The sequence below is a fragment of the Leptopilina heterotoma genome, unplaced genomic scaffold (genome assembly GCF_015476425.1).
Source record: "Leptopilina heterotoma isolate Lh14 unplaced genomic scaffold, ASM1547642v1 Lhet_123, whole genome shotgun sequence".
Classification (NCBI taxonomy): Eukaryota; Metazoa; Arthropoda; class Insecta; order Hymenoptera; family Figitidae; genus Leptopilina; species Leptopilina heterotoma.
Window position 1 is genome coordinate 5,779,516 of NW_025110842.1, and position 288,358 is coordinate 6,067,873.

Genomic DNA, 288,358 nt, shown 5'->3' on the forward strand with positions numbered 1-288,358 from the left:
GAAAAAGTGAATAAGAGGCAGTTTTAGAAAACAAATTTGTTATTGTTACACTTTCTAGTTTTCCTTAAATGGTTTAAAAAAGATCATTGAACTTGGAGTGTTTCGAGACCATTATCAAATCCCTAGAACTCACTATGACAGAAGTAACGAACAATAATTTACAATGATTATGTTTACGAGTGTATATATATATATATATATATATATATGTTTCTGTTCTTGTATTTCCATCCTTAGCCAACCGCCTAAAACAAGGTGCAAACAAGAGAGAAGGAAAGCCACCCCCCTTATCATTATCTTTCGCATAAATTTCGCCTATCCGTGTCGAGCAACTTAGCTTCAAGAAACGTGCGGGCAAGACTCGTGTCTTTCGAACTTATCTTCAGTTTGTTAAGATTTTTTCTTTCCTCTCCCCCATTTTCCCGTCTCACTTACTCTCTTAAAGACTTTCTCATTTTATTTAAACAAAAAAAAAAATACAATTCTTACAACTAATTTTTAAATGTATTTTTTAATCTTAAAAAAAGATTAACATTTGCTTTAAATATAATCTTTTTGTATATAATTATAATATTTAATTGCGTATTAAATTAAAACGACTCACTTCAATTATTGTCGATCGATTTTTCTTGTTCTCCTTTCAGGTGTCAGCTGTAACAGAAAATAAATAAAAATGTTAATAATTGATAAAAAAAAGTTAATAATTGATAAAGAAAAGCGAGGTTGAATATCTTAATTGATGAATATAATTACAAAGTTCACTTTTTGTCGAGGACGGTTTTAAAAATAAATTTTTTGTCGAATTTCTTTCTTTTTTGTCCTCATTGGAAAGGACGATAAATGTTATTTAAGAGCCGTAGGATTAATTTCATTAGGAATTCAATTTATCAGAGGGCATTAAGAAATTAGTTTCACCTAATGATTTGCATTAAAGGTGCTTCCTTCTTGGCAATGCTGCTGCTGTGATTTGACTCTCGCGAAGGCCAAATGAAGCAAAACTTTATTTCACGATCTCGCATGATGGCAATGGCGGTGTGCTTAACGATTGCAAATGACATTCGCGATTGAAAACGAGCCGGTTCCGTGTGTAACAATATAATTTTACATTTTATATTAAGTACCATAGCGCTGAATTATAATGTGATAGTTGAAAAACAAAAATTAATATTTCAACAGTGTTTAAATTTATTTATTTTATTCATAATTATATTATTTTTTTATATTTTTAATTAATAGTTAAAAAACTGTGAAATTATATATTATTATTGCAATTTATAGTCCCGAGTAGAGGGCGTTTTGAATTTTGAAAAACTGATACCAAATTTGAATTCAGTGACCCAGAAACCCCCGAGTAACAATGTTCCAAACAATTTAGCTAAATTTTTCAAAAGTCGTCCGCCATATTAGATCCGCCATTTTAAATTTTAAAAAACTGATCTCATATTCGTGATCAGCGACCCCAAAAACCCCCGAGTAGCAGTTTTTAGGTGAATCCAGTAACTTTTTGAAAAATCATCCGCCATACTGGATCCGCCATTTTGAATTTCGAAAAACAGAGCTCGGATTCGTAATCTACGACTTCGAAAACCCCCGAGTAACAGTTTTTAGGTGAATCTAATAATTTTTTTTAAAATCGTCCGCCATATTGGATCCGCCATTTTGAATTTCTAAAAACTGACCTTGGATTCGTAATCTACGACCCCGAAAACCCCCGAGTAACAAGATTCAGATGAATTCAGTAACTTTTGAAAAAATCATCTGTAATTCGAATTCTACGTCAGTTTTTCAAAATTCAAAATGACGGATCAAATATGGCGGACGATTTTTTCAAAAGTTACTGGATTCGTCTAAAACTTGTTATACGGGGGTTTTTGTAGTCACAGAATCTGAATTCTTTATTATTTTTCCAAAATTCAATAAAGCGTTTACTTGGGGGTAATAAGGATCACTGATTACGAATTCAATGTAAGTTTTTCAAAATTCAAAATGGCGGATGCAATATGGCGGACGATTTTTCAAAAACTTATTAGTTTTACCTAAAAACTGTTACTCGGGGGTTTTTGGGGTAGCTGATCACGAATATGAGGTCAGTTTTTCAAAATTTAAAATGGCGGATCCAATATGGCGGATGATTTTTCAAAAAGTTACTAGTCTCACCTAAAAACTGTTCCTCGGGGGTTTTTGGGGTCGCTGATCACGAATCCGATATCAGATTTTTAAAATTCAAAATAGTGGAACCATTTTGGGAAAAAATTTTAATTAATTCTCTACTTTTTATGAAAATAGAATTTTAAGTAAAATTTGAGTAAAAAATATTTATTAACAAAAAAAATCAATTCACTAGATTTGATAAATTATTAAGTAGTAGAGAGTACATATAAAGTTGGTTTTGTATTATACAATAAAATTGCAGGACAATAATCTCCATTAAGTTTGAATTTCTTAGGAAGTGGCGACATATAACGATTGGTTGGTTTGTTGCGCGCAGTTAAAGCGACTAACTGTACACACAGGCGAGAGAAACAGGATTCTCCAGGATAAGGGCGACGAAAAAAAGGCACCTCGTCGCCACCAACGGGAGGAAACCTGTCCCCCTAATTGATAGGAAATTCCTTCGATGTCTGCATGTTTGATTCATTCACTCGCCATTATAACTCGATCTCTCTCTCCCTCTCTCTCTTTCTATATTCAATCAAAATTTACAGAATTACCCAGCGAAAAATTTCTACTTCATAAGATTTATTTTATTTATTTCCATTCATCAACTAGCAAAATTTATTCCTTACATTTTTATTTTTGCAAAAAAATTTTGTTATCGTGGGAAAAATTAAATAGTTTAGAGTTGAAAATATCTATTGCCAACAGTTAGTAAAAAAAAGGATTGCAAAAATTAGTTATTGACAGTAGAAAATACGATTGTAGAAATTATTTACCGACAATTATCGACATATGACTAACCGATTGCAGATACCTGTTACCGATAGTTACCGATGGCAGGGAAAAGAAGTCGAAGAAGTATTTTTCAGAAATCTATTACCGACAGTTATCGACCGTTGGTAAAAACGATTACAGATAGCGTTTATCGATTATTATCGACAGTAGGTAATTGAAATGCAAAAATTATTTATGAACAATCATCGACATCTGAAGAGGGATTACAGGTAATAAATTCCGACAATTATCGACAGTAGAAAGAAAGGAAAGAACGGTTACAGGATTATTAACCTACAGTTATCGACGTCCATTGCAGATAATTATTACCAACAGTTACCGACGGTAGGAAAAAGAAGCCTATTTAGAAGAACCTTCTAAATAATAATTCAAGAAGAAATTCAAAATAATAATTACAGTACAGTCGATAAATTAACGATTTCTTACCGACTGTTGAAAAAAAAAGATTACCAAAAAATTAATTTACCGATGATGGATAAAAACGATTAGTATGAATAATAATTTACCGACGTTTTCTTTTAAATTTCTTAAATGAATTTTAAGAAGGAGAATACAATTTTTTAAGGGGAAGAATTTAATAAACAGTATATCACTAATTTCTTTTGGTTAAAATGGAAATGAATGGAAGAAAAAAATTCTTTTAGAAGAGATTTATATTAACTGAATCGGGCGGCATTAATGTATATTTATGTATGCGTGTGCAATTAACGACACTGAAAAGAAGTATAATGAAGACCGGTTGAATATATACATGTATATGTATACACTATACCGAAAGTGCGATTGAGGTTGGCTGAGAACGACAGAGAGAAAGAGATAGAGAAACGGGAGAGACCAGTTCATTAGCGACACTCTCCAGGTCGTCACCGAGGCATCTATTTTATTTATTTATTTATATTTTTAATCTTTTTTCTCACAATTCAAACCCGCCCGCACTTCTCTCCTCAACCATTTTATCATTTAACAATATCGTCGAGCATTAAAGCTTCACTAATTGTCGATGATTAACTTCGTAATTTTTTTCATACGAAAGTTACTCGATAAAAAAATTTTTAAAAGGCTTAACATATTTTTCTCTGAATCCGAAAATTACTCCCGCCTTTTGGTAGCTAAAAAGTCTACTTTTCATTATTTTCCCTTCATATACACGCTGCTTTTTTAATATTGAAATTCTAAAGTCGGATTCGTAATCAGTGACCCCAAAAACCCCCGAGTAGCAGTTTTTAGGTGAATCCAGTAACTTTTTGAAAAATCGTCCGCCATATTGAATCCGCCATTTTGAATTTTGAAAAACCGATCTCATATTCGTGATCAGCGACCCCAAAAACCCCCGAGTAGCAGTTTCTAGGTGAATCCAGTAACTTTTTGAAAAAATCGTCCGCCATATTGGATCCGCCATTTTGAATTTTGAAAAACCGAGCTCGGGTTCGTAATCTACGACCCCGAAAACCCTCGAATCCAAAATGTATGTAAACATTAAAATAAAGGTCTAGAAATATACAAGGTTAATAAAAATTAATAAAAATCGTCACACATGGGTTTTTGGGGTCGCTGATTACGAATTCAATGTCAGATTTTCAAAAATCAAAATGGCGGATCAAATATGGCAAACAATTTTTCAAAACGTTATTAGATTTGCCTAAAAACTGTTACTCGGGGGTTTTTTGGGTCGCTGATTACGAATTTAATATTAGTTTTTCAAAATTCAAAATGGCGGATCAAATATGGCGGACGATTTTTCAAAAAGTTATTAAATTTTCCTAAAAAGTGTTACTCGGGGGTTTTTGGGGTCGCTGATAACGAATTTAATATTAGTTTTTTAAAATTCCAAATCGCGGATCCAATATGGTGGATGATTTTTCAAAAAGTTACTGAATTCATCTATAAATTATCAGTTGGGGGGTTTTCAGGTCGCTAATTACGAATATTCGAGTTCAGTTTTTCAAAATTCAAAATGAGGGATCCAATATGACGGCTAATTTTACAAATAGTCATTAGATTCACCTGAATAAATTCTAATAGTAGTACATTATAATAATATAGTATTTTAAAGTAATAATTTTGAGTGAAATAGAATGAAAAAATAAAAAAACAGAAGAAAATTGGAAAATAAAAAAAATGTATTCCAATTGCGAAAATTAATTTTGAAACGATATTTCAAGTTGATGTTAATGAAATTAGATGAAATTGGAGTGTCGAATTGAGATTAGATAATACAGTATAGTGAAACGTACTCCAGCTGAACGAACGCTTAAAATGTCGATGAAGCGACTGCGTATATCTATGTATATGTATATATATTTATTTGAGTGTGTATGAAAGCGTATATAGGAGAATGGCAAATACAAGCACGCGCCATTTATCACAATATTCAGGAAAAGCCTGTGATTTTCAAGCGTACCGAATCGATGAAGCGTGGAATCGGTTGCGGAGTACCGACCAATTAGTTGACCGATGATTGGCGTGTGTAAACCGTAGTGATGACGTCACACTGACAAACTGTAATGTCACTGTAAACACTAAATTTATACAAATTTTCATGTGCATGTGTTGTGTGTATAGTATATATACGTATAAATTGTAGGCTAATAAAATAACGATCGAAAGGCGAAAAAAATTTTTTTTAATTAAATTAGAAGATGAATATTTTGCCACAATTTCAATTATGACGAAGAAAATTCTTTTACGTTATGAAGAATAATTTTTTTAGAAGAGGAGAAGGAAATCTATATTTATATTCGTAATCAACGTCGTCGAAAACCTCTGAGACATTATTTCTACAAATTTTCCACGCTTTTTATATTTTAGTCGCCATATTGGATCTGCCATTTTGAATTTTGCAAATCTAACATTGGATTCGTTATCAGCGCCCTCAAAAACCCCTGAGTCACAATTTCTGGAGATTTTTTCTGACTTTCAAATTTTAGTCGCCATATTGGATCCACCATTTTGAATTTTGAAAAACTGATTTCATATTCGTGATTAGCGACCCCAAAAACCCCCGAGTGGTAATTTCCAAGCAAATCTGATTGATTCTAAATTTTCATGTCCGCCATATTGGATCCGCCATTTTGAATTTTGAAAATTTAACATTGGATTCGTTATCAGCGCCACCGAAAACCCTGTGGTTGAGTATGGGCTAAAAACTGTCGATAAATGTTGGTACAGGAATCTATAGTTAGAAAACGCCTTCTATGCCTTGAGTCTAGCCTACAAATTGTAGATAAATGTTGATACAGGAATCTGTAGAGAAAACTAGCTAAGTATGTACTAAAAAATTGTCGGTAAATGTCGATACAGGAATCTGTAGATAGAAACCACTTTTTCTCTCACATCATGGGTTTATGTTTCGTTTAAGAAGTATCGGTAATGACGGTGCAGGAATCTGCAGATATATCTAGACAGCTGTGATTAGAGTCTCGGCTAAAAAGTGTCGATAAATGTCGGTGCAGAAATCTGTAGAAAAATCTTGACGCCTACGATTTTAGTCTGGATTTAAAAGAGTAGGTAAATGTCGGTGCAGGAATCTGTATTTAGAAAACGCCTTCTATGGCTTGAGTATAGCCTACAAAGTGTCGATAAATGTTGGTACAGGAATCTGTAGAAAAAACTCGGTTACTATAACTTGAGCCTCGACTAAAAAAGGGTCGGTAAGTGTCGGTATAGGAACCTGTAGATAGAACTCTCCCTTCTTTCTCACATTGTGGGTTTAAGTTTGAGTTAAAAAGTGTCGATAAATGACGGTGCAGGAATCTGTAGACAGAACTTGACTCCTTGTGGTTTGAGTCTCGGCTAAATAGTGTCGATAAATGTCGGTGCAGAAATCTGTAGATAAAACTTACCGCCTACGGTTTGAGTCTGGATCAAAAATTGTCGGTAAATGTCGATGCAGAAATCTGTAAACCGAAATTGCTTCTATGATTTGAGTCTGGACTAACAAGTGTCGGTAAATGTCGGTGCAGGAATCTGCACATAAAACTCTTCCTGTATATCCACTAAGTCACTTGAAAATGACATTCTAATAATTAATAACAGATCGTCTAAGTCTCGCCCAAGCCATATAATAGTTAAAACAAACATAAAAGATATTATAAGTCGTTTAATACTGAAATAACAGATTTGATGTAATTTATCGCTTTTTCTCGCCTTTTAGGCTTTTTTCGTTGTTGTCGAATTTTTTTTTCATTCACGCTCATAATTATAATGCGGGAAAATTTTCTGATAATAATGAAGCCGCATGTATGATATAGAGGTTGCGGGACAGTTACGTGGGATACTAATGGAATTGATTAAAATGTGTTCGTCCAACCGAACCTGTATGGCAGAGCCCTCAACTCACTATATGTATATATAACACAACAGCCTCGAAACGCAATCGAATATTTGCGTTTAGGTACAGCGACGCGGAAAATGCTATCTTTGTCAATTAATTCAACCTGTTGTCTCCCGTCACACCTACTAAAGCGTTCGTTTGCCCTCGATCGGCATAATTGGTGGTTTTGCGGTTTATCCAAATATATATAGAGAGCTTTTCGATATTCATCTTTCACTTGTCGTCGTTGTCGGAAAATTTTTATTTTTTTTGCAAAAGAAAAAAATCTGATTAATTAATTTTCTCCCTCTCCGTTTCCCTCTCTTTCTTTTTCCCCTCTTTTCGCTTCATTCACAGCTTCTGATTAATATCTTTTAAAACGCGTGGGATGGAAATCTCTCAAGTGCGTGTGATTGCACTAGTAACATATACACGAGGTGATATCTGACTATTCACTAATATCTGTCGTGTACGGAATCCATCAGTAGGCGCGCGCCTTATCTCAAACGCGAGAGCTCTAATCTAAAGTGGTTCTCACTTGGTGAGTATCGAGGAGATTGAAGACTGAATGAACTCGAGTTGTCAGACTCTCTGCGGTAACTGCAAAGAAAACATTCAATAAATCTTCTTCTATACGTGTATAAAAGAAGAAAAAAGAAGGAAACAGACAAAATTAATCCCATGACAACTAATTATCTTCTCACGTGCCAAACATTTTGGTTATTTCTAAATAGAACGACAAATTTACACTAAATTCATGGATAAGGAACAAAGAAAGAAATTTTTGAACATTTGAACATTTTAAGAATTGACGAAAGAAGGCAATAAATTAAATTAATATTTCAATTTCAACTGCCGAGTGAAGGACATTTTGAATTTCGAAAAACTGATGACAAATTTAAATTCAGTAACCCCAAAAACCCCCGCGTATCTAGTTTTAGATCAATACAGTAAGTTTTGAAAAATCATCCGCCATATTGAATCCGCCATTTTAAATTTTGAAAAATTAATATTAAATTCGTAATCAGCGACCCCAAAAACCCCCGTGTAACAGTTTTTAGGTGAATCCAGTAACTATTTGAAAATCCGTCTGCCATATTGGATCCGCCATTTTGAATTTTGAAAAACTGAGCTCGGATTTGTAATCTACGACCCCGAAAACCCCCGAGTAACAACATTTAGATGAATTCATTAACTTTTGGAAAAATCGTTCATAAATCGAATTCTACATCAGTTTTTTAAAATTCAAAATGGCGGATCCAATATGGGGGACGATTTTTTAAAAAGTTACTGGATTCGTTCAAAACTTGTTACTTGGGGGTTTTTGGGGTCACTGACTTTGAATCCGATATTAGTTTTCCAAAATTCAAGAACGCGTTTCCTAGGGGATTATTAGGCTCATTGAATTTGACTCAATGCTCATTTTTTCGAAATTCAAAATGGCGGATCCAATATGGCGTATGATTTTTCAAAAAGTTACTGGATTCACTTAAAAACTGTTACTCAGAGGTTTTTGGGGTCGCTGATCACGAATATGAGATCGGTTTTTCAAAATTTAAAATGGCGGATTCAAAATGGCAAAAGATTTTTCAAAAAGTTACTGGATTCGTCTGAAACTTGTTACTCGGAGGTTTTTGGGGTCGCTGATCACGAATATGAGGTCGGTTTTTCAAAATTCAAAAAGGCGAATTCAATATGGCGGACGATTTTTAAAAAAGTTACTGGAATCGTCTGAAACTTATTACTCGGGGGTTTTTGGGGTCGCTTATAACGAATCCACTGTTAGATTTTCAAAATTCAAAATGGTGGATACAATATGGCGAGTAAAATATAAAAATCGGAGGAAATTTTTAGAAATAATAATTTAGAGGTTTTAGACGACCTAGCATGTTTCAATTTTTTGTCCTTTCTGAGATGTACATTTATAAAAAAAACCTTAGAATCATGGACTTCGATTTCTAAGCTAAGGATATTCGAATAAGGAGCTATTAAAGTTACTATATATATATATACTGTACTATTCGAGAAGTGAACTAAACGTGGACTCGGAAACGCACTTAAAATCCTAAATCCTACTTTTCCATTAATGAAACTCTTGCAACCCTTCGCTCATATATGCGCGCCCAGTGTTCCTATATGAGGCACACGTGTATATAAAATTGACGTTTGGAGGGAGGTACTCTGTAAAAGATGGAAGGGGAAGTTGGAATGTATATATACATATATATTGAGAGAGAGAGAGAGAGAGAGAGAGAGAGAGAGAGAGAGATGGGGGGAAGCAACATATCAGAACAACTATCTATCGTTGCCTTTTACGCTAATTGATAAATCGTGTTACGTTAATGAATGAAGAGAGAAATGGAGAAGTGCGACTCAATACGTCCGTTATGGAGAAGAAAGAGAGGAGAAGGGTGAAAGAGGACCTCTTTTTTCCCTCTTGCGAAAAATATTCAAAAAAAGCAAAAAACAATTTTTTTTAAAATTTTGTCAGTTTCCTCGATTTTTTCCCTAAGTCATGAGATTGTTTTCAATTTCTTTTGACGCCATATTGAATCCACCATTTAAAATTTTGAAAATTTAACATTGGATTCGTTACCAGCGACCCCAAAAACCCCCAAGTAACAAGTTTCAGACGAATCCAGTAACTTTTTGAAAAATCGTCCGCCATTTTCAATTTTGAAAAGCCGATCTCATATTCGTGATCAGCGACCCCAAAAACCCCTGAGTAACAGTTTTTAAGTGAATCTAGTAACTTTTTGAAAAATTATCCGCCATTTTGGAACCGCCATTTTGAATTTCGAAAAAATGAGCATTGAGTCAAATTCAATGAGCCCAATAATCCCCTAGGAAACGCGTTCTTGAATTTTGGAAAACTATTATCGGATTCAAAGTCAGTGACCCCAAAAACCCCCAAGTAACAAGTTTTGAACGAATCCAGTAACTTTTTAAAAAATCGTCCGCCATATTGGATCCGCCATTTTGAATTTTGAAAAACTGATGTATAATACGATATATGAATGATTTTTCAAAAAGTTACTGATTTCATCTAAAAATTGTTACTCGGTGGTTTTTCGTGTCGTAGATTACGAATACGAGCTCAGTTTTTCGAAATTAAAAATGGCGGATCCAATATGGCGGTCGATTTTTTCAAAAAGTTATTAGATTCACCTAAAAACTGTAACTCGGGGGTTTTTGGGGTCACTGATTACGAATTGAATGTTAGTTTTTCAATATTCAAAGTGGCGGATCCAATATGGCGGTCCATTTTTCAAAAAGCCATTGGATTCACCTAAAAACTGTAACTCGGGGGTTTTTGGGGTCGCTGATTACGAATTAAATGTTACTTTTTCAATATTCAAAATGGCGGCTCCAATATGGCGGACGATTTTTTAAAAAGTTAACGGTTTCATCTGAAACTTGTTATTCGGGGGTTTTTGTGGTCGCTGATTACGAATCTGAGCTCAGTTTTTTGAAATTAAAAATGGCGGATTCAAAATGGCGGATGATTTTTCAAAAAGTTACAAATTCACTTGAGACTTGTTTCTTAACCTTTTTCTTTTCTATGCAAACTAATAAATAGCATTAAACTAAAATTAACCCCTCAAATTATTTCATCATCTTTAAAAAGAAAATTTCCCAAATGAAAATGAAAAGCAGAATTGAAAATCCTTATTCATCATTTCCGTTATTCGTGAGAGTGCTAACCAGGAGATTTTTCTTTCTTTTTACGATGAGAGGAAAAGCTCTTTCTGGTATATATGTATGTATATACAGATATAATGGTGTCCCTGATGCATCGAGATCTGGTACTACGAGTCGTGCATGTATGAGTGTATGGTGCACTTAGCCCATGAGAAAGGTGGCCAGTGGAAGGGGATGAAAGAGAGTAGGAGGGTGGAGAGTACATTTATATATATATATAAACATATATGTATATATATATAGAGAGAAGGGAGAAACTGCCGGTGGTGGCCGAGAGTCGATCGAGCGTGGGTTGCGGCACGGGCTAATGCGAATATGCTGTCGTCCAGATAGAAAGAGATACCTGATAGTGAATCTGTGTCCGACACGGATGTCGAATTAGCTTGGATTTAGGTTGCTCGGGGAACTGACAAATAGTTATTGCTTGATTAGGATGGAGAGTAACGCGTACCTCCTGTTCTGTTCAATCTCACCCTGCCATCCCTCCCCCTCCCCACTCCTTTTTACTTTTTTCCCCCACTTCTTATAAACATTTGCGATATTATACCCCTTCTCTCTCACTATTTCTCTCTTTCTTCTTCTTCTCAGCGAATTTTTATTTTTTTTAGTTTTGTCCCTCTTTTCTTGTATATTTTAGAATTTTGTTTACAATTCCCCCTCTTTTTTTGTCTTTCGAGGTTTTCGTTTTTATAATCCCCCCCACCTCTCTTGTTTTTTTGAACTTTGGTTTTATAATCTCCCCCCACCTCTCTTGTATTTTGAACTTTTGTTTTTATAATCCCCCCACCTCTTTTATTCTTCAAAATTTTGTACTTATTTTTCAATTTTTAAAAAATTGAATTTTGGATAAGTTAAAAATAATTGGAGAAATTCAATTATTTACAAAAGTAATAAAATTCTTCGCAAAAATTCAATTATGTTTATAAATTTTGAAAAAATTCTTGTCAACATTTCAATTATCTTTATAAACAATAAAATTCTTAAGCGAAATTCAATTATTTTCAAAAATTTTAAATAAAATTCTTGGCAAAATTTCAATTATTCTCGAAAATTTTCCTCAATTCAATGAATTTCAATATTTCCTTGTTTTCATAAAATTTGCCGAAAGAATTCAATTATTAAACAAATTTTAATATAATTCAACGCAAACATTTAATTGTTTTCATGAAAATAATAAAAATTTCATAGAAATTTAATTTTTTTTTGCAACATTGCAATTATTTTCAAAAATTTTCTTCAATTCAATGATTTTCAATATTTACTATTTTAGAAAATTATTTCAAAATTTAATTATTTTGAACGAATAATAAATTTTTTTACAGGTATTGAATTACTTATATAAATAATAAAAGTTATCTTAGAATTTCAATTATTTTTAATATAATTTTCATCAGAAACTTCGAAAAATGTAATTATTCTAAAAAAATTTGTTAAAATTCGTCGAAAAAATATAATTACTAAAAAATTTGTTGATAAAGTTTTTTATGATGGTTCAATTTTAAGAAATATTTAATTTTTTAAAAATTGAAAAATAAGAACAATACTTCGAAAGACAAAAAAGGGAGGGAATTATTTAATAAATTATTTATTTTTGTATTTAAATAATTTAATTCTTGTTAATTTTTTTAATGAAAATTGATTTAAAAATGGATTTTAGTTAAAATTTTAGATAATAATTGAATATGAAATATTTTAGAAAACTAATCTCATATTCGTGATCAGCGACTCCAAAAACCCCCAAGTAACAGTTTTTAGGTAAATCCAATAACTTTTCAAAAATGATCCACCATATTGGATCCGCCATTTTGAATTTTGAAAAACCGATCTCATATTCGTGATCAGCGACCCCAAAAACCCCCGAGTAGCAGTTTTTAGGTGAATCCAGTAACTTTTTGAGAAATCATCTGCCATATTGGATCCGCCATTTTGAATTTCGAAAAACTGAGCTCGGATTCGTAATCTACGACCCAGAAAACCCTAAAGTGAGTTTTTCGAAATTCAAAATGGCAGATCCAATATGGCGGATGATTTCTCAAAAAGTTACTGGATTCACCTAAAAACTGCTACTCGGGGGTTTTTGGGGTCGCTGATCACGAATATGAGATCATTTTTTTAAAATTCAAAATGGCGGATCCAATATGGCGGATGATTTCTCAAAAAGTTACTGGATTCACCTAAAAACTGCTACTCGGGGGTTTTTAAGGGTCACTGAATTTGAATCTGGTATCAGTTTTCAGAAATTCAAAACGGCCTTTACGGTGTTCACTATATCTCATGGGGAAATTATCAGAACACAAATCTTGTATCAAATCAGAATATATTCAAAATTTTTGCTCTCAATTTGCTAATTAAAAAAAATTGCATGCCTGTCGAAATCCATGATTCATGTTTGATATAAATATATCTATATATAGTACAATCTATAGTCAAAATTTAAAGTCTCTTTCTCTGTGTCTGTGTGTGACATAAGAAGCGTGGGAAGATCCTCTGGAATTTAAGATCATAATGATGACATAAATTTCAAGAACAAAATTTTTGATCTCTCTCCCTGCCTCTATAATAGTCGATGTTTGGTAAAAATTCAAAAAAATGTCTGCAAAAAAATGTATCTTTCACTTATTTAGTTTGTAAGACAACAAAATTATTTTTCTCATAAGTAAAAATTAAGAAGGAAAGTAAAAATTAAGGAATAAAAATTTGTATATAGAAAAAGGCCCAAGTGACCTTGGGAATAAATGCGTTCACATTGAGAGAGAGAGAGAGAGTAAGAGAGATGGAGAAAAAGAAAGAAGGAGATTCCTCTCCTCTCACAACACAGACAGATGATTGGATGGACAGAGTAGTGGACCACTAACAGAGAACTATATGGCGTTTCTGATTGTCCATTGTTCGACTAATAAGATATTCCATCTCCTGGCGGCGTCGCTGTCTGGGACCAAGAAGAGAGGAATTTCCGACACGAACACAAATTCACCCAGACAACAACACACACACATACATACACACAGAGTCAGGAGTGTCCAATCAGTGCGTGACTTTACACGGAAGCAACCAATGGCTCGCCAAAAATTTCTTCTTTCTTTCTTTCTTTTTTTATTTCTTCTTTGGAAGCAGTAAATGAGTGGAAGGAGGAGGGGAGAGGGATAAGTCAACCGATAAATAATACTCCCTGTAACCAGCTGTGCTGGTTAATGCGGCTCCATACCTAAAAATGTAATACTGAGCTTAATTGAGCTCTCCCGGGACATTCGCTAGAGAGAGAGAGAGTGAGAGCACCTTTAGTCCTTTATGGGTTTTGATATACGAGAACAAGTGACGTAAATATCTCGTAGGTAATTTCGACTACCTGCATGATTAATCAAGTCACAGTAGTTGTGTGTTTGTGTGTATTGCTAGCCGCGAAGGATACATATATGTATGTAATAGCAACGTCGATTACGATATTAATTTTCGGATGGGGCTGTCGTGCAATAAACGATTTTCATTTCGTTTATTGTTTATTACTTGACTTTAACGAGATTGTAAATTTTCATATGTGAATTTATTCTTGTCATTGTGTTTTATTGGGGCCTCTTTATTTTTTTGGGCTATGCGCTCTCTACTCTGGTAATTGTGGGAAAATTATGTATGCAATCGTTTATTGTTGGTAAATGTCGGTAACAGATTTCTGTAATAGTTTCTATCGGTAATGGTCGGTAAAATATTTCTGCATTTAAAGTTTATCGATACACTGTCGGTTAGGGAGTTCTCTAATAATTTTGTCCCTAACTATTAGTAATTGAGGGTCGAAATAGTTTATTGTCGGTAAATGTCGGTTACAGATTTCTGTAATAGTTTTTTTTTATCGGTAACAGATTACTGTAATTATAGTTTATCGATACACTATCCGTATACGCCCTTAACAAATTTATTGTGTCCCTAACTGTCGGTAATTGACGTCTGAAATACTTTTTTTGACGGTAACTGTCGGTAACAGATTCCTGTAAACGTATTTTTTATCGGTAACTGTTATTTTCCAGATAGAATAATGTTAATTATATTGTAAATTGATTTATTACATTTGATCTGAGAAACTTATTCATTAAAAAATATTATTTCAACATTTTTAAATTTACATTACTTTACACAAACTGCAAATTCGATTAAAATAATGTTTCTGACCTAAATTAATACAAAAAACTATTACAGGAATCTATTACCGACAGTAACCGACAAAACTTTTACAGGAATCTATTACCGACAGTAACCGACAAAACTTTTACAGGAATCAATTACCGACAGTTACCAACAAAAGCTTTTACAGGAATCTATCACCAACAGTCACCGTAAAAACTATCTATTACATGAATCTATTACCGACAGTTACCAACAAAAATTTTTACAGGAAGATATTACCGATAGTTACCAACAAAAACCTATACAAGAATCTATTACCTACAGTTACCGATAGAATATTGGAAAAATATTTCCCGACAGTTACCGATTATTGACAGAAAAAAATAATAACAGAAATCATTTACCTACAGTTACCAAACTTTAATAGAAAAAAACTATTGTAGAAAACGTTTAATGTCAGTTGCCGGCGTGAAAAACTATTACAGCGATAAAAAATACTTTTACAGCAATCTATTACCAACAGTTACCGTCAAAAAAGTGTTACAGTCGCCAATTACCGACACTTAGCGAGAAAACCATCACAGAAGTCATTTATTGACAATTACAGGCAGAAAGTAATCGTTTAACGACAAATACAAATAAAAAGTCTTTTTACAGGAATCTGTTACCGACAGTTAACGTCAAAGAAAGTATTTCAACCGTCAATTATAGACAATTACAGATAAAAAATTACAGGAATCTTTTATCAATAGTTACCATCTATTAATAGGAAAGTTACAGAAATCGTTTGCCGACACTTAGCGATAATAAATACTACTACAGAAATATGTTACCGACAGCTACAAATAAAAAATCTACTACAGAATCTATTTAATGACAGTAATCAATAATAAATAAAAGAAATGTATAGAGTAAACGTTCCTTAATAATTACTGACATAAAATACTTATTACAGAAATCTTTTACCGACAGTTACCGATTAAAGATTAATACAGAAATGTTTTAACCAAGTTTCCATCATTAGATAATTAACAGAACTCATTACAGAAATAGTTTTACGACAGATACGGATGAAAATATTATTACAGGAATCTATTACCGACAATTACCGTCAAAAAACTTTTTTAGATGTCAATTACTGACAATTAGCGACAAAATTATTACAGAACCGACAGTTACTAACTTTTTTGAGAAAGAAATCTGTACAAAAATGGTATATCGACAGTTATCGAATTAAAAAACAATTACAGAAATCTTTTACCGACAGTTACCAGACGTGGTAAGAAAAAAACAGACAGATTACGTTTAACGACAGTTAAAGACTAAAAATACCATTATAGGAATCTATTTACCAATGTTAACCAATGTTAACAGAATTATTTATATAGTTACCGACTGCCGGTAAAAGAATTTATTAACGCCAACTGTTTGTAAATAAAATTTTCAGTGGTTTCCTATATCGGTACCTGTCGATAAATTAATTCTATAAAACTACATTTTAATAATAACTGCCGATAAATGATTTCCATAATTATCTTTTAAGGTAACTGTCGATAAAAAATTCCTGTAGTAGTTTTACTATATAATTTTTTTATGAGTGACTATCGACAAACGCTTCCTGCAATAGTTTCCTTTATTTCGATGGATGGTAACTGTCGGTAAATGATTTCTGTCATATTTTTTGTTGTTAACTGCTAGTAAATCATTTCTGTAGTATTAATTTTCGGTAACTGTCGGTAACAGAATCCTGTAATAGTATTTTTTATGAGGAACTATCGACAAACGATTTCTGCAAATAATTTCCTTTATTTCGATGGATGGTAACGGTCGGTAAATGATTTCTGTTACATTCTCTTGTGGTTAACTGTCGGTAAATCATTTCTACATTAACTTGATTATCGGTAATTGTCGGTAACACATTCCTGTAAAATTATTTTCCATCGCTAAGTGTCGGCAAACGATTTTTGTAATAATTGTTTTTATCGATAGATGATAACTGTCGGTAAATGATTCCTGTAATTTTTTGTCTGTAACTGTCAGTAAATTATTTTTACAATTTTTGTCGGCAACTGTCTGTAAGTGAATTCTGTAATAGTTTTTATCTACAAATGCTTGGTAATTTTAGCAAAATGATCCCCTTTAATAGCTTTTGTCGGTAAATGTCGGTAAAAGATATCTGTAATAATTTTTCTTATCATCAACTGTCGGTAAATCAGTGAGTTAAGAAGAAAATAAGAATTAAAAATAAAAATCAGGCAAAATTAAAATTGAAAATCGAAATGAATTAACAAAATCGACAAATTTCGCTGAAATTCCAATACGGCTTGAAAATTTGAAAGTATATACTTTGTCTCGAATTTTTCTTAAGATTATGATTTATAAATTCGATTAAAGTACATATGAGCAACATCGCTGTTTTAATCATTCTTGAGCGCTGACCAACACTTTTCATTATATAGTGCACTATCTCACGCAATATATTTACACCATTTTGTTTTATTTTTCTTAAAAAACTTAACCCTACCATAAATTTAAAACAATAATTCACACTTTTACCCCTACAATTAATTCTAACAGCTTAATAGTAGTTATTAGTGCTTAATAGTTAATTGAATACTAAAAAGTTTTGTAATTTTCAATATTGTTAAACAGAATAAACACAGTAGATATAATAAATATTAATTCCCTAAATGCAATAATTTTTTAATCAATAGATTCAATAAATATTGTATAAATAAATCGAAAAAAACTGTACATATATAAATTTACAATTGCATACAAAATCGAGAATTTTCGTATTTTTAAAGTCCAGAGAGAAGGGGAAAGGGAAGGAATATCGAAATCTGCAATCGAATCGAACATGAAATTGGACAGGTTCGATCGTCTCGAGGCACTTGGCGAACCGTTTATACTCGGTGAATTAACATATAAATTAGGCCCAACTCAGGGGGGGTGGGAGGAGGGGACATTGAGGGTGTGTGCTTTCCATTCTAGTACTTGAAATATTTTCAATTATACGAAACGACTCTTTATCGATTTTCACTCATTCTAAGCGCCACAAGATCTCTCTTTTTCTCTCTCTCTTTCTATTATTTCATAAAATTTTATCCGAAACTTTACCAAAGTCCAATTTTATATCATGAATTTCAATTTTAAATATACATTAAAAGTGGAAAAAAGTTTAAAAAAATTCTAAAATAAAACACTTACTCTATATTAATAACTTAAAATATAATTACTATCATATTATTGGAATTGTAAAAAAATGTCCTAATAAAATATTTTACAGGTGTAAAAAAATTGTTATTTGAGAATTTTTAGGTACAAAAAACTTGATTTTAAAAATGTTTTCTTAAAATATTAGAAAACATGTGATAAATTTTAAAAAGTCAACATTGAATTCTGATTGAGCATCCCTAAAAACCCCTGAGTAATAATTTTCAGGTAAATTTGAATATTTTTACAAAAATCCGTTAGCCATATTGGATCCGCCATTTTTAATTTCAAAAAACTGATCACATATTCGTGATCAGCGACCCCAAAAACCCCAGAGTGACAGTTTTTAGGTGAATCCAATGGCTTTTTAAAAAAATTGTCCACCATATTGGATCCGCCATTTTGAATTTTAAAAAACTGACATTAAATTCGTAATCAGCGACCCCAAAAACCCCCGAGTAACGATTTTTATTAATTTTTATCTACTTTGTATAATTATGAACCTTTATTTCAATTCTCACCGCCATATTGGATTCGCCATTTTGAATTTTGAAAAACTGATTAAATTCAATAGCAAATCTAAATACGGCAGATTGAAATTGAAAGCAAAGGATTTTAGCGACAATAATTTAGGGAAAATTTACAAAAATCTTTACTCGGGGGTTTTCAAGGTCATTAATTTAGAATCCGTAGTTAGATTTTCAAAATTCAAAATGGCGGATCAAATATGGCGGATGGTTTTTTCAAAAAGTTACTGGATTCATCTGAAACTTGTTACTCGGGGGTTTTTGAGATCGCTGATTACAAATTCAATGTTAGTTTCTTAAAATTCAAAATGGCGGATCAAATATGGCGGATGCTTTTTTCAAAAAGTTACTGGATTCATCTGAAACTTGTTACTCGGGGGTTTTTGGGGTCGCTGATTACGAATTCAATATCAGTTTTTCAAAATCCAATATGGCGGATCCAATATGGCGGTCAAAAACACAAAAAGTTTCTTAAAATCAATTAAAATAGTTACTCGGGGGGTTTTGGTGTCTCTGATTAAGAATTTTTATTTGGATTTTAAATTTTGTTAACGAAACTTTTAATACATTCAACAAGAATTGAAAATTTACTTTAAAAAAATTGCAGAAAAATATTACGTATTCATTTTTTGTTGTACTAAATTAAGAAATATTTTGCAATTGGTTTTTTTAATTTATAAAAATTTGTCCTAATAATCAGAATAATAAGAAAAAAAACAAAAAATCCTGTTTATAAATTAAACTTTAAAAATTTAAATAATTAAAAAAGTTAAAATTTAAAAAGATGAAAAATTTTTTAAAATTAAAATTGTTTAAAATTTTTATTACGAAAAAATTTTGACATTGAAAAAACATAATTGAAAACTGACGAAAAAAAATGTTTGTACCAGCTTCCGACTTTTGCAAGCAAGATAACATTGAATCCATACATCAGCCTCTTTCCATTGCCTGTCCATAGTCCCAGCAGGGGAGAGTTAACTCTCAGCAAGGACGCTGTCCTATGAACTCAAGCGGGATACCTCATGATGCAAATAAATCACTTTATCCCTTTTAACTTGAACTCTATCAATTTCACATTTCATTAACAATCATCTGTAAATTAGAAAAAAGGAAATCGAATAAAATTAACATAAAAATTATTATGCAAAAAGAAAAGAGAGTTGAAAAATTAAAAAAAAAGTTGTAATCTGATAATTTTTATATTTGTAATATTTTATAATTTACACAAAAGTTTTTAAAAAAACTCAACTCACTAATTATTTAATTACTTTGTGAATAATTATCTTAATCCTTCGAATTTGATTACAAAAATTAAAAAATTAAATTTTGAGATTATTTTACAAGGAAATTGATTTCGATAAATCAATTAGATGGTAAATATATTCTGGTAATTATACGATTCGTCGCTAATGTAATTTCTTTCTTTTTTTGTATATTTGCAAAATGACAGAAAGAGAGAGAGAGAGAAGTCGAAACGCGCCAACCTGTTTGAACGAGGATCGATAACGCGAAGGAAGTGGTTATAGTTGAACACGTTAAATAGAAAATCTTGTTAGCTACAGAAAATTATCAGCATATGGCAAGGTAATGAAGAAAATTCAATTTAAACAATTTCCACGATAAAATAATGATAATTGTCCTGTAAATTGATTTATTAATTTTGGTCCCAGTAATTTATGTATTTATTTTAAGAAAAATATTATTTCATCATTTTTACGTTCATGAACTGTAGAAAATTTGGTTGAAATAACGTTTCTTACTTGCATGAATTAAAAAAATGTGTTACAGGAATCTATTATCGACAGTTACCGATCAAAAAGGTTACAGAAATCATTTACCGACAGTTACCAACAATTGATAAGAATAAATTATGACAGAAATCATTTACTAACAGTTACTGGCCTTTGATAGAAAAAATCTGTTGTAGAAATCGTTTAACGACAGTTACCGACTTGGGAAACTATTGCAGAATTTAATTACAGCCAGTCAAAATTATTTATTAATAGTTATTACTGAAAAAAACTTTTACAGAATTAGTTTATGGACAGTTACCGATAAAAAACCTTTGTAAACATTACTTACTGACACTTAAAAATTAAAAATTACTTTACAGGAATCTATTACCGACAATTATTGTTTAATAATAATTACAAACGCCAAATACCGACAAATAGGGAGAAAAATATTACAGAAATAATTTATTGACAATAACATGCAGAAAATGACATTACAGGAATCTGTAACCAACAGTTACCGATAACTTACCGTCAAAAAATGATTTCTTACGTCAATTATTGATACTTAGTGACAAAAAATTACAGGAATCTTTTATCAACAGTTACCATCGATTGATAGGAAAAAAAACTGTTACAGAAATTGTTTGCCGTCACTTAGCGATAGAAAATACTATTACAAGAATCTGTTACCGACCGTTACCTTTATAGAACTATTGTTGAAATAGTTTATTGAAACTTATTAAAAAGTACTATTACAAAAATAATTTATCGACTGCCGGTAAAGACTTTTTTATCGTCAACTGTCTGCGAATAATTTTTATAGTGATTTTCTTTATCGGTACCTGTCGATCAATTAATTCTATAAAAGTACATTTGAAGATAAATTGTCGGTAATCCAGTTTTTAAATATCTTTGTCGCTAACTGTCGATAATTAACTTCTGTAATCGTCTTTTAAGTCGGTAACTGTCGTTAAACGATTTCTGTAATTATTTTTTTAGTCTCAATTATTGGTAACTGTCGGTAAATAATTGCTGTATTGGCTTTCTTATCAGTAACTGTCGGCAAACGATAACTGTCGGTAACAGATTCCTTTAATAGTTTTTTGTATGAATATTCGTCGAAAAACGATTTCTGAAATAGTTTTCTTTATTTCTACGGATGGTAAATGTCGGTAAATGTCGATAAATGATTTCTGTCACATTTTTGTTGTTAACTGTCGGTTTTTATCATTTCTACAGTAATTATTTATCGGTAACTATCGGTAATAGATGCCTGTAATTGTATTTTTTTGTCGGTAACCATTCATAAACGATTACTCTAATAGTTAATTAATTTTTTATAAATAGTTTACTGTCAGTAAGTGATTTTTTAATAAAAAGCTGTTGACAAACGATTTCTGTAATAGTTTCAATTTTCTTCGACGGATGGTAAATGTCGATAAATTTAATTATTTTTGCTTTTAAATGAGCGAATGAGAACACCACCTAAAAATAATATTAATGAATCTATTTTAGAACGAAAATATTAAAAACCGTTTTTCTAAACGCCGATTGCTGAGTGAAATGAATAAATCATTACAGAAATCTGCTATCGATAATTACCGACAATTGGAACTTCTCCTATTAGAGGGCAGGAGTGAGAATTTTTGAATTTGGATTGTTGTCAACGGATACTATTAGGGTCGATTTTAAATACTTTCCCTATAAAGAAAGTTTGTTGAACGGAGAGAAAAAACCATTACAGGAATCCGTTATCGACTATTACCGACATTTACATTGTCATGTCTTTAAGTTTGCATAAGTGTGTATTATTTTTAATTACTATCAGCGGAGTTTCATGCAATCACTTTTAAATACTTTTCCAGAAAAAAGTTCGTTAAAGGATGAGGAAAAAACCATTGCAGAAATCTGTTATCGACAATTACCGACATTTTCGTCTTGACTCACTTGAACGAATTAAAAAAAATTCTCTAGGATAAAAAATTGATAATAAAATCATTTCTACATCAACAAATTTCATTGTTTCTCTCTGTATATAATTTGGAACATATAGGGGGTGAGAAAAAAAAATTGTTGCAGATAGTATTCTGCCTTCGTGGCATGTAATCGACGTGCCTCCGGGTCCATATTCGTTTCAATTAAACCGGAATCGTGTAATACGTCTTGCTCTCGTCGTTGTGTATAATATACGTACGTGAGCGATTCGCATTCTCTTGGAATGCGATAGGAGGGGCGTGTCGACGGGGATTCGTAAAGGGCATATGGAAGCGAAAAAGAGAAGGCACATATATACGCACATATAAAAGTTTTACTTAAAGTAAAGTGAGAAAGAATGTCTGGATACACGTTCAGGTGTAATGAAGGTGTTATTAAATAGATTGAGATTAATTGCGTGATTAGTACTTTACATGTAATTGGATAACCAGCCAGAAGTAGTGGAGAGAGAGAGAGAGAGAGAGAAAGAGAGAAAGAGAAACAGAGGAGAGACAGTATAAGGAATAAATTGCATCCTTTTCATTTTTCTTATTCTTTTTTCACACATTCTCCCCCCTTTCTCTCTCAATCTTGATTAAAAAACATTTTCATTTCATGATGCACTCATGGCAATTATAAATGATATGGCATACGTATACACCTGATATTATTCCACTATCGAGTTTAAATTTCTTCGATAACAATCCCCGTGAAATGTAATTTTCATCTCGACGATTGTAGTTTAACGAACTTTTTACTTTCTAAATTTCCTTCTTTCAATTTTTCAATTTCTTGTACAAGTTTCTAGAGTTTTTTTTTGTGTTGGTAGACAAAACTGTAATTTAGATATTTCCAGCAGTCGGTAATTATCGGTAAATTTAATCTTTAATGGTTTTTTATTAATCGGTAACTGTCGGTTAATGATTCCTATAATATTTTTTTAGTAGCTGTCGACAAATTATATTTATCATAATATTTTTAATGATAACTGTTAGTAAACCATTGTTCTATAGTAGTTTTTTTATTGGTAACTATTAATAAAAAATTAGTTTATTATTAGAGTAATCGTTTATAAATGGTTACCGACAGAAATACCATTACAGGAATCTATTACCGACACTTACCGACGAATCATTGATGTAGAAATAAATTTACCGACAGTTGCCGACAAAAATTACAGAAATCTATTACCGACGCTTACCGATGAGTAATTACTGTAGAAATAATTTACCGACAGTTACGACAAAAAATTACAGGAATTGTTTACCGACAATTACCATCCATTGGTATAAACATCGTCAATTGTCGATAATAGATTCCTGTAATTATTTTTTGAACCGTTTGATAATTTTCTCTAAAAACACGTTTGACAATGATGATGTGAATGATTTTTTTCCAATTGCAATAGCTCAAATGTACCTACACGTGCCCACGTAAGAACGTCGGTAATTGTCGGTAAAAGATTCCTGTAGTTGCTTTTCGAGCTGCATTCAGTTGTTCTAGTTTTAGAATCATTATTTTTTGAACATGTATTTAAAATAGTTTTTATAATTCCAGGTTAATAATACCCCAAATTTTCACAATGTGCAGTTAAACGTTTTCATAAAACCAGAACGAAAGAATGTCGGTAATTGTTGATAACAGATTTCTGTAATACTTTCTACTACCTTTCAGTAGGTTACTTTTTCAAGGATAATATTTAAGTTCTATCTTGGAATAATTTGTTAAAAGCGGCGTCTTCTAGATGATTTTCAATAGTAATTTTCTGAGAACTATTAATATATGTCGGTATAAGTCGGTAATAGATTGCTGCAATTATTTTTTATCAATAGTTTGTTAATTAATCCCCTTTAAAAGGACATTTGTCAATAAGGATATAAACGATTTGGTGCCAATTTTCGAATGAGTTGGTAAAAGTCGGTAAATGATTCCTGTAATTAAAGTACAATAAATTTTCATTTACAAATCATACAAAATTGAATAAATACAACACAAACGTTTCGAATTTTTCCATTAACTAATAAAAACTCCTTTTAATATCAAACATACTCTAATCAACACACACCCTTAATCATCAATATCCCCCGCACACCCTTTTCAACTTGACCGTTGCGTTCCGCTGTTATCATCGGCAAAAAAAGAACTATAAAGTGATAATTATGTAAATTACTTTCAAGAGAGTGCCCTTTATTAATTTCTCCCCTCCCTCTGAAAATAATAGTATATATGGAGGGGTTGGAAAATTGTTCTCTGCGCTTTTATCAAAAACTTTCTTTAGACCCATTAATTTTAGACACGACGCGTAATGAAACAATTTAGAGACAAGGAAAATTCTTCGGGGTCTCTCTCGAAGATATATTCACAACGTGTAAATTTAATATATGTATATATATGGCCACAAGGGTTGGTTAATTTCTGGACATTGTCGTATGGTATTTGTGTAAGTGTGTCTGTGTCTGTATGCAAAAAGAGGGAGGGGGAAGGGGTGTTTGCCGCGCTTAATCTGGCGCAGTTTAGACAATTTAGCGCGGTTACCCGGTTAACGTCAAACATAATCTCGCCACTTGCTTTACTCGTATATAAAGAATGGGTGCGATGTAAAATGTGAAACTCGAAATCGGGGGAGAGAGACAGAGAGGGTAGAAAAGAGAGAAATAGAAAAAAAGAAAGAGTGAATGTCTTTTCATTTTCGAAGTAATTTTTAGCGGTAACTGTCGGTAACAGATTCCTGTAAAATTGCTTATCGGTAACTGTCGATAACAGATTCCTATACTGTCACGTTCTATCTGTAATGGTCGATAAATAGTTTTTGTAATATTGTTCTCGCAAAGTGTAGGTAACTAACTTCTGTAACACTTTTTAAGTCGGTAATTGTCGGTAACAGATTCCTATAGTAGTATTTTTTATGAATGTCTGTCGACAAACGATTTCTGTAATAATTTCTTTTATTTAGACGGATGGTAACTGTCGGCAAATGATTTCTGTTACATTATGTTGTTGTTTATTGTCGGTAAATAATTTCTATAGTAATTTGTTTATCGATAATTGTCGGTAACAGATTCCTGTAAAATTGCTTATCGGTAACTGTCGATAACAGATTCCTATACTGTCACGATCTACCTGTAATGGTCGATAAATAGTTTTTGTAATATTGTTCTCACTAAGTGTAGGTAACTAACTTCTGTAACACTTTTTAAGTCGGTAATTGTCGGTAACAGATTCCTATAGTAGTATTTTTATGAATTTCTATCGACAAACGATTTCTGTTATAGTTTCCATTATTTAGACGGATGGTAACTGTCGGCAAATGATTTCTGTTACATTATCTTGTTGTTTATTGTCGGTAAATAATTTCTATAGTAATTTGTTTATCGGTAATTGTTGGTAACAGATTCCTGTAAAATTTCTTATCGGTAACTGTCGATAATAGATTCCTATACTGTCACGTTTTACTTGTAATGGTCGATAAATAGTTTTTGTAATATTGTTCTCGCTAAGTGTAGGTAACTAACTTCTGTAACACTTTTTAAGTCGGTAATTCTCGGTAACAGATTCCTATAGTAGTATTTTTATGAGTGACTGTCGACAAACGATTTCTGTAATAGTTTCCTTTATTTAAACGGATGGTAACTGTCGGCAAATTATTTGTTACAATTTCTTTTGGTTTATTATCGGTAAATCGTTTCTATAGTAATTTGTTTATCGGTAACTGTCGGTAACAGATTTCTGCAATAGCATTTTCTGTCGGTAAACATTCATAAACAATTACTCTACAACTTTTTATTAATGGTTTAGTGTCAATAAATGATTTATGTAGTAAATTGTTTATAGGTAACTGTCGGTAACAGTTTCCTGTAATAGAATAATTCTGTTTGACTACTAATAAACAATTACTCTTTAATTTTATTTTTTATTTAAAAGAGTGAGAGAAAAACAGATAAAGATAAAAGAGAGAGAAAATAACAGAGAGAGTGAAAGAAAGAGAGAGAAAAACAGAGAGAGGAAAGGAGGGAGTATAACAAGATGGATACGCAATATGAGAAAGAGAAACAGAAAGACGCTTAGCGTTACCGAAGCAATATTGTAAGGGTGGAAAAGTGAGGTTAGGGGTGAAAAAGGAGTGGGGTGAAGGGGCAGTTGCGTCGGAATAACCCAGCTCTTTAATTTAGAGCTGCCGGACAGTAATTAAAATAACCAACCCCTCCGCCTCTCTCCCACTGCCCCTCGTCTGTAACACATACTCCAGAAAGTGGTGCCCAACTCTTTTCTTTCCTCCTCAACTTTTTTTTATATTTTAATAACGTTTATTTTATATTTCCCTTCTCTTTTAATTGGCAAAATAATTATTTTTCATATCAATACATTTCGAATGGAATTTTAATAGAAAAAGAACTTGGCCTCGTAATCAAATAAACCACCGTTCAATTTTTTGAAATGCTAAAGGGTAGACAATTTTTTTAAAAATGTTTCTCAACCTATTTTGCTTTTTATGATTTTTTTGGGAAATTATATAAAAATAATTAAAATTTTTTTTCTTTTATTTCTTTTTATTTTGGTTAACGAAAATCTTATAATTGAGAACCATCTTTTTTAAGTGCAATTGTAATGGAGAGGGTCAGAACGAACACGTTACAAAATAGAAAATTTAATTTAGACCGTCACTCTCTCTCTCTCTCTCTCTTGCTTTTTCTCTCTTAAAACAAGGTCTCTTATTGTCTTTGTGTTTGTATAAATGGGACAAAAAGTTTACATTATTTATTTATTTATATTATTTTGCATTTTTATTTACTTTTTTCTAAAAGAGTTTTTTTTTACATCTGTCAAATAATTACTTTTTCCTAATAATTGTTTTATCAACAATTACATAGAAAAATTTTCGTAATCTTTAATTTGTTCTATTTAAAAGGAAAAAAATCATTACAGGAATCTATTATCGATAATTACCGACATTTTTTGCTGCATTTAAAAGGGAGCCCCAATGTGTATTTTCAAATTTTTACTATAATCACCAGAGTTTCCAGGAATATATTTTTAATACCTTTACTAGCAAGAATGTTTGTTGAACGGGGAGAAAAAACCATTACAGAAATCTTTTATCGACAATTACCGATATTTATCATTCGGTCTATCAAGGGACCCGAATGTGTATTTTCAAATTTTAACCTTAATCAACAGAATTTACTGAAATGGACTGTGAATACTTTCCCTAGAAGGAATATTTCATGAACATGCAGAATAACCATTACAGGGATCTGTTATCGACATTTACCGACAGTACGAGTCTGATTTTTAATTTTACAATATTCAACATAGCGGATCCAACATTTCTACCTGTCACTTTTAAAAGTAAGCATAAAGTTATTAAAATGACTAACACAGCAGTTTTTCAAAATTCAAAATGGCGGATCCAAGATGACGGACGAAATTTTTTAAAATTTGAACTAAGCTTAAAAAATCACTACTCGGAGATTTTCGAGGTCACTGATTACGAATCTGAAGCCAGTTTTACAAAATATAAAATAACGGAAGAAAAATTATTAAAAATTTTGAAAAAAATTTTAAAATGGTTTAAAGAAACGATAATTTAAACTCAATATTAACACTGGAGAAAATTTTTCCAATTTGTTCATGCTTCTTGCAAAAAAAATTAAATTAACATGTTTTTTAATTTCAAAAAACGTTTTTTGAAAAAAGTTTTCTTAAAAAATATCTTATTGTGTTATTCAATTTTCTTTTTTATATTTTTAATCCTTCACTACTTAGTCTTAATGTACTCCTTAGAGAAGACTTTAAAACTTGAGAGAGAAATGTGAGAGAGATTTATTTAGTAGTAGTGTCGCGTTCTACTAATTTCAACCCTTTTTTCGAAGCTCCTCTTTTAAATGGAAACTCAACTAGGAATTTTTTTTTATACTCTTAAAAACGCCCACAAGAGGGAAACTTGAAACATATAAATACACTGGAGCTTCACTTATTTTCACTAAGTCCAAACAAACTGAAAGGCAAAGTCGCACTTATTTTCACTCTGAAACGTAACATTCGAGTTGATTTGATTGGTGGATTCTTTAACATCAACCAATGAGAACGCACGGAGAACCATTTAACTGAAAATAAGTGAGACTGGAAATGGTGAAAATAAGTGAGACTGAAAATAAGTGAGACTGAAAATAAGTGAAGCTCCAGTGTAAGTCTCTTTTATATTTTCACCAAAAAAAAAAAAAAAAAAACATTTTGCAACAACATTATTTCTTGTCCAAATAATTTTTCTTTTCTTAAAAAGTTATTTAAATATTTTTATTATGTTAAATTAGAAAATATTTTTCCCTAAAAATATTTCTGTTTCAAAAATTGGCAACTGCTCGCACTCGTTACGAATTATACTATTTGAACCAGAAAATAATAGTCACAAAACATTTTTTCAATTTACAAAAAAAAATTTGTAATTTCCACTCACTTTTCTCTATCTCACTCTTTCCGTAATTGAAAGTGAATTCGAATTGAATAAATTGAATCGAGAAAAAAAAACAATTTCTTGACGAATGCAATTTCATTGACATTTATATATTTGTTGTGGAGTAAATAAAAAATAAATTGTCACTTCGAAGTATCCACACGTGAAATAATATACACGACCCGGTGTGTGTTTCGATGATGGGACACAGATGAGCGACTCTTGGTTAGAGAGCAAGAGGCGGTGAGGGAGGAGGGGGAAGAAGACAAAGTCGTGTGTAAAAATAATTAAAAAAAGGAAAAAAAAAATTTTGTAAAAGAAAAAAAAGGAGAAACTTTTGTATTTGAATTTCCTGGAGCACTCGTGGGCCAACGAGTTCGTCAAGGGATGGAAGGGTGGGAGCAAGAGGGGGCAACTGCAATTTGTACCTCTTACTGTCCGCGGGAAGAATGGTGTATTGTCTTGCAGGAGAGAAACGAATTGAGCCTCTATGAAGTCCGGCGTGCAAAAACGGGAATCGATATTTTTAATTTCAGCAAAAAGCCAAACATCTAGCAATCACTATAACCCTTCCTCCCCCCTATTTCTCTCTCTCTCTCTCTCTCTTTCTCTCTTACCCTTTCGAGTCTATTTTCTGTTTCTCTCTTGCACCCCATATCATATATATTTCTCATTCTCGAAATAAAACCCTCCCTCCCAGTATTGTCAAGGTTAAATACAGGGGCAAGGCTAGTGTAATGTGTCAAGTTTTCTAATTCAATTAATTTCTGTAAATGTAAATTGTAAATTTTCTGAAAGTAAATCACAGAGTTTATTGCTGTCGGGGTTACAATTTTTTTCACTAACTCAAAGCTAACTTTAGGGTAACTTACGCTTAATTTAAGGCTAGTTAAAGGTAACCAAAAAATTCCATATAGCAAGATTAAGGCTTATGATCGGCCATACTGGATCCGACATTTTTAATTTTCAAAATCTGACTTCATATTCGTTATCAGCGACCCCAAAAACTCCCGAGTAACAAGTTTTATGCAAATTTGAGCAATTTTGAAAAAAATGTCCGCCATATTAGATCCGCCATTTTGAATTTTAAAAATCTGACATTATATTCGTAATCAGCGACCTCGAAAACCCCCGAGTACCAAGTTTTATGCAAATTTGAGAAATTAAAAAAAAAATGTCCGCCATATTGGATCCGCCATTTTGAATTTTAAAAATCTGACTTCATATTCGTAATGAGCGACCAGAAAACCCCCGAGTAACGATTTCCAAGAAAATCCGATGAATTATTAAGAAACATGACCGCCATATTAAATCCGCCATTTCGAATTATTAAAAACTGTCAACAGATAAATAATAAATGACTCTAAAAACTCAAAGTAACAAATTTCAAGACGATAACTTTACTTTAAGGTTCATTTCTTGGTTATTTCCACCATAGCTAGGTTACATTATTTCCTTTAATTAGAAATTCAAAATGGCGGATCCAATATGGCGGACTAAAGTCAAAAAAACTAGCTACAGTCATAAAAAATTTTAATCGTAAGTTCTCTGTGTCGTTAATTATGAATCTGATAACAGTTTTATAAGAAACCAACATTCACTAATCGAATCTAAAAAAAACAATTACAGGAATCTATAATCGACAATTACCGATATTTAACAACTCTTTTGTTAGAGTGTATGAGTTGTTATTCTGAAGGCTGTGTTATCAACGGATATTAACAGTCGATTTTCAAATACTTTTCCCACAGAAAATGTTTGTTAAAGGGTCAAATGATACATTGCAGGGATCTGTTATTGACAATTACCGATATTTATCGACGCTTCTGTTCGATTTCACGTGTTGTTAATTTGAAGAAAGTTATCAAGGAATTTTAATTATTGATTTTATATACTTTTCCTAAAAAGAATATTTGCTAGAGAAGACGAAAATTACAGGAATCTTTTATCGGCAATTACCGACATACAAGGTTTTTTTAGGAAACACGAATGCTCATCGTTTAGATTTGATCATTTTTAATAGGCTTCAATACAATCGATTTTTAATATTTTTCCAAGAAAGAAAGTTTGTTGAACGGCGGAAAAACATTACAGAAACCTTTTATCGACAATTACCGACATTTATTGCTGCGTTAAAAAGAGGCTTAAAATGTGTGTTAAAAAGAGACTCGACATATATTCGATTTTACATAGTCTGTCTAAAAAGAATGTTTGCTAATTCGAGGTTGAAAAAATTACAGGAAACTTTTATCGACAATTACCAACAAAAATGCTGTTTCTGTTAAGCAGATTTATATCGTTATCAACGTATTTTATTTGTTCCGATTTTAAATACATTTAATAGAAAAAAAAGTTTTCTTAACAGAGTAAAAAAGTATTACAGGAATCTGTTATCGACAATTACCGACATTTTTTTAATGATTTTGTTAGGTTCACGAAGTTGCATTGTTTAATTTAAGACCGTTGTCAAAGGATTCTAAAGTTGTCGATTTCGAATATTTTTTCTACAAATAAAGTATGTTGAACGGAAAGAAAAACCATTACAGGAATCTTTTATCGACAATTACCGGCCTATCTACTTCTAAACTCGGGGGTTCTCAAGGTCGCTGATTACAAATCTGACGCCAGTTTTACACAATACAAAATGGCGGATCCAATATGGCGGACCATTTTTTAAAATGTCATTGAATTCACTTAAAAAGTGTCACTCAGAGGTTTTCAAGGTCGCTGATTACAAATCTGACGTCAGTTTTACAAAATACAAAATGGCGAATCCAATATGGCGGATCATTTTTCAAAAAGCCATTGAATTCACTTAAAAACTGTCACTCGGGGGTTTTTGGGGTCGCTGACTGCGAATCTGACGTCAGTTTTACAAAATACAAAATGGAGGATCCAATATGGCGGACAAGAATTTTATAAAGTTTATTTAAAATTATAATAATCACTACTTGGGGGGTTTTGGAAGACGCTAATTACCAATTTGATATCGGTTTTATATAATTAAATATGGCGGATCCAACATGGCGGATAAAATTTAAAAAAATTTCGAGCTAACGTCATAAAAAAGAATTTTATTGATAAATGAGGATTATTTGGACGCTGATTATGAATAATTCTGTAAAATAATTCTAATATACAAAAATGACTTTTGAATTCCAATTTGCTAATTTTTTAATAGGTTTAAAAATTTCCGCAAAAATTCTACAAATAACAATTTTTCGATAGGTATTTTTTTATATCAATGATTTCGAAGTCCATAACTATGACCGATCCCTGGAGATTATTATTTTTTCATCAAGCCCCTTTTTCGATGGGGAGAGAAGGATGGACCAAGCCGAGAAATTGCATCGTTCCCACTACTACCCCTTTACGTATACGATCTCTTTTTCTCTCTCTCTCTCTCTTTCTCACTCACTCTACCCTGACCCGAAATATATACGAGCTGGCAAATTGAAAACTGGCGATCGGATCGCTTGAATAAAATATCGTTTAAATTTATTGTAACACCTGGTATATCGCGAAGGGTCACGATCCAAGTAAATACCAGTTTCTACTGATCTTATTCGTGAAAAATTTCTTATTCCTCAACGAAAATGTATCAATTGCTTCTGGGTGAGGGAGAAAAAAATTATTTATAACGCTGCTACAAATTCTCCCGCCCCTCTCACTATGTAGTAGGACGGGGAAGGGGTTTAATTTTTATTATTTAAATAAGGAATTAAATTAATAATAAATTTTCTTTTACTTTTTTTATTAATTTTTATTATTATTATTGTTGTTATTATTAATTTTTATTCTTTTTATTAATCAGATGTTTCTTGACCTTTGGTGAAGCAACACCTGAGACATCACACCCAAAAAGGGGAAACTTAAATGGCAAATTCGATTTCTTGTACTTGAGGGAATTTAGAGTGAGGGTGTAAAGAGAAGGCCAACTGCTTGGTCCTATTAAAAAGCCCATTCCGCTTCTTTTTTTTTGAAAGCCTCTTACAGCACTCGAGGCAACTGCAGAGGTACTTGAAAGCTCCTGAAAAGCCCGAGCCAACAACACTTTGTCCGTTGGATGCTTTTCCTGCCAAGAGGGCGCGCTGTGACTTCACACCCTGTCAGGGAAGATACGAAGGTAACTTTCTTCTTCTTTTTTTTTGCTCTCTACTTGTGACTTTTTTTTTCTCTCTTTTCCCTCTAACCTTTTTCTCGCTAGCTCCCTCTTCTTTTTCCACCCCGTTCCAATACTCTGGGCTTCAATGCAATATCGGTCGGATCCTATGTATTAAACATCAGAGCTACTCTCTATCCCTTGGTCGTGAAGTTAAGACCAATTTCCATTGGAAGAAATAAAGTTAAGACGACACGAACAAACCAGAGGAAGAAGAAAAAAAAGAAGAAGAAGAAGAAGAGAGGTGGGAAATGTCGCTGACTTGTCTATTTCAATTTTTACATTCTCACTTTGTGTCTTAAAAAACCAGAGATTCACTTTCTTTCGCAAAAAAAGGACATATATTTTCTTTTTACTTTCTCTTTTCAAGAAAAAGAATTTTCGTCTTCTTAAATAAATTACACAATTGTAAAACAGAGTTTAAGTTTTTCTTTCTTCAATTTTTGCAAAGTTGGAAAAAAAAATTTTTTTTCTGTTATTCAGTAAAGCCGCTTTTTGTAGCAAAAGCTTTTCCCACGAATTTATATTTCCGTGCACGTATTATAAATGGAACGGGAAGGAACAAAACTCCGTTTATAGTAACCGTAGGCGGGCCGGAAATGGGCAAACTCTCTTTTAATTTCATGCAAAATTTGAATAAAGTTAGCGCACACGCATGTCGTCCAAGCAGAGGTATTAGGGATAGGATTCGTTTTCGACTCACTATAACATTTTAAAACTCGCATTTTACTCTATGGCTTAAGACTTAACTTTATCTAAAGGGTTTCATTGTGTTCGTAAAGCCGCACATGATGCCAACCAAAAGGAGATGGGAGAAAAAAGACAGGCAAAAATTTTGAATTTGAATTTATATTTTCAATGCTCAAACTTTAAGGACAGTTTAAAAATGTTATTTAACAAGGTGATTTTTTTATGGATAACTTGTATGATTCAGTGAATAAATAAATAGTTACAAGTAATTTTTCTTTTCGAGTATTAGAAATATTTCCTATTATTTGAAAATAAAAATTACAGTTTCTGTTTATCGATTTTTACCGACATTTATCGACTTATTAATTACAGGAATCTATTATCGACAATTACCGATATTTATTGCTGCATCTAAAAGGGAGCCCCAATGTGAATTTTCAAATTTTGAACAGAGTCAATAGAGTTTACGCAAATCGATATTGAATACTTTCAATAGAAAGAATGTCTTTTGAACGGGAAGAAAAATCATTACAGGAATCTTTTATCGGCAATTACCGACACTTATTCCAGCGTGTGAAAGGGGGCCCGAATGTGCATTTTCAAATTTTGACCAAAATCAATCGAGTTTGCTGGAATTAGTTTAAAATACTTTCTCTTGAAAGAATGTTTGTTGAACGGGGTGAAAAACCTATACAAAACCTTTTTAGCGACATTTATCCTTCGGTCTGTGAGATCACACCAAAATCAAATTTTAAAACTGACATAGACAACGAATCATTTTTAAATGATTTTTAATTACAGTTTGAAGAATAATTGGTTACTGAATTGATAGAAACAATATTACAGGAATCTGTTACCGACAATTACCGACATTTATCGATACGTTTGTAGAGGAGCAAGAATATTAATCGTTGACTTTAAGTACTTTTCCTAAAAAGTGTATTTGCTAGATAGAGTAGAAAATTATTACAGGAATCTGTTATCGACAATTACCGACATTTATCGATACGTTTGTAGAGGAGCAAGAATATTAATTGTTGACTTTAAGTACTTTTCCTAAAAAGTGTATTTGCTAGATAGAGTAGAAAATTATTACAGGATTCTTTTATCGACAATTACTGACATCTGTTACTGCATATAAATGTGGGCCCGAATGAGCATTTTTAAATTTTAACCATAATCAGCGAAGTTTACTGCAATCGACTTTAAATACTTTCGCTGGAAAGAATGTCTTTTGAACGGGGGAAAAAGGCATTACAGGACTCTATTATCGACCATTACCGACATTTACCATACGTTCTGCAAGTGGACACATGTGTGAATTCTAAAATTTTGACCGTTATCAACGGAGTTTAATGGAATCATTTTAAATACTTAGGAAAAATGTTTGTTAAACGGTTAGTAAACATCATTACAGGAATCTGTTAACGACTTATACCGACATTTATTGCTGCGTCTCAAAGAGGGCCCGAATGTGCATTTTCAAATTTTGACCACAATATACGGAGTTTATTGGAATCGATTTTAAATACATTCTGTAGACAAAACATTTGTTGAACGAGTAGGAACAGGAATCTGTTATCGACTATTACCGACGTAAACCACCGATTATTGAATTAAATGAAAAGACCGTTACAAAAATCTCTTACCGATAATTACCGACATTTATATTTGTTTCTAATATAGCGCACTGAAACGCATGTTTAAGGTAAGACCGTTGTCAACGGATTCCAATAAGTTCGATTTTAAATACTTTGCCTAGAGAGAAATTTTGTTGAATGAAAAGAAAAAATCATTACAGAAATCTATTTACCAACAATTACCGACATTTGTCCCTGAGTCTGTTAGAGCTGAAGAGTGCGTAGATTTACATTTAGATTGTTATCAACATATTTTAATAGTGTCGATATTAAATTCCTTTCCTAGAAAAAAAAGTTTTGTGAACGTAAAAAAAATTACAGGAATTTTTTACCTACACTTACCGAAATGTATTGTCATCTTTTTAAGGGGTCACGAGAGTATCATTTTTAACTTTGACCGTTATCAACAGAGTTTAACAGAATTACTTCGAAATACTTTTCTTAGAAAAAGGTTTGTTGAACGATGAAAAACCATTAGTGGAATCTGTTATCGACTATTACCGACCTTTATTGATACATCCTTAAGGGGGCCCGAGAGTGTAATTTCAAATTTTGACCATAATCAACAGAGTTTACTGGAGTAAATTTTCAATACATCTCCGAAAGAAAAAGTTTGTTAAAACGGAAAAATGATACATTGCAGGTATCTGTTATCGACAATTACCGACATTTCTGCTGCTCCTGTTAGATTGCACGAGTTCTTTCTTTGAAGAACCGAATTTTTATTGTCAATTTTATATTTTTTTTCTAGAAAGAATGTTTACTAAATCGAGGGGAAATATATTACAAAAATCTTTTATCGACAATTACCGACAACAATGCTGTTTTTGTTAGGGGTCATGAGTACGTGGATTTAAATTTAGATCGTTATCAACAAATTTGAACCCAATAGATTTTGAATACTTTTCCTTGAAAGAAAGTATGCTGAACGGAGAGAAAAAAATTACAGGAATCTTTTATCGGTAGTTACCGACTTTTTTTATCCTTTTTCAACAGCATACATTTGTACATCATCAAAATTACTCTTCTTCAACTGATGATTCTGAATATCCTTCCCATTTAAGGTTTGTCCGAGAAATAATAATTCCTGGACAGATATATAACTATTACAGGGATCGTTTACCGACATTTATCGATAGATCAACGTTAGAAATCTTATTGATCTAAAGTTCTTTATAGAATTTTCTTCTTTTTAAAGAAAATTAATGTCATTTAATTTAATTCTTTAACGAATTGTTTGAAAATATATTTCCTAGTGAAGCTGGGCCGAAAATAATTGTCAAAGAACATTGCAGAAATTACTTATCGACAAATACCGACTAATTTTTACAAAAGTTGACGCTAACTTATTTTTTTTGGAAACTATCACTTAAAGTTGATGGTAACTCTTAGGAATTATATTGAGACTTCTACTACAATATTCCCTAAGAATATTTTCTAATAGTAATTACCACAAATAGATAATTTAATTTAGATACACAGGTAGATAAAAATGATTCTAGGATTTCAGCTGGAATTGTGACGGGCAAAGGTAAAATAACGTCACTCTCTATATATATTTGCGCGGGAAAATGATAACACACCAAAGATCACACACCAGCGATTCCTGACAAACATGAATTCCCGAATTAATGCAAGAATTGTCCTGGGGATCGGCAATCGTACCTGCCACAGGTTAACGCGGTTTCACTTCACTATGAGTGTATATGAGAAGAAGGGTGATATAGCAGGGTTGGTTGAATAAGGGGTGTGTGGGGGGAGGCAAGAGGGAGAGGGTGTTGTGGCACAACGACCTCCCAACCTCCGTTCGACTATATACGGGCCTTGATTAGGCTTCCGGTTAATTAATAACCTCTCGTGTGCACACACACCCACGTATGAATATGCATGCTCGTTGTCGTAGGTTTCGTTGTAATGGTACCATTGCACATATATATACACATATCTATGTATATAGCTGGGGCAGACCACTCATTTGCATTCGGAAAACAAAGGGATGGAGAGACGGAATGACTGAGGGGGTGATCCGGAGGAAAGGGGTAGAGAGAGAGCAGAAGGGAGAGAGTGTAACCGAGAAGGAGTAAAGAGAGAGAGAGAGAGAGAGAGAGAGAAAGGGAGACTGGACGAAAAGGGTTGGCTAGGTACTATTTGTTTGCCCTTTAGACGAAGAAGGGTTGAGAAAAATATTTGGACCCAACACTTTCTATCCACTCGATACTCTTATCAATCAAAATATTTTAATTCTTTTATAGTTCGGTTTGGAACTCTAACCATAAGTCAATTTATGACAGTTGATTCCTTGTACGCGGCTAGTACTACTTTAATTTTGATAGGTGTGGTGGTAAAATCGTCTAAATAGAAAGGGGACCCGAATGTGCATTTTCAAATTTTGACTATAATCAACAGAGTTTACTGGAATCGATTTTTAATACTTTCAATAGAAGGAATGTTCGTTGAACGGCAAGAAAAGGCATTACAGGAATCTTTTATCGGCAATTACCGACACTTATTGCTGCTTGTGAAAGGGGGCCCGAATGTGCATTTTCAAATTTTGACCATAATCAATCGAGTTTGCTGGAATTAGTTTAAAATACGTTCAATAGAAGGAATGTTCGTTGAACCGTCAGAAAAATCATTACAGGAATCTTTTATCGACAATTACCGACACTTATTCCAGCGAGTGAAAGGGGGCCCGAATGTGCATTTTCAAATTTTGACCAAAATCAATCGAGTTTGCTGGAATTAGTTTAAAATACTTTCTCTGGAAAGAATGTTTGTTGAACGGGGTGAAAAAACTTTACAACCGCTTTTTAGCGACATTTATCATTCGGTCTGTGAGATCACACCAAAATCAAATTTTAAAACTTCCATAGACAACGAATAATTTTTCAATGGTTTTTAATTACAGTTTGTAGAATAATAGGTTACTAAATTGATAGAAACAATATTACAGGAATCTGTTATCGACAATTACCGACGTTTGTAAAGAAGCAGGAATTTTAATTGTCGACTTTAAGTACTTTTCCTAAAAAGAGTATTTGATAGATAGAGTAGAAAAATATTACAGGGATCTTTTATCGACAATTACCGACATATGTTGTTGCATTTTAAGGTGGGCCCAAATGCGTATTTTTAAATTTTAACCATAATCAACAGAGTTTACTGCAATCGACTTCAAATACTTTCACTAGAAAGAATGTTTGTTGAACGGTGAAAATAAACTATTACAGAAATCTTTTATCGACAATTACCGACTACTATTTTCAAATTTCTTGAGAGAAAATTAATAGAAATGTTTAAAACTATACAATTGTTAGCGAATTAATACTAGAAATATTTTAAAAACCTTTTCTAGAAAGAACATTTACTGAATAGACTAAAAAAATTACAGGAATCTTTTACCGACAATTACCTTTAGTTTTAAGATTATTGCAAAGTTTTGTGCAAGGTTTCTGCAAGCTTTTGTGCACTCCAGTAACACTCCATCAATCGAAATATTTATATTTATCCATACATTCGTTTACATTTTGCCCATCTCTTTATACTTCGATTGTAATTAATAAACTGAATTGAAATGTAATTTTCTAGCTGTAATTAAAAACTCTTTCTGTTTCTCCCTCTCTGTTATTTTACTTTTTAATTAAAAATGTAAATTAATAAACAATAAAACACACATTCATTTTTCAAGAATCAATACAAGTTTTCACTAATTTTTCCAATAGAATTTAATTAAAATATCAAATAACTAATAATTTCCTAGAGATTTTTTTTCTGTTTTTTTATTTATTTGTATACAATTTAAAATCAATTATAGATGCAAAAATTAAGTTTACGAGGAGATTCCTTTTTTAAATATGCAATTATTTCCGACGAGAGAAAAGTGTCTAAGGGAAACAATAGAGACGCGAAAATGTTAAGTGTTGGATGAGGGTACATTGTATTTGTGCATGCATGCGTGAACACGTGTAAGAAAGAGAGAGAGAGGACGAAAAGTAGCATCACGTGTTGCAACTTAACTCGAAATACAAACTGTATACGTGAGGACGAAACTTCTCTCCACTGTTTTCGAGGACAAATGTTTTCTTAATTGTTTACAACTTTCGTAACGATAGTAGGAAATGTTTCTCATCCGTATCTCTTACCTTAGATATCTGCCGTGTGAAATTAATTTTAACACCCAAAAATACAAGCTAAATAAGATAATTTATGAACAAGTGATTCTTTTTTATTTCTTTGTCAACTATTGATAGAAAATATTTTTAATTTTATTTTTCCCTTGTGCGAGGCTGGCAGTAGGTCGCCAGTTTATTAAATTTACTATTTTATATATTTATTTTTCTTTTTTTATCTCCTTTTGTTTTATCACACCAACCCCACATAACCTTGGAGTGCGGAATCCAAGGTATCTGTAAGCAGATTTCCCAAAAGTCCCTAAGCAAAAAAAAAAAAAAATATCGTCTTTAAAATATCTCGTTACTGAATATATGGAAAAAACATTACAGGAATTTATTATCGACAGTTACCGACATTTAGTGCTGTGTCTGAAAGGGGGCCCCAATGTGCATTTTCAAATTTTGACCATAATCACCAGAGTTTACGGGAATGAATCTTAAATATTTTTACTAGAAAGAATGTTTGTTGAACGGCGTGAAAAAACCATTACAAGACACTTTTGCCGACATTTGTCATTCGGTCTGTAAGAGGGCCCGAGAGTGTATTTTAAAATTTTGACCATTATCAACAGAGTTTACAGGAATCGATTTAAATACTTTCACTAGAAAAAATGTTTGTTGAACGGGGAGATTAAACCATTGCAGGAATCGTTTATCTGCAATTACCGACATTTATCATTCGGCATATAAGGGGTCCCAATGTGTATTTTCAAATTTTAACCTTAATCTTCAGAGTTTACTGGAATCGATTTTTAATACTTTTAATAGAAGGAATGTTCGTTAAAACAGTCATAAAAATCATTACAGGAATCTTTTATCAACAATTACCGACAGTTATTGCTGCGCGTGAAAGAGGGCCCGAATGTGTATTTTCAAATTTTGACCATAATCAACAGAGTTTGCTGGAATTAATTTAAAACACTTTCTCTGGAAAGAATGTTTGTTGAATGGACAGAAAAAATCATTACAGGAATCTTTTACCGACATTTATCATCCGGTTTCTGAGATCGCACGAAAATAAATTTTTAGAACTTTACCTAGTCAGTGAATCATCTTTAAATTGATTTTAGATATCGTTTGTAGTATCTCCGGTCACTGAACTTATAGAAAAAAAATTGTAGGAATCTATTATCGACAATTACCGACAATTATTGATATAAAACTCCGAGCTTCATTGAAATTCAAAACAGAACCGTTCTTTAAATTATATTATTTATAAACTGACCTTGAAACATAATGTCCTGCAGACTGCTTATGTCACTTACGATTCTGAAACAAATATTAAAATAATATATTAATTAATTTAAAGAATTACATTAATAATTATAATAAATAATTAAATTAAACATACACACTGAAAAATAATCGCCTTTGTGATATTCGTACCGGATCTGAACACGTTTAAACAGGAGGAATCACTGTTATTAACTGAAGAGTAAATTTTAAATTTCAATTGAATTATCCTTTCAACTTGTTTTAATCAGCAGCATTTCTATTGTACTCCCGCCCCTAAGTCACCTCAAGGCATCAGAGTTTTGTTTTCCATCGAAATTGTAAACACACCAAAAGGTGAAAATAACAATGACGACAATAAAATACATTTCCATTCCAAAAATTACAATTCTGAATTTATTTTCAAAATTTTCAACTACTAAATTAACAATTTTAAAAAATTTAAAGCATTTGTTTAAAAAATTTTTTTTTAATTTTTCCAAGGAACAAAATGTTCCCTAGAATTATTTCCCTTAAAAACATTTCGTTTCTCCTTCTTGTAGATTAAAAGAAAAATCAAAGTAAACCAAATTTTTTTATTTACTTCCAAATGATGAGAGAAAAAAAATTAATTTTATGCTTTGAGTCATTTTAAAATCGAAAGTGTCCTGTAGCTGTAGTTAATTTGTTATCACGGGGGCCCCCGTGACATAGTGAGCGGTTATAAAATACAATGGTTCACCTCTCCCCTCCACTATCCCCCTCGTCGTCTCCCCCCCAACCCCCCCTCTCTTACTATAGAATGTGACTCGAGCGTAGCCGGTATGTTGACCGACATAAAAAAGTTAATTCATTTTCAACGTTTTTACCTCGATGTTAGAATATTACAATTCAGGGGTTCTCAATTTTTAATATCGCAACAATCTTTTTTAATTGAATTTTTTTCATTGCACTAAAAAATTGTAATTAAAATTGAAACTCTTGTTGTGTATTTAGTCACCACCAAAAAAAAAAAAATAAATAACGAACGAAGGAAGAAAAAAGATTTTAATTAGATTTTTTTCGAAACTTTTTAAATTAGAAAAAAAATGCTACTAAATGCAAAAAAAAATCCAAATTTTTTTTATTTAAGACATATTTTAATTAAAATTTAAATTTTTTGAAAAATCTGACATCAAATTCGTAATCAGCGACCTTAAAAACTTCTGAGAAACGAATTCAAAGCAAAGCTAATGAATTCTAAATTTTACGTTCGCCATATTGGATCCGCCATTTTGAATTTCAAAAATTATAAAGTTTTTACATTCTGGACGCCATATTGGATCCGCCATTTTGAATTTTGGGAAATAACATGAAATTTTGTGAAATGTCATGATATTTTGTAAAGTTTTCATTTAATTTAATGAAGAAGTCTCCCTAAAGTTTGAAAAATTATTTTATTTAACTTTTAACAAAAAAAAAATTCAATACAGTGATTTAACTCTTAAATATTTTGTTTAAAAAGTAATATTCCAAAAAAGTGCAATATGACCTCTTTTCGACAAAAATACATATTTACATCATATGTGATAAGTGCATCATGAAAAGTGTAAAATCGACTTTCATCTTTGCGTTCGATTTGTTTTCTCGAGATGAGAGAATGAAAAAAAGCCGCAGGATAATAGTTTACGAGAGGGGTAATCTTGCAATTTATATTTAAATAAGATCAGACCAAAAAACCACAAGGTAAATATGACGTTTGATCTCCACGTGTGCACATATCTGCTTTGTACAATACATGCAAATACGTGACTGAAGCCAATCGATTTACTCAAACTTGCAGTGAGAGAGAGCGAGAGAGACAGAGAGAGAGAGAGAGAAAGGAGATTTCAATCAGTTGCGGTTGAATCCACGATGGATAGTAATAATCGATATCGATCTTGATGTCTCACCATCGTGAGGAATCAATCGTTGATAACACCTGGTTCCCTCTAATCTGGCAATAATCTAACGAAACCCGACAATTCGCGCCACTTCGCTATATATATGCGAACGATTGGAATAGAAATTGTGTAGAAAATTATTCCCAGCAACAAAAAAGAAGCAATTATTTCATTTTTTTGCAAAAAAATAAGAATTTAATAAAATCAACAGTCGATAAGGTGGATAACTTCAAATGTCGATAATTGTCGATAATAATAAACGATTTCTGTCATTATTTTAACGAGAAACAGTTTCCAAATTCAATCTGTTAGAAAAAAGATACAAGATCGATTTTCGAATAAATAGTAAGCAGAACTGTCGATAAATGTCGGTAATTGTCGATAAAAGATTCCTGTAATGGTTGCTTCAACATTCTAATACTCTTTCTAGAAACGATGTTTATGATCGATTTCACAGTCTTATTATTATTAATGATGTAATTTTAACCATTCGTACTAATGTCCACTCAATTGTCAATAATGTCGGTAACTGTCGATAACAGATTCCTGTAATGATTTTTTCTTAAACTCAGGTAATTAATTTTGTTAAAAAGTATATTTAAGATCGACTTTACAATTTCGCATTGAGAATGGCTTAATTTTAAAGAACAGTACTAACACTCTCTCAATCAACTGTCGATAAATGTAGGTAATTGTCGATAACAGATTCCTGTAAAAAAAATTTTTATCCGTTCTATAAAGCGTCCTTCTAGAAAAGATGTTTAAAGTCCACTAAAGAAAGATACGATGCTAATTGTCTGGACTTAGACATTTATATTCGTACCCATTTAAAAAATCATCGATAAATGTCGGTAAAAGATCCTTGTAATCTTCTGGTAAATCCATAAAGAATTATTTTTTCTTTCTCTCTCTCTCTAGAAAAAAATTGAGATAGGGTTAAGAACAAGTCACATTCCACGTTGTCTAATATGATATTTCGCACTTGTACGCTTCTATGGAACTATCGACAAATGTCGATAACTGTCGGTAAATGATTCCTGTAATGTTCTTTATGGGTCAAGAAAAGAGTCTTTTTAGAAAAAGAATTAAGAGGTGTCTTTAAATAGCTACAGTAACAATGGTCTTTTAAAAAAAGACCTTTTAAAAAAGGTACACGTGCGCTCTGATAGAACTGTGAATAAATGTCGGTAATGGTAGATAACAGATTTCTGTAATGGTTGTTTACATTTGTTTACTGAACGATCTTTCTAGAAGCAGTAAATAAAATTAATTTACGAGTAATTCGTTTACAGTGATCGTCTAGAAATTAGCAATAGTGTGTCATCATGAAAGTCTCGATAAACGTCGGTAATAGTCGATAAGAGATTCCTGTAATTATTTTCCTACTCGTTCAGCAATCGTTTGTTCCAGAAAAAGCATTTACAGTCGACTCTTCTCTACTCTGTTGAAATTGAGCAAAATTTGAAAGTTCACATACGTGCCCTCTTACAGAAATAGCAATAAATGTCGGTAACTGTCGTTAAAAGATTCTTGTAATAATTTTTTCTGCTCGTACAATAAACATTCTTTCTAGAAAAAGTATTTAAAATCACTTCTAGTAAATTACGCTGATTACGGTCAAAATTTTAAAAATTCACACTCATGCCCCCTTACAGAAGTAGCAATAAATGTCGGTAATTGTAGATAACAGATTCCTGTAATATTGTTTATATCAACTCAGTACCCTATTATTTTAGAAACGGTCATTAAGAACAATTTAATGATGATTCGCTGTTTGTTTTAAAATTTTAAATTGGTGTGATCTCACAGACCGAATTATAAATGTCGGTAAAAAGGTGTTGTAATGATTTTTCACCTCATTCAACAAACATTCTTTCCAGAGAAAGTATTTTAAATTAATTCCAGCAAACTCTGTTGGTTATGGTCAAAATTTGAAAATGTACATTGGGGACCCCTTTCACACGTAGCAATAAGTGTCGGTAATTGTCGATAAAATATTCCTGTAATTGTTTTTTCTGCCTTCTCAATAAGCATTCTTTCTAGGAAAAGTATTTAAAATCGATTCTATTAAAAGCCGTTGATTATGGTCGAAATTCAAAAATGCGCACTTGTGTTCCCTATGAAGCTTAGCAAAAATGTCGGTAATTGTCGATAATAGATTCCTGTAATATGTTTCTTCTCTATCTAGCAAATATTCTTTATGGAAAATGTATTTAATATCGACTATTAAAATCCGTTGATATCGTTCTTCAAAGTAAGAACGCGTTTAATCTAACAGAAGCTGCGACAAATGTCGGTAGCTATCGATAATAGATTTCTGCAATGTCTCATTTTCCACGTTTAACAGAAAATTGTTTCTAGAACAAGTATTTAAAATCGATTCCATTAATCTCCGTTGATTACGGTCAATAATAAAAAATACAAACTTCAGTTCCTTTACAAACGTAGCAATAAATGTCGGTAATTGTCGATAATAGATTTCTGTAATATTTTTCTATTAATTTACTAACTGTATATTCTACAAACGGTAATTAAAATCGATTTAAAGATGATTTGCTGTCTATGCTAGAGTTTTAAAAAATCATTTTGGTGTGATATTACAGACAGAATGATAAATGTCGGTAAAAGTGTCTTGCAATGGTTTTTTCACCTCGTTCAACAAACATTCCTACTAAAGAAAGTATTTAAAATCGATTCCATTATATTCCGTTGATTAATGTCAAAATTTGAAAATGCACATTCGGGCCCCCTTTCAGACGCAGCAATAAGTGTCGTTAAATGTCGATGAAAGATTTCTGTAATGATTTTTCCACTCCGTTCAAGAAACCTTATTTCTATTGAGAGTATTTAAAATCGATTCCAATAAACTCTGTTGACTATGGTCGAAATTTAAAAATGCACATTGGGGCTCCCTTTTAGGCAGAGCAAAAAATTGTCAGTGATTGTCGATAATAGATTCCTGTAAAGGTTTTCTTTTTCCTTGGTATTCAAATCTTTAGTTTCGTAACAGTTTTTGTGAAAAAAATAGAAAAATCCCCTTTTAATGTTTTATTAATGTTTTCATTTGAAAAGTAATGGAAAGGTAAAAATAAATTTTTCTTTAGAAAACAAAAGACGATAGTTTTCAATTTACCAAACAAAAAGAAGAATGGAAAAAAATAAACATATATTATGGGATGAAATTTTGCCGACAAACAATTTTTCCATATTTCCCAGCTAACAATATGAGGAGGTTGAATTTCAATCCATATATGCAGATCTGAGATTCACACGCCGGCGGGTACGATTCGAGTGAGAAGTTATTATCACATATATTAGACAACTGACCGTGCTAGGTGGTTTTTGCAGAAAAGAGAACTTGGGAGGAGTTGTAACCCCATCTCCCTGATATCACTGGGAGTTTTAACCCCTTCTCTCTCTCTCTCTCTCTCTCTCTCTCTCTCTCTCTCTCTCTCTCTCTCTCTCTCTCTCTCTCTCTCTTTATCGTATACGAGATACAATATCGCTTCGGTTCGCCTCACTGCTCTCGTGGTTATGCTAAGAACCCTTTATTGTTTTATATTGTTTCCACCCATGCGCCTTTATTATACGGCCTGTGTGCCGCGATCGTCAAGAAATCGAAATAAAATTGCCGGAGATGTGAGATTTCAGTCCCGAACTAGAATATAGAACACAAGTTACGTTATTCAGAAAAAAAGTTTACCAAATTTTTGCGCTTGTGAGAGAGAAAATTGCATAGAATATAGGGAAAATTTATTCCCCTTTGTAGAAAAAATTAATTAAACTGAAAAAGACCATGAAAAAAATGTAAAAACTATTTTATTATTAATTTTAAATTTAATTTTAGGGACTTTTTGCTAAATTCTTTTTTTTGCTAATTTTTGTTCAAATAGTCGCGAAAAGTTCTAAAAGTCCATAATTTAGGCCCACACTGCGACGTAATTCATCAAGAACGAAGTGAGGGAGACGAAAAGAGAAAGGAAGGGAGGGAAACTAATTATCATATATTCTATTAAGCGGTCGTCAACGGCGACTTCGCTTGTGTGTCTCTAATGGAATTAACAAATCCCCATAAAGTTTTTAATCTATCTGCCGGAAGTGACGCCATCTGTCAACTGCACCTGTCGTGACATTTTCCTCTCCTCCACCTCCTCGCCCCATAGTCATATATATTAATATCAAACCTTTCCGAACGATTTGTCCAATTTCAATTTTCATACTGGACCTTTAAAAAAAGGACCCTTTGGTGTTTATATATTGATCTAAACGTCTCAAGCTTGAGAGCGAGAGTGGAAATTTTATTGAATGACTCTCGACAAATTTGCTGTAATAATTTCCGGAAATTTACTGACAAAAATATTTGGGAAAATTGCGGAAATATTCTAGAAAAATATTTCAGAAAAGTCCTGGTAATATTTTGGAGAATATTTCAGAAAAGTTCTGGAAATATTCAAGAGAATATTCTAGGGAATTTCCGAAAATATTCTTGGAGAAATATTAAGAAAAGTTTCGGAAGTATTCTGGAGAATATTTTGGGAGAAATATTCCCGGAAATTTTCAGAGACATTCACGTAAAATTCTCGAGAATTATTTTAGCGAATGTCTAGGGAGACTTTTAATAAAATTTCCAGGGGAATTTCTAGGAATTAATGGGGAAAATTAATCGAATGTTAGTTTATAAAATATCACTAGAAACTAAAGAAAATTTTAAAAGGTAATTTCTCGGGAGGAATTGCAGAGAATTTCTGGACATTATTGTAGAAAATTTCTGAGTGTTTCCACAAAAATTCCTAAAAATTATTGAACAAAATTTCTAGGGCGTATTTTAAGAAAATTACCAGCGAATATTCTGGGAAATTTTAGGAAATTTCTTCGGAGAGTTTATACAAAAATTCCCTAGAAATTCCAGAGAAATCTTATAGAGAATTTCGAGGGTGTATTTTATCAAAATTGCCAGACAAAATTCTGGGGAATTTCAAGGAATTTCTCCGGAGAGTTTTTAAAAAAATATCCCTAGAAATTCCAGGAAATTCATGTGGGGAAATTTTTGGGAATTATTCCATAAAATTTCTGGAAACTTCTAGGAAGTTTTTTCACTAAATTTCTAGTAAATTTTCAAAAAAAATCTCTGGAGTCAATTCAGAAAATTTCTGGTAATTACTGTATGAAATTTCTCGGGAGCATTTTAAGAAAATGACTAACAAAAATTATTCTAGAAAATTTCAGGAAGGTTTTCCAGAGAGTTTACACAAAAACTCTCCAGAAAGTCTAGAGAATTCTTGTAATGGATTTCTAGGAAGTATTTTATCAAAATTACCAGAAGAAATTCTGGGAAATTTCAAGGAATTTCTCCGGAGAGATTTTAAGAAAATTTCCTTAGAAATTCCAAAAAAATCTTGTAGGGAAATTATTGAGTATTATTCCACAAAATTTCTGAAAACTTTTCCAGGAAACTTCTGAAGAGTTTTTTCACTAATTTTCCCGAGAATTATTGGAGAAAATTACTAGGGATCCAGTTGACAAAATTACCCACGAAATTCATAGGGAATTATTAAAAAAAATTTTAGGAGGCTTTCCACAAATATTCCCGAAATTATTTCATAGAACTTTACGGAAGTCATTTCTCAAAATTATTCACAGAATTTCTAGAAAACTCTAGGTATTTCTTTTTAGAGAATTTTTCTGAAATCACTCCAAGAAATTACTGTGAATTATTCAAGGGAACTTCTAGGGTATGTTAAAAAAAAAATTCCTAAATTATAAGAGTAAAATTTCTTGGGAGTAATTCTACGAAATAATCCGGGAATTTCCCGTGATAATTTTCCCAAATTATTCTGAGAAATTTCTCGGTGGTCTTTCCACAAAATTTTCCAAGAATTATTTTAGGAAATTTCTCGGGAATCATTTCACAAAATAACCAGCAAAATTCTTTGGAAATTCTAAGAAATTTTTTTGGGGAAATTCTCTGGCGTTATTCGACAAAATTTCTAGTAATTATTGTAGAGAACTTCTAGGGAGTTTCTTTACAAAATTTTCTAGAAATTATTATAGGAAATTTCTCGGAAGTTATTTCTCAAAATTATAGGCGAAATTCCCTAGATTTTCTAGGGAATTTCAGCTATAAATTCTGGTTGAGTTTTTTTACATAAATTTTCCTAGCATTTTCTGAGAAATTTTTGAGTATTATTCTAGGGGTTTTCTTATGAGTCTATTCACAAAAATTACCAGGAATTATTGAGAGCAATTTTTCTAGTCTTTCCACAAAATTTCCCAGCGATTATTGTAGGAAATTTCTCGGAAGTCATTTCTCAAAATTATCGGCAAAATTCTCTGGAAAGTAGTTTTACTACTTATTATTATTTGAATTATTACTATTAATATTATTATTTTATTTTTACTATTATTATTATAATTAAGCAAACTATTATTATTACTATTAGTATCATTATTCATATTTTAATATCAATACTGAAATTTGAAGTAGAAAATTACCACTTGCGAGAAACTCAATGGCGCCCTCTGTCAATTATTTTTGACGCGGGCTTTTTTAAATCATACAATTTTTTTTTCTTTTTTCAATAAATTATTTTTACTTTCTTACTTATTAGTATTATAAATATTATTTTTTCTGGTACTTTTAGTATCATTATTATTATTAGAAGTATTAATTATTATTAATATTAATTATCAACAAATAGTTAATTAAATTCAATGAACATTAATTCATTTCAAGACATATTTTACTATTTTACTAAATATTTTTAAATATTTTAATATTTTTGAAAAAATAACAATTATAATAATATAATAATTATAATAAATAATTATAATAATATAATAATTATAATAAATAATTATAATTGAAAATAATAATTATCTGTTAATTATAATTTATGCATTCATTTTAAAAATTCTTTGTGGGTTTTATTTTCTACCTGGAAATAATAAGTTACATCGATTCTCGGTACCTATATTGTATTAAATGTACAGACGATGTCCTCTCTCTCTCTCTCTCTTTGTACAACCCATAGTCCATTACTAGACGCACGTTTTGCTAAATGAAATTTTTAACCATATTTTTTTTATTCTCCTCTTTTCTTCTTCTTCCTCTTCTCTTCTCGTCATATTTACTCATTAGTACCTTCGTCACTTTCTATCCATTCAAAAATCCATGTGAAACTTTGAACGACACTTCTTTTTAAAGTCGGTGCTTTAAGAACTTAAACGTTTTACCGATGTATCGCTTTGCGACGTCTTCGCTCCTTTTTGATTCGTTCCCCTTTAAGGAATTTCTCATTCTTCTTATCGTGAACAAACTTTACCACAAAGGGCTCTCAATTTCGATTCTTCAACTTTTTTTTTCTCTTTTTCTACAATTTTTTTTTTTTATTGTTGATATGCGCCTTTTTATTGGTTAAAATGATTTTAGTACTTCGAGAGATTTTCTTTTTAACTTTTCGGTAATTGATTTTTGAAAATATTTCCTTTTTTTCATTAACTGCTCTTTATTTGACGGTTTTTTTGTCATTGTCATGTCTTTATTGGTTAAAATGATTTTAGTACTTCGAGAGATTTTCTTTTTAACTTTTCGGTAATTGATTTTTGAAAATATTTCCTTTTTTTCATTAACTGCTCTTTATTTGACGGTTTTTTTGTTATTTTTTCTTTATTTGGCGGTTTTTTATTTTATTTTATGTTTTTTTTTGGTATTTTAAAGTTTTCTCTTTATTTTACGGTTTCTTATTTTATTTTACCAACTTTTGAGGGGTTTTCAATTTATTTTATGAATTTTTTCTCTTTTTTCCTTTTTTACTCTATTTTGCAGATTTTTGGGTTTTTCTTGACAATTTTTCTGTATTTTACCAGTTTTTCTTCATTTTACCGTTTTTTTTTTTTTGTTATTTTAGCGTATTTTTCAATTTTTTTTATTTTTCAAATTTATTTTACGAACTTTTTTTCGCTTTTTGTTATTTTACTATTTTTGTTATTTTTTTTTATTCATTTCATTGCCTTTTTATTTTTTTTTGACGATTTTTCTGTATTTAACATTTTATTTAAAATTATTTTACGAACTTGATTTTGATTACTTCTTTTTAATTTCAGGGCAGATGGACATAAATTATCATCTTTGGACATCATTAAATATATTTTTTGATGAAATTAACTGCGATGCTTGATTTCTATAATGGAGAATTTTATTATTATTATTATCATTTTTCGAGGTTTTTTTGGCTTCCTTCTAATTAGATGTCGTTGTTGACAAACCAACACCTGTTTGGTTAAGAGAGCTCGGTGAGAAAATAAAGATCCGATTAAAAGGGAAACGACTCTTTAAATGACTCGCTCGATCCTTATTTACGATCGGCACGACAGTCATCTGGCGAATGGGATGAATTTTTTAAATATCGTTTCAACATCTCTTCATTTTTAAAATTTGAAAGGCGAATGAAAGGCGAAATTAGCATCAAAACTCGAAATGAAAGACAAAATGAAAGTCAAATATCGAAAGAAAAGACAAAATGAACGTCAAAATGATTTTCAAAGGTCAAAATGAAAAACAAAATGAATGTCAAATATTGAATCAAAAGACCAAATGAAAATAAAGCGTTAAAGAAAAAGACAGAATGAAAGTCAAATATAAAAAAAAATCAAAATGAATATCAAAACTCAAAATAAATGACAAAATGAAAGTAAAAAGACAAAGTGAAAGACAGAATGAAAGTCAAATTTCGAAAGAAAAGACAAAATGAACGTCAAAATGATTTTCAAAAGTCAAAATAAAAGACAAAATGAATGTCAAAACTCAAAATAAAAGACAAAATGAAGGTAAAAAGTTAAGGTAAAAGGCAATGAAAGTCAAATATCGAAAGAAATAACAAAATGAAAGTTCGAAGTCAAGGTGAAAAACAAAATGAATGTCAAAAGTTAAAATGATAGTCAATATAAATGTCAAATATAGAATGAAATGACAAAATGAATATTAAAAGTCAAAGTGAAAGACAAAATAAAAATATAAATTGAAAGTGAAAGTAAAAATTAATGTCAAAAGTCAGAATGAAGAATAAAATGAAAGTGTAAATTCAAAATGAAAGACAAGTTTAAAGACAAATATCGAACGAAAAGTCAAAATGAAATTCAAATGTTAAAAAAGAAAAATAAATATCAAAAGTCAAAATGAAACACAAAATGTAATTCTTAACAAATTGAAAGACAAAAATCCAAATAAGAAAAATGTTAAGAAGAAAAACACAAAAAAAACTAAATACATTTAAAAAATAATAATATAATTCAAAATGAAAATAAAAAGTAAAACTGAAAGACAAAATTAGAATCAAATATCGAAAGAAAAGTCAAAATGAATGTCAAAACCCAAAATTAAAGTAAAAGTCAAAGTTAAAGACAAAATGAAAGTAAATTATCGAAAGAAAGATTGTCAATTGTCGAAATGAAAGAAAAAATTAATGTCAAATATCGAATGAAAAGTCAAAATGAAGGGTAAAATAAAAGTAAAAAGTGAAAGACAAAATGAACGACAAAATGATTGCCAAAAGTCACAATAAAAGACAGTATAAATGTCAAATATAAAAAAAAATTACAAAATGAATATAAAAATTCAAATTGAAAGACAAAATGAAATTAAAATATCAAAATAAAATACAAGTTCAAAGAGAAAATAAAAGTCAAATATTAAAAAAAAAAAGTGAATGTCAAAAATCAAAATGAAAGACATAATGAATGTCAAATATTGAAGGAAAATTCAAAATAAAAGACAAAATGAATGTCAAAAGTCAAAATGAAAGACAAATTAAATGTTAAATATGGAAAGAAAAGACAAAATGAATGTAAAAAGTGAAAGTAAAAGACAAAATGAATGTCAAAAATCAAAATGAAAGACATAATGAATGTTAAATATTGAAAGATAATAAAAAATATATAACAAAATGAATGTTAAAAGTCAAAATGAAAGACAAAATGAAAGTAAAAAGTCAAAGTGAATGACAAAATGAAAGTCAAATATCGAAAGAAAAGACAAAATGAAAGTTAGAAGACAAGGTGAAAGACAAAATGAATGTCAAATATCAAATGAAAAGACAAAATACATTACAAAATGAATGTCAAAAGTAAAAGTGAAAAACAAAATGAATGTCTCAAATATTGAATGAAAAAACCAAATGAAAATAAAGCGTTAAAGAAAAACATAAAATGAAAGTCAAATATCGAAAAAATAGTCAAAATGAATGTCAAAACTCATAATAAAGGCAAAATGAAAGTCAAATATCGAAAAAATAGTCAAAATGAATGTCAAAACTCAAAATAAAAGACAAAATGAAAGTATAAGTCGATGTGAAAGGCAAAATGGAAGTCAAAGATCTAAAGAAAAGACAAAATGAATGTAAAAAGTGAAAGTAAAAGACATTTTGTCTTTAAATTAAAAAAAGTACAAAATGAATGTCAAAAATCAAAATGAAAGACATAATGAATTTCAAATATTGATAGATAATACAAAATATACAACAAAATGATTGTAAAAGTCAAAATGAATAATAAAGTGAAAGTAAAAAGTCAAAGTGAATGACAAAATAAAAGTCAAATATCGAAAGAAAAGACAAAATGAAAGTTAGAAGACAAGGCGAAAGACAAAATGAATGTCAAATGTCGAAAAAATGAACGTAAAATAGAGAAAATGAAAATTGCATCAAAAATGAAAATAAAAGTCAAATCAAAAGTCAGAATGAAAATCAGAATAATAGTGAATATGAAATTAAAAGTGAAAATGAAAGAAAAAATTAACGTGAGAAGAAAAGCATCAAAGAAATAAAATTTTATATTTAAAAAAGATTTTTTTCTTTTAATAGACGTATAATAAAGAAATTGTATAGATTCCTTATCATTCGGAAATGTAAATATAAATATATATGTATAGACAAGGTACTTAGCAAGTAAATAGAATCGTTTTTGGGACACAATCATGAGAAAGATTTTGAGATTATTTAAAGTACATTTAATAGAGTAATTAATATTCATTGTTTCCTGGAGATAGGAATTATACTATATTTGCGTCAGGTTTTAATGTATGTATATCAAAAACAAAAGGCTTGAGGGTGGGGGGGAGAGGAGGGAAGGGGAAATATACCACGCGACCCCAGGCCAAGGAGACCGACAATCTCGCGCTATTACGATCGCGTAATGATTGTTATCTGCCAAGAGCATAAATGCAAACCATCAGTGGTTCTTCTTCTTCTTCTTACTCTTCCTCTACTTGTTTCCTTCCTTCTCCTTCTTTTCTTCCTCTTTTCATCTTTTCCGACATTATTTTTCCCAAAAACAAGTAAAAAAAGCAAAAATAAGCAATAATTTTTCTTTTATTTCATTTTTTTCTTCTTTTTTGCACCTTTTTATTATTTTTTCAAAAAAGTAAAAAAAGGCATAGAAAAAATAATCAGACATAGAAAATGAAAAAAGCAAAAAAAAATTAATAGAATTTAATTAATTTACTCTGAAAACGAAAAATTAAATTTTAAATTTTGAAAAAGCCCGCGTTAAAAATAGTTGCCAGAGGGCGCCATTGAGTTTCTCACAAGTGGTGATTCTCTACGTCAAATTTCAGCAGCGATATTAAAATATGAATAATAATAATAATTGTAGCGATAATAATAAGATTAATAATAATAATATTAATAATTATAGTAATAATAATAATAATAATAATAATAATAATAATAATAATAATAATAATAATAATAATAATAATAATAATAATAATAATAATAATAATAATAATAATAATAATAATAATAATAATAATAATAATAATAATAATAATAATAATAATAATATAAATTAACTAAATTAAAATAATTTTATAGGAACGAACGAATAAATTTAAAAAATTTAAACAACCTGGTGTCTATATAATAAATAATTATTAATATATAAATTAATTAATTAATAATTAATAACCATGAAAAAACGAGTACAATAAAATCTAAATCCCTCAAAAATAAAATTTTTTTCTTTCTGGCAAAATTTACAAAAAAGAAAAAAAATTCGTTCATAATTTGTCAACAATAAAAAACAATTTTTTAAAGTCTATTTATATTTATTTAACAATTAATATTTTTTTTAATAAAAATTTAAAAAATTAAATTTTTAAATTAATTAATTAATAATTAATAACCATGAAAAAACGAGTACAATAAAATCTAAATCCCTCAAAAATAAAATTTTTTTCTTTCTGGCAAAATTTACAAAAAAGAAAAAAAATTCGTTCATAATTTGTCAACAATAAAAAACAATTTTTAAAGTCTATTTATATTTATTTAACAATTAATATTTTTTTTAATAATAATAAGTCATAAAAAAGTATTATTTGAATATAAAAAAGAAATAAATTTTAATATTTCTGTGAAAATATAAAATAAGAAATTACAAAGAATAAATTATAATAATTGTAAATAATAAAAGACATACCAAAGAACTAAAAATAGATGAAATAAAATTCCAAAAAGGGAATATAGTATTATATATAATTAAAGGAATGGTATATAGTAAAAATTCCAATACACTGTAAAGTAAATTTAATTTCCTTTGTCGAGCGTTTGTTAATGATCAAAGGCATCGCAATTCCTTTAGTTAAGGATGTGGAGTTAAACAATAAATAACAAAATTAAAGAGAGCTACTAATTAACGAAGATAAGAGAAAATGAGTGGCGTCGAGGTTTAAATTAATGTTCCTTTGCCAACAGAGCGAGAGAGAATGAGAGAGAGAGAGAGAGAGAAAAAGAGAGAGAGAAAGAGAGAGAGAGAGATTCGTAAAAAGGAGAATAAAAGACCGCTAGTGGAAGAAAGAAAGAAAAGAAAAAAAGAAGGGTCTTGAAGGGGCTGTATAAAAAGCGTCGTACTTCGTTCCCCATTAAAATGTCTCCGCAGGCGTTTAATCACCCAATTAAGAGAATTTTCACGTATGTTAATTAGTCGAAACACATGCAAAATGTCGTGTCTCGTGGCACATATAAGCCTTCATGTGAAAGAAATTTAACAAAAATGAAGAAAAAAAAATTTTTATATATGTTATAAGAAAATTAGGTTTAAATTGATTTTCCACTATATTGGATGTGATAATTGTAACGAACAAGAAAAAAAAAGAAAAGCTAAAAAAAGAAGCAAAGAAAAAATAATAAGGCAAAGAAAAGAAACAAAGATAAACAAAAAAGGAATGAAAAAAAGAAAAACCAAAAAGCAAAGAAAAATAAGAAAAGATAGATAAAAAGAAAAATAAAAAAGCAAAGAAATTTCTTTGTCTTAAAAGAAAAAATTTCTTCTTTTCTTTAAAAAGAAAAAGCACCGAAAGAAAATAAATAAATAGATAAAAAACAAAGAAGAAACAAAAAATAAGAAGAGAACCACAAAAAATCAAAGAAAAAACAAAAAAAAGAGAAAAATAATAAAGAAAAGAAAATAAAGAACAAAGAAAAGCAATAAAACAAGGAAGAAACATGGAAAAAACAAAAAAAAAATTTTTAATGTACAGAAAAACAAAAAAAACAAAGATAAAGAAAAAGACAAAAAAGGCAATAAAAAAAGAAGAAACAGTGAAGAAAATAATAAGCAAAGAAAAATAACAAAATATAAAAAGAAAAAATAAAGAAAAAAATATTAAAAGCAGAGAAAAAAAAATAAATAAATAAAAACTATAATTCAAAGAAAAGAAGGAAAGAAAAAACAAAAAAAAGAAAACCACAAAACAGATAAAAACCTCAAAGAAAAACAAAAAGCAAAGAAAAATAATAAAGTAGAGAAAAAACCTTAGAAAAGCTAACTATGAAAAATGCAAAAAAAAAAAAAAATAAAAAAAAAGTAAAAGAAGCAAAGAAAAAACAATAAGGTGAAGAAAGAAAACAAAGATAAACAAAAAATAGAAAGAAAAAAACAGAAAAACAAAAAAAAACAAAGAAAAAGCAGAGAAAAAACAACAAAAAATCAAAGAAAAATAATAAAGAAAAGAAAACAAATAACAAAGAAAAACAATAAAATAAAGAAGAAACATGGAACAAAACAAAAAAATTTTAAAAGTACAGAAAAAACAAAAAAAACCAAAGATAAAGAAAAAGACAAAAAAGCAATAAAAAAACAAGAAACAGTGAAGAAAACAAAAAAAACAAAGAAAAATAACAAAATATAAAAACAAAAAATAAAGAAAATAATAAAAAAAGCAGAGAAAAAAGCAAAAAATAAATAAAAACTATAATTCAAAGAATAGAAGCAATGAAAAAAACAAAAAAGAAGAAAACTACAAAAAGCATAAAAACTCAAAGATATACAAAAAACAAAGAAAAATAATAAAACAAAGAAAAAAACTTGAAAAAACAAAGAAAAAAATTTAAAAAAGAAAAGAAAAACAACAAATCAAAGAAAAAATAAAAGAAGCAAAGGAAAAACGATAAAATAAAAAAGAAGAAAAAAAACAGTGGTAAATCAAAAAACAAAGAACAAACAAAAAATAAAACAGAAAATAAAGTAAAAAAGCGAATACAAAGAATAGGGCAAACAAAAGAAGCAAAGAAAAAACAAAAAAGAAGAAAACCACAAAAAAGGATATAAAGCTCTAAGAAAAACAAAAAACAAAGAAAAATAACAAAGCAAAGAAAAAACCTAGGAAAAAACAAAAAATGCAAAAATAAAGAAAAAATTAAAAAAATAAACGAAGCAAAGAAGAAAAAATAAGGCGATGAAAAGAAACAAAGATAGACAAGAAATGGAAAGAAAAAAACAGAAAAACCAAAAAAGCAAAGAAGAAACAATAAACAAGAAGAAATCCACAAAAAATCGAAAAAAACAAAATAAAGAACAACAATAAAGAAAAAAAACAAAGAACAAAGAAAAACAATAAAACAAAGAAGAAACATCGAAAAAAACAAAGAAAAAAATTTTTAAAGTACAGAAAAAACAAAAAATGCAAAAAAAGACCAAAGAGAAAGAAAAAGACAATAAAGCAATAAAAAACAAAAAACAAAGAAAAATAATAAAGCAAAGAAAAAACGTTAGAAAAAACAAGGGAAAAAATTTTAAAAAGAAAAGAAAAACAACAAATCAAAGAAAAAATAAAAGAAGCAAAGAAAAAACGATAAAATAAAAAAGAAGAAAAAAAACAGTGGTAAATCAAAAAACAAAGAACAAACAAAAAAAATAATGTAAAAAAGCGAATACAAAGAATAGAACAAACAAAAGAAGCAAAGAAAAAAACAAAAAAGAAGAAAACCACAGAAAAGCATAAAAAGCTCAAACAAAACAAAAAGCAAAGAAAAATAACAAAGCAAAGAAAAACATTGGAAAAAACAAAAAATAAAAAATGCAAAGAAAAAGAAAAAATAAAAAAAATAAACGAAACAAAGAAGAAACAATAAGGCGAAGAAAAGAAACAAAGATAGACAAGAAATGGAAAGAAAAAAACAGAAATACCGAGAAAGCAAAGAAGAAACCAAAAAAAAAAAAGAAGAAACAATAAACAAGAAAAAATCCACAAAAAATCGAAAAAAACCAAAAAAAAGAAAAACAATAAAGAAAAGAAAACAAAGAAAAACAATAAAACAAAGAAGCATGGAAGAAAACAAAGAAAAAATTTTAAAAGTACAGAAAAAACAAAAAATGCAAAAAAAGACCAAAGAGAATGAAAAAGACAAAAAAGCAAATAAAAAACAAAAAACAAAGAAAAATAACGAAATATAAAAACAAAAAATAAAGAAAAGCAGAGAAAAAAGGAAATAATAAATAAAACCAATAGTTAAAAAAAAGAAGCAATGGAAAAAACAAAAAAGAAGAAAACCACAAAAAAGCATAAAAAACTCAAAGATAAACAAAAAATAAAGAAAAATAATAAAGCAAGAAAAACCAAAGGAAAAAATTAAATAAGCAAAGAAAAAACAAAAATTTAAATAAGAAATAAAAGAAATAAAGAAAAAACAAACAAAAAACAAATAAGAAGAATATAATAAAGAAAAAAAACAAGCAAAGAAAAATAATACAGCAAAGAAAATACTTTGGAAGAAACAAAGAAAAACAAAAGAAATAAAGAAGAAGACAATCAAGCAATCGTAAATCAAAAAACAAAGAACTGATTTTTATTATATATTAACTGCAATGACCAACTTAAAAAAAATATTTGAAAAAAAAATTTTTTTTTTTTGAAAAAAGTAAAAAAATTCATCCACGAGGAAGCAAAAATATCAAAAAGTTACATTTTAAATTCTTTTTGGAATTCTGATAGTAGGAATAATTTTTAAATTCTTCAATTGTTCTTGAAAACAGATATTTTTTTTTAAATTCCAAGAAATAGAAATTAAAAATTAAAATTTGTAAATTCTTGGCAGAATTCTAATTAGAATCGTAATTCCAACTCTAATTGAAAATTCAATTTGAATTTCTTTAGAATTCTTTCAGATTTCCGAAGATTCTAGAATTCTTGAAATATTCTTGAAAATGCTAAGTAAAAAAAATGTCAACAAATGAAAATAAAAAAACTACAATTAAGATTCTTTTCGTAATTCTTATAGAATTCCGGAAATATTATAAATATATAATAAATATTATTTTTTAATATTATCTACAATTTTATAAATAATAATAATTTATTATATTATTTATAACTTAATAAATCTAATTAAATTAAAGGTTCATAATGTAATACAATACTGTTGTTTGATATACTTTTAAATTTGATTAAAATTTCCAAATTAGGAATTTCTGTTAAATATACTCAGTCGTTATAGCAACAATTTTTGTCAACAAAGAATGAAAATTACTTAGCTATTAAATAAATTAACTTAAACCATCTCACGCACTTAGGAAATAAAAAAAATCGTTTCTTAAAATATTGAATCAATAAATAATCAACTGGAAATAAATATTCTCAATTCTTGTTTTGATACTCAACAGTCATTTTTTGTCAGTCGTACTAAGTGGTTGTCGAAAATGAAGTTTAGTGGAATACATGTTGTTATTTGTATTTTTTGGAAGGAAATTCTTGCAAAACGTCCAACTGGTCTTGAAAAATCTGGAAGAACAGATTACTTTGATGGTTTAATAAATTATTTGAAAAATGAATCTAAACATTATCGAGTTTTGTTTATTCTTGACTATCAATCCGAAAATACAGATCCAATGCTGAATTCGCTAATGAAAGAAGTCAATAAAAATTTTCCATGTTCCAGCATTACTTATAATGAAATTTTGCCTTGCGATGAAAGGTATAGTACATTTATTAAAAAATTATCTAGTTAATTAAAGTTTTTGATAATATGATAAAATGCTTAATATGCTAAAAGTTTGCAAAACTTTTATTTATATAAATAGTGGAAAATTTATTAAATCAAATTCTTGAGAGAGCAAACAATTTTTTTTTTATCAAATTTCCACTATATCTGAGAAAAATTATATTTTATTTTTCAAAAAGGTATCGTGATGTGAATTGCAAAAGTCCAACTTTATTTGTTTTTCAAGTAAACAATCATAAGACAATGAATTTAGTTCAATCTGATCTTATGAGGGTAGCTACGAGAAGTTCTTTCATACCACCAAGATGTTTGATTATGAATTCATTTAGTTCATCTCATGAGTATATAGAAACAACTATGGATATGCTTCGGCGTTGGCTTTATTTTGACGTTAAAATTATGACGTATGACAAAAATCATCAAGTGACGCCATTTTTGACTCATATAAGTCCAGTTAAAGACAAATTTAGATCTCAGGATATAACACTCGAAACTCAATGGTTTCCGGATAATGTAAACGATCTAAAGGGTAAAAAATGGAAGCTTATTTATACATCTTTTAGGGAGGAAGATGATAATGAGCAAAAACAGTGGATGGAAAAAAGAACAGTAGAAATTTTTTCTCGAGCAATGAATGCTGAAGTTACATTAAACAACACTTTTCCCTTTATACCACATTTGTCGAGCTACTTGCAATATACCAACATGCCTATTGCGCCTGATAATCTTGTACGAATTCAAAAAATTGGTGCCATTAAAGCTGTAATTCCAAGGACGGAAAATATTTCAAGTCAAATGGTTTTTTCACCACAACTTTTACAGATGATATTGTGCTCCGTTGGCATGATTATTATCATTCGATTGATATCCTTCTTTTTGAAATTTAACAAGAAAAGTTGGGGGACTTTAAATATCAGTCAAATTATAATGGGTCTGCCTGCAAATCATGAACCAAATAAATCGATAGAAAGAATTGTTTTTGGATCTCTATTAATTACATGTATTGTTTACACCGGTTTTATCTATTCGGTAATTTTGGACATTGGTCTACAGCCGGTGGTTGAAATTTCAACTTTACAAGAATTAGCTGATTCGTCTTTAATACCGCGAATAAATCATGATACTTTTAGTCAATTAAAAGAAAGTACAATACCTCACATTAACAAACTATTAGCTAAACGTGACTTTGACAAAGACATGTTCTCTCCGTTGAGGCATAGGGGCTGTTTAGAGTTCTTGTCAAGATATAAAAATATATGCTGCATTCTTCCTGATGCTGAAAATTATGTTAATGGATATTTATCAAAAGGAGAAGAGTTGAATGTTAAAATATTGTCAGAAATTGTTGGCTATCATGTTTCCATGTGGAAAGCGACTGAAAATTTACCATTCTTAGATTTTTACAATAAAATAATTCAAAGAGCCACGGAATTTGGATTGTTTGATAAAGTTCATTCGGTAAATAACGTATTGCCAGAAAAAATTTCACCTCCAGAAGAGATTAAACGAGAGAAAATGTTTTTTATAATAACTCATGTGTTGGGCATTGGATATTGTATTTCAATAATCAGCTTTTTATTTGAATTATTTTCAAGAAATTTTAGTAACCGATTGTTTAACTTGTATGCGAGATTTAGACAAGAAATTTGAAGAACTTGTAAATTTCTGTGTTTTTCTTAGAATTTTCCCTAAGAATTCAATTATTTAAAGTAAAATTTTCATAATATCTATTATATTTCGAAAAAATTAATTATTTTAAAACAATGTTTATAAAATTCTTATTAAAAATTCAATTATTTTCAAAAATAACAAAATTTTTCACAGAAATTCAATTCTTTTTAAATATTTTAATAAAATTTTTCGCAATAATTCAATGATTTTCATAAATAATAAAATTTTTCTCAGGAATTCAATTATTTTTGAAAATTAATTAAAATTCTTCGCAGGGATTCAATTATTTTCGCATAAATAATCAAATTTTGTCGCAGGATTTCAATTATTTTTAATACAATAATTATACTGGAATTGCTCAAAAAAATGTAAATTATTCTTAAAAATTTAATTTCAATTTCTCGAAAAAATCAATTATTAAAAAATTTTTTTTAAATTCTTCGGAATAATTTGAGTTGAGTTGTGCACGCGTTTGTAAAGGTTTAAGAGTTTTTGGCAAAATTAAAAAATTAAATTTAAAAGACATACTCATCCTTGCTGTACTCTTAAATTTATGTAAAAAATATCCAAACATGTAATTCAGCTGAATATTATTTATACATAAGTCGTTGCAGCAACGATTATTTTAAAAAAATGTAAACTATTTGTCTACTAAATAAATAAACTTGAACGCTCTATTAAAGTATTCCTTATCCTCCTTCTAAAATAAATAAGTTGTTAATTTCTTCCTCAATATAAAATATATAACATTTGCTTTATTTTTTATTCTAGAATAATTATTTTAAAGTATTAAGATCAAATTTCAAAAAATACAAAATTTAAATTATTTGTTAAAAATAAAAATATTGATTAATTTTATAAAAATTGCTAAAACATATACCAGGAATATAATTTTGGACGATAATAATTAATAAAAATTTTAATAAGGAAGAAAGTTATTTTAAAAAATACAAAAATCAATTTTTCTCAAAAATTAAAACCATTGTTAAAAAAATTTTTATTATTAGATATTTTTGAAAATCCTTCTGTCTGATTTTAAATATTTGTGACCTTTATATATATACAAAATTTTATCAAAAGACAAAAAGCAATGGTAAATCAAAAAACAAAGAAGGAACCTATAAAGGCCAAGAAAAAACAAAGTAAAAAAGCAAATAAAGATAATAAGGCAAAGAAAAGAATCAAAGAGAAAAACAAAAAAGAAGAAAACCTCAAAAAAAGGAAAAAAAAGCGCAAAAGAAAAACAAAGAACAAAAAATAAAATAAAAAAATAATAAAAATAAATAATAATAATAATAATAATAATTTATTTTTAATAAATAATAATAAAAATATAGCAAAGAAAAGACAAGAAAAGCAAAGAAAAACCCTTGGTAACAACAATAAAGGAAAATAACAAAGAAACAACTTTAATAAGCAAACAAAAAACAAATAAAACAATAATTTAAAAAAAACAAAGAAAAAAAAGAAAAACAACAAAAAGATAAGAAAAAACAAAAACCAAAGTAAAAATGCAAATAAAAACAATAAAATAATAAAGCAAAGAAAATAAAGAACAAAGAAAAATAATAAATCAAAGAAAAAATTAAAACTCAAAGAAATAACAAAAAAATAAAGAAGAAGACAAAAAAGAAATGAAAAATAAAAAAAAACAAAGAAGAAAACAAAAAAAGAGCAAAGAAAAGACAAAAAAATCAAAGGAAAGGAAATGGTAAAAAGATTAGTTCGAAAAAAGGTTTTTAATAAAAGGAAAACAAAAGACGAGAAAAAAAATCGTTTTATGCCACATGTGTTTAAGCATGCGGTTGCACTATATCCATCGACCTGTCTTTACGGCTTGCTGCCAGCTTCTAAGGAATTTCCGCCTGATGAATTTACCACAAGGTTTACTCAAAAAAAGTAGAAAAAAAATTTCTGGAATATTTAAAACCTCAAAGTAAGTCTAATTTAGTTTTTTTTTTCATATTCAACGATCTATATAATGAAATATCAGATCTTATTAATTTCGAGAATTTAAAGTCAAACCGAAAATATCTCAACAATATTAATTGAAATTGACTGATGTAAATGGGTATAGAGAAAATGTTTTTTAAATAATAAAGTCAAGTGTCAAAAAAAGACAAAATGAAGAAACAAAATGTAACTTGTAAAGAAAGAGAAATTAAAAGTCAAAAGTCAAAATGAAAGATTAAATAAATGCCAATAGTTAAAATGAAAGACAGAATGAAACTCTTTAGAAAAGACAAAATGAAAGGTGAAAGTAAAGTTAAATTTCGAATAGAAAGACAAAATGAATGTTAAAAGTGAAAATGAAAGACAGAATGAAACTCTTTAGAAAAGACAAAATGAAAGGTGAAAGTAAAGTAAAATTTCGAATAGAAAGACAAAATGAATGTTAAAAGTGAAAATGAAAGTCAATAGTGAAAATGAAAGACAAAATAAATGTTAAGTAAAGAAAGAAAAGACATAATGAATGTGAAAAGTGAAAGTAAAAGACAAAATGAAAGTCAAAAGTCAAAATGAAAGACAAAATGAAGCTCGTAATTAAATCACGAATTTAAAGTCAAAAGATGAAATAAAAGACAAAAAAACCAAAAGTAAAGTTAAATGTTGAAAAGAAAGAGAAAATGAAAGTCAGATATTGAAAAAAGATAAAATGAAGGGCAAAATGAATGTTGTAAGTCAAAGTGATTGAAAGAATGAAACTTGTAAAGAAAGAAAAATTGAAAGTCAAAAATCGAAATAAAAGTCAAAGTGAAAGTCAGAATGAAGGTCAAAATAAAATTTAGAATTAAGCCTGAAAGTCAAAATGAAAAACAAAATGAAATTTAGAATGAAAGTTAAAATAAAAATCAAAGCGAAAGACAGATTGAAATTTAAAAAAATTAAAACTAGACTCAAAAGTCAAAATGAAAGACAAAATGAATGTTAAAATAAAAGTCAAAGTGAGATGAAAGAAAAAGGAAAGATCAAATGAAAGACAAAATAAAATTCAAAATTAAAACCAAAAGTAAAAATAAATGATAAAATGAAAGACAGAATGAGACTCAAAAGGAAATTTAAAATATAAGTCAAAGTGTAAATCAGAATGAAAGTCAATTTGAAATTCAGAATTAAACCCAAAAGTAAAAATAAAAGTCAAAATGAAAGACAGAATGAAATTGTAAATTAAACCCAAAAGTAAAAATAAAAGACAAAATGAAAGACAGAATGAGAGTCAAAGTGAAAGTCAGAATGAAAGTCAAAATGAAATTCAGAATTAAACCCAATAGTAAAAATAAAAGACAAAATGAAAAACAAAATGAAAGTCAAAATAAAGGTCAAAGTGAAAGCCAGATTAAAAAAAAGTCAAAATTAGATTCCAAAGTCAAAATGAAAGACAAAAATAAAATTTAAAATAAATTTCGAAGTGAAAGCCACATTGAAATTTTAAAAAAAATTCTAAATTAGACTCAAAAGTCAAAATGATAGACAAAATGAAAGATAAAATAAAAGTCAAAGTGAAATGAAAGAAAAAAAGGAAGATCAAAAGGAAAAAGAAAATGAAATTCAAAATTTAACCCAAAAGTAAAAATAAAAGACAAAATGAAAGACAGAATGAGAGTCAAAAGGAAATTAAAAATAAAAGTCAACGTGTAAATCAGAATGAAAGTCAAAATGAAATTCAGAATTAAACCCAAAAGTAAAAATAAAAGACAAAATGAAAAACAAAATGAAAGACAGAATGAGAGTCAAAAGGAAATTAAAAATAAAAGTCAACGTGTAAATCAGAATGAAAGTCAAAATGAAATTCAGAATTAAACCCAAAAGTAAAAATAAAAGACAAAATGAAAAACAAAATGAAAGTCAGAATGAAAGTCAAATTGAAATTCAGAATTAAACCCAAAAGTCAAAATAAAAGACAAAATAAAAGACAGAATGAAATTGAAAATTAAACCCAAAAGTAAAAATAAAAGACAAAATGAAAGACAGAATGAAAGTCAAAAGGAAATTCAAAATAAAAGTCAAAGTGGAAATCAGAATGAAAGGCAAACTGAAATTCATTATTAAACCCAAAAGTAAAAATAAAAGACAAAATGAAAGTCGAAAAAGAAAAATTAATGACGGAAAGTTAAATTTAAAATAAAAGTGACATTCATAAGGAATGAAAATAAAAACAAAATGAGATATAAAGAAACATTTAGAACATCATTTTTCTTCGTGAAAGGAATGGAATGTAACGACAATTGTCGATGGCCGAGTGGCAAATAAAAACATAATGATACGGTTAATATTGACAAAGATGGGAAGAGAAGGAGAAAAAGTATAGTAATAAAGAGGTAATAAGAGGTGCAAGAAGATGGTCGACTATCTATTCAATTATCACCTTGACACGGTCGCGTGCATACAGGTAAGTATGTTATGTACGTTAATCCCTTTTCACGACTTCCGGCCATTCTCGGGTGTGAGCGACGTGTCCTGTGACGTCAGCGACCGGGCACACCAACTTCACGGTTGCCCGCACTCTCCAAAGCTCTCGTCACTGCCCTCCCACAATTTAATGTCGCCAAAAAAAAAATTATATACTTTTTAGGTAAATTGCAATTAGTCGCGTGTTTAGCTCTGTTTTCTTGGCTTAAAGGGCAAGACGCTAAGCTCGCAGCAAGTTTACAGGGTAATGTAGATAAACTTGCAAGCTTCCTGCAAGCTTCGGGTCAATATTGTGAAACTTGTAAGCTTCCGGCAAGCTTTGGTTTAATATTGCGATATTTGCAAGCCTCCTGCAAGCTTCGGAGCAATATTGTGAAACTTGCAAGCTTCCTGGAAGCTTTAGTGCAAGAATAACGAAACTGGCAAGTTTCGTTATTTTTTCACTAAAGCTTGCAGGAAGCTTGCAAGTGGAAAGCTACGAGTCAATATTGTGAAAGTTGCAAGCTCCTGGCAAACTTCAAGTAAAAAATAACGAATCTTGCAAACTTCCTGCAAGCTTCGGGGCAATATTGTAAAACTTGCAAGCTTACTGCAAGGTTCATTTAAAAAATAACGAAATTTGCAAGATTTCTGCAATCTTCAGTGCAAAAGTAACGAAACTTGCAAGCTTCCGGCAAGCTTTGGAGCAATATTGTTAAACTTGAAAGCTTGCGGCAAGCTTTAGTTTAATATTGTAAAACTTTCAAGCTTCTGGCAAGCTTCGGGGAATTATAATGATACCTGCAAGCTTTGGGAAAATATTGAGAAACTTGCAAGCTTTTGGCATGCTTCGGGGAAATATTGTGAAACTTGCAAGCTTTCTGCAAGCTTCAGTAAAAAATAACGAAAATTGCAAGCTTCCGGCAAGCTTTGGTTTAATATTGTAAAACTGGCAAGCTTCGGGTCAATATTGTGAAAGTTGCAAGCTTCCTGCAAGCTTGCGTTAAAAAATAACGAAATTTGCAAGCTTCCGGCAAGCTTCGGAAAATTATTATGATACCTGCAAGCTTCGGGAAAATATTGTGAAACTTGCAAGCTTCCGGCAAGCTTCGGGGCAATATAATGAAACTTGCAAGCTTGCGCCGAGCCTAACTCTCAAGATACATTTAATTACTCCTTTATAATTAACTTAATTAAAATAATTTATCCCTGATTAACATAACTAAATTAACTTTCTGCAGTTTATTAAATTAATTGCAACTAATAAGAAACAAATAAGTATTTTTTCAAAAGAAAAATTAAAATATAATTAATTAGAAATTATTTTTTCAACATGATAATTAAATTAATTGTGAGCAACTGAGTAAAATGAGGCCAATTTTTCCATCTTCTTCTTTTTCTTCTACTTTTTCTTTTTCTTCTTTTTCTTCGTATTTTTTCTTCCTCATTTTTTTTGAACGATATTTATAATATGAAACTGTATTAATTATACCTGGTAATGAATGGAGGTTAAGTTTGGTCTCGTGGAACGTTCAGTGGAAAATAATAGTGTTACGGGGCATTGTTTCTCCGCCTCTCTTCAGTATTACATACCTTGAAGCTTCATTTTCATAAACATGCGTCGTAAATAATTCCCTCTGGACTCATACACAGAGGTATATAAATATGTGTTTATATATACGTATATATATAAGAATAAGATCCCTCGCACTGATTCGGGAAATGATCCGTTCTGTTTTTAAGAAACACTTCCTGGAACGTCTCGCGTCGACTTCACGTGCTACCTGCAATTTAGTCTCGACAATCGACGAAAACCGCCCCCTCCGTTACTTATCGTACGATCGCTGAAGAAAAAAAATTATCTTTTACCCGTCATCATGCAAATTGTTTCGTCATTAAATCGCTTGTAGACGATTTTTTTTTGCATATTTGCTGTAGTTTTTTTTAATTTTAATTTTAGTATAGTTTTAGTCGGGATATTAAGTAGCTTAAAATGTAATATTATCCCACTCAGCATTATTTTTTTGGGTAAAGATAAAAAAACGTTTTTTTTTGAGTCTTTACCCCCACTTTTCTCAAAATTATGACGTGCAAGGCAATTTTCGAAGCCGGGATCGTTATCAGAGACCAAAAATACATTGAAAACCACTACCATGTCAAAAATAAGAATAAAAAATTTTTTTTGGGTTTTTACCCCCACTTTTCTCAAAATTCTGACGTGCGAGGCGATTTTAAGACCTGGGATCGTGTTCAGAGGCCAAAAATACATTGAAAACCACACCCATGTTAAAAATACGAAAGAAGATTTTTTTTCGCGGTTTTTACCCCCACTTTTCTCAAAATTATGACGTGCAAGGCGATTTTTAGACTTAGGATCGTGTTCAGAGGCCAAAAATACATTGTGAAACACTCCCATGTCAAAAATTAATGAAAATTGATTTTTTTGGATTTTTACCCCCACTTTTTTCAAAATGCTGACGTGCTAAGCAATTTTGGGACCCGGGATTGTTTTTAGAGGACAAAAGTACATTAAAAACCACTTCCATGTCAAAAATAAGAAAAAAAAGTTTTTTTGGGCCTTTACCCCCACTTTTTTCAAAATGCTGACGTGTTAGGTATAATGTTGGGACTCGGGATTATATTTAGAAGCTACAAACACATTAAAAACCACTCCCATGTCAAAAATAAGAAAAAAAATTGACTTTTTGGGGATTTTACCCCCACTTTTTTCAAAATGTTGACGTGTTAGACAATTTTTGGACCCAGGATTGTATTTAGAGGCGAAAAATACATCAAAATTCACTCCCTTGTCAATGATAAGAAAAAAAAATTTGTTTTTGGTTTTTACCCCCACTTTTTTCAAAATTCTGACATGCTAGGCTTTTTTAAATCTCGGGATCGTGTTCAGAAGCCAATAATTAATTGGAAACCACTCCCATGTCAAAAATAAGAAAAAATTAATTTTTTTGGCCTTTACCCCCACTTTTTTCAAAATGCTGACGTGCTAGATAATTTTGAGACCCGAGATTGTTTTTAGAGGCCAAAACTACATTGAAAACCAATTCCATGTCAATAATAAGAAAAAACAAATTTTTCTGAGGGTTTTACCCCCACTTTTTTCAAAATTCTGACTTACTAGGCTTTTTTTAAACTTAGAATCGTGTTCAGAGGCCAAAAATACATTGAAAAGCACTACCATGTCAAAAATAAGAAAAAAATTGTTTTTTTGAGAATTTACCCCCACTTTTTTCAAAATCCTCAATTTTTTTGGTCTTGCGCATACAATACTGAAAATTTACGTTTTAAGGTTCAATTTAAGATCTTATGGAAGTTTCTCGACATTTTTAACTTGTTGCAATATTGCAGCAAGTTTGACAATATTGCCGTAAGATTTTCTCTCTCTATCTATTTAGTAAAATTTAAAGAATTCAAAGCAGTTATGATAAGAGATGGTACATCTCAAAAGTATTTCTCTATCTCTATCTCTCTCTTTCTCTCTCACTCGATTTGATTCTTTTGAATGGAATTTTTAACGAAAGGTAATGCTGGAGAATTATATATATATATGTATATGTTAGATTTTCTCAAGGGGTTCCGGACATTTTCAGTAAAAAAGAGAGAGTGGGAGGGAGGGGTGCATCGAGATACCGGAATATCGTGGTCACAGGAACATGTCTGAATATAAACGAATATAAAATGCATCGACGTTATAACGGCAAAAGAAATATCGACGGTCAGTATTAGAGGAAAAATCCGTATCCTGCCAGTAACGACCATCACGAGAGGAAGTCGAAATAGAAAAGAGAAAGAGGTAGCTAGAGCAGTAGCAGAAGCAGCAGCAGCTGGTCCCTTCATCCCGCCACAGGAGAATTTATAATGGCCCCAGTTATTATCACACATACACACACACACATAGACACACAAACCAATGAGCAAAATAGTCCACTATTTTTTTTTATTTTACTAAAAAAGAATTATTTAATTTCATGGAATTTGTATATTTCAAAAAAAGAGAGAATTTTTTGTAAAAATGTTTTTTGTTGAGAAAAATTAATTTTTGATCTTATTTTTATTATTTTATTACTTATTCACTATTTTCTTGGGATTAATTGTCTGGATAGAAAATTAATTGGGAAAATTATCTGAAAGCTTGCGAGAAACTAGAGTTGCAATATTGTAGCAAGCTTACTTACTTCCTTACAAGCTTGTAACCAAGCTTGTAACGTTCCTGAGTAAACTTGAAGCAATCTATCCCTCTTAAATTGCAGCAAGCCTGAAACCAAGCTTGCAACGTTCCGGAGTAAGCTTGTTGCAAGCTTAATGCGCAAGATTGATGCAAGCTTGTTACCAAGCTTGTAACGTTCCATAGTATACTTGAAGAAATTTATCCTTTCAAGGTTGCAGCAAGCTTGTATCCAAGCTTGCAACGTTCCAAAGTAAGCTTGTAACAAGCTCACTTCACAAGATTGGTACAAGCTTTTAACCAAGCTTGTAAAGTTCCGGAGTATACTTGAAGCAATTTATCCTTTCGAGATCGCAGAAAGTTTGTATCCAAGCTTGCAACGTTCCGGAGTAAGCTTGTTGCAAGCTTAATGCGCAAGATTGATGCAAGCTTGTTACCAAGCTTGTAACGTTCCAGAGTATACTTGAAGAAATTTATCCTTTGAAGGTTGCAGCAAGCTTGTGTCCAAGCTTGCAACGTTCCAAAGTAAGCTTGTAACAAGCTCACTTTACAAGATTGGTACAAGCTTGTAACCAAGCTTGTAAAGTTCCGGAGTATACTTGAAGCAATTTATCCTTTCGAGATCGCAGAAAGTTTGTATCCAAGCTTGCAACGTTCCGGAGTAAGCTTGTTGCAAGCTTAATGCGCAAGATTGATGCAAGCTTGTTACCAAGCTTGTAAAGTTCCAGAGTATACTTGAAGAAATTTATCCTTTCAAGGTTGCAGCAAGCTTGTGTCCAAGCTTGCAACGTTCCAAAGTACGCTTGTTACAAGGTCACTTCACAAGATTGGTACAAGCTTGTATCCAAGCTTGCAACGTTCCGGAGTAAACTTGCATCAATCGATCATTTCAAGATTGAAGCAGGTATTGGAACAAGCTTGGAACATTTCTTATTATGCTTGCAGAAATTTATTATTGCAATTTTGAAGCAAGCTTGTAGCGCAAAATTTCTGGAACCTTGTAACCAAGGTTGCAACGTTTTAGTGTAAGCTTGCGGCAATTTACCATTTCAATATTGCAGCAAGATTACAGCATAACTTTGCTGCAAGCTTGTAACCAAGCTTGAAACGTTCAAGAGTAAGATTTTTTTGTATATTTCTTTGTTTCTGAAAGTTTTTCTTTGCTCTTAAAATTATTTTTCTTTGTTTTTTGTTTCTTTTTCCGCTTTTTCTTTGCACTTTTTTGCTTTTTTGAGGTATTCTTCTTTTTATTTTTTTCTTTGATTCTTTTCTTTGCCTTATTTAATATATATTTCCTTTTTTTGCTTTGTTTTGTCTTTGCTTTTGTTGGTTTCTTGCGTCATTGCTGCAAGCTTGTAACCAGGCTAGCAAAGTTTCAGAGTAAGCTTGCAGCAATTTATTCTTGGAAGCTTGCAGCAAGGTTTGCAACAGGCCTGCAACATTTCGTAGTAAGCTTTCAGCAATCTTTCTTTCAAAATTGTAACAAGCTTATTACGAAACGTTACAAGCTTGTAACCAAGCTTGCAACGTATCAAAGTAGACTTGTAGCAAGATTTTCAACAAGCTTGAAGAAATTTGTAGTAAGCTTGGAGCAATCTTTTTTGGAAGATTGCTGCAAACTTGTAACCAAGCTTGCAACGTTTCGAAGTGATCTTGCAGCAATTTATCCTTGGAAGCTTGCAAGATTGAAGTTTTGCAACAAGCCTGTAACATTTCTTAGTAAGCTTTCATCAATCTTCTTGCAAAATTGTAGCAAGCTTGTTACCAAGCTTGCAACATTCCGGAGTAAGATTGCAGCAGAATTGTAACCATGCCAGATTGTAGCAATCTTTTTTAATGCAATATTTTAACAAGTAACCCTTATGCTTACAGGAAACTTGCTCCAAGTTTGTTATTAAGCTTGGAAGAAATACTCTAAGCTCGCTGTGATAGTGAACTCTGTAAGCTTGTTGCAAACTTTCTTACCATTTGGCTACTCTTTTAAAGTACAAAAATACATTTCTTAACTTAAAAGCAAAAAATATTATTTACTATAGATTCTTATTGCAATTTTTTTCGAAAATATTTTTTTTTGTCATAATGGATGAGTTTTACATTTCCGTTTGATTATTTTGGAATTTGTTCGTGGAATACTCTGAACTTTGAAACTTGATTATCTTAGAAGGATAGAGAGTAATAGAGAGAGAAATAGAGAACAAGAGAGAGGGACAGAAAAAGAAAGAGAGAGAGAGAGAGAGAGAGAAAGAGAGGTAAAAAGAGAAGAAGAGAGACAGAGAAAGAAGGAGAGAAGGAGAGAAAGAAAGAGAGAGAAGGAGTGAGAGAGAGAGGAGGAGAGAGAGAAAAAGAGAGAAGGAGAAAGAAAGAGAGAGAAGGAGTGAGAGAGAGAGGGAGAAAGGGGGGAGAGAGAAAGAAAGAGAGGGTGTAAGCGAGAGAGGAAAACAATTTGCGTGACGTGTTCTAATAGGCAATCTAAAGATGCAGACGCACTTTGATGGTTAAACGTAATTGACACGAACGTTTGTCAGGAATGACATATATTCTCTCATTTGTGTTGCATCTCTTGTGTCCTTATTTTCCCTCAACCCTCTCACTTATTAAAGTGAGAGAAATTTCAAAAGTGGAATTAGAGGAGTGATGGAGGGGGTGGAGAAGTAAGAGAAGAAAGAAGGGAGGGGGGAGGACCAAGATTAGCTTTTGCAGTGTTTCTCTTATATATATATATATATATATACTATTCAAAACTTGGCTCTCGCTCATCTTCACGATGCGGAAGAAATTCCAAACCCTCATCGCTTGTGAAACATGTCAAGTCAATTGTTACTTGGTAAGACACAATTGCCCCTCTTCTTCTTCAACATTACCCCTTTTCCTGCTTTATAATATGTATGCACTATCATAGAAATAGAAATCAAAAAATTATTTCTACTTTTGCTCCTTTCCCTCAACGTTACTCCTTTTCCTTCATACCGTACTCTCTCATAAAGAAATGGAAATTAAAAAAAAAAAAATGTCTACTTTATGGCCTAAAAATTCTTAAAGCTTAGCAGTAAGACCTACTATTTTCTATTTGTTTACGATTTGCTACTATTTGGATACTTTTTTTTTAATTGTTACACTAAAAGCTACTTTTTTCTATGTTTGAGTATTTACACTACTTTATTAAATTTGTTAACAGTTGAAATAAAGAAATTATTCTAAAAAATTTTAATTTTAAAAATATTCAAATAATTCAAAAATATTCAAATAATTTTAATATCACTCTTTAAAACGATTCAATTATTTTTACAAACTTTTCGTAATTCAATGATTTTTAATATTTCCATATTTTATTAAATAAAAATTTGCCAAAAATATTGAATAATTTTTTTAAAAAAATTTTATAAAATTCTTCGCAAACATTTAATTATTTTCATAAATAAAAAAATTTTCACAAGAATTCAATTATTTAAAACACAAGTTTTTAAATATTTTTCAAAAAAAAAAAATCAATTATTTAAGTAGATTTTTATAAAATTCTTCGTTCTTGAGAAAATATCATAAAAATTATTAAATTCTTATTTAATCCTTTTTTTTAAATATAATAAATTTCTTCTCAGGAATTAAATTATTATTTTCTAAAATTTTAATAATACCTAATCATTGCAAATTTAAATGAATTCCGCCAAAAATTCCAACTGTTCTTAAAAATTTTAATAGAATTCTTTGACAGAATTGAAATATTTTAAAAAAATTTTAATGAAATTCTTTATAATAATTTGAATTGTTTTCAATATAATTTTAATAAAAATTTTTAAAAGAATTCAATTATTTTCATAAATAATATACAACTTTCAAAGAAAAACAAATTATTTAAATCTTAATTTTCATAAAAATTTTTTTAAAAAATTATTTCTTTAAAAAGATTTTTTTTTAATTCTTTTCAAGAATGCAATTATTTTAAAAAAATTTATTAAAGTTCGGTGATAAGAATTCAATAATTTTCATTAATAACAAAACTGGAGGATTTCAATTATTTTTAAAATTATTTAAAATTAATTCTGCTAAAAATGCGATTATTTTTAAAAATTTGAATAAAATTCTTCAAAACAATTCAATTATTAAAAAAAAAATTTGATATAATTTGTTTCTTAGAGTGTAATAATTATTTTCAATTCATTTTAAATTACATTTCTTGAATTAAATTAAATATTATTAACAGTTTTAATGCAATTCTTCGTAAAAATTCAATTATTTTAAAAAATGTTAATAAAGTATTTTCTAAGAATTAAAATTTAAGAAATATTTAATTATTGAAAAAATTATTTATTTTCATTTTCTATTTTATTTTCTATTTTATTTTCACTTTGACAGATTTTCTTTTTTATTTTCATTTTCATTATCTATTTTATTTTCACTTTGACAAATTTTCTTTTTTATTTTCATTTTCATTATGTATTTTATTTTCACTTTGACAAATTTTCTTTTTTATTTTCATTTTCTATTTTATTTTCACTTTGACAGATTTTCTTTTTTATTTTCATTTTCTATTTTATTATCTATTTTATTTTCACTTTGACAGATTTTCTTTTTTATTTTCATTTTCATTTTCATTTTCATTTTCTATTTTATTATCTATTTTATTGTCAATTTGACAAATTTTCTTTTTTATTTTCATTTTCTATTTTATTTTTACTTTGACAGATTTTCTTTTTTATTTTCATTTTGTATTTTATTTTTACTATGACAGATTTTCTTTTTTATTTTCATTTTTTATTTTATTTTTACTTTGACAGATTTTCTTTTTTATTTTCATTTTCATTTTCTATTTTATTTTCACTTTGACAAATTTTATTATGATTATGATTATAAAAATAAGAATGATAATAAAAATCTGTGAAAGTGAAAATCAATGTGAAAATAAAAATCTAAACAAAGTAAAAGAAAACATGAAAATCTGTCTATTTAATGTAAAAGTGAAAATGAAAGTAAAAATAAGAGAGAAAATAAAAATTTGTGAAATTGAAAATAAAAATCTGTCAAAGTGAAAGTGAAAATGAAGTTTTATCGTTTTTACAACTTTTTTTTAAATTTCTGTTTATCAATATGGCGAAGCAAAATTTGTAAAAATTTATTAAAATTGGTTGATTTTAATTACATGGGAGTTTTTGAGGTCGCTGATCAGGAATTCTAGGTCAGATTTTATAAATTCAAAATGGCAGATCCAATATGGCGGGGCAAAATTGTAAAAATTTATTGAATTGTAATTTGTAAAAATTTATTAAAATTGGCTGAATTTAGTTACTCGGGAGTTGTTGGGAGCGCTGATTACGAATCCGAGGTTAGCAGTTGAAAATTAAAAATGGCGGATCCAAAATGGTGGAGCAAAATTGTAGAAATTGATTAAATTTGACTGAATTTAGGTACTCGGGGATTATTGGGATCGCTGATTACGAATCCGAGGTTAGATTTTCAAAATTCAAAATGGCGGACCGAGTGCAAATTCTAATTATCATAAAGCATAAAAATTTGAGTAAAAAAAATATAAAAAAATTACCGACAAAGAAAAATTAATAAATAAATAAAAAAAAGTAAAAGTGAAAAAAAATTGAATTAAATTAAATTAAATAAATAAATAGAGAACTCAGAAACAAAAAGGATCTTTAATTACGTTCGATAAAACGCAAAACATGCGCGTGAAGGACTCTTTATATGTGTATCACATTCTCAGAAAACTGCGAGTACATTCGAACTTAATGATTAGGAGGCTCGGTATTCGTGTACTGAAAGCCTTGAACCCAAAGAAAGATCACGCGTATATATCTTTGTGTATTGAGAAGATTGTGTGCGCATATAAATTGTATATATTTATTTGTGTGTATGTGTTTGTGTGTTTATTTGTACCTGTCCATGAGTGAGAGTGAGAGAGAGAGAGAGAATGAAGGGCAATTTCTTTGAATCAAGCGAAAGCCAATTACAAGTTTAATTCACAAGTTTGGACTGACGATAATTAGCCTGGCGAATTGAATTTACTTTCATTTCAAAACAATCGTTCCAAGTTTTGCGTTCTGATTCGGACGACCGCGTCAACTAAATTTTCCTTTTCGTTTTCCGCCACTCTCTCCCCTCTCTCTCTCTCACCATTTCTCGCACGTAATTTTATTAAAATTAATTATGCAGAAGAAAATCATTTTCCCCTTTTTTTTCTCACCCACGATTTCAAATTTTGGATAAATATATAGTTTTCTGTAACTTTTTCAAAATTAATTAATTTTTTGTGATTCATTAAAATATAATTAAATTTCTGTAATTTATTAAATTAATTATATAAAAATAACTAATTTTCTCTAATTTAGTAAATTAATTAATTTTTGATATAATTTTTAATTAAAATTTTTTTTTTTTTGTGTTTTGTTCAAAAGAATTTATGTAATTCATTCAAAATGAATTGACTTTCTGTAATTCATTCAAAATTAAATGACTTTTTGTAATTCATTAAAAATTAATTGAATTTCTATTTTCTATAATTTATTAAATTAATTTTGTTGTAGATTATGAAATTGAAAAATTATTTTCTGTAATTTATTCAAATTAATCTTTTGCATTTTATTATTGATCCTACAACGAAAATATAATTTTTTACCCTATAACGAAAAATTGGGGGTTTGTTACCCTATAATAATTGAAACATTTACATTTTGTAACAGATTAGACGCCATATTGGATCCGCCATTTTGAATTTTCAAAAACTGTCGTTTCGTTACAAATTTCTATATTTGGAAAGATTGTCAAACGTTTTATAATTGCTTATATAAAATTTCTTCTTCCATTTATTTCTACATAAGAAAAAAAATATTCTCCAATTAATAACACCTCGACAAATTGAATTCATATTGTTATTATTATTATTATTATTATTATTATTATTATTATTATTATTATTATTATTATTATTATTATTATTTTTATTATTATAATTATATTCCTTTTTTCCTGAAACGATAATATTCATCCAACGTGGGACGTTGATCGTGTAATTATTTATCAAGATTCTCACTTATTACAAAATCTCCTAGCAGAAACTACTCACGCACCTTCCTGCATTTCGATTCTTATCATTTCAAACAACAAGTTCAAGCATCGTTAACACTAAGTGATATTTTGCAACTGCGTACTGAATGCAAGTTTGCCTATCTTAATTTCTTCATCGAATGAAAGAAAAAAAACAAAAGAAAACAAATTTCTAAAAGTCAAACTTTTTCTGTAACAATTTGTTCAAGGTGCATATTTTAGTAAAGGAAAAAATAAATTAATTTCAAAGACAAAAAAGAAAATTTAAATTGTATTTTTTTGAAATTTATTTTCTTTCTTCATTTTTTAGTACAATTTTTATTTCCAAAATTTTTGTATTATTTTCATATTTTTTTACTTTTGTATTTTTCCCTTTTTACTGTATTTTTTATTTTAATACTTTTTGTATTCTTTTTATATTTTTTTTTACCTTTGTATTTCTTTTATTTTAATATATTTATTATTTTTATACCTTTTATAATCATTTTATATTTTTTTACCTTGGTATTTTTCATTTATTAATATATTTTCTATTTTTATACTTTTTGTATTATTTTCATATTTTTTACCTTCGTATTTTTTATTTTTTAATGTATTTTTTTTTACTTCTTGTATTTTTTACTTTCGTATATTATTTATTTTATAATATATTTTCTATTTTTATACTTCTTGTATTTTTTACTGTTTAATATATTTTTTAATTTTAATCATTTTGTATTATTTTCATATTTTTTTACCATAGTTTTTTTATATTTTACTAAATTTTTTATTTTCATACTTTTTGTATTCTTTTTATATATTTTTTATCTTCTTATTTTGTAATATATTTTCTATTTTTGTACTTCTTGTATTTTTTTTGTCTTTTAGCTTCGTATTTCCTATTTTATAATATATTTTCTATTTTTATACTTTTTTTATTATTTACATTTTTTACCTTCGTATTTTTTATATTTTAATGTGTTTTTTACTTTTTAATATATTTTTTATTTTTTGTACTTCTTGTATTTTTTGAACTTCATATTTTTTATTTTTTAATATATTTTCTACTTTTATACTTCTTTTATTTTTTTACCTTTGTATTTTTTATTTTTTAATTTTACTCATTTGTATTTTTTTAAATTTTTTACCTTCGTATTTTTTATTTTTTTTTATTTTTTACTGTTATTTAACTTTTTCTTCTATCATTTATACAAATAATATTCTTTTTGGGCGAAATTCTTTTTTGCCAGGTGCATAAACGTGAGTCGTTTATCTGGGACAAGAGAGGGGGGGGTTGAAGGGGGTAAAGAAGGGGGTTAATAATTGGGAAAAGCATATGTTGGCATAAAGCCAATCAGATTAAGGGAACATTATGCATGCAGGAAATGTGTATCTTTTAAGAGAATGTCAGTCAAGCGGATGGACTCTTATACATATACTATTGAACCGTCATTCCAGTTTGCCATCAGTTCATAAGTGAAAATGATTTTTTTAAGTGGTAACCAGCTGTTTCATTTTTTAAATTGTTTATTATAAATTGTATTCCCGAACATTAATTTTAAAAACTGTTTTCCTTCAAATCAATTTTAATCACAGTAAAAATTATTATCAAAAATTATTTCCATTAAATTTTAATTTATATTTAATTCTACAATTATTTTACTGACAGTAAAAAATGATAAATAATTTATTTAAATAAATTTATTTAAATACATAGATAGTAAAAATAAAAGTAAGTACCATCAAAGTAAACATAGTTGAATAAAAAAAATTTAGTTTTCAATTTCAAAACGTTAGTTTTTCATTGTCTTTTTCATGTTTTCAAGATAATTTTTGTTGTCATCATCACCATAATTTACAATTTTTTAAAAAATAAATATAGTGAATCAAAAAAAAAATTTAGTTTTCATTTTCAAAACGTTAGTTTTTAATTGTCTTTTTCATGTTTTCAAGATAAATTTTTTTGTCGTCATCATCATAATTTCTATTTTTTTCCCTCTTTCCATGGGAATAGTAAAGTTTGTCCTCAAAATGACAAGAAGAAATCGCGTGACTAAATAGCAATCTAGCAGCAAAAAAAAAGTCAAAGAATTTCAATAGCGCATAAAAATGAGATGTTTAGATGAAAACAAGGAGATAAACGTACGCTGTCGAGTGGCGGTTGGTGGATGACCGACTTGGCTATATAGGAGGGCAGGGGAGGGGGGATGGAAAGGGTCATTTAAATTGTAATTTTCAGTGTTTGTATATATATATAGATATATATTGTACATACGCTGAGAATCGCGTGTCCCTAATATATGCGCATCTCAAGACGTTCCATGCACGACAATGTATTCTGTACGAACCTATGTCCGTACTTGTAGCCGTACTTGTTACTTGCTTTGCTACTATCTTACACTCCCGAGGTGCCAGAGTGCAAAAAAAAATATATAGTTTAAGTACCCAACTGACTTTTATTACCCCCAAGTATCTCGTGTACTTTAAATTAATTAGCCGCCCAAATTTAACTAATTTTTTACACCGTTGACCGAAAGCCCTAGAAAATTTAATTTTCTACCAATTACAATATAATTATTATTAAGTTACTAATTAGAATAATTACTATTCGAAAAGGACCAATAGAAAAAATTATACCAACAGAAAAAAATAGGATTAGAAAAAAGTAACTAATAGAAAAAATTATCAACAGAAAAACATAGCATTAGAAAAAATACCATTTGGAAAATAACTGGTTCAAATTATTCCAAGAAGGAAGGAAATATTCCCCGCCCCCTAAAAAATTTAATTTTCAAAAATAATTGAAATTGAGAATTTTATCGTTGAGGTCACCATGTGTGTGGTAATAAAACAAATATTTAAGGGACAAACTACAAAGACCCATAAATTTAATGTATGTGAAGCATTTAAAGTCCATTTTCGTTGTTTATGGTTTTCGCACATTACAATGGATAAGACTAAGGGAAAGTTTAATTTAATACCCGCACTAAACTACAAACAAAAATTAGAAGATAATCGAAAAATTGTCAAAATCCTTTAAAAAAGGGAGTGGGAGGTGCAAAAAAAATTTAATTAATTGTAAAGGTCAAAGAAAAATAACATTTTAGATTAAAAAAAAAAATTCTTCTTTTCAAACTTGGCGAAGACTAAAAGTCACCAAGAATGCAATTCCGAACCAATTACGTTTGGAAAAAAGAGAGAAAGAGAGGGGCGAGGTGAGGGAGGTGGGGGGAAGGGCTATACTGATCCTTCATGGTTTGGTGTTCATCTATACCAAGAATCAGAGAGACGAAACGAGCTTCTTCACTTTGCGAGGAACCCGAAGACTTCTAAAGTAATTCGAGGTTCGAAAGAATGCGATTCTTAAATCTTTTATTGAACCCTTGCGGCATATATATAAAATTCGACAAGTTGTGTTTTTTCTTTTTTGGGAAAAGGGGAATTAACTTCCCCGCCTTTTTTCGATTCATGGAAAATATTTTTTTAACCATAGGTTAAAAATTTAGTTGTCTTTTCAAGTTTCCAAAGAATAACCTTTCATCCTAATCACCTTTTGTACTATAAATAAATGTTGATACATTTATAGCAAATTTTTTTAGGTGAGTTAAAAATTTATTTGTTTTTGCTCACCTTGTATCTACACTACGTTCGGAGTAAAACTGAAAGGAAATCTCTGAAACGTCCGAAGAGTGGGGATGGAGCCGGAGCCAATCAAGACGTTCCCCCTTCTCCTGGCGCCTGCGTAGAACTCTTGACATTGTGTTCCTTCTTTTACTCCTTACCCTCAACCGCTCTAAGTTTTATTGTCTTTTCTAGTTTTCAAAAAATAACCTTTTACCTTAATCATCTTTGGTACTAAAAATAAACATTGTTACTTTTATAGCAAATTTTTTAGGAAAGTTGAAAATTTATTTTGTTTTTGTTTTCCTTGTGTCCACTACGTCCGGAGTTGAACTAACAGGAACTCAGTGCCGCGTAAAACACGAAGGGTGGGGATAGCACTTTTCCTCTCCTGGCGCTTGCGTAGAACTGCTTGTCGCTCTGCGCGGGCGCAAAAAAAGAAGAGAGGGAAAGCGTCCTTCCCCCTCTCCTCGCATCTGCGCAGAACTGTTCGATACACTGCGCCGGCGGAAAGTGAAAATAAGTAAAAATAACTGTAGAAATAACTAAAATGTTCAGAATGAATCAAGATATTTCTATCTGTTACAAAAAGTGTACGAATTCCTCTTTTTATCACTGATATAAAAATCTTAATTTATTGAGAACGTTTTTACTGAAAATAAATTTTTATTCCAAGCAGGTACACAAGAAGAAAAGTTCGCGAACAATTTCTTGCTCAAGTAAAGTTGCTTTTCAGTCTTTTACAAGTTTACGACTCGAATCTATTGACAGGAAACGAAAAGTTAAGTCATTGACAGTTGATAAAGGACAAAACGAGTTTGGTTGACACATGGGGAATGCTCGACCAGTGAAGGAATGTGCTAATGAGATCATTTAACGTGCCCTTAGAACCGTCGCTTGCCCCTTCAAGTCACCCTTTACTTCTCCTCAAGTTTCATCCCCAGCCCAGGGAGCCCAGGGATGCCTCTTGATTTACGTTCTACTCGTGCAAAGGTTTCGTGCGGTCGTTACAGAGCACCCTCTCTTTCTCTCTCTCTCTCTCTCTTCCCTTCTCCCACTCTCAATTTATATCTCCTTTGCTTTCTTTTTTTTGTGTATTTTTTTCCCGATTCCATTCTCCATCTCGCCCACTATAACCATCCTTTGCATAAACAATACACACACACACAATGCACTTCATTTACATGGTGTAAATTATGGTACCTATATTCAACTGACATAATGTCATAAGGTCAAAACCTCCTTTTGAGAAAAAAAATGAAATTTCATTTTAGACAATGTGATGGCTATTAAATGAGTCTCAATATTTATTTTACGGGGAAATTTTTTTTTTGGGGGTAAAAAAAGATGAATGGAAATATTTGAAAAATAAATAATACAGGTAAAATAGTGGCTTGTAAATTTTGTAAAAATAAAAGGTAGGACAATATTTCGCGAATACTGTTTCAATTAAGGGCCCCAGTGGGATGCCAAAGAAATGAGGCTTTCTTCGTTCGTTTAAGTCTTGTTGAAAATCTCATTGGGACCTTGATTTACACCAGGTTGCTTCTTACGACTTGGATCGTTAGCATAGGGACAAGTGAACACGCGAGATAATCGGGCTCTTAGTCCCTTCTTTTTTGCCACTGGTTTGCCATCCCCCCTCCCTTTTTGCACTATATCCTTCTTTACCCCTCGTTAAAAACTCCGTCTCTCTTTCTCTCTCCTCCTTCTTTTTGTCTCTCTTTCCTTCTCCTTTTTGTCTCTCTCTCTCTCTCTCTCTTCACGACTATAGATTACGAGGCATAAATATCCCCACGCAATTTATAATGACAATTACTATAAAAATTGTCACACAATAAAATATTTTGATGAAATTTACGGCCACCTGATGTACCCCACTTCCCTTTTTCTATATGTGGGGGTCTTAGGGCCCATTTCCTCTATGTTCACACCACAAGCAGAGAATTTTACAGCCAATTATTTTATGCATCGTTTTATTGCGACCATGTCTTTTCTTCACGAGTCGAATCGTTTAGGATAGGATCAGATCGTCTATGGATAACAATAAATTGGTTATTAAAAGACTTTCGAATGAGCGATGAATGGTGCTTAATTTTTTGCTTGTATTTATCAAAGGACCGTTAACGAGGCAAAGAAAAAAAGGAAGTTTATAATCAGTTTTCTATCAAAAACACTCATGGGGAATTAAATTTGTCATCAAATTTCAAATGATTTGTTCTAAATGATTTTTTAATTTAAATTCTTTTTGAACTAAATTATTTCAATGTACCTTCTTGACGAATTATTTTAATTTCTTAAGGTTGTATTTTCAAACTTTTTCGAATTTTTAAACATGACTTTGAATTTGAAATTTATTGATATACATTTTAATTAGTTATCAATGATTACGTTTTTAATGTTATAAACGTTATTTTGTCTTTTCAAGTTCGGCGAAACATTCGAAGAGGGGGAATGTAGCCGGAGCCAATCAAAACCTTTCTCCTTCTCCTGGCGCTTCCGTGAAACTCTGGATTTTGTATTCCTTCTTTTACTCTATACCCTCGATGGTTATAATTTTTATTGTCTTTTTCAAGTTTTCAAGATAAATTTATATGCGTTGATAGTAAATTTTTTTAGTTTTCTGTTACTTTAAAATTTACTTCCTATACTTTGGTTCACCTTGTGCCTACTACGTCCGGAGTGGAACTGACAGGACCCCAGCGCAGCGCCACGAAACTAGCTAAGAGTGGGGATAGCGCGTGAGAACCGATCACATCGTGCTTCCCCCACTCCTAGCGCCTGCGCAGAAATCACTTTACCACCGCTTTTCCTAAATATAAAATTATTCCTTTCTTTTTTTTAACAGGAGATTTTATTTTTCACTTTTAATAAACATTTTAGTTTACACATTAGATATCTTAGTTGAATTGTTAGTTATTTTAGTTGAATTATTAGATATTTTAGTTTAATTATCAGATTTCCAGGAAATATTTTTCAACTTTAATTACAATTGATTAAAAGAAACGAAGGGAATAAAAAAGGAAAACAGTTTTAAATTGAATTTCTCGAATACAAATGATTGAGGAGTCGAAAGGTGGGCGCTAGAAAGTGAATAATAGTCCAGAGCACGGATCTAAGCAGAAATGAGCCTGTGCTGAGGTAAGACATTTAATGAAATCAGCACTGTGTCTTCAGTGCTGCTCCTCCCCCCCCTTTCTCTCTCTCTCTCTCTCACTCAGTCTTCTCTTCGAGCTGTTTTAATTATATCCGGCACACTCCTTCCCCCCGCCAACACTCTCTCTCTAGTTCTCTCCTCCCTCCGTTTTCTCGAAAATGCGTATACACAGTACACATAGAAAGGCAACCTTTAGGATGATTAGACTCAGACTTTACGAAATTAGTATATTCCAAATTGTCGAGTTGTTCAACGCCAACCGTATTCATGTCTAATAAAATGGTTTCCTTTATTAATTAACATTACTACGTTCTGGCACAATTTTAATTTCTCTCCAGATTTTGTTTAATTAATTAGATACAAAAATTCAAATATCTTTCATTTCACTCAAAAGCTTCTCATTTTATTTTTTTAAAGCAATTTCTTTATACTTTAAATGGTTTGTTTATTTTTACTGGAAATGTTTTAATTTTGTTTGAAAAAAATTTTAAAGATATTTTGAAAAATGTCAAGGTTTAGAGGGTGTGTGCAAAATGTGTTTTATTGAATTGGAAATCTAGCGAGAATTTTCCAGACAACATTGATTATAAATGAAGCAACGTCTGGCTCATGGACTTTCACTTTCTCCCTCTTTCTTGACGTCTTTCCCTCTATAAGTTATCTTACTTTGTCGTCTATGAATTTTTTAACCCATCATTATAAAGAGGTATGAAAATAATTCTAAAAAGCGATTTGACAATTTTTTTCAATCTTCATGAATTAAGAAAAAAAATAATTTTACTTCTTTTGAAATTAAATTTGCAGATTCGTAGAAATAAAGAAGGAGAAATTCATCGCGTTTTGAAATTGTGCTGGTATCGACATCATCGCTAAAGTAACGCGCCAGTACACAAAATCGTTTCTAACCTCTCCACACGTACGCAGAGAAACATTTACTGGCTCTATACACACAGCACTAGGCGGATTTAATCCTAGCAAATTAATTCCATTTTCTCGGAGCATCGCGCATTCTCTCTGTTTCGTCCTTCATCAGCTCAAGCTATACGCTCTTTCAGCTCCTTCCAACTTCTCGTTTTCTCTCTCACTCTCTCACACTTGCACCCTTCAACCCTCTCCCACACGCTGGTAAAATCTCTCCTCCCACCTATCCACCCACCTCCCCCTTGACTCCGTTTTCCATCCTTGCCTTACTATCCCCAAAAGTCCCCCCTCGACCCACTCCCCATCCAAAATGCTATACCCAGCACCAGTCTACAAGGAATTGTTAATTGCTCGTGCAGCGCCAATTTGCATGAATCAATTTTAAATCAACATTTGCAACGAAAAGTGTTCTCTTGTAAAGAGTCACGTCAGGGACGATTTCAACCTGATTAATCCTTTTCACTTGATGCATCTTTTTTTTTGTGAAAAAAAGTAAAAAAAAAAGATTTTCACGATTGCTGTCTTTAGAATTTTTGATGAATCATTTAGCGAATTTTTTTATGAATAATTAATTTTACCATGAAGTGAAAAAAATTAATATTAATTTTAAATTCTTTTTTCAGAGTTCTACGCAGGCGCCAGGAGAGGGGGAAGACCGACGTGATTGGTCCCAGTCCTATCCCCACCCTTCGCAAGTTAGGTGGCACTGAGTTCCTGTCAGTTCTACTCCGGACGTAGTAGACTCAAGGTAAACAAAAATATAGAAAGTAAATTTTTATGGTACAAAAAATTTACTATCAACGCATTTAAAGTTATCTTGAAAACATGAAAAAGACAATAAAATCTTCAATACAATTTTATATTTAGTGAAAGATAAACAATAATATTGAAAGTAAATTTTGAACTTCTCTAGAAAAATTATATATTATAATATTCGACATAATCTGTCCTCACATGAAGTTATTTAAATTTAAATTTACTGTAAAAGTTTCTTTGAAAACACGAAAAGACAAAATATAATTTGGAACATTAAATTGTTAATAAGCAGATGAAAAGATAAGCTTAATCTTCTAACAAAAATGTAGGTTAATTAAAATATTTTAAAATAGTTTAATAGAACCGTTATTAATCTTCAGAGGGCCGGGGTGGCCTCTATAGTCCCTACCATTTATTTTGACAAATCTTTTTATCGAATTGACTTTTCATTTATAAATTTTTTTAAATAAAAAAACTAAAATCTGTGCAAATTTACAGGCCCTCTAAAGGTTAAATGTATTTTTAAAAATGTGGAAATATATTTAACATGTTAGCAGAGAATTTATCAAATGAAGTCTGCCCAAAAATTATTTTCCTAAATTTTAATTTAGTTAAAAAATATTAGAGACTTTGTGCAAAATATCTCCTAGTTTTTAGAAAAATTTTCTTGAAGGAAACAGTAAATATTTAAAAAAAAGTTTGTAATAATTGTTTTTCTAAAAAAGAGAAAGAGTGCAAGAAGCAATGAAATTGTTTCTGTGGGTTTAACAATTATTCAAGGGAAGTCAAGTCATCCGTAAAATTTACAACTTCATCACATACAGACAGTGATAAATCAAAAGGTGTTTCACGGCGTTTCCGCGTGGACCATCAATTGATTTATAGTATATATACATATATATATATATCGAGAAAGAGAGTGAGAGAGAGATGCAAGCTGATTCTATCTTCTGGACCCGTTTGAGAAATCGTTGTGTATCGGAGACTAATGTCATTTCTAAGTATTTACACACACGCGTTTATCGATGCTGGTTGCAACATACAATTTTCCATAGTGGCGACGTTGAAAACGGTTCGTTCGTTGCTTGGTACCTGCCCCACGCTTTAACTATCCCTCGATCTAAATGCACTCTAATGGACTGCATTAAACAGGGAGAAAGAGGTGGTTTGTAGGAAAAGAGGGTGGGGGAGGGAGGGAAATGGCTGCCGCCGTTGGAGGAAAGGGTCGAACAAGGGTGGTCGGTCGAACGAATGCTTTTAAAGGGGCGCAAAAGAGGCTCTCGAATGGACACAAGGAATTTTCACCACTTTTTTTTCTCTTTTCTTTCTCTACACTTTGTTGTTTTTTTTTAATTTGCAAAGGGGGGTTGATTTATAAAAATAAATTTTTATTTCTAAAATGGGATAAAGTACCCTTTGGTACCGAATTTTTTTACTCCCTTCCACATATTGAAGAATGGTTCAGAAAATAATTTTTCTAAACATCGGGAATTAAATATCTTTTTTATATATTTTATAAATATCTTTCCAAATAGAAGTGTTCTAAATAGTTTTCAATTTAGTAAGAAGAGAATTTTTTATCTGCTATAAATTCGAAAAACGTTGATAATTTGCCAAACAATTTTTCTTTTTTCGTGGCAGTAAAATATTAATGTTAGGCTTGATTTAAAAATGCATTTCGATGAGAAAAGAGAGTGCGCGGCTTGCATAGGAGAGTGTGTGTGTGTTAGGTGAGAATAAATGAAATCGTAGGCGCCCGCGAAGCAGTACTTAACTAAATGAATTCAATATCTCGGAATAAATACATTGATAAATCAGCCACTCCACTAAAAGCTCACTTTACTTTAGCGTGCTTTGCGAGCACTCGCAAACAAACGCTCGCGCCTTCACATACACACCGACACACTTATACTTTTCTATATCAACTGTCAGTGTATCCAACGAGTAGTACTCAGTTCGCCAAGAGGAAACAGGAAAAAAGAAAGAGTTGCGATGGAGAAAACGAGAGAAAAAGAGATGAGCAGGGGGGAAGAGGAAGAGGGCCGATGGTCGAAAGAGGAACCAAGGGGAACCAAGAGGGGGAAGAGGGTTGTACTTATGGAAGAGTGGTTTGCTACATCTATAAAGAATCTTGTTTGTTTCTAGCCGACGGATATCGAAGAAAAACTATTTGCCTTGGGGGATTTAGAGTGTTTCGCGCACTGCCATTCCCCTCCCCCCCTCCACCTCCTAAAGGGGGGAGTGCATTACTTCTTCAAGTAATGCATGACGCAAATAAAACTTCATTTTTAGTGATTGTTCATCGACCCACCACACATCCGCGGGGTTCAATCTTTGACAATAAAAACGGGATGAGAAATAATCGATTGATCCGTGAGGCACCTAATAGAGATAAAGGAGGGAGAGAGGAAAACTAGAGTGAGAGAGCGAGCGATTCCATTATTGAAATTGGTGCTCACCTCATACTAGGGCAGCCTCTGTCAAATTTAATTTCAAAACCGGAAGAATACTTTCATGAATTCCTGTAGGAGAGAAAAATATTAATGCCCTTTTCTGTACATTTGCTATTCCACTTGCGAGATTGCTTTTTCCCTTTTGCGAATGATGTACTTTTTAATTTAAGCTGGTTTCATTTTTTATATTCGTTTTCTTTATGGAATACATTTCAAAACAGGTAAAGAAAAAGGAAGGGGAGAGATACGGTGATATTTAGAGGTTGTCGTGAGGAAAAAAAATCCCGCTTGGTTCATTTTTCCCTCTTGTGAGAATTTGAAGAGTATCGAAAAGATGTCTGGAAGATTTTTAACAACGGTTGATGGTAAGTAACAAATTTCTTAAAAGTAAATTTTTCCAAAAGTTTCTGCTGATGGAAATTCTTTTTCAGAGTTCTACGCTGGCGCTAGGAGAGGGGGAAGCACGATGTGATTGGTTCTCGCGCGCGTCCCCACTCTTTGCACATTACACGGAGAAGAGTTCCTGTCAGTTTTACTCCGAACGTAGTAGACACAAGGTAAACAGTAATAAAGGAAAATAATTTTCAAAGTTACTTGTAAACAAGAAAATTTAATAACGTCGTGATTAAAGTTATCTTGAAGACATGAAAAAGACAATAAAATCTACTGAACAATTTTATATTTAGGGAAAGGTTGAATGAAGTGATTTCTGCACAGGCGCTAGGAGAGGGGGAAAAACGTCCTGATTGGCTCCGGCTCCATTCCCACTCTTCGGACGTTCAGAGATTTCCTTTCAGTTTTCCTCCGGACGTAGTAGATGCAAGGTAAACAAAAACAAATAAATTTCCAACTTACCTAAGAAAATTTGCTACGAACGTAACAACGTTTATTTATAGTACACAAGGTGATTAGGATGAAAGGTTATTCTTTGGAAACTTGAAAAGACAATTAAATTTAAGCGGTTGAGTAAGGTAAGGAGTAAAAAAAGGAACACAATATCAACAGTTCTGCGCAGGCGCGAGGAAAGAGAGAAGCAGGTCATGATTGGTTCCCTTGCGCTATCCCCACTCTTCCCACATTGCGCAGAACAGAATTCGTTTCAGATCAACTCCATACATAGTAGATACAATCTAAACAAAAAAGTTTCTTTGAAAACATGAAAAGACAAAAATTATTCTTACATTCTCTCAAAGACAAGAATGCTCCGCATTCAAAACAGAATCACTCTCTTTATAAAACATTTTCCATCCCATTTTTTTTGCAACACAGAACAGAAAAGTCAACCAATAAAATTAATTATGATTCAGAAAGTGAAAAAGTACAAAATTCACTTATACAGAAGAACAGATGGAGTACACGAGTAGTTTTGTAGCACCATTTGAAAGTGTAATTTTGATTCAATTTTTTTTGTGTGTTCCTGACGCGGGATAGAGAATAATAAAAATCTGCGAGATCTGTCGCTTGCATAAACAGGACGAGGGTTTTTCTCTTTTTTTTCTCCTGTAAAGCTGGTGACACGCGGGACGCTTCGTGAAGTGAGAGAGAAAAAAAATGAGTTGTAGGTGGAAAACAGGGATGGTACAGAAACGCTTAAGGTGGTCTGATTAAAGAAAAATCCGCAACTTGTTGAATGTCTTAAATATTCATCCACTGATGTAGCATCTTCTTAATAACTAGTGGTGGTGCCTGCACCCTTCCAAGAGAACGATCACCCCTTTTCTTCTTGTTTTCTTTCCTCGTCCAACACCCAACCCTCTTAAGTTTCCATTTCAGGATTTACGTTCCCCAAGATATAAAAATCTGTAAAAATTCTTCGAGGTTTTTTTTTAATTTAGTTTTTCTCCATTTCGAACATTTATACATTAGAGTATAAAATTGTTATAATTTCCAATTTCTTTCACTGGAACTTTTTTTTTAATCAATCTAATAATGTTTGTAAATTATACGTTTTGATATGAGGAGAGAAAAATTCAGCAAGGCGATTATATCACTTTCGTGACTTGAGCATTTTTTTTCGTGTGGTGTATAGAAAAAAGATCCATTTGGATACTTGATCTGCATAAAAATCGGTCATTAAGGTCGTTAAGGGGCGTGAATCGCCTCGACTTGATCGGTTTCAAAGGCTATTAGTAAGCCCCACAAAATATACCCTTGATTACCAGCTGCTTCGATTATTATTATCTTTATTATGATTGCACGAGGTTTGGCACGCAAGACAGTAGCTGATTTTTCACGCCTCCCAAACGCATTAGTTCAAGTGCTACTGGATATATTTTTTTATCTTTCTTCTCCTTTAGGTTTCTCTTTGGATTGATGAACCTGTAAAGTGGTTAATCGATTGATATACAACGTTTCATTCAGTAGTAGATTCACAGTTCCATTAGCTTCTTATTTGTTTGGACAATTCGCGTCCGAGTGTATTATGTCTTTAAAAAGGGAGAATTTATTTTCCTCCTAGTACTTGTGAAATCTAAATTAGGATCGAAGAGTGATTCACGTAAAAATAGTTTCCAAAAAACTAAATTTTTACTTTCTTTTCTGTAATTTAATTTTAAAAACAAATATCTGTTTGTAACAAAGTGCAAAATAAAACCAGGGATTTAAGTCGTCTTAAATGCCTTCTGGCCTAACTGGGGGAAATCGACTTCTACGAGGAAAGGACCGGGTTTACTGCTAATTGCAGTTGTAATACGACCAAACAACAACTAAACCTTTGTTCAAGTAGTCTTTGATGCCAAAATGTCTACAATCTCATGAATATTAAGGACAGATTATAACGAAATTTAGTTTAGAACGACAAATTTAAACTCCCATTGTCATTTAAAAAAAAACATTTAAATAGAAACTTCTCTTCTTCGAATTCAAGACTTCGTGAATTTTTTCCATTTTAATAATTTTCATAAATTATGTTTACAAGAAAAAAAAATTTTCTGGTATTTAATTATATTTTGTTCATGACCCTATTTTGTTAAATTTAGAAAAAATTTAGGGGACGCGGGAGAAAATGAGAAGAGAACAAATTAGAGGTTCAGAAGAAAGGGAAAATGGAGAATATGTAAGAGAGGAGGGAAAAGGGAGGATGGTGTTAAGTGGGTGCACCTACACTCACACACACACACACACACACGTACAGACAATCTCTGTGTCGAGGTAAAATGGGGACAGACTCCGAATCTAGCCTGGCAGCGGTCCAGCCTAATGGAGACTCTTAGCGTAATTAAACGTAAACACATTTGAAGCGTCACGCTAATCTGAATGCTTATCGAGGTTCCCCGATGTTGCCTCAGGGTCTGTGTCTAACTGGAACATTCATCCTTACTTTAAAGGGCACTATCGAAGACTCTAGTAATCCCATCTTGTTCCCTGAGTCTTTACACAAAATCACTATACCCAACCCCTTTTTGTAAATTAATCATTCTAGAGTTTCCTTTGATCTCCGGACAAATGTGAAATGGAAAAACTTTTCTCTTTTAAAGAAATAATTTATGCTTTACTGATTTTAGATTTTGAATTTTTACCTTCTCATTAAACATAAAGCGAAAAAAATTTCATGTTTGAAAAAAATTCGATGGGGACATTTCTGCGCAGGCGCTAGGAGAGGGAGAAGCGCCTTGTGATTGGTTCTCGCGCGCTTTCCCCACTCTTCGCACATTGCATCGAATAAAGTTCCAATCAGTTCCACTCCGAACGTAGTAGACACAAGGTATGCAAAAATAAAGGAAAATAATTTTTAAAGTTACTTGTAAACAAGAAAATTTATAATAACTTCGCAATTAAAATTATCTTGAAGACCTGAAAAAGACAATAAAATTCTTAACATTAAATTATTGTTAACTTAAAACAACAGTTTTTGAAAAAATGTAGCCTGGTTTAAAAATTCGATAGAGGTTTAAAATTGACAGTTAGGACGTAATTATATTAAATTAGAATAAACAAGAGTCAAGTTTTTTTTAAATGTATTTTAAGAAGTGGTTTTTTTTTAAATTAGACGAATTAATTTCAGTACACTTTAGATTAGTAAATTTTAATTAACCAATGTACAGTTATGTAAAGTTCAGTTTACTAATGTTTTAGAGTTTAGAAAATAAGAAAGGGAGTTTTAGAAATAAAAACTTTTGAAACGCGGAAAGCACATTTGCCTAGAAGAGATGTTCGAGTGTCATATTATATTGTGACCGTGGGCGGTCAATGGAAATAAAAAGCCACTTAACCCCACGGTCTCCGGAGATTGCCAATTAATTTGCGCCAAAGTAAATTGCGGTGTTAAGAGAACGGCCCTCGCTCAGACGTAAGCACTTACGTACGCGCTTTTACGTACTATAGTGACGTTCATACTCCCAGTCTCGGCCAGGCACCATTACCGCATGAATACAAAGACAAAGTCCACACTCATACACAATTCCACACGATTTCAACTTTCCCTAAGCAAACAAATTACTCTAAAATTTTTTAAATAGTTAATAACAAAAAAATAGATTTTTTTTCTGAATGCAGCAAACAAATTCGAACCACACGCGAAAAGCTAATTAAATCGATTCTGGAGGTAGAAAGCAATTGAAAATGAAACACTCCTAATTTTCTATTGTCATAATTAGCTATTCAATTTACTGTCAATCATTAATAAATGCAAGGTACAATAAACAATAAAACGGGGTTTAATTACGCGTTTCCTAATTAGCATGAAAAGTAGCTTGAGTAAATGGTTCGATAGCTTTGTTTGAACAAATGCTTGATACACAGATACTAGTCAACTGTCATTGTGATTTAATTACGTTCTGCCTCCAATTGACTAAAGGGGAATGGGTAGGGGAGAGGAGAGGAAAGGATGATGGAAGCTGAAAATCATGATATTCAACCAAATATCGAAGGATGAAAGAGACGTACGTATTAGTGGATAACGTGAATGTAATAATCGTGGAACGACCTTGTCAAAGGGATTATGACATTGTGAGAACGAGAGCGAGAGAGAAAAGGGACAGAGGAGGACAGGAGGTTAATCAGGCCATTAAGGTCTTTGGTGATTCAAGAGCAGACAACACACAGTGTCGAGAGAAGGTTTCTCTAGGGGAAGAGAAAACCCATCAATGCTGCCAGCTAATCATCACCAAGACGGTAAATCAATCTTAGATATAGTTGTGTTCGTAAATGAAAAATTTCCCTCAATATTTCTCTGCGTCGAGATCCAGGACTTTTGCAAACAAAAACTCTTCTAAATTATTAACTTAAATTTTTTTTTATTTTATTTTATACATTTTTTAGATTTTCGGTTTACAGATGTAGAAAAAGAGATGATGTTTTCCTCTTTAAGATGGAATTTTTGCTGATCCCTAAGGATTCGAGCAGCAGGATGTCCCTCCCCGGTAGGGTAGTTGATGGTAGGGATGTATCACTCTCCTCATATATTTAGGTGATATGCCTATATGTATGTAAAGGTATGGGAGAAGCTTAATGTAACACTGCTGAGAGATACACGGCGCCCGTCACAAGATCGGACTTCCACGAAGCCGCGTTTCCTAATTAATTAATGTAATTACGAGCCAGCCAAGTTATTGCCAGGTTGTACGCGCGTCCTAAAATTATAAACCTCGTATGGGACATAAAGCTGTCTTCAGTTAGCCTATAGTGAAGAATAATTGCTCACCAATTTAACTTCTAGCAAGAGGAACGAGGGGGGGGGGATTTTTATATTTTACGTTTAATGCTTTAACAAAACTTTTATTCTCTTTTCGAAATTAAATTTAATTACATTTAGTTTTTAAGTAACTTTACACAAAAATGTTGACCCACATGACATAGTTTGTTAATCCGGACTAGAACTGACTAGAACCCATAACCGCAAAACCTGTAAAGAGTAGGGAGAGTGCAGGAACCAATCAGGATGTGCTTCCCCCTCTCCTGGCGCCTGCGCTGAATTTACTCTACTGACGCTTACACTGCATATCAAGTTCTTCTGTTGATTTTATTGTCTTTTTCATGTCTTCAAGATAATTTTAATTGCGACATTATTAAATTTTCTTGATTGCAAGTAACTTTGAAAATTGTTTTCCTTTATTATTGTTTACCTTGTGTCTACTACGTCCGGAGTAAAACTGACAGGAACTCTGCTTCGCGCAATGTGCGAAGAGTGGGGATAGCGCGGGAGAACCAATCACGACCTGCCTCCTCCTCTCATCGCGCATGCGCAAAAATCACTTCGATAAAAATTTCCTGAAATATTAATTTGTTCTGTAGCTTTTATTCTCTTTTTCATGTCTTCATGATTATTTTACACACGTTGATAGTAAATTATTTTATTTTTATGTAATTTTAAAATTTACATTCTCTAATGTTGTTCACCTTCTGTCCACTACGTCCGGAATGGAACTAACAGCAATTCCATTCCGCGTAATAAACTAATAAAAAATCATAATTTACCCAAAAAAATATCACACATAAAACGCTATTTTCCATCCATAGGAATATTTTTACTATTAAAATTATTCTCCCTCTATAGTTATACCAATTAAAAAGAAAATTATAGCACGAAATTAGTTCATCTAAATAAAAAATTTCCAACACAAACAAAAAAATGTAAAAGTAGATGCACAAAAATACGATCATTTCTTTGCTAATTGGCAAAGTCGAATGAGAAAAAGACGAGTGGCAGTGTAGGGTCGGTGGGGAGAAGGGTGGTGGTGGGAGGGGGATTAGCGCTAGTGTGCTAGGGTGGATCAGAATTTCTCCCTGAAAATAAAGTGCAGTAGAAAAGAGAAGAAGAGGGTAAAAGTCTTTGGAGGCAATGAAGGGGGGTGACGAGGGGGGGGGGGTGTTTGGGAGAAAGGAGGAGGAGAGGGGGAGTATCAGGTACGAGCCTTTGTTTGTCGTTCGCTCCAATTACCGCCGACCCGGTAGCTTCATAATTAACTCCCACTCATTTAACAAACTTTACTTTTAATGTTTTAAAAATAGTAATTAGCAGTGGCGGGAAGAGAAGAAGAACGTTGAGAGGAGAGAAAGAGAGAGAGAGAGTATGAGAGGGTTGAGTTCAGAGAGGGAGAGGGGAAGGGGTATAATTAACTATCATGCAACCCCTTTCCCAACAGCAGCCGGCGTAGCAAGGAGGTAATTGGACCGGAGTCTTATACGCGTGGGGGTGGTAAGGGAGGAAGAAGGGGGGAGAGGATGAAACCCAGAGAGAAAGAGAGAGGAAGGGAGAGAAAGAGAGAGAAAATCAGGAGATGGAAAGAGGAAGGTTAGCAGGATAAAGGGTTGCTTAAAATTGCACACAGTGCTGCATTATGGAACCTCTGACGAGCTTCTGGGAAACGAGCGTCGCATGGAAATCCATTAACCCCCTTCAGTTGCGAATTAATTGCGATCTGAGGGCGAGTCGTTTGAGGGGATTTCACTATCAGACCATACTATTTTAACTATTATTCTTTCCCCTTCCCTTTTTCTTCAAATACTCCTTTGATTTTTTCAAATAAAAAAGGAGGGAGAGGAAAGCCTCTTTTTTAAGGAGATCTATTTTTGCCCTCCTGGTATTCATTAAAAACAGGGGGAGGGAAAGGTACGTAATACTCAGTGCGTGAAAGAAGTATCTCCAAAGGGGGCGGACATTCAACATCTTCTTTCCTTAACGGACTCTGACTGATGGCGCTGGAAATAGTGAACCGGACGGATAAGCGTTAGAAGGCGTCACAGAAGGTTAGGAGTCAAGCCGTCTGGGAATCTGTTTCTGTAACACAACATTATTCATTTGCCACTTGAGGATAAACTATCCTCAAATTGTATTTACCCTTTTTGTTTTGCTACCACATGTGCTAAATGTTGCAGAATCAGTATAAAATTATCAACTTCTTTTTGAACTGTCCTAATGAAGCGTGTCGTCAAGTTCCTCTTTTACAAAGTCTTGTTTAAACTGGACGTAACATCTTTTTCTAAATTATTGTTTAAACTAAACGTAACATTTTTCTAAAAGGTATAATTGAAATACACCTGGCACTGATTAAATTGAGACGAATTTTCAAAAGTTTTGTCAAAATTTTCTAAAGGGGAAACTGTTCTTTATTCTGGAAGAGCACGAGTGTTATTAGCAACAACCTTCTTCCAACACATATAACAATTTGCATTCTCCTTCACCTCATTCTTCCTCTCTTTCACTCACCTAGTCCTAAATTTAATTAAATTTCACGGTTTTTCACGATTAAGGAACCGAGTTGCTAACGGAAGGGATGATGGTGTTGTGAAATTAGTTTCAGCGGGATAATGAATTTTGTTAATTATACTTTGGCGTTTCAGAATTACCGTCTCAGATAGTGCCACAATTTTAGGCTTCTCAATCTCTAGATAGTGTAGCTAATTTTATTTCTATTTTCGAAAAAAAGAATTCTGTTAGATTATCAGAATTTTCTGTATAACAAAAAATCTACTTTCGACTAAAATAATTTAGTACTTTTGCAATTTGTCGACTGAATCGAATTTCTGAAAGAGATCCTTTGTTGTTCACCAGGGACTACAGTTCAATAATGGTCCCATTCACGAGGGCAATGTATGTGGGACTGTTGCGCCTTCTCTTCTCACTCTAGACACTTTGCAAAATTATTTCCTCTCTTTCATGTTCAGATCATATAGTCTAAGGAAGTGGGCGTAATATACAGCTGTCAATGCTTCCTTTTCCTTTTTTTATTTCTCGAGAATGATTTAATTTTAGAACTATAGTCAATTCGTCTTTAAGGGGGTAACAAATTTCGCGATATGGAGTTGATTTTTTTTTTTTGAAAGCGAAAAGAAGAGTGAATACTTTTTTTCGCGTATGTTGGACTCTTGCATTCTTTGAGGGCGAATTGCTTTATTTATGTGTGACAGGTAGAGGGAAGGCGGTCTCTTTCTCTCTTTCACGATCGAGTCAAGAATAAGTCTACACGTAGACAGTTTACAAAGTCCCGTCTCGGGTCCTCTGTCATGGAATTTCGCGACCGGTTTTCCGTTCCGCAACGGGAGAATCACCTTAATCATTCACGAGGATCTGACGGCAGTGTGGTAGCTTTAAACGGTCCCGGACCGAAATTCGTCCGGACATCCCACCGGCACGAAATTTAAATCCTCTCAAATATTAAACGTATAAGAGTATCTTCGTGTGTCCAACGTTCATCTTCTCTGCGGACCTTTTCCAAAAAGGCCTGCCGCATCCGTTTCCGCTCAACAATCAACCGAGTGAATCGATTTCTCTCTTTTTGAAAAATAAAGAAAAATAAATTCCTTTCGTAAATTCTAAACATCTATTTAAGATTGTCGGTTCGTTTGGTTTTGGAATTTACTTTTGATTTTTTAATTATTCATCATCAATTACAGTGTTTATTTTTGTTTCCACTTTGTTAGGGTAGTGATTTAATTTTTTGTTTTACTTTCCTTTGCAGGAAAAGGGGGAGTTGGGGGCAATCACGGTACTACCGTACAAGTGGTGGGAGAATGGAGTGGGAGAAGACGTACTTGATTGGTCCCAGCGTACTGACCCCCACTCTTCGACGATCCGCCGTCTATTGTTACTGACAGATGTACATTAGTCATCAGACAACACACAGGTCAGGTAAAATAATAAACTGAAAGTAAAAAAATATCACAAAAAAATATTCCCAATTGTGAGTGTCCAAACTAGAAATGACTTACAAAAAAAGTTACCTTGAAAAACTGAAAAAGACATTTAGGAATTTAGATCCATTTCCAAAAAACTGTTTCTTCACAACGGAAAGAAATTTTTTTTACCAAATTAAAATTTCCCGTTTTTAGATATTTTTTCGTCCTCCAAATGGTGCAAAAATCACGCCTCTGGAAAATTGCCATCACTACACTGTAAATTTAAATTGGTGAATAAAAATTATAACTTGCTCATGTATTTACGCAAATTGCGCTCGCCGATTGTATTCAAATACACATACACAAAAAGAATCGGTTTTATACATACATATAGATATATATTTTTATTTTTCGGGTAAATATGTGTGTGCGCACGACTGACTGCCGTTACCGCGATGTTTTGTAATTTAAATTAATTGAAAAATATGCACTCTCCTGTTGTCCAATGGTATTTTGAGTAGAATCACAAAATTGTTGTGTGTGTGCGTAAATATATATATATATAAATATATGCAATGGACATGAACGTGTCAGAAACAAAACGTTCCAGTTCGAACCCAATCATTCGCGCCAGCCAGCAATAACTTATTGGTTTTTCGCGTGCGATTTGATTCATTATCATTCCGTTATTTATATTTGTTCGACTACCCGTACGTCATGTGAATTCCAACGAGAAAAAAGATATCCGGAATATTTTTTTTTATGAAAAAGAGAAGACTTTGTGAATGTGTCCAAATCGAATATATTTGTCCAATCAATATCAATTTGCCTAAATTGTGGATAGAGAGGAAAAAGTGGTCATTTTTTTGTATTAATTATTTTTTTTTGATTCTATGGTCAGTGTGTGAAGTCTTTTGGTATTTTAGAGTCTCCCCTCTCCCTCTGTTTATTCAAGAGTATTTCGACACCTCGAAGGCACTTAAGAGCCTCTCACACGACCGTCGAAAAGTCAATAGATCCCTTGGGAATGCCAACGAGCATCTTTGGTATAAACTCAACACAGTGGGTGATCAAACAATTGTCAGGAGTGCTTTGGCTAGAAGAATATAGCAATAAAAAAATTACTTCTAATTTAAAAATGATTTTTTGAATTTTACATTTTGAAATAGGAATAAAAAGAGGGAAATACAGATAAATTTAATTGATATTAATGAACGAGTTTTGTTATTGGGTTTCATGTAACTGATAGACAGAATTGAACTATGATTTGGTATTTAGTCACCATTAGGGACGCATTAACAGTGATTACCCTTACAGACATTTGCGACATGCTCGCAAACATATAGATATATGTATGTATGTATATACGAACGGTAAATACGTGCACATGCCTGAATTCCGAATACGTCAATCGAGTAGATTGGCTCGTACACGTCTGCTACTCTGTTGCAATAACGATCGATCATTACCTCCACAAAACCAATCTAAAAGAACTTTATAGTCATTGACAGGTTTCAAAATTTTTGAAATTCAAGGTTTACCCCGTCACAACAGTCAATCAATTATTATTTCTCTCCTCATGTAATAAAATAAATAACTAAAAAAAATTTGTTTTTTTCAGGTCATCGGAGGGGGGAAATTCCCGAAGAAAGTAAATAAAAACTTGTATATTTAAATCTGTAGTTATAAAAGTATATTTTTGGTAAATTTTTCAGATTCTCGGTCGATGGAAGTGGAAGGAAGGAAGGAGTGGGAGAAGTGGAACGTGATTGGTTACCTCCACTTTTTGAGACTTGGGACGCTTAGTGTTGCTGACAGTTGTACATTGAATGCCAGAGGCAACGCAGAGGCACACATGACAAAGAATATAATTAACTGAAACTAAAAATCGACAGGAAGGCAAAAAATAAATTGATCCTAATTTCTGAACAATTTAAAACAGGCAAGAAATCACTTCAGTATATCCCCGATGGTCAAGAATATGCAAGAGTCCAGACTAGAAGTGACTAACAAACAAATGATTTTTGAAAAACTGAAAAAGACATTTATTATTTTAATTTAATTATTTAAAAATTCAAAGAACTTTAAAATCAGTTCGATGATCAAGAATCTAAAAGAACCCATAGTACAAGTGAATTACAAAAAAACATATTTGAAAACTGAAAAAGACAAAAAAAAGTTTCATGAAAAACTGAAAAAGACATTTAGAATTTTATCCAAACGGAATTTTTTCAAAATCCACAAAATAAGATTCAGAAAAAGCTTTTAATTTTTTGTTCTTGTATTTTTTCGGTTTATTTTAAAATAAGGGAATTCTTCAGAAACGTGGTAACAATTTTTTTAACAAAAACCTTTTTTTGTTTTTTTTATAAACGCAGAGGAAAAAAGTTTTTTGTCAGGAGAGAAAGTATACGCATGTATAGACGATGATGCGACACGACGTCTTGATTTACGCGAGAGGGGCGTGATCCCACAGAAGCCGCAATTAGTTTATTAATAATTAGTAAGCCATGCTACTGCCTCTGCTACCACAAACCTCACGCAAACCCATAACGAAGGTGTGTATCCCCGTCATTTATCAGCATTAATTCACAATATCAATAGTGTAATTTTTTAACGCACTCCCCTTCAAATAATAACGTTTCCACTGTTACAAAACTCTTTTTTGTAACACTCTTTTTTCTTTACACTCTTTAAAAAGTTACATATCTTAAAAATTTACCCATCTTTAGCAAAAATTACTCAACTTTAAAAAAATTTTGTTTCGTTATAAAGAAAATACAAAAAAAAGTTTCATTTATTTGTCTATAAAGAAAAAGAGTATTGCAAAAAAGTTTAGAAAATATTTTCATCCCTTCGCTTACAACGTCTTTTTTAGAGGCATAAACACTAGCGCTGCAAATTTCCATAAACTGACGCACGCACACACAATCGAAAATGTGCCAGAAGCAGAGAGAGAGAGAGAGAGAGAAAGAGATTCCCTGGGTATATATTCACTTCCGGCAATAGATTTCCCCTTCCTGTGAGTTGTAACCCCGTTCCCCCCTCTTACTCGAAACCGACCCTCTGACCTCACCGCCCGTTTGGCCGAGTAGCGTGGCGCCCGTAGTTAGTTAGGGGTTAGGACTCCGTTTGTTTGTAGACACGGGATGAGGCTCGAGAGAAGGAAGAGTGGAGGTGAGGGAGAGAGTGAGGGTTTGATAAGGGGAGGGCGGAGGAAAACCCCCGTGTACACACAATCGTGCCATTGTACTGCGTGATTTGTGAGGACGATTTTTTGACTTCCGTTCAGCAGGGGGTCCAAAACCCAAACCCCACAAAGCAATGTAATGGGAGATACAGCTAAATTATCAGGAACCCTGAAGTTAAGGGGTTGATCAATTTATTGCTCCAAGGACCCCTCCCCCTTTCTCTTTCTCTCTCTCTCTTTCTGTAACGAAAAGAAGAATGTGAGGTTTTTCATGAAAGATATCTTTTAAACAGAAAAAATGGATCACGAATTAAATAAACAAAATTTTTAAGAAGTACTTTTACAAGTTTAAAATTTTTTTTACTAATCAAAAATATCAACCAAAATAAAATGAATTTTGATTGCAAAATAAAAAAAATGATGTGTATCGCAAAAGAATTTACTTCCTCTAAATAAAATAAAACCAAAAATAAACACTGTAATTGATGATGAATAATTATAAAATCTAAAGTTAAAATAACAATTCTCATTTGAGGTTTCATAAATCAATATTCTCTCGTGCAGAAGACAATTAACTGCTTGTATGAGAGATGAGCTATTATAAATTGCGATAATATCTCTTGTTTCGAATTGCTCACTGCAAAGAAAGAAAAATAGTATCGAATAATTATTTACTTTAAACATCTCCCAATAATTAACAGTTTCGGGTGAAACTTTATTCAATTAAAAACTATTGCTCTAGAAAATCTGAAAATTTACCGTTCTCATTTTTCAAACAATGTTTTTTTGCAAACTTCAAGGATTTATTTTTGAAAATAAAATAAACTTTTGAAACAATGTTGCTAGGTAACGCAAAAGTATCCAATTAGCAACAAAATTTTTTCAAAAAGGACAATTTTCTGTTTTTACCCTATTTTTAAGACGAGCCTTTATATTATCTTGTTTATGCAGGCCACGCTTATTTGCAAAATATACTCACATTTCGAAAAGCATTTCCCTTTTGCAACTAGACGTGACCTGCTTAAGAGAAAATTATAAAAGGAAGAGTCTTGAACAAGTGGGAAGTGCTTATAGTCTTTTTGGAAAGAGGCGTGGCCTACATAAGGTGGGCGGAACACATGCGTGTCTTATGAAAAAGTGGGCGGTGCTGATAGTTAATAGGAAGAGCCTTAACTATTTATGTGGTTCCAACTAAAAGTAGATGGTTACTTTGGAAAGGGGAGTGGCATACGCCCACTTCCAACGAAGATAATTTTAGTAAACAGAATAAGCCCTAAGAAGAAGGCGTGTCTATGTAATAGTAAGTGGGTTTCTTTTTAAAAAGATATTGGACTTCGACGAAAGGCGTGGCTTACAGAAAGTGGGCGGAGCATTTTGAATAGAGGTAATGCTTAAGAATTGTAACTCCCCTTGATAATTAGTAGGCGGGGCTTGAAAAATCGTACCTCCCATTGATAATTAGTGGGCGGAGCTTTAGAATTGTAACTCCCATTCATAATTAGTAGGGGTGGCTTGCAGAAAGTGGGCGGAACATGTTAAAAAGAGGCGTGTCATTTAACAAAGTGGGCGGTGCTGACAATTAATAGGAACCATTTTCGTGCCTCTAACTAAAAGTGAATGGCTTTTTTTAAGAGGCGTGGTTTACAGAAAGTAGGCGGAACATTTAGCAAAGGGGCGTGGACTGTAGAAATGTGGGACACAGTCTGTGTAAATAGGAAGAGCTCCATTAAAATTCGTTTCTATGTAAAAGTAGGCGATTCCTTTTTTAAAAAGAGAGTGTGCGGAACTTATTTAAAAGAGGCGTGTCCTTAAAAGAAGTGGGCGGTCATTATAATTACTAAGAGGGGTCTTAACTATTTTTGTGCAGAACAATTTTAAAAGTGGCGTGTTTTAGAAACAAGTGGGGGGTACTGTACCTTTTGTAAATTAAGTGAAAATACATCAAAATTAGAAACTATTTAATTTTTTAAAGTTACTTTTTCAATAAGAAAACTTTAATAAACGCCGACTTAATAATAAAAATGAAAAACAGATTTTATTTTGGAGAAAGAGAAAAAAAAGTAACAAACTTGAAAGAAGCATTTTAAGAGAAAAGAGGTCTAGAGAAATATGAAGGCATATTTTCGCAGGCTAGGGTGAGAGAGAGGGGGGAGGGTGGAAAAAAGGAGGTTAGAAAAAGAGCTGCCATCACGTGCCCCGTGATATTAGTTCATATATCGCGAGTAAACATGCAGAGGAAGAAGCGTGTAAAAGTAAAGATCCTGCGGCCGAGAAGGCACGTATTTGATGTAAACCACAAAACTCGTCCTCTGCCCCGTCTTCAGTTGGTCGCCTTGGGAAACATATTGAATCTTATGAATTTTTAGAACTATACAGTCGAAAGGGAAAATTTATTTTTCCCCGATTTCTATTATCATCATCATGTTAGAATTTTTTTTCCCCTTAAAATTTTTCTTTTAGAGAGAATTATAATTTTTAAAAAAATGTGAGTTTTATTTATATACATGCTTTGGTGACGAATTTTTTTTCTTCTTCTCCAACACGTTCTTGTTTTTAGCGTGAATTTTATTCATAGCATCGCTCGGCTAATAAAAAAAGAAGTACGCGTAGAGACATTAAACTGCTCATAGAAGTTTCTCTTTGCATTAACGTAGAGAAATGTCCTGCGTATGCATTTAGGTACAAGAGTGTGTACTTGCCTCGCTAACAAGGTTTAACATTTATATTGTAAATGTGAAAAAAAAGAAGGAAAGCATACAGTGAGATACGTGACCCAAACGTGATGATCGTAAAAAAGAAACTTTTTTTTACCCTTGCTCCTCTCTCGCTCACTCTCTGTCGATGATAAGGTACGTGTTTGTCTCTATAATGTATATCGTGGGTAGATTAAAAGGGAGAAAAAAAAACATTTTTTGTGTTGCGAAAAAAATTCTAAGTGTCGATATTCACGTACCGACAAAACTTAAATCCGAGTACGGTTTACGATCGGAGTTTATTCACACCACAACATCGGGATGTTAGCTCGTCAATTTCGTACTGACTCTTGTTTACTGTAACTCATACTTTCTCTCTCTCTCTCTATCCATTCTGTCTGATTCTGATAAAGATTTCAAAAAACCAACTGCTAATCTTGTTTCACTGACGGGTATAGTAAAAAAGAAGACTTGTTTTTAGATATAAACGGTTTTTGTTAGGTTTTTTTTTCATTCTTTAAAGAAGGTTCTTGTTTGGATAAGTATATTGTTCAAAGGTCTCGCTAGAATAAAGCGGGTACACAGGCATGCCAGCTTAAAGGGAAATGAGAATGAATGTAATAATATATTTAATATTCGCCGGGTCTCAGCCTCCTCCACTCTCGGTATAACAAGTCAACCAATATTCTCGCCCCATTCTGGCCCACTCACCCTTCTTTCTTCTCCACCCTTTCATTCTCCTCCTCTCTCTTTCTTTCTCTCTGTCTTTCTCCTTCTCTCTCGTAGAAACGTTCCCTATCAACATTTCTTTTCATCCCCTCGAACCTCAACCGCCCACATTCAAAGTGCACCGACATTATTTCCACTGTAACCAATACCACAGGACAGACAGCGAACAAAAAGCAGTTACTTCCTCTAAGTGCTAGAAGCAATCCTTTTTATATTTCAAATTCAAATCGATCTCAATCTAATGTTTCTGAATAATTATTTTGCTGTTTTTACTGAAAAAAGGGTGGAGTCTTGAAAAAATGTGGGCAGTGCCAAAAAGAAGGCGTGGACGAACAAAAGAGGGCGGGGTTTAAAATAATATAACTTATTTCAATTATCTGAAGGCGATGCAAAAAAGAAGGCGTTGACTAACAAAAATGGGCGGGGATAGTAAATTTTTACTAAAAAGGGGCTTTTTATGCAAAAGATAGGCGGGGCCAATAAAGAAGGCGTAGATAATAATTATTTTGCTGTTTTTACTGAAAAAGGGGCGGAGTCTTGAAAAAATGTGGGCGGTGCCAAAAAAAGAAGGCGTAGACTAACGGAAAGGGGCGGAATTAACAAAAATTTTACTCAAAAGGGGCGTGTTTTAAAAAAAATGTTGACAGTGCCAAAAGAAGGAGGCGTAGACTATCAAAAAAGGAATGGTTAACAAAATGTTTACTGAAAAAGGGCGTATTTTGAAAAAATGTAAGCGGTACCAAAAAGGGACGCGTAGACTAACAAAAAGGGGCGGAGTTGATAAATTGTTTAATGAAAAGGGCGTGTTTTTAAAAACTAAAGGCGATGCAAAAAAGAAGGCGTTGACTAACAAAAATGGGTGGGGTTAATATTTTTTTTACTAAAAAGGGGCGTATCTTAAAAATATGGGCGGTGCTAAATGAAAAGACACAGACTAAAAAGGGCGGGGTTAGTAAAATTTTTACTCAAAAGGGGCGTGGTAAGAAAAATGTGGGTGGTATTAAACGAAGTAGCGTAGACTCTCTAAAAATAGGAGTTTTTAAAAATTCCGTGCCGAAATAAAAAGTAGGAGTGTGTAATTTAATAAGAGGCGTTCTATAAAAAAGTGGGCGTTACATTTATCGAATAGGGCGGTTCCATGAAAAGTGGGCGTAACTTTCTTCCGAAAATGGGTGTGTTTAATAAAGTTTTTATGGTTTTAAAAAAAGTAAGCGTCAATTTTTTTTTGCAAAATGGGAGTGTTTATAAAAAATTACTGCTGTTTCTTCAAAGTAGGCGTTTCTTAAAAAATGTCTGTTCCTAGAAAAATGGGCATTAACTTTTTTTAAAAAGTGAGTGTTTAAATTAAGAAGGTTCCTTAAAAAGTTTCCTCGTTGATAAAAAGATCTGCACTTATAACTGGCTTTTACTGTTTACGAATGAAAATAATTATTCTTAATTGTAAAAAAAACTCACCAAAATTGTTATGAAAACCCAAGATTCCGCTGCTGGAGAGAAATTGATACTGATAATGATGGTGGAGAGTAAAAGTCCTGAAAAAAAAGAAAAATTATTTATTTATATATCAATATTTGAGAATTAAAGTGAGTAATAAAAGCCAAATAAGCAATAGTGATTTTTTTTACATTTTTATTAAATTGTGTGCTTGCTTGTAGATAATCGTCATAAAAAAAAGAGGATTGGAGATGGTGGTGGGGGGAGGAGGAGGGGATGACAGAAAAAAGGGAAGCACGGTTATTCCATTATCCGGTATCGGACTCTCTACGACTTATATCGTGCTATTATCCTGACCACTTAATCCACAGTTTGGTTCGCAATAGTACGCAAAACTTCCATTTAAAATAAAATTTATTTCATACAACAATATATAATAAAAATAAAAATTTTCGATTCTATACATAAAAAGCAGAAAAAAACTTTTTTTCTGTTCTTTATGGGCTAATAATGAAAATCCAATTAATTCTTTTTTTGTTAATAATTTACAGAGTGAAAAAGCAAAAAATTAAAGTTTTAACGAAACGAGAATTTTAATTAATATTCTCAGCAATTTGTTCAATACAACAGTTAAATTAAATTGCTCTTTGTATTTATTAAATATTTAATAAATTTTTAATGTTTTAAAAAAAGCGTAATTTGCTTACAATGACTTTTTAATTATTTTTATACGACTGGTATTTCACTTTTTAAATATTCATTTCCCGGGAATTTTTCAATTTACTGTAATTCAATTTGACGAAATAATTAAATGTTCTGGGAAATGTTAATAATTAAATTAATTTTGGCGCGTTTTTTGTAATTTAATCAAAATTTTGATTTAGAGAATACAACTTGTGTGTCATTACAGTTTATTGCTCTCACTGATAGAAATATATAACAATTTCTGATCCTGGCATTTCTATATGTAAGTGTGTGTGTATGTGTGTTAGTACGTAACACGTATCCCCTATCAGCAACCGATGTTCAACAACACGTGGGCGAAAGGAAGAGAAGATGCCTCCTTTTCTCAACACTATTACACAAACGAAAGTGCATTCATACAAAATTTATAATCGAAACCAATCGTGTTTCTTCGCCCACATCTCTTTTTATTCGCAAAAATCGATTTTCTCATCTCTTTCAAAGCTCTAAATACAACGATCAATGTAATAAACAAAAAGAAAACATTCAATATTTGTCAATACAAATATACAATGACTAAAAAATTTTTTTCCTTATAGCAAATTAAATTATTTTCTAAAGATTTTTCAAGAATACATTTTTTTAATAATAAAAATACTAAATCTATAATTTATGGACGGGACTTTCAAACTGTAACTCCCATTGATAATTAGTAGGCGGGGCTTAAAAATCGTACTTCTTATCAATAATTAGTGGGCGGGTCTTTGGAATTGCAACTCCCATAGGTAATTAGTAAGCGGTGCTTGACTATTACACCTCCCATTCATTATTAGTGGGCGGGGCTTAAAAATTGTACCTCCCTTTGATAATTAGTGGGCGGGGCTTAAAAATTGTACCTCTCCTTGATAATTAGTAGGCGGGGCTTGAAAACTACACCTCCCATTCATTATTAGTGGGCGGGGCTTAAAAATTGTACCTCCCCTTCATAATTAGTGGGCGGGGCTTAAAAATTGTACCTCTTCTTGATAATTAGTAGGCGGGGCTTGAAAACTACACCTCCCATTCATTATTAGTGGGCGGGGCTTAAAAATTGTACCTCCCCTTGATAATTAGTGTGTGGGGCTTAAAAATTGTACCTCTCCTTGATAATTAGTAGGCGGGGCTTGAAAACTACACCTCCCATTCATTATTAGTGGGCGGGGCTTAAAAATTGTACCTTCCCTTGATAATTAGTGGGCGGGGCTTTGGAATTGTACCTCTCCTTGATAATTAGTAGGCAGGGTTTGAAAACTACACCTCCCATTCATTATTAGTGGGCGCGGCTTAAAAATTATACCTCCCCTTAATAATTAGTGGGCGGGGCTTTGGAATTGTACCTCTCCTTGATAATTAGTAGGCGGGGCTTGGAAACTACACCTCCCATTCATTATTAGTGGGCGGGGCTTAAAAAATGTACCTCCTTTTGATAATTAGTGGGCGGGGCTTTGAAATTGTACCTCTCCTTGATAATTAGTAGGCGGGGCTTGAAAACTACACCTCCCATTCATTATTAGTGGGCGGGGCTTAAAAATTGTACCTTCCCTTGATAATTAGTGGGCGGGGCTTTGAAATTGTACCTCTCCTTGATAATTAGTAGGCGGGGCTTGAAAACTACACCTCCTATTCATTATAAGTAGGCGGGGCATGAAAATTGTACCTCTCCTTAATAATTAGAAGGCGGGGCTTGAAAACTACACCTCCCATTCATTATTAGTGGGCAGGGCTTAAAAATTGTACCTCCCATTCCTTAGTAGTGGGCGGCGCTTAAAAATTGTACCTCCCCTTGATAATTAGTAGGCGGGGCTTGAAAATTACACCTCCCATTCATTATTAGTGGGCGGGACTTAATAATTGTACCTCCCTTGATAATTAGTAAGCGGGGCTTTGGAATTGTAACTCGCATTCATAATTAGTAGGCGGGGTTAAAAAATTGAAGCTTCTATCGATAATTAGTGGGCGGGACTTTAGAATTGTAACTCCTATTGATAATTAGTGGGCAGGACTTGAAAATTGTACATCCCATTGATAACTAGTGGGCGGGTCTTGAAAATTGATCCTCCCGTTGATAATTAGTGGGCGGGGCTTTACAATAGTAACTCCCATTGATAATTTGTAGGCGAGGCTTTTGGGTGGGCATGGTTATAAATGGGAGTTAACAACTTTTAGTCACGCCTACTATTTTTCTTTAAACTTTTATAAAAATGTTTCCCCTTTAGAAGCATACAGTGGGCGGAGAAAATATTGGGTAACGCCTACAAATATTTTAGCCACGCCTCTATTTAATGGGTGGTAACAATTTTCTTCACCACGCCTACAAAAATTGATTACCCCAAATATTTATTTTTTTAACTAAAGGACAGGCTAGAAAATAGAGTAAAAAATGAGTAGGTAATGAAGAGAATAAAACATTGAAATAAATTCGAGCAATAAAAAAGAGTAATTTTATTACAGACTGAGTGATTGATTCTGATCTGATTTAGTAATGATGGGATATTTATAAACTTTGAATTATTTTTGAATTCAATTCTCGTATGCTTGAAGGAATGACGATTTATTTCGTGACCTTTTGGTCTTGCCAGGAACATCGTGTCATGTCACTAGACAAGTGAATGGCCCCCAAGATCTTCGATCGAGTGCTGTATACGATCGATCATTTGTCGGACTTTTCTCTCTCTCTCTCTCTCTTTCGGTATCTTACAGATCGAGATATTCGCCACCAGAGTCGATCTGTAAATCTTGGTTAATATTTCAGTGTAACAAGACAAACGCAAAATGTAAAAAGGGAGAAAATGAAAATTTTGAATGCGTTTCTTCACTTCGATAAATTATTTAAATCACTAGTAAAAGAAACATTTTTTAAATCTTATAACTCTTATTTTACTTTTTATCGATAATAGTCTTTGATTTACAGACATGGTCCAACCTTGACTACACTTTTTTAAAATGTTTATAACTTTTATGATTTTTAAAAAACTGTTTTTGTAAACTATAATAAATTTTCAAAAATGATCTATTACGAAATATAATATAACTCGAATAGACATCATTTGACAATGAATCTAAACCTGCTTTTGGAAATAGTCATGATATTTTAGTGTATGTATGTGTATTTGAGAGAATGAGAGACAGAGAGTGAGGGAGAGAGAAGGTTGCATCCAGATGATATTTCCGAATCGGGATATTGAATTCACGCCATTTCTGTTTTGACGTATCGCCATCAATGCGATACGATTCATCGGAGCCTGGGACCGCGTTTATGTGAACGAGAGAAGGAAACGATTTTTTACCCTAACAAATAGCCTTTTGCGGTTTATCGGATTTTCCGAAAATACCAAAATATATATATATATATATATATATCTAACCTTACACATTGTAGAGACAAAATTTTGTAACGACACCACTAACTTTTAGTATTAATTTTTTTTTGTTTCAAACAAACTTTTCTATACAGAAACAATACAAACATGTTTCTAAACAAAAAAATACAAAAAAAGAATTTTACTATTCTTTAGAAAGACATTCTATTCTGATGGATTAAATTTGTTAAGATTGAACAAAAACGATATCTCTCACACACACGTTCTATTATTATCAACAATACAAACGAATGTACCGAGTTTTAGCTCACAACCAATTTTCGTTGCGATTTCCGTCGCGTCGCACTGAACACTTCCGGTGTGTAACACCCATTTTCGAGGAATATACCATATATACATACATATCGACATCTATAAGAGGGGAAATTGCAGGGGAAATTCGAAAGTTCACACGATATACATGATTTCGGATCGCCTGACCCGTCATCGCCCTTTTCAATATTCTCAATTCTGATATTTCAAAGGAATTAAAAAAGAAAATGTCTTTTTCGGAAAAATATTAATTTTAATATTTTTTATCAAAAAAAATTTTCTAAACCGAGAAATTTATAATCATATAAGCAATCACTAAACTCTTCTTTGTATAAAATGAAAATTTACATTAGAAATAATTTTTATTTAAAAAATAGGAGCTATAATTGGAGACGGTTTTCGTAATTCTCACTCACGAACTACAAAGAGACGATAGCTAATTTCATTACACGCCCACTTCACAATGGACACGCCCCTTTTGGGCGTATTTTAATAAAGTGCAACGCCCCTTTGACATAACAACACTAAAAGGGGGCGTGACTTAATAAAATATTACGCCCCCTAAGTTAAAGACACTCTAAGGAGGCGTGTCTTATTATAAATCTGGTTTTTATTCCAAAGTTTATTAACCATTAAGTTTGTGAACCACGCATCTTATGTCTCAAGTAGGCGAGTCTTAATATAAACAACTACGCCCCTTTTGTAAACGTGTTCTAATAAAAAACACGCCTCTTTAATGGGCGTGTCTTAATCAAAACAACCACGCCTATTTAGTAAACGTGTTTTAATAAAAACCACACCTCTGTAGTAGGCGTGTCTTAATAAAAAAAAACAACGACGCTTATTTAGTAGGCGTGTCTTAATAAAAACAACTACGCCCCTTTCGTAAACGTGTTGTAATAAAAACCACGCCTATTTAATAAAAGTGTCTTAATAAAAACAACCACACCTCTGTAGTAGGCGTGTCTTAATAAAAAACAACCACGCCTATTTAGTAAACGTGTTTTAATAAAAACCACACCTCTGTAGTAGGCGTGTCTTAATAAAAAAAAAACAACGCCTATTTAGTAGGCGTGTCTTAATAAAAACAACTACGCCCCTTTCGTAAACGTGTTGTAATAAAAACCACGCCTATTTAATAGAAGTGTCTTAATAAAAACAACCACACCTCTGTAGTAGGCGTGTCTTAATAAAAAACAACCACGCCTATTTAGTAAACGTGTTTTAATAAAAACCACACCTCTGTAGTAGGCGTGTCTTAATAAAAAACAACCACGCCTATTTCGTAGGCGTGTTTTAATAAAAAAAACAACCACGCCTATTTAGTGGGTGTGTCTTAATAAAACAACCACGCCTCTTTACAAAGGTAGGTATCTCTGAATAAATCACGCGTAAAGAGGCGTGGTTAAAAAAATGCTTGCATTATCAAAGCCCTTTAAAGGGGGTTGTTTTTTTAACTAGCCACACCCTGAGGAGGCGTGTTCTATTTAAATGCCACGCCTATTACATTAATTGTCCTTCCTGTAGTATGTTTTAATAAAATACCACGCCCCTTTTATTATTGAAACTTTAAGAAAGCGTTGCTTAATAAAATGATACGCCTCTTAAAACTAAGAAATGTAAAAAAAGACGTAAATTTAAATTCCGAAGGCGTGTATAAAAAGAGGCGTATTTACCAAGCCTATATTTGTCACATTTAATTGTTCTTTTGTGTCCTAATTAACGTATTATAATTCTCTTTCAAGGGACCTTATCCTGCCTGCATTTTTACAAGCCCCACCCTGAAGGGGGCGTGGTTTACAAAAGTATGCGTGACTTTGAATAACCACGCCCACTTAATTAAAGTTAATGTAAATCACAACCTAAATAAATTCAATTTTATTTAAAGTGTACTATCAATTCTTATAAATAAATCGTTGTAATAATATAAATATTTCTATTAAATAAAAAATAATTTTCAGGTAAAATTTTAAAGTTCATTTTTTAAAACACTAAATGTATATATAAATATTTAAAGAATTCAAATATAGAAAGGCCATCCTAAATCATCAAGGAAGACAAGAAATTTAGATAGGCAGAAGAAATTGCCATGTCATATGTGTTTGTGTGTATGTATTATATGTCTGAATAACAAAAGACCCTAAAAATAATTTTATTTTATGATGAGAAATTTTACGGCTCACCTAAAATTGTAATTTGTATGGATGCGAAGAAAAGGAAGAGGGGGAGAAAGGAGCGACAGAGAGAGAGAGAGAGAGAGAGAGAGAGAGAGAGAGAGAGAGAGTCTTTAACGACGGATGCATTAACACGCAGCGTTTATCTCTTTTGCGGCCAACCAAAAAGGTTGCACTAGATGGAATTCAGTCTATGCAAAGTGGCTTTTGGACAATTTTAGTCGTGAGGCATTGGCTATTCACGCCTTCTCATTCTTCCCCTCACTCCCTTCACACCTTGCTTTTGTATAACATTAAAAAAATCTCTATATAATGGTGCTACTTAGTATAAATATTATATGCTGGACTTTTTTTTCTGTTTTACGCGATCAAGATCAGTGTCTTCCATCGACAATTTTTTTTTAACGCACGTGAGTATTTTTCCTCCCTATTATATATATAAAGTTCCCTCTTTCCCCCCAAAAAAAAGAAGACAAAACACACATATGGAACCGCGAGGGTAACGTATATCTAACTGCGTTGAGAATTGCTCTGATACGAATCGCGAAAATCCTCTTCTCTACCTTCCCCCCCCCCTCAAACTCCCACCCACCACAAACACACACGAGTTCTTTTAAGCTTTTTAAAGAGAGGTAGGTGACGTTTTATCGCGAGAAACACGCCGACCATTGGAAGCATAATTGGTCCATTGTTGTTGCAGGTGTGTAGAACCATTACATCGAGTCTCTCCTTTCAAAAAGAAAAATAAAACAAAAAAAAAATTCTTCCTTTTTTCACCCCAAGTCAACCACACACTAGCCATAATTCTATTTTCAAAAAAATGCAATAAAAAAAAAAGGAAGAATTATATTTTTCAACGAGACGTGTGAGACATGTGTATATATGTATGGAAAAAAATTTATATTTTATTCTCGGTGACCCTTTTTTTGTATATTATTTGTCCTTTCAAGTATTCAACAATTTTTTTTCCATTTGCTCTTGATTCAATTTAATTTAATTTCTTTATAAATGTTTATTAATAATTCTAGCAAGGGGTGTGGTCGTATTTTTTCCCTCCTTTCGAAAACTGTTTACAACAATTAGACGGCGTGTCCTCTAATTGACACACCTCCTAATATCTGTGTCTTCTTTTGCCCGCCCTTTAGTGAAAATTAACTACAAAGGAAAGCGTCTCCTTGGATTTCCACATCCCTAAATGGGCGTTTGTATACTAAAAATAGGCGTGTTTTCTTCTGGCCCCGCCCCTTTGTAAGAATTTACTACAAAAAATCAACTTTCTCTATATTGACACGCCCTTTAATTGAAGGAATTTTTTCCCCGCCCTTTATTACCAGTTTTACGTAATATAAGGCGCGTCCTATTATTGTCACACCTTAAAATTTGAGTGTATTTTTTTAATCTCATCAATTAATAATACTTTACTAAAAAGAAGGCGTGTCTTTAGATTGCCTCACCCCCAAATGTGCTGGTAGATAATTATAAAAGGCGTCGTCACTTTCTTTGACCGTCCCGTCAAATACAATTTAGTGTAAAAGAGCGTCTCTTTCGAATGGGCGTGACTTTTTTTACCCGCCCCTTAATAAAAGGCGTCTTACATTATCACGCCCACTAGTAGGCGTGTCCATTCTGCACTGCTCTTAATAAAAGGCGTCATCTCAGTTTTCCACGCCCACTAATGAGTGATTGAAAAATTTTTAGTAGGCGTTTCATCTGTCACTTAATAAAAGGCGTCTTCCTAGATTACCACGCCCCCTGATGAGGGTTTGCAAAATAGTAGTAGACGTGTCTTTTTTTCCCCGCCTCCTAATATAAAGCGTCTTTATAGATAACCACGCCCCTAAAGAGTTAGAAAATTAAAATAGGCGTGGCATTATTTGCACCGCCCTGTAGTAACAATTTGATAAATAAGTAGACGTCTTCTTTGATAGCCACACTCCAAATTAAGATGTTCGACTATCATAATAGGCGTGACTTATTTTTTCCCGCCTTTTGCAGTAGGAGGTCAGTAAGAAAGGAGGCGTGGCCTATGATTGTCACACCTCCAAATGGGTTGTTCGATAAAGTTAATGGGCGTGTCTAGTCTTCCTCACCACTTCACAGTAGGTGTTCACTAACAAAGGGGTGTGTCATATGAGATTCACGCCTCTGAATGGGCGGGGCGACATACACAGTGGGCGTGTTTGCCTATTTTATCGCCCTAAAACGGTTTTTTTCATTCAAACGCAATTTTTATTATCAGAGGAAATGTTTTTTTGTTACTATAATAATTGTAAAGTGGTTGGACATCAAAAACAGGCGTGGCAAAAAAATAAGAAGGCGTGTTCACTAACAAGGGGGCGTGTCCTATGATATTCACGCCTTTAAATGGGCGGAGCGAAATACACAGTGGGCGTGGTTTCCTATTTTATCGCTCTAAAACGATTTTTTGCATTTAAAAGCAATTTTTCATAACGCGGTGCTAAAAAGGGCACTTTTTTGCACCTTGTTATGAAAAATATCGTTCGTAACTAGTGCGTAACGCGTTCTCATAATTGTTAACTGTGGAAAAAAATTTACTATTCAAAAAAGGATGTATTTTTAGGTCAGATTGGAAAATGTTTGCTCTAGATTCAAGTATAAAATTTACGAATGTTCTCTTTTGTTAAAAGGGAAAAAATAAAGGAAATGTTTATCTTTTTTTTTTGTTTTTAATCCACTTAATCATGTAATTACATTGCTCGTAATTTTGAGAGATGTGCAGAATATATATATATGTATATTGGAAAGGAGAAATGTCTCTCTCGCTCGCTCTCACTGTCTCTCTGAGTGTTAAACTTGAACGACGACGCTTTTACGGTTCCTTAGCCTTTAACAAGGCAAGCCCGTTGGTGCGCGTTCGTTAGAGGTGGATTCATCCTCAAATTGAATCAATTATCATTCTAAGGCGGATTTTAGGAAAGCTCACGGGGGATCCTCTCTCAACCAGTGATTTTGTTTGTACTTTGCGAGCACGAAAAGGTGGTTAGTCTTTTGCATTATTCTCTCTCTGTCTCTCTCTCTCTTTCACTCTCTCTCCCTTTCTCTCTCTCTCTCTCTCTCTCTCTCATTCTGCCTCTCTGTCACTCTCTCGCTCTCTCTTCTAACGCTTAGACATTAAATCAAGCAAAGTCTTTGGAACAATTTTCCGAAAGTAATTTCAAAAGGGAAACAGAGAGAGAGAGAATGAGAGGTGTTGAATTTTGTTAAATGAAGAGCAAGCTTTTAAATAGTTCGGTTAATTTTTGATAAAATTTTCGCCTTCTAATTCAGAAGAGCAAAATTAAATTAAAATATTTTTAGTTTGCTTTAATGGTGAATTATTTATTTTGTTCTTCTTCTCAACGAAAGAGAGAAAAAGGGAAGATGGAGAAAGAAAGAGAGAGAAAGGGTAAAGGAAAAGAGAAAAAGGGTAGAGAAGGAGAGAAAAAAATAGAGAAAAGAGGTGAAGAAAGAGAGAAAAGTGGTGAAGAAAGAGATAAAAATGCAGAAAAAAGGTGAAGAAATAGAGGAAAGGGGTGAAAAAAGAGACAAAAATATAAAAAAGAAGTAAAGAAAGATGAAGAAATAGAAAAAAGTGGTGAAGAAAGAGAGACAAATAGAGAAATAGAGCAAAGGGGTGAAGAAAAAGACAAAAATATAAAAAAGAAGTAAAGAAAGATGAAGAAATAGAGAAAAGGGGTGAAGAAAGAGTGAGAAAAATAGAGAAAAGTGGTGAAGAAAGAGAGATAAGTAGAAAAAAGAGGTGAAGAAATAGAGGAAAGGGGTGAAGAAAGAGACAAAAATAGAAAAAAGGAGTGAAGAAAGATGAAGAAATAGAGAAAAGGGGTGAAGAAGTAGAGGAAAGGGGTGAAAAAAGAGACAAAAATATAAAAAAGAAGTGAAGAAAGATGAAGAAATAGAAAAAAGTGGTGAAGAAAGAGAGAAAAATAGAGAAATAGAGCAAAGGGGTGAAGAAAAAGACAAAAATATAAAAAAGAAGTGAAGAAATAGAGAAAAGGGGTGAAGAAAGAGTGAGAAAAATAGAGAAAAGTGGTGAAGAAAGAGAGAAAAATAGAAAAAAGAGGTGAAGAAATAGAGGAAAGGGGTGAAGAAAGATGAAGAAATAGAGAAAAGTGGTGAAGAAAGATGAAGAAATAGAGAAAAGGGGTGAAGCAAGAGTAAAAAAAAATAGAGAAAAGTGGTGAATAAATAGAGGAAAAGGGTGAAGAAAGAGACAAAAATATAAAAAAGAAGTGAAGAAAGATGAAGAAATAGAGAAAAGGGGTGAAGAAAGAGTGAGAAAAATAGAGAAAAGTGGTGAATAAATAGAGGAAAAGGGTGAAGAAAGAGACAAAAATATAAAAAAGAAGTGAAGAAAGATAAAGAAATAGAGAAAAGGGGTGAAGAAAGAGAGAAAAATAAAGAAAAGGGGTGAAGAAAGAGAAAGAGAGAGAAGTAGAGAAAAGTAGTGAAGAAAGAGAGAGGGAAATAGAGAAAAGGGTTGAAAAAAGAGAGAGAAGAAAGTGTACCAGCTTCCCAAATATTTATTTCTTCTAAAATTGAGATTAACTTCGTCTCAATTATCACTATAGGCGCTCATATATTGAAGACGATTAGAATCAGCCGATCATGGGTATATTTTTTTGCTTTTTTCTTCGAGTTTCTGAGTGTTTGTAGATCGTGAGCGCATGCTTTAACTTTGAAGGAGAGTTTCAGCCTTTGGAAAGTGGTGGCGACGTGAAAGTTCATTAGAGGAGTACTGATGGACACGTGCATTAATCAAGATTTTAATTACCACGGCGTGTAACTGCGCTCTGGCTAAAAACTAAACATACCTTCCTACCGACCGTTCTCTCCCTTCCCCTCTTCCATCTCTCTCTCTCGCCCCTTATTGCTCTCCTTGCACCAACATCTCTGCCACCATCTTCTAACTGACTGCCACGAAGTAGTTCTCTCCCGCGAGAGCTAGAGAACCAAAGCTGGGGCTCTAATTAGAGCTCTTCTCGAGGACTTCAAGATTAAAAGCCAGGCCTAAGTGCCGGCATGCTGCAACCTCTTTCTCTTTTATTCCTCCTCTCTCTCCCTCTCTCTAGACACTCTTCGTTTAATAGCAATCGACTATTCGTGCGCGCAATGTGAGACTTGTAATAAAAACACCAAATAGAAAAAAGAAAGGTTCTCTAGTGATCGATCGAATATTTCGGAATAGCACGTAATCTTGCGATAAGCTTAGAGTAAAACTTTTGCAAATTTGCTGCAAGCTATAAATGTCAAACTATTGAAAGCTTACTACAATATTACCTTAAAGCTTGTTGCAAGCATGAAATGCCCACCTATTGAAAGCTTGCTACAATATTACCTTGAAAGCTTGCGGCAAGCTTTAAATGTCCACCCATTGAAAGCTTGCTACAATATTAACTTGAAAGCTTGCTGCAAGCTTCAAATGTCTACTTTTCAGAAACTTGCAATTCCTTGAGTTTCTTAAAGAATTTTTTCTAAACTTTAGGTAACTTGCGAAATTTAACCTGAAACTTTAAAAACTTTAATAGAACCTTAAGAAACTTATAAAAAAAGTAGAACTAATACTTAAGAAATTTAAGAAAATTAAACAGAGAGTTACGGTTCTTTAGCAGAAACTTTAGGTACTTGAATAGATACGTAAAATATTTAAAATGAAATTTAAAAACTTGAATAGAACCTTAGGAAACTTAAGAAATGTAAAAAATAAAGCGAAAAATTAGAAATTTACCAAAATACTTGGAATTAAAACAAAAACTTATGTATAAAAAAATTAGTTAAAAGTTTAAGAAAATTAAGAAGCAAGTTCAGTAGAAACTTAAAAAAAATAAGAAAATTATAAACTGTCTATTGAAACTAAAGAAAATGAAGCGCAGAAACTTTAGCAGATTTTTAGTAAATATTGTTTATAAAAAGTGATCAAAATTGAGCAAACATTTAAGGAATTTAAGAAAACTTAGCAAAAAATTAAAGTATTTAGACATAAACTTTTAAGAAATAGAAGATAAAATTAATTAGAAACTTAAGAAAATTTATTAAAATCTTTAAAAAATTAGGAAAATTTTGAAGAATTTGAGAAAATTTAGCAGAAACTTAAAAAACTTTAGCAAAAGCCGCAATTACTTACGAAATGTCAGCAGAAACATATGAAATCTATGGAAATAAAGCCGAAAGTTAAGACACTTAATTGACAAATTTTGAAAACATATGTAAATCAAGCTAAAATTAAGTTTTTGCTTAATATTCTTAATTTTCGTAAGTTTCAGATAAATTTTTTTTAATTTCTTAAGTTTTTGTTGCAGTTTTTTGAAGTTCAGCTAAAGTTCCGTAAGTTTCTGCATAAATTTTTAACATTTCTTAATTTTCTGCTGAAATTTCTTAAGTTTCAATTTAAATTTATTAAGTTTTTTAAAGTTTAGCTAAAGTTCCGTAAGTTTCTGCTTAATATTATTAAGTTTTCATAAGTTAATGATTATTTTTCTAAAATGTTTTAAATTTTTACTGCATTTTGTTAAGTTTCTAAAAGTTCAGCTAAAGTTCCGTAAATTTCTGCAGAATATTCTTAATTTTCGTAGGTTTCTGCTTAATTTTCTGAAGTTTCTGTTTAAATTTTTAAACTTTCATAAAGTTAAGATTAAGTTGTGTAAGTTTATGCTTAATTTTCTAAAATTTCTTAAGTTTTTGTTGTAGTTCCTTAAGTTTCTGATTAAATTTCTAAACTTTCATAAAGTACAGCTAAAGTTCCATAAGTTTCTGTTAAAATTTCTTAACTTTCTTAAAACTTAACTAAAGTTCAGTCAGTTTTTGTTTTATTTTCTGAAATTTCTTAACTTTCTGTTTGAATTTCTTAATTTTCTTAAATTTTAATGAAAGTTCCGTAAGTTTCTGCTAAATATTCTTAATTTTGGAAGGGTTCTGCTTAATTTTCTAATATTTTTTGTTTTTTTGCTATGCAGTTCCTTAAGTTACCGTATATATTTCTTAAGTTTCTTAAAGTTTAGCTAAAGTTCTGTATATTTCTGCTTAATTTTCTAAAATTTCTTAAGTTTCTGTTGCAGTTCTTTAAGTTTCTGATTAAATTTCTTAAGTTTCTTCAAGTTTAGCAGAAGTTCCGTTAGTTTCTGCTAAATTTTCTTAAGTTTTTTAAAGTTTAGCTAAAGTTCCGTAAGTTTCTGTTAAAATTTTTTAACTTTCTTAAAGTTTAGCAAAAGTACTGTAAGTTTCTGCTGAATATTCTTAATTTTCGTAAGTTTCTGCTTAATGTTTAAAATTTCTTCAGTTTTCTTAAATCGATCAAGTTTCTGCATAACTTTCTTGATTTTCCAAAGTTTTTGCTAAAATCTCTTTTGATTCTGCATAATTCTAATAAATTTAAGTAAACAATCCTTAAACTTTCTGAAAAATTCTGCAGACAGTTTTCTTAAATTTCTTAAGTTTCTGATATGAAGTACTTTTTTTATAAAGTACTTTTTTCTATTTCAATTTTTTAATTGTCCTAAAATTTAGCTAATGTTCTATATTCCGTTTTTCTTTTATTTTCCTTAACATCTTTAAGTTTCTGAGATTAAATAGCTTAAGTTTCTACTTAATTTTCTTACATTTCTTAAGTTTCATCAAAATTATTTTTAAATTTCCTGCTATGCTGAAGTTATACTGAAATTTCTGTCTTATTTTCTTAAACTTCATGAATTTCTGTACAATTTTCTTTTATCTCTTAATAGTTTCATTTGAAGTTCGTTAAGTTTTTTTTCAATTTCTTGATTGAAAAATTGAAAATTCAATTTCGTTTTGGTAAATTCGGTTTTGAATTTATAAAAAATGGGATTTTTTAATAAAACAATAATAGTATAGAAAGATAAAGAGGAAGCAAAGGAAAAGAAGACGAAAAAGAAGAAGAGGAAGAAGAAAAAGAAAAAAAAAGGAAAATAAAAAGAGGAAAAAAAATAGAACAATAAGAAAAAGAAAAAGAAGAGGAATTAGTAGAAGAAGAAGAAGAAAAAGAAAAAGAAAGAGTTGGAGAGAAAAAGAAAAAAAAAGGAAAAAAAGAAGAAGAGGAAGTAGAAGTAAAAGTAGAAGGTGCTGAAAAAAATAGGAAAAGTAGAGAGAACGGGGAGGAAAAGTAAGGGCAATGTTGGCGATGGTGACAGCGCAAGACGCGTTTTATCGTGAATGTGCTAAAAGCAAAATCTCGACGATACACCTCGGGAACCTTTTAGCGTCTCCTTCAGTGAAAGTCAACCAAGATACTCACATTTAGACCGATAGAGTGTATTCACTCTAGTTTAGAGAAGAGTTTCCAAAGTGTCTTTCCCTTTAAAATATCTAGGCCAATTTTTCCCCCTCACCATGCATATAATCACCTTTAATACGCAAAAATAATTTCACAATAATTTACGCAAATACTACTTAAAATTTTATCAAAATTTCTCAAATAAAAAATTAATCCTAATATTCCTAATCTTCAGCATCAATTTGATTCACTTTAGTATCAAATTTAATACTTTAAAAAAACCATAAAATTATTATTAATATTATTCTTATTAAATAAATTATTATACATAATTAACATTAAAAAAATTAATACAAAATTTTTGGAACATAAAAAAATAATAATAATAAAGCAATTAATAAACATTTCACTGGTAATAAACTTTTCATCAAAATTATCAGAGCACCTGGGACCCCCTTTTTTATTAGCCACACACACAATTGTCCATGACCAATTATATTTCTCTTTTAGTTGGAAAAATATTTTCCAATCCAATGTATAGAAGCATCTGGTTAAAATTACTATAAAGATAATAATAATAATAATTAAAATCGAAAAAATGAAATTATTTTTTCCAGTAAAAATAAGGACTGGACGTGCTGAATATTGCTTTTTAATATTTGCGATTCAGTGATATCAATTTGATGATTGTATAAATTTTTTTTCATTAAATCGTAAAATAGGGATTTTTCCAGCATTATTATAATAACAAAATGATTTATATTGTATTTTTTTTAATTTTTTGCTTAAATACTTTAATATTTTTTAAGTTATTTTTATGCAGATCAGAAATTTTTTAAGAAATTTTAAAAAAATTTCTGATCTGCATAATTTTCTCAAACATGGGTTGTTTGTTTTATTTTCAAATATTTTGCTAAATTTCCTTAAGTTTCCACTTTATTTCTTACATTCCTTAAGTTTATGCTTCAATTTCTAAAGTTTCCTATAAGGTTCTATTGAAGTTTTTAAATTTTATTTTAAATTTCATACGTATTTGTTCAAGTACTTTAAATTTCTACCAAATTTTCTTAAATTTCATAAAAACTTCTGCTAAAGTTCCTTAAGTTGGTGAATAATTTTCTTGAATGTCTTAAATTTATATCATTTGATTATTATTATTTTTAAGAAAGGCAGATGATGATAAATTTCCTTAAATTTCCACTTTATTTCTTATATACCTTATATTTCTGTTTTTTGTGTTAAGTTTTTTAAAGATTGGGTAAAATTCCTTAAGTTTCAGCTTAGATTTCTTAAGTTCCTTTAATTTAAGCTTAATTTGCATAAGTTTCCTAAATTTTTTTAAGGTTTTGCTGAATTGAAAATGCCATATTTTCATAAAGTTTAGCTAAAGTTCCGTATGTTTCTGCTTATTTTTCTAAAAAATTTTAAGTTTCTGTTGCAGTTCCTTAAGTTTCTGATTAAATTTCTTAAGTTTCTTAAAGTTTACCTAAAGTTCCGTAAGTTTCTGTTAAAATTTTTTAACTTTCTTAAAGTTTAGCTAAAGTTCAGTGAGTTTATTTTAAAATTTCTTAAGTTTCTTAAAGTTAAGCTAAAGTTCAATAAGTTTCTTTTAAAATTTCTTAAGTTTCTTAAAGTTTAGCTAAAGTTCCTTAATTTTCTGCTTAATTTTCTAAAATTTCTTATATTTCTCTTGCAGGTTCATGAGTTTCTAATTAAATTTCTTAAGTTTCTTAAAGTTTAGCTAAAGTTCCGTAAGTTTCTGCTTAATTTTCTAAAAAATTTTAAGTTTCTCTTGCAGTTCCTTAAGTTTCTTATTAAATTTCTTAAGTTTCTTAAAGTTTACCTAAGGTTCCGTAAGTTTCTGTTAAAATTTTTTAACTTTCTTAAAGTTTAGCTAAAGTTCAGTGAGTTTATTTTAAAATTTCTTAAGTTTCTTAAAGTTTAGCTAAAGTTCCGTATGTTTCTGCTTAATTTTCTAAAAAAAATTTAAGTTTCTGTTGCAGTTCCATAAGTTTCTGATTAAATTTCTTAAGTTTCTTAAAGTTTACCTAAAGTTCCGTAAGTTTCTGTTAAAATTTTTCAACTTTCTTAAAGTTTAGCTAAAGTTCAGTGAGTTTATTTTAAAATTTTTTAAGTTTCTTAAAGTTTAGCTAAAGTTCTGTATGTTTCTGCTTAATTTTCTAAAATTTCTTATATTTCTCTTGCAGGTTCATGAGTTTCTAATTAAATTTCTTAAGTTTCTTAAAGTTTAGCTAAAGTTCCGTAAGTTTCTGCTTAATTTTCTAAAAAATTTTAAGTTTCTCTTGCAGTTCCTTAAGTTTCTTATTAAATTTCTTAAGTTTCTTAAAGTTTACCTAAGGTTCCGTAAGTTTCTGTTAAAATTTTTTAACTTTCTTAAAGTTTAGCTAAAGTTCAGTGAGTTTATTTTAAAATTTCTTAAGTTTCTTAAAGTTTAGCTAAAGTTCCGTATGTTTCTGCTTAATTTTCTAAAAAAAATTTAAGTTTCTGTTGCAGTTCCATAAGTTTCTGATTAAATTTCTTAAGTTTCTTAAAGTTTACCTAAAGTTCCGTAAGTTTCTGTTAAAATTTTTCAACTTTCTTAAAGTTTAGCTAAAGTTCAGTGAGTTTATTTTAAAATTTTTTAAGTTTCTTAAAGTTTAGCTAAAGTTCTGTATGTTTCTGCTTAATTTTCTAAAAAAAATTTAAGTTTCTGTTGCAGTTCCTTAAGTTTCTGATTAAATTTCTTAAGTTTCTTAAAGTTTACCTAAAGTTCCGTAAGTTTCTGTTAAAATTTTTTAACTTTCTTAAAGTTTAGCTAAAGTTCAGTAAGTTTATTTTAAAATTTCTTAAGTTTCTTAAAGTTAAGCTAAAGTTCAATAAGTTTCTTTTAAAATTTCTTATGTTTCTTAAAGTTTAGCTAAAGTTCCTTAATTTTCTGTTTAATTTTCTAAAATTTCTTATATTTCTCTTGCAGTTTCATGAGTTTCTAATTAAATTTCTTAAGTTTCTTAAAGTTTAGCTAAAGTTCCGTAAGTTTCTGCTTAATTTTCTAAAAAATTTTAAGTTTCTCTTGCAGTTCCTTAAGTTTCTTATTAAATTTCTTAAGTTTCTTAAAGTTTACCTAAAGTTCCGTAAGTTTCTGTTAAAATTTCTTAACTTTCTTAAAGTTTAGCTAAAGTTCAGTAAGTTTATTTTAAAATTTCTTAAGTTTCTTAAAGTTTAGCTAAAGTTCAGTAAGTTTCTTTTAAAATTTCTAAAGTTTCTTAAAGTTTAGCTAAAGTTCCGTAAAGTTTCTGCTTAAATTTTTAAAAAATTTTAAGTGTCTGTTGCAGTTCCTTAAGTTTCTGATTAAATTTCTTAAGTTTCTTAAAGTTTAACTAAAGTTCCTTAAGTTTCTGCTTAATATTCTTAAGTTTCTTAAAATTTAGCCAAACTTCCGTAAGTTTCTGCTTAATTTTTTTTAATTTCTTAAGTTTCTGTTGCAGTTCCTTAAGTTTGTGTTTAAATTTTTGAACTTTTATAAAGTTTAGCTAAAGTTCTGTAAGTTTCTGCTGAATATTCTTAATTTTCGTAAGTTTCTGCTTAATGTTTAAAATTTCTTAAGGTTTCTTAAATCGATCAAGTTTCTGCATAACTTTCTTGATTTTCTCAAGTTTTTGATAAAATCTTTTATGATTCTGCATAATTTTAATAACTTTAAGTAAACAATCCTTAATCTTATCTTTAAAAAAGGCAGATTTTGCCAAATTTCTTTAAATTTCCACTTTATTTCTAATATACCTTAAGTTTCTATTTTTTTGTTAAGTTTCTTAAAATTTGAGTAAAATTCCTTAAGTTTCTGCATAAATTTCTTAAATTTCTTCAGTTCCAGCCGAAATCTCTTTGGTTTCTGTCAAAATTTCTCAATCTTTTTTTCTCAATTTTTAGCGAAAGTTTCAAAAAATTAAACTAAATTTCTAAAAGATGAAAATCAGCAAATTTTTCTGCACTTTTCTGGTAAAAAAATAAATAACTTACCGAAGAAGAAAAAAGACATGATGATGTATATAGAATTGAACCATTTAAAATTCGCATTTTAAGTCGAAACACGTTTAAGAGAATGTTTCCTTTTAAAGAGGTGTCTTGAAAATTTGCGACATATCTGAATTTATACGTACACAATATTTAGATGACAACATCCTCTCGATATCGGTATTTAATTAACAAGATTTGATCTTGTCCGGCGATGTGTTTTAATTGGCATGTCTCCCTCTCTCTCTCTCTTTTACTGCGAGTCTCTAGTAGTATAGAGAGATGCGATTGTATTGGTGACTAATTATTGTGAGGAAACCCGAGTGGAGACAGAGAAACTGGTTCTGGTGCAGAATATCGTGATTCGTGTGCGCATACCCGAAGACCGGAAGGGCCCGGCCCGGGCATCGCCAATGGTCCTTTATCAAACATTTGAACGCAACTCCAAACTATAGACAACTATGAGCGTTTTGCTTGGCTGTGTTTGGGTCTTATCTATAAGATAAGAACCTGCCAACCCCTTATGAATGCTTCCATTATATAACCATGCGGTATTCTCTCTCACTTTCTCCCTCTCTGCCTCTCTTGGCAATTTCTCTTCTTCATCACGCAGCCAATGCTGATAAACTCAAAGGGAAATTAACAAAAATTATTAAATTCGATGCCTTTTCTTGAAAATAATAATAATCAAATGATAGAAATTTAAGAAATTTAAGTTTAAGAAATTTAAGAAATTTAAGACACTTAAGAAAATTATGCAATAACATAAGGTGCTTCAGCAGAAAGAAGCTTATATAAAGGATTCACAGGGCTCGAAGTAGGTCCGTAAATCCTGAAAAAGTCCAAAACTTTGCTTCAAGTCCGTAAAAGTGCGTTTTTTTTTAAAAAAAAAAGGTCCGTAAAGTCCGTAATTTCAATCAAAAAGGATGAAAAGTTCGTAAATTGTACGATATAATATTGATAATTTTAGAGAAATCACAAATAATTGCAGAAAGTCAATTATTTTTAAAAGTAATAAAATTCTTCGCAAAAATTCAATTATATTCAAAAATTCTTTTAAATTCTCGTCAAAATTTCAATTATCTTTAGAATTATAAAAATTCTTCTCCAAAATTCAATTATTTTCAAAAAATCTAAAAAACATTGTTAACATTTCAATTCTCTTTATAAATAAATAGCAAAATTCTTCGACAAAATTCAATTATTTTCAAAAATTTTAATAAAATTCATTAAAAAATTTCAATTATTTTCATAACTAACAATATTTATCACACGAATTCAATTATTTTCAAAAATTTTAATAAAATCCATTGCAAAATTTCAATTATTTTCAAAAGTAATAAAATTCATTTTAAGAGAATTCAATTATTTTCAAAAGAATTTTCATCGAATTCCTCGAAAAAATTCTTAAAAATTTTATTGAAATTCGTCCAAAGAATTTAATTATTTAAAAATTTGTTGATAAAATTTTTAATGGGAATTGAATTCCAAGAAACATTCAATTGTTCAATAAATTATTTATTTGCATTTTATTTGTATTTAAATAATTGAATTCTGGTAGAATTTTCTCATAAACATTGATTTAAAAATAGATTTCAGTTAAAATCTTCGATTATAATAATTGAATTCTTTCGAAGAATTTCATTAAAATTTTAAAAATAATTGAATTTTATCGAGACATTTTTTTTTAAATTGTCTTAAAAATAATTAAATTTCTACCAAAAAAAGTTTTATCAAAACTTTTGAAAATGTTTGAATTTCTGCTAAAATTCTGATGTTTTTGAAAATCATTGAATTCTTTCCGAAGAATTATATTGAGACTTTCGAAAATAATTGAATCTCTGCAAAGATTTTTATTATTTTACGAAAATATTTAAATTCTTGCGAAAAATTTTATTAAAATTTTTGAAAGTAATTGAAGATCTGCTAAGAATTTTTGTTATTTTTAATTTATGCCAAGAATTTTATTAAAATTTTTAAAAATAATTGAATTCCTGTTAATTTTTTACAAGAATTTAATTATTTTTGAAAATTTTAATAAAATTCTTCGCAAGAATTCAATTATTTTCATAAATAATAAAATTCAATGCAGAATTTCAATTATTTTACTTTTAATACAATTTTAATCGAATTTTGTCGAAAAATGTAATTATTCTTAAGAATTTTATTAAAATTCGTTGATAGAATTCAATTATTTGAAAATTTGTTGATAACGATCTTTTATGGGAATTGAATTTTAAGAAACGTTCAATTATTCAATAAATTATTTATTTGCATTTTTACATTTAAATTTGTATTTAAATAATTGAATTCTAGTAGAATTTTCTAATAAAAATTGATTTTCATTTCATAAAAATGAATTTCAGTTAAAATTTTAGATAATAATTGAATATTAAATGCAATATAGCATGAATTTTAAAAAATAATTGAATTTTGTAATTAATTTTTTTGAAAAGTTTAATTGAGTTTTTTTAATATTATTTTGAATTTCTATTTTCTAATATTTATTCAATTAAAGAATTTATACATACGAATAATTGCAATTTCGTAAAATTGAATATTGTAAAGAATAATGAATTTTAAAATTGTCTGCAACATAAACTTAAGAAATTTCAGAAAATTAAACTGAAACTTACGAAACTTTAGTTAAACTTTAAGAAACATAAGAAATTTTAGCAGAAAATTAAGAAATGTTAGAAAATTATGCAGAAACTTATGGAACTTTAGCTAAACTTCAAGAAACTTCAACAGAAACTTAAGAAACTGCATCAGAAACTTCAGAAAATTAAGCAGAAACTTATGAAACTTTAGCTAAACTTTAAGAAAATTAAGAAATTTTAATAGAAACTTAAAAAAATTTTGCTAAACTTTAAGAAATTTTAGAAACTAAACATAAACTTACGGAACTTTAGCAAAACTTTAAGAAACTTAAAAAATTTAATCAGAAACTTAAGGAACTGCAACAGAAACTTAAGAAATTTTATAAACTAAACAGAAACTTACGGAACTTTAGCTAAACTTTAAAAATCTTGATAAACTTAATCAGAAACTTAAGGAACTGCAACAGAAACTTAAGAAATTTTAGAAAATTAAACTGAAACTTACGGAGCTTTAGTTAAACTTTAAGAAACATAAGAAATTTCAGCTGAAAATTAAGAAATGTTAGAAAATTATGCAGAAACTTATGGAACTTTAGCTAAACTTCAAGAAACTTCAACAGAAACTTAAGAAGCTGCAACAGAATCTTAAGAAATTTTAGAAAATTAAGCAGAAACTTACGAAACTTTAGTTAAGCTTTATGAAAATGTGTCAGTTTCACTTCAGCAAAACCTTAAAAGAATTTAAGAAACTCATGCAAATTAAGCTAAAATTAAAGAAGCTTAAGAAATCTAAGCAGAAACTTAAGGAATTTTACCTGAACTTTAAGAAACTTAACAAAAAAACAGAAACTTAAGGTATATAAGTAATAAAGTGTAAATTTAAGGATATTTGGCAAATTCTGCCTTTTTTAAGAATAATAATCAAATGATTGAAATTTAAGACATTTAAGAAAATTTTGCAAAAACTTAAGAAGCTTCAGTAGAAGCTTAGGAAGCTTAAAAAAATTGAGCATAAACTCGCGAAGAATTTACGAAAAATCAGTGGAAACTTAAGAAAGTTCGCCAGATACCCAAGTTTCTTAGCAAAAGTGAAAAATGTAAGCAGAAACTTTGGAAACTTCAAGAGAATCTTAGGAATTTTAGGAATCTTAAAAAAATTGAACAGATACTTAAAAAAGTAAACAGAGAGTTATAAGGTTCCTAAGCAGATATTTATGAAATTATAAAAAAAAAATTTAGGTAAAGTAGAAGTACTTGAACAGGAACTTCAGAAATTTAAACAGAAACTTAAGAAATAAAGCAGAAACTTTAGGAAATTTACATAGCAAAATATTTCAAATTAAAACAAAAAATCTATGTTTAAGAAAATTACAAATTGTCTACTGAAACTAAAGAAAATGAAGCAAAAAACTTTAGCAGATTTTTAAAAACATTATAAAAAAGTGAACAGAAACTTAAGGAATTTAAAAAGATTAAGCAGAATGTTGAGAAAGTTTATTGTAAATTTAAGAAACTTATGCAAATTGCTCAACCATTTAAGGAATTTAAGAAAACTTACAATTAGCAGAAACTTAAAGTACTTATTGTTAGAAACAAAAACTTAAGAATTTAAAGAAAACTAACTAGAAACTTTAGAAACTTTAGCAAAATCTTAGGAAACTTAAGAAATTAAAACGGAATCTGGAGAAACTGCAGCTGAAATTTATGATATATTTATGAAAATTATAAAGAACTTTAAGAAAATTAAGTAGTGACTAAACATAAGAAAATGATGAATATCTTTCAGGAGCTGTAACAGAAGCTTTGGAAGCTTCAGAAAACTGAGGACAGAAATTTAAAGAATTTATGAAAATTAAGCGGAAACTTATAAGAAACTTCAGCTGATATACTTAAGAATCTTATGAAATAAGTTAACAGAAATTTAAGATATTTAAGAAAATTAATCGGAAACTTGAGAAAATTCATCAAAACCTTAAAAAAAAAATTAAGAAAATTAAGCAGAAATTTAAAGAATTTAAGAAAATTCAACAGAAAGTTAAAGACTTTTAGAAAAACCCAATAACTTAAAAATGTAAGCAGAAGCTTATATGAAATCTATAAAAATAATACTTAAAATTTAAGAAACTTAATCGAAAAATTTTAGAAATTTATGCAAATTGAGCAAAAATTAAAAGAAGCTTTAAAAATTTAAGAAAATTAAATGGAAATGTATAAAGAAGTTTATTAAGATCTTAGGGAACTTAACAAACTCTATCAGTAATTTAAAGAACTTAAGAAACTGATGTAGAATGTTAACAAACTTAATCTATTAACAAAACTTAAGGAACCTTAAAAAAACTTTAAGGAACTTTAAAAACTAAAACAAAAAGTGAAGAAACTTTAAACAAAACTTGCAAATTGATCATCCTAATCGTATTATCATCATCATCATCATCATCAGCAGTAAAAGCAGTATCATCATGTTAAGCTAAAATTCCCTTCAAAAATAAAATTCCTCCCTTAACCTGTTAAAAACTTTGAAACCAGTGTCCTAAAATATCGACCACTGTTTTTCAATGCAAAAATAATGGCCAAAATTCGCTGAGGGTGTATATTTTATTTTTTCCCCGGTACCAAAAGGGAAAACAGACAAATATACTGGCCCAGGCTTTTCGCTCGTTTGTGCGGCTATCATTAAATCACAGAAACAGTCCCTGTTATTGACTACATGGACAAATTTATCGTGCGTTTCGTTGTATAGTGGTTCCTCTCTCTCTCTCTCTCTGTTTTGAAACCGACCCTAACCTACGATTCTCTGCTGGCCTCAAAATTCCTCCCTCCCTTGCCCTCCTCTGCCTCTTTGGTACCGTACAACTTCATTGTTCTGGTTTATTCGGTGATTTGTGGATTTTACAACCCCTTCTCTCTCTCCCTTTTCTTCTTTGATTCGATCCCTCGGAAACGACCCTCGCGACGCCAAAGCGCGTTTTACACTCGACAATCCTCGTGTCTGGGGACGTAAGGTGTATCTTCATTTTTACACCGAAAAAGAAAGATGGAATGGAGCAAATTCTCTAACATAATTGGCTCGTTATTGTAAAACCGCAGATTATTTTTATTGTATAGAGAAAGAATCATTTTTCTTCTCTATTCTCTTTTTTTATTGAAGAACAAATTTTTTGTTCTTTATGTTCGTGTTGTTGAAATAATTATTTTTATTTTTGAGGCGCATGATTATTCCCCAAATGTCATTTAACCGAACTGTCATTTTACCGAATTGCATTTATCCGAACTGTTATTTAAACGAAATGTCACTTTTGCGAAATATCATTTTTACAAATTGTCATTATTACGAATCATTCCTTAAGTTTCTGTTATGGTTTAGCTAAAGTTCAGTATGTTTCTGCTTAATTTTCTAAAATTATTTTAAGGGTTTGCTAAAGTACCATTTATATAATATTCGCAAGTATCTGCTAAAGTTTCTTTAATTTTCTTAAAAATTTTATTAAAGTCTTTAAGTTTCGTAGGGTTCTGCATAACTTTCTAAAACTTTTTAAGTTTCTGATGCAGTTTCTTAAGTTTCTGTTAAAATTCCTTAACTTTCTTAAAGTTTAACTAAAGTTCCGTAAGTTTCTGTTAAAATTTCTTAACTTTCTTAAAGTTTAGCAAAAATTCCGTAAGTTTCTGCTTAATATTCTTGATTTTGGCTGGTTTCTGAAATAATTTTCTAAAATTTTTTAAGTTTTTGGTGCAGTTTCTTAAGTTTCGGTTAAAATTCCTTAACTTTCTTAAAGTTTAGCTAAATTTCTTTAAGTTTCTGTTAAAATTTCTTAAGTTTCTTAAAGTTTAGCCAAAGTTCCGTAAGTTTCTGTTAATATTTCTTAAGTTACTTAAAGTTTAGCTAAAGTTCCATAAGTTTCTGCTTCATATTCTTAATTTTTGTTGGTTTCCGATTAATTCTCTAAAATTTCTTAAGTTTCTGCTGCAGTTTCGTAACTTTCTTAAAGTTTAGCTGAAGTTCCGTAAGTTTCTGTTAAAATTTCTTAAGTTTCTTAAAGTTTAGCCAAAGTTCCGTAAGATTCTATTAAAATTTCTTAAGTTTCTTAAAGTTTAGCTAAAGTTCTGTAAGTTTCTGCTTAATATTCTTAATTTTTGTTCGTTTCCGATTAATTTTCTAAAATTTCTTAAGTTTCTTAAAGTTTAGCCAAAGTTCTGTAAGTTTCTATTAAAATTTCTTAAGTTTCTTAAAGTGTAGCTAAAGTTCCATAAGTTTCTGCTTAATACTCTTAATTCTTTTAAGGTTTCTGCTTAATTTTCTTAAATTTCCAAAGTTTCTGCTGCACTTCCTTAAGACTGTATAAATTTCTAAACTTTCTCAAAGTTGAGCTAAATTTCTTAAAGTTCCAATTAAAATTTCTTAATTTTCTTAAAATTTAGCTAATATTCCATAAGTTACTGTTTAAATTTCTTAACTTTCTAAAAGTTTAACTAAAGTTAAGTTAGTTTTTGTTTAAATTTCTGTTTTTTGTTAAGTTTCTTAAAGTTCAGGTAAAATTCCTTAAGTTTCTGCTTAGATTTCTTAAGCTTCGTTAATTTTAGCTTAATTTGAATGAGTTCCTCAAATTTTTTTAAGGTTTTGCTGAAGTGAAACTGACACATTTTCATAAAGCTTAACTAAAGTTTCGTAAGTTTCTGCATAATTTTCTAAAATTTCTTAAGATCCTGTTGCAGCTCCTTAACCCTTTCACACCCAGGCATAACTGGACGGTTAAAAAAACGTAAGTGTAACGTTATTCATAGTTTTCGGGGTCGCTGATTACGAATCTGATATCAGAATTATAAAATTTTTTAAATTTAAAATGGCGTATCCAATATGGCGGGCAACTTTTTTACAGATTGATCGGATTGGCTTGGAAATTGTTACTCGGGGGTTTTTGAGGTCGCTGATTACGAATATGACATCATTTTTTAAAAATTCAAAATAGCGGATTCAAGATGGCGGACGATTTTTTTTAAATCGTTTAGTTTTACCAGAAACTTGTTACTTGTGGGTTTTCAGGGTCGCTCAATACGAATCCGGTGTTATATTTTTAAAATTTAAAATGACGGATCCAATATAGCGGACGTTATTTTTAAAATCGTATAGTTTCACCAGAAACTTGTTACTCGGGGGTTTTCGGGGTCACTGATTACGAATCCAGTGAGAGTAGAAAGAAACAAGTCCATCTACTGACAGAAATAAATAAATACACAATCGCAATTTCAAAATAAACTACAAATTCGTGATAAGAGACCATAAAAACCCTTGAGTGACAAGTTTCCCTCTAATCCAAACAATTTTTACATTTGTCGTCCGCCGTGTAGGATCCGCCATTTTGAATTTTTAAAAATTAACACCTAATTAGTAATCAGCGACTCAGAAATCCCCCGAGTAACAAGTTTCAGGTGAAATTAAAATGTTTTAAAAAAATCGTCCACCATCTTGGATCCGCCATTTTGAATTTTAAAAATATAACACTGGATTCGTAATCAGCGACCCCGAAAACACCCGAGTAACAAGTTTCTGGTGAAACTAAACGATTTTAAAAATAACGCCCGCCATATTGGATCCGCCATTTTGAATTTTAAAGATATAACACCGGATTCGTATTCAGCGACCCTAGTAACCCCCGAGTAACAAGTTTCATGCTAATCCGTTTAATTTTTACATTTGTCGTCCGCCATATTAGATCCGCCATTTTGAATTTTGAAAAACTAGCACCGGATTCGTAATCAGCGACCCCGAAAACCCCCGAGTAACAATTTTTAGGCGATTTTAAAATATTTTAAAAATTCATGATTTTTAACAATAATTTATGAATTTTTTTAAACAATAGGAATTTTTTAACATGATCTAGGTTACTTATTTTTAAAGCCCTATTCTTCCTGAAGAGAACGCACTAAATTAAACTCAAAAATATTAAGTTTCTTCAAAGACATTGAGGATTTTGTAGGTGGGACGTATATGTCCCATGGGCGTGAAAGGGTTAAGTTTCAGATTTAATTTTTTTTAAGTTTCTTAAAGTTTAGCTAAAGTTCAGTAAGTTTATATTTAGTTTCTAAAATTTCTTAAGTTTCTGTTGCAGTTTCTTAAGTTTCTGATTAATTTTTTTAAGTTTCTTAAAGTTTAGTTAAAATTCCGTAAGTTTCTGCTGCAGTTTCTTAAGTTTCTGTTAAAATTTCATAATTTTCTTAAAGTTTAGCCAAAGTTCTGTAAGTTTCTATTAAAATTTCTTAAGTTTCTTAAAGTGTAGCTAAAGTTCCATAAGTTTCTGCTTAAAGCTCTTAATTTTTTTAAGGTTTTTGCTTAATTTTCTTAAATTTCCAAAGTTTCTGCTGCACTTCCTTAAGTTACTGTATAAATTTCTAAACTTTCTTAAAGTTGAGCTAAATTTCTTAAAGTTCCAATTAAAACTTCATAATTTTCTTAAAATTTAGCTAAAATTCCATAAGTTACTGTTTAAATTTCTAAACTTTCTTAAAGTTGAGCTAAATTTCTTAAAGTTCCAATTAAAACTTCATAATTTTCTTAAAATTTAGCTAAAATTCCATAAGTTACTGTTTAAATTTCTTAACTTTCTAAAAGTTTAACTAAAGTTAAGTCAGTTTTTGTTTAATTTTCTGAAATTTCTTAAGTTTCTGTTTGAATTCCTTAATTTTCTTAAATTTACTGAAAGTTCCGTAAGTTTCTGCTAAATATTCTTAATTTTGGTAAGGTTCAGCTTAGTTTTCTAAAAAATTTGACGTTTCTGCCGCAGTTCCTTAAGTTACCGTATAAATTTCTTAAGTTTCTTAAAGTGTACCTAAAGCTCCGTAAGTTTCTGTTAAAATTTCTTAACTTTCTTAAAGTGTACCTAAAGCTCCGTAAGTTTCTGTTAAAATTTCTTAACTTTCTTAAAGTTTAGCTAAAGTTCCGTAAGTTTATTTTAAAATTTCTTAACTTTCTTAAAGTTTAGCTAAAGTTCCGTAAGTTTCTGCTTAATATTCTTAATTTTTGTTAGTTTCTGAAATAATTTTCTAAAATTTTTAATTTTCTGCAACAGTTTTTTAAGCTTCTGTTTAAGTGTCTTACAGTTTAGCTAAAGTTTCGTAATTTTCCCTTTAATATTCTTAATTTTTATAGGTTTATGCTTAATTTTCTTAAATTTCCTAAGTTTCGACTATAAACATCTTTAAGATTCTATTTAAAATTCTTAAGTTTCTTAAAGTTTAGCTAAGTTTTATATTCGTTTTTCTTCTCTACTTTTTAAATTAATCATTAAGTACCTTAAATTTCTGCTTAATTTTCTTAGATTTCTAAAGTTTCTACGAATTAAATTCATTCAGAATTGAAAAAGAATTTGAATTAAAAATTTTTACATTCTATTATTTTTAAAATTGCTAATTTTATTGAAAAAGTGCGTTACCGTTAGCTTTCGAATTGCTGCTAGTTTATTAATAAAATTTACCACTTCAAAAAGAAAAAAGTAAGTTACTAATTCAAATCAATAAATATTTTACGAATTTCAATTAATAGAGCACAATTTTACTTCCTCATTGAAGAAAGGATGGTATATATTTAATGTTTTGAAATAATTTTAAAACGAAAATCCCCCTACTCTTGAAAGGGGGGTAGGTAGGGGAGAAATCTATATGGAGAAAATTAGAGGACGACTTGTTTTCATTCCCTCTCTCTCTCTCTCTTCATTTCTCTTATTTAACGGAGTCGCAATAAGGACCAGTGTTGTAGTCTCTATGTCCACTTTCAAACTTCCCTCTCTCTTGGTTTCTCCTTCTCGCTCTTCGTTCTATCCGTAGACGCAGGATAGAACCAAGTGGTGGGGGGAGAGGAAAAGGATGATGTTGTGGAGGAAGGGGTCTCGGATTCAATTATCCGATATTAAACTGCCCCTAACCATGTCTGTGTCTCGTTCCCTTACTGGTGTGGGTTCAAATGGTTGTTACTAAACCCCCCCTCCCCCACCCTCTCTCTCCCTCTCTTTCCAACCAACTCACTTCTCTACCGAGAAGTATTAGATTGAATGGACTTGGTGTTGTACTTGTATTTGCTGTTACTCGTTGTAGATACGCCTGAAGGAAGGTCGTTACGGATGCGACCGACTTGTGCTATTTTCACTGCCTGCCTGGCTTCTGTTTCAAAACCCGCATGTGTTTGTGTTTTTCCTTTCAATAAACCAAATCTTCTGTAATCTATTTTGCTATTCTGCGCGCTAAACGTGTAAGTTGACATTTATGATATCATAAAGAGACTTGCTATAGTGTGCGTTCAAGAGATTTTTTTCTTCTATTCCCTTTGATTATATTTTGATATGAATGTTTATATTATATCTGCTGCTTTATAAACTGATCTTCATTATTTGGAATTTTATGTCTCTCATAATATTTGTATTGGATAATATTAGATATTAAACTACTTTTGTGAAAGTTTTCCTTATTTTTTAAAGATAAAATCCTTGTGATCCATTTTTAGGTTGCCATATTAGATCCGTCATTTTAAATTTTGAAAAACTAATGCCGGATTCGTAATCAGCGACACCAAAAACCCCCGAGTAACAAATTTCAAGCAAATTTTGTCAATTTTACAAAAATGTGTCTGCCATATTGGATCCGCCATTTTGAATTTTGAATTTTACATATTCAACCTCGAATTCATAATCAGCGACGTCGAAACCCCCCGGAGTAACTACTTCTGTGAATTTTCAGCTATTTCTTAAAGTTAAAATCCTTGCGATCCATTTTTCGGTCGCCATTTTGAATTTTGAAAAACTAACGCCGGATTCGTAATCAGCAACCTCAAAAACCCCTGAGTAACAAGTTTCAGGCAAATTTGATCAATTTTATAAAATCTCGTCCGCCATTTTGAATCCGCAATTTTGAATTTTAAAAGTCCAACCTCGGATTCATAATCAGCGACCCCAAAAACTCTCGAATAACGATTTTTGTAAATTTCCCTATTAGTTTCCTGTAGTTGAAACTTTTTTTTCTAACTTTGACCGCCATATTGGATCCGCCATTTTGTATTTTTAAAAACTGAGTGTTTGTATCCTTTTGACTATACGAAAGCTTATATAGATTACAGTTTTTATAAGTGTAAGGTTTTGTGTATTAGTATCAAAACATAATCTAATAAGTATCGTTCATTTTTAACTGAGAATTAACATTTAGAAGATTAAAATTCAAAATGTCGGATCAAAGATGGTGGTCGATAATTTAAAATACCAACTAAAGAAGGTAAAAATAATGAAATAAATTATTATAGCAAATTATTGTAAAAATAATGTTTTTAGCTACAAAACAAAGTCAAAATTTACAGGAAACATTACTAGAGGGTTTTTAGAATTGTTTTTGAGGAATTTAAAAAAAATTAAGCAGAAACTTTAGAAACTGGTAATAATAATGATACTCATAATGATTCTAATATATTAATACTAATAATGCTAATGATGCTGACAATGATAATAATACCAATGATGATAATGATCTTGATTATGACATCAATTAAGATTCTGATAATGATAATACTGGTAATAGTCCTGCTGCTGATGATGATGATGATGATGATGATGATGACGAAAATAATACTAATGAATCTCTTAATGATGTTAATGGTCATGATAATGTTAATCCTGATGAAGCAAATAATTCTGATATTGATAATACTGTTGATGATAATAATGATGATGATGATTCTGTTAATGACCCCAATAATGCTAAGAATGCTGATAATGATAAAGATATTAATGATGATAATGATTCTGATTATGACATTTATTATTATTCTAAAAATGATGGTTCTGGTAATACTGATGCTTATAATAACGATGATGATGCTGCTGATAATGATAGTAATGAACCTCATAATAATGCTGATGATGATAATAATATTGCTGATTGTAATGAATCCGACAATCATACTACTTCCCCCACAGCATCTAAACTTGGAGCAACATTGACAATATTGATGCAAGTTTCACAATAAAATATTAAGGCAATGTTGTCAATGATGCTGCAAGTTTAGATGCTGTAGGGGGATATAATCAAACTAATTGTAAGCAATAATAATTCTGATAATAATGCTAATAATGACGACAATGATAATAATAAGCATGATGTTAATAATGAAACTGATGATGATAATAATGACAATAATGATAATAATAAGGTTGATGTTAATAATAAAGCTGATGATAATAACAATGATTCTGATAATGGAGATACTGATAATAATTATTATGCTAATAATCGTACTGAAATAATAATAATAATATTAATAATAATATTAATAATACTGATGATAGTAATACTCATAACACGAATACTAATAATACTGATGATAATACTATAATGATAATTACAACAATGAAGATGCTAATAAAGATAATGCACCTAATTTAAATTAAATTTTTCCGATGTAGTTCCAAAAAGAATTTCTCTTATAAAAATAAAGAAAAGAGCCATTTATCATAATCCTTAATAGCATACACAAACAAATTAACACCGATTTTTCTCTACTAAAGATTTAGAGATTAAAAAAAAGGGGTGGGGGCAAGTGAAGGAGAAACAATTTGAGAGTTTTGAAGGGATATCTCTTCTCATATACATATACATATATAGATTTGCGCGTATGTATACATTAAGGGTGAAAGAGAGAGGGTTGACTGGCACTCCAGTGTCGATCAATAGGGCCCCTCTCTCTTTCCCTTTACCCCGTCGCGACGAGCGTGTCCCGGGGTGAATGTGTATACGATAGGGCACTCCTCCCCCCTCTTCCCCTCTCCATTGCTACGCCACCCCCGAAAGCCACTTTATATTTTAGTGGCAATGTTCTACAACCCTTCGAAAGACACTCTCGATTTGGTTCGGCAACCTGAAGGACCACTCTCTTGATTTCTCCTCCCCCCTCTTCTTCTCCTACACACACTCTCTCTCTCTCTGTCTCTTTCATTCTCTCTTTAGTAATACATTACCATCTAAATCTCTTAATCATATTTAATTATCGATAACTAAAAATTAAAACAACAAAAATATGCAATAAAAAAGAATTGGCGTTTGTTTTTCTATTATATCACCAACCTTACTCGGAATATTTTAATTTCATATAGCGGTAATTACTAATTATGTTTAAAAGTAGGCGTGGCTTAAACTGAAAGGTGTGTCTAATAACTCTTTTTATTATTACCCCTCCTGAAAAGAGTGTCACAAGATTTTGAAAGCAGGCGTTGTCAGTAAAATGGGAGTGGTTAAAACGAAAAGTAGGCGTCACTAGAAAAAGGCGTGTCTAAAGATAAAAAGTAGGCGTTACAATAAAAAAAAGGGGTGTGACTAAGTACATAAAGTAGGCGTGACTAGAAAAAAGGCGTGTCTAAAGATAAAAAGTAGGCGTTACAATAAAAAGGGGCGTGACTGAGCACATAAAGTAGGCGTAGTTAAAGATTAAAAGTAGGCGTTACCAGAAAAATGGGCGTGTTTAAAGACGACAAGTAGGCGTTGTCATAAAAAGGAGCGTGACTGAAGACGAAAACTAGCCGTTGTCATAAAAAGGGGCGTGTCTAAAGACGGAAAGCAGGTGTTGCAAGCAAAGAAGGGCGTGACAAAGGACAAAATGTAGGTATGACTAAAGACGAAAAAAGGTGTTGCCAGAAAAAGGGGCGTATCTAAAGACCATAATTAGGCGTTACAAATAATAAAAGGCGTAACTAAGAACAGATGGTAGGCATGGCTAATGGCAACTGGTAAGCGTTATAAAAAGGGCGTCGATAAAGACAAAATGTAAGCGTTCCTAGGAAAGGGGCGTTACTAGGGACGAAAAGTAGGCGTGGCCAGGAAAAGATCTGCAGCTGAAGACGAAATGCAGACGTTTTTAAGACTAAAAATAGAAAGAAAAATGGGCGTGACTAAAGACGAAAAGTAGGCGTTGCCAGAAAAGGGTTCTTTTTTGTAAAAATAAACGTGGCTAAAAACGACTGGTAAGTGTTTGCTGGAAAAAGGCGTCACTAAAAACGTAAAGTAGGCGTTCCTAAGAAAGGGGCGTGGTTAATTCCATCTAGTAGGCGTTGGCAGGAAAAGGGGTGTAACTAAAGAGTAAAAGTAGGCGTGGTTATTAAAAAGGGGCGTGGTTAAAGACAAAAAGTAGGTGTTGCAAAGAAAAAAGGGAATGACTACGGACCAAAAGTAGGCGTTGTCAGAGAAAGGGGCGTGAACTGAATGTTGGCATTGCTTTAAAAAGGGGGCGTTACTTGAAAATCTGCAATTTCTAAAGAAATTCTAAAGTAAAAGTATAGGAGTAGAAATAAATTCGAGTAAATTAAAATTATCAAGTAAATATTAAAATAATCTTCTAATCAGTTTTTGTTTTTCTTTAATTTTAAATCCTGTAATCTGCGAAGACTTGAGGTTGTTTTTTTCTCCTTTTTATATGTATCAGGAGTGAAAAAGAGACGATGTGCGGAAAAGAAATAATAAAAAAAGAGGCGCCTGGAGACTAGAAAAAAGTTATTGTCCTGCGGAGACGAGAAAGCAGTCGTCTTTTGCTTTTCTGTTTGACTTGGGAGAAACATGATTCAAAGACTCATTTTCATCAGGACGATATTCTTGTTTTTTTTTTTTTTTTTGGTGGGTTAGGGGTAAAGGGACTTAGAAGTATTGTTTTTTTCTTTCCGTCACACTTTCTCTTATATACCACTGTGAGTACTTGAAAACAATGTATATGAACGCTTCTTAAGCTCGCGACAAACTTCGACCCCCCCTCTCTCTCTCTTTCTCTCTTTCTGTGTCTCTAGAAGCTTCTCTTTTATTCCTTGTTAAAAAAAGAAGACATTCGACTAGAGCTTTTTACACCGGATACAGAATATCACGGTTAAAATAGGAAGTAGTGCGAATGAAAGGTCTTCCCCAGGAGAAATCTGTCTTAAGAGAAACGAGAAAAGGGACGAAATGTGTTTGAATTTGTGTACACATATATTTATATATATTGTTTCGAAATATTAATAATCTAAAGAGGTTTCTTTTTGTATTACGAATTTTTATTAATTTCCTTTTCTTTCTAATATTCTATTTCTTTAATCTCTGATTAAAAAAATTGTTATTAAAATAAATTTACCTAGTAATAAATAATTTTTCCAAAAACAAAATTTTTTTATCGTTCTATGTTTAAATTAAAAAAATTTTTTCCATACTTTTCTTTTTGAAAATGTCTATTCTTCTCTCTCTCTCTTATTCACTTTCTCACTCACTCTTTCTTCAACTTGGTGTAAAATCTTTTCCAACTCGCTTTTCCTCTCTCACCTTCTGTGTCTGATTGAATTTTTTCCCAGTGCAGAAATGTTTCCACCAAATGAATCCTTCGAAATATTGCATTCCGACAACAACGATTCGTATTCCTCTTTTAATAAAAAAGTAGTATTTTCCCATTCCCTCTCCTCTACTGCTTGCTAAATTCTTTATTCTTAAAATCCATTATAATATATTAATCAGAAAAATAATATTTACTTTCAAATTATTTTTTATTTCAAAAATAAGACAAATATAGTAATCTTTTGCAAAACAGTTAGGAATTCGACAACAATTTTTAAATAGAAAGTGACAACACTGAATATTAATTTCTTCTTTTTTCGAGAGAAGATAATTTCACAGTTGAACTTAGTTAAGTTTCTGCACCAGATTCACAATCATCAACTCCTAAAACTCCCAAAAAACAGTTTTTGGCGAATTTGGTCATTTTTAAAGAAATTTTTCGGCCATATTGGATCCGCTATTTTAAATTTTCTAAAACTAATCTCGGATTCGTAATCAACAACCTCGAAAACCCCCGAGTAACAAGTTTCAAGCAAATTTGAGCAATTTTATAAAAATCTGTCCGCCATATTGGATCCGCCATTTTGAATTTTGAAAAGCCAACCACGGATTGATAATCAGCCTTTTTCAATTTGAAAAAATCCAAGATTTGACTCGTAATCATCGACATGAAAAACCCCCAAAGTGACAATATTTATTGATTTTTATTAACTTCTTCTATTCTCTCGACCCCCCATATTGGATTCGCCATTTTGAATTTTCAAATACTGTGTTTACAAACTTTCGATTCAATGAAAACATAATTTACTGTCTATGTAAGTGTTAAGTTTTGTGTATTAATTTCAAAACAAAATCTAATAAATGTTCTGCATTTTTAAGTAGGAATTAACATTCAGATGTTTAAAATTCAAAATGGTGGATCCAATATGGCAGACAAATTTTATTAAAATTTGACAAATTTGATTGATATTTGTTACTCGGGGGTTTTTGAGGTTGCTGATTATGAATCCGAGGTTAGATTTTCAAAATTCAAAATGGCGGATCCATTATGGCGGTTAGCAAATTCGAAAAATTCATAAAAAGTACGGAGAAATGTCACTCGGGGGTTTTCGGGGTCGCTGGTTACGAATTCAAGGTCAGATTTTAAAAATTCAAAATGGCGGATCTAATATGGCGGTCAATAATCTAAAATTCCAATAAAAAAAAGGAAAAAAATTGTTTTTAGTTATAAAAGGAAGTAAAAATGTACAGAAAACGTTACAATAGAGAGTTTTCAGGGTTGCTGATTATAAATCCGAGGTTAGATTTTCTAAATTCAAAATGGCGGATCCAACATGGCGGACAGATTATTGTAAAAATGCTCCAATTTGCTTGAAACTTGTTACTTAGGGGTTTTCTAGGTTACTGATTACAAATTTGAGGTCAGATTTTAAAAATTCAAAATGTCAGATCCAATATGGAGGCCAAAAATAAAAATTTCGATTAAATTCGTCAAAAATCACAGTTTTGGGGTTTTTAGGGTCGCTGATTACGAATCCGATGTCGGATTTTTAAAATTCGAAATAGGGAATTTAATATTTTTGGGGGAAAATTGTAATAAAGCATAATAAAAAAAATAAAGGCCTGTGGGTTTTTAAAATTTTATTTTAAAAGTTTTTCTCGAGTCAATGTCTCTGAATCTAAAATCCAGTTGAATACAAATAATTAGTTATTACTTTTTTAACAAGAGCAAAGAGTGAAATAAAAAAAAGCAGAAAAATATTACAAAACAAAAAAATAATGCAAAACAAAAATTAAAAAAAAAAACTTTTAACCATATATAGCTTAACGAAAATGAATCCCATTTACCGAAATTGCATTTAAATTAAGATTTCCCCGACAGATTGTAGTTTGGTTGCGAGGCAAAAGCTTTAATAAAGGCAATCTCACACAAAACCGGACATATATCTGTGGAGAGAGAGAAAGAGAGAGAGAGAGGTTCTCGGGGATAAAAGCAACTGCCCTCTCTTCCTTCAACCTTTCGCAAACCTGCTACTCGTTTCTTGAGCTTGGAAATGAACAGGATATGGCAGTTTGAATGGTGATTTTTGCGAGGGAGCAATTTATTACTGTGCCCCGTGCCAGCGGCGGCGACAGTCCTGCCTCTCGTCGGATAGGTGGTGGTGGCGGTACGGGAACAGGAGGGGACGTGAGCGACAGAGAGAGAGAGAGAGACCGAGGGGAGGGAGGGAGGGGATAATGAAATTGCACTCATCCTGTGAAATTTAATATTAATCCTGGATGTAATATGAGAGCTAACAGCGGTGCTCAACCAAATCATCGACAATTTCATATACAGTGAAAGTGGTCAAGTCAAATGCCTCCACAACTTTTACGTTTCAATTAGAATTTTTTTATTTTTTTTTACTTCTTTATTTATTTCCCTATAAAAAAAATTTGCTGTGCTAAAATTTACCTACCTTTTTTTAAAGAAATTTTTAATATTAAAAATCTGACCTTAGATTTTCAGTCAGCGTCACTAAACAAACATTTTCACTAATTTCCGACAAATTTATTAAGATTCTTAGTCGCCATATTGGATCCGCCATTTTGAATTTTTGAAATCCGACCTTGAATTCGTAATTAGCGACCCCAAAAACCCCCTGGTTGGTAATTTTTGGCTCTTTTACGTAGATTTTTAAATTTTAGTCGCCATATTGGATCCGCCATTTTGAATTTTGCAAAAATAATCTCAGATTCGTAATCAGCAACCTTGAAAACCCCTGTATGACAAGTTTCAGGCAAATTTGATCAATGCTACTAAAATTGGTCCGCCATGTTGGATCCGCCATTTTGAATTTTGAAAAATTAATCTCGGATTCGTAATCAGCAACCTCGGAAACCCCTAGGTAACAAGTTTTAGGCAAATTTGATCAATTTTACAAAAACTCGTCCGACATTTTGGATCCGCCATTTTGAATTTTTAAAATCCAACCTTGGATTCACAATCAGCGAACCCAAAAACCCCCGAGTGACATTTCTACCTTTCTTCTATGAAGTTTGAAAATTGTATTTGTAATTTTGTAAGTGCCGACCGCCATATTGGATCCGCCATTTTGAATTTTGATAATCTTACCTTGTATCGTCATCATTTACTCCAGAAATCGCCAAAAGCCAATTTTTTTACTACTACAAAATTTTTTTTTATTATTTCTTAAATTCTTTTGTATTTGTCGACCGCCATATTGGATCCGACATTTTGAATTTTGAAAAAAGTGATTTTGTGAACGATTGATCTTTAAAAATATCGAATAAACAATTTTTATAAATATTAATTTTATGTTTATGGTGAACAAAATTTTAAAAAATGAACGATTTCACATAAAATTTTTTACTTGAGGGTTTTCAGGGAGGCAAATTATGAAGCCGAGGTTGAATTTTGAAAATCCAAAATGGCGGATCTAATATGGCGGCTAAAATTGTCAAAATAAATTTTAACTACAGAAAACTAAAGGGAAATTTACAAAAATTATTACTTGAAGGTTTTTGGCATCGATGATTATGAATTTTAGGTTCGATTTTCAAAATTCAAAATGGCGGATCCAATATGGCGGACGAATTTTAGTAAAATTGTCAAAATTCACTTCAAACTTGTTACTCAGGGGTTTTTGGGGTTGCTGATTACGAATCCAAGGTTAGATTTTCAAAATTCCAAATAGCGGATCCAATATGGTGGACGAGTTTTAGTAAAATTGTCCAAATTCACTTGAAACTGGTTACTCAGGGGTTTTCGAGGTTGCTGATTACGAATCCGAGGTTGCATTTTAAAAATTCAAAATAACGAATCCAATATGGCGACCGAGAAATTAATTATAAAATTTTAGTTTACAAAATATTTTTAAAAATTTACAAAAATCGATACTTTTATATTTATTACTATTTTTATTGTTCTTTTCATTGTTATTATTTTGATGATTTCTTATATATTTAACAATAATTATTATTAATATCATCATAAAAAAAGTTGTAGTCTTGAAATTAAATTTTTAATGTCACTAATGACAAAATCGTGAAAGTTTTTAATGAAATATAAATTAGAATGAGGGGAAGGGATGAGGGAGAGGGGAGAGAAAGTAGATCGTTAACGGATGGGCACCACGAATGGATAATTAACGAGGGGTATTCATTAAATTATTAATACTCGACTTTTAATAAAATCCATTCGTCTTTTTTTGTTTTGCATACTTTTTTTACGTATCAAAATATTTCAAATAATAATAATTTTACTCCGAAAAACAAAATATTTGCGAAAAATAATAGAAAACAAAAAAATCCAAATATAATAATACGTAATAATATTACCAAACACTGTGCTATAATTCTTTTTAATATAATTTTAATTACTTTACTGTTTTTATTATTATTATTATTTAATACTATTTTTACCACAAGCAAAAAAAATGGTAACAATTTTAATTTTTAATTAAAATTTTAGAAATAAAAAACTACTAAACAGTCGCTAGTAATGATAATAATAATAAATAGTCATAAAGCTAATAGTAATAATAAATAATTAAAAAATAAATAATAGTAAACAACAGAAATAACGGATGTTACAAATAATTATTATATTTTCTATACTTTCTGGAAGTAGAAAAAAATTATAAGAGCATTAATTGAATTTATTACTCGGTAGTATTTTAATCAATTATACCATTAAAATTTAATAATATTGCAATTAATAAAAGTATAGATATATAGTTTTGAATGTTGCAACTTTTCAAGCTAATTACTTACAAAAACGAGAGCAAGAGAGAGGGAGAGAGAAAGAGAGAGCGTTGGAATTTCATACTGGCGCTCTCTTTGCCTTTAATTAACTAAGTTTACAGATCGTGAATATTGAAAATCGGGGTAAAAGTTTGATCGTGAAATGAAAATTGAATAATTCAGTGTTGGACATCTCGCTGGCAACTAATTAAATCGACTGGCGAATTATTTTCTTTAAAATAACTGCTTCGACACACACACACACACAAACAGATATATACAAAATTGTGTCGAAGCAATTATGTATATATAGTCGTAGAGGCAAAATAGACAAATCCGGCATTAAGCATTAAGGAATGTATGGAAAATGAAAAAAGGAAAGAGGAATACAGTGATTAGAGGCATAAATGCAGAATTGAAAGAGGGAAGAAAAGAGGCGGAGAGTCTGATTGCAAGTATAGGGGTAAAAGTTAACATTAGGCGGCTGCATGCAAACTTATGTGAATGGGATTCCGAAGATATTGTTGCTAGAGCCCTCGCACTGTCAGTTAGTGATGTCTATTACATTTCGTTATTAAAAAAAAATTAATACCTCTGTATATTTTTAACATTAGAAATGAACTTTTCATTAACACTTTCAATTCCTTTAAACAAATTTAAAATTAAAGAAAATGTGTATAATGTGTTATTCTCCTATTTAAAAAATAATAAAAGTCATTAATTACGAATTATTAATAATCTCCGTTACATAAATTTAAAATGAAAGAAAGTGTGTATAATGTGTTATTCTCCTATTTTAAAAATGATGAAAGTCATTAATTACGAAATATTAATAATCTCCGTTAAATAAATTTAAAATTAAAAAAAGTGTATATAATGTGTTATTCTCCTATTTCAAAAATGATGAAAGTCATTAATTACGAAATATTATTAATAAAAATATTAATATTAAAAAAAATATTAATATTAATAATATTAATAATAATATTAAAATATTAATAATCTCCGTTACAAATTTAAAATTAAAGAAAGTGTGTATAATGTGTTATTCTCCTATTTTAAAAATGATGAAACTCATTAATTACAAAATATTAATAATCTCCGTTAATATCAACTTGAAATTCACTGAAGAACTAAAAGCGAATAACAAAATAAATTTCTTAGATATGGCATTAATAAAAACGTTTACCCTTTACATTTTATAGAAAAAAATATTTACAAAAAAGAAAACATTCATTAATTTACAAAACAGTAGATAAAAAGTAAACTAATATTATCGTTAGCACTTACCAACAACTACCTAAAGTTTTTACTCCCTTTTATTAATATTTATTATCAATTATCTAATATTTTAGAAAACTCTAATTTACTGTCTATTTCTATTGTGGAAAAAAGCCGAAGCTCTGTAATTAACAAGAAGGAAGATGTACTGTTACTTAATAATACATATTTTCTTGTGAAGACTTCGCATTCGATAATTGATTTTTAAAAAGTAACAAAAAGTAGCTTTTAAACTAAAAAAATTATAGTAAAAAAGTAGCTATCGAAAAATTAAACTTAACGACCAAAGAAACTTGTTTTAGACACTTCACAAAACTGACAAAAATTCCATTCTATTTTTTATTTTCATGAGTTTTTCCTAATTTTCATCAAAAATATTTATTTGCTTCTTATCCTGCTAAAAATTAAATTTCTGCAACAAATTTTATTTATTCATGAAAGAATTTAAATATTTAAAAAAAATTTTATTTCTTGCGAAGAATTTTATAAAATTTTTTAAATAATTCATTTCTTTGGACTAATGGTATGAAAGTTCTAATTTAAATAATTGAATTCATGAAAAATTTTTATTATTCATAAAGAGAATTAAATTCTTATGAAGATTTTTACAAAAAAATTTTTAAACAATGCAACAATGTTAAACAATGTTTAACAATGTTTGGAAATTTTATGAAAATAAGAGATATTTTAAAATTATTAAATTGCGAAAAATTTGTGTAAAAATAATTAAATTTTACAAAGAATTCTATTAAAATTTTTGACAACAATTGAGGCCTTGGATCCAATAACTCGCCCGACGCTCGGAGGAACGCGCAACTGCCAGTCAGTGAGCAGTGAGCGTCTCTGGGCCACGCACTGCTACCCGACTGGTATTAGCGCGTGCCTTCGAGCGTCGGGCGAGTTATTGGATCCAAGGCCTCAATTAAATGTCTGTGTGGTATTTTATTTAATTTTTTTTCAAACAATTGAATTCCTAAAAAACATTTTATTGTTTATGAAAATAATTAAATTCTTGCAAACGATTTTAATATAATGCTTTAAAATAATTGAATTTTTGGGAATTTAGATACCTAATTAAATTCTTGGGAAGAATTCTATTAAAATCTAAAAGAATAATTGAATTATTTCAAAAAAAATTTAATTAAAATTGTATTTAAAATAGTTGATTTCTTTCGAAAAATTTTATTAAACTATTTGAAAATAATTAAATTCCTGTGGAAAATTCTAATATTTTTGTAAATAATTAAATTCTTCCAAAGAATTAAAAAAAAATATTTTTCATAAATAATTGTTTTTTTCGAGGAATTAAAATTTAATTGTTCAGAATAATTACATTTCTCGAGAAATTTCTATAAAATTGTATTAAAAATAATTGAAATCCTGCGATGAATTTTATTATTTATAAAAATAATTGAATAGTTGCCAAGAATTTTATTAAAATTTTCGAAAATAATTGAATTCCTTCGATGAATTTTATTATTTATATGAAAATAATTGGATTGCGAAAAATTTTATTAAAATATTTAAGAAGAATTGAATTTCTGTGAAAAATTTTGTTATTTTTAAAAATAATTGAATTCTCCATAAGAATTTTATAAATATTGTTTTGAATAATTAACTTTTTTGGAAATATAATAAATATTATGAATATTTTATTTTAAATATTTGAATAATTCTTGTGGTATAAGCTTTATTTGTGGAAATAATTCAATTTGTTGATTAATTAATTTATAAAAGTATTAAAAATAATTGAAATTCTTCGATGAGTTTTATTGTTTATGAAAATAATTAAATTCTTGCAGAATTTTAATAAATTTTTTCTTTAAATTTAATTTCCATGAAAAATGTTATTATTAGTAAAAGTAATTGAATTATTGTGAAGAATTGTATAAAAATTTCTTTAAATAATTGATTTTTTCGAAATTTTTTTTTTGAAAATGCTATTCTAAATTAATTGAATTCCTGTGAAAATTTTATTAGTTATGAAAATAATTGAATTTTATCAATTTTTTTTTAAATAATTGAATTCTTTTGCGAAATTTTATGAAAATACTAGATATTGAAAATAATTAAATAACGAATAATTTTTCAAAATAATTGAATTGTTTTAAAGAATTTAATTATAATTTTTAAGAATGTTTTCTGTTTATTAAAAATTTTTTTTAAAGTGACCTGATGATTTAGTAAATTTTTACTAATTTTTACTAATTTGAATTAGTGACTGACTTTTTGCTTTTGAATTAGTAAATTTTACTACTAAATAGTAATTCTTTACTATTTTATTGGTAAAATTTACTAATTAAAAAACAAAACGTTAGTCACTAATTCAAATTAGTAAACATTTTTATTAATTTAAATTTAGGGAGTATAATATATTGTATTATAATAATAATATTATAATAATTATAATATTATAATAATTATAATATTATAAAAATTATAATATTATAAAAATTATAATATTATAATATTTATAATAATTATAATGATTAGAATTCGTATACAGTATCCACAATATATTGCAAAAGAGTCCTTAAGAATCCTCGCAAAATTTCATCTCGCTAAGAAAAGGAGAAAGGTGGTACCAATCTTTCTTTCTCTCTCTCTTTCGCTCCAGATAATAGAAATTTCTAATACGTCTATCCTCGTCTAGAATTTCGGACATGCGTCCCTGAAAATTGGCATCGCAAGCGCGTGGCGCGAAAAGATCCTGACGCTATTAGGCGAACAGGCAGTGTTAGTTGGTGGCACAGGACTAAACCAGGTTGCGAAGGAAGGAGAGACATAGGGAGGAGAGAGAAATATTCTGCTCGATATCCTATGCGCGAAACAAGGATGCTAAACATCAAGAGGACTTTATATATCTATATAGTCACATACACACATACATAAATATATGCGTGTGTATTTCTGCGAAACTAACCGGTTACCTTCCGAAAGACGCGAATATACTCGAATCAGGACACACTTTCCAAGAAATTATAATTTATAATTTTCTGAATCTATTATACACGCTCGAGTAGGTTCGACAAATGCGAAAAATGAATTTTTGCTTCTTTTGCCAAAAATTTATTATTGTTACCACTGCCAGTAATAGTAGTATCATTATTACTGCTACTATTATTTGATTTTATTAGTTGACATTAACTTTCAGGCCTTAGCGCACCTTTACTATTTTTAATAATTATTTAGAAACAAAAAATAGAATATCATTACTATTTGATATTTTAAAAAAAAGACAACTGCTGCCTAGTTATACCAGTAATATTTATTTTTTATTTTTACCACTAATTCAGCTTTGAAATGTAAATAAAATGTCTTCCTTTACCTAATTTAGTTAGTCAAGGTTGGACCCCTTCGACTATAAATTTGACCACAGTTTATAAATAATATGTCATATATTATTTTATATATTATTATATAAAAAATAATATATAACATAATTTATAATAATATTTAAATATATAAATAAACATTTTACGTTTAACTGATCAGCTTCGATTTTCAGAAAGGGGCCAACCCTGACTACAAGGTCCAAGTGCTTACGGTAAGTGACAAGTAGACTAGAATTATTAATAAAAAGGCTTGCTTAAACTGAACGTAACAATTTTTTCTTCTACAAACAGTTGGGCTCAAACCAGTGAAAGTATTTAAAATAATATTTAAAAAAATTCAATTAAACATTTCAAAAAAATTAATTTCAATATTCAATTGTTTTTTAAAATTCACGCTATATTGCTTTGAATATTCAATTATTATTTAAAATTTTAACTGAAATTCATTTTTATGAAATGAAAATCAATTTTTATTAGAAAATTCTACTAGAATTCAATTATTTAAATAATTTATTTATAAAAATTTATAAAAAATAAATAATTTATTGAATATTTGAATGTTTCTTAAAATTCAATTCCCATATCAACTTTTTAAATAATTGAATTCTTTTGACGAATTTTAATAAAATTTTTAAGAATAATTACATTTTTCGAGAAATTTGATTAAAATTGTATTAAAAATAATTGAAATTCTGCGATGAGTTTTACTATTTGTAAAAATAATTGAATTCCTAAGAAGAATATTTATTACTTTTGAACAATATTTAATTTTAGCGAAGAATATTAATATTCTTAAATAATTGAATTTCTCCAATAATTTGTAACTTTTTAAAAATTAACTTTTTTTCGTATTTAGAATTTAAAAAATTTAAAAAACATAAACTCTACAGAATTTCTGAAAATTCAAGCTGTAATGCTTTTAATATTCAATTATTATCTAAAATTTTAATACTAAAATTTATTTTTAAAGCAGTTTTTATTAGAAAACTCTAGGAGAATTCAATTATTTTTTAATACAAAAATAAATAATTTCTTTAATAATTTCGAATGTTTCTTAAAATTGAATTCACATAAAGATTTGTATCAACAAATTTTTAAATAATTGGATTTCTTTCGGTGGATTTTAATAACATTTTAAATTCTATTAAAATTGATAAAATTCAATTAATTTTAAAATTTTAATCAAATTCTTCGAAACAATTCAATATTGTTTTAATCTCAAATTTTAACTAAAATTGATTTTTAAATTATTATTTATGAGAAAATTCTACTAAAATTTAATTATTTAAATACAAAAATAACAATTTATTGAATAATTCCATGTTTCTTCAAATTGAATTCTCATAAAGAATTTTATCTATAAATTTTTAAATAACTTAATTCTTTTGACGATAATTTTAATAAAGTTTTTATGTATTTTTTCGAGAAATTCGAATAAAATTGTATTAAAATAAAAATAATTGAAATTCTGCAATGAGTTTTATTATTTATGAAAATAATTGAAAGAAATTGATTATTTACGAAAATATTAGAATCCCTCTGAAAATTTTATTTTTTATGAAAATAATTGAATCATTACGAAGAAATTAAAAAAAAAATTGTAAATAATGAAATTCCTGTGAAATTTTTATTATTTTTTGAAAATAATTGAAAGTTTGTGTAGAATTTTATTAAATTTTTTTTCTAAATCATTGAATTCTGTTGGAAAATTTTATTAAAATAATAGATATTAAAAAATTATTAAATTGAAGAAAATTTTTGAAAATAATTAAAATTTTACCAAGAATTTTATTAAATAATTTTAGAAAATAATTAAATTTCGGAGAATTTAATTATTTTTAGAGATAATTGAAATTTTGAGGAGAATTTAAAAAAAATTTTGAAGATAATTGAATTCATGCGAAGAATTTTATTATTTTTGAAAATAATTGAATTTTTGCAATCATGTGTAATTTTTCTAAAATTCTCTAAATTATATCGTATATAATTTACGAACTTTATTTCCATTTTGAATTATATTACGGACTTTTAGTTAACGTTTTTAGAAACATTAACTTAATTAGATATCATATGCGTAGACGGTACTTATAGTTAGGGTTGGACACTTTTTAGTCAAGGTTGGACCCCCCCTGCAACAAAGTTTATAAACATATAAATATTTTAACCGAAAATCAGCTTCGATTTTCAGGGTCCAACCTTGACTACATTTTTTTATAAACTTGCGGTTTTAAAAATCTAAAGAAACAAGATTCTCTCACATACCGCCCAAATACAAAATTGATTTTTATTAATTAATAACAGTTATTAATTACATATTTTAAGAACCGTAACAATGATCTATGGGACACTGAGAAAAATATCAAAATTCGGGAATGGACCTTGATTATTAGAATAAGAAAACTTTCTCCCCATATGTATAATGTACGGATTTGAAGCAAAAGATAGAGATTGAGAGGAAGGAGGGAGACTGAATGAAATGGTGATAATGAGATGGAACCAGAAAGTGGGGGATTTTCAGACTGGTCTAGAGAGAGAGATAGAGAGTAAGAGAGAGAGAGAACTGACGTCATTGACCTCATCGAATTACTATACTGAACGTGTAGAGGAGGTTGGTGCACCAGGTTCGAGCTTAGGCGTTTAAATGACTTAGCACACAATTTGCCCATTAACGCAGGCAGCCTCTGCCAGTAATGGAAGCCATTGTTCAACCTATCTTGTCAGTAATACACAGTACTCTCAACTTGCACACACACACATATATCTCCATGTAAATACACGTGTGCATGTTTATTCACATATACATTTATAATACATGTATGAATCCACATATGCACATGTAGTACATGTATATTCACGTATACACATATGAAAAGTATATTTTCACATATACACATATGTATTCACATATGCACATATAATACGTATATTTTCACATATCAACCTGTATTTTCACATATACAGATATAAAATATATATTCTCACATACACACATATGTATTCACATATGCACATATATAATATATATATTTTCACATATACAGATATAAATTCACATATACACATATAATACGTATATTTTAACATATGCACATGTATATTCACATAAACACATATAATACATATACATTCACATATACACATATAATACATATACATTCACATATACACATATATATATTCACATATCAACCAGTATTTACACATATACAGATATGAATTCACATGCACACATAATACTTATATATTTACATATGCACATATATATTCAAATATACAGATATACATTCACATTTACACATATATATATTAACATTTACACATGCACATATACAGATCATCACATCACATATATACATTTATTCACATGTACACATATAAAGCTCAAAACTGCATGTATATTATAAAGCACCCAACGATATGTATTGTATATGTGCTCACACTAACAAAGAGATTGTACAACATGTAACTATCTATAGTTGACGTATATACTTGCTCGCAGAGAGACAGGGAGTCTCTGTCTCTCTCTCTCCCTCGCGCGATATATATCGAGCATCAGCCTACATTGTGCGTCAAGATGAGATCCTATTAGGATTACGTTAATTAATCTAATAAGTCGTCGGCGTCGTTGGTTGGATTATCACAAAAGTTCTCCAGTTAGGGGACACGTTTAGTTTTTTTCTCTCATATTCCCTGCGCGGTGTTAAAGAAGGAGAAAAAATTTTTTTAGGTTCCCCGAAAACTTCTTTGAGAAATGGACATTTTTTTCTTACTTTTATATGTTGATTAGCATAATCCTCCTTTTCTTCCTTCTTCTATACTCAATACTGTAAGGGGTCGTCCATAAACTACGTTACCAATTTTTCATACTTTTTAGACTGCCTCCCACCCCCTCGTTACCATTGCGTTACATGTAAAAATAAAAAATTTTAGACCCCCTTCCCCCCCCCTAAATTGGTAACGTAGTTTATGTATGGCCCCTAATTCCCTTTGTGCAATTATAGTTAAAAATTTTGAAGTAATTTTTAGGGTATTTTGCTTTTTCTAGGGAATTTCTGCTACTCTAAATGCGATAGCATCTAAATTTACAGCAACATTAACAACATTACTGCAATTCTTAGAATATTGTGGCAATGTGGTTAAGGCTGATGCAAGTTTAGTCGATGTTGGGAATGCCCAAATTAATAGAGGGGTTTAATTTTATTAAGATAAACATGTTGTACTTTTGCAAAAAAAATTTATGCAGCTATGCAACAGTTCTAATCAAATAGAAATGCAGTTTAAAATATTTATGTTTAGCTGACAGATCAGAGGAAGTATATCTATATACTATTATCCTTTATTTTTATTAAATAATCCGCTTTAAGTCACTATTACTTTCAATAATGATTAATCGTAGGTCTGTTCATCCTAGTGATTCGTATTGATTTCGAAGTGATTTACTTGTGACCTAAGTCTTTAGTAACCTAAGTCTTAAGTGACCTTAGTCTCAAGTGTCTTAAGTCTTAAGTGACCTAAGTGACTTAGAAATCATCCTAATTCTCTCTAGAGTCAAAATGGGTCATTTAGGAATCATTGCATCATAATTCCCCCTAGAGTCAAAATCAGTCACATGGGAATCATTACGAATCAGTAGAGTGAATAGCCACTCGTGACTATTACCATAATGTAATTATGCAAATATAAGTGGCTTTCAGTCTTCTTGAATTACAACATTAATATCTGGTTCATCAAACGGTTTTATTGGAAGGTCAGTAAGGAGATCCAGCTTCAAAATAATATCACAAGCAGTTGATTTCCTGCCTTGGTACTAAAATTAATAAAAAAGTCTTGCTTAAACTGAACGTAACAATTTTTATTTCAACAAATATTAATGATCAAAAAAATATAACAAAATCATCAGCAGTTGACTTTCTGTTTTAGTTCCAGAATTTATTAAAGCAGTCGCTTAAACTGAACGCTTTAATTCGGTAAATAGTAATCATTCGAAATCACAAAAAGGTCACCAGCTTTTTTCTTGACTAAACATTCTTTTCTGCTTTCCTACTAGAATTAATCTAAATGGTTGCTTAAACTGACCGTAACAATTTTTATTTCTACAAATACTGATGGCAAAGTACGAGCAGATAACTTTAAGCTTCAGGTCAAAAATAAAGGTTATTGCATTAACTGAACGTAACAATTTTTATTTATACAAAAACTGAGGGCAAACAACAAGCAGATAACTTTATGGTTTAGTTCCAGAATAAAAGTTATCGCTTAAACTGAACATAACAGTTTTTAATTTTACAACTACTGACAGAAAACAACAAGCAGATAACTTTTTAGTATAGTTTTAAAATTAATCACAACAGTCGCTTAAATTTAACCTAACGACTTTTATTTCCGCAAATATTGATCACCAGAAATTATTAGAAAATCACCAACAGTTGATTTCCTGCATTGGTACTAAAATTAATTAAAAAAGGTTTGCTTAAACTGAACGTAACATTTTTTCTTTCTACAAGTATTGATGACAAAAAACAAGTAGAATTTTAAGTAAATAATTATATATAATTCATCATAAGTTCTAGGTAACATTTTTTTAGAAAGATCCTAATTAGATGCTTAACATAATAAAACTTTCTTGCAGTTATTTTTAACTTTGACATGTGACAGCAATTTTTTTATAAAAGGGCCAATCATGTATGAAATAAATACAGAACTAAATTGTTCACTGACAAGAAGTAGTTAAATCGAGAAGTTTTTTAGGATTATATTTTAACTTCCCAATGATAAACCCAACATAAATTTTGTTTCCTTATTTCAAGAAAGGCCCAAAAATGTTTGTTTATGTTAAACAACGTCATCTTGTTTTCGTATTTTGAAAAAATTGAAAAAAATCGTTGCCATTAAAAAAGTGTTGCAGAGATTAAAAAACTTATTCGAAAACCCAAAAATTTCTAAAAAAGTTAGTCATAAAAATATCTTATTCCTTAAAAAATACTCACTCTATTATCCGAAAGATGATTTTCCTTCGCCCGAATCACGTGCTTGACAGAAATTTAAACCCAAGTGATCACGCGTGATTCACTGCCACGTGGTTTTCAATTCGCTGACTCGATTCAAATCCTGTTTTTTTCTTTAAGAAATTTAAAAAAATTCTGTTTGAGAAATAAACACACTATTCAAATCAAAATAACTTTTCAAAATATATTTTCGAAGCACTTTTTCAAAAAAACACAATTTTCAAAGTGGGAGCATTTGCAGAAAATTTTTTACCCTTTCGAGAAATTTAAAACCGGATTTTAAAAATTATTTTTTTCTTTATAGAAATTGCGGGGAAAATTTAAGAGATAACACGTTATTATTTTCACACAAAATCGCGAGAGAATAATGTTAATCTTTTATTATTTTAATAATAATAATTACGAGGTACCTGCCGAGGTAACAAACGCGACGCTCGCTAGCGGTAGACTGGAGAGTCGCAAACTTGGTGAGTATGCGCTTCGCAAAAGGGTTGTCCTATATCGTGAATTACCTCTCTCTCTCTCTCATCCCTTTTTCTCTTCAATATGAGGGTAGATTTGCGCAGCGAAAATTCCTCCACTCATTCGTAAAAGCAAAAAAAAAAAAAATTTACCATATATAATTATGATGAATTTCGTGAAACACAATTTTTAAAAAAGAAGAAACGCCTTTTCAAATATTTTTACAAGAAAATTTCTTTTCCATTTAACATTGATTTTTTTCATGAAAAAAAAAACTAAATTTCATAAAGAAACTGAATTTAAAAAATTTAATTTTTAAATTTACTGCTTGGCGGAAAAGACTAAAAAAAAGTTTTATTACAAATTTCTTAGATTTGAATGTCTGGGAGAATAATTTTAATTAAAAAATTAGGAAATTAATATTTTTTTGTTTATTTAAATTAAAAAGTATCTTTGGAGAGAATTTTATTTCGAATAATATTAAGAAATGGAAATTAGAACATCTTTAAAAGGCAATCGAGTGCCATCTCTTGCGACAATTACGAAGCATTTTGAAGAACATTCTTTACCCAAAGAAATTCGATTCTTGTCTTTATTTATTAAATTAAAATATATGCAAATTTAGTCTTTTAATAAAAAATTTTAATTATTTTAATTCTTACATAAGATGAAAAAGTAAACAAATAAATATTAAATAACAAAATAAATAAAGGAACAAATAAATAAGTGTGTAAATAAAATAAGTTTTTATTTTATTTTTTTATTTATTATTATAAATAATAATAAATTAAATAAATAAGTAAAAAAGTAATAAATAAGTAAATTAATAAAAAAGTAAATATGCAATCAAATATGTAAGTTAATACTTTATTTTTAAGGAAGCAATAACTGCACAATTAAACAAAAAATACATAAATAATTACTGTTAAAAATTAAATAAAAAAAACATTAAATACTAACTTAAAAAAATTAAAGAACAGAACATTTTTAAATAATTAAGAAAACATTTGAAAATAAACTAATATTCTGAATAAGAAAATTTTTTCAACTATTTTCCTTTTTGAAATTTGTTTTCTAATTATAAAAATACAAAAAAGAAATGAAAATCAAAATCAATTATAAAACTTGATGAAAATTCTAGAAATTACAATTTAAGGCATCGAATCAAGGAGAATAAAATTCAATTATCCTGCATTACTCTTGAAATCATGTGCAATTCAGTCTACAACAATTAATCCAAAATGCAGTGCAATCTATTAGATTAAAATTCAATTAGACTGAAACTTCCAAGGAAAATTAATTCAATTACTTACACGATACTCATGTAATGATTCAAATCACAATTTAATAAAATTCCCAATTTATCTAATGTTATATTCGCAATAATTAAATTTCAAGTAAAAAAGAAAACAATTTTATATTAACTATTTCATCATTTTCTATACCACACTTTAAAGTTTAAAATTAAATTTACTATTTGAAATAAAATTTAGTGCAAAATAAAGAATTTTTCTTCGAAATAAAATTTAGTTAAAAATAAAGAAATTAAGTCTTTTCCAAAATGAAATTTAATTAAAAATAAGGAAATTAATATTAAAAAGGAATTGTAATTTAAAATAATAAAATTAATTTTTCTTCAAAATATAGAATTTAATTAAAATTAAGAAATTTATTATTGAAAATAAATTTTAATTTAAAATGAAAAATTTAATTTTTCTTTAAAATAAAATTTCAATTAAAAAGTAAAGAAATTTATTATTCAAAATGAATTTTAACTTAAAATATGAAAATTAGTTATTTACTATGAAATTTAAATAAAACCAAATAAATAAACAAACAATTGCCGTCTGCGTATGGAAATAAATAAATAATAAATTATATAAATGAAAAAACGTAAATAAAAATCAATTAAAAATATACAATCAAAAACATAAAATACAACCAAAAAAGTTTCAATTATTTTAATTTTTCCAAGACCGTAAGCTGTTGAAAACAAGAAAATAAAACATATTTGGATTAATTTAAAATTAATTACTTTACAATAAATTTCAATAATATAAATATTAATAAAAAATAAATAAAAATGAGTAAATACAATGAGAATAGAATAGAATGAGAATAAAAATAATAACAGAAAAAAATAGTAGATAGTAGAAAATATTAAAATAAATATTTAAGCAGAAAATTCTCTGCAAGTGATTTTTGGATGAAATTTGTTAAAATAATATCACATTTAGTTTAAGCATTTTTTAAATTGGGAATGAAAATAATTCTTAATTTTAAATTAAACTAAATATTGTGACGCTCAATTTAAGAAAAACTTTTGATTAATTCTGCAACCAAAGTGGAAAGTCGTCTGTTTACAAATTGCGATTGGTATTATTTGTGAATATAGAAATTGTTACGTTCAGTTTAAACAAGAAATTTTTATTAATTTTAGTATCAAATCAGGAAATTAATTGCTTTTGATGTTATTTTTAAGCTAGATCTTTTGTGATTAACTGTTGGAGATCTTTTGATGATTTCTGCTGATCGTTATTGAAGAAGTAAAAATTGTTACGTGCAGTAACAATACGTCCAGTGTTAGGTTAGGAGAAAAACACATTATATACACTTTCTTTAATTTAATCAATAACCTTTTAGATTAATGTTAGAAAAAGCAAAAGATCAACTGTTGGAGATCTTTTGATGATTTCTACTGATCGTTATTTGTAAAACTAAAAATTGTTACATCCAAGTAACAATGCGTCCAGTGTTAGGTTAGGAGAAAAACACATTATACACACTTTCTTTAATTTAAGCAATAACCATTTAGATTAATTTTAAAACCAAAGCAGAAGATCAACTGTTGGAGATCTTTTGATGATTTCTGCTGATCGTTATTTGTGGAAGTAAAAATTGTTACGTTTAGTTTAATTAGCAAAGTTTTATTAATTTCCGTGGCAATGCAGAAAAACAACTGCTGATGACATTCTGGTAATTTCTGTTAATCAGAAGTTGTAGAAATAAAAATTGTTACGTTCAGTTTAAGCAAGACTTTGTCTAAAGACTGGATCCAAAATAATCTGCAACCTCTGAAAGAAAAGAATTAAAAAATGTAATTTAAAAAATCATTACAAGGCACTTACCCTTTCTGAATCTTAGGACTGACTGAAGAACAATGCGTGGCGCTGTGGACGAAGAGTAAACCTGGAAAATGAAGAACCAATCACTGTCCACTTCCCCCTCTCTTCCTTTGGCGGCCGCTTCCGAAAAACTGATAATATTAATTTTTCTCTGCAATTAGCTTTTGCAAACGCTATTCTGTAAAATCCGGTAATTCATGTGAAAAATTTCAAAGAAAAAATTAAATAAACTCATTTAAAAAATTATAAAATGCATTTTTATGAACAGATTTAAAAGCGGATTCTGTTTCTTAGTTGTTAAAAATCGCAACTGCATGCAACTGATAATTTCTGTTTGATACGACAATGCAGCTTGAGGAGTGAATAATTTTTTTCTTGGATGTAAATTATGAGAGCAAAGCGAAAAATTAGTCATTTTAATTTAAATTGAAATATAATCTGTTACGTTCCGTTCAAGCGACTATTTTCTAAATTCTGACAGAAAAACTCAAAATTAATAATTTTAAACTATACCTAACAGTAAAATAATATAACTAACATATAAATATGTAAATATATAACTTTATAAATATGCAAATAAAAAAATCTTCCTAGTTGTTAAATATATAAATACTTAATATTTGTTATTATATTGTAAATAGTTTACTGCTGCGTTCTCTTATTTTAAATGAGTAAAGACTATCTATGAGCTTAGCGGAAATTTTCTACACAAATAATATAATAGTAAAAATTGAAATAAATAATATTAACAAAAAATATAATCAGAAAATGTAAACTTTACAAAACCTTAATTAGCTACATAAAAAATGTCTCCTTCCATTTGCGAAAGCAAACAGATTCTACATTAAAAACTGTTTAAAATTTTATTAAAAAGTTAAAATTAAAGTTACATTAAAAAAAATAATTGGAAATTAATTTCGCAATAATGAGAAATGAGTGTTTTTCTTTTTTAAAAAATTTAAATTAAAAACCAACTCTAATGAAAAATAATTAAAATTAAAAGAGAAATATTAAAATAACATTAAAAATGAAATGAATAGTCGGAGAGAAAAATAATTAGAGATAATAACATGCTACTTCTCGGGTAAGGATTTATAAATATATACATATATATGTTCATATGGTAAAAGAAGATGCATCCAACTAACTCGCGTGGGATCCGGAATAAGAGGTAAAAAGACAGGCAAAGAAGGGAGGTGATTACTGACGTCATACAGGTGTATTAATAGGCCGCGGGGTGCAGGGGGCAAACTGGGGGAGAGAGTGGGGTGGAGGGAGAGAGAGGCTACTTTACAGGTGAACCGGGTCTCCAATCGTGACTAACTTTCAGACCAGTCTCGCAATTTGCTCCACCTCGCAGGAGTTGGCGGAGGCGTGGTAGTCTTATGCGCACGCGTTGCACATCCTCCACCGTCTTGCCTGTACTGAACGGAAAAAAAACCCCCCTTTACCCCCCTTTTTACGCAGCAGCAGTAAGTAAAAAATTGTCATTTCCCCCCTTCTAAACTTAAAAACAAAAAATATACTCGCATAAGTCACATATAAAAATTTCTAACTATTCTTCTGCTTTTCTTTTATTTTCAAATTTTTTTCCGAGTTATTTAAATACATATTTCTACATATTAATAGCAACCATTTTTTATAAGCAATTTATGAGCATTTTAAAACAATTCATAAACATTCTTACAATTTATTTTTAACAGAAAATATTCACTTTTAAAAAAATTATTACTTTTTTTCTTTGATAGCAGTAAATAATAATTTATATTCGCTTTTTATAGATTTGTGAATAACAAAAATATATTATTTTTAGTTGAAATAGTCGTTTAAACTAGACGTACCAATTATTAGTACAAGATATAAATATTAAAAAATTTTAATAAATATTTGTTAATTTTAGTAAAAAATTTTAAATTAAAAATAAATTTTTATATTTTTTGTAATTCAATTAAAAAAGTCTTGTTTAAACTGGACGTAACAATTTCTATCATTAAGTTTATAAATATGAAAAAACTTTTATAAAAACAATTGTTGATTTTAGAGGCTAATTTCAGTACCTATTGTTTTTATAACATTTAATTTTTAAATATCTTAATTGTAAATATTTTCTAAATAAATTTTTTAAAATATTTTTTATATTAGTAGAAAAATAATTTATTGTATTTTTTACTTTTTCATTTTGTTATCAAAACAATAAAAATTTGCTAAAAAAAATTTAATATCAATTTTATAAAAGTTACTGTTAAAACTGGAATTAACAATTACTGTGTCATTAAGTTTATAAATATCTAAAAAAAATTTAAATAATAGTTGATTTTAGAGGCAAATTACATTTGATTTCATTATTATGAATTTTTCAATATATTTTTCGTATTTAATAGCAAAATAATTTATTATATTTTATACTTTTTCTTTGTGACATCAGTACATATTATAAATATGCTTCAAAATTAAATATCAATTTTTAAAAAATATTGTTTAAAATGGACGTAACAGTAAATTTAAATATCAAAATACTTTTATAAAAATTTTAGCAGCAAACGATATTAAAAAATAATTATAACGTTCATCATTATTTTGTTGCTGCTGTCGAAAAATAATAAAGGTATTTATAAAAATATGAATCAGTTTGTAATAAAAAAAAATCCTTTAAATTGGACGTAAAAATAATTGTCTTTAAAGTTTAATGTTAAAAACAGTTTTAATAATAAATTTGATTTTTAAAAGGAAATTGCAATTGCAAAAGAATTTCTTTTATTTTTCTCTTTACAATATCATTCAATAATAATTCATAAATTGAAAACAGTTTGTTTATTATTTTATAATAAAAATACTTGTTTAAACTGGACGTAACAATTATTTTTCTTTAATAAGTACTTAAAAAATTCTTTAAATAAACATTTATTACTTTTTATAGCAAATTTCAATTTAATTAATTGTCAAGTAATGAAATTTTATTTCATTTACTTTCCTTCAGTTATTTATTACATAGTTATCATAATTATTTTATATCATAAAATTATTTTAATAACAGTAGATATTATTTTATTATTTAATAATAATAAGTAATAAAAATGTTTGTATTTAAATTTGTGAAATATTACCAATAATTATTTTTTTACTTAAAAAATGAATTGAAAATATCTTTACATAAATAAAATAATTGAAAATATTTTAAAAAATAAAACAAACATTATATTTAATAGTGATTGTTAAGTAAAATAAGTTTTGTAAAATAAAACAAGCTTTACAAAATAAAAAAAGAATAACATTGAAATTAAATATTATTAATAAATAGAATAATTGTTAATCAAATAAAACCATTTCTTTTATAAAATAAAATTTATTTTTTATAAACATTCCAGTAGAACTCAAACAGTAATTGTTACGTCAAGTTTAAACAAGAAATTATTTTATAAAATGAAACAAAAGAATAAAAAAGCAAGTTTAATATGAATAATATATTAATTAATTGTTAATAAACTGAAACTATTTCTCTTGTAAAGTAGAAATTATTTTTCAGATAATAGTTCCAGTAAAACTTATCACTATAATTGTTACGTCCAGTTTAAACAAACCTTTTTTATTTGCACAAAAAAATACATTAGTGTGAATATTATATTTGGTATCAATTTTTTTTAAATAGATTTGCATTTTATTGTATAAAAATTCCACCTTTTATTTATCAAAAATATTTTCGAAGTGTTCAGTTATAATTATTTATTTAAAAATAAATTTTCCATTCTATCCGCAACTATAAAAAGAAACTTTCAATATGACCTGTTTTCTAAAACCAATTTTTTTTCTAATAAAAATGTTTCACTGTGTTTACAATGTGAAGTCATATTCGCAATTATTCTTTCCAACATGTCTTTGATAACGTAAGTGCTACTAGGTACATGAGGACAGCAAGGTTTCCGCGATGAGTGGGTGTGGGGGAATTAATTAGCCAGGAAGCCTCGCGGAGCTCTTTGATGTTCCACTGGCTTCCGGTCACTCATGTAAGTTGCAAGCTAATCGACTTTGCTCGTTCACAACTTTGTATCGATGTTACCAACACAGTGGACATACAAGAGAAAAGCTATCTTTCATATATATTTATTTATTTGAGCGAGAAAAAAAATTTAGCCCACAAAATTTTTTATTTTCAATATATTGCAAAGTAATATTTTTGGGATCCTACAATTTTTCGTTTAGATGATAAAAAGTTGAGATAAGTGATTTTTTTTCAACATAAAAATTTAAAAAGTCAACGATTGTATTGTTTTCAAAGTACCATTCGAAATTGAGTGAAAATAATTGTGGAGCTAAAATAGAGAGCAAAGATAATTTTCATAATATACATACAGAAACTAACAGGATATTTGGTCATTAAAAATAATACCCCGGTTGGAAAATCAGGTAAAGTTTTTTTTTCCTCAAAAGCGAAGTGGATAATTGTCCCTCGACAATTGTTGTTCCAGTTTTATTCTTATGTAAATCTTGACCAAAGCCATTTTACCATATAAGCGTCTCGGAATATTTGCCCAGATAATTATTTCGTTGGATTTCTACGTGTTATTTTGCGCCCCATAGTCTTTCCGGTTTCTCGTTATAATCGCCATTGTTCTTTTTCCCTATACTCGGCTTAATTCTCTTTTCGTGAGCCATTTAAGCGTATACCATGAGAGAAAGAGAGGGCTTAAACCGAAAAGAGCAGAAAAAAAATTATTATAAATTATTCACTCCTCATTGTTCAAAAAAGGATTAGTATATTAAACTCGAGTGTTATATTTAATAAAAAATAAGATGATTTTATTTTCATTTCAGTGGGAAATATTTCTAAATTTAGAGAAATAGTTTCATAGACTGGAAAGTTAGTTTTAAAGTTAGTTTTGTTTTGGGGAAAAAGATTTTTTTTTATTTATACTTTTCGCGAACATGAGCTTAACATTTTCATACTTGAGTGGTGGAGGAGAGTTTTCCATGGAAGCCAGACAGAACGAGAGTTAGCCCTTTTGTCTTGGAACAAAAGCATTCAGCAATGTGTTTTACGGCGAGCTCTTAACGGATCCTCTTTCTCGATTCGGGATTTGGGCTTCGAATTTTAGAACAGCAGCGAATTAAACTTATAGCTCTTCCCACAGCTCGTGTTTTTTTTAATTGTTCCAAAAGCGGACATCTAACTTTCCAGCCGGATTTTTGGAACAAAAAAACCATACAGAAATGTCCTCTAAAAAAATTGAGTTGAGATATTAGAATTTAGAAGCAGATTAAGGAATTAGAATTAAAATAAAAATTAAAATGAAGAAGTAGACTACAGGGAATGTTTTGCTAATTTTATGATTAGCATCAAGCAAAGTGTTTATTGATTGATGATAAGTTGACATTGTTGGTTCTTTTTTCCTTTAGTGGGTTTATTTATTATTTACATTGTGTACTACTCCAGGAAACAAATGATAACCATCACCCTCATTTTATTGATTTTGCAGAACACTGTCGGCTAACCCCTCATTATGGTGTCTCCTATTATTACATTATCTATTTATTATCTTCTCAACTATTTCCAACAAATTTTTTTTTTGTGTTTTCATTCAAAACATTCCCTTCTTTTCGACGCAGAACTTGTCAATTATTCACATTTATGGCGAGACGATATTTTAACCCTGTGCATTTGACCCAAAAATGCAACCGTTTTACTTTTACGAAGAAAAATTATTGTTTTGTTGGGGAGGACAACCCGTTATTAATTTTTTTAAGTACAGTAGATAATCTTTTGTCTCTACTATGGTTTTAGTTTTTACAAAGTAAAAATTTGTTACGTCCAGTTTAAACAAGCTTTTTTAAATATTTTTAACTAACAATAAGTAGAAGGTCTTATGCCTCTACTATGGCTACAAAGTAAAAATTAGTTACGTCCAGTTTAAACAAGCCTTTTTAGAATTTTTTACAACTAGAGTAAAGTATCTTTTGAGAAAAATAAAAAAACTAATTAGATCTTTACTGTACTGCCACCTTCGGGACACTGCACGATGCAAGTGTTGCGGGGGTAATAAGTGGTAGGTAAGAGCGAGAGCCAATCACGGCGTCCTTCCCCCACCCTTCTTCCCACGCCGCACCGAAATCTCAAAAGAAAAATATCTCTTCGTTTTTTATTACCCTCCTAAAAATACTTGCCATCAAAGCACAAAAACAAACTCTAAATCCACAAGTAATCTCGAACTGCTCAATTTCTCAAATCGGAAACTAAAAACTAAATTATCTCGAACAAAATAAAATCAATATTCAAATTCGATTAAGCAAAAAAGAACAAGAAGCAAAGTCATCGGAAAATAAAAGCAAGATCAGCATTTTCCCAAAGAGTCATAATCGTAAAGCAGACTCTCGTAGTTCTCCAGTTCTCTGCTCGCATTTAACAGCCATTTGCATTGTCCCCCATTTGATTCTTGTTTTTTTTTGTGTGTTTCCTACTTGACGGGAAGTTTTCGTGGCTTTGTTCAACCGGAAACTCACGCTGGAGACACGCTCATTGGCTTCAATTTCAAGAAAAAGAAGGGGGGAGGGCAAAAATAAAAGTGGGCAACTTTTGAATTGAAGATCACTCACAGTATACAAAAAACAAAAGTACATTCGACAATTCTTCTGCAGCGAAAAAACGCAGAGAAAAAAAATCCACCGTAGAAAAAGAGTAACTAGACGCAGGGAAAAAAATCAACCTTCCTAAGCGAGGAGAAACCGAGTCCGGAAGAGGACGCCAAATCATCCAACCAAATGCCCTTCTTCCTGCTCTGTATACAGTGGGCCAAAAAAAAATTTAACGACAAAAATAACATTTGTGACACAAGAAGGCAGGGGAGTTAAAAAAATTGTAAATAACGAAAAAATGCACAATTTTTCACGGTATACGTTTTGGCAAAAAAAATACCCCCACGGATTAAAAAGGAAACGATGTACAGAAATGCGGAAGAGTGCTTCGAAAAATTCTGTGCGCGTTTTTGCATTTAATCATGCAGGGTTTAGTGGATATAACGATTTCGGGATTAACGCTCGATAGTATCGTGAAAATATATGTAAATATTTCGAGAGAAGCACGTAGTCTGTTACATTAGTTTCTGTTTTTATTGTGGACTACACATTCGTATGGAATTTTAATTGTCCGTGCAAATTGTTTACCGTAAAAAAATATTTCAAGCATAAAAAAAACCAGTTCTCCCTTTCATCTTTTTCGAAAACTATTCAAACCCTTCATTTAATCTCTACCTCTCTATTTTAAAAATTTATTTTCAAAAAAATATTCTTTTGTAAAATAAAATACCCTAAAAGTTGACTAGAAATAGAGAAATTTGCCAAACGAATAAAATGAAATAATACATTATGCCTTCCTTTTGCTCTCGACTATTCTTCCGTTTCACAAATACTGGCACGAAAACGTAAATCCCCGAAATGTATATATATATGGGCGAATGAAGTAAATGAGTTTGTGAATGTGTATAAGCTGAAAATCAGGACGACGAGTTAGAGTTGAACATTTTCCCTGTTAAATATCCAAGCTCCTCTCGGATGGTCCGTTTACACGGGTACTTACTCGAATAAAATGTATAGGGTACTCGAGATCGCGAAACGACTCAGCGAAATGTTTCCACCGAGGGATTTTGACGTTACATGAAAAAATGCCCATAAACTTGAGAATCTCATTGTTGAAGCGGAGGACGATTTATACTTTTTGTTCAACAAAAAATAAAACTACAGAAAAACTTTTTTTTAAATTCTAAAAAAAATTTGCTAGACACACTGTTCTGGACATTTAACATAATGGATGATAAAATTCTTGGGGGAAAAAATTAATTTCTTACTCTTAGCGCGAATTTCTATTGAAATAAAAATTTTACCTATTCTAATAGATGATTTTTTGAACATACCTAATTTTTAAGAAGAATTTTTCTTTTTCAATTTTCGAATTTAAATTGCAACTTTCTCGAATGAGTATTGCGTATCTGTGAAAAGCATCACGAACACCATAAATGGTGATAAATTTACGGCACTATCTCTCGAGTGATAATACAAATTTTCGTTTCTCTATATCTCTCAAGGACTCCTATTCACGAACGGACTGTAAGCCACTTGGTGTAACTTAATCTGATCCACGAAAATGTTTGGGTACCGACAATTCGCGGTTATTACGGTTGAAACTCGCGGCACTATATGCGTAGATCGTTTCAAAGATGGAAATCGTGTTTTGCTTTAGGCATTTTGCACACTAGACGATGTTGATACTCACAATCACTGACGAACAAAATGTGTCAGTTCTGAATTTCTGTAAATTCCGATTCACTGACAATAATCATCAAGGGACTGTAATTACATGAGATAAAAGGAAATTGTTATGGAGTCGGAAGAATAATTTTCTACATTGTTTCCTCGACGGGGAGTATTTGTTAATTTAAAGAAAGGTTGTCGTTGGTAATTTTGTGGAGAAATAAATTGTTACGTTCAGTTTAAGCAAGAATTTTTCCAATTCTGGAATCAAGGTAGAAAATAATCTGCTCGGGATTTTTCTGTAACAGAAAAAATTGTCTGCCTGTTCTTCGCTGTTAGTATTTGTAGGAATTGTTACGTTCAGTTTAAGCAATCATTTTTTATTAATTTCAGTATCAAGGCAGAAAAACAACTGTTTTTGATTTTCTAGTGATTTCTGGTGATCAATGTTTGTAGGAATAAAAATTGTTACGTGCAATAACAATGCGTCCAGTGTCAGGTTAGGAGAATAACACATTATACACACTTTCTTTAATTCAAGCAATAACCTTTTAGAATAATTCTAGAACCAAAGCAGAAGATCAACTGTTAGAAATCTTTTGATGATTTCTGCTGATCGTTATTTGTAGAAGTGAAGATTGTTACTGGCAGTAACAATACGTCCAGTGTCAGGTTAGGAGAATAACACATTATACACACTTTCTTTAATATAAGCAATAACCTTTTAGATTAATTCTAGAATCAAATCATAATCTGATCTGTTGGAGATCTTTTGATGATTTCTGGTAATTTCTTTTAATCAGAATTTGTAGAGATAAAAATTGTTACGTTTAGTTTAAGCAAGACTTTGTCTGAAGACTGGATCCAAAATAATCTGCGAGCTCTGTAAGAAAAATAATTGAGAAATGTAATTTAAAAAATAGTAGGCACTTACTTACTTACTTATTAATAATAGACACTTACCTCTTTCGTGTCTGAAGACTGACTGAAGAACATTCTACGGTGTAGCAGACGAAGAACCAATCACTGCTCACTTCCCCCTCTCCTCCTCCGGCAGCCGCTTCCGAGAAATTGGTGTTATTCATTTTTTCTCCGAAATCGCAAAATTCGAACCCAATTCTGTATAATCCGGTAATTCCTGTAAAACAATTGAAAGAGAAAATAAAAAGAACTAATATTAAGAATTGTAAAATGCATCACGAGTGAATAATTTTTTGCTTTGATGTGTAGCTCGTAGCATCCAAACTGTAATGACTGGTCTGTGGGTGTGTCAGTATTACCTACACGATTCGAGCATTATCGCATCATAATATCTGTATCAGAGAGCCAACATAGACGCCTCGAGTTACCAAGAGAATCTGTAAACCAAGTCTCAACATATCAAAATTTCATTACCACTTTTTTATCCATCTTCAATAAACAATGAATGACTGAAAGAGAAAATTATTAGATTATAGTTGATTAACTAAAAGATCTAAAAGAACAACAACATAGGAAGAGAGATAAATATGAAATTAAAATTTTGTGATGAAATAATTTAGAAATTGTTAGCTCACCAAAGTTTTAAATTGAAGAAATTTGTTCTGCTGAAAATTATGCCCGGAGAACATGGGTTAATGACCAGTTTCACGAGAGGGAAGTTGTTGGTCCATATTGGAATGTGAGCACATAAACAATACTTGCCTTAGGTCATCCGAAACGCTCTATTAGAGAACGTTCATCCTCTCAATGATAGCCTTCGCTGCATCCTGAAACACATAAACATGAACAAGTTGTCAAATTTGATTTATTTCGTAAAAAAGGTACCTGCTTGTATGATAACACTTTCAAATTTTTGATAACGCTACATTTTATTTCATATAATCTATTATTTATTATTTTATTCTAATTAATCCTAATCTTTAAATTCTTATCCTGTCACTGAATTAATATTATTTTCCCTCATTCATAAAATCTTAACTGAAAGGCGAAACAGAAAAAAAATGGTACCCACTCCCTTTGCTGTCACAATTTTTTTTCCCCGTTTGATGCTGGTCATATTTTTTCGCACGTCAAATGAAAATGATCGTCCGCTGCTTTTTAATTTGCCATCGTTGACTGAAACGATGATGTTACGTTCATCAAAAACGTAATTAAAATTGCATTTTACCCTCTGTTAAAGTTTGCGATCATTGAAATGCAATTAAAGTCGTAATCATTGAAACGCAATGAAGGTTGGCGATCATTGAACCGCAATTAAAAACCCCGCCTTTTAATGAAGCACCAAAAAAATTGAGGAGGGCTTTTGAAAAAAAAACTTTTTTTATAAATCCGTTAATTTCACAATTTTTTTTTCCTTTCAGTATATTATATTTGCCAGATTAAAAGAGTTAAAATATTTCAGGAATTATACTCATCGGGTACTTGAATATAGTTACTGCCAGGGAATCTAACCATATGCGTACCAAAACTTTCTACGCGTTCAACGACATAGAATCCGAACGTAATCCACGGGATCTCTCTTCTCTCCTGCGCGTTTGCATTACCAGCACAATAACAGTCTAAGCCGCTTAACAAAACGCTATTGACATATAATATTCGACGCACGAATAAACCCAAGTACAACTCGTTTACACCCTCTCCCTCATCCTCCCACTGAATTTACTGCTACTGTACAAATAATACCACCGTCAAACACAAAATTCTAAATCATTAAGCCATCAAGTGTTTTTCTATTCTAAATCCACAATTAGAAAAATACTTTTCTGCAAGAGGCAAAAATTCTTGTTTAAACTGGACGTAACAATTTTTTTATTTCCCTAGAACCTTAAATGTTTACCTTTAATTTAGAAACAATTTTTTTTAAACTTCTAGTCTGCTTTCCAAAGTCAGAGAAGAGATTATTCAATTTTAACGACGATTTAAATTCTCCTTTTCGCTCCCCGAAACTTTTTTTTACTGTCTAGCAAACTAAAGACAAAACTGTTTCGAGAAAATAAGAATTTAAGATCATGAAAATCTCCTCTTCCATAGAGACAGTTGGGGGCCTGGAGTTTTGGGAAACATCTAGAATTTATGAGTGATGTCAGAAGTTTAGATATTTCGCACCCATCCAAAAGCGCTTTTTTTCCTCCACCACCACAAGTGGGATAGAAAATGATAAACTCGTTTTGTTTCCCTCCGAGCACAACCACACCACGTCCCGTCTTTCTACTTCTTCTAACTAAATTATTATTTCTCTCCAAGAATATAACTTGTCAAAATTTGTGAAACGTGACCAGGAAAATAGGGGATTTTATCCACCACGTGAAGAGTCGTCAAAAAATTGAATTAACCCTTCGAAATTATGACGAAAGTGAAAGGGAAATTGGTAAATAGGAAAGTAATTGAAAATTAAACCAAAGTGTTGTAATTGTTACATCTAACTAACCACACTATAATTTCCCTACTTTCCTCGATTTAATTAAATTAATAATTAACATTGATGATTTTTATATTTATTTAGCAGTAGGGGTAAGTGACTTGGAATTGTTTTTAATGTATCTCTATTTTCAATTTTTGTTCTAGAAGAAGCAGCAATTTTTATAACAAGAAATATTGATGATCAAGAAAGCATCCGAAAATCATCAGCAGACGACTTTCTTCTTTAGTATCAGTATCACTAAAAATTTCAGAAATCACTAAAAGATCATCAGTAGTTAATTTTCTGCTTTGGTTGTAGAATTAATCTAAAAGGTAATTGCTTAAATTAATAAAGGTGTGTATAATGTGTTATTCTCCTAACCTGACACTGGACGTATTGTTACTGGCAGTAAAAATTGTCCTACAAACATTGATCACCAGAAATCACTAGAAAATCAAGAGCAGTTGATTTCCTGCTTTAATACTAAAAATAAAAAAAAATTTTGACCCGGATTGATCGATTTCTTTATGTTTTATAATAAATGAAAGATAGCAAATTGATAAAATTATTATTTTACACTTTAATAATATTGTACTTTATCAAAATAATTTTTATCACTTCAATTCAATTATTATTTTTAATAAGTATTCACTGGAATTCTTCTTTAAAACAATTAATTTTCAAAAAAATTCTTTGACAATTTTCAAATGCATTTGTTTATATTCAATTTTACGAATTTAAATTATTCGTAAATTCTTCAATTAAATATACATTAGAAAATAAAAACTTTAAATAATATAAGAAAAATTCAATTAAACTTTTTCAAAAAAATTAATTTCAAAATTCAAATATTTCTAAGAACTCACGTTATATTGCTTCTTGTATTCAATTATTATCTAAAATTTTAACTGAAATTAAGGGTATGTGGAATCAGCCAACTTCAATTAATACATGTATTAATATTCCCACCGGTTTTCTAAAAAAATATTTTATAAATCTTGACAAAATATAAGAAAAATAATATTTTATTTATTGAGGCATGGATCTCTAGTCCAATTAATACAAAAATTTGCTTTTAAATATTATTTTCCATTTAATAAAAAGTTTAATATTTTTTGAGAAAAAAAGACAATCAAATACAAATTAATATTGAAAAAAAGGAATAAATTTATATTTTTCTATTCAAACTTTCATTTTTTTGACAATTTTCGAGAAAAAAAGACAATCGAATACAAATTGCCATTGAAAAAAATGAATGTTAACATAGAAAAATATAAATTTATTCATTTTTTTCAATATTAATTTGTATTTGATTGTCTTTTTTTCTCAAAAAATATTAAACTTTTTATTAAATGGAAAATAATATTTAAAAGCAAATTTTTGTAATAATTGGACTAGAGATCCATGCCTCAATAAATAAAATATTATTTTTCTTATATTTTGTCAAGATTTATTAAATATTTTTTTAGAAAACCGGTGGGAATATTAATACATGTATTAATTGAAGTTGGCTGATTCCACATACCCTTAATTATTTCAACCAATTTTTATTAGCAAATTATACTAGAATTCAATTATTTTATTACAAAAATAAATAATTTATTAAATAATTCAATGTTTCTAAAAATTTATCCTAAAATGCTCTTAATATTCAATTATTATGTAAAATTTTAACTAAAATTCATTTTTAAATTCATTTTTATTAGAAAATTCTACTAGAATTCAATTATTTAAATACAAAAATAAATAATTTATGTAATAATTGAATATTTCTTAGAATTGAATTCTCATAAAGAATTTTATCAACGAATTTTTAAATAATTAAATTCTTTCGACGAATTTTGATAAAATTTTTTTAAATAATTAGAATTTTCGAGAAATTTGATTAAAATTGTATTAAAAATAATTTAAATTCTGCCATGAGTTTCATTATTTGTGAAAATAATTAAATCCCTGTAAAAATGTTATTATTCATAAAAACAATTGAATTATTGCAAAGAAATTTCTAAAAAAATTTGTAAATAATCGAATTCATGTGAAAGTTTTATTATTTATGAATATAATTAAATTTATTTTAAATAATAGAATTCTTTTAGAAAATTTATTCAATTGAAAAATTATTGAAAATTATTGAATTGTAGAAATTTTTTGAAAATAGTTAAAATTTTGCTAATTTTTAAAATTTAACCTTTTTTAAAGTTAATTATTTCTAAAAATTTATCCTAAAATGCTCTTAATATTCAACTGTTATGTAACATTTTAACTTAAATTAATTTTTATATGCATTTATATTAGACAATTCTACTAGAATTCAGTTATTTAAATACAAAAATAAATAATTTATTAATTCAATGTTTTTTAAAAATTGAATGTTCGTAAAAAATTTTATCAAATAAATTTTTAAATAAATGAATTCTCTCGAAGAATTTTAACAAAATTTTAAAAAATAATAACATTTATTATGAAATTTGCTTAAAATTGTATTAAAAATAATTGAAGTTCTGCAAAAAATTTTTTTATTTGTGAAAATAATTGAAATCCGAAGAAGAATTTTATTATTTTTGAACATAATTTAATTTCTACAATAATTTTTAATGCAAAAAAATGATTTATTGAATAATTGAATGTTTCTTAAAATTCAACGCTCATAAATAATTGTATCAACAAGTTTTTTAATAATTGAATATTCTTTCAACGAATTTTAATAAAAATTTTAAGAATAATTATATTTTTTGAGGAATTTGATTAAAATTGTATATATATTAAAAATTATTAAAATTCTGCAATGAGTTTTATTATTAATGAAAATAATTTAATTTCCTAAAAAGCATTTTCTATTTACGAAAATAATTGAAACCCTGTTAAAAATTTTATTATTTATGAAAACTAATTGAATTATTGCGAAGAAATTTAAAGAAAATTATTTATAAATAATTGAATTCCTGTGAATTTGTTATTATTTTATGAAAATAATTAAATGTTTGTCAAGAATTTTATTAAATTTTTTTAAAATAATTGAATTTCGAAGAAGAATTTTATGTATTTCTAAAAATATTTGTTGACTTATTTTTGTAAATTTTTTAACATAATTGAATTAGTTTTCTAATAAAAGGCGTAGTGTGTCAGGTTAGGAGAAAAACACATTATACACAACTTTTTTTTTTGCAGTCGAATGTGCGGAAAATCTGTGAAATCAGATACCTGGATGAAGAATTCCAGGTTTATGTGGGGATAACCGCTTTTGTTCTGGTCGACTCACTAAAAAACATAGAAAGTTGATAATAATTTTTCATTTCTTATATTTGGTTATTTTTCGAAATTATATTTGCGAATTATTTTAACTGACCTGTACCAATGACAACTTCCGGGGACTGAATATTCCAGACTGTCTCCTTGTGGGTAGTTTAGCCCATTTTTTACAAAACGCTGCTCGACTAGTTATCGAGCTATTCATTTTTTGAAAACCATTGTTATCCGAACACTTGTTTGAGTCATCCTTCTGAATTCATTAGGTTGCCTACAGATCCTGTTCTAGTTTATATTACACATGTTGTCTACAATTCAGTAAACTGTTTATTATTACAATTTTTGATATTTGTTAATTATAATTTGATAGGTATTATTCATTACAATTATTTGTTATTATTAATTTTTTTATTATTGTCACCGTCATTATTATTATCATCACTACTATTATTAGTATTAATAATTATTAATAATTATTAGTATTATTATTAGTTATTGAAAATACGTCACTGACGTGACATACAATAACAAAAAAAAAGTAAATCGAAAAGTACTAATTATGATAGTTATGTAATTATTATAATTGAGCGTCCTCTTAATTTATCTATATGCTAATAAATGAATAAGCGAGCCACTAGCCCACCCATAAAACGCTTATGAATTATTAATTGGGGAACTATATGGATAACGCCTCATTATTTATTGAAGTTAAGCTCGCTCCAAAAGCCCCACACCAAATGACCACGTGTATATATATAAAATACAATCTACAAAAGCCAAAAGATAATAATTAAATCTAATGGGCAAAAATAATTATTTATTTAAAATAAGCTCGAACGTAAAGCGTAAGTAAAATGTAATATTTAATTTTTCATTTACCCTGTTACACCTGAAGGTAGAAATCAATAATTATAATAAATTAATAATAGGTACTGAAATGTAATATTCTAATATTATCATAGAAAAGAAGAAGAAATTATAATTAAAATTAGATTTAACCGAGGAAAATTGGACCACCTGTTTCTTCAAGTCATGTTGCCTCTCGTGAATAATGGTCCAATTAGAGAATAATAATACATCTCTCGTCGAAGAGAGCCAGACAGAGGAGTCGAGAGTGAATCTTATTACGCTTATTATTAGTGATTCTCTCATTACTCTCCCGAAGAAGAGGGATAATAATTACTAATTGCTAATTGCCGAATTATAAATTGCATCCGGAAGAAGTAGTCTAGAATTTAGAAAAAGATTCATTTAGAAATAGAAAAGTTATTGTCAATTTTACCCAAAGATAAGTAAGGTAAGTTTAGGTAAGGTTCAAATTTACCCAAAAAGGTTAGATTAGATTTTCTACGGATTTAGATAATGTTGTTAGAAAAACACTCGTGGAACAATGTGGTCTGAATAAAAATATTGTCCTTCGTAAAATCGAATATGATTCATTAAAACTGAAATATTACACGGAAAGAATTAATTAGTGACATGTTGCGCTATACTTTTATAACGCGCCATGCCATCCGCTTTAAAAAGACAATATCGGAGTCGTGAGAAGGCACCGATTACTTAACAGCTTGCCGCTTATGAGCAGAGCCACTAATTATATTTGCAATTAGGTTTAATGTCTCGAGCACGAATTCGAGAATATGATTCGAAAAATTAATGCCATCATTAGAAGCTATTGAATTCATTATAAAAGTTATTCTGCCTTCGCGATACTAAAGTTTCCTTACTGTTAGGAAAACTTTATTATTCTCTGTTAAAAATAATTCGCTAATTTAATTTCGAAAAATGACCGAAAATAAGAAAGGAAAAATTATTATCAACTTTATATGTTGATTATTATATTATATATTATATTATTATATTATACCATTGAGTGCGGAATCCAAGGTATCTGTAGGCAGATTTCCCAAAACTCCGTAAGCAAAAAAAATATATAAAATTCTATTTTAATTCCCTATATCAGAACCAGATTAAATAAGTTGTGTATAATGTGTTCATCTCCTAACCTGACACTCTTTGCATTTTATTAGGAAATTAACTATAATAATTTGATAATTTAAATAAAAACTATAGTTATAAATTCTAAAAATTTAATTTTTTCCAATACTTTTAATGAAAAATTGTTAATGTCTGTTAAAGAGATTAATTTTTTAACATCTAAAACCAATTAAAAAATAATCTACATGCAATTTGCGATAGCAGGGCTCGAACTAGGTCCGTAAAAGTTCTTTTTTTTTTGAAAAAGGTCCGTAAGGTCTATAATTCGATTGAGAAAAGGACGAAAAGTTCGTAAATTGTACAATGTAATTTGGAGAATTTTAGAGAAATTGCAAATAATTGCAGAAATTCAATTATTTTCAAAAGTAATAAAATTCCTCGCAAAAATTCAATTATATTAAAAAATTTACAAAAATTCTCGTCAAAATTTCAATTATTTTTAGAAATAATAAAATTCTTCTCCGAAATTCAATTATTTTCGAAAATTTTAATAAACTTATTGGCAAACATTTAATTATTTTCATAAAATAATAACAAATTCACAGGAATTCAATTATTTATAAATAATTTTCTTTAAATTTCTTCGCAATAATTCAATTAGTTTTCATAAATAATAAAATTTTTAAAGGGTTTCAATTATTTTCGTAAATAGAAAATGCTTTTTAGGAAATTAAATTATTTTCATAAATAATAAAACTCACTGCGGAATTTCAATTATTTTTAATATACAATTTTAATCAAATTCCTCGAAATATGTAATTGTTCTTAAAAATTTTATAAAAATTCGTCGAAAGAATTCAATTATTTAAAAACTTGTTGATAAAATTATTTATGAGATTTGAATTTTAAGAGACATTCAATTATTCCATAAATTATTTATCTTTGTATTTAAATAATTGAATTCTAGTAGAATTTTCTGATAAAAATGGATTTAAAAATGAATTTTAATTAAAATTTTACATAATAATTAAATATTAAGATCATTTTAGGATAAATTTGTAGAAATAATTGAATTTAGAAAAGGTTTAATTTTAAAAATTGTCAAAAACTATTTTTAAAAATTTTCTACAATTCAATGATTTTTAATATCTACTATTTCAAAATAAACTTTTCTAAAAGAATTCAATTACATAAAATAAATTTAATTATTTTTATAAATAATAAAAATTTTACAGGAATTCAAGTATTTACAAATTTTTTCTAAATTTCTTCGCAATAATTCAATTATTTTTATAAATAATCACATTTTTACAGGAATTCAATTATTTTCACAAATAATGGAACTCATCGCATAATTTTAATTATTCTTAATGCAATTTTATTAAAATTCGTCAAAAGAATTTAATTATTTAAAAATTTGTTGATAAAATTCTTTATGAGAATTAAATTTTAAGAATCATTAAATTATTCAATAAATTATTTTTTTGCATTACAAATTATTGCAGAAATTTAATTATGTTTAAAAATAATAAAATTTTTCTTAGGAATTCAATTATTTGCACAAATATTAAAACTTTTCGCAGAATTTCAATTATTTTTATTACAATAAATTTTAAGCAAAATTCTTGAAAAATGTAATTATTTTTAAAAATTTTGTTAAAATTTGTAGAAAGATTTTCCTTATTTAAAAATTTGTTGATAAAATTTTTTATGAGAATTCAATTTTAAGAAATATTCAATTATTGAATAAAATATTTATTTTTGTAATTAAATAATTTAATTCCAGTATAATTTTCTAATGAAAATTGAATTAATAAATAATAATTTTATTAAAAATTTTTGATAATAATTGAATATTAAAAGCAATATAGCGAGAATTTTTAGAAATAATAATTGAATTTCAAAATTTAAAAAAAAAATTTTTTTTTATATTATTTGAAGTTTTTATTTTCTAATGTATATTTAATTGAAGAATTAACGAACAATTGAAATTCGTAAAATTAAATATTGTAAACAAATAGATTTTAAAATTTTCAAAGAAGTTTATGGAAAATTAATTTTTTTAAAGAAGAATTGTAATTACAAAAATTTTCTATTAATTTTAGTATCAAATCAGGAAATTAACTGCTCTTGATTTTCTAGTGATTTCTGGTGATCAATGTTTGTAGGAATAAAAATTGTTACGTCCAGTAACAATGCGTCCAGTGTTAGGTTAGGAGATTAACACATTATACACACTTTCTTTAATTCAAGCAATAACCTTTTAGATTAATTCTAGAACCAAAGCAGGAGATCAACTGTTTGAGATCTTTTGACGATTTCTGCTGATCGTTATTTGTAGAAGTAAAGATTGTTACATCCAAGTAACAATGCGTCCAGTGTTAGGTTAGGAGAATAACACATTATACACACCTTTTTTAATTTAAGCAATAACCTTTTAGATTAATTCTACAACCAAATCAACTACTGACGATATTTTAGTGATTTCTGAAATTTTTAAGGATACGGAAACTAAAGGAAAAAGTCATCTGCTGATGATTTTCGGATGCTTTCCTGGTCATCAATATTTTTTGTTATAAAAATTGTTACGTTCAGTTTAAGCAAGAATTTTTTAAAGAGTTGAACCAAAGTTGAAAATCATCTGCTGCTTCTTCTGGAACAAAAATTTAAAATATACATTAAAAACAATTCCAAGTCACTTACCCCTTCCGCTAAATAAATAGCAAAATCATCGATTCCGCTTTCCCAAAAGCATAAAAGTAAACATTACATCGATATCAAATTTACAAAAATAAAAATTGGCTATCCGAATACAATTTTTTTCCCCTCAAATGACACGCGCGCACTGCAAAGTTTTTTGCGCAAATTCGTTAGTACGCGCACGTGTCCTCGAATAAACGAGTAAAGGTAAACGTCACATGCACACCGGCTAATGTGTTTCCTTTTATCCTTGTCTCTCTCTTTTTCTACCATAATGCCCCGACCACTTAAAAGCACTTAACCTGTTTGCTGAAAATATTAAACGTGAGTAAATATCGTAAAATGGGACAAATTCGAATGAAGTATGTTTACAAGTACGTACCCACATGAAAAGGTAACATTTTTCTTTCCACATTAAAGCCTTTCAACTTTCCGACTTTCATCATCTCTCTTCCTTGCGGATTCAATTAATTTAACGGAAAATATTTCACATACATAAAAATTTATATATATTTTTTTTAACAACGACAATTTTTTTTCTCCCAAAGAATATAATTTGAATGCGATACTTTAGGGAGACAAAAATTGAAAAAAAAAATCCTTTTTTTCTCACCGTAACATAAAGCGTCGTATCGCATATCACGTTTTCAATTATCGATGAATGCCAAAGATTCAGCTTTGACGCAATGTTGTCTGCTCTGATTTTTGTTCAACGGAAAAAAAACAGTGCCTTTTTTGCAAATCCAACTAAACAATAATGATCAGTAATATTGGCTTGTTTATTGTCTCGTTTCTCCTATATATCCCGATTCACGGTTATTACGAATTTTTCCCCAGTTTTCGATGTTCATAAAAATGAATAACTCCCACCCCCCCTTACTCTCACTCTTTCATTTTTCAAATCATGTTCATTTTCTACATTCAAATTCGACGAATGATTTTTTTCCTCTCCCCCTTTCCAAATATTGCTCTCACCCATTAAAAGTATAAATCAGAAGAGAAAAACTAATTGAACTTTATTAAATTTTTAAATTACATATAAAAAAAAATAAAATTTAATTTTTCGCTTGAATATTTTTTAATATAACAAAAATTATTTTATTTTAATATAGAAGGTAATATATTTTTGGATTCTTTTTAATGAATAAGAATTTGAAGTCTGATGAAATTTTGGCCGCGCAGTGAGATAGAGAAAATTTTGTATAATTCGTGTGCAAAAGGGGCAATTGTCAGTAATTAAACGGAGGGGGAAGAAATTAAATTAAGTCGAAGGTGGATGACCATTTAGACGAGTCCAGAATTTCGCATCCGATGGTGTCCGCCCACTTTCCTCTCTCGCTCTCTCTCTCTCTCTCTTTCTGTTTCTAGAGAGTGTTTCACAGTTTCGTGCTTTTCCGTCTCGTTTCGTTTTAGCCGCGCGACAATAAAATGAATTTGCATGCAAAATAACTCGAGTATGGAGTTGCACGTTTAAGTTAGTGTCCCACGGCGTAAATTTCACATGACCAAATTGTTTCCTTTGAAAATGATCGACGTCTATCTACTTGCACGTGAGAGAGCGTCGCAGTTATCTTCGCAAATTTTCTGTAGTCTCTACATTTTTTTTATTTTATTAAATATTACCCTACGTTTTGGATTCAGTATTTGTAGGGTACTTTAATTTTATAAATATAAAATCGTTGGGATTTGATTTTAAAAAGTTTTACTAATTAATTCTTTAACAGGGTTGCCACAAAAAATTAATTTTTCCCATGATAAGAAGACAAAATTTTTACTTTTTCCCTGACCCTAAAGATTATTCTGATTCACTCTAAAAATGATGAGACACTCAAAAAAATGTCTTATTACATTTCATTTACGAATTTCCTTAAATGTTTCAAAATCTACTACTTTAATAAAATTTCGTAAAAGAATTTAATTATTTAAAAAATTGGAATAAAAATTCGTTGCAAGAATTCAATTATTTTCAAAAAATAATAAAATGCTTTACATGATTTCAATTGTTAAAAATTTTTTTTTAATTTGTTGAAACAGTTCAATTATTCTGGTAAATAATAATATTCTTCATAGGATTTCAATTATTTTCAATACAATTTTATGTAAATTCTTCGAAAAATATAATTATTTAAAAAATGTTATTAAAATTCTTGAAAAGAATTAAATTATTTTTTACAAGTAATAAAATTTTTCATATGAATTCAATTATTTAAAAAAATTAAAATATAATTCGTTGTAAAAATTCAATTATTTTCATAGGATTTCAATTATTTTAAATAAATTCCTTCAAAAAAGTAATTATTTTCCAAATTTTTTTTTGTATGAATTCAATTACATTTCATGTGAATAATGAAATTCTTCGCTGAAATTTAAATATTTGCAAAATCTACTATTTTAATAAAATTTCTCAAAAGAATTCAATTATTTAAAAAATTGGAATAAAAATTCGTTGCAAGTATTCAATTATTTTCATAAATAATAAAATTCTTTACAGGATTTCAATTATTTAAGAAAATGTAATAAAAATTGGTTGAAACAGTTTAATTATTCTCCTAAATAATAAAAATTTTTTAAAGAATTTCAATTATTTTTAATATAATTTTAAGTAAATTCTTCGAAAAATGTAATTATTTAAAAAAATTTCATTAAAATTCTTTGAGAGAATTCAATTTATTATCAATTAATTTATATAATTTTTACAAAAGTTTCTTGAAAATTTTAAAGTCTATTTGTTTACAATTCAATTTTACGAAATTTCGATTATACAGAAATTATTCAATAAAACATTTAGAAAATAAAAACCTAAAATAATTCAAAAAAATTTAATTTATAACTTTTTCAAAAAAAATAATTCTACAAAATTGTCAGTTAAATGTATAAAAAATTCAAACTTTTAAACATTTTATTTTGAAACCTTTTCAAAATTAAATTATTTTTAAAAATTCATGCTATAATACTTTTTATATTCAATTTTTATCTAAAATTTTAACTAAAATTCAATTTTAAATCAATTATTATTAGAAAATTATAAGAGAATTTAATTATTTAGATACAAAAATAAATAATTTATTGAATAAATGAATATTCCTGAAAATTAAATTCTCATCAAAATGTTATCAACAAATTTTTATAACATTTTTTAAAAAACAAATTTTTATAATTGAATTTTTTCAATGGATTTTGATAAAATTTTCATGAATAATTATAATTTTAATGGAATTCGATTAAAATTGTATTAAAAATAATAAAATTCTATAATGAGTTTTATTATTCATGAAAATAATTATTGAAACTGCGTTAAAAATTTTATTATTTATGAAAAAAATTGAATTATTGCGAAGAAATTTATAAAAAATTTGTAAATAGTTGAATTCCTGTGAAATTTTTATTATTTATAAAAATAATTTAATGATTGCTTGGAATTTTATCAACATTTTTTAAAATAATTGAATACTTTTAAAACGCAGGAAATCAACTGGTTGTGATTTTTTAGTTATTTCTGGCGATCAATATTTGTACAAATGAAAATTGTTACGTCCAGTATAACAATACGTTTAGTGTTAGGTTAGGAGAAAAACACATTATACACACTTTTTTAATTCAAGCAATAACCTTTTAGATTAATTCTAGAACCAAAGCAGAAGATTAACTGTTGGAGATCTTTCGATAATTTCTCCTGATCGTTATTTGTAGAAGTAAAGATTGTTACGTGCAGTAACAATACGTCCAGTGTTAGGTTAGGAGAAAAACAATTTATACACATTTTCTTTAATTCAAGCAATAACCTTTTAGAATAATTCTAAAACCATCGCAGTAAATCAAATGTTACTGATCTTCTAATGATTTCTGGCGATCAATATTTGTAGAAATAGAAATTGTTACGTTCTTCTTGTGCCACACTGCATCTGTAAAAATAAAACAAACAAGTAAATATTAATGTTACGTTCAGTTTAAGCAAACCTTTTTTTAGATTTCATTACAATTCCACTTCTAAATTGTCTTATGGTTTTTAGTTATTACCTGACAAGGTTGTTATCCCAACACTGTCAGGTAATAACTAAAAACCCACTATTCAACGATTTTACCCCCCAAACCCTTTAGATTAATTCTATAACCAAAGCAGAAGATCAACTGTTGGAGATCTTTTGATGATTTCTGATGATCGTTTTTTGTAGTAGTAAAAATTGTTACGTTCAATTTAAGCAATAACCTGTTAGATTAATTCTAATACCAAAGCAGATAATCAACTGCTCAAGATCTTTTGGTGATTTCCGAGGACCGTTATTTGTTGAAGTAAAGAATTTTTACTTTCAGTTTAAGCAATAAACTTCCTAAAGAGTTGTGCCAAAGTAGAAAATCATCTAAATCAAAACTCGCAAAACATCTGCTTCGGGAATTAGTGTCCTCTGAAAATAATAATTAATAACAACTTTCGGAATGTATTAGTTACTCACTGCGTCGTTTTCCATCGTACACTACCTCGCACCTTGGGGCGTTCACGACTCCAAGCAACCCTACAAATTGGAATCTGTAAACATTAAATTCTGAAACATAAATCACGTGTATCATTATTTTGAAAACATAATTTTGAATGATAATTTTATATCATAATTTTATATCATAATTTTATATCATAATTTTATATCATAATTTTGAATCATAATTTTGAATCACAATTTTGCATCATAATTCTACATTCCTTATTATTCGTATTATTTATTTTTTTCGTAATAATATTTCGAGTTATTGTCTTCGCGTTTGTATCGTCCCGTTGATATGGCAAAAGGCCAAAGGCGTTGGTGGTCTGTCGGTTAGGCGTTCTCTGTACTTACCGTGAAATGAATCAAGTCCCTGGTTCTAAAGCGAGCAGGTGCTTATTACTCACTGGGTGCCCCCTTTGTCCTCACCCAACCCCCTCGAGCACCAACAGCCCTCCTCGCAACTTTCTTGCCTTCCTCTATATACCCATCCATATATTCTCACTCAGGAAACCTCCCTCGCCCTTAGGTCATACCAAACTCGAGTTTATACAGAGAGCGAACTCCTTTATCGTTTGCAAATACCAACTCCACGCTTTTGCGACCCAATCGGATTTCCTCGATCGTTCCACTGATAATTATCACCCTCGAGGAAAATTTACTGCCTCACTGCAAATTACGATAAGACTTTATTATTCCTTTTTTCTCCATTTACAAATTTCAGAAAATAATTACAGATTAGCAAAGGGAAAAAAAGTATTTAAACACATTCAGAGTCAATTTCCTAAAATTTGATTAAAAATACTATTCAAAGGAAAAAAAAAGGATTCCTGTGCACTGGTCCATTAGTGTAATTGCAATTTATTTAGTAATTACTTTAATTAGAGTGCACTGGGTTTTAGAAGGTTGCCAAGAGAGAAGGCACGAGGAGGATGAGAAAGGAGAAAGTGGTAAAGGGGGTGAAAAAAGGGGGGTTTTCTGTAAGAGAGAAGAGAGAGACTTGAGTTGAAAAGTGTGAGGAAAATACAACGGAAAAGGAGAACCAACTGAATTAATTAATGAATTAGCCCCCGAGGGATAAGGCGTAAAAACAAGTGGAAATCGGGCGAAGAGAGTAAGCGATTAAAGTAAGTGGAGTAAGAATGTAAGTAAAGTAAGTAAGTAACCGGTGAGGATTATATGACTATGGGCGAGGGTGAGAAAGAGAGTAAAAATACTGGTTTTTCAGAGGTGAGCGCGAGGGTACGGGGGAGAGTGCGAAGTTGAAAATTAAGGGGTCTTTCCTATTCAGAAACTTGATACCTTAACGATCCCTTGCTAATTAAACGGCCTTTCCTCTGATGTGCCTTGAAAAAAATCCTCATCTAACAAAAAAAATCCTACAAACTTAGAAATTAAATTTAAAACCCAGTCTTTTCTTTATCGAACAAAATGTCAAAGATTTGAAAAATATATTAGAAGTCGTCGGTTCAATTATTTTATATTTTACGTTTAAATTTTCATATCTGGATTTATTTTCTAAAGAAATAAGGTGGCGGAGCACCTTCAAAATCCACTAAAACAAAATGACGGACATTTATATTTTTTTTTTGCCTCGGCGGATCTGCACTCGGGAATTGTGAAAATAGAAGCGTCGTTTGTCGGACAATAAAATAAAATTTCTGCACGTGAGCCATTATGCTTCGCGAGAAGAGGAAAATTATAGTAAATATAGAGATGGAGCATATTCTCACAGAGAGCCTGGTGAAAATACAACTGCGGCTAGAAATATTAAAACCTCTTGCTAAATTCCATGGTGATATCTTAAAAATAAATGTTAAACGTCAAGTTGAATGTACCATAACTTTGGATATGTGCGTTAAAATGTATATATATACAGCGGGAGGGAAATATTCCTATGGAGTTTTATATCTCACGTTGTAATTTTCCGATTATAGGGCAGACTGTATGAAAATCTTGTGTTTATATTTTTTTCCCCTCTGACAATATGTGTGAATATGAAGATAAAACTTTATTTTACATTTTTTATTAGATACAAACATTTTTTTTTTCAACAAATATTGTTATTGTTTTGTAAATGATGACTTTTCTCATTTTTCAAATAGGAGAAAAACACATTTTACACACTTTCTTTAATTTAAATTAAAGTATTTTAGGTACGTACTTTTAAAAATATTTTTTAACGAAGATTATTAATATTTCGTAATTGATGACTTTCGTCATTTTTTAAATAGGAGAAAAACACATTATACACACTTTCTTTAATTTAAATTTTTTTATTTTAATTTTATTTATTTTTTAATTTTACTTAATGTATTCAAGATTGCCGTTGAAATGCTGACGTCCTAGGTTTGCGCCTCGTCCAAAAACAGCGTCTACTTTGATTATTTAATAAATTGTTTAAATTATTTTATTGACGTGATGCGCCCAAATTGACGATAAAAACGAGAATGAATTAAATGACAGACTTGTCAACTAAGCAGGCGTCACTATCTCCACGCCTTCTTTTTGATCGTGAATCCCAAGGAATTGACAGATAAATTACAGTTTTTTGTTATCCGCGTTCGGTAATTATCCGCGGCCGATAAAACAGAACACCAATATATCCATAGTGACAATTCGATAATTTTTTACTTTGGTTTTAGAATAAATCTAAAAGATCGTTTAAACTGAACGTAAATTTTTATTTCGACATAATTGACAATGACACTTTTCAGTTTAAAAAAATGTCTTTCAAAAGATTACCTAAATTAAACGTATTTTATTTTCTGTAAAAAACAAAATCACTTTCGTCAAATAAAAAAGCGCACAATTTGCAAATTAAAATAAAAAAAATACCATCAAAAAAATGTCGAATTGCACAAAAAGAGTAATACGATATTTTGCAAAAAGAAAAAAAAATTTACAAAAAGATATTACAGTAGAAAAAAAAACCCTGAATGGAGAATAAATTTTTGGGGAAAATTTGAACTCGCTTTTGTATGAGTAACGCGCGTTTGTGACGACAATCATGTTACAAGGTACGATTTCTGATGGTGATAGTTGGGTTCAAATTACGCGATTGAATGATTTCGAGAATCCAAAGGACGCATATATTTAAATATATGTGTGAATACATTTGTATGAAGATATATATATATATATACATATACATATATTAATACACATCGAATCGAGAATAAGTGAGACAGAGTGTTTGTCTGGCAGCAATGCTATCCGTCGACGAGGTTCGATGCAAGGGGAATTGATTTTAGCATGGGCTTTGTGAAACTGATCCACCATTAACAACGATAAAAATAATCCAATCCGACGTTTGTTTGATCTATCAACAATTGATACATATATATGTATATATATATATATATCATCTAAAGTATTCAACATATAAAATCAGAATAAATAAAAGAACAGAAAAAAATGAGCAGAAATTGCTAAAAAGCTATATCCGTATTTGTTAAATTAATCCGGTAATAATTTGTTCATAAATTTCGTATTCATATTTTAGTGGAGAATTATTATTATAGAAAGGTATTATTGTACGTTTTTATAAATTTTCCTCTATGGTATTTAGCAAATTCCAATATATTTGCAATTCTCATTTTAGAATTATAAATTATTTTTTTCATTCTTACAAGTAGATTCAATTTAAGAAACCTTTTATCCCAACCATAGTAGCAATTTTTTGTATTCTTATCACATAAGAAAGTATTAGTTTTAGTCGATAATTGACTTTCGCTAATTTTATGAAACCTTGACGTTTTGGTAAGTATAAATTTTTACGTTCAGTTTAAGCAAGAATCTTTTATTAATTCTTAAAGCCAAAAAGAAGATCAACTGTTGGAGATCTTTTGATTGTTTCTGCTGATCGTTATTTGTAGAAGTAAAAATTGTTACATCCAAGTAACAATACGTCCAGTGTTAGGTTAGGAGAAAAACACATCATACACACTTTTTTAAGTCAAGCAATAACCTTCTAGATTAATTCTAGAACCAAAGCAGAAGATTAACGGTTGGAGATCTTTCGATGATTTCTGCTGATCGTTATTTGTAGAAGTAAAGATTGTTACGTGCAGTAACAATACGTCCATTGTTAGGTTAGGAGAAAAACACATTATACACACTTTCTTTAATTTAAGCAATAACCTTTTGGATTAATTCTAAAACCAACGCAGTTAATCAAATGTTACTGATCTTCTAATGATTTCTGGCGATCAATATTTGTAGAAATAAAAATTGTTACGTTCTTCTTGTGCCACACTGTCAACATCTGTAAAAATAAAACAAACAAGTAAATATTAATGTTACGTTCAGTTTAAGCAAACCTTTTTTTAGATTTCATTATATTTCCACTTCTAAATTGTCTTATGGTTGTTAGTTATTACCTGACAAGGTTGTTATCCCAACACACTGTCAGGTAATAACTAAAAACCCACTATTCAACTATTTTGCCCCCCAAACCCCTACTATCATTAATTGATCGACTTGGAAAGGATAGACAAACTTCAATAACTGTCAATTCATCACAAGAGAGAAATCGGGAAATTTTCAAATAATAATTCCCGAGAGGTGCGCCGCTAATTAATATAACCAATGCTGATTCATTTGCGATTTACAGGGGGAAATACGTCGAGTGTGGTAAACAGACTTGTCCAGGATATTTAAATAGAATGCAAAAGGGTAAGGGGGGTAGAAAGGGTGGTATCAGCTTAAAGGGTGGGGGAACAAAATTTTGTCGAGGGATGAAGGGCAGGGGAGAGGGGGGAGGGTGTTAGGCAGGAGGAGTTGTGAATACGAGGGATGAGCGTTTCAATTTGTCAGGAGACAGGCGAGAGACGGGAATAAATGGACAATTACACAAATACAATGTTTGACGTCATTTCAATGACGCGAGAGACACCTGTGATTGATTGTTAATTGCCTCGGTTTGTTACTCCGTCCATTGGCAAGGTAGAGGGGATGGCTAAAATCAAAAGGGGGAAGAGGGAGAGGGTTGCAAATAATTTAACGGAAACGATCGATTTCAAAAGAGTAGGGGGGGGGTGAAGCCTTTCATTGCTTTTTTCAATTTCCATTATTATTCAGTTGTAATCTTCCCTTTGTTCATTGGCAAAATTGGATGTGTCCCTTTTTTTAAATAAAATTTACATTCAACAAAAATTAATTGCTTTTAATTAAAATTTTTGCCTTCTAAACTATTTTATACCTATTTATTTTTATAAACTGTTGTATAACTATTTTTATAAACTGTTGTATAATTATTTTTATCAACTAAAAATAATTTCTAATTCTTTTTTTCAAGTTTTCTAATCGTAATAAGTTCTTTTAATTTCTTTTGAAGAAATGAATTTATTTCCTGTAGGAAGAAAATGTTTCTTAAAGAGTTTCGATTATGGTATAATTTTTAAACGCTATAGATTCACCGAGAGCTTTTCAAATGTAAATGAGAATGACGAGGAGGTGGCGACGAGAGAAACTCACACCTTCCAAAAAGTGTCTTAGCTAGAGTAATATTTATAACCCTTCCCTTCCTGGAGACGAGCATCCGCTTTAAGTTTATTAAACTAACTCACTAAAATTATGAATAATTCGTCCCCTATTGTCTCTCGAGTCTTGAAACAATTACCTCCTTAAAGTTGCGCGAATTTTCTTATAAACTTCATTTTCATGCCAAAACACGGGAAACGATCTAAATCAAAGGAAATTTACAATTTCAACATTTTTTAGGGGGTTTAAAATATAAAATATTTTGATGAAAATAATTAGGATAATAATTTACTAAATTTTATGCAAAACTTTTTTTTAGATTTTAGCAAAAGCGAGTTTACCTTAAATTTGAATTAACGGTCAATTTCGGGTTTTTTCAGGGCAAATTTTTATCAACAGTTAAACACTACTATGGTATAATTTTTTAAATGATCAAGAATAAGAACGAAAAAACATGAAGACAAAGAAAGGTATTTCAATTAAAATCTGTTCAATTCTATTATTTTTTATAGACTGTTAACAATCTAGATTGTTGCTGAGATGTTGATGAACAACACCCAGAAAGTTAAAAAAAATTTTGACACCTTTAAAGGCTTTTCAATATTAGTGACCACAGCCGGAAACTAGCCGAAGATCAAAATTAACATAAAAAGATATTTAAATTAAATTCTTTTTATTTTAAATAGTTTTTATGGACTGTAAACAATCTAGATTGTTGCTAGGATGTTACTGAGCAACAACATAAAGGTTAAAAAGTTTTTATTGAAACTTAAACACTTTTATGTATCAGTAACCACAACCAGAAACTAGCAGAAGATCAAAATTGTCATAAAAAGAAGTTTAAATTAAATTCTTTTCAATTTTAATAATTTTTATAGACTGTTAACAATCTAGATTGTTGCTGCGATGTTGCTGAACAACACCCTGAAAGTTAAAAAATTGTATAGAAATTTTCAAACGCTTTTTAAATACTAGTAACCACAGCCGGCAATATCACAAGAATTCAATTATTTTCAAAAGTAATAAATTTCTTCTTGGAAGTTCAATTATTTTCATAAATATTAAATAAAATACCACGCGGACATTCAATAATTATTGTCAAAAATTTTAATTGAATTCAGTATAAATAAGAAGTAAATATTTTTGATGGGAATTCCAATTGTTTGCAATGGGAAATAATTGTTACGTCCAGTTTAAACAAGCATTTTTTAATGAATTCTGGAACTTTTTTCACAGTGTAGAAGATATAAAAACAAAGTTCGATTTTTTGTTATAATAATGATAGCGACACTAGTGGCTCAACAGTCCAAGTGTCAAAATAAAGTCGTCTGGCGTCACTTCGACTGTGGCCTCTCTTCTTTCAGTGAGAGTTTAGAGAACTACGAAACCATTCCACTAACTGTAACCACAGTCGGTAAGGATTTCCTAAAACCGGTCGGTAACTAATACCGAAAGTCTCCACAAGAGTGCAAATCGTCACTAGAAACATTTTTCTGACACTTTGTTACTTATTTTTATTAATTTATTATTTACATAAACAAATTATATTAAAATAACATTAAAAAGATATTAAAATATATTATTAATTAATAAATATATAGAATAAAATATTTTCTAGTATTTATTTTTTCTACTTACATTTTTTTGCTATCCCTCATATGTAATCTGGATAATATTCACAAGGATCATGAATTTGTGGGTTTAAACAGTGTAAATTTTCGTATGAAATTGCAGTTCTGTTCTCACCCCAAACCATTCTTTGGGGATGACGTTAGTCGATGTTGGATGAAAAGCGAGCAGAGGGGGTTGTAGTGTGGGTGAAGGGGGGGGGGGGGGGAATCCCTAGGCAGGTGTTGAGAAATTTCGAAAGCTTATTGAGACACCACTGTGTTTGTCTTACGTTTTAGGTGACTACAGTTTGCTCCTACCTAAGACATAGAGAATTTGATTTCAAGTATAAATATTAATGTGCGAATGGGGTGTAAATACCATTTCGAAGAAACAGTCAATCCCTCTGTTTATTTTGTCCTCATAATGAAAACAATTAATGTTTGCAAAATTTCTCTATCTTGTACAAATTTCTAACTTTTACTATTTTTATTTATTTATTTATTTTATTTATTTGCAAATATTTTTTATTGTTTATTATTTTTTTGATCTTCTACTGTCTATTAGTTATTATTTGCCCTTTATATTTATATCAAGCTTTTTAATAATTTTATTTTCTTTAAGGTGTGATTTTATTTATTTAATTAATTATATAATAAATTTTCTTAATTAATTAATTTATTAATATTAATTGATATTTCTTGTTATATTCGTTTTTTCGAAGTACAACAATCGGACAAGAGAGAATTTTACCGAAAAAAAATTCTTACCCGGTGGGTATCGAACCCACTCTAGTTGATTGCCAAGTCAGGCACCTTGTCCACTGAGCTAAATTAACTTTGTCTTGTAAAAATAGTTTTTTAAAGGGTTTTTTTCAATTTAACGAACCTAAGACAAACTAATTAAGGTAAATACTGTACAAATGACACCATTAATTAGATTAAAATAGAATTTGTCTCATGGTTTGACTAATGAAATGCAATTTTCCCTGAATAAAAAGGAATTCGAGAGAGAGAGAGACAGAGAGGGGAAACATGAGAATTGTTGCGCAGACAAGACGGAATTGCAATAGCGGGAATTGTGATTAGAAGCTGGTCGGCAAACAATGCATAATTACATAATTATTGTGCCACAGGCCTTAATTAAGACACATTGCTCCTCTCCTCGTCTGGTAATTCATTACGCTTAATGTCTTGCTTGCCTTCGCCATTTCAACTCAGAGAATGACAACTCCTTCTCCTCTCCTGTCTATTTTCAACTGAATTTTCTTCATCTTCTTCCACTTCTTTTTCTCGAAATAATAAACCTTTTATTTTTTTACTTTTTTATCTGTGAAAAAAGGCGGGAAATTTGAATTTCGCAAAACCGTTTCGTTAGAAAAAGAGCGGCAAATTTAAATTATCCAAAGAAGAAAAATTGTAAACGATTTAAATCTTTAATTGTCAACTCAAACTATTTATTATAAAAGAAATCAAAAAAAGGCGGGAAATTTAAATTTCTAAGAACGGTTTTTATAAAAAACGGGCGGCAAATTTAAATATTCGAAAAAGAAACATTAAAACAGTAGAAAATCTTTATTGGAGACTAATAGGGACTTAAATTGACTCTTCCATTTGCGTAGTAAAAAGGGCGGAAAATTTAAATTTCGAATAACGGTTTTTTAAAAAACTGGCGGCAATTTTAAATTTTCAAAAAAAAAATTTGTAAACGAATAATATTTCTTTATTCTTGACTGAAACTGCTACTTTCATTTGCGTTCTATAAAAAAAGGACAGGAAATTTAAATTTCCAATAACGGTTTTTTGTAAAAAAAAGAGCGGCAAATTTAAATTATCTAAAATTAAAAAAAATTGTAAACAATATAAAATTTTTATTTTAGATTAGGAACTTAAACTAATTCTTTTATTAGCCAAATAAAAAAATGGCGGGTTTAAGTTTTAAATATCAAATATTTGTTTTTTTATTGAAAAAAGTGCGGGAAATTTAAATTTCGAATAACGGTCAGTAAAAAAAGTGCGGGAAATTTAAATTTCGAATAACGGTCAGTAAAAAAAAGTGCGGGAAATTTAAATTTTGAATAACGGTCATAAAAAATAGCGGGAAATTTAAATTTCGAATAACGGTCATAAAAAAGGGCGGGAAATATAAAAAAATACAATTTTCTCTTTATAAGCAAAATATTTGTTTTTTATTGAAAAAAGGGCGGGAAATTTAAATTTTGAATAACGGTTAAAAAAATGGCGGGAAATTTAAATTTCAAGTAACGGTCATTCAAAAAATGGCGGGAAATTAAAAAAAACACAATTTTCTCTTTATAAGTACAATATTTATTATATAACGACGATTTACACATAAAATATAGAAAGATATATAAAATATATAATATATATATAAAAAACATGGAAATTACTAATTAAATTTTGTAGAAATTTGCAAAAAAAAAGAAGGACTAAAAAAATAAAAGATTTTTTGTTTTTCCTTCCTTTTCTACTGTGATACTGCGCGAATTTCGAGATAGACGATTCACTGCTTCCTATCATCACACACTAGGGTTTAAAGGACTTAGTTTACGTTCAAATATATATGATACACATTTCGTTGAGGAATTTTCGAGTCTGTTTACTATGACTTTGCAAACACAGCGATAGGAATCGAAGCCAACCGAACCGAAGAATTGATAAATTAGCTATTCCGTCAGTCTATCTCTTTATCAAACGTCACTGCGACGTTGATATTTGATCTGAGGTTTCTACACAACTCCCATACCCCCTTATAAATTAATCTCTTATCCAAATTCAAAACCTTCTGGCTAAATTTTAGTCTTTACATTGAAATTTAGGAAAATGGAAAATTCATTATAAAAAATATACAAAAATTGATTTTTTTTAATTTTATAGAAAATTACTTTTTTGTAATTTAAATTTTCCCGCGCTTTTTATACCCGGGAATTTTTAAAAATATGAAAATATTTTTTAATTTGCTATTTCAGTTAATTTATAGTTTACTATTATTTAAAAATAATAAGAAAATATTTTGTTCTTCTATCCCAGTTAATTTAGTTTATTATTTATTATTAAAAAATTATAAATAAAAATTGAATTCAAAAAAAAATTTATTTTAATTTAAAAAAAAAATTAATAATTTTTTTCCAGGCAAAAAATAAATATTTTAATTTTTAAAAGAAACTATATTATTTGCAATTTAAAGTTGAAAATAATTTTTGTTTATAATAATAATTTTGTTTGACTCGTGCGACGGGGAGAAAAGGGGAAGAGAGGAGGGGGGATAAATCGAATTTTTAATGAAGTAACGCTTGATTAAAATGTGCATTTACAAGGCGAAGGCGTTAATTTTCATATAATGGGACATGTGATTGTAGGCCCGCCAATCGTGGCCGATTGTATTTCTGAAGGCCCGCTAACTATCTCAAACTAACTCCATTCAAGCCACGACGTGTCTCTTCCATGCACCATCCAACCTATAGTTCACTACATTAATTCCAAATTAGTCTCTCTCACTCTCTCACTTTATCTCCCTCCCTCTTTCCCTCTTGCATTACGAAAGATCCTGACAAAATTACGAAAAATAATTTTTTTTACCCACAAAAGACAAAATTAACTGATTTTTTAAAAAAAATTTTTAAAATATTTTTTAAAAATTTATTTTATTAAAACAATAGTTTTTAATTTATTTTTTTTAAAGGAAAAGAAGAAAATTTTTTGTTAATTCTTTCACTATTTTTTTAACCCCTTTTCTATGTTTTAACCCCTTCTGTATTTTTAACTCCTTTCTCTATTCTTCGACTTCTGTATTTTTTACCATTTTTTCTATTTTTTAACCCTTTTTCTACTTTTAACCCTTTCTTTATATTTTTTATTTATATTATATTTCTTTATATTTTAACACAACAGAAAATTAATTAAAAATTTTTTTTTAATATATTTTTTTTAAATATTTCAAAAAAATTTGTTTTTTTAAAACAATAGGTTTAAATTTATTTTTTTAAGAAGAAAAAGCAAAATTTTTTATTTCTTTCTCTACTTTTTTAACCCCTTTCTCTATTCTTCAACTTCTGTATTTTTTACTCTTTTTTCTATTTTTAACCCTTTCTTTCTATTTTTTATTTATATCATATTTCTCTATATTTTAACAAAAGAGAAAATTATTTAAACATTTTTTTAATATATTTTTTTTTAATATTTTAAAAAAACGTCCAACCCTGACTATGTTCCCTTAAAAAATATAATTTACAAGTAAATCTTAAATAGAGTTAAAAAGAATATTTTAAAAATAATTTTAAAAAAATAGATTTTCAACAAAACTAGTTTTGAAATAATTTTTTAGAAAGGTTTTTGAAAATAATTTTTAAAAAATGTTTTTGAAATAATTTTTAAAAATTTTTTTTGAAATAATTTTTAAAAAGTTTTTTTAAAATAATCTTAAAAAATAGATTTTTCACAAAACTTTTAAATAAGCTTTAAAAAAGTGTTTTGATATTAATTTTAGAAATATTTTTAATTATTTTATTAAAATGTTTCCATTTCAAAAATAAAATTAAAAAAAAACTACAAAAAATTTGAATTTTACAGAGATACAAAAAATATTTTTAATAATAATTTAAAATGAAATTTTATTTTATTAAAATGTTTTCTCTTAAAAAACAAAATTTAAAAAAAACTATATTAAATTTTTATTTTACATATATACAAAAAATAATGTTTTTAAAAATAATTCAAAATGAAATGTATTCTACAAAAAAATATTTTATAATTACAAAAATGTTTTTAACATAATTTTAAAAAAAAATATTTTTCATAGACAAAAATACATGTAAATTGATTTTAATCATTAAAAATATATTTTATTTACAAAAATTTTATAAAAATAATTTTCAAATAACTTTTTATAAAATATTATAGAAATAATTTTTAAATAATTTAAAGAAAAATCATTTTTAAAAAAGTCATTTTTTTTAATAATTTAAAAAAAATGTTTTTAATAATTTTTAAATAATTTAAAAAAACAGTAATTTTTTAATAATAAAAAAAAATATTTATTTAAGATTCTTACACGGGCTAAGCCCTTAATATTTTTTTTATAATTTTTAGAAAAATTTATTTTTAAAAATAATTTTTGAATTGTGTTATAAAAAATTATTTTTTAATAGTTTTTATAAATTTTTTAAAAAATATTCTATATACAAAAAAATAAATATTTTTCTGTTTTTTTTTTCTTTGTAAAATTGATTTTCGTGTGTGCCCGGAAAAAGTTTTTTTGATTTCTAATGGAAAATTTAACAAGATTTCTTATTCGTTAACGAGTTAGAGGAAATATCCCGAGGGCACTTGATCTTTGGCTTCTGGAGAATCACGGACGACTGAAAATCACTAGAGCTTGAAAACCGAACAAACTCAGTTACAGAACTCGGGTGTCAACTCTCGACATTTGCCACGATAGAAAATCTCATTTAAAATCACAAACCTCAGGGTGACTTAATTTTTCATATAGAATAGAAAAAGAAAAATTTTTTTTAAACCTGTGAAAAAAAATTTTTAACCCCTGAAAAAAAGAAAAATTTTTTTCACCACTTTCTCTATTTTTTAACCCTTTTCTATTTTTTATGCCGTTTTTTAATTTTTAACCCCTTCTCTATTTTTAACTCCTCTATTTTCCCCCCCATTTTTATTTCAAACCCCTTTCTCTATTTTTAACCCCTTCTCTATTTTTTAACTCCTCTATTTTACCCCCATTTTTATTTTTAACCCCTTTCTGTATTTTTTTAACTCAAAAAAAAAAATTATTAAAAATCTTTTTCTAAATTCGTAAAAATAATGTTATTTTTATTAAAAGTTATTATTTTATTTTTATTTAAAATTGTTTTCTAATAAAAAATGTTTTATTCATAATTGTGTATTGGAAAAATAATTTTATCAAAAATTGAACATTTGAAAAATAATTTCTTAAAAAAGTGGTTTTAAAAAATAATTTTATATTTCATTAAATAAAAATTGTTTCACAAAAATAATTTTTTATTTTATGAATAAAAAACTGTTTTATAAAAATAATTTTTTATTTTATTAATAAAAAATTGTCTTAAGTACAATTTAAACAAAAATTGTTTTTTCTAAATTCTCACTTCATAAAAGAGTTGATTGTTTTTTTCTTGTAAAAAAGCTTTTTCTATAAAAATATTTCATTTGCAAAATAAAAAATTTTTTCCAGATGAATTTAACTTTGGAGGTTTAGAAAAGTCCTAAAAAAATACTTCATTGCTATTTTTCTCGTCAACTCTACATATTAGAGTCCAGAAAATTTAATTCGCTAAATTGGAAAAATAAAATAGAAAAAAAAATATTTAAAATTTCGTTACTTCGCTATTTGGATTGTGTCGATGATTTATAAAATCCGAAAATTGACTCGACGGCCGCCTCCAATTTCCGCTTTCGTCATAGTAACCCGGTCTCGGTAACCATCTGCAATTATAATTTTTTTATTGTTTAAAATAACAAAATAATTTAAAAATATTTTTAATTACAAAAATAATTTAATAAATTTTTTTGTATTCAAAGGCTTTTTTGCCTGTTAATTTCTAAATAAAATAAAATAAATAAAAAATTTGAAAACAAAAACTTTTTGAAAATTAAACTAGAGGCAAAAAAAAAATTTTTCACTGTCTAAATGATAAAAAAATTAAATATTAAATAAATATAATAGTGAATAAAACTTTAAAAAATAACTTTCGGCTACTGCGCGCGCAGCGTGTAAAGGAGTGGGGGCAGCACAGCGATTGGTCGTTTTGCGTCACTCCCACTTCTTAGCGCGCGCAGTGTTTTTTTATTCAGAACACGCCGAAAAAACGGTTGAATAAATTAATTATTAATAAAATAAAAATAAGTTAAATTTAATTTATTTTTTTTTAATATTTAATTTATTTAGTTATAATAATTTAAAAAATTATTTTAATTTAATTTCAATAGTAATTAAAAAAATTACCTGTGAATTACTGGTGAAAGTAATGACCTGTCGACAGTAGAAGGATCTAGTGGTCCAGTTATCAAAGTGACGATTATTCCCACCACAATAACAACAATTGTTCCCAAACCAGCGAACCAATGATAAGACAGTCGATAAAAAGGAAACACGTCTTCTTCACTGAAACGAAAAAATTTAATTACCAAAATTGCAAATTTTTTTGTTTATTTAAAAATATTTTTCCATAAATTATAATAAGACGACAATTTTATTTACTATAATTATAAATAAATTTATTAATTAAATTTAAATAAATTAAATACATTAAAAATAGAAAAAATTAAATATAATTAATTCTTTGGCCTAAACTTCAAAACAAGAATAATTAATTAAATGAATGATATTATTAAATAAATAATATTAATAAATATTTAAATATAGATAAATAAAAAATAAATTAATAATAAAAAATTAATTTTAAAAAATTGTAATTTTTGGTAAAAGATCAAGCAGCCTGAAAGTTTAAAACTTCGCGCCAATCAATACATACAAGTAGGGGGGATAATGCGCGAGAAACGTATCGTTGCGCCTTACCCCCACCACTCGCCTTCAGCCGAACAGTATTTTCAAACTTAAAAATGCGTTCAAACAAGAGTAGTTTTAAATTAATTAATTTTTTTTTATACTTTTTTTAAACTTTATACATTTTTTCAATTTTTTATAATTTTTAATAGTCTTGACAATTTTTCTTTTAATTATCAATATAGTTTTTTATAATTTTCTGTTTTAATTTTATTATAATTTCAATATTTTTGTTTAATTTTTTAAACAAAACATTTTTTTTTGTTATTTTATATTTATTTATTTTTATTTATCATAAAAAATATTATTTTTCTTAAGTTTAACAGTTTTTTTTTTGTCTTTAATAATAAAGAAAAAGATGAGGAAAATATTTTTCTAAGAAAGCAAAAACTCACTCAACGTATTTAAATTGATCCAAAAATGATTCGCTGATATTTCCTGGACAATACGAATAGTCGACTGGCAATTTTTTTGGCATCACAATACCGGAACCAATTGCTGCATTTGCCCCAAGACTCGCCCAACCGGATATCACGAATCCTGCTATTGCACCAACAAAAGCACCCTAATTTTTGTTGTAGGAAAAATTTATTTTTTAATTCATAATTTAATTTATAGAACAAAATAATATTATAAAACAAAAAAATATTAAAGTAAATATAAAAAAAATAAATTTATTAAAAATATTATAAATAATAATAAAAAAATGATGAGAATTTAATAAAAAATAAAGATAAATAAAATGTAAAATTAAATAAAATAATAAATCAATTAAAACATAAAAATAAATTTAGAATAAAAGAAAATTACATTTGTAAATGAAAAATAAAATATAAAATAGGAAATAGAATATCAAAATAAATAAAATAAAAATGTGAGTCTGGGTATCACGATGCAAGTGAGTACTTCTCGTCCGATCATGGAAGTTAAGCAGCGTTAAGCGCGGTTAATATTTAGATGGGTGACCGTTGGGGGATGTAATGAGATTTTTCATTTCTTTAAAATAAATAAATAAAATTATAAAATAAAATATAATTAAAATATAAAAGTAAATAAAAAATAAACAAAATAATATTATAAATAGCATATATAAAAATAAATAAAATACAAATATAAGTAAAATATAAAGGTAAATATAATATAAAAATAAACAAAATATGTGTAAAGTAAATAAAATATAAAAATAAACAAACCATAAAAGTAAATAAAATACAAAAATAAACGAAATATAAAAATAAAAAAATACAATTTTAAATAAAATATAAAAGTTTAATAGAATATAAAAATAAATTAATTATAAAAATAATCAAAATACAAAATACGTAAAAATAATATAAAAATAAATTAAAGTAAAAAAAGTTGTTTCTATTTTTCCAAAAAATAAATTTGTAAACTTCACCTTAGAATTTGTCCAGGGGAACAACATGCCTAAAGTAAAAACTCCAAAAGAAGTTCCAGCAGCAATTGCTGCCAAACTGCTGGTCACCTGTAATGAAAAATATTCGAATTGAAAAAAATATTTTTTTTTTTCAAAATTTATTTTTTCCTAAAAATTTTTTCTTCTTTTTTTTAAAATTACAAAAAAAATATTATCAGTACCGAAAGAACACCTCCTAATTTTTCAATAAGAAAAAGAAGTGCGAGCGCAAGTAGTCCAAGAATAATGATAATACTTTTAACAAATATTCTCGCACATCGATCGGTGGGCTTCAATTTAAAGTATCCCTTCACAAAATCCTCCAAAAGAACCACTGACGTTGAATTAAGTCCAACCGATAAGGTACTGGAAGTAAATTTTCACAAAAAAAAAATTAATACTTAAAAGAATAAATTGAGCGAAAAAAAGTTTAAAACGCCGTAAATTAAAAATGACAAAAAAATAATAAAAAAAAAATGAAAAGATAAAAAAAAAAGATAATAAAAAAATACAAAATAATAAAAAGTGTAAATAATTATCAAAATCGAAAATTAAAAATCAAATAAATTAAAAATACAAAAAATTATCAAAAACGAAAATTGAAAATAAAATAATACTAAAAATTGAAATAATTATGAAAAATAAATTGAAAATATAATAAACTAAAAATACAAACAATTAGTATCAAAAATAATAAATTGAATAAATTGAAAATATAATAAATTATAAATACAGATAATTATCAAAAATAATAAATTGAATAAATTGAAAATATAACAAATTTAAAATACAAATAATTATTAAAAACAAGGAATTGAAAATATAATGAATTAAAAATACAAATAATTATCAAATTTAATAAATTGAATAAATTTAAAATACAAATAATTATCAAAAATAATGAATTGGAAATATAATAAATTAAAAATACAAATAATTATCAAAATTAATAAATTGAATAAACTGAAAATATAGAAAATTAAAAATACAAATAATTATTAAAAATTTAATAAATTGAAAATACAAATAATTATCAAAAATAATAGATAAAAATTATAATAAATTTAAAATGCAAATAATTATCAAAAATAATAGATAAAAATTATAATAAATTTAAAATGCAAATAATTATCAAAATAAAATTCTTCAAAAATAAAAAAAATTTCCAAAAAGAAAAAATTTTTTTAAAAAAACATTTTTTGAAAGAAAAATAATGCATCTACTGTTTTTTACCTGAGCGCGGCTCCAAAAACACCAGAAATAAAAAGACCGGGCACACCGTGATATTTGCCCGCTATTTCCATGACGTAAGCGGGCAAAAGTTGATCGTCAGCAATAATTAGACCACTTGCTCTTGGATCACACTTTGGTGGCGACCACCAGGCCAATAGAACAAGTCCACACCAGCAGCACAATGAAATAAACGCCATTACGCCAATCGTAAAAATTGCTATTGATCTCCGATGAGAAAAAAAACGATAAATTAAAAAAAAAGTTAAACAGGAAACAAATTTTTTTATTTTTACTAATAGACAATTTTTTTTTATTCTTTTTTTTCAATGAAATTAAAAAATAATAAATAATTTAATTATTAAAATTTAAATAATTATTATTAAATGAAAATTAACGTAAAAAGAATTTTAGTTTAAATTCTTTTCAAAACACATTAAAAATTTTTATTTTTTTAAATTTAGTTTCAAATTTCAATTTTATTTAAATTTGTTTGTTTTTATTTTTTTAAATTCAATTTTAAATTTGCATTTATTAATTAATTTATTAATTTGCATATTCATGTACTTTCAAATTACTATTTATTTAAATTTGTAAGTTAAATTTTTATTTTTTTAAAATTTAATTTGTAATTTTTATTTATTTAAATTCAAATATTAGTTTTTTTTAATCTACTTTCAAATTTTTATATTTTTAAATTTAATTTGAAATTCCCATTTATTCATAATTTCAAATTTTCAACTTTCTTAAATTTAAATTCTTATTTAATTAAATTTATGTTTAAAATTTCTTTTACAATTTTTTTTTTAAATTTTAATAAATCTTTCGAAACAATTCAATTATTTTTTTAAGCAGTAAAAATCTTTTGAAAAATTTAATTATTTTTAATACAATTTTAATAAAATTTCATGAAGGAATTCAAATTTTTTTTTTCAATTATTTTCTAAAGTTTTAATAAATCCTTCCAAACAATTCAATTATTTTTAAAAGTAGAAAAATTCATCACAAGAATTAAATTATGTTTATAAAAATAATAAAAATCTTCTCAGGAATATTTAATTTATTTTCAATATTAATTTTAATAAACTTCAAAAATCAAATATTTAATTATAATTATTATTAACAGACACGATTATTTTAAAAAGTTAAAAAAATCTTAGCTAGTTTGAATCAATTATTTACACAATTTTTTAAAATTGTGTAAATTATATTCAAAAAAACTTAAAAAAAGAACTTGAAAGAAATTGTTCATAAAATTTAATTACTTTATAAATAGTCAGTTAAAATGATTAAAGAAACTTCATTATTTAAAAAAAATTCAAAGAAATTCTTCAAACGAATTTAATTAGGATTTTTAATAATTTTTTTTAAATTCTTAGCGAGAATTCAATTATTTTTATAAATAATAAAATTCTTCGGACAAATCCAATTATTTTCAAATTTTTGGTTAAAATTTTTTGGAGGAATTCAATGATTTTTAATACTTTAATTTTAAAATTGAAAATTTTTTTTAAAAAGAAAAATTATTTAAAAAGTTAGGAAACAAAAAAGCAAATAACAACTAACTTTAAATTACGAACAGATTACAGGGACGAACACAACGATTATTAATATAGATTATTTTATTATTTATTTAATTAATTATTTAATTAATTATTTTATTATTTATTTAATTTATTTTATTAATTATTTTATTAAATATTTTATTAAATATTTTATTAATTATTTTATTAATTACTTTGTTAATAACTTTATTAATTATTTTATTAATTATTTTGTTAATAACTTTACTAATTATTTTATTAATTATTTTCATACCTAACTTAATTTATTTAAATTTAATTCCAATTTACATGAAAAATCACAATAACAAAAATAATTAAATATTAAGACATTAAGAATTATTAAATTTCCAACTAGCCTTAATGAAAGAAATAAAAAGTTGAGAATACTCACTTACAGTTTTGATGTTTTCAAATCTTTCAAAGAAGTATATCTTTGCACCATTGTTTGATTTACTGAAATATAGCCCATACTGTAGAGCCATGATCCAAATAAAACAGTCCAGACTGTGTGTCTAGTGTACGGTGAGACGTCAAAACTGAAAGAAATTAAAATTATTCGAGTTTAAACTTAAAATAATTGAGAAAATTGCATTAATATTTCAAATTTCGCGCCAAATTCGAAAATATTCTTTTGAATCGGGGGTTCACCGTCTCCTGCCTTCTCTTTGTAAAAAAGGCGGGAAATTTGAATTTCTTTTATTAAAACAATTATATTTATGAATTTTTACATTTATTTTAGAAATTTACTTCAAAAATTGTATTCTCTTGGCATTTTGAAAAATTCCTTTGCAAAAGTGGCGGGAAATTTGAATTTTTTTAAATAAAAAATAATTTTTTTCGAATTTTTTAAATTCAAATTTGAAATTTACTTAAAAAATTGTATTCTCTTGGCATCTTGGGCTTTCTGCCAAACGGCCGAAGGTCCGCCAATGTAAATTGTTCCTAAGATTGTCACAGTTATCACAGCGGTTACCATCACAGCCACTTGAAGTGCGTCCGTCCAGACAACTGCTCTTAAACCACCCTGTAAATAAAATTCTTTTTAAAAAATTACCAACTTTATTCTATATCTAATTTTTTTTCAACTATATTTTTAACAAAAAAATTTTTACTATTTTAATTTATTTTTAACTATTTTTTTCTACATGATTCAAAATTTCCCGCCAAAAATACGTATGTGACATCTTTAGGCGGGAATTTCAAATTTAAAGGGTTCAACAATGAATTAAAATATTAATAATTTGAGTGTTTTTAAACTATTTCAGCGGAAAAAAACAAAAAATAAATTAACGCGGGAAATTCAAAAGTCTTTTTTTAAAATTGGTTTGACCCTACGTGTAAAAAAATAGAAAAAAAAACTTTGAAGTACAATTTTCTTTTAATATTTTAAGCGGAAAAAAAGCGAAACTTAAATAAAACGCGGGAAATTCAAGAGTCATTTTTTAAAATGTAATTTTAATCTCAAACTTTTTAAAAAAAATTGTCTTTAGTTATAAACCTCGATGAAAATAAGGTATAAAAATAATGAAAAGAGATATAATTTTTCGATTTTTAAATTTCTAAAATAAAAAAAGAAAACAAATTTTTACTATAATTATAGCAAAAAAAAAAAAGAATTCTCTAAAAGGTAAAAATATTATAAAAATAAATTTGTTCAAAATCCATAAATAGGATAATTTACGATTATCATGACATTGTTTTCTGTTAAAGCAACGAAAATCTGGTAAACAATTTGCAAAGAGTCATTCATTCGCGATAAATTCTCGTTAATGCGGGGCTCAACAAATTGCTCGGATAATTACATGCACGACCCATTAATCACTTCAGAGTCGGCTTTTGTGACCCAACAGCCTCTCGACATGGTTTACCATTGTTTTCCGGCTCCCATTGTGTGAGCACTTGGTTTCCGTCTATAAATATTTCAAACTTGATTTGACAGAATTTCTTATCCAAAACCCCACCACCTACTATATATATATATATACAATATTGTGTCGGCTAAGAGTCTTCAAAAAGATTCAATAAATTTTCAAAAACAAAATATTTTCCCTTTGAGATAAAAAAGGACGCTTAATTATAAAATAAACAAAAAAAAACAATATAATGTAAGGGAACATTTTTTTTTTAATTTCGCGCCATATGTTCAATATTTTAGTATTATAAATTTTAGCCTTTGCTTTAAGCCTATCGTTATTCGCAATAGAAAATATATTAAAAATAAATATAATATAATATTTTTTATTCGTGGTAGTTAATTTCGAAACATTTGATAGAAAATATAAATGTTTTAAAATATTTTTATAAAAATTTCATCATAGAAGTATAGCAAAATAAGCTGAATATGAAAAAAGGGGCGATCTATCTACGGATGGTAAAGAAGAACCCTACTTTACCCACAATCGGTATTTGAAAGTATTTTGTATTCAAATTTCAATATACAATTTTAGTAGATGAACTAAATTTGAAAATAGATCGGTTTACCCTCTGGTGGTAAAGAAGAGCGCTACTTTACTCATGGTCGGTAATGTAATAACCTTGTTTACCCTTAACGAAGGATTTATTTACGTTTGCAACTTGGTAACTTATAGTATTTTTATATTTTATTAGTAATTACATTAATAATTTTTTAATACAGTAATAAATTAATTTTTTCGATTTTTGGAAGGCGTATATAAAAGGTAAAAGAAAAACACTCTTTTACTTTTTTATAAAATAGACGACGTTTCGGTGGTCAGGTTCGCCACCATCATCAGGTCACTTTAATAGAAAAAATTTTCTTTATAAAAATTAATACAACAAAATTTAAAAAAAAAATTAAATTTAAACAAAAAATAAAAAACAATTTTTACCTAGTTAAAGTCAACAAAATAAACATCACGTCAATAAATTAAAAACATAAATAAACGCAATACAAAAAAAAATATTTAAATTTACAAATCACAAATCAATCAAATTTAATACAGTAATTAAGATTTTATAAAAAATTAATTGATTTTAAACATTATAGTAACTAAATATAAAAATAGGACGAATCACCTACTGATGTTAAGGAAGAACTCTAATTTACCAACGGTCGGTAGTGTAGAAACCTTCTTTACCATTGATATATTTATTATTATTCAAAAATTTTAATAAAATTTGTCGCAAGAATTTCATTATTCTCATAGATAATAAAATTCTTTAGAGCAATTCAATTATTATATTTAACAATTTTGATAAAATTCTTTTTAAAAAAATCATTATTTTAAAAAATTCAGATAAAATTGTTAAAAAAGATTCAATTATTTTTATGAATTGTCAATATCCTCTACAAAAATTTAATTCCTTATTTTTATAAATAAGAAAATTTTTCTAAAAAATTAAAATATTTTCGGAAATAATAAAATTTTTCGTAGGAATGCAATTATTTTTATCAATAATAAAATGTTTCGGAGGAATTCAATGATTTTAAATAAAATTTTAATAAAATTTCTGAAAAGAATACAGTTATTTTTAAAAATATTATTTATATTCAGTTATTTTGAAGAGTTTCAATAAGAATTCAATTATTTTCAACAATTCTGATAAAAAATTCTCTTCATAAGAATTCAATTATTTTTAAAAATTGTTAAATTTTGGGCAAGAATTCAATTATTTTTGCAAATAATAAAATTCTTCTGAGAAATTAAATTATTTTTAATATAATTTTAATTAAATTTTGAAGGAAAACAAGTACATCGACAATTAAATTATTTCTGAAAAAATAATTCAATTCTTAAATAGAATTTTATTAAAACTTTTTTTAAATAATCAAATTCCTGCAAAAAAAAATGTATTATTTCTGCTAATAATTGAATTTTTGCAAAATTTTACAAAAATAAGTGAATTTTTAAGAAGTATGTTATTAAAATTTACCATTTTTTGATATAATTGAATTCTTACGAAGAATCTTTAAAAAATGTTTTAAAAAAATTTAATTTTCCCTCGTATTCAATTAAAATTGTATTCAAAATAATTGAATTTCAGTTAAAATTTCATTATTTATGAAAATAATTGAATTCTTGAATTGAATTTTATTAAAAGTTTTTTAAGTAATTGAATTCCTGTGAAAAATTCCAATTTTTTTTTAATAATTGAATTGTCTCGGAGAATTTCTTCAAGATTTTTAAAAATAATTGAAATTTTCGAAGAAATTAATTAAAGTTATATTAAAAATATAAGTGTTTTTCGAATTTTAAAAAAATTTTAATAATTTTTGATTTTTTACCAAAGGGTGGAGACTATTAAATAAGTAAAGTGTTTTTGAAGAGCCCAAAAATAATGAAGCTAAATGGCATAAAACAGAAGAAGAAATGTTGAATTTTAAGAAATTCGGTTTTTCGAATTTTTGATAATTTTTAATAATTCTTTACCAAAGGGTGGAGACTATTCAAATAGTAATATTTTTCTACCGAAATAGCTAATGGTAACTAATAGTGGAAAAAATTTCAAAATTATAGAAAATGAAATTTTAATTGTTAATTTTCTATTCATACGTTCCTGGGGAAGAAAAAGAAAACATTAATTGCCACAACTGTACAATGAGCACGTGTTCAACGCGTAATGTTGATGTACGTCGATATTGACAAAAGTGCTTTCAAAAAATGGAAAAAACACTGTACAAATCAATTGTAAAATATTATTCGTATTTAAAAATTGTATCAACTACCTGGAATGATGTGATTTCTAGTGCAAAAGAACAAATAAATGGTTTAAAAAGTCTCTGTGAACAATTTCGACTAATCACAAGGTATTTTTGAGGTTACATGTACATATTCTCTCTTTGCCATAAAATGTATTGTTAGATAGCAAAAAAAACTCCAGTAAATTAAAAAATGATTTTTTTTCCTTTTTTGGTTTATTTTCATGGTAATAAAACAATATTTTGATAAAGAAAAATTTTATTATTGTTTTAATAATGTGCTGCACTGTACCCAGGGGCGTAAGATGAAACTGAGCACAGTGGGGGCGACTTTTAAGCGGAATAAAGAAATTAATATTATTAGTTTAATTTTATTTTTATTATGTTTGTAAATTTATTCTTTTTAATATTTTTCATTTCTTGTAGTGTCGATGCCGATCAGACGGAAATTTATAAACAAAATGGATTAAAGGAAAAATTGCAAATAAAAGTATTCCGTGCAATACAAAATGAAATTGCAATCATTGGAAATTTTTTGAATCGACTTAATAAAATTAATCAGGTAAGAAAAAAAATGTATAATTATTCTTTCGAATTTTTACTAATTTTACTAATATATTATTAATTTATTACAAATATATTTTTTAAAATTATTTTTCTTTGAATTAAAATTTTTTTATTTTATTTCGTTTCTAATAGGTGTAATAATTCTATTATTCTTTATCAAACTAAATTTTTTTTTTAAATTTTTACTTTATTTTATTTTATTTTTTTTTTTGAATTAGGAATAATCATTTTAATTACTTTTTTCTACTTATAATTACTTTAATTACTGTTTTTGCTAATAATAATTATTTTAATTACCTTTTTAATATTATTTTTTTATTTTTCAAAAAAAATTAACAATTTTTTGTCTTTAAAAAAAAATTAACAGGAGTTAAAAAATAAATTCGCAAGAATAGAAGAAGCGAGAAGTAAAGTTTCATTGAGAGATTTAGAAATGAAACAATTAATTAATGGCACTCCATTAATTCCAAGACTGGAAAAATTAATCCTTTGGGCTAAAGAATCTCAGGATTATTATCCATCACTGTATCCTTTTATAAATTACCAAATTTACATACAATTTTAGTGTCCATATAATTTAAAAAATTTTTAAACGAATTTTTATGAAAAAAAATTCCTTATTTACCGACCGATGGAAATGAAGAATTCTTCTTGATCATCGGTCGGTAAGGTAGAAATTTTATTTTTCTATTTATTAACTTAATTATTTATCTCTATTTATTAAATATGTAAATTTCGCAAATTTTTCTTAACAATTTGAAATAGATTACAGTCTGTAAGCGAAAATTTTAATTCTCTCGATCACAATGATGAAAATACTATTGTAAATTTTGAAAAATCTTTCAATATTAATTATTTTTGGAAGATAAAAATTGACAGTGAGTATTAGAAATTAAATAAACTTTATGAATTACATATTTATTAATTTAATATTTAATTAAAATTTCAATTTTATCAATTTTTAGGAAACACTTTCTTAATTGAACAAATTTCTTTTTTCAGATATTCTACGATTCACTGAAACCATATCGAGGGTAAATGTTTCCTAGCTAATTTTTTTTTTTTTTTTTTGTGAAAAATCATTTATTTATATATTAGTTTTTAAATAAAAAAATATAATTTTTAACTAATTTTTTATTACTTTTACATATAACTTTTTAATTAAGTAAAAAAATTAATTTTTATTATCTTTAGCCGAATATTAATTTGCAAATTATCATGAGCGTTAATTAATTACTTACTAAAATTTAATTAAAAATTTTTTTGTTGAAAAACAATTTTTTTCTATTTAAGAAACCTTTTTTCTATTAAAAAAAAAAATTTTTTTCAACTAAAAAACCATTTTTTCAACTAAAAAACCATTTTTCCAATTAAAAAACTATTTTTTTAATTAAAAACAATTTTTTTAATTAAGAAACCATTTTTGTAATTAAAAAGATTTTACACAAATTTTTTTAATTAAGAAACCTTTTTTAAAAAAAAAAAAAACATTTTTGTAATTAGAAAGATTTTAAACAAATTTTTCTTATTAAGAAATTTTTTTCTATTAAAAAACAATTTTTTTTAACTAAAAAACAATTTTTTTAATAAAAAACAATTCTTTAAAAAAAAAAATAATTTTTTAAAATTAAAAACAATTTTTTAAATTAAAAAAAACAAAATTAAATTAAAATTAAAAACAAAAACCATTTTTGTAATTAAACAAATTTTTCTAATTAAGAAACCTTTTTCTATTAAAAAACCATTTTTTTCAATTAAAAAACAATTTTTTCAAATTAAAAATAATTTTTTTCAACTAAAAAACCATTTTTTTCAATTAAAAAACTATTTTTTCAATTCAAAACAATTTTTTTAATTAAAAACCCGTTTTTGTAATTAAGAAACCATTTTTGTAATTAAAAAGATTTTACACAAGTTTTTTTAATGAAGAAATCTTTTTTTTTATTAAAAAACCATTTTTGTTATTAGAAAGATTTTAAACAAATTTTTCTAATTAAGAAATTCTTTTCTATTAAAAAACATTTTTTTAATTAAAAAACCATTGTTGTAATTAAAGAGATTTTAAACAAATTTTTCTAATAAAAAAAAATTTTTTTTAAACAATTTTTTTCTTTTGTCCTTTTTGTACCATTAGAAAACAATATTTTGAATTTTTAATAAAATTTTTATATTAAAATTAATTTATTAATAAATTAATTTAATTAAATTAAATAATTAATTTTCCCTGTAAATGTAATTAATAAATAAATCAAATTAAACTAAAAAAATTTTTTCCAAATGAAATGAAAATTGTCTCTATTTTAATAATCTTCTTTCTAATTAAAAGGCAATTATTTTTTTTTTTTTAATTTGAAGAAAAAAGATAAATTAGGTTGAGATAAAACAACTTGTAAATTGTTGACAATTGAATGTGCGTGCGGAGAATGATTAAAATTTTATTGCACGTTCATTGATGTTAATATAAAATAAATAAAACTCACCAACACTGTGTAAAAGACGCATGTCAAGCAGACGATAGTGCCGATTAAGTGAACATTTATTCCACTCACTGCAAAGATCAATATTTAACATTAGAGAGACAGACAGACATCAAAATCGCTTTTCAAAGATAACAAAATGATACAGTGTAATCAACAAAACAATTGTACCTTGATTTAATGCCAACGCAGGAACGTAAATCACAATCGACTGGTAGAGAACCTTTAATTAAAAAAGAAATTATTTTTCTAACAATTAAAAAAAATTTTTTTTTTTAAAAACAATTTTATAAATTTATAACAAACAGTTTTTAATAAATTACAAAAATTATATGTTTTTAGAATAATAATTTATATTTAGAACATTTAAAATTATTTTTTTAAGCAATTTTTATTATTTTTAGTAAGTTGAAATTACCACTTGCGAGAAAGTCAATCGCGCTCTCTGGCAATTAATTTTAAGCGCGGGCTTTTTCAAATCTCCAAATTTATTTTTTCGTTTTTAGTCAATTTATTTTATTTACTATTATTACTATTATTGTTAATACTACTATTAATATTATTACTATTATTATTATTATTAAAAATAAAGAAATTTTTAAATTTAATATAAAATAACTTTTTTTTATTAAAAAGTTCTTCTAAACAATGAATTTAATTGAAAAAAATGTCTTTTTATTGACCATGAAAAAAATTAAGTGTATTGAAAAAATAACAAAATGCTTTTATTTTTCTTTCACTAAATGGTCAACAATTATGTTAATTTTGTACTTTAACTCCATACAATAAGTACAATGACCTCGCTCTCACTTGTCCTCAAATAAAACGTGTCTGGAAATTTTATTTTTTTCAAATCGTATAATTATTGAATACTATTTAATCATTAAATACTTAAAATTTACTTTTTTTTATTTTAGTCTTTCTTCTTTCTAATTTTAATTTAATCTTTTTTTCTTCTTCTTTCAATTATTAAAAAAGTAAAATTCTTTCTCTCTCTCTCTCAAACTGTGACGTGAAAATATTTTTTTTAACATTTTTAAATATTTGAAATAAAGAAATAAAAATTTTATTTTCTCACCACGTCGACGACAAAAATGAGGGAAATTAAAATTCTCACTGACGAGTTGAATCTTAACTCCAAATACTGGAAATAAAATAAATAAACGATTAATTAATAGGTATAATTTAATAATAATTTTATTTATATTTTTTAATAATAAAAATAACTATTATTATTTCTATTTTTATTTTTAGTATTTTTATTCTTATTTTTATTAGGTATTATTATTAGGTACTATTATTCTTTTTTCTTCTTTGGCATTATTATTCATATTTTTATTATTATCATTATCATTATTATTTTTATTACTATCATTATAATTATTACGATTATTATCCACACAATGAAATTAGTTTAATAAAAACGAAAAAAGTAAATTTGAATTTTTAAAAAAGCCCGCGCTTGAATTAATTGCCAGAGGGCGCCGCTGACTTTCTCACAAGTGGTAAAGTTTTTGTCTCAAATTTTGGTAATCATAAGAAAATTAATAATATTTATAAGAAATAATAATAATATAGTAAAAATATAAAAGTGAAAATAGTATTGATGATAATAATAATAATAATAATAATAATAATAATAATAATAATAATAATAATAATAATAATAATAATAAAAATGAAATAAAAATAGAAAAAAAATAATTTTTAAAAATAATTTTTTTTTTAATTTTTTTTACAAAAATAATTTTTCTAAAATGTACGAACCTCGTAAGCGGAATTAAGTTTTAGAGTGAAGAAAACTGGAAGATAAACGAGTGCAACGCCAATTCCAGAAAGAAGAATTGAGATTATTGTTATCCAATATTGGGTACCAAAATTGTAAATTTCTGCCGGTGTGCCCAAAATTGTTACACCCGATATAAAACTGCAAAAAAAACGAATTTTGTTCTTTTTTATTTAATATTCGCTTTGGTTTTGAGATAATTTTTTTTAATTGATAAGTAAATAAAAAAATTAGTAACAATTACATAAAAAGAATGAATAGAAAGAAAATAAATAAAAATTAAATAAAAAAATAAATTAAATTAAAAAATGTAAAAAAATTAAATAAAAAGAAAAATATCAAAAATTAATTTAAAAAATAAAATAAAAAGTAAAAATTTCAAAAATTAAATAGAAAAATAAAATTTAAAAATAATAAAAAAAAATTAATAAAAAATTGAATAAAAATAAATACAAATATAATTAAATAAAAATAAATTATAATTAAATAATAATTAAATCTAAAAACAAATTTTTTTTTTCGTTTTTCGTTAGAAATGGAAATTTTTTCTTTACCTTGCAACAAGTGAAGCTGAGACTGGATAAAGACTCATTCCTTTTCCACCCAATAAATAAACTTCAGTATTGGATTTTTGAGCTTTTCTGAAATGCCAAATTCCCGCCGCCGCAGAAATTAATAGCATCAACGCAAAAACAAACCAATCGGCCCAATGAAAATATGATCTCTCTTCCATTTCTGACATCTTTTGTGTGCATTTATTTATGAAACTACAATGAAAAATAATAATTAATTAATTTTTTATTCAGTTAAATAATTTAAGTGTATTTTTAAAAAAAAAAAATTAAGTGCATTTTTTTGTAAACAATTTCAATTTAATTTTTTTATGGGACAATTTTAAAATTTATTTTTAAATAACATTACAATTTATCAATTAATTTTCAATTTTTCAATAATATATTTCAATTTTTTTCAATTATCTTTCAATTATTTTAATAAATTAAAAATTTTTTTAAATAATTTTTAATTTTGTAAAACATTTTCCATTATTTTAATTTTCAATTCTTCAAGAGGCAAATTTCAATTCATTTAATTCAATTCTTTTAATAAATCCCAATTTTTTAAAAGATAAATTTCAATTTTTCAATAACATTTCCATTTTTCTCATAATTTTCAATTCTTTAAAAAGTAAATTTTAATTGCTTCAATCAATTATTTCCATATAATTTTTTCAATTATTTTAATAGATTTCAATTTTTAAAAGACAAATTTCCATTTTGCAAAACAATTTCCATTATTCTAATAAATTTCAATTCTTCAAAAAGCAAATTTCAATTCATTTAATAAATTTCAATTATTTTAAGGGCATTTGAACCTTGATGACGTTTCAGTTTGTGCAAAGCATGTGTGACGTCATCAAGTTTCAAATGCCCTTAATAAACCCCAATTTTTTAAAAGATTAATTTTAATTTTTCAATAAAATTTCCATTTTTTCCAAAAATTTCAATTTTTTAAAAGATAAAATTCAATTTTTTAAAATTTATTTTTTTTATTATAATAAATTTCAATTCTTTTAATAAATCTCAATTATTTTAAAGATAAATTCCAATTTTTCAATAAAATTCGATTTTTCCAATAATTTTCAATTCTTCAAAAAGTAAATTTTAATTACATTCAATTTCTTAAATTAATTTTTTTTTATTATAATAAATTTCAATTTATTCAATTAATTTCAATTCTTTTACTAAATCACAATTTTTTTAAATTAAAAAAATTTATTTTTAATGACTTTTTTCAATACTTTTAATTTCTACGTTGAAATTGAAAATTGGAATGAAAAAAAAAAATTTTCTTCAATGATTAAAAAACACATGGATAATAAGATGATAAAAGAATTCTTTTACGTTGTTAATTATCGTTTGAATGACTTATTCCATAATGTTTATTTAATTCTTTTGTTTGCCTTGAAAGGTCTTTACCATTTTCTCTCTCTCTCGTTCTAAAAACGGACAAAGTTTTCCATTTCCATACTTCAATTTTTTTAACCAACATTATTTTACAAACAAAAGAAAAAATTAAACAATTATATTAGCAAAAAAAAAAAATTTTTTAAATCAATTTTTTCTAAAAAAAAAATTATAACAATGAAGAAAATTATGAATAAAAAATGTATTGTGGTTTTTATTATTTTAGACTAATAATTATAACAAAAAATTATTTAACAAAATTTTTATACAATTCTTCACAATAATTCAATTATTTTCACTAATAATAACATTTCTCATGGAAATTCAATTTTTTACAAAAATTTTTGATGAAATTTTAAGCAGGAATTCAATTATTTTTATAAATAATAAAAGTCATCGAAGAATTTCAATTATTTTTAATACTATTTTAAATTAGTTAAACGAAAAATTCAATTATTTTCATAATTAAAGTTTTTTACAAGAATTCAATTATTTAAAATAAAATTTCTTTAATATTTATTATATATTTCAAAAAAATTAATTATTTAAAAAAATGTTTATAAAATTCTTATGAAAAATGCAATTATTCTTAAAAATTTAATTTCGATTCCTCAAAAAAATCAAATTTTAAAAAAAAATTTTCTTTTTAATTATTTGGATGAATTCAATTATTTACAAAAATATTAGAATTTTTCACAGAAATAATTCAATTATTTTCAAATATTTCAATAAAATTGTTCGAAAGAAATTATTTTAAATATAATTTTAATTAAATTTTTTAAAAATAATTCAATTATTCTTTTAATTTTTAATAAAATTCTTTGTAAAATTTAATTATTTTAAAAAATTTTTCGCTATTCAACGATTTTCAATATCTACTATATTTTCATAAAATTTCCAAACAGAATTCAATTATTTAAAAATTTTTTGTAAAAAGTTTCGTAAGAATTGAATTATTTTCATGAATAATAAAAATTTCTCAGGAAATCAATTATTTAAATTAGAATTTGCACAAAAATTAGTAAAAAGAAATTAATTATTAAAAATTTTTATAAAATTCTTCGCAAGAATTAAATTAGTTTTTATAAAATATTTAAATTCCTTCATAAATAATAAAATTCGTTGCAGGAATTCAATTAATAATATTTTTAATGGAAAAAATGTTTATTTTTACAGAAAAATAAAATTATTATGTTAATTAATTATTATTATTAATAAAAATTATTAATATTTACATTTAATATTAATTAATTAATTATTAATACTAATAATAATAATAATAATAATAATAATAATAATAATAATAATAATAATAATAATAATAATAATATAACAAATAATATTATTACTATCATTATAATAATTAAATTAATTAATTTATTATTGTTATTATTATTAAATATTAAAAAATAAAATTATTATTTGAATCAGAGAAAGAAAATAATAAGAAATTATTTGTAGAGAAATATTTTATCATCAAATTTATAAAAGCAGTTGTATTTGTGTGTCAGTCATGTAGGCAAAATTTGACTCTTCCCATTTTACCTTATAAATAGATCCTCTGTAAATTTAGTTTTGAACGTAACAAGTATATTTTATAGTAGTTAGAAACTTCCATACACTAAACGAAAGATAAACTTTATCACTTATAATATTTCTTTCCCTTTAATTTAAAATATTATTGTCACATTTCGCAATTTTTACATTTACTCCAAAATAAGAGAAAAAAAAATTGCGGAAAGAAATTAATCTTATCACAATAAATAAAGCCACGTGTACGCGTGTAAAAATTTCTTTTTTTTTCCTTAAATAGTTTTCCTCAATAATTGTCTTTTCTTTTCACTCTCTTTTCCACTAATTAACAAAATAATTAACAACATGATTAAAATAAAATTAGTTAATATTAATTATAAAATCAATTTTAACATTATTTTATTTATTTTAACATTAATTTTTACTTTTTAAAAAATTTTTTATTTATTTTTTTTTTGTTACGAAAATTTAATTTATTTTATAATAAATTTTATTTATTTTATTTTGTAATAAATTTCATTTATTTTATTGTGTTATAAATTTAATTTATTTTATTTTGTAATAAAGTTTATTTATTCTATTTTGTTCGAATTTCAGTTATTTTATTTTGTAAAATTAAAAATTTATTTATTTATTTATTTAAGTAGTAAATAAATAGTAATAAAATAAAAATTATTTTGTTCTGTTAATTATTATTTGTTATTTACAAAATTATTATTTTATTTTAATCATAAACGAGTTTAGATAAAAAAACCCATTATGTACCTATAAATAATATAAATTATTAATTAATATTTTATTAATTTTTATATTTTTTAGAGTATTTTTTTATTATTGAATATAAATTCTAATTTTTCTCGTTAATTACTTTTTTCTATTTAATTTTTTCTTATGTTTATTATTTTATTTATTTTTATTTACTATTTTATTTATGCTTATAATTATTATTTATTTTCTTAATTTTAATTATTCACTTATAAACTCCGCACGAGAGAAAAAAATAAGTGAAAGTTTTATCCCCTCTCGAAAATTTTCCAAATTGGACTTTATTCCGATGCAGTGACTTGACAGTTAAATGTATAGAAAATTTTCCATAGATCACTTTTTATTATGAAATCAAATCCAAAAAGTAAAAAAAAAATTTGTTAATTTTTACCTCGAAAAAAAATCACTTTTTAAATTTAGAATTTAATTAATTTTTTTTTTTTTGCTTCTTAATTTCCAACACTTGAACTAATAAAATTAAATGAAAACATTTATTTGTTTTCTTTCAAATATTTTAAATGAAGAGTTCACGCACACATTAGTTTCTAAATGTTATTCGAAAACTTGCAGGAATGACCACGAGACAAATGACGAACAACGACTGGTAACCGGTTCGCTGATCGCTCCGTTCGACGCGCCTCATTTGCCCTACTCACAATTATTTTACAATCAGGAAAAAAGAAGAAATGGAAAAAAAAATAATTGTAATTTTTTTCACCTACTTTTGAATATTTCATAACTTTTTCCACAAAACAAATTTCATTGAAATTTATTCTCATTCATAAAATTATACACATCAATTTTTTCTGTTTAATAAGTTTCAATTTTCTTTTTAAATAATTTTTTTTTCAATAAAATTTTTCTTTTTGGAAAAAATTTAATTTTATTAAATTTTCAATTTTTGAAAGATAAATTTCAATTCTTCAAAAAGCAAATTTCAATTCATTTAATAAATTTCAATTATTTTTAGTAAATCACAATTTTTTAAAAGATAAATATCACTTTTTAATAAAATTCCATTTTTCCAATAATTTTCAATTCTTCAAAAAGTAAATTTCAATTATTTCCAAAAATTACAATTTTTTAGAAGATAAAATTCAATTTCAATTTTTTTTTTCTAATTTTCCATTAAATTTCAATTCTTCAAAAAGCAAATTTTAATTAATTTATTTAATTTCAATTATTTTAATAATCCCCAATTATTTAAAAGATGAATTTCAATTTTTCAATAAAATTTCCATTTTTCCAATAATTTTCAATTTTTCAAAAAGTAAATTTCAATTATTTCAAAAAATTACAATTATTTTAATAAATTTCAATTTTTAAAAGATAAATTTCCATTTCCCTTTTTGTTACTTTTCTTATTATTAATAAGAACAATTTGGTGTTTAATAAAATTTTTCTTTCGGATAAATTAAATTTTATTTGCACAAAAATGTGGAGTATGAAATAATTGAATTTCCCTTCTTTTTACTTTAAAAAAAAATTTATTATTATTAATAATAACAATTTGATCTTGAATAAAATTTTTCTTTTAGATAAATTAAATTTTATTTGCACAAAAATGTTGAGTATAAAATAATACAATTTCTCTTTTTATACTTTTCTTGGTAATTAAAAAAAAGAATTTAAATTCTCGTCAATTGTGGAATTAAAAATTTTTTATTTTAATTTTTTTTTTGTAATTTAATTTTAATTTTAAAAAAATATAAATATTTTGTATATAGTTTAATTATTTTGTAGTATATTTTATGTTTTTAATTTATTTAAATTTAATATTTTTACTAATAATAATAAAGAAAATTTTTTTTTTAAATTAAAATTATTTTTTAAAAAAATATTATCAGGTTATTATTTAATAATCTTAATATTAATTTCGTTATTATTAGTAAAATATGAATTTTTATTAACTCAAAAGAAAATATTTTTATTATTTTAATATTTTTAATGCTAAAAAAAATATTTTTTCTATTATTTTTATTTTGTTATTTTAATATTTTTTATATTACTATTTGTATATTATTATTTATTTATATTTTATTTTTTAAACAAATATATAAATAATGAAAAGAAAGAGAAAGAGTAAATGAATAAATTTAAAAAAAAAATTTTTTAAATAATAAAAACAAATTTTTTTTAATTTAAAAAACTCGTCAATATTACATCACAAATTGAAATAAAATTTTTTTGTTCTACAACTTTTAATCGGAATTATTAACAATTATCTCACCGAGACGGGAGTTGCAAAAAAAATCGAAATTACGAATACAAACAATGCGACAAGACAGTGTTTGAATGAGATTATAATTAAACGTTGCACATGACAAATTAAGAAATGACAAGGTCACACATTGTCTGTCGCTTTAAACTTGCAGGGATAATGAGAAAAAAAATGGAATTCATTTTGCAAAAAAATTATACGCGAATTTTCTTGGAAATTTTTTCCTCTCTCGATTTTTATAATATTTTCAACTTCTTTGAAAGAATTACCGGATAATTTAAATATTTTACGTTCATAATGCAAATTTACGATAACAAATTAACATTGAGTGGAGAACAAATAATATTTTTCTCATTAACAAAGAATGAATTTTTCCTGATTTTTTTTCGAATAAAAAAAAATGATATTTCCTGGAAAAATTTCTGGAGAATTTAAGAAAAATTAAAAAATTGGATCTCTTTCTTTCTTTCCTTTTTTTTCTTTTCTTTCTTTCTTCTAGGGTTAAAAGTGGATATTTTACACCCTAGAACAAAAATTTTTTTTATTCAAAACTAAAAATATTTAAATTTTCTTCGGAAAATCGTAAAATTGTTTTTTTGCTTCTAGGGTGTAAAATACCAATTTTTAACCCTAGAAGCAAAAAAAACAATTTTGTTTAACTAAAAATATTTAAATCTTCTTCAGAAGATCGTAGGGTTAAAAATTGATATTTTACACCCTAGAACAAAAAAATAGTTTTAACAAAAAATAAAAAAAGATTATCTTAGAATGATCGTAGGGCTAAAAATAGGCCTTTTACGCCCCAGAAGCAGAAAACAATCTAATTTTTCAAATTTGAACGAAATAAAATGAAACGAACACAATTTAACTTTACAATACAATCTATTATTCAAGTTTATTTAAAAAATCGTTTTATATATTTTTTTCTCACAACGCAAACTATCAGTCACGCGTATATCTTACAGATTATTTTAATCGCTAAAAGTAATTTTTTCAAACATACTTTGTTTCATTTTTTCACACATTGTCTTATACAGGAAAAAATTCATTGTCATCGCTCGTATTTTCTTTTTTATATATCAACAATTAAAAATCTTCGTACACACAGTCAAAAATCTATACAAACATTTTGTGAAGAAAAGACAAAAAAAAGGTACGGAATGTAGAAAATTTTCTAATTTGCACAATTATTTACAATAGATAATAATATTTATAATGATGGCATTAATAATAAACTTGAGATCTAAGAGTTCGAAAACAAAATTTTTATAATATTTATAATATTTATATTTTTAATATTTCACCAGAGGGACAATTTTTTTTTTATGAAAAAGTACTCCCTCTGTTCTTAGTTTTTTTTTTTTTTGTGAAAAATGGAATTCAAGTAGAAAATAAGGCTATCGATGTATGCGAAAAATACGTAATGTGCTATTTTCTTTTCTTTTTTTTTTTTTTTGTTGTCCGAGGAAAAATTCTAAATAGTAGAAATTTTCGCCAGGGGAAAAAAGAATTTATTATTATTGCAATTAGCAAATTACTTGGATCACAGTTTTTCGTGTTTTCCTTCGCCAAATAACCAACGGCAAACTCGATCAACCATATATGCGAGAAGAAAATTGGCGAATAATGTTGTAATCAGCGTTTTCCGGAACTGAAAGAAAAAGAAAATTTTCGTTATTTTAAAATTTACATTTTTTATGTTTGAAAAAGAAGTAAAAATAAGTTTTCAATTTATTAACTAATTGTTTGTTTTTAATTAGTTTGACTTTTTCCCTGAACCTAAAGAATATTTTTAATCGACATTAAAAATGATTAGATACTCAAAAAAAAACCTTTTGAAAATTAATAACTTATAAGAATAAATTTTACTGTAACTTCTTCAAAATTATTTTCATCATTTCAATTCAATTATTATTTTCTAGAATTTTTAACTAAAATTCTTCTTTAAATCAATTAATTTTTATAATTTTTCAAAAAAGTTCTTCTTTGAGAATTTTTAGATAAATTTGTTTAAAGTTCAATTTTATATAAAATTCCAATTATTTGGAAATTCTTTAATTAAATATACAATAGAAAAAAAAATTTTGAAATAATTTAAAAAATTTCAATTATGCTTTTGGAAAAAAATTGGTTCCATAGAATTTTTAATTAAAAGTATGAAAAATTTAGATTTTCAAAGATTTTAAGTTGAAACCTTTAGAAAATTCAATTATTTCTAAAAAGTTGCAATTAGGGTAGAGTGGGGTAAAAAAGCCATGGTGTAAAAAAGCCATTTGAGTTTTATTTAAAAACTATTAAGCCGATTTATCAGCTGTTTAGAATATAAATACTATTAGGTAATACGCAACTTTTGAATCCAGTTTGAATGTTGTACCTAAATTAATATTGTTTTTATTGTAATTTTAATTTTTTGTTGCTTTTTTGAAAACATTTTGGCGAACTTTTCAAACATATTACAATCTGATTAAGTGAACGAATAATAAAAGTAAATATTTGTGCATAAGGAGAAAAGTATACCGAAAACGTATACAATGTTAATTTTTGGAAATTGAACTGAATTAAAAATTTATTTTTGCTTTTTTAATAACTGGTCTTGGGTGTAAAAAAGCCAGGGCAAAAAATCCATTGAATATTTTGTGAAATTCACTTGTTTTCTATTTAAACTAACCTTCTTATTTTACAAAATTTCTCGTGTTTATTTAATAAAATTAATTAAACACGACAAAAAGTAGTGCAAAGTGCATTAAAAAAATAAACAATGAATAAACGGTTGCAACGAAATATGTTATCAGTGGTGAAACTTAAAGAGAACTTCTAAAAAAGGTACGAAAAATTGGCAGTGCAAATCGAAAACAGGTAAACTTAATATAATTTTCAATTTTGCTTGCTAAAAACTCTTTCATAATTATTAAAATATTTTTCAAATAAGACTATTTGTCATATAAATAAAGGAAAACTATAAAAATACCTAAATTGATAACATGTTTTGCTAAAATCGTAGGGTGGCTTTTTCACCCCACCAGGTGCAAAAAAGCCACTTACAGTGCTTTCGTAAAACTCTTATAACTTAGTCCTTTTATGAGATAAAAAATATTTCCGTCAAGAATTTTTAAGCTTAATAACTAAACTTTCAATAACAATTGGAAATTTGTGAAAAAAATTTTAAATACAGATTTTACAGCATCAAAAGTAAAAATGTGGCTTTTTTACCCCACTCTACCCTATTAGTAAATTCTCAAAAATTCAATTATTATCTAAAACTTTAACTGAAATTAATTTTTGAATCAATTTATATTAGAAAATTCTACGAGAATTCAATTATTTAAATACAAATATAGATAATTTATTGAATAATTGAATGTTTCTAAAATTGAATTCTTTTTCAAAAAATTTTATCAAAAAATTTTTAAATAATTGAATTCTTTTGACGAATTTAAATAAAATTTTGAAGAATATTTTACATTTTTCGAGAAATTCGATTAATATTAAAAATAATTAAAATTCTAAAATGAGATTTGTTATTTATGAAAATGATTGAATTATTGCGAAGAATTTTATGCAAGAATTTATGTTTTTGAAAATAATTCAATTCCTGTAAAGAATTCAATTCCTTTTGGTAAATAATTCATTTCCTTGTAAAGAATTCAATTACTTTTTGGTAAATAATTTTATTTCTGTCAAGAATTTTAGGAAAAGTTTTTAAATATTTGAACTCCTGCTAATAATTTTAATAATTTTTGAAAATAATTGAATTCCTTGTGAAGTTGTTATTAATTTTCAAAAATATTTGATTTTCTGGGAAGAATTTTATTGCTTTTTTTGAAAAATAATTGAATCTCTGCGAAGAATTTAAATTAATTTTTGAAAATAATTGAATTCCTTTTTTCGAGGAATTCGAGTGAAATTGTATTAAAAATAATTGAAATTCTGCAATGAGTTTTATTATTTATGAAAATAATTGAATTATTGGGAAGAACTTTATAAAAAAAGTTGCAAAAAATGTTTTTTTTCAGAAAATTTATGCAAATTCTATTTTTAATAATTGAATTCCTGTGAAATTTCCATTATTTTAGAACATAATTGATTATTCTTGTAGAACTTTGTCAAAATTGTTGTTAAATAATTGAATTCTTTCGGGAAATTTTATTAAAATAATAGAAATACAAATGATTGAATTAAGAAATTTTTTTTTAAATAATTGAAATTTTGCAATGATTATCAGGGTGTCTAGCGAATCGTCAATTTAAAATTCCCGGTTTTTTCCCGGGTTCTTGAATAATTTTCCCGGATATTCACAAAGGATTTAAAAACATATTTAAATGTTTATCAATAACATTATTTACGTAATTAAATATTGTTTTTATTAAATTACAATGATTAAAGTTATACAATAATTTCTAAAAACTTGACATAGAATATCAAAATTTCACTTATAAAAATTTCTCAACCTTTGAAATACTTGTAAAATTTAATTAATTTCTCAAACCATGAATTGCACATTATAATGTTTACATAGAATTAAACTAGAATATTTAAGCTTTATTTTTACATAAGTTTCAAGAAAATCGGATGCGACGTGTTTTGAGATATTCAAAAAGGTTATCTTTCAAACTTAATTTTTTTCATAAATTCTATTATTTAAAAAAAAAAATTTCTACCATTATAAAGTTGGTAAATTTTTGTTTTAAAACCACTAATAGTAAATAAAGTTTGGCTTCAATAAATATAAGAAATAATGATTTAAAAATTGCCTTACAATGTCAATTGTTTATAAGGAGGATCGTTTTGAAATGGAGTGCCCCGTATTTAGTTTTAAAAAGTAAAATCTTTGCCTTTCCTATATCACAGAAGATTCTTAATTTCTTCTTATAAAATTTGTTACGTATTGTATACCTATAAATTGTTATATAAAAATAATAATAGTACAAATCCTTTAACTTTTATAATATACCGTATACTAAAGTTAGTTTTAAATAAAATTAAAGTTATTATTTTTACTACTGCTTCATACTATCAATTTACCCTTGACGATTTTGAAAAAAATTATAATTTTTTATATACATAATTCAAAAAATACCCTATAAATAGAAAATTCCCGGGTTTTTCCCGGTTTTTTGAGGTCGAACCAAATTCCCGGGTTTTTCCCGGTTTTTCCCGATTTCCCGGTTCGCTAGACACCCTGATTATTAAAATAGCCATTAAAAATCATTGAATGAAGAAAAATTTTTGAAAATAATTTAAATTTTGCCATTAATTTTATTAAACTTTATGAGAATAATTGAATTTTATTATACTATTGAAAATGATTGAATTCTTGTGATGAATACAATTATTTATGAAAATAATTGAATTTTAGAATTAATTTTATTTTTAATTCCTGAGAATAATTGAATTTTGTCGAAAAATTTTGCTATTCATTTATAAAAATAATTAAAATGTTGACATTTTTTTTTAGATTTTTTGAAAATAATTGAATTTCTACGAAGAATTTTATTAATTTTGAAAATAATTGAATTCTTGTGATGAATATTGTTATTTATAAAAATAATTGAATTTTACAATAAATTTTTATAAAAATTCCTGAATATAATTGAATTTTGGCGAAGAATTTTGTTATTTATAAAGATAATTAAAATGTTGACGAGAATTTTAAAAAATTTTTGAAAATAATTGAATTTCTGGAAAGAATTTTAATATTATTAAAATAGTTGAATTCTTTCAAAGAATTGCATTAAAATTTTTAAAATTGAATCTAATTTCAACAGAGTTGAAATTAAAATTTTTAAAAATCCAATTCTAATTTATAATTTTATTTAATTTATTAATTTTTCAATATTTATTTTCAAACTCACCTCGCTTGGAAAATCGACAATTTCAAATTCACGTGCTGTGTCCGGAATCAAACCGGAAGCCAGAGCTAAAATTGCGGCAGAACATCCAACGAGAGAGTAGAGAAGAGATTTATTCTCCAAGAGACTCTCCATAAACGGTTGTCCCTAAAAAAAAAAAATCAGAAAAATTTTCTCTTTCCTCCTTTTTTTTGCCTTCGAAACAAAAATACATAGAAAAATTTACTCACCCGATAATTAATGGCAAAAGTCGCGACTTGAAGTGCCATGGAAATTATGTACACAGTACTGTTAATAATATTCGCCTCAAATGGTTCCTCCTCATCGTAATAATCGTCCATTGACGCCGTATCGGTGACATTTTTTGGTGCAAGTATCGCTGACAGTGTATCGCTCCTTAAAAAAAATTTTCAATTCAATTTCGTTCGGCTAATTCAATTCACAAATCGAATTTATTCAATTTAATTAAATCAAGCGTCAATTTTATATATTAAAAATTACTTTTATTAAATAAAACTTAATTTAATTAATTTTAATTGAACGAAATTTAATTTAATTAAAATGAATTAAAATTTTAATTAAAATTAACTAAAATAAAACAAATTACTAAAATTAATTAAAATTAACTAAAATAAAACAAATTACTAAAATTAATTAAAATTGTAATTAAAATATTATAATTAAAGAGGAAAAATAATGAATACTCACTTTGGAGAAATGATTGCAGCCTCGCGAACGAGGAAAATAAGGCAACAAAAATGCACGGCAAATTGCAGTAGGACCGTAAGTACGGTGTAGAAATTAAATATATTTGGCAGTGGTCGTTGTTTCGATAAAGTTTTCAATGGTTTTGAGCGCGATATAAAAAGAAAACAGGCGGCAAGCAATATTCCCTGCAAGGTCGCTTGCTTATCGCTGAACTTAATTCCATCCAGGTATAAAACCGATTGACTGTAGGCCAAGATCAAGGCGTTCAATGCAAGAATCTTAAACATTTGCAATGTCGTCACCAGTGTGCAACGACCTTGTTTTATTATGTGACAAACTGTAAAGAGAAAAACGAGTTTTAGTTAAATAAACTTTAGTGAATTTAAAAAAAAATCTAGAATTCAAGTTTAATATTTAAAAAAAAAAATGATTAGAAAAATAATTTGTGAAAAAAACGCGTTTTTTCTATCAATATCTTGATAATTCATAACAATTAAAATTATGACTTTAACACTGATTAATATTTAAATAAATCGTAAATTTAATTGACGTTTAGAAATGAGAGTAAATTAAAATTAGGAGAGTTTAAAATTTAAAGAATTTTTAACTAAAATTATACTCCAAACTTTAACAATTTTTTAAATTATTTAAATGTAATTCAATTATTTTCAATACAATTTTTATAAAATTTTTCAAATGAATTTAATTATTTTAAAAAAAGGTAACAATATTAATAATATTTAATAATATTTTTTAAAAAGAAATCAATTACTTTGAATACAATTTTAACTGATTTCCTAGAAAGAATATTAATTTTCTTCGCAAGAATTCAATTATTTTCAAAACTTTTAATAAAGTTCTTCACAGTTAATTCAATTATTTGCAAAAAAGTAATCAAATTATTCACAACGATTCAATTATTTTTCAAAAATAACAAAATTCTTTGAAGGAATTCAATTATTTCCATAAAAAAAAAAATTCTTCGATAAGGAATTCAATTATTTTTAAAAACTAATAAAATTCTTCACAGGAATTCAATTATTTCCAAAAATTCAATTAAAATTCTTCGCAGAGATTTAATTATTTTTTAAAAAAAAGCTATAAAATTCTTCCCAGAAAATCAAATTTCAAAAATTATTAAAATTATTAGCAGGAATTCAAATATTTAAAAACTTTTCCTAAAATTCTTCCCAGAAAATCAAATATTTTTGAAAATTAATAACAACTTCACAAGGAATTCAATTATTTTCAAAAATTATTAGCAGGAGTTCAAATATTTAAAAACTTTTCCTAAAATTCTTGACAGAAATAAAATTATTTACCAAAAAGTAATTGAATTCTTTACAAGGAAATGAATTATTTACCAAAAGGAATTGAATTCTTTACAGGAATTGAATTATTTTCAAAAACATAAATTCTTGCATAAAATTCTTCGCAATAATTCAATCATTTTCATAAATAACATATCTCATTTTAGAATTTTAATTATTTTTAATACAATTTTAATCGAATTTCTCGAAAAATGTAAAATATTCTTCAAAATTTTATTTAAGTTCGTCAAAAGAATTCAATTATTTAAAAATTTGTTGACAAAGTATTCAATTTTAAGAAACATTTAATTATTTAATAAATTATCTATGTTTGTATTTAAATAATTGAATTCTCGTAGAATTTTCTAATATAAATTGATTCAAAAATTAATTTCAGTTAAAGTTTTAGATAATAATTGAATTTTTGAGAATTTACTAATAATTGCAATTTTTTAGAAATAATTGAATTTTCTAAAGGTTTCAACTTAAAATCTTTGAAAATCTAAATTTTTCATACTTTTAATTAAAAATTCTATGGGACCAATTTTTTTCCAAAAGCATAATTGAAATTTTTTAAATTATTTCAAATTTTTTTTTTCTATTGTATATTTAATTAAAGAATTTTCAAATAATTGGAATTTTATATAAAATGGAACTTTAAACAAATTTATCTAAAAATTCTCAAAAAAGAACTTTTTTGAAAAATTATAAAAATTAATTGATTTAAAGAAGAATTTTAGTTAAAATTTCTAGAAATTAATATTTGAATATTTATTTAAAAATGAAGTGAATTTAAACTTTTAATTTAAATTTAATTAAATTTAAAATTTTAATTTTTAATAAAAAATTTATTATTTGAGGCAAAAGTTTAATTTTTTAAGCCAGAAATTTAATTTAAGAAAATAAATTTTGTTTAGAATTCTATTTTTTTTGGTGTAATTTTTAAACTAGAAATTGAGCATTTAACATAAAATACTAATTTTTACAATAGATATTAAAAATTTTTAATTATAAAACTTTATTATTTTCCAACTAGATTTTAATGTTTAAACTTGAAATTAAATTTTTTAAATAGAATTTCTAATTTTAATCTGCAAATAAATTTTTTAAATGAAATTTCAAGTTTTAAAATGAAATAATAAAAAATAAATGTCTTTTATTAAATTGAAATATTCAAAATCTTTAAACTAATTTTTTTCAACTTCCGTTTCCAATAAAAATTCCCCCTTTTTTAATGTTGCATTATTTTGCTTTTTCTTTTTATTTTGTTGGTTTTAAGAAGCCCGAGGCTTTCTCTATCAATTTAAATTGATAGTCAGCAAAAAACAAATTGTTTTCTGCATTATTACGATTTGTTGGTTTTTAAGAAAATCGATGGGTAATGATTAATAGAGACAGATACGGCAAATTACCTGAAACAAAAAACAGAAAAAATTTAAAACAAACATACTCGATTGGATAGATGACCATTTACTGGTGAATGGCGCAGCAATCGATGCGTCTCCCAATTTCACTATTACTGCCTGATCCTGTTCCTCTAGTTCCTTCAATAGCGATTTTTGTAAATTACTTCTAGCATTCGACTGTTGACCTGGAGGTAATTTACTATTTGGAGGCGAATTTACAGTTGGCGTCGATGGCGTACTATCGCGTTTCTCCGAGGAGACACTTTCGGGAGGACTTGACAAAATTGCCACACCTGTAAAATAAATAAATAAATTTAATAAAAAAAACATTTTTTAAAATAATTGATTTTTTCGAGAAATTGATATTCAAGTTTTAAGAATAATTACATGTTTTGAGCAATTTCTGTAAAATTATATTAAAAATAATTGAAATCCTGTGATCAATTTTATTATTTATGAAAATAATTGAATAGTTGCTCAAGAATATTATTAAAATTTTCAAAAATAATTGAATTCCTTCGAAGAATTTCTTTAAAAGATTCAATACAATTTAATTCTAACGAAGAATTTTTTTAATATTTAAAAATAATTTAATTCTTGCGAAGGATTTCATTAAAACATTTGAATATAATTTAATTCTTTACGAAGAATTTTAATAAATTTTTAAAAATTAATTAAATTGAGAAATTATTAAAGTTTGAGTATAATTTTAGTTAAAAATTCTAGAAAATTAAATAAGAATTTTTCTAAAAATCCATTAATACAATTTTTAAAAATAATTAAATTTTTCGAGGAATTCGATTAAAATTGTATTGAATATTTGTGTAGAACTTTGTCAAAATTGTTTTTAAATAATTGAATTTATTTTGGAAAATTTTATTAAAATTAAAGTTATACAAATTATTACATTAAGAAAAATTTTTTAAAATGATTGAAATTTTTCAATGAATTTTATTAAAAACTTTTGAAAGTAATTGAATTTTCTTATGAATATTGTTATTTATGTATATAATTAAATCCCTGAGAAGAATTTTAAAATTTATGAAAATAATTGAATTACTGCGAAGAATTTAATGCCAAATTTTAAAACATTTGATTTTTTTAAAAAAATTTATACAAATTCTATTCTAAATAATTGAATTCCTGTAAAATTATCATTTTTTTTTTTTTGGAAAATAATTGAAGTTCGTGTAGAATATTGTCAACATTTTTGTTTAATAATTAAATTCTTTTGGGAAATTTTATTAAAATAGTAGAATATTGAAAATCATTTAATTAAGAAATATTTTTAAAAATAATTGAAATTTTGCTATGAATTTTATTAAAATTTTTTTAAATAATTGATTTTTATTAACTTTTGAAAATAATTGAATTTTGCAATCCATTTTATCAAAAATCCTGAAAATAATTGAATTTTGCTATTCATTTATAAAGATAATTAAAATATTGACAATTTTTTTTAGATTTTTTAAAAAGAATTGAATTTCTGTGAAAAATGTTTTTTTTTAAATAATTGAATTCTTCATAAGAATTTAATAAATATTGTTTTAAATAATTAATTTTTTCGAAATATAACAAATATTATGAGAATATTATTTTAAATAATTGAATTCTTGTGGAAATCACATGGTTTCCTTGAACAAATAAAGAAATTCTACTATTCTACTATTCTACCATTTTTGAAAATCATTGAATTTCAGAAGAATTTTATCCATTTTTTTTTAAATAATTGAATTCTTTTGCGAAATTTGATGAAAATACTAGATATTGAAAATAATTGAATGTCGAATATTTTTTGAAAAGTAATTGAATCGTTTTAAAGAATTTGATTATAATGTTTTCGAATAGTTTTTTGATTTCTAATTTTTGCGAATTTAAAATAGTGTAAATTCTAAAAGAAAAAAAAAACAGAAATTGGAAAAGGAGAAAAATAAAAATATTCCTCACCAACTTGGGCGTGTTTTAGAGCTCCGACATCGTTGGTTCCATCGCCACACATAAGAGTCGTGTATCCTTGACCCTGCAGCGAAGTAACGATAAATTCTTTCTGTTTCGGTGCGCAACGAGCGAAAACAACAACATGTGGTAGCAACGTCTTCAGCAACGACTTTTCATTTATTTTCAAGTAATTTAAACCCTGCGAAGAAGAAAGAATTAAAATTCACAACTTTTATTTTTATTTAGTAATTGAAAATTTAAATAATAATTTAATTTAAAACTTTATTTTAATTTAAAACTTTATTTTAATTTATCTTTATCTTTATTTTCTTACCTCACCCGTGACGCAAAGAGCATAAACCTCCCATATTTTCTTCCCCTTAAAACTACCCTTCTTTGGATGTAAATCCACCTCAAGATCACCCTCAACACTCTGCCAGAGCCACGAGCCTTGAACTTGTGTTAAAATTAAAATAATCGACTTCCTAGTGAAATGCAATTCACGACTAACGTGACATGCAGTCAGTGGATTATCGCCCGTGATCATCACAACCGAATGTGACGCATTTTGTATCTCCTTAATCACCGCCTTCGAATCCGGTTTCAATGGACATGTGATGATGACAAATCCAGCAAAACTCAAGTCCTTCTCAAAGTCCTCGCGATTCAATTTCCTTAAATCCTGATGTGTCAATGCAGCTGGTAATTTTCGATGTCCAAGTGCGAGGACACGTGCACCACAACGCGACAGCGATAGATAGACATCGTCATAATTCTCCGGAATTGAGCTGAACATTGGTTTTAAAGTTTCTGGCGCTCCCTTCACTGTCACCACAAATTGAACGTCAGACGAACCGGAATTTGTGTAACCGGCCACTACGCTCATTCGCTTCAGCACCGAGGAGAAATGGAAACGTTGAATTATCTTCAAAACTGCCGATTTGCCACGTTTTGGAATTACTGCATCGCCTGTAGAATAAAAGAAGGAAGATAATTATAAATTTTTTGTATTTTTTTTTATTTTCGTTTTTCTATTTTTTTTTAAGTTACTTTTTGTCAGGTTCCAATTGACCGCTTTCAGTGTCGCCTTCTCGACAGGATCGCCAACAATTCCATCGTCTAATTGCACTAGGGAATGGCACGTTGCTAGAACTTGAATACTCTCAATTGGAGCGTCCGCTATTTCCGTTACTTCCGGTTTTCCACTAAAAAAAGAGAAAAAAAGAATCAAATTTATAATTTCCATTTTGTTTTACATTTTATACTATTTTTATTTCTATTTATTCTGTAACTTACTTAATTCCAGCGATGCCATCTACTACTAAATTATCGCTAGTGAGAGTTCCCGTTTTGTCGAAGCAGCAAATTTCGACTTTTCCAGCGAATGGAATTCTAAACGGTTCGGTACAAAATACACCTTGGGAAAAATTAATTAAAGAATTATTATCAATTTTAGAAACAAAAATTAAATATTTAAATTTAAATTTACAAGAAAATTTCAATTGTTTCATGGTTACCTAATTTTGATAATGCTAATAAAGACGTATTCACAGCCAATGACAATTCAATTGGCAATTCCGGAGGAACGACCGACGTTAAAATCAGTGTACACTCCAAAAACAATTTGTACTTGTTTCTATTTGGATCCTCGCTTCCTAAAAGCAAAAAAAAACTCGTATATTTAATTTAATGTTGTCACAAAAATTTTATTTTGTATTTCTCTGATTCTTCACTGATTTCTAAATTCAATTAATCAAAACTTGAATAATTTTATTAAATAAATATTTAAATACTTCTTATCTCTTTTTTCACGGTAAATAAAATTTAAAAAGTTTCAACTTCTGAAATTTCATAATTTCTAAAAATTACAACTCTATAATAAATTAATCCTTTCAAAATTTAATTATTTTCTACAATTTTTAACTAAACTTCATCAAATATGATAGATAGAATATTTTCAAGAATTTTAATAAAGTAATTTTTAATATTAATTTTTTTAAAATATTTTTAAATAACTTTTGAAAGACAATAGTTTTACAATTGTATTGTTTTAAAGAATTTTTATTAAAAATTTTTAACATGATTATTTTCTTTAAAATGTTAAAAATAATTCTAAAAAATTTTAATGTTACTTTTTTTTTGTATGTATTTAAATTTTCGGAAATATTGAAAATAATTGAATTTTAAAAATTAGAATGAAAAAATACTGAGAATCACTTTTTTCAAAAATATTTTAATATCATTTTTAGAAAATAATTTTCAGTTCTATTAAATTTAAACTTGAAGATTTTTCATTAAAATTTAATAATTTAATAAAAAAAAATATCAAAAATAGTTCTTATTGTGGGGAAAATTCAATAAAAAAAACCAAATCCAATAAAATAAAAATAAAAAAAATAAAGGCTCGACAAAATTTACCTAACTTAAAAGTCTTATCACTAAAAACTTTCTCTTACAGATATTTGTTCACTGATAAAATTAAAAAATGTTAGGTCTAGTATAAAAAAAAATCTTTTGAGGTTTTTTAGAATTAACTCTAGTTTTCTCGAATTTTCATAAAAAATTAAAGTTAAATGAATCAATTTTATTTTCATATTATTGTTATTAAAAAAAATATTTAAAAATAAAAATCTAATTTTTAAACCAGAAATTTAATGTTTAAAATGAAAATTTTAATTTTCAGGGTGGTCACAAGTTTCAGTCCATCAATTTCCCTGACAATTTATTAATATATTATTAAATAAATAAATATTACAATTATTTTCCCTGGAAAAATTATTTTTACAGGAAAATGAGTAAAATTTATGAATATTTTTATAATTTTTAAAAATTACAATTATAACCCTTCCTTTTAATTAATTTTTAAAAAGTCCTTCTGGAATTAAATTATTTAAATACAAAAACTCCATTTTAAATTAAAAAGAATTTTATTTTTATAATAATTATAATAATCGTCGTGATTCCAGATTTCCGGATCTCTGTCCACACTTGAAGTTAGTTATAGTTATTCTTTTGTTTTTTATACGTTTTGAGGCTGCGTCTACAACAGAAAAAATAATGTGTAGAAAATTGTGTAATATATAGTGTTATTGACCCTGACAGTTGTCAATGCCAAAAACAATACACATTACACTACAAATTACACATTATTTTTTTCTATTGTAGACGCAGCCTGATAGAAAATAGAAATATACATATACATATACATACATTATAATAATCGTAAGTTTCCTTTCCGTTAGCAAATAATCTGCATTCATTTGTTTGTTTTGAAAATTTAATTTTGTGGGTTAAGTATTAGCATTTTTTATATATTTTTTAATGTCAAACTTTTTAATGTGAAAAATACTTAACTTATTAAATTGTCTCGACTCTTTGGTAAAAAATCTAAAATTATCGGAAATTATCAAAAATTCAAAAATCCGAATTTCTTAAAATTTAACATTCTTTCCTCTCTTTTATGGGATTTAGCTTCATTATTTTTGTGCTTTTGAAAAATACTTTACTTATTAAATTGTCTCGACTCTTTGGTAAAAAATCTAAAATTATCAAAAATTCGAAAAATTTCAAAAATCCGAATTTCTTAAAATTCAACATTTTTTCCTCTCCTTAATGGGATTTAGCTTCATTATTTTTGTGCTTTTGAAAAATACTTTACTTATTAAATTGTCTCGACTCTTTGGTAAAAAATCTAAAGTTATCAAAAATTCGAAAAAATTCAAAAATCCGAATTTCTTAAAATTCAACATTTTTTCCTCTCCTTAATGGGATTTAGCTTCATTATTTTTGTGCTTTTGGAAAATACTTTACTTATTAAATTGTCTCGACTCTTTGGTAAAAAATCTAAAATTATCAAAAATTCGAAAAATTTCAAAAATCCGAATTTCTTAAAATTCAACATTTTTTCCTCTCCTTAATGGGATTTAGCTTCATTATTTTTGTGCTTTTGGAAAATACTTTACTTATTAAATTGTCTCGACTCTTTGGTAAAAAATGTGAAATTATCGAAAATTATCAAAAATTCAAAAATCTGAATTTCTTAAAATTCAACATTTTTTCCTCTCTTTTATAGAATTTAGCTTCATTATTTTTGTGCTTTTGGAAAATACTTTACTTATTTAATAGTCTCGACTCTTTGGTAAAAAATCTAAAATTATCAAAAATTCGAAAAAATTCAAAAATCCGATTTTCTTAAAATTCAACATTTTTTCTTCTGTTTTATGGGATTTAGCTTCATTATTTTTGTGCTTTTGGAAAATACTTTACTTATTTAATAGTCTCGACTCTTTGGTAAAAAATCTAAAATTAATGAAAATTATCAAACATTCAAAAATCCGATTTTCTTAAAATTCAACATTTTTTCTTCTGTTTTATGGGATTTAGCTTCATTATTTTTGTGCTTTTAGAAAATACTTTACTTATTTAATAGTCTCGACTCTTTGGTAAAAAATCTAAAATTATCAAAAATTCGAAAAAATTCAAAAATCCGATTTTCTTAAAATTCAACATTTTTTCCTCTCTTTTATAGAATTTAGCTTCATTATTTTTGTGCTTTTGGAAAATACTTTACTTATTTAATAGTCTCGACTCTTTGGTAAAAAATCTAAAATTATCAAAAATTCAAAAATCCGATTTTCTTAAAATTCAACATTTTTTCCTCTCTTTTATGGGATTTAGCTTCATTATTTTTGTGCTTTTGAAAAATACTTTACTTATTTAATTGTCTCGACTCTTTGGTAAAAAATGTGAAATTATCGAAAATTATCAAAAATTCAAAAATCCGAATTTCTTAAAATTCAACATTTTTTCCTCTCTTTTATAGAATTTAGCTTCATTATTTTTGTGCTTTTGGAAAATACTTTACTTATTAAATTGTCTTAACTCTTTGGTAAAAAATGTGAAATTATCGAAAATTATCAAAAATTCAAAAATCCGAATTTCTTAAAATTCAACATTTTTTCCTCTCTTTTATAGGATTTAGCTTCATTATTTTTGTGCTTTTGAAAAATACTTTACTTATTAAATTGTGTCGACTCTTTGGTAAAAAATCTAAAATTATCAAAAATTCGAAAAATTTCAAAAATCCAAATTTCTTAAAATTCAACATTTTTTTTTCTCTTTTATGGGATTTAGCTTCATTATTTTTGTGCTTTTGAAAAATACTTTACTTATTAAATTGTCTCGAATCTTTGGTAAAAAATCTAAAATTATCAAAAATTCGAAAAAATTCAAAAATCCGAATTTCTTAAAATTCAACATTTTTTCCTCTCCTTAATGGGATTTAGCTTCATTATTTTTGTGCTTTTGAAAAATACTTTACTTATTAAATTGTCTCGACTCTTTGGTAAAAAATCTAAAATTATCAAAAATTCGAAAAAATTCAAAAATCCGAATTTCTTAAAATTCAACATTTTTTCCTCTCCTTAATGGGATTTAGCTTCATTATTTTTGTGCTTTTGAAAAATACTTTACTTATTAAATTGTCTCGACTCTTTGGTAAAAAATCTAAAATTATCAAAAATTCGAAAAAATTCAAAAATCCGAATTTCTTAAAATTCAACATTTTTTCTTCTCTATTACGGGATTTAGCTTCATTATTTCTGTGCTTTTGGAAAATACTTTACTTATTAAATTGTCTCGACTCTTTGGAAAAAAATAAAAAATTATTCAAAATTATCAAAAATTTGAAAAATTGAATTTCTTAAAATTCAACATTTTTTCCTCTCTTTTATAGGATTTAGCTTCATTATTTTTGTGCTTTTGAAAAATACTTTACTTATTAAATTGTGTCGACTCTTTGGTAAAAAATCTAAAATTATCAAAAATTCGAAAAATTTCAAAAATCCAAATTTCTTAAAATTCAACATTTTTTTTTCTCTTTTATGGGATTTAGCTTCATTATTTTTGTGCTTTTGAAAAATACTTTACTTATTAAATTGTCTCGAATCTTTGGTAAAAAATCTAAAATTATCAAAAATTCGAAAAAATTCAAAAATCCGAATTTCTTAAAATTCAACATTTTTTCCTCTCTTTTATAGGATTTAGCTTCATTATTTTTGTGCTTTTGAAAAATACTTTACTTATTAAATTGTGTCGACTCTTTGGTAAAAAATCTAAAATTATCAAAAATTCGAAAAATTTCAAAAATCCAAATTTCTTAAAATTCAACATTTTTTTTTCTCTTTTATGGGATTTAGCTTCATTATTTTTGTGCTTTTGAAAAATACTTTACTTATTAAATTGTCTCGAATCTTTGGTAAAAAATCTAAAATTATCAAAAATTCGAAAAAATTCAAAAATCCGAATTTCTTAACATTCAACATTTTTTCCTCTCCTTAATGGGATTTAGCTTCATTATTTTTGTGCTTTTGAAAAATACTTTACTTATTAAATTGTCTCGACTCTTTGGTAAAAAATCTAAAATTATCAAAAATTCGAAAAAATTCAAAAATCCGAATTTCTTAAAATTCAACATTTTTTCCTCTCCTTAATGGGATTTAGCTTCATTATTTTTGTGCTTTTGAAAAATACTTTACTTATTAAATTGTCTCGACTCTTTGGTAAAAAATCTAAAATTATCAAAAATTCGAAAAAATTCAAAAATCCGAATTTCTTAAAATTCAACATTTTTTCTTCTCTTTTACGGGATTTAGCTTCATTATTTCTGTGCTTTTGGAAAATACTTTACTTATTAAATTGTCTCGACTCTTTGGAAAAAAATAAAAAATTATTCAAAATTATCAAAAATTTGAAAAATTGAATTTCTTAAAATTCAACATTTTTTCCTCTCTTTTATAGGATTTAGCTTCATTATTTTTGTGCTTTTGAAAAATACTTTACTTATTAAATTGTGTCGACTCTTTGGTAAAAAATCTAAAATTATCAAAAATTCGAAAAACTTCAAAAATCCAAATTTCTTAAAATTCAACATTTTTTTTTCTCTTTTATGGGATTTAGCTTCATTATTTTTGTGCTTTTGAAAAATACTTTACTTATTAAATTGTCTCGACTCTTTGGTAAAAAATCTAAAATTATCAAAAATTCGAAAAAATTCAAAAATCCGAATTTCTTAAAATTCAACATTTTTTCCTCTCCTTAATGGGATTTAGCTTCATTATTTTTGTGCTTTTGAAAAATACTTTACTTATTAAATTGTCTCGACTCTTTGGTAAAAAATCTAAAATTATCAAAAATTCGAAAAAATTCAAAAATCCGAATTTCTTAAAATTCAACATTTTTTCTTCTCTTTTACGGGATTTAGCTTCATTATTTCTGTGCTTTTGGAAAATACTTTACTTATTAAATTGTCTCGACTCTTTGGAAAAAAATAAAAAATTATTCAAAATTATCAAAAATTTGAAAAATTGAATTTCTTAAAATTCAACATTTTTTCCTCTCTTTTATAGGATTTAGCTTCATTATTTTTGTGCTTTTGAAAAATACTTTACTTATTAAATTGTGTCGACTCTTTGGTAAAAAATCTAAAATTATCAAAAATTCGAAAAATTTCAAAAATCCAAATTTCTTAAAATTCAACATTTTTTTTTCTCTTTTATGGGATTTAGCTTCATTATTTTTGTGCTTTTGAAAAATACTTTACTTATTAAATTGTCTCGAATCTTTGGTAAAAAATCTAAAATTATCAAAAATTCGAAAAAATTCAAAAATCCGAATTTCTTAAAATTCAACATTTTTTCCTCTCCTTAATGGGATTTAGCTTCATTATTTTTGTGCTTTTGAAAAATACTTTACTTATTAAATTGTCTCGACTCTTTGGTAAAAAATCTAAAATTATCAAAAATTCGAAAAAATTCAAAAATCCGAATTTCTTAAAATTCAACATTTTTTCCTCTCCTTAATGGGATTTAGCTTCATTATTTTTGTGCTTTTGAAAAATACTTTACTTATTAAATTGTCTCGACTCTTTGGTAAAAAATCTAAAATTATCAAAAATTCGAAAAAATTCAAAAATCCGAATTTCTTAAAATTCAACATTTTTTCTTCTCTTTTACGGGATTTAGCTTCATTATTTCTGTGCTTTTGGAAAATACTTTACTTATTAAATTGTCTCGACTCTTTGGAAAAAAATAAAAAATTATTCAAAATTATCAAAAATTTGAAAAATTGAATTTCTTAAAATTCAACATTTTTTTTCTCTTTTATACCATTTAGCTTTATTATTATTTGAATTTTTATTCAAGAGAAAAAATGGAAAACTGAAAAAATTTAGAATTTTTTAAAAATTACAGGCCTTTTCCATGATTTCCAGAAGCCTTTTAAAAATTCCATACCATTTCCATGATTTCCAGATTCTGTAAGAACCCTGCTTTTGTCTGACTTTCTTCTAAATTATCGAATTCAGTGATTTCTGAGGTGAATTTGGTTAAGTTGTAAAATGATTAATTTCTATTTGAATTCGTTTTTTTGAATGTAGAAAATCTGATGTTAATTTAATTCTTTTTTCGTTATGCACGGCAAAAAATATTTAGCTTGATGAACTACAGATTTCACTTTAGTAGCGAAATTATTCAGTGCTTCAATTAATACTTTTGTTATTCTAGAGAAACTTATCGCTATTTCAAGTCAAACTTTTTTTAGTGTGTAATAATTATTATTTCTTTAAAAAGTATTTAATTTAAAATGGCTTTATAAAATAAGCAATGCAAAAGATGACCCAGATACTAATTGTAATTGTTCTAGCCATAGTTTAAGTCTAGTAATGTAAATTCTATTTAAATTGAGACCATTGAGTGAAATTATTTGAATTTAAGTTAGTTAAATCTCTTTGTTAGGTTATAATAATTATTTCTTTAAAATTTTTTTAATTGTTTAAAATAAGCAGCCCCATACAACATTCCCGCGCCCTTGCGCGCGGATAGTTTGGCTAGTTTTCATTTCTAATTTTTAAATTCAAAGATTTTTCATTAACATTACTGACAATTCAATTATTTTTAAAATTTGCAATTAAAATTCTTCAAAAGTTGATTTTCAAAAATTGTAACAAAATACTTAAAAAAAATTATTTTCAATTAAATTTTACAAAATTTAAATTACCTTCAAAAAAATTGTTATTATAGATGTATTTGAAAAATTTAATTATCTTAAAAAATGATTCAAAAATAATGTTTGAAAGATAAATTGCTTGTAGTTATTTTTCACACTATAAAAATTAAAGTTGTATTCTATACTAAAAAAATTGTGGTATTTTGTTGCAATATTTGGAAGAAAAGTCGAAAAAGTCGCATTTTTTAAAAATAAGTCGAAAAAATTCTCAATTTTACTAATTTAAAATAAAAAATTAAATATAATAAATAAGTCAAAAATTAATGTCTGCACTAAAGCAGAACAATTTTAATCTCAAAACTAATTTTTTTTCAACTTCTGCTTTCAATAATAATTTCCCCTTTTTCTTTTCAACTTGTGTTTCAAACAATGATTTCCCTTTTTTTCTTGACGTTCTTTCTTTTCAACTTCTGTTTCTAATAATAATTTCTCCATTTCTCCTGCAAATAAATATTTACTATTTTTTAATAAATTAAAATTTAATACCTTTAATCCAAACGTAAGCTGCCGCTGCGATCGCAAATATCAATAGGAACAAAATAAATCCAAAAGTCTCGAGATTATTCGCCGTGACGCGTTTCACGCCGAATAAAATTGTCCTCAATAATTTTCCCTGCGATGTCGAGAATCCGGTCCTTAGTACATAGGCAATACATCCATTGTCAGTAGCTGAAAATAAAGGACATTAAATACTGAAAAAATAATTTTTAAAAAAAAACGTTAAATTCAATTTTTATATTTTTTTTACCTGACTTGGATTGATTGATAATTATTAATCACATATAATTAATATTAAAAATATTAAAATTAGTGGAAGTAAAAAAAATTTGATAAATTTTAAAAAGTAAACCTCTAAGACCAGACGAATTCTTGCTAGGCGGCGAATGTTGAACGACTTTAGTGCCGCCGAAAAGAATATGAAGTTTATCATCTCCCTCGACATCAAGAAAGCGATTCTCCTGAATATCCTCGATTGGCTCCTTCATTTGTGGCACTGATTCGCCGGTTAACATACTCTCGTCAACGATACAAGGACCCTTCAATAGAAGCATATCGCACGGCACTAAATTATCATTTTGCGAACGTGTTATCGAAACAACATCGCCCGGTACCAGTTGATCGGTGAAAATATGCCGCCATCTTCTGTTTCGATAGACCATTATCATGTATGGTTTATTGCCCATTTTTCGAATTTCCGCCATATTTCTCAATTGCTGTTGCACAAGTGTGCACTCGAACATTATCAGCATTATGAGCGTGAATATACTGTAATACCAATATCTATCGAGACACCACAGTGCAACGCAAAATACTTGAAATACAAAAAATGGCGCAATCGCACGCTCTCGAAATAATTCCCAAAATTCCGGTACTTCCATGTCCACTCTGAAAAAAAAATTTCCAATTAAATTTAAATTAAATTTAAATTAAGTAAAAAATTTATTTTTTACAGCAAATGTTTATTTATTTTTTTAGATTAATCAGAGTTGCCACAAAAATTTAATTTTGCTTTTCCCTGATTTCCAGACAAAATTTTTACATTTTCCCTGATCCTAAAGAATATTATGCGATTCACTATAAAAATTATTAGATAGTCAAAAAAATGTTCTGCTACGTTTATTTACGAATTTTCTTAAGAATATTGTTACTGTAACTACTTTAAAATTATTTTCATCATTTCAATTCAATAATTATTTTCTACTATTTTTAACTAAAATTCTTCCTTAAATCAATTATTTTTAATAATTTTTGAAAAAGTTCTTCTTTGAGAATTTTTAAATTCATTTGTTTACAATTCAATTTTACGTGAAATTTTAATTATTTGGGGAATTCTTCAATTAAATATACATTAGAAAATAAAAAGTTGAAATAATTTTTAAAAATTTCGATTAAGCTTTTGGAAAAAAATTAGTTCCATAAAATTTTTAATTAAAAGTATGAAAAATTCAAATTTACATAGATTTGAATTTGAAACTTTTACAAATTTAATTAATTCTAAAAATCCACGCGCTACTTGCTTTTAATAATCAATTATTATCTAAAATTTTAACTGAAATTAATTTTTTAAATCAATTTTTATTAGAAAATTCTACGAGAATTCAATTATTTAAATAGAAACATAGATAATTTATTGAATAATTTGAATGTTTCTTAAAATTGAATTCTTTTACAAAGAATTTTATCAAAAATTTTTTAAATAATTGAATTCTTTCGACGAATTTTAATAGTTTTTGAAAATAATTGAATTCCTGTGAAGATTTAATTAATTTTTGAAAACAATTTAATTTTTGCGAAGAATTTTATTGTTTTTTTAAAAATAATTGAATTTCTGCGAATAATTTCATTAAAAGATTTGAATATAATTTAATTCTTATGAAGAATTCTATTAATATTTAAAATTAATTGAATTTCTATGAAGAATTTTATTAATTTTAAAAAATAATTGAATTTCTGCGAAGACTAATAAATTTTGAACATAATTGAATTCCTGTGAAGAATTTTATAATTTTTTAAAAATAATTGAATTCTTGCGAAGAATTTTATTATTTTATGAAAATAATTGAATTCCTCCAAAGAATTTTGTTATTTTTGAAAAATAATCGAATTTCTGCGAAGCATTTTAATAAATTTTGAAAATAATTGAATTTCTGCGAAGAATTTCATTAAAAGATTTGAATATAATTTAATTATTACGAAGAATTTTATTGTTTTTTGAAAATAATTGAATTTCTGTGAAGAATTTTATTAATTTTTAAAAATAATTGATTTTATACGAAAGATTTTAATAAATTTTGAAAATAATTGAATTCCAGTGAAGAATTTTATTATTTTTTAAAAATAATTTAATTCTTGCGAAAAATTTTATTATTTTTGGAAAATAATTGAATTCCTGTGAATAATTTTATTAATTTTTGCAAATAATTGAATTTCTGCGAAGAATTTTATTAAAAGTTTTGAAAATAATTGAATTTCTGAGAAGAAAATTAAAATTCTTTATAGGAAATCAATTAAAATTGTATTCAATGTAATTAATTTCTTATTAAAAAATATTATTAATATTATTAAAACTTTTTAAAACAATTAAATTCATTTGAAAAATTTTATTGGAAAATTGTATTGAATGTAAGTGAATTTAATCGAAAAATGTGTTATTTATAAAAAAAATAATTGAATTATATTTATATAATTTAAGAAAATATTGAAGTTTGGAGTATAAATTTGGTTAAAAATTCTAAAAAATTAAATAAGAATTTTTCTAAAAATCCATTAAAAAAAATTCGAATTTTAATAAAATATTTAAGAATAATTACATTTTTCGAGGAATTTGATTAAAAATTGTATTAAAAATAATTGAAATTCTGCAATGAGTTTTATTATTTACGAAAATAATTGAATTTCTAAAATGAATTTTATTGTTTAAGAAGATAATAATTGAATTATTGCGAAGAAAGTTATAAAAAAATTTGTAAATAATTGAATTCCAGTGAAATTTTTATTATTTATGAAAATAATTAAAACCAACAAAAAAATCTTTGATGTTAAATGTTTGCGTGGAATATTGTTTTAGAAAACTTTATTAAAATAGTAGATATTGAAAATAATTGAATTGAGGGAAATCTTTGAAAATAATTGAAATTTTGCCAATAATTTTATTTAAATTTTTGAAAATAAATTAATTTTATTACTTTTGCGAAAATAATTGTATTCTTGCGATGAATACCTAACATCATTTATGAAAATAATTGAAATTTGCAATGAATTTTGTTAAAAATTTTTTAAAAATAATTAAATCTTATTATTTGTGAAAATAATTGAATTTTATTATTTTTGAAAATAATTTGAATTTTATTATTTTTGAAAATAATTGAATTTTATTATTTTTGAAAATAATTGAATTTCTTCGAAGAATTTTAATAAATTTTGAAAATAATTGAATTCTTGTGAAGAATTTTATTATTTTTGGAAAATAATTGAATTCCTGTGAATAATTTTATTAATTTTTGCAAATAATTGAATTTTTGCGAAGAAATTGTTATTTATGAAAATAATTGATTTTTACAAATGAATTTTATAAAAAATTCCTGAATATGATTGAATTTCGGCGAAGAATTTTGCTATTAGTATTTATAAAGATAATTGAAATGTTGAAAAGAATTTTTATTTAAAATTTTTGAAAAGAATTGAATTTTCGGAAAGAATTTTAATATATTTATTAAGATAGTTGAATTCTTTGAAAGAATTAATTAATTTTTTGAATTTGAAACAAATTTTCATTGAATATTTTGAATATAATGAAGACATTGACTTTTTTCAATTCGACCTTTTTATGCTATGTTTTTTTTAGAAAGGAAAAAAAATTTAAAACATAACCTCAAATTTTTTGCTTCTTAGGTACCTTTCTTCAAAGCGTGACACAAATAAGTTTAACCGATTTTAAAATGTCATAGAAAAATTTGACGTGGAATTACCCATATATAACATATATAATTATAATACAATAATAATATAATTAATATAATTCGAAAAATAATATTTCTATCTTTCTTCAAACTTACTTATTTTTGCCATATTTCGCCTCAGCCTCAGCGACTTCCTGTTCACTGGCATAACCCTTCCACTCCGAATAATGATTAATCGAATGATTAACCGGAAATTGTAGACCCTCAAATTGCTTTTTATTCGAGTCCCAAATATATTTTGTTTTTTGAAAAATAAACCAAGGTTCCTCCTCTTTACTCTTGTATAATTTCACCAATTCCGAACTTCCATTATTTGGCGTTGGTACAACTTTTGCAAACGATGCTTCATGTGGATTTCTCCCCTATGAGAAAAGAAAACAATTTTTATTTTCAAATTTTCCCGCTCCTTCCGGCGTCAACGTCACCGTCACGTGATTTGATAAATTCTAGCAGAAGATTTCTTCTTTCCTGAGGGACTGTGACTACTGACTATGCCACGTTTTCGTTCACAACATATTGTTAAAAATGAAATAGAGTTAATGTTAATTACCTTGACAAAATTGAGAAAGCAATTTATGTGAACGGACCATTGGCAGCAGAGGCAGATGAAAATTTGTAAAACGCCGATAACGGCAATGCCAATCAAGCCTGCATCGTAATGTTCCTCGACGCCATAAACGAACAACCAACAATAAATCCAAATAAAATATAGTGACACAAATGGTAGAATGCAACCTTTAAAAAGATTTCTCAATGAATTGTGGAGGGTTACACTGTACACTAAATCGTCGATTCTTGATTGTGAATTAGTCGCCATGACTATTTTTATTATTCTATGCTTATATATTATTTGTGTGTGTGTATGTGTGTATACACACTAGAAACGAAAAAGTATAAATCGAAGAGGGGTTTAAAACTCACGACGATACTAATTATATTTAGCCCTGTGTGTAAAAATATTTCTCGCGAAATAAACTTTTTTTTCTTTTACTAAAAATCTCGTGTAACGCTCGTCCCGAAGGAAAATTCATTCTTTTTTCCTCCCGGACGATCACTTTAGGTTGCGGTTCGCATTTAATCTCGAGTCACTCTCCTCTACGACCCACCACTTTCATTCGGCCCTGCTTGTCGTCGTCGTGTTGCTTGCTGACAGCGGCAGTCGGCCATTTTCATTCCGACGCGCCGTCTCGTGTTATAATTCGATAATTTTCAAATCGCGCGGGCAATTTCTTTTTCCGTTACAACGAAAAATAATATATTTTAAGGTTAGTTTCCGTGTTAGTTGTCAGTTGCATTCGTTTGCGATATCAATCTATCAATAGAGAAAATGTTAAATAATAAATTATAATAAATGAAAATAAATATAGTTAATAAGTAAGTAATATATAAGGACAGTATTTTATGACGCTGAAAATTACTGGATTATGCCCTGAAAAACTGATAATTATGCGAAATTATGCGTTGAAAAATTAAAAAGTGCGAATAATTGATGCTTTTGAAAGAAAAACGTTATTAACGTTATTAAGAACCAAAATAAAGCTTTTAACATTAGGTTAATTAAAAGTTGCATTTTAAACTAATATATAGCTAGAATAATATAATATATATTAAATTAAATATAAATAATAATAATAAAATAAGTTGTAGGGTACAAAAATTGATCATTTACATGAATTTTTTTAAGAAAAACCACCAACATGTTTAAATAAGCTATTTTCAATAGCTTATAAGTTTGAAAGTATTGAGTTTAGAAAAAAGTTGTCAAAGAAAGAAAATTTTGGTTTTTCTTCAACTTTTAAGTAATGTAAAAAAATTATTTTCTTAATTTTTAATAAAAAAAAATATTTTTATAAATAAATTAATTTTTTTTAATTTTTAATAAAAAAAATACTTTTTTGTAAACAAATTAATTTTTTTTCAAATTTAGGCGTGATTAATTTTTTTTCATTTACCAGTGAAAGTATGTATTTAAAATTCAATCAATCATTTCAATTATTCGTAAATTCTTCAATTAAATAAACATTAGAAAATAAGAACTTCAAATAATATATTAAAAAAAATTCAATGAAACTTTTTAAAAAGAAATTAATTTCAAAATTCAATTAATTCTAAAAATCCACGCGCTACTTGCTTTTAATAATCAATTATTATCTCAAATTTTAACTCAAATTAATTTTTTAAATTAATTTTTATTAGAAAATTCTCCTGTAATTCAATTATTCAAATACAAAAATAAATAATTTATTGAATAATTTGAATGTTTTTCTGAAAATTTATTTCTCATTAAGAATTTTATCAAGAAATTTTTAAATAATTGAATTCAATCGAAGAAATTTAATAATTTTAAAAAATAATTGAATTTCTACAAAGAATTTTATTGTTTTTAGAAAATAATTGAATTTCTGCAAAGAATTTTAATAAATTTTTAAAATAATTCAATTCTAGTAATAATAATTGAATTCTTTTGGAAAATTTTATTTAAATATATCTGATATTGAAAATAATATTAAATTGAGGAAAAATTTTGAAAATAATTGAAATTTTGCCAAGAATTTAATTAAAATTTTTGTAAATAATTGAATTTTAAAGAATTTTATTAAAATTTTTGTAAATAATTGAATTTTGAAGAATTTTATTATTTCTAAAGATAATTGAAATTTTGCCGAGAATATAAAAAAAATTTTAAACATAATTGAATTTCTGCGAATAATTTTAATAAATTTTTAAAATAATTGAATTCCTATGAAGAATTTTAGTATTTTTTAAAAATAATTTAATTCCTTAGAAGAATATTATTATTTTTAGAAATAATTGAATTGCTGTGAATAATTTTATTAATTTTTGCAAATAATTGAATTCTTGTGAAGAAAATTAAAATTCTTTTTAGGAAATCAGTTAAAATTGTATTCAAATAGTAATTGATTTCTTATTAAAAAATATTATTAAATTTTTTTAAAATAATTAAATTCTTTTGAAAAATTTTATAAAAATTGTATTGAAAATAATATTGAATTATATTTAAATAATTTGAGAAATTATTAAAGTTTTGATTATAATTTATTTTAGTTAAAAATTCTAGAAAATTAATTAAAAATTCTTCTAAAAATCAATAATAAATATAATAAAATTCGAATTTTAATAAAATTTTTAATAATAATTATATTTTTCGAGGAATTCGATTAAAATTGTATTAAAAAGAATTAAATTTCTGCAATAATTCGTATCTTCTCCAAAATTCCTTTTTTTAGTGTTCTTATCTAAAATTATTCTATAAATGTATTATTTTTAATAAGTTTTAAAAAAGTTCTTTGTGAATTTTCAAATTCATTTTCAAATTCATTCAATTTTACGAAATTTCAATTATTCGGAAATTCTTCAATTAAACATATATATTAGAAGATATAAGAAACTTTAAATAATTTTTAAAAAAAAATTCAATTTAACTTTTTCAAAAAAATTAATTCTACAGAATTGTTTTAGTTAAAAATATGAAAAATTCAGATTTTCAAAGATTTTAATTTGAAACCTTTTAAAAATTTAATTATTTCTAAAAAATCACGCTCTATAATGCTTTTAATTTTTAGAAAATTTTTAAGAATAATTACATTTTTTGAGCAATTCCTGTAAAATTGTAATATGAAAAGTAATTGAAATTCTGCAATAATGAGTTTTATTATTAATGAAAACAATTGAATTCCTAAAAAGAATTTTATTATTTATGAAGATTGAATAATTGAATTATTGCGAAGAAATTTATAAAAAAAAATGTGAAAATAATTGATTTTTATAGAATTTTGTTAAATTAAAGGAATTTTGTTAAAATTTTTTTTAAATAATTGAATTCTTTTGGAAAATTTTATTTACATACATATATAGTAGATATATTGAAAATCATTGAATTAAGCAGGAAAAATTTTTAAAATAATTGAAATTTTGCCAAAAAGTTTATTAAAATTTTTGAAAATAATTAAATTTCTGAGAAGAATTTAAAAATTTTAAATTATTTAAAAAGAAAATTTATTTTTAAAAATTAAGAAGAAAAATTGTTTGTGAACTTAAATCATATAATACTTATTATTCCTTAAATTAATCTATTTTCTTTAAATATAAAAATAATTTTTGTTAAAGTTTTAAAACAATACTTTTTTAAAAATTTTAAAAATAATAAAATTTACTTATAAATGAATACTTCTAAAATTATAAAATGAGATTAAATAAACACTTCTATAAATCCAAGCGAAGGAAACTACAATTAATTATACTTATTAAGAATATATTAAATAATATAAAATAAAAACTTAGATTGAATAGTAAATAAAATATTTTGGTAAATAATTTATTTTCAAATATATAATTAAATTTAAATTATTAATAAACAGTTAATTAATTAATTCATTCATTATAATTAGTTAGATATAAAATAAAATTAGCGAAGAGAAAAATAATATAAAAAAAATATTAAAATTAACTTCCGAGAGGAAAAGCCCCGGAAGTAGAGAATTTCTTTGATCGAATCATCATCATGATGGGTCATCTCACATATATACATATATATATATAGCTTATACGGTTTTGATGCCCAGTGAAAGTGCTTATAAAAGTCCATATAACCCCACCCTAAGAATATTAGATTGGAGAACTTGTGCACTTGATTTGTCCAACCACAAGTCGTCTTGTTGCAAATCGTTTCGGACCCGGGACCAGGCAACGTCTGCCAAAAAAAAATAAAGTTTACTTTCAAATTCTCTAACCTTTATATTTCAATATACACGTGATTCGCTAACATTTTTTTAAAGTTTAAAAAAGTTCAAAAATTTTAAATTGATAAAATTTTTTTTTTTTTTATATAAAAAGATTTATTACGAAATTAAATGAAAGATAAAGAAAAAAAAGTTGCTTTTCTAAACTTGCAAGTAACTTGGGAGAGTATTATAAAAGTGGATGTTTAATTTCATTCATACTCGAGTATTTGAACCCAACTCTCTTTGGGAGCGTGGGACATTTTATATAATTAACAGTGATTGTTTGCCGTATTTTTTTTTTCTAATAGACACACAGAAGTCTGAATGCAATTTCTAAGATGTTTGTATCATTTACTAGTTTTATTTTAACGGTGAGTCTCGAAAATGGTATTTTTTAATAATTGTAATAATAATATATTCATAATAATAAATTGTATAAAATAATTTTCATTATAATAACAACATTAACTATAATTATAACGAATATAATAAGAACATATTTTTTTATATTTTTATTTTTATATTTAATTTTTTTTTTTTATTTCAATAAAATTTATTTCAATAAAAAAGATTTTATATAGGTACTTATATATTATTATAATATAAACAATAATAATAATAACAAACAAACAGCAACAAATAATAATATTATATAATAATAATAATAATAATAATAATAATAATAATAATAATAATAATAAAGAAATAGTTTATTTATTATAATAACAAAAAATTAGTTAAATAATCTTTAACAAAAAATTAATTTTTTATTTTTATTACAAAATATTATTAAAAAATAGTTTTAACAAAAAGTACATAATTAATAAACAATGCGAAAGCCTACAATGTTTTATTCATTTATTATTTATTTTACATTACAATTAATTATTATTATTATTATTATTATTATTTATTTTATTTACTTTAAATATTTTTTTAAATTTTTATTATAAATAAAAAAATCTACAAACAGATATTAAATAATAATATTAATATAATAATGATCATTATAAAAATCATTATAATAATAATAATGATAGTAATATAAATTTTCGAACAATAATATTCATATTTTTTAAAATTTAAATGAAATAAAATAAAAATATATATAAAAAAATGAATAAAACAAAAATATTGACCCTTGAAATTTGTAATTCTGTAAATTTTGTAATTTTTGTTTGGTAATTAGCAGAAAAAAAAACAATTACTGAATTAAATAATAATAATAATAATAATAATAATAATAATAATAATAATAATAATAATAATAATAATAATAATAATAATAATAATAATAATAGTAATAATAATTTAAAAATGAAAAATTATAAAAATTTTGAAAATATAAATTCCTTTTTTTAAAAAAGAAAATTTTGTTTAAAAAAATATGAGGCAAAGAATTTGAAAATGAAAAAAATTCCCCTCACCCCTCTCTCCCCCTCACCAAGCCACAAAAAGATAAAAACGAATTTAATGGATGATTTCTCTTTGACTGATTTGTTAAATCTAAGACTTATCATCATATTATAAAATTTTGGGAAGATTTAAAATTGACAGCACGTCGTGAAAGTACCTTTTATAATCTCAACTACTAGAATAAATAATGGCTTTATTCAATGGGCAGACTCTTAATAAAGTCAAACCTATACGTCATTATATAGGCATTAAAAAAAAATTTTTTTTTTCTTTTTCTTTATATAGAGAAACACCAGGTCAAAAAAAATCACAATCTCTATACAATTTAAATTTGCTATTGTAGTTTAACAGAATAAAAGAATTCACGTTTTTTTTCGTATATATTAATGCGAAAAAAAAGAAACTTTGATTTTTTTGTGCATGAATTTAATTTTTAATGTACTTAAAATAAAAATATTAATAAAAATAGTAAAATTAATAATAATATTAATAATCAATAGTAGAATAAAATTAATCACTCGATAAAATATATTATAAAATATCAAGAAAATTATCAAGACTCCAAGTTAAAATTTTTGATTTGGAGGATTGTAAATTTTCTTGATTTTTTATATTGCTATTAATAATCTATTCCGCTTTTATTAATTTATATTAAATATAAATAAATTCTTAATAGATTATTAATAATATTATTTATTTAGAAATATATGAGTCAAATTGTTATTAATTTATTACAAATAAAAGTAACATTTTACGCAAATAAAAATTTTAATTTGGCGCACTAAACATGTGCGCTTGCGTGGTAGATCGCGTTTCTTGGTAAAACGACATAACCTCATTAAAATACAGCAAAAAAATCGGCGCGCGAATTTCAAAAATAGTAATAACAAAAAATAGGATTTAAAACATATAGATTAAATTAAAATTAAATTAAAATTAAACTCCAAAAACTTTTTTAATTATTATTTTATTATTATTATTATTATTATTTTTAATTTAATTTAAATTATCTAAGTTTAAAAAAATAATTTAAGTAAATTTGAAGAATTGTAAAGTAATAAAAAAAAAATTGTAAAGAATAAAGTAAAAGAAAAATTATTTTCTTACAGATAAGTCTACTAAGTATTGAATGTGAGGGATGTACAGATTATGGTTGTCCCTTGGGACCACCAATTTACGAACCATTTCTACCGGCTGCTCCGGGCAATACTCCACATTGCGCGCAACCAGGACAAACATTTTGCGAAAATTTAGATCACTATCCACAGTAAGAAAATTTTTTTTATAAAAAATATTAATTTTTTGTTTAAAAACTTATTAATTTTTTGTTTTTTTATTCTTTTACTTTATAATTTATATAACTAGCAAATATTGTGATATTTAATTTATTATTATTATTATGCAAATTACAAAATTTTTTATATTCAAATATGAATTTTTGAATAATATCAGATTTAAACTTCAAAAAAATTCAATTATTCACTAATTTATTAATTAATTAATTATTCTTATTTATTAATTTCAAAAATTTTAATAAAATTCTTCACAAGAATTCATAATTATTTTTATAAATAACTTTATTTTTATAATAAACATTCTTCGTAAGAATTCAATTTTATTTATAAATAGTAATTTGCAAAAATTCAATTATTTTTAACAAAATTTTAATAAAATTTTATGAAAGAATTCAATTTTTAATATAAAAATTTTAATAATATTTTTCAAAAGAATTCAATGATTTTCTAAAAATTTTAAGAAGTCTTTCGAAATAATTCAATTATTTTTTAAACTAGTAAAATCTTTGCAAAAATTGTGAAAATTTGCGAATTACTATTAAAAATTCAATTATTTTCAAAAAAAAAAATTTCAAGAAAGAATTCAACTTTTTTACTTAAAATTCGTTATAAAATATTTCGAAAAAATTAAATTATTTTCCAAAATTTTTATAAATCCTTCGTAACAATTCAATTTTATTTATAAATAATAAAATTATTTGCAAAAATTCAATTATTTTTAATAAAATTTTAATCAAATTTCATGAAAGAATTCAATTTTCTTTTAAATTTTAATAATATTTTTCAAAAAAATTCAATTATTTTCAATTATTTCAATTATTGTTTTAAATAAAATTCATTTATTTTCAAAAAAAAAAAAAAATTTCAAGAAAGAATTAAATTTTTTTCTTAAAATTCGTTATAAAATATTTCGAAAAAATTCAATTATTTTCCAAAATTTTTATAAATCCTTCGTAACAATTCAATTTTATTTATAAATAATAAAATTATTTGCAAAAATTCAATTATTTTTAATAAAATTTTAATCAAATTTCATGAAAGAATTCAATTTTCTTTTAAATTTTAATAATATTTTTCAAAAAAATTCAATTATTTTCAATTATTTCAATTATTGTTTTAAATAAAATTTATTTGTTTTCAAAAAAAATTTAAAGAAAGAATTAAATTTTTTTACTTAAAATTCGTTATAAAATATTTCGAAAAAATTAAATTATTTTCCAAAATTTTTATAAATCCTTCGTAACAATTCGATTTTATTTATAAATAATAAAATTATTTGCAAAAATTCAATTATTTTTAATAAAATTTTAATCAAATTTCATGAAAGAATTCAATTTTCTTTCAAATTTTAATAATATTTTTCAAAAAAATTTAATTATTTTCAATTATTTTCAATTATTTCAATTATTTTTTTTTAAATAAAATTTATTTATTTTCAAAAAAAAATTTCAAGAAAGAATTAAATTTTTTTCTTAAAATTCGTTATAAAATATTTCGAAAAAATTAAATTATTTTCTAAAATTTTTATTAATCCTATGTAACAAATGAATTTTATTTATAAAATAGTAAAATTATTTGCAAGAATTAAATTATTTTTAATAAAATTTTAATCAAATTTAATGAAAGAATTCAGTTTTTTAAAATTTTAATAATATTTTTCAAAACAATTCAATTAATTTTCAATTATTTCAATTATTGTTTTAAATAAAATTCAATAATAAAATGTTCAATTTCAATGATTAACAAACACGATTATTTTAAAAACTTAAAAGAAATTATTCATAAAATTCAATTATTTTCAAAATTTTTTATTAAAATTATTAAAGAAACCGGAATACAACAATTGTTAATATTGAATTTTAATTTATTTATTTAATTTAAACATTCTTACACAAATGAAAATTCACATTTTTTTTCAAAAAAATTTAAATAAATTAAAATTTGACCTAAAAAGTAAATTTGCTTTTTTTTATTTTTTTTTTTTTTATCTTTTTGCATCATTCTTGACAGGTTAGTGTAATGCAACATTGTATATATTATAATCAAGATAACCTCGTGAGTCTCCAGTGTATATGGAAGATTATTATATTATAAAGGATTGTTTTATATTCTTTTATATTCACCCCCCTCTGCCCACTAACCCCACTCTAACTTCTTTTGAATGATGATTTTTCTTTCTATATAATATTTTTTTCTCAACTTTAACGAGAAATTATTTCAATCTGATCTCTCACAAACTAGTTTTATACGGTAGTGCGGTTAAAATTTTTTACTATGAATGCGAATTATAGTCAAATTTGATACTTTTCCGACAAAATGTATCTTTTATAATACCATTTTTAGTACAAAAATTTCCTGTACTTAAAATAATGATATTTTTTACTACAACTGTAAATAGTTATCTTATATTTTACTACAAGTATTACTAGAACTTTAAATATTTATCAATATTTTATAGTAAACTAACATTAGTACCTTTTCGTAGTTAAATTTGTTATTAGTTAAATTTTCAAAGGTCAAAGTTATAAATGTTTTAAAATTTCAAAAGTTACATTTTGACTATAAAGAAATCAAATTTTGACTACAACGAAAATTTACATTTTGATTAAAACGAAAAGTCAAATTTTGACTACAATGATAAGTTACATTTTGACTATAACGAAAAGTCAAATTTTGACTACAATGATAAGTTTTATTTTGACTACAACGATAAGTTACATTTTGACTACAACGAAAATTTACATTTTGATTAAAACGAAAAGTCGAATTTTGACTAGTACACAAATTTATATTTTGACTACAACGAAAAGTCAAATTTTAACTATAACAAAAATTCAAATGTCTACAACAAAAACTTAAATTTTAATTATAATAAAAAGTCAAAATTTGACTAGTACAAAAATTTACATTTTGACTACAACGAAAAGTTACATTTTTGACTATAACGATAAGTTACATTTTGACTATAACAAAAAGTCAAATTACTACAACGAAAATTTACATTTTGACTATCATGAAAAGTCAAATTTTGACTACAACGAAAAGTTACATTTTTTACTACAACAAAAAGTCAAATGACTAACGAAAAAAAAAGAAAAAAATTCAAATAGAAATAAAAAAAAAATAAATAAATAATAAAAAAAAAATAATAATAATAATAATAAATAATAATAATTATTTCAATAGTCAAATTTTTAATACAACGAAAAGTTACTTTTTTTACTACAACAAAGAGTCACATTTTGACTACAACGAAAATTTGAAAAAAAAACTATAACCAAAAAAGTAACATTTTTACCACTATGGAAATAGATCAATATAGTAAAAAAATAACTACAAATATTTATTCAAAAATATGTAGTAAAAAATAATAAATACTACCTTTAAAATATAGTAAGAAACAAAAAATATTTTGACTGCATTAAAAAAAGTAACTTTTACTAAAAAAAAACTTAAAATAATGCCTATATAGTTATAAATAGTTCGAATATAGTAAAAAAAAATACTAACAATTAGTATTTATACCAAAAAAAAACTTTAAATAGTATAAAAATAGTCAAATTTCAAAGTAGAAAAATTCTAATTACAAGTAAAAATTAAAAAACTTTTTTTTGAAAATTCATTTTTTTTTTGGTTATTTTTCTCATTTTTACTAAAAACGGTTCCTTTTAAATTGCAAAAAAAAAGAAGAAAATGATTTATTGATTTTTTTTAAAGATTTCTATATTTTCTTCGCGTGTGTATTCGGTAGTCGTACACGATCAATCAATCGATTAAGAACTGGATAACCGTTACATAAAAAACTAGAAATACATGATTATGGTCCAATGACCATGGCCTTCAGTCGGTCATGCTCCAAGTCTGCAATAATTATATTTTACTCCGTTAGAGACCTTGGAATTTCGCTTTGTCAATGTCACTTTTTTATTGAGGTCAAAATAGATACCACCCTCCCCCTCTTCCTTAAAAAAACCTGAAATTGAAATTGTTTTTTAAAAGCAATTTTTTTTCTAATTAATTTTTAACGAAAAAAATTTTATTTTTATTTTTTTTTTTTAATTAATTAATATTCATTTTTCCTAACAGAATGTTAATTTAATTTTTACTTAAAATAATGTTATTGCAATTATTACAAAAAAAATGTTATTTCAATTTTTACCAAAAATGTGTTATTTTAATTTTATTTTAATTTTTATATCAAAAAAATGTTATTTTAACTATTAAAAAATTTTTTTTTTAATTTTTATCAAAAAAATTTTATTTTTGCTATTATAAAAAAAATGTTATTTTAATTTACACCAAAAAAATGTTATTTTCGTTATTAAAAAAAATGTTATTTTCGCTATTAAAAAAATATTATTCTTGTTTTTACCAAAAAAATATTATTTTTGTTTTCTATCAAAAAAAGTTATGGTTATTTTTTTTCAATTGATTAATATTAATTTTCATTAAAAGAATGTTATTTTAATTTTTACCGAAAGTAATGTAATTGTAATTATTACAAAAATATGTTATTTCAATTTTTACCGAAAATGTGATATGTTAATTTTGTTTTCAATTATATACAAAAAAATTTTATAATTTATTTAATATTCATTTTTACCAAACGAATGTTATTTTATTTTTTTACCTAAAATAATGTTATTGCAATTATTACAAAAAAATGTTATTTCAATTTTTACCAAAAATGTGTTATTTTATTTTTATATAAAAAATGTTATTTTAACGAATTAAACGAAATTTTTAAAAATTTTTCCCAAAAAAATGTTGTTTAATTTTTATCAAAACTAATGTTATTATAATTATGATAAAAAGAATGTTATTTTAATTTTCACAAGAAAAATTATATTTTTGCTATTACAAAAAAATGTTATTTTATGTACACCAAAAGAATCTTACTTTCGCTATTAAAAAAAATGTTATTTTTATTCAGTCCAAAAAATGTTATTGTTATTTTTATTCAATTGATTAATATTAATTCTCATTAAAATAATGTTACTTTAATTTATACTAAAAACGTATTATTTTAATTTTGCTTTTAATTCTATCCAAAAAAATGTTATTTTAACTACAGAAAAATTTTTTTTTTACAATTTTCACCAAAAAAATGTTATTTTCGCCATTATTAAAATGCTATTTTTGTTTTGACCAAAAAATGTTATTTTCGCCATTATCAAAATGATATTTTTGTTTTTACTAAAAAATGTTATTTTCTGCTTTTACGAAAGAAATGTTTTTATTTAGACCGAAAAAATATTATTTTTATGCAGACCAAAAAATGTTATTTTTGATTTTTTCTATTGATTAATATTAATTTTTACCATAAGAATGTTATTTTCATTGTTACCAAAAATAATGTTATTGCAATTATGTATTACAAAAAAATATTTATTATTTTTACCAAAAAAATGTTATTTTTATTCAGACCAAAAAAAGTTATTTTGATTTTCACCAAAAAAAATATTATTTTCCCCATTATAAACCATACCTATGTTATTTTTGTTTTCACCAAAAACTGTTTTTTTTGTTATTACCAAAAAAATGTTAGGTATTTTTATTTAAACCGAAAAAATGTTATTTTTATTCAGACCAAAAAAATGTTATTTTTATTTAGAACAAAAAAATGTTGATTTAATTTTTAACAAAAAAATGTTATTTTAATTTTTTTTACCAAAAAATACCATAAAATAGTTTCTGCCATAAAAATGTTATTTCAGATTTTACAAAAATTAATTTTAATTTTACAAGAAAAAATTTATTTCTTTAAAGTTTTACAAAACAATCAAGAAAAATTTTCTAAAAATACAAATTTTGTCTCTTAATTTTTTTTTTAAATATTTGACATTCTTTTAATTAGTCAAAAATATAGTTAAAATTTTTTTTTCTTTTTATTATTATTATATTTATTATTTTTATCATTATTATCATTATTATTATTATTTTTATTATTTTTATTGGGAATCTTTCCAAGTAAACTGAAATACGAAGAAATTGTGTTTAAGACGTGGGCCATGAATTAAACATTCGAACTTTTCTAGCTCACGTCTTCTCTATATACATTCAGGTGAAAGTTTTTTTTAGGACCGGCACCAATTTTCAAATCTTGGCAACACTTTTCAGTTTATTGCGTACCTTTTTTTATATGTAATAATATTTTATGATCTCAAATCGACGACAGTCGATTGTCGTTTTATAAGGATTGAAAAAAAAATTATTATTTAGGTATTATTATTTTTTAAAAATATTTTTTTTATTATTGTTACAATTTTTATTTTTTTTGCTATTCATATTATCATTATTTGTTATTATTTGTCATTATTTGTTATTATTTGTTATTATTTGTTATTATTTGTTATTATTTGTCATTATTTGTTATTATTTGTTATTATTTGTTATTATTTGTCATTATTTGTTATTATTTGTTATTATTTGTCATTATTTGTTATTATTTGTTATTATTTGTCATTATTTGTTATTATTTGTTATTATTGTCATAGTTTGTCGTAAAAAGTTACCACTTGCGAGAAAGTCTATAATTTTACCTAAAAATACCACCACTTGTGAGAAAGTCAGTGGCGCCCTCTGGCAATTAATTCAAAGGCGGGATTTTTCAAACATTAAATTTTTTTTTCTTTATTTTTTCTTTTGTTAACTCTAAATATTAATTAACTCTCAAAATAATTTATATAGAATAAAAATATTTATATTTTCTTTATACAAAAGAATCTCATTAAAATAAAAAATTATTTAAATGAAAGAATTTTGCTTTTAAGACAAGAAAAAAAAAAAATTTAGTTATTGACATATCGTGATGAAATGAAGACATAATAGATTTAGAAGTGTCTATTTATAATAATTATTGTCGACATATTGATCTCCTTTAACAAGTCGCTTATTACTTTCTGAATGTATAAAATATTTGATATATTACAAAATAATATAATTATAAATATTCGCTTTCTAATCTTCTTTTGTTAATTTTTAAATCTATATTTATTTTCCAGGCAGCTTATAAATTTTCTCGTCGAAAAATGCACGTTCGATTTCAAAACTATTCTCAAAGATGAATCATCAGATGATTTCAATTCCTATAGGTTTGTACACATTAATAAATTTTATTTCCACCTTTTTTTTATATTATTTTTTATCTTTTAAATATTTTTTCTCTCTGTTCTCAACGTCTTCTTATTTTTTTCAATTTATTTATAATTTTTTAATTTTTATTTTATTTTAATTTTTTAATTATAAATGTTTTCCTTTTTTTTAATTTTATTTCATTTTCATTTTATTTTAAATATATATATAATAATTTTTCGCACATTTTTTAACATTAATTTATTTAAAAAAAATTTTTAAATTTGTTTTTATAATTTATTTTACTTTCTTTTTTTAAATATATAAAATTTATCTAGAAACATATTTAAAAATTTATTTTTAAAATTAAATATTAGAAATTTAAAGAATTTAATTGAAAGAGAAAAAGTTATATCGTATTTAGTTTTTATAAGTTTGGTAATAATTTTTTAATATTTAAAAAATTTTTAATAATTATTATTCCATTTTTAAGGAAAGTACCAAATTATAATCGAGGTTATGAATATAATAGACCGTCTCAAGGTTTCTCGCAAAATTTACCCTTATTAAAGGAACATCAATTTCGTCAACCAGCCTTAGTTTATGGAACGCCGTTTAATTCTACTTTTCAAACAAGGTTGGTATTAAAATTAAATTATTCTACCACCATTAATTTTTTCCCGCTATTTTGAATTATTAATTTTTTTCCTTTTTACGATTTTTTTGGATTTTTTAAAATCGAAAATAATTTTTAAAAATTAAATAATAATAATAATAATAATAATAATAATAATAAAAAGAAACAATTTCTCTTAACCGCAAATAAAAATAATTTCCAGAACACACCAGACCGAACCCAATAGAAATCCGTTCATACTCCCCACCACTTTTACGGAAAATCGTCAACAATTTCGACAAAAATCCGAAATTATGTCAAACAAATATTATCAGCCTTTAGATCCACTGAATTTAAGTCAAAGTTTCTGGATAAATAGGTAAGTGCGGTATTTATGCACTTTTCTCAAAATACTGACGTTTTAGTCAATTTTGGCACTCGGCATTGTATTCAGCGACCAAAAATACATTGAAAACGACTCCCATATCAAAAATAAGGAAAAACAAAATTTTTTTGGTTTTACCCCCACTTTTTTCAAAAATGGCTATTTTTTTGGTCTTACGCATGTTGGTCTCTTTGTGTACGATTTAAGGTTCAAATTTTAAACTTTACGGAAGTCTTTAGCACATCAGTTTAAAGAAAAATAGTGAAAATACTCAAAAACACCATTTTTGGAGTTTCTACCCCCACTTTTTTCAAAAATTAAAGAATAATTTTGAGAAATTTAAATTTAAATTATTTTTTTATTTTGGATAACGAAGTATAGATTCGAATGCTTTTTTGTCCGCTGAATACGATTCCAGTTTACAAAAATGTCCAACCACGTCAAGATTTTGAAAAAAGTGGGGGTAAAGACTTCAAAAAGTGCTTTCTTAGGAGGTTTACTTCCACTTTTTTCAAAATTCGGACGTAATACGCAATTTTGGAACTCGGAATTGTGATCAGAGGACGAAAATATATTGAAAATCACTCCCAATATCAAAAGTAGTCGAAAATTTTTTTTTCATTTCTTACCCCAACTTTTCCAAAAATAAAAAAAAATTTAGAAATTTGAATTAAAAGCACAAGCTTGCATGGTTTTTCCTTTGAGATATCGTATTAATTTCCGGTGTTATTTTTATCCGCTGAACACGATTCCAAATCCTAAAATTGTCGAAATTTTGAAAAAAGTGGGGGTAAAAAAAGTGTTTTTGGGGGTGTTTTTAAGATATTTTTTCTCTTTAACCTGACGTGCTAGATAGTTTCTGACATGCTCTTTGACGTACTATCTTGAAACATGTTCTTCAAGTTCCATGTACGTAAAACCAAAAAAAAAAAAAAATTAAGATTTTGAAAAAAGTAGGGGTAAAAATTCCAAAAATTGTGTTTTCGAGAATTTTCAGTATTTTTCTTTCTTAACTGACTTCCACAAGGTCTTATATTAAACCTTGAATCATACACTAATAGATCAAGCTTGTGTAAGACAAAAAAAATCGATTTTTGAAAAAAGTGGAGGTAAGAAATAAAAAAAAAATTTTTCTTCATTTTCAATATGGGAGTCATTTTCAATGTATTTTTACCTTCTGAACACAATCCCCGGTGTCAAAATTGACCAGCACGTCCGGATATTGAGAAAAGTGTAATTTTTTTTTTTTTGAATAACAATTTTGTTAATTTATTTCTATTTTTTTCTTTCAAAAAAAAAAAAAAAAAAAAAATTGAAGATTCACACGTGAAAATGATATGGATCTATTGTCACGGACACGTCGTAAAAATCCCCTTTTGGAATTTGTCAACAAAAAAAATGTTGAACGCAAAAAAAGACAAGACAGTAATGCAATTTCAATTTGCCCGACAACAACAAAATTTGTTTATCCACGAGCCGCACTCAATAATCAGGGGAATTGGATGTACATTGTTAATACCGAAGAAATCACGAAAAAGCATTCACAAATTATCAGAAGCGAAGTTTGCGAGTGAGTAATAAAAAAAATATTAACATAATAAATAAATAATAAATAAATAAATAACCTCATAAATAATAAATAAATAATGAATAAATAATAAATAAATAATAAATAAATAATAAATAAATAAAAAATAATGAAAAAAAATTAAATCTATTTTATGAAGTTTTTGCCATTTTTTATTTATTGTTACTTTTTCATATTATTATTATTATAGTTTTAATTAATTATAATTTTTTTGATTTACAGTAACAATAAAATTAGTAATAATAATAATTGTTAATTAATATTAAATAATAATTGTTAATTAACATTAAATAATAATTGTTAATTAATATTAAATAATAATAATAAGAATAAGAAAATTAACTATCAATGACTATTAATTATAACTAAAAATAATTTTGAATTTATTTAATTTTATTTTTTTACGCGAAAAGCCCAACAGCAAGGAATAATAATAGTAAAAATAGTAACAATAGTAGAAATAATAATATTATTATTAGTTACTATTAATATTATTATTTTTCTTATAATTACTATAATTTGAGGTCAAAAACTTTACCACTAGCGAGAAAGTCAATAGCGCCCTCTGGCAGTTAATGATAGCGCGGGCTTTTTTAAATATTCAAATTTACTTTTTCGTTTTTTTTACATTAAATTTTATAAAATATAAATAAATTACCAATAAATGAAAATATTAATAAATTATTAATAAATTAACACATCAATAATTAATAAATTGTTATTAGTTTGGCAAATAACTAAAAACTAACATTTTATGAAATTGTAAATTTAAATTTGGCGCGCCAAATATGTGCGCTTGCGTGATAGATCGTTTTTCTTGGAAAAAGCAACATAACCTCACTAAAAACCAGAAAACAGTCTACAAAGCACGCAAAATTTTTTTCTATTGTGGTCGAACATTTTTTTCGCTTTATTTGGTATAATTTTTCTAAAGAGGAAAATGAAATGATTTCAGAACCGATACGTGTAATGAATTATGTACACTTCCAATTGGTTACACGAGCAGATGTGCGCAACAATACGTGCAAAAAAGACTCGTCGCTCTTGAGGGAAGTGGCGATCGTTTATACACGGATATTTTTTGGTTTCCACACGGTTGCATGTGTCAAGTAGTGGCAGAATTTTAAATTCTTTTTTTTTTGCTTTTAATGAAAGGCTGTTTTTTTTGTCACGCTGCTCTTTTTTTTCCTTTTTTTGTTCTCATTCATTTTTCATCCAACTAGCGGCAAGTAATTAATTTTTCACGTATATTTCGTTTTAAAAATTTTTGACAGGTTCATTTTTTTTAAATTAATAAATTAAAATGATAATTTAAACAAATTAAAAAAAATTTTTTTTTAAATATAGAAAATTTAAAAAGTATAAAAAAATTACTTGATAAATTTTTTCGAAAATTAATTTAAATTTATATTTTTAATTTCTTTTATTTTTCTTTTTCCATTGATTAAATTTAAGTTTTTTATTTAATTCTTTAAAAATTGATTTTAATTTATTTCTTATTTTCAATTAATTTTTAATTTAAAAAAATTAAAAAGTTATTTTCAATTAATTTTTAATTAAAAAAAAAATTATTTTCAATTAATTTTTAATTAAATTTTTTTTGAAAAATTAATTTTAATTAATTTCTTATTTTATCTTTTTAGAAATTAATTATCATAAATTTTTCATTTAGTCAAAATGAAAATTATTGTAAAAAAATTCATTTTACAAATTATTCTTTAAATAATTTCAATTCATTTTTTATTTAAATTTATTCTAATAATTGAGCTGCCGGATCAAAGAAGGGCACATAACCCATTTGAATTACATTGGTTATGTGCCCTTCTTTGATCCGGCAGCTCAATTAATTTATTATTTTTGCTTTTTAAAAAATAATTCCAATCAATTTTTTATTTAATTTAAAAAAAAATTAATTCTTATTAATTTAATATTTCCTCTTTTTAAAAACTAATTTCAATCAATTCTATGTTTAATTTTTCTAAAAAATTTATTTTAATTAATTTCTTATTTACGCTGATGAAAAATTAATTTCAATTAATTTTTTAATTAATTTTTTTTAATAATTGATTTTAATTAATTTTTTGTGTTATCTTTTTAGAAATTAATTGTAATTAATTTTTTTATTTAGTCAAAATGAAAAAAATATTTGTAAAAAAATTTATTTTACAAATTATTTTTTAAATAATTCCAATTAATTTTTTTATTTAATTTAATTTAATTTTTTTTTAATATTACAGCTATCATTTAAAAAATATTTGATATTGTTTAAGTTTCTTTATTAATATTCGTACTTTATAATGTTTATAATTTTCGATTTGTATTTTAGAATATAGTAATTGAAAAAAAAACTGTGATAGGCTGATTAAGAATGAATGTGTAATTATTAAGATGTGTAATTTATAAGAATTATTATTGTATATTATAAATAAAAATGTGTAAGATTGTTTTTTAAAATTAAAACAGAAAATTTTTTTTCCTACAGAGACTGTACTTCCTACTTTATCAGTAAATTCGAAGTGTGTAAAGTACTTCACTGTTTGGATAGATGGCACTACCTTTTTAAATTTTAAACTTTGAGCCACCAATTCAAATATTTTAATAATTTTCATTTTTTAATTTTACTTCTTTAAATTTCAATTTTTAAAATTTCATTCTTATTTATTTCTTTCATTAAAATTTTTGAATTTTTAAATGTTCTTAAATTTTTTTGAATTTTAATTATTTTAATTCTATATTTTTATTTTTTTTATTTTATTTTTTTTTTTACTTTTTTTTATTTCATGTTTTTTTATTTTTTCTTCATTTTTCTTCTCGGAATTTTAATTTGTTAAAAAATTTTATTAGTATTAATTTCTTTAACTCAAATTTTTGAATTTATCAATTCTTTTTTGAATTTTTAAATTTCAAATATTTTAATTCTTATTATTTCATTTTTTCTTTTATTTTTACCTTTTTAAATTCTATTTTTTTTTAATTTCATATTTTTTCATTTCTTTTACAAATTTTATTTGTTTATTTTAATTTTTGCATTTAATGTTTTTTTTTAATTTTGTTAACATTTTGTCTTCAATTTAAAATTTAAAAAAAAATTTATAATTCTACTTTTTGTAAAGTTAATTTTTTGTTAAATAGATACTTAAATAAATAAATTATAAAAAAAAATAAAAAAAATACAAATGAATAAATTAAAAGAAATAATAAAAAAAATAAATAAATAAAAAAAATACAAAAAAAATACAAACAATTGAAACGAACAGAAAAAAAATTAAATAAATAAAATATCAATAAAATAAAAGAAACAAAGGAAATATAAATAAATTAATTAAAAGAAAGAAGAAATTTACGGTAAAAAAATGAGATAAACAGAAAAAGATTTTTTTCTTTTATTATTTTTAAACTCTTATAAGAATTAAAAGAAATTAATAATGAAAAATAATTATTAGAACGAAAGAAAAATATTTAATATTTTATCTTTGTTTTATTTTTTTTTCGATAAAAAAATTTCCACTTTAAATTTTTTTTTTCAATTGATAATTTTTTTTTCTTCTAAATTTCTTTTATAATACAGGAACGCGGAAAAATATAAAATCTCGAGTGCGTGAAATAATAAAAGACTTGAATTTTACAAAAATAAGGATAGAAAGGAGTTTGAAGGAAGTAGGGGGGGAGGGGAGAAAGGGGGAGAAAAGAAATGATGGAGAAAAATATGGATATTAAAAAAAGGGTGACAAAAAATGGAAAGGGGGAGAGGGGAGGGAAAAGTTAAAAAAAAAAATTTCTATATGTTAGCGAAAAGAAATGAACAAGAATATTGGAGGTGGGGGGATAAGGGGTCAATGATGGGGGAGTCGTGAGAACAAGGAAGGAGAGGGGGGAGGAGAGGATGTCTTGATGCAAGAGGTCAGGCACGTGCGAGTATCACGCACTTTTACGCATCGAAGCAAACTCACCCTATTCTCGTCTCTTTACGCGCCGATCACCTTTTCCACCCTTAAAAATCTCTTTTCCCCCCTCCCCCTCTCTCCCACCTCACCTCCTCATCAGTTCACCCTACCACACTCTTTTTTTTCCTTCTCCTTCTCACTCACTATTTTTTTTCTCTTTCTCTCTCTCTCAATTTCAGCCACGCGTATACAACAAAAACCGATCGAATTCTTCCTGAATTACGTAAGATTGACTTAGATGAAGAAAAGATTGAATAAGTATTTTTCAGTTGAAACAAACTGTACAAAGAAAAAAAATTATTTAGTTTCAAAATATTTAATTTATTATTGTTTAATTTTTTTAATCCTATTATTATTATTATTATTATTATTATTAATATTATTAATATTATTATTATTATTATTATTAATATTATTATTATTATTATTATTAATTATTATTATTATTTAAATAATAATATTAATAATTTTCCTAATATTCCTGTAATTTAACGTAAAAATACCACCGCTTGTGAGAAAGTCAACGGCGCCCTCTGGCAATGATTTTAAAGGCGGGATTTTTCAAATTTTCAATTTATTTTTTCTCGTTTTGTTAAGTATAAATTTTACTATAGAGTAAAAATTCGCTCACTAATTTGAATTAACGAAAAATTTGTTTGCCTTTTAGTCGAATTTAATAATTATTAATTTATAATAATAATTATTATATAATAACTATGAATTAATGTTTGTAGTAGTTGAAAATTGTTTTTTCTACAGTTTTATTAAGGAAAATTGTAAAATTGCAATAACTTTTCATAATATTACTGTAATTTAACGTAAAAATACCACCGCTTGTGAGAAAGTCAACGGTGCCCTCTGTCAATTAATTCTAAGGCGGGATTTTTTAAATATTAAATTTTTAAATTGTTATTATTTTATTAAAAATATTATTACTTTTCCAAATATTACTATAATTTAACGTTCAAATATTACCACTTGTGAGAAAGTCAATGGCGCCCTCTGGCATTGAATTTAAATGCGGGAATTTTGAAGTATTGAATTTATTTTTTCATTTTTTTAAGTATACAATATTAATTAACAATAGTATTAATAATAAAAATAATAATAATAAATAAAAATAATGATAATAAATAAAAAAATGATAAATAAAAATAATAATGAATAATAATAATAATAATAATAATAATAATAATAATAATAATAACAATAAAAAATAAAATAAAAAAAGAAGATATTTTTTAATTTTCTTACTATTTATTTTGTTTATTTTTTTCAAAAGTCTATTTCAACTTTCTTACCCCTTTCCAAAATACTGTTTTTGTTTCTGAAAAAATATATATAGGCATACATATGTATATACACGCATAAGTAAAGTTCTGTAAATTCTCGGTGCACCCCTGTGGAACGTGCACTTATATGTACGTGTCGTATTCACTCAAGCGATCCACCCCCACCTGCTGGAGGGTAAAAAAAAGTAAAGGGGTGGATTTCTAGGCACGTACAACTACCCGCGTATGCCTAAGAACTAAAGCAAACGACCGAGAGGGAATTAAAAGAGCGAGAGAGAAAGAGAGAGAGAGGAGAGCCGGAGAAAAATTAGAAAAAGATCAAACGGAAGAAAATTTTTTGAATAATTAAGGAAAAATAAAAATTAACTATAAACATTTAGTTTGGAAAAAAAGATAACTTTAAACATTTTATTATTGATGTTCTAATGATTATTTTGATTTAATACGATTTTTCATTTTTTCATCACTGTTTTACCGACTGTTGGTAAAAAGGAAATTTACCTGTCCAGCAGTCGGTAAAGAAGATATTTTTCTTTTAAAAAAGTTTTTTAAATTACAGTTATCATTATGGAATATAGCGAAAATGTCTATTTAATAAATAGACACTAGCGAGAAAATCTAAGGTAGGGGTGAAAACATTACCACTAGCGAGAAAGTCTATTAAAAAAATTACCTCTAGTGAGAAAGTCTATAATTTGAAGCAAAAACATTACCACTTGCGAGAAAGTCTATTTAAAAAATTACCTCTAGTGAGAAAGTCTATAATTTGAAGCAAAAACATTACCACTTGCGAGAAAGTCTATAATTTGAGGCAAAACCGTTACCACTTGCGGGAAAATCTACAATAAGGGGTGGAAACATTGCCACTTGCGAAAAAATCTACAATAAATGTGGAAACATTACCACTTGCGAGAAAGTCTATTTAAAAAATTACCACTAGCGAGAAAGTCTACTAATTGAGTCTAAAACATTACTACTTGCGAGAAAGTCAATTATTTTAGGCAAAAACTGTACCACTAGCGGGAAAGTCTATAATTTGAGTCTAAAATATTACCACTTGTGAGAAAATCAATTATTTTAGGCAAAAATATTACCACTTGCGAGAAAGTCAATTATTTTAGGCAAAAATATTACCACTTGCGAGAAAGTCTATTATTTGAAGCAAAAACATTACCACTTGCGAGAAAGTCTATTATTTAAAGCAAAAACATTACCACTTGCGAAAAAGTCAATTATTTTAAGCAAAAATATTAATAAAATAATTCTTCGTACATAAATTTGACAAATTTTGAAACAATTTGAAAATTTGAATAAAGTATAGAAATATAAAGATAAAGCACAAAAAACGAAAAATACAGTACAAAAACCTTAAGTGAGATGAAAAGATATAAAAAAAGGAGAGAAGAAAAAAAATATGATAAAGAAATGAAGATGAGAATAAAAAAAAAGTTGGGACAAAAGATAAAAAAAAGGAAAAAAAGAATTGGAGAGTAAAAGAGAAATACAGAAGAAATTTGTATGAGGAAAAGAGGGAATAGGGTGTGGAGTGAGGAAGGGGCAAAAGTGACATTGCACCCTGCACTGAAGCTACTTGAAGGGTTTCCCATTATATGCGTGCATGGTGCACCCTAAAGAGCTTGCAGTGGAAAGGATAAAAAAAATACAGTGAGAATGAGAGAGAGAGAAAGCACTATATGTATATGCGTATAGAGCCCTCGGATATTTTTTACTCCTCGTCAAACTAATAGGCCAAACGACTTTGTATTTGTGAACGCGTGTACCTGCCTACGCAATTATCCTGGAAGTTGTAGTCTCGAGGAGCTTGCAAAAGCTCAAGGATTTTTAGAAGGACTCTACTCTGAATTTTTCAAGTAACAAGCTTTTTATTTTTCTTTTTTTTATGCCTTTAATTATACTATTTTTTATTTTCGAAAAAATAATTTTTTTCACTCTATTCTTATATATTTAATTGAAAATTAACAATTAAAAAATTGGATTTGTTCATAAATTTATTTATTATAATTTTTAATAATTTATTTATGATAATCATTAATTAATAACGTTAGCCTTCGTGTTTTTTTATTTTTAATATCTTAATGAATTTCGATGTATTTTTGTCCTATGAACACAATCCTGAATTACAAAAAATTTTAGCAAGTTTGTATTTTGAGAAAAGTGGGAATAAACTCGAAAATCACGTACTTTTATGTATATTTTTTCACTTTACTCACAATCCTGACGTTCTAGGTAATTTTTACACTCGGCATCGTATTCAGCGATCAAAAATACATTGAAAACGACTCCCATATCGATAATAGTGGAAAAAAGTTTTTTTTGGATTCTTTACCCCCACTTTTTTCAAAAATTAAAAAATAAGTTTAAAATTTGTATTAAAAACACAAGCATGCATGGTATTTTTTATTTGGATATTGTAGTGAATTTCCATGTATTTTCGGCGGCTGAACACGATTCCAGGTCCAAAAGTTGTCGAAAACGTTGGAATTTTGAAAAAAGTGGGGGAAAAGACCCTAATATACGTTTTTTTGGGTGTTTATCTCTACTTTTCTTAAATCATGACGTGATACGCAATTTTTGGACAAAAAATACATCCAAAAATATACCAATGTTAAAATGTCAAAAATAACCGACAAATTTTATTTTTGTATTTCTAACCCCCACTTTTTACAAAAATAAAAATTTAGAAATTTGATTGAAAAACACAAGCTTGCATGGTATTTTATTTTTAATATCGTAGTGAATTTCAATGTATTTTTGTCCGCTGAACGCGATTCCAGATTCTAAAATTGTCGAAAACGTCAGAATTTTGAAAAAAGTGGCCAACTGGGGAAAAAATCGTTTTTTGGATGTTTACCTCCACTTTTCTCAAAATCCTGACATAATTCTCAATCTTAGAACCCAGCATCGCGTTCAGCAGATAAAAATACATAAAAAACCACACCAATATCAAAAATTGGCAAAAATTTTTTTTTCGGGGTCTTTACCCCCATTTTTTTAAAAATTTTCTTTTTTTAGTTTGGCGCATTTGGGTCTTGAAGTGAACTTAATAAATTTAACTTTAAGACCTCGTGGTACTCACTGGTCTATCAAGTTCAACAGAAAAAATATTTTGAAAATGTCTTAAAACACTTTTTTTAGGTCTTTACCCCCACTTTTCTCAAAATTCTACCATTTTTGATTATTTTGGAAATTTGTATTGTGTTCAGCGCCACAAAATCAGAATCCATTCCGATATCCAAAAAAATCTATACAAACCTGTGTTAATAATTTAAAGTTCTAAATTATTTTTCAATTTTTGAAAAAAGTGGGGGTAATGAATTCGAAAAAAAATATTTTCACTACTTTCGATATGGGAGTCATTTTCAATGTATTTTTGTCGTCTGAATACGATCCTGGGTCTTAAAATTATTTATCACGTCAGGATTTCGAGAAAAATGGGGATAATTACCAAAAAAAAGATTTTTCTAGGTTTAAGGAGAAAAAAAATGTAATAAAAATAAAAGTACGTTTTTTTGGGGTTTTTATCCCCACTTTTCTGAAAATTTTTGTTGTTAACAAAGCTTTTAGTAAAAAAAAATAAGGTAACTTTTATAAATCTCTAGACAAATTTTTTTTTCTTCTGAATAAATTAACGTTTAAACTACTGTGGAAAATTTCCTCTTAGAAGAGATTTCGTGTAAATCGAATTTTAATTGTATTATCGTCATTTAGAACGTGTCGCAATTCGTCGAAAGGTCACTAGCCAAAATTGTAACTGGGGTTGAACATTAATGGTACGCAGCAGGAGACTTGAAAATAGGGAGAGGGTTCATTGGAAGAAATGTGTAGTAAGCGAGCGAGTGAGTGAAAAGAGAAATAAGAGAGAGAGAGTGAGAGTGAGAGCAACAAGAGGATCCCCTACAATCTAAAGGGAGTATTCAAAAGCCAAATACCCGACTCCAGTACAAGACCACAAGCCCAAAAAGGGTTTACGGATTTAGGCAAAGTCCAGTAAACTTGACCCATTCGACAATAAACTCTCGAGAATTCCTTCATTCGACGAAAACTTGGTTTTAGTGGGTCAAATCAAATTCACCCCGAAAAACGACCACGATCTATTTATTAAAGAAATTTTTTTATTTATTAGTCGATATTTTCTGTTTCAATCAAAAAATTTTAATTTTCCACGAAATGAAGCTTTAGATGTTTTAGGAGTAGAAAAATTCTTCTTTAGTACAGTCAGTTTGCTCGATTTTTGAAAAAAGTAGTAATACCGACTGCTGATAAAGTAGAAATTTACATAGCCAACAGTCGGTAATATGAAAAACTACTTCTAAACTGTAAATTTACAGCAAAAGAAATATTCGTAGCTATTAATTTCAGAATAAAAAACAATTTTCTTCATTACCGACAAATTTGTCGACTACCGATAAAGCAAATATCAACTGTTGATTAAGTAGAAATTTACATGTACAACAGTCGATAATATGGAAAATCAGCCACAACTACCCGCCAAGTCTATAATAAGGGAAAAAACATTACTTGCGAGAAAATCTACAATAAGGGGTGGAAACATTACCACTAGGGAGAAAGTCTATTATTTGAGAAAAAAACATTACCACAAACGAAAAAGTCTATTTAAAAAATTACCTCTAGCAAGAAAGTCCATAATTTGAGGCAAAAACATTACCACTTGCGAGAAAGTCTATATTTTAGGGTAAAAACATTTCTACTTGCGAGAAAATCTATAATAAGGGTGGAAGCATTACCACTTGCGAGAAAGTCTATTTTAAAAATTATCACTAGCGAGAAAGTCTACTAATTATGCCAAAAACATTACCACTTGTGAGAAAGTCTGTTACTTGGAAGAAAAACATTACCACTAGCGAGAAAGACTATAATTTGAGGTAAAAACAGTACCACTGGCGGAAAAGTCAGTCGCGCCACCTTGCATTCAATTCAAAGGCGGGATTATTTAAATATCAAATTTATTTTTTCCTTTCTTTGGTAACTCTGAATTTTAATTTAGTTTGAAAATAATTTATAGTTAATTTTGTTGACTATCGATAAAGTAGAAATACCGACTGTTGGTTAAATAGAAGTTTACATTTCCAGCAGTCGGTAATGTAGAAAACTCTAATTTAAACAAACACTATGACTAGAAATAAGAGTAAAAAATAAATTTCTAAATTTTTCTTTTTTCTTGTTCTACTTGTTTTAAATAATTTATCATCCTGCTCAAAATTTTGGCTTAAAAATCTGTATTATTTTTTTTTTGTAGTTTTTTTTTATTTTCTATTTTTTTTATGTAGTTTTAGGTCCAGCACAGTATTAATGGGATAAAAGTCACGAGCGGGAATTATTAACGATATTTAAGGGGGAGAGGTTATAATTGTGATTGATGGGGACGCGAGACAAATTGGGGAGGGAAGAGGAGAGGGGGAAGAGAACTTCCTTTCAATCTCGTACGTACATAACCCTTTTTCGCATGACCATCGACAACTTCAGTGATCGACGATTCAAGTATCCATTCAAGCCTTTTTTAAAGTACTTTTAATCATTTTTTAATATAAACTGGAATTTTTTTTGTTTATTCATTTTTAGCCTGCAGAAAAATTAATAAAATTAAAATTCCTCTTAATAAATAAATTTATTCTAAAATAAAAAAAAATTCAATTATTCATTTATTTTCAAAAATTTTTGTAAAAATTCAATTATTTATTTACTTTTAAATTCTTTTTTTAAAAATTCAATTATTTATTTATTTTCAAAAATTTTTGTTAAAATTAAATTATTTAGGTATTTACTTTCAAAAGTTTTTTTTAAAAAAATTCAATTATTTATTTATTTTTAAAATTGTTTTAAAAATTCAATTATATTTGTTTATTTTCAAAATTTTTAAAAAAAGTTTCATCAAAATTTCAATTATTTTTGTAAATAGCAAAATCCTTCTCCGAAATTCAATTATTTTCGAAAATTTGTAATAAAATTCTTGGCAAAATTTCAATTACATTCAAAAAATTTTCTCTATTTAATTATCATTTTCAATATCTACTATTTTAATAAAATTTCCCTAAAAAATTCAATTATTTAAAAAAAATTTTTTAATTTTTATAAATTTTATAAATAGCAAAAAAAATTTAATTTAATAAATTAAATAAATAAATTAAACTAATTTATTTATTAAATTAATTAAATTTGACAGGAATTTAATTATTTAGAAAATAATTGTCATCAATTTATTCATTAAAAAATCAACTATTCAAACATTTTCATAAAATTCTTCACAACAATTCAATTATTTTTGATAAATAATAAACTTTTTTTAAAAAATTAAATTATTTTCAGGAATTTTAATAAAATTCTTTGCGAAATTTAATTATTTGCAAATAACAATATTCATCCCAAGAATTTAATTACTTTTCAAAAGTAATAAAATTCTTCTCAGAAATTAAATTATTTTCATAAATATAAAAAAAAATTTTTCTTACAGGAATTAAAATATTTTTATAAATAATAAATTGTTTTAGTAATTCAGTTAATGTCATTCATATAATAAAACTTAACACAAAATTCAAATTGTATTTTTGATATAAATTTAATTTAAATTCCTTTTAAACTGTCATTATTCTAAGAAATATTATTAACATTCGTCGATTGAATTCAATTATTTATAAAATTTTTGATAAAATTATGTATTAGAATTTTTATTTTTTTCTAAAAATTGATTTTGATATCCATACCTAATTTTGTAGAAAATATGTTTTTGTATCCATAAAAAAATTGCTGAATGAAAAAATTAATATTTACAAAAGTTTTAGTATTTTTTCAACAAAAAAAAAAAAATAATTTCCAGGTTCAGAATTTAAAAAAATATGATTATTATTAAATTTTATTATACGAAAACTCATTTGTTTTTTTTTTTTAATTAATTTCAGAACATAAACTTTTTAAAAAAAAATTATTAAAAATTTTTTTGATAAAACATTTTTTTTATTGAAAAAGTTTATGTTCTGAAATTAGTTAGAAAAAAAACAAATGAGTTTTCGTATAATAAAATTTAATAATAATCATATTCTTTTAAATTCTGAACCTGGAAATTATTATTTTTTTGGAGAAATGCTAAAACTTTTGTAAATATTAATTTATTATTTTTAATAAATATTAATAATTATTATTATTTAATATTCATTTTAATATTATTATTATTTAATAATTATTATTATTTTTTTGAAGAAATGCTAAAACTTTTGTAAATATTAATTTTTTCATTCAGCAATTTTTTTAATGATATAAAAACATATTTTCTACCAAATTACCTATAGATTTCAAAATCTATTAATTTTTAGAAAAAAATAAAAGCTCAAAAAGGGTTAAAATATTTTCTGACCAATTTTTTTTTCATGACCATTGAACTCTTCTCAAAAAATTATTATAAAAATAATTTTATTAAATATTTAAAATATTTTCTTTATATGGAAAATATAGGTTTAACCCCCCCCCCCCTCTCCTTAATGTAAAAAAAAGAATTTTAAAAACAAGAATACAATTTTTGAAAAAAATTTAAAAACTAGAAATTAATGATCAAAATTATAATTTCTTATGAAAAAGGTAAATAAGTCGATAACTTGAACTCGATGAAGGGCTTGTCCCGTTAATAAATAAATAAAACTTCTATTTAAAAAAAAGAATAAATAAATAAAACAAAAAAATAATTGCTAATAGTTTACAAATATTTGTCGAGTAAAGATTAAAACAATCTAAGTCATAAAAAGAAAAAAGAAACAGAAATAAAAACACAAAAAAAGTAAATAAAGTAATTACTTCACAAATTCGTTAATACGATTGAAAAGCTTTCGTGAGCTTTTTTTTTTTTAAAACAAAAGAAGAACACGGGACTCAAGCAGAATAATAAAATCAGGATCAATAGATTGTCCTGAGAGGGAAAAATGCAACGATTTCCTTTTCTCTTATATATTGTATATGTGTGTGAGTGTGTGAGTGTTTCTATACGTTTTCAAGGTGAGTTCCGGCTTTTCCAGGGAGTAAACAAAAGCTCCATATAGAGGGTGGGGTATGAATCCGAAAGTTTTGGTCGAAGCGCCGCGTGGATGTGATACTGGCCTGTAGGTGGGGGGGAGGAGGCTAAGAGAGGAGTAACTAAAACTTTACTATGGAGTAGAATTTGGGCTTTATATATACATGTGTGTGTGTGTGAGAGGGAGAAAGAGAGAGAGGAGAGCTTTTACGCATTTGGCTTACGAGAACACGTGTCAGTGCCCATGAGTCGAAGGTTAAAACAAGCAGAATATCAATTCCAATGAAATCGAAATTTTTCTTTTTTTAGTAAAAAAAAAAATAATAAAAAAAGAAAAAAATTTTTTATTTCTTCTATTATTTTTAATTTTTTTTTTACTATTTTTCATGGCTTTCTCTTTTTTATTTCACGCAAAAACTTTGCAGTAAAAAAAGAATTTTATATAAAGTAGACTAAAAACTAGTATATAAGAAAAATATAACAAAATAAAGTAGTTGAAATCTACGCAAAAATTTAATAAAAATTCACACGAATTTAAATATTACGAATTGAATTTTTCCACTTTCTCGCTGGTGGTAATTTTTTTGTCCTTAACTTATAGACTTTCTCACTAGTGGTAATGATTTTGCCTCAAATAGTAGACTTTCTCGCTAGTGGTAATTTTTTAAATAGACTTTCTCGCAAGTGGTAATGTTTTTGCCCCTTATTATATACTTTCTCGCAAAAGGTAATGTTTTTGCCCCTTATTATAGACTTTCTCGCAAGCGGTAATGTTTTTTCTCAAATAATATACTTTCTCGCAAGTGGTAATTTTTTAAATAGACTTTCTCGCTAGTGGTAGTGTTTTTACCTCTTATTACAGATTTTCTCGCAAGTGGTAATGTTTTTCCTCAAATTATAGACTTTCTCGCTAGTGGTAATTTTTTAAATAGACTTTCTCGCTAGTGCTAATGTTTTTGACCCTTATTATAGACTTTCTCGCTAGTGGTAGTGTTTCTACCTCTTATTACAGATTTTCTCGCTAGTGGTAATGTTTTTGCCTCAAATAATTGACTTTCTCGCAAGTGGTAACGTTTTTATCCCTTAATATTGACTTTACCGCTAGTGATAATTTTTAAAATAGACTTTCTCGCAAGTGGTAATGCTTTCACCCTTATTATAGATTTTCTCGCAAGTAGAAATGTTTTTACCCTAAAATATAGACTTTCTCGCAAGTGGTAATGTTTTTGCCTTAAATTATGGACTTTCTCGCTAGAGGTAATTTTTTAAATAGACTTTCTCGTTTGCGATAATGTTTCCACCCCTTATTGTAGATTTTCTCGCTAGTGGTAATGTTTTTATCCCAAATTATAGACTTTCTCGCAAGTGGTAAATTTTTTGCCTTAAATTATGGACTTTGTCGCTAGTGGTAATTTTCTAAATAGACTTTCTCGCAAGTGGTAATGCTTTTTCTCAAATAATATACTTTCTCGCAAGTGGTAATTTTTTAAATAGATTTTCTTGCTACAGTTAGTGTTTTTACCCCAAATTATTATAGACTTTATCGCTGAAGAATTTTATAAACATTTTTTAATAATAAAATTTTTTCAACTAATATTATTCAAATTCTAATTTAAATAATTGAATTCCGGTGAAATTTTTATTATTCATAAAAAGAAAAGTCTTTAAAAATAATTAAATTTTACAAAGAATTCTATTAAATTTTTTTAGAATAATTGGATGTCTGTGTGGTATTTTATTAAATTTTTTTTAATGTAATTGAATTATTAAAAAGCATTTTATTATTTATGAAAATAATTGAATTCTTGTGAAAGATTTTTTTGAGATTTTTTAAAATAATTAAATTTCCAAGAAGAAATTTATTACTTTTAAAAATAATTGAATTCTTATTGTGATGAATATTGTTATTTATTAAAATAATTGAATTTTTGCAAAAAATTTTATTAAAATGCCTCGACATAATTGAATTCTTTCGAAGAATTATTTATGTAAATAATTGAATTATTGGGAAGAATTTTATTAAAATCTTAAAGAATAATTGAATTATTTCAAAAATATTTAATTAAAACTGCGTATTTAAAATAATTGATTTCTTTCAAACAATTTTATTGAAATATTTGAAAATAATTGAATTCTTTTGGAAGAATTAAAAAACAATTTTTTTTAAATAATTGATTTTTTCGAAGAATTGAAACTAAATTTTTAAGAATAATTAAAATTCTCGAGCAATTATGAAAATTAAATTAAAAATTTTAAATTTTAATTATTTTATGAAAATAATTGAATTCCTATAAGAAATTTATATTATTAATGAACAAAATAATTAAATTTTCAGCAATAATTTTGTTATTTATCGATATAATTGAATTATTTCGAAGAATTATTTATGTAAATAATTATGAATTCTTGGGAACGATTTTATTATTTATGAATAATAATTGAATAGTTGCTAAGAATTATTTTTATAATTTTTAAAAATAATTGAATTGCTAAGAAGAATTTTATTATTTATGAAAGTAATTTTATTGCTAAGAAATTTTTATTATTCATGAAAAGAATTCAATTCTTAAGAAGTTTTTTACAAAATTTTTTTAAATAATTAAATTCTGTTTGGAAATTTTATAAAAAATAGTATTGATATTCAAAATCATTGAATTGCGGAAAGCTTTTAAAAATAATTAAATTTTACAAAGAATTCTATTAAAATTTTTACAATAAATAATTGAATGTCTGTCTGGTATTTGATTTAATTTTTTTTCGGCAAATAATTGAATTCCTAAAAAGCATTTTATTATTTATGAATATAATTGAATTCTTGCCAAACGATTTTATTAAAATGTTTAAAAAGAATTGAATATCTTTGAAAATTTTTGTTATTTTCGAAAATAATTGAATATTTTATTTTAAATAATTGAATTCTAGTGGGAAACTTTATTTGTAAAAGAATTGAATTTTTCTGTTCATTAATTTAAAATAGTATTAAAAATAATTGAATTTTATTAGAATTTTTTTAAATTATTGAAATTCCAAGAATAAATTTATTACTTTTAAAAATAATTGAATGCTTGTCATGAATATTGTTCTTTATAAAAATAATTGAATTTTCGGGAATAATTTTGTTATTTTTGAAAATAATTGAATTATTTCGAAGAATTTTATTATTTATGAAAATAATTGAATTATTGCGAAAAATTTAATTGAAACATTTAAAAAGAATTGAATTTCTGTAAAAAATTTATTATTCATGAAAACAATTGAATTTTTCAAAAAGAATTTTATTAAAATGACTCAAAATAATTGGATTTTCAGGAATAATTTTGTTAATTATTGAAATTCAATTCTTTCAATGAATTATTTATGTAAATAATTGAATTCTTCGGAAGAATTTTATTAAAATCTAAAAGAATAATTGAATTATTTCAAAAAAATTTAATTAAACTTGTATTTAAAATAATTGATTTCTTTCGAACAATTTTATTAAAATGTTTGAAAATAATTGAATTCCTATGTGAAAGATTTTAATATTTTTCCAAATAATTGAATTCAAAGAATTTAAAAATAACATTTTTTTAAATAATTGATTTTTTCAAGAAATTGAAATTAAATTTTTAAGAATAATTACACTTTTTGAGCAATTCCTGTAAACTTGTATTAAAAATAATTAAAATCCTACGATGAATTTTATTATTTATGAGAATAATAGAATTATTGCAAAAAGTTTTATTAAAATGTTCAAAAAGAATTGAATTTCTGTAAAAATTTTGATATTTTTGAAAATAATTGAATTCTTTATAAGAATTTTATAAAGATTGTTTTAAATAATTAAGTTTTTGGAAATATAATGAATATTATGAAAATTTTATTTTAAATAATTGAATTCTTGCGGAAAACTACATCTGTGTAAATAATTGAATTTTTCGATTAATTAACTTAAAATAATATTAAAAATAATTGAAATTCTTCGATAAGTTTTATTATTTGTGAAAATAATTGAATTTTTGCAGAATTTTATCAAATTTTTTTCTTATATTGAATTTCTATGAAAATTGTTATTATTAGTAAAAGTAATTGAATTATTGTAAAGAATTGTATAAAAATTTTGTTAAATAATTGATTTTTTCGAAATTTTTTTGAAAATGCTATTTAGTTGTTTTAAAGAATTTGATTATAATGTTTTCGAATAGTTTTTTGATTTCTAATTTTAGCGAATTTAAAATAGTGTAAATTCTCAAAAAAACAGAAATAATAGCTTTTAATGTCTCAAATCTAAAAAAGGACCCAAATAGTAGCATAACGTAAAAAAGTAGTAAACATAGTAGGTTTTAGTAGATGAGTGCGAAGCCTGTAAAATCAATTTCAAAATTACCCCTTATTCCCTTGCTAAAAATGTAAAGAGGTAGAAGAAAATTTATTTTTTTTTTTCTAAAGAATTCCTTATTCGCATCTTGAATTTCACTGTAGTCAGCTTTATCAGAAATCGAGTCGAGCCCTGGGCTTTTCGTGTGAGGTTCCGGATGGCCCCGAAAATCGAGGGAGATGAGATGGCTCGCACGTGTTTTCAGAAAAAAAAAAAAAGTTTACGCGATCTACTCCTGTTTACTTCTCCCCCCCCGACCCCTCCCCTCTCACCCTATTCTCTCTGTCTCTCTTTCCTTCTTCCTTCTTACCCTACTTACACCCACCATCATCTTCTGCAACCCCTTTTTCTCTCTATAACCACAACCCCCTCCCCCCACCCCTTCGCCAAAAACTTACACACATATATATATATATATATATATATATACATACATTCTTGGTCCTTTATAGCCTGCAGGACCCTTCAACCATTTCCTACTGTCATTCACAGAATAACCCAAATATTCTCCCTCCAACCCTCTCACACTGCATATATATACATCAACACGGAGAGGAACCTTTTGACCCCTTCTTTTAGCCCCCGGGGGACAGTCACCTGTGATTTTTCAATTACCTGCCATGAACATATTATTACATCACAGAAATATGCAATATTGAAATCAAGTCTGCATTAATAGTCATAGTTGGACCACCTACTCAAGTTTGTTTATAATTTTCGAAAAAAATCAATTTTAGACAATTGGGTGATATTGGTATATGGAAAATATAAAAAAAGAGGAACACTTTTTAGCATCGTAAACTGATTGGTCTAAAAATTAAAAAAAAAATTTTTTTAAATAAATATTTGAAAAATTGTAGTCAAAGTTGGACCCTATAGTCAGGGTTGGACCATTGAAAATATGGATGTTGATTTGTATATTTATTTATAAACTTGGTGTCAAATTTATAGTCAAGGGGGGCCCAACCGTGACTATGTTCCTCTAATGATAATAATAATAATCATAATAATAATAATAATAATAATAATAATAATAATAATAATAATAATAATAATAGTAATAAAAATAAGAATAATTATAACTAACAACGTTAAACTAATTTAATAAAAACGAATATATGCTAAACATTTTTTATTAAATTGCTCAAATTCCCTTAAAACTTGTAATTAAGAGGTTATCAGTTTCGAAATTTTGAATATTGAAAATCTGACTTTAGATTCGTAATCAGCGACCCTCAAAACCCCCGAGTAACAAATTTGATGTATTTTGGTAAATTTAAAAAAAATTTTCACCATATTAGATCTGCCATTTTGAATTTTCAAAATCCGACTTTGAATTCGTAATCAGCGACCCCAAAAACCCCCGAGTAACAAATGTCATGCAATTTTGATTAATTTAAAAAAAAAGTCCGCCATATTGGGTCCGCCATTTTGAATATTGAAAATCTGACTCTGAATTCGTAATCAGCTACCCCAAAAAACCCCCCAAGTAATAAATTTCAACCAAATTTGATCAATTTAAGAAAAAAATGTCCACCATATTAGATCCGCCATTTTGAATTTTCAAAATCCGACTCTGAATTCGTAATCAGCGACCCTGAAAATCCCCGAGTAACAAATTTGATGTATTTTTGTAAATTTAAAAAAAATTTTCACCATATTAGATCCGCCATTTTGTATTTTCGAAATCTGATATTGGATTCGTAATCAGCGACCCCAAAAACCCCCGAGTAACAAATGTCATGCAATTTTGATCAATTTAAAAAAAAAGTCCGCCATATTGCGTCCGCCATTTTGAATATTGAAAATCTGACTCTGAATTCGTAATCAGTTTTTTAAATTTATTTTTCTCAAAATTTCTATGTATTAGGTAATTTTACAAGTTGTGATCGTGTTTAGAGGATAAAAATACATGTAACTTTGATGCCGAGGGTCAAAATTGCCTATAGCAGGGCAAGATTTTGAAAAAATTGAGGGTTAAGCCCCCCCTTCAAAAAAAACCATCGTTTTTATGGGTATAATTTAAAATATTTCCTTCTCTTTAACTTTAAGTGCCAGCGACAATTTTCGGAAGATTTTTAATTAGTACTTAGAATCTATTTATACTTTAAGACCTAAAGGGGCAAAACCGAACAAAAAAAAAGATTTTCGAAAAAAGTGGGGGTAAATACAAAAAAAAATTTTTTTCTACTATATTCAATATGGGACTCATTTTCAACATACTTTTAGCCCCTGAACACGATGCCAGATTCCAAAATTACCTATCACGTCGTAATTTCAAGAAAAGTGGGGGTAGGAACCCAAAAAACGTGTTTTAGCGTGTCTTTACAAAAAAATGTTTCTTAACGATGACGTATTTATAATATGTAACAAAATCTTTTTGAAGACCAGATAGTAAGAGTGGGGGGTGGGTAATTTTCTCCTTGTTCTAAAATTGCGTATTATTTCAGAATTTTGAAAAAAATGATGTTTTAGAAATGGGATTAAAAACCCGTGTTTTTTGGGGTTTTTTATATTTATTTTTCTCAAAATTTCTATGTGTTAGGTAACTTTACAAGTTTCTGATCGTGTTTAGAGGATAAAAATACATGTAACTTTGATGCCTAGGGTCAAAATTGACTATAGCAGGGCAAGATTTTTTAAAAAATAGGGGTAAAGCCCCCTCCCAAAACATCTTTTTTACGGGTATAATTTAAAATAGTTCCTTCTCTTTAACTTTAAGTACCAAAGTCGATTTTCAGATTTTAAATTAGTATTTAGAACCTATATATACTTCAAGACCTATAGGGGCAAAACCGAAAAAAAAAGATTTTCGAAAAAAGTGGGGGTAAATGCCAAAAAAAATTTTTTTTCTACTATATTCGATATGGGACTCGTTTTCAACATACTTTTAGCCCCTGAACACGATGCCAGATTCTAAAATTACCTATCACGTCGTAATTTCAAGAAAAGTGGGGGTAGGAACTCAAAAAACGTGTTTTAACGTATCTTTACAAAGAAAATGTTTCTTAACAATGACGTATTTATAATATATGTAACAAAATCTTTTCGAAAGGCAGTTGGTAAGAGTGGGGGGGTGGGTAATTTTCTCCTTGTTACATCACTGGCTCTGGTATATGGAAAAGGCAGCTTCCGCCTGTAAGAGTCCCTTTAGAGTATATATGTATATATATATATATATATAAGGATTGTGGGAGGGTGAAGGAAGGAGCTATATGGTTAAAGGAGTGAAGGAAGGTGGGGGAGGGGGGTTACAAGGGAGAAGTTGACAGGAGGTGGGGGAAGGGAGGGGGTTTTACGCACCACGTGCTTCGGTCGGTTATGCGTGCAAGTTTTGCGGGGCATCGATCGTATGGAATACATATATGTATATATACACCATGTATATTCTCGCATCTCACACGCATTGCGCTTATTTTTCTCGGATCGCTAGTGACGAGTTTTTCCGCGCTTCCACTGTCGCACGCACTTTAACCATTTAATATATTTATATAAATATATATATTTATATGATTCAGGCCACATACTGATTTTTATACGCAGCAAAAAAACACACTTTTACGAATTCCGCAACTTATTTTAATGAAAAAAAATATCTTTACTTCGTAAAATTGAGATTTCTTGCTAAGGAAATTAAAAAAGGAAAGAAATTAGAAAAAAAGTTGAAGGCGAAAAAAGATTTATTTTTTGCCTATTATTTATAAGAAGGGAATTTTTTTTTGAATTTATTTTAAGGACGAATACTTTAAAAATTTTTTTTTTTATTTTGCGCTAATTTCAGAAATAAATTAGAATTAATAAATATTTCAAAAGTAATATGTTAAACGAACTTGAAATGAGTAATCTATATTACCGACTGTTGGTAGGCAAAATTTCTACTTAATCGTCAATCGATAAAACAGGGATCTGTTTAATTAACAGTCGGTAATGTCTCATGTCAGACTTTACATTCGATAATTAATTTTGAAAAAAGTTGCAAGAAGTAACTTTCAATCTAAAACAAGGAAGTAAAAAAGTAGCTTTTGAAAAATTAAACTTGACATTTAACATTTATAAAAATAATTTAATTCTTGCGAAGAATTTTATTAAAATTTTTAAATAATTAATTTTTTTTTGACTAATCTTGTGCAAATTCTAATTTAAATAATTGAATTTTGTTTGGAAATTTAATAAAAATAGTAGATATTGAAAATCATTAAAGAGCGAAAAATTTTTAAGAATAATTAAATTTTATACAAAGAATTCTATTAAATTTTTGACAATAATTAAATGTCCATGTGATATTTTATTAAATTTTTTTGAAATAATTGTATTCTTCCAAAAGATGTTATTAGAATTTTTTTTAAATAATTAAATTTCTAAGAAGAAATTTATTACTTTTAAAAATAATTGAATTCTTGTGATGAATATATTGTTATTTATGAAAATAATTTAATTTTGCAAAGATTTTTTTTAAAAACCAGAAAATAATTAAATTCTTGCGAACGATTTTATTAGATATTTTAAAAATAATTGAAATTTCAAGAAAAAATTTATAACTTTTAAAAATAATAATTGAATTCTTCTCATGAATATTATTATTTATGAAAATAATTGAATTATACAAAGAATTTTATTAAAATGCCTCAAAATAATTGAATTTTTAGTAATGATTTTGTTATTTATCGAAATAATTGAATTCTTGGGAAGAATTTTTATTAAAATATAATAGAATAATTGAATTATTTCAAAAAAATTTAATTAAAATTGTATTTAAAATTAATTGATTTCTTTCGAACAACTTTATTATAATATTTGAAAATAATTGACTTGCAGTGAAAAATTCTAATATTTTTGTAAATAATTGTATTCTTTCAAAGAATTGAAAAAAACATTTTTTAAATAATTGATTTTTTCGAGGAATTCCTGTTAAATTGTGTTAAAAATAATTGAAATCCTGTAATGAATTTTATTATTTATGCGAAAATAATTGAATAGTTGCAAAGAATTTTATTAAAATTTTCAAAAATAATTGAATTCCTGATAAGAATTTTATTATTTATGAAAATAATTGAATATATAATAAATATTATAAAAATTATATGTTAAATAATTGAATTCTTGTAGAAAACTTTATTTGTGAAAATAATTGAATTTTTCGATTGATTAATTTAAAATAGTATAAATAATAATTGAAATTCTTCGATCAGTTTTATTATTTATAAAAATAATTGAAATCTTGCTCACAATTTTATCAAGTCTTTTTAAAAATTTGAATTTCCATGAAAAATGTTAATGAAAGCAATTGAATTGTGAAGAATTGTTCATAAATTTCGTTAAATAATTGATTTTTTCGAAATATTTTCGAAAATACTATTCTAAATTAATTGAATTCCTGGGAAAATTTTATTATTAATGAAAATAATTAAGTTTAAAATGAATTTTATATATTTTTTAAAAATAATTGAATTCTTTTTCGAAAATTTATGAAAATGATATTGAAAATAGAATTTCGAATATTTTTTTTAAAATAATAGAATCGTTTTAAAGAATTTGATGATAATTTTGTAGAATAATTTTTTGATTTCTAGTATTAGCGAATTTAAAGTAGTGGAAATTCTATAAAAAAAAAAAAACATAAATAGTAGCCTTTAGTGTCATGTACGGCTTTTGGTAGCTATAAAGTTGTTCGTGATATTATATTAGGAGAATTAAAATATTCAGTAATGCGTGTTACCGACTGTAGATAAAGAGAATTTCTCCTTTAGCTTTAATCGATATAAAAGAAAACTGCCTAATCCACAGTCGGTAAACCTATTTTTTTTCAATTTCCACATTGATGCCAAATATGTTACTATATATTATAATTTCATCTGAATTCTACACCTTAGTTGTTAAACAGTGCAATACAATACAAAATCTTTTAATATTTTTATATTTTTGAACTATGAGCAAAGTATATTCGCTCATTAGCAAATACTTTGTCATATTTTATCAAAATTAGTGACATATTTTGCCATTTTCTTTACCTATAGTTTTTAATAGTTTGTAATAGTAAAAAAAAATAAAAACGGTTTTTTTATGTATGGCAGAAGAAATGGAAATGGAAACATTTCCATTTTTTCTGCCATAGATCCAAAAAACCGTTTTTCCTTTTTTTTTATCAAAAACAAGAAAAATGCTCTATTTGTAAACAAAGATGGAAAAAGTAGAGTGAAAATGAAGCCCGATGGTGTAAAGAGAGAAGGAAAAGAAGAAAGGAGAAAAAAAGGAAGAGCGACTAACTCCGAGACTGCTGGGGTAGTTAGCGGAGAGAAGTTTCTAGTATATAGTGATGGGGTGGGGGAGGGGGGGGGGGGGTTAGTGGGAGAGAGTAGGGGCGGTAAAGTTGAGAGAGAGAGAGAGAGAGAAATGGTTATAAGGATGGTTGTGGGATGAAGTGAGGAGAAAGATGGATCTTCGCATGAACAAGTGAGATGGATATAGTGCGTACTACGCACGCACTGGAGGAGCAATTGAAGTGAACGGATCGTTGGTTTTCTCGCTTGGTGCGTGGTTGTGAAGCGCCCGTTGTTGCCATAGCGACCAGTGGCAGTAGCCACGCATTGATCGCAGACTCCCGGTGCGTTTCGAGCGTTTCGAGTTTGCGAGAGAGGAGAGTGCGTGGAATTGGAGACGAAACTTTTCAAGAGAGAATCAAATAGAGCAAGAGAGAGAGAGAGAGAGAGTTACGCACAAAGAATATATAGACGTCCATAACATACCTTTCGCAAAACTTGACGAAGAGAATCACGTTTTGCCCTCAAAAAAAAAACTTGACCAAATTCTTGACATTTCGACAAATATAATATTTTCCTCAAGCAAAAAATAAAAATATTAAATAAGGAAATATTTTACAAAAACATTCCTTTTATTTTTTCCATCTAATTTTTTTTTCTAAAACTAAAATTTACCATTAATTTACAAATTTCCACTTTTCGAACAGTAAATAAAATTTACAATGAAATTATAATTATTATTAAATTAATTATTAAATTATTTTTAAATTATCATTAATTATTAAATTAATTTATAATAAAATTTACAATTCCTATAGAAAATTTTAATTACAGATGAAAAATATTCGTTTTTAATAACATTTTAGTAGAAAAATAATTACACTTTGTGACTAAAGTTAAAATTTTCCATTTCGAGCAAGTTGGCTCGGTGGTAAAGTTCTCAACTGTGAAATAAATAATTAGCGTTCGATTCCAGTCGAAGGAGGTTTTTTTATTTTTCGGTATTATTATCTGTAAGGTGTTTTTTATTTTATGAAACGAATTAAAATTATTAGAATAATGGTAAAATTTGGATTTAACAGTCAAAAACCATATGGGCTCCCATACATTAACGCACCACATTAATTGGTATTGGAACCCAAATGTGCTACTGTGTATAAAAAAACTGTTTTTGATTAACATAGGAACCCATATATAAAAAGTTTTTCGTATTCCGTTGAAGAAACTGCCTTTTAAAGTATGAAAAATAGTCCTACTTTGAGTATAGGAACCCATACATGTTTCTTTATAGAACCTAATTTTATTTTACAAGGAAATTCATATGCATTAGGGTATGAGAACTCATGTCGGATAATCAATCAAATTATTATTATTATTATTATTATTATTATTATTATATATATAACTCATATGAATTCTTATATAGAAACCAGAAAAATGAAACAATATGAGAACCCATATAGAGAAACATTGAAAATCACATGGGATACCATCCCTGACCAGTACCGTATAGATTTCTATGGGAACCCATAAGGGTAACTATGTGAAAACTCTCTTTAATTGACATAGGAACCCATCCCTTAACACCGTATGGATTTCTATGGGAACCCATAAGGGTAACTATGTGAAAACTCTCTTTAATTGAAATAGGAACCCATCCCTTAACACCGTATGGATTTCTATGGGTAACTATATGTAAACACTGTCTTTAATTGACATAGGCACCCATGTAGGTGCGTACATAAGAACCAATATATATCATATGGGTTCCCATAATAACCTATATGGAGACTTATATAGATACCCGCATAAATGCAACCATATGGGAACCTATAGAGAAATATATCACAAACCTCATGGGATCCCATCACTCATAACATCATATTAATTGCTATGGGAACCCATAGAGAAATTTATCGCAAACATCATGGAATACCATCTTTTAACACCATATGGATTCCTATGAAAACCCATATGAGTTACAGTATGAGAACCCATGTAGATAATATTAAAAATAAAAAGAATAGTAATAAAAGTGAAAAAAAATAGTCAAAAATAAAAAATAATAGTAAAAAATTTGGAAAATAGTAGAGAATATAAAAGTAGCTAATAAAAAATATATCAAAAATATAGTAAGAAAATAGTCGAAAATAGTCAAAAATAGTCAAGAATAGTCAAGAATAATAAAGAATAATAATAATAATAATAAAATATTATAAAAATAGTCAATGTAATGAAATAATATATAAAAAAATGGAAAAAAAATGATAGTATAAAATTTTTAAGAATAAAAATAAATATAAAATATATAAGAAAATTTTTACAAAATACTTGAAAATAAAAATAATAATAAAATACTATAAAAATAGTCAAAATAATAAAAAAATATATAAAAAAAATGGTAAAAAATTATAGTAAAATTTTTAAGAATAAATAAATAATACTAAAATATATCAAAAATAGTAAGAAAATAGTCAAAAGAAGCTTAAAATATTAACAAATAAAAATAATAATAAAATATTACAAAAATAGTCAAAACAATAAAATAAGATATAAAAAAATTGTAACAAAATACTCGAAAACAAAAAGAATAGTAAAAAACCGGAAAATATTGTAAAAAAAACAGTAAAGAATAAAAATAATACTAAAATATATAAGAAAAATAATTAAAAATAAAAATTATTAGTTAAAACATTTGGAAAATAGTAGAGAATAAAAGTACCGAATAAAAAATATATCAAAAATAGTAAGAAAATAGTTCAAAATAGTCAAAAACATTAAAAAATATTATTAATATTATAAGAATAGTCAAAATAATAAAATAATACATAAAAAAATGGTAAAAAATGATAGTAACATTTTTAAGAATAAAAATAAATGTAAAAAGTCAAAAGAAGCTTAAAATATTAACAAATAAAAATAATAATAAAATATTACAAAAATAGTCAAAACAATAAAATAAGATATAAAAAAATTGTAACAAAATACTCGAAAACAAAAAGAATAGTAAAAAACCGGAAAATATAGTAAAAAAAACAGTAAAGAATAAAAATAATACTAAAATATATAAGAAAAATAATTAAAAATAAAAATTATTAGTTAAAACATTTGGAAAATAGTAGAGAATAAAAGTACCGAATAAAAAATATATCAAAAATAGTAAGAAAATAGTTCAAAATAGTCAAAAACATTAAAAAATATTATTAATATTATAAGAATAGTCAAAATAATAAAATAATACATAAAAAAATGGTAAAAAATGATAGTAACATTTTTAAGAATAAAAATAAATGTAAAATATATAAGAAAATTGTAACAAAATACTCGAAAATAAAAAGAATAGTAAAAAAACCGGAAATAGTAAAAAATATTAAACAATAAAAATAATAATAAAATACTATAAAAATAGCTTAAGAAAATAGTCAAAAACAGTAAAAAATATTAATGAATTATAATAATTATAAAATATTATAAAAATAGTCAAAATAGTAAAATAATATACAAAAAAAAATTGTAAAAAATGATAGTAAAATTTTTAAGAATAAAAATAATAGTAAAATATACAAAAAAAATAGTAACAAAATAGTCAATAATAAAAAATATCAGTAAAAATTGAAAACAATAGTAAAAAATTAAAATAATAGTAAAAAAATAAAATATATAATAGTAAAAGTAATTTACTAATCAAATAGTAAAAATTGACGTAAATATAGAAGTAAAAAAATTACAAAAACTAAAAAAATAAAAATAAAAAAATTGCAAATTTAAAGAAAGGAAAACAAATTTCTGATGAAATTGAGAATTTCCCTCGAGTCATTGAATTTATAGAATGGAATATAACATATAGAATGCATATCGTATATATATATAAAAATGACGTGAGGCCATCGATCTCTCGAGAGACTGAGAGTTAAAAACTTCTTTTCAAAGCAAAAAAAAGGAGAAAAAAAAGAATAGTGACGCATCATCATAAATCGTTATTTCGAGCAACGCGTTTATTTAACTTTTCCAAAGTTCGGCCTCCGAGTTATATATATATGTATATAAGAGAGTTTGAATAAAAAGTTCCAAAAAAATGCGACAATGCAACATTAGTATTTTCGTCTCCTTCTTTTTTTTTGAGGTAACAGTGGTCCATTGCCAGGAAGCTGTGCTCAGGATGTGCAACTTTTTATACATATATATTATGCATACAAAAGAAGGAATCTCTATTTTCTCTAAACTGACTGGTCCTCCTCTATTTGCTTATAATGTTGTTTGACCAGCAGCCATCAAGTGCAAACTTACCTGAGACCCCCTCCCCCTTCTCTCTCTCTCTCTTTCTTATTTCTCTT

General features: G+C 27.3%; 4 protein-coding genes and 1 long non-coding RNA gene across 8 annotated transcripts; 2 read left to right on the forward strand and 3 right to left on the reverse strand.

Moving 5' to 3' along the window:
• Nucleotides 1-600: 600 nt before the first annotated feature.
• LOC122512708 lies at nucleotides 601-156,326 on the reverse strand. The gene is made up of 4 exons (XR_006302657.1): nucleotides 155,878-156,326; nucleotides 105,854-105,930; nucleotides 40,876-40,919; nucleotides 601-651 (listed from the first exon to the last, which is right to left on the reverse strand). It is a non-coding gene; the product is annotated as an uncharacterized LOC122512708 (long non-coding RNA).
• A 40,275-nt stretch (nucleotides 156,327-196,601) lies between these two features.
• On the reverse strand, nucleotides 196,602-216,675 carry LOC122512582 (sodium-coupled monocarboxylate transporter 2-like). Of its 4 annotated transcripts, none has more exons than XM_043628495.1 (15): nucleotides 216,460-216,675; nucleotides 215,316-215,391; nucleotides 212,361-212,573; nucleotides 211,788-211,947; nucleotides 211,099-211,164; nucleotides 210,192-210,243; nucleotides 210,024-210,091; nucleotides 203,186-203,340; nucleotides 202,712-202,852; nucleotides 200,755-200,979; nucleotides 199,704-199,887; nucleotides 199,504-199,590; nucleotides 198,500-198,669; nucleotides 197,544-197,702; nucleotides 196,602-197,023 (listed from the first exon to the last, which is right to left on the reverse strand). In XM_043628495.1, the coding sequence occupies exons 3-15, from the start codon at nucleotides 212,546-212,548 to the stop codon at nucleotides 196,906-196,908; spliced, it is 1,773 nt and encodes a 590-aa protein (XP_043484430.1). In that variant the 5' UTR covers nucleotides 212,549-212,573; nucleotides 215,316-215,391; nucleotides 216,460-216,675; the 3' UTR covers nucleotides 196,602-196,905. The 4 variants fall into 4 exon arrangements, with proteins under 4 accessions (XP_043484430.1, XP_043484428.1, XP_043484429.1 ...); XM_043628493.1 differs by having other exon boundaries at nucleotides 215,316-215,624; XM_043628494.1 differs by having other exon boundaries at nucleotides 215,316-215,624; nucleotides 216,604-216,648.
• On the forward strand, nucleotides 206,849-208,669 carry LOC122512583. Its single transcript, XM_043628498.1, has 5 exons — nucleotides 206,849-207,084; nucleotides 207,403-207,538; nucleotides 207,911-208,068; nucleotides 208,309-208,421; nucleotides 208,546-208,669. The coding sequence occupies exons 1-5, from the start codon at nucleotides 206,939-206,941 to the stop codon at nucleotides 208,590-208,592; spliced, it is 600 nt and encodes a 199-aa protein (XP_043484433.1). The 5' UTR covers nucleotides 206,849-206,938; the 3' UTR covers nucleotides 208,593-208,669.
• Nucleotides 216,676-219,152: 2,477 nt separating the features above from the next.
• LOC122512521 (endoplasmic reticulum transmembrane helix translocase) lies at nucleotides 219,153-244,169 on the reverse strand. The gene is made up of 14 exons (XM_043628410.1): nucleotides 243,574-244,169; nucleotides 243,120-243,385; nucleotides 239,414-239,949; nucleotides 239,050-239,232; nucleotides 231,018-231,155; nucleotides 230,797-230,917; nucleotides 230,551-230,705; nucleotides 229,835-230,469; nucleotides 229,510-229,699; nucleotides 227,607-227,855; nucleotides 224,847-225,183; nucleotides 224,369-224,534; nucleotides 224,142-224,285; nucleotides 219,153-219,940 (listed from the first exon to the last, which is right to left on the reverse strand). The coding sequence occupies exons 1-14, from the start codon at nucleotides 243,838-243,840 to the stop codon at nucleotides 219,833-219,835; spliced, it is 3,495 nt and encodes a 1,164-aa protein (XP_043484345.1). The 5' UTR covers nucleotides 243,841-244,169; the 3' UTR covers nucleotides 219,153-219,832.
• A 3,532-nt stretch (nucleotides 244,170-247,701) lies between these two features.
• On the forward strand, nucleotides 247,702-261,376 carry LOC122512522 (protein spaetzle 5-like). Its single transcript, XM_043628411.1, has 7 exons — nucleotides 247,702-248,136; nucleotides 250,291-250,448; nucleotides 257,481-257,570; nucleotides 258,044-258,187; nucleotides 258,390-258,545; nucleotides 259,870-260,121; nucleotides 261,095-261,376. Exons 1-7 carry the CDS (start codon nucleotides 248,104-248,106, stop codon nucleotides 261,264-261,266), a joined length of 1,005 nt encoding a protein of 334 aa, XP_043484346.1. The 5' UTR covers nucleotides 247,702-248,103; the 3' UTR covers nucleotides 261,267-261,376.
• Nucleotides 261,377-288,358: the final 26,982 nt, after the last annotated feature.

What these genes read in the sequence shown, in the direction of transcription:
- LOC122512583 (XM_043628498.1), top strand. Translation starts at nt 206,939, where the DNA reads ATGGAAAAAACACTGTACAAATCAATTGTAAAATATTATTCGTATTTA. An exon ending in GACTTAATAAAATTAATCAG is followed by an intron (nt 207,539 to 207,910) that starts GTAAGAAAAAAA and finishes AAAAATTAACAG; the next exon opens with GAGTTAAAAAATAAATTCGC. An exon ending in CAGGATTATTATCCATCACT is followed by an intron (nt 208,069 to 208,308) that starts GTATCCTTTTAT and finishes AATTTGAAATAG; the next exon opens with ATTACAGTCTGTAAGCGAAA.
- LOC122512582 (XM_043628496.1), bottom strand. Translation starts at nt 212,548, where the DNA reads ATGTCAGAAATGGAAGAGAGATCATATTTTCATTGGGCCGATTGGTTT. An exon ending in GCGTCTTTTACACAGTGTTG is followed by an intron (nt 203,341 to 210,023) that starts GTGAGTTTTATT and finishes TTTTATTTACAG; the next exon opens with GGTGGTTTAAGAGCAGTTGT. An exon ending in CTTTCACCAGTAATTCACAG is followed by an intron (nt 197,024 to 197,543) that starts GTAATTTTTTTA and finishes TTATAATTGCAG; the next exon opens with ATGGTTACCGAGACCGGGTT.
- LOC122512521 (XM_043628410.1), bottom strand. Translation starts at nt 243,840, where the DNA reads ATGGCGACTAATTCACAATCAAGAATCGACGATTTAGTGTACAGTGTA. An exon ending in CTCTTTGCGTCACGGGTGAG is followed by an intron (nt 229,700 to 229,834) that starts GTAAGAAAATAA and finishes TCTTCTTCGCAG; the next exon opens with GGTTTAAATTACTTGAAAAT. An exon ending in CTTTTGCCATTAATTATCGG is followed by an intron (nt 224,286 to 224,368) that starts GTGAGTAAATTT and finishes TTTTTTTTTTAG; the next exon opens with GGACAACCGTTTATGGAGAG.
- LOC122512522 (XM_043628411.1), top strand. Translation starts at nt 248,104, where the DNA reads ATGTTTGTATCATTTACTAGTTTTATTTTAACG. An exon ending in GATGATTTCAATTCCTATAG is followed by an intron (nt 257,571 to 258,043) that starts GTTTGTACACAT and finishes TCCATTTTTAAG; the next exon opens with GAAAGTACCAAATTATAATC. An exon ending in CAAAGTTTCTGGATAAATAG is followed by an intron (nt 258,546 to 259,869) that starts GTAAGTGCGGTA and finishes AAAAAATTGAAG; the next exon opens with ATTCACACGTGAAAATGATA.